At 51.3% G+C, this 276718-nt stretch overlaps 12 protein-coding genes, 2 long non-coding RNA genes and 1 other non-coding gene across 46 annotated transcripts; 3 read left to right on the top strand and 12 right to left on the bottom strand.

The window, feature by feature from the left end:
- Window positions 1-34047: 34047 nt before the first annotated feature.
- Window positions 34048-51388, bottom strand: LIF (LIF interleukin 6 family cytokine). Of its 3 annotated transcripts, none has more exons than XM_045457420.1 (4): window positions 50726-51388; window positions 40430-40549; window positions 38464-38642; window positions 34048-37729 (listed from the first exon to the last, which is right to left on the bottom strand). In XM_045457420.1, the coding sequence occupies exons 2-4, from the start codon at window positions 40446-40448 to the stop codon at window positions 37319-37321; spliced, it is 609 nt and encodes a 202-aa protein (XP_045313376.1). In that variant the 5' UTR covers window positions 40449-40549; window positions 50726-51388; the 3' UTR covers window positions 34048-37318. The 3 variants fall into 3 exon arrangements, with proteins under 3 accessions (XP_045313376.1, XP_045313377.1, XP_045313378.1); XM_045457421.1 differs by lacking the exon at window positions 50726-51388 and adding an exon at window positions 42792-44394; XM_045457422.1 differs by lacking the exon at window positions 50726-51388 and adding an exon at window positions 40881-41873.
- Window positions 51389-55939: 4551 nt separating this feature from the next.
- On the bottom strand, window positions 55940-61075 carry OSM (oncostatin M). The gene is made up of 3 exons (XM_045459262.1): window positions 58832-61075; window positions 57167-57300; window positions 55940-56518 (listed from the first exon to the last, which is right to left on the bottom strand). Exons 1-3 carry the CDS (start codon window positions 58863-58865, stop codon window positions 55940-55942), a joined length of 747 nt encoding a protein of 248 aa, XP_045315218.1. The 5' UTR covers window positions 58866-61075.
- A 2111-nt stretch (window positions 61076-63186) lies between these two features.
- On the bottom strand, window positions 63187-72108 carry LOC123588104. Its single transcript, XR_006707700.1, has 2 exons — window positions 69783-72108; window positions 63187-65478 (listed from the first exon to the last, which is right to left on the bottom strand). It is a non-coding gene; the product is annotated as an uncharacterized LOC123588104 (long non-coding RNA).
- Window positions 72109-72506: 398 nt separating this feature from the next.
- CASTOR1 (cytosolic arginine sensor for mTORC1 subunit 1) lies at window positions 72507-77200 on the bottom strand. 7 transcript variants are annotated; one of them, XM_045458361.1, is made up of 9 exons: window positions 76832-77200; window positions 76127-76197; window positions 74757-74944; window positions 74538-74670; window positions 74154-74280; window positions 73619-73732; window positions 73363-73445; window positions 73171-73265; window positions 72507-73040 (listed from the first exon to the last, which is right to left on the bottom strand). In XM_045458361.1, the coding sequence occupies exons 1-9, from the start codon at window positions 76942-76944 to the stop codon at window positions 72972-72974; spliced, it is 993 nt and encodes a 330-aa protein (XP_045314317.1). In that variant the 5' UTR covers window positions 76945-77200; the 3' UTR covers window positions 72507-72971. The 7 variants fall into 7 exon arrangements, with proteins under 7 accessions (XP_045314317.1, XP_045314318.1, XP_045314322.1 ...); XM_045458362.1 differs by having other exon boundaries at window positions 74154-74277; window positions 76832-77198; XM_045458366.1 differs by having other exon boundaries at window positions 76127-76225; window positions 76832-76944.
- Window positions 77201-79399: 2199 nt separating this feature from the next.
- On the bottom strand, window positions 79400-113841 carry TBC1D10A (TBC1 domain family member 10A). 2 transcript variants are annotated; one of them, XM_045458356.1, is made up of 9 exons: window positions 110894-113841; window positions 90980-91079; window positions 86583-86690; window positions 82986-83092; window positions 82193-82307; window positions 82048-82113; window positions 81168-81357; window positions 80907-81061; window positions 79400-80307 (listed from the first exon to the last, which is right to left on the bottom strand). In XM_045458356.1, the coding sequence occupies exons 1-9, from the start codon at window positions 111211-111213 to the stop codon at window positions 79801-79803; spliced, it is 1668 nt and encodes a 555-aa protein (XP_045314312.1). In that variant the 5' UTR covers window positions 111214-113841; the 3' UTR covers window positions 79400-79800. The 2 variants fall into 2 exon arrangements, with proteins under 2 accessions (XP_045314312.1, XP_045314313.1); XM_045458357.1 differs by lacking the exon at window positions 86583-86690 and having other exon boundaries at window positions 110894-111189.
- A 3940-nt stretch (window positions 113842-117781) lies between these two features.
- Window positions 117782-137504, bottom strand: SF3A1 (splicing factor 3a subunit 1). Its single transcript, XM_045458336.1, has 16 exons — window positions 137396-137504; window positions 134643-134764; window positions 130243-130450; window positions 128859-129116; window positions 126270-126344; window positions 125178-125328; window positions 124629-124822; window positions 123616-123733; window positions 123134-123319; window positions 122372-122493; window positions 122023-122268; window positions 121262-121469; window positions 120596-120750; window positions 119262-119363; window positions 119077-119148; window positions 117782-118267 (listed from the first exon to the last, which is right to left on the bottom strand). Exons 1-16 carry the CDS (start codon window positions 137456-137458, stop codon window positions 118166-118168), a joined length of 2382 nt encoding a protein of 793 aa, XP_045314292.1. The 5' UTR covers window positions 137459-137504; the 3' UTR covers window positions 117782-118165.
- An 87-nt stretch (window positions 137505-137591) lies between these two features.
- Window positions 137592-151723, top strand: CCDC157 (coiled-coil domain containing 157). 17 transcript variants are annotated; one of them, XM_045458340.1, is made up of 15 exons: window positions 137592-137875; window positions 138620-138722; window positions 139414-139482; window positions 140375-140488; window positions 140639-140791; window positions 142847-143105; window positions 144876-145047; window positions 145781-146426; window positions 147140-147217; window positions 147592-147782; window positions 149098-149274; window positions 149441-149609; window positions 150666-150860; window positions 151217-151305; window positions 151393-151723. In XM_045458340.1, exons 6-15 carry the CDS (start codon window positions 142858-142860, stop codon window positions 151693-151695), a joined length of 2268 nt encoding a protein of 755 aa, XP_045314296.1. In that variant the 5' UTR covers window positions 137592-137875; window positions 138620-138722; window positions 139414-139482; window positions 140375-140488; window positions 140639-140791; window positions 142847-142857; the 3' UTR covers window positions 151696-151723. The 17 variants fall into 17 exon arrangements, with proteins under 17 accessions (XP_045314296.1, XP_045314308.1, XP_045314301.1 ...); XM_045458352.1 differs by having other exon boundaries at window positions 138602-138722; window positions 142844-143105; window positions 150666-150805; XM_045458345.1 differs by lacking the exon at window positions 138620-138722.
- Window positions 148581-150672, bottom strand: LOC123588105. The gene is made up of 2 exons (XR_006707701.1): window positions 150558-150672; window positions 148581-148772 (listed from the first exon to the last, which is right to left on the bottom strand). It is a non-coding gene; the product is annotated as an uncharacterized LOC123588105 (long non-coding RNA).
- A 1893-nt stretch (window positions 151724-153616) lies between the features above and the next one.
- Window positions 153617-160727, bottom strand: RNF215 (ring finger protein 215). Its single transcript, XM_045458358.1, has 9 exons — window positions 160344-160727; window positions 159966-160109; window positions 159418-159489; window positions 159252-159337; window positions 158636-158792; window positions 155094-155213; window positions 154871-155014; window positions 154521-154623; window positions 153617-154432 (listed from the first exon to the last, which is right to left on the bottom strand). Exons 1-9 carry the CDS (start codon window positions 160626-160628, stop codon window positions 154410-154412), a joined length of 1134 nt encoding a protein of 377 aa, XP_045314314.1. The 5' UTR covers window positions 160629-160727; the 3' UTR covers window positions 153617-154409.
- A 16369-nt stretch (window positions 160728-177096) lies between these two features.
- On the top strand, window positions 177097-197785 carry SEC14L2 (SEC14 like lipid binding 2). Of its 4 annotated transcripts, none has more exons than XM_045457318.1 (12): window positions 177097-177255; window positions 179391-179466; window positions 183868-183911; window positions 184314-184373; window positions 184641-184829; window positions 185832-185927; window positions 186114-186174; window positions 186805-186888; window positions 191254-191360; window positions 191466-191605; window positions 191745-191914; window positions 197526-197785. In XM_045457318.1, exons 1-12 carry the CDS (start codon window positions 177202-177204, stop codon window positions 197654-197656), a joined length of 1212 nt encoding a protein of 403 aa, XP_045313274.1. In that variant the 5' UTR covers window positions 177097-177201; the 3' UTR covers window positions 197657-197785. The 4 variants fall into 4 exon arrangements, with proteins under 4 accessions (XP_045313274.1, XP_045313277.1, XP_045313276.1 ...); XM_045457320.1 differs by lacking the exon at window positions 177097-177255 and adding an exon at window positions 177461-177558; XM_045457321.1 differs by lacking the exon at window positions 179391-179466 and having other exon boundaries at window positions 177101-177255.
- Window positions 195637-195709, bottom strand: TRNAK-CUU. The gene has a single exon. It is a non-coding gene; the product is annotated as a tRNA-Lys (tRNA).
- Window positions 197786-201011: 3226 nt separating the features above from the next.
- Window positions 201012-204273, top strand: MTFP1 (mitochondrial fission process 1). Of its 2 annotated transcripts, none has more exons than XM_045457782.1 (4): window positions 201012-201277; window positions 202020-202147; window positions 202439-202671; window positions 203616-204273. In XM_045457782.1, exons 1-4 carry the CDS (start codon window positions 201211-201213, stop codon window positions 203728-203730), a joined length of 543 nt encoding a protein of 180 aa, XP_045313738.1. In that variant the 5' UTR covers window positions 201012-201210; the 3' UTR covers window positions 203731-204273. The 2 variants fall into 2 exon arrangements, with proteins under 2 accessions (XP_045313738.1, XP_045313739.1); XM_045457783.1 differs by having other exon boundaries at window positions 201033-201277; window positions 203658-204273.
- Window positions 204274-220143: 15870 nt separating this feature from the next.
- Window positions 220144-229515, bottom strand: LOC123587851 (SEC14-like protein 3). Its single transcript, XM_045457893.1, has 12 exons — window positions 229383-229515; window positions 228325-228400; window positions 228005-228048; window positions 227824-227883; window positions 226598-226786; window positions 225569-225664; window positions 224851-224911; window positions 223604-223687; window positions 222621-222727; window positions 222091-222230; window positions 221825-221994; window positions 220144-220988 (listed from the first exon to the last, which is right to left on the bottom strand). The coding sequence occupies exons 1-12, from the start codon at window positions 229434-229436 to the stop codon at window positions 220867-220869; spliced, it is 1203 nt and encodes a 400-aa protein (XP_045313849.1). The 5' UTR covers window positions 229437-229515; the 3' UTR covers window positions 220144-220866.
- Window positions 229516-239180: 9665 nt separating this feature from the next.
- LOC123587725 (SEC14-like protein 4) lies at window positions 239181-255172 on the bottom strand. Of its 3 annotated transcripts, XM_045457691.1 has the most exons (14): window positions 255063-255172; window positions 254838-254948; window positions 254582-254712; window positions 251841-251916; window positions 246504-246547; window positions 246132-246191; window positions 245816-246004; window positions 244281-244376; window positions 243916-243976; window positions 242864-242947; window positions 242424-242530; window positions 242208-242347; window positions 241947-242116; window positions 239181-240837 (listed from the first exon to the last, which is right to left on the bottom strand). In XM_045457691.1, exons 2-14 carry the CDS (start codon window positions 254926-254928, stop codon window positions 240698-240700), a joined length of 1389 nt encoding a protein of 462 aa, XP_045313647.1. In that variant the 5' UTR covers window positions 254929-254948; window positions 255063-255172; the 3' UTR covers window positions 239181-240697. The 3 variants fall into 3 exon arrangements, with proteins under 3 accessions (XP_045313647.1, XP_045313648.1, XP_045313649.1); XM_045457692.1 differs by lacking the exon at window positions 255063-255172 and having other exon boundaries at window positions 254833-254948; XM_045457693.1 differs by lacking the exons at window positions 254838-254948; window positions 255063-255172 and having other exon boundaries at window positions 246132-246246; window positions 254582-254695.
- A 12132-nt stretch (window positions 255173-267304) lies between these two features.
- LOC123588383 (putative SEC14-like protein 6) lies at window positions 267305-276359 on the bottom strand. Its single transcript, XM_045459261.1, has 6 exons — window positions 276316-276359; window positions 272807-272912; window positions 272591-272730; window positions 272279-272499; window positions 271977-272089; window positions 267305-267328 (listed from the first exon to the last, which is right to left on the bottom strand). Exons 1-6 carry the CDS (start codon window positions 276357-276359, stop codon window positions 267305-267307), a joined length of 648 nt encoding a protein of 215 aa, XP_045315217.1.
- Between the last annotated feature and the right edge of the window lie 359 nt (window positions 276360-276718).

The following is a 276718-nucleotide window of genomic DNA, read 5'->3' as shown; positions in this document are numbered from 1 at the left end:
TCTGCACCACCGCCCACCCCCCCCCCCCACCGCACCCCTGCCACTCACACTCTGTCTCTCTCTTTCTCAGAAATAAAGGTTAAAAAATTTGTAAAAAATAAAATAAAATTTCCCAGTACAATTGTGTAGTGTTCTTTATCAGGATCCCATGCGGGTTTATCAAGAAGTGGTTTATGGCTTCAGGTAATACTATGACTAGGGTTCTCGGTAGCTTACTGGCATATAAGAATGCCTTGACTGTGGCATGTTTATCTTGTGCCCAGTCATTTTTCTAAATATTTTTCTTATTAATTCCAGTAGTTCTTATCCGGTCCCTTAAATTTGTTAAGGGTGCAACCACAGGGTTACAAAGAATGATGTGTGGTATTTTTTTTTAAGTTTATTTATTTTTGAGAGTGAGAGAGACAGAGAGCAAGCAGGGGAGGGGCAGAGACAGAGGGAGATACAGAATCCCAAGCAGGCTCCAGGCTCTGAGCTGTCAGCACAGAGCCTGATGTGGGGCTTAAACACACGAACCATGAGTTCATGCCCTGAGCTGAAGTTGGACACCCACCTGACCGAGCCACCCAGGTGCCCCTGAGGTTTTGTACTGATACATGAGTCAGGGGGGTAGTAGTCTAGTGTATTAGTGTCCTGGGCTGCTGTAACAAATGGGATGGCTTCAAACAACAGAAACGTCTCACAGTTCTGATAGCCAGAAGACTGAAATCAAGGTGTCAGTAGGGTGGGCTTCTCCTGGAGGTTCTGGGGGGGAATCTGTTCCAGACCTCTCTCTTAGCTTTCCCTACTTGTCAGAGATCCCTGGAGATTCTTGTATCACTCCCTCTCTACTTCTATTTTCACATGGCCTGCTTCCTCATGAGTGTGTCTGTATATGTCCAAATGTCTTACTTTGTAAGGATATCACCCAATGGACTTAGGACCTGCTCTAATCCAATATGGCCTCATCTTAACAAATAGCAAAGACACTATTTCCAAATATTCATGGGTCCTAGGGATTAGGACTTCAATATATCTTTTTGTGGGGGACACTATCCTGCAGCATCTTGTGTGCTTGTCTCTGACCAGTTTGCTTCTAGAGCTTTGGGGCCAGTTCATGAACCATGTTTCAAGATGTCCACTGAAATATTGCTCACGTCTGTGTGAGGAATGGTCATGGTAACTATAGTCAGCTTGGATCTAGGGGGCCCCGAGACGAGCATAATTTCTGCCTTCACTTAGCTACAGGGCTTTCGTGGTACCAATAATCTGTGTTGTTCCGGGGGGGGTGACATTCTGAAGGAAGCAAATTCTGGCTTAATCTAATTTGACTCAAAGATCCAAGGGATCTTTGGATTAAGGCCATCTGCCAAGGGGCATCTCTCTGCAGCAGTAACAAGTTACATCATCCTTCACCCATCTGACAAATACGTATGGAGGCCTACTAGGCCTGGTACTTTGCGCCAGGCAGCAGGCCCTGGGCCAGGTGCTGGGGCAGTGACAGGTTCCAGAGACACACAGGTGTTGCCCTCAGGAGGCTCACAGTCTAGTGGCCCCAGAAGGGCCCAAGCAGCCTGGGTGTGCATAGTGCTCAAGATGTTAGGAATGAGATTCTCTTTGGAGAGAGTATGGCCAGATGACCACCGTGTTCCCTCAGAGCTAAGATACTGTGGCCTTTATGATCCCTGAGGCAAACTGTAGAGGAAGGCAGAGGTTTGGGCAGGAGCATGGGGTAAAGTGAATTTATAAACAAAAGAATAAAGTGTTGAGGCGCCTGGGTGGCTCAGTTGTTAAGCTTCCGACTTCAGCTCAGGTCATTATCTCATGGTTCATGAGTTCGAGCCCCGCTTCGGGCTCTGTGCTGACAGCTCAGAGCCTGGAGCCTACTTCGGATTATGCATCTCCCTCTCTCTCTGCCCCTCCCTCACTCACACTCTCTCTCTCAAAAAAATAAATAAACATTAAAAACAAAAAAATTTAAAAAGGACAAGAAAGAAAGAAAGAAAGAAAGAAAGAAAAGAAAGAAAGAAAAAGAAAAAAGGGTTTACATGAACCCAGAGGGGCCTTCCCGGGCAGGATGCACGCAGGAACGCAGGCCCCCTTGCACCATCACGAAGGTCCACCCACTCTCCCGCCTCCCATTACAGTGTCCTCAGCCTTACCCCGCCCACCCTCAGGAGCAGACGCTCAACAAACAAACAATCCAGACCCACCGTGGCTGCTCAGGCTGGGGCCACCTCAGTGGGGAAACCAAATCCCTTTCCCCAATCTCAGCAGACAAAACAGCCTGGGCCCTAGGTGTTTCCCCTTCTGCCTGGGACACCCAGCCAGGGAAAGCAAAGCAAGAAGCCCTAAATCAAGTGTTTTCAGCAGAACCAGGCCCCGGGGGTGGAAGGGAGAGGCCTCCACTCTCAGCGGCTGCTCCTCCTTAATGATCCAAAACAAAGCCGGTGCCAGGGAAGTTAATCTGCCCTGAGATAGGGGGAGCCACGCCTTGAGGTGGAGAGGGAGCCAGCCCAGGGCACTGCGGGCCCAGGAAGCTGGGCCTGTGCATCGGTACCCTGCCAAGGTAAACCTTGGTCTGTGATGCCCAGGAGGGGGCAAGTCCAGTCCTTCAAGAAAAGAAACCCCGTCTTTGCTTGATTGCTGCCCTTTGACCACGTGAGAAGATAAATACATTTTTTTAATAGATCTGTCATCAGTGCTGGGAAACGCCTGGTACTCTACCCCAGAGAGGTCTCACAAAACAAAGAATCCATCTGGTGGTGATCACAGCGTTCCCGCCCCACCATCCATCCTCTTCCTGCTTCCCCACGCATGCTCACATGTCTTCACGTGTGAATGCACACGCACATGTGTGCCTGGACCCTTACATGTATGCACACGGGGTCACATACATGCCCACATTCATACATTTGCCCTAAGCTTCACCCTTCCACACACGCATCCCCACACATAGCCTCACACAAGTGCACGTACGTGAGTGTGCCTGCATCTACCCTCACGGACAAGGATACATATATGCACCCTTATATACAAATACGCTCATGTACACACCTCCTCACGCAAAGCACACACGTCCTCACATGTATTCTCATGCATACGTGCACCTCACACAAACACCCTCACACACAAACACACAGCGTGCCTACACATCGGTACACAAACACACATCCTCAATCCCTTTTCATGTATGCACATATGCATGTACACACACCCCCTTACTCGTAAGTGCACCTCGTACATGAAACCACATGCAGGCACACATTTTCACATCACATGTCCTCCTCACACACATGCACCCATAGGTTCATCCTCACACACACTTCCCTTCACAAGCACATTCCCTCACACCCTCACACATGGATGAATAGCCTTACACACACACATACCCCTGTTTTGCTGATGCTTCTCCAGGAGTTGATTTAACTGTCCGGTCTGTGAAGAGGCAAAGCCAATGACTTCCTTATTGGGGCAGGTTTCAGTTTGAAACCCATGGCCTGGGACCCAGGTCACAGACAACCGGTCACAGAGCCTGGGCCATGGACAGGCCAGGTAGGCATGTTCCTGCCATCCGTCTGCCATGGAAAGAGCTAGGGCTTTGGAACTGGGGCATCATGGTTCTCTCAGTGACCTTGGACAAGTTACATAGCCTCTCTGAGTCTTAGAGTCTCATAAAAATAGGAAGCGAATAGCACCTACTTCATGGGATTGGAGAGATGGACATGATCTCAGTGCAGTGGTCATGCAGTGTAGGCGTTCAGGAGAAAGCTCCGTCCATTTTGCTGCCCTGGGTTGCGGCCACCCTTTCCCAGGTCTTTGGGCACGTGCAAGATGGGGACTAGTGAAGTCCAAGTGCAGAATATGAAAGGCAATTCACATCGTTGCTAGCAAAGGAACATTTTATAAGGTATCCAGCTGTCTGGCCAAAACATGTCCAGGGATCTCCTGGAAAGGGACTGTGGGCAGACAATTTTGAAGGCAGTGAGAAAGCTGTCGTCTTTTGTCTCTAAAGCTACAGTAGCCAGCTGGGGAAAAGCAGAGGAAAGAGAAGCCACAGGAAAGGAGATCCAAAGAAACAGAACCTGAAAGAACTCCACGAGCTGCTGCCCGAAACATCTGGAAACACGCTAACGGGCATAAAGGAAAACACGGCGCCAAGCCATCTCTTGGCACGAGCTCTGAGAGCCGCCTGAGGGAGCTGGAGCAGACACTGTGGGACTTTTCTCCTGAGTTGTTGCCGCTTCCTCCTCAAGCTGGCCTGGTGTGGCGGCTGAAACACGGAAACGTGGCCCGACTTCTCTTCCCACCAACCAACACCAGGCCTCAGGTTTTCACTCGGTAAGATACACAAATCAGTGAAGACGATGAGGCTCATGTTTTGGGGGGCGGTGGGGGCGGGGACTATAACGTTGTGAGTGTCAGACACCGTGCTGAGTTCTGGACATGCACATCATCTCAATCCTTGTGCTACGTCTGGAGGTGGCGATGGTATGAAAGTTATGTCCCTTTTACAAATAGGATAACCGCTCAGAGGAGGGTGTGAACCTTGCCCAAGGTCACAGAGCCGGCAAGGGGTCATGGCGACATTTGAACCCACGGCCCATTTGTCTGCTAACTGCTGTGCTCTCTTGCTGAAGAGGAGTAAGTGTTAATCTTCCCGGCTCTCCCCCGCACTCAGGGGCCAGAACCCCTGGGACCCAACTCCCGGAAACGGATGACCTCAGCCAGCCTCCTCAGCTCACAGACAGCGGGGGGGGGGGGAGGGGGGGGGGAGAAGCAGGGCTGGCCCAAGGTCGTGTCGCGTCCCGGGTCTCATCCTCATTCCCGGACTTCACTCTCCCCGACAGCCCCAGGACAGAGCTGGGGAAAAACCTTCAGAGACATCTCCCAGGAAGATAGCTGAAAGGCAGGGCCAAGCTGGAGGCTCTAGTGACGTGGTCATGAGGTGATGATGATGGCATTGTATTTCCCACTTTTGAGAAATGCTCTGGCATCAGACGACTCATGGGGGAAAGCAAGAGGAATTTGGCAGGGATCTGGTTCTAAGCCATCTGGAGGCTGGTGTGAGGACCAAAAGAGTGGCTGCCTGTTCAGTGTGGTGTCCTTGCCTGAGTGCAGTCACAGCTCTCTGTGCACAGGAGGTGTGGCCATGACCGGGGAGACTCAGAGAGGGTGTCTCTGCCCCGAATCCCAAAGCAGGGCAGGGACACTCCCGTCATGCCGTTTTGCAGCCTCTGTCCTGTGGGACTGAGCGAGGGCTCACTGCACACTCGGCTGCTCTCATGGAAGCGCCTCGCACGTCATTGTGTCAGAAGTGCCACATTCTAGCACGACACAATGGTGATTGTGAGGCAGCTCCTGTGTGCCAGGAACCGTGCTCAGTATCTTCCCCACATTCTCTTGCTTCATTCTCACCACTGTTGTGGAGTCAGAACAATTACCACCCCCATTTCTAGATTTCCACTCCAGGACACAGAGGCCGAGAGGTTTGATGAGGTTACAGAGGCGATAAGGATGGAGCCAGAACTCAAATCCAGGCAACCAAGGTCCCAGCCCAGGTTGCCACCCCTGTGACCCCGTGTCGCACCTGCATCACTTCCTGGCACCTCGGGTCACCCCTAAGTGTCGTTCAAGCGGAAACGGCCAGAATCCTGGCCATTGCTACCTCCACCCGCCACTTTCTCCTCTGAAATGGGGACATCGGCAGATATTCTTCCCGACTCCTCGTGCTGGCCTTGCTCACCCACGGATGAGTCAGCTGGAATTTCTAGACATCCCAGGCTCACAACCGTGGTACCAGGAGCTGTCAGGAGGCAGGAATGCTTGGAATGCAGCTCTGTGCGCTCCGCCTGCACCCCTCTCCACCCCTGCCCCCCAGGCCGAATCCACAGAGAGGTTTGGAAGGTGAATGACACAGTGTTTGTCAAGGGTTTGGGACGACAGGTGCATTCGAAGATGAAGACAAAGACTGATTCTTTTCTGGGGCTGCCGGCACAGTTTCCCATCCCTCCCACGCACGTCCGCGTTCCAGGCCCGGATGCTCTGTGCCTCAGGCTCCGGTGAAGGGCAAGCAACCACTGATTAGGAAGCAAGAAGGAAAAAAATGTCCTGGGCTCATAAAAAATGGAACGTTCAACTCCTTTGCCCAACTCTGACCAGGCCTTGCGACTCCACCATCCTGATCTGGTCGCCTGCCTGCTCAGATGCCTTTGTGAATGCCACAGGGACTTTTCCTGCACCTTCTTCGTGTGGGGCTCTGTCTGGGCACCCGTGGAATGGTGAAGAGGGCGGGGACCCTCCTTTCCTCTCAGAACGTGTGGATTCAGATAACAAGTGAAAGTGCAATTACCGAAGGCAGTCAAGGTATTGAAGGAAACTAATCAGGGCTAGGATAGAAACGGGGGGGGGGGGGGGGGGGGGGGAGGGTTACTTTAAAATGAAATCCAGGGCGCCTGGGTGGCTCAGTTGGTTAAGTGCCTGACTTCGGCTCAGGTCATGATCTCACAGTTCGCGGGTTTGAGCCCCGCATCAGGCTCTGTGCTGACAGCTCAGAGCCTGGAGCCTGCTTCAGATTCTGTGTCTGCCTTTCTCTCTGCCCCTCCCGGGCTCCTGCTCTGTCTCTCCCTCTCTCTCTTTCTCTCTCAATAAATTAACATTAAAAAAAATTTTTTTTAATAAAATGAAATCCAACCCTCAGAGCTGTGTACCACCAGATTTGTCACCTGCCCCACTGCCTCAGCTCATGTCATTTCCCCATCCTTTTCGGTCCCGCCTTTGCAGGGGGGGAGGGTGTGCTTCTCTGCCTCGCTGAGCCCTTCTCACCCACGTGCCACTCTGTCCTGTGGGCATTGAATTGCTTTATTTCTCAGGGGCAGGAAGCAGAGTTGTCTCACCCACCGGTGCCGTGTGCACATTCCCTCTGACAGACATGCCCCCAGAACCTTTCATTTTGGGGCCTGGCACTGGGGAGCCACATAATAAATACTTCTTTAGGGAAAGAGCCTCCCCAGACTCTGGCTGCCTGTGAAAGGTTGGGAGGATGTGGGGGTCTGAGCAAAGAAACTATTTCGGAAACGCTCGTTTGCATGAGAGCCAGCCTGGAGCCTCGTGGATTCAGAAAGTCACATCACCCGCATGCCGTTTAGGAAGGAGGAAGGGTTGAGGGTAAAAACTGTTTCATCAGCCCCTCTTCCACAAGTTCGGGCCCACAGATGTTGCCTTGATTACCTATCAAAATGAGCGAATGCCAAAACTCACCCAAGGCCTTGCTGACGCAGGGCACTGGAGAGAGAGAAACCGCTGGGCTGATTATCTTGGCTTTATCCACCACATCTGGTCTAGCTCAGCATCTCTGCTTTCCATCTTTAAAGAGATGGTTACAGAGTTCGAGAATCTCAGAGCTGCAGAGGCCTAAAAAGGACTCGCATCTGACCTCCTCCCTTCGCAGATAAGGGCCATGCCACTAGGAAAGGCTGTGACTCACCCACGGCCACACAGCTGGTGAGAGGCCCAGCTGGGACCATCCTGTGGCTCTCCCCTCCCAGGCCGGAGCCTTTCCCGGTTTTCCAAGCTGCCTGTCAGACCCCGCCAAATCATTTCCACATTCTCCTCCATTGGCCGTCAGTAAGAGAAGCTGGCCATGGCCCTTTCTCACTCCCTCCCCACCATCTCACCAAAAAGGAAAGAGATTCCAGAACCAAACAGGGATCTTTTTTTTCTTGTCCTCTGATGTATTGTACTATCCATTCCAGGCTCCCCGCTGGGGGTGCAGCTCTCTGCCCTCACATGATGCCATAAAAGAATGTCATCTAACCTCCCCCCCACCCCACCCCTGTCAGTCCTGAGAACAAGAGGCCATTTCTCAGCCAGGCAATCAAGCCACCATGAGCACCAAGATGAAGGAGGGATGTCTCATGCCCCTTAGCCGAAGCCTCCCTTTGGAGAGCAGGTGGTCCCAAGGCGGCACAACCCCCATTTCCCGAGAAATGGGAGTTGAGACTGTCTCCTCTCACCCAGGCTGGGTCAAGAATCTCTCTGGAAGGCCCTTCACATCCCTTCTGGAATGAAGGATTGCCCATACCCACTCCATTTTTTTTAAGCTGTTGTAGAAATTGAGACTCAGAGGGGTTAAGTGACCTGCCGATAGTCACCCAGCTAGTGAGTAGCAGGGTCAGAATATGAACTCAGGTCTGATTCCAAAACCCATCTCTTCCTCAGACACCTCTCCATGTGCCTCAAAGGAGCTGTAGACGTCCCAAGACATCCCTGCACACATGCTCAGAAATAGTGCCCCCGGCCTGAGTGTCTGAAGTCCCTCATCGGAGTCATCTCCCAGTGACTCCAGTCATGGGTGGCCAGGAAACGTCAGGGATAGGCAGAAGAAAGCTATAGAAGAAACCCCTCAGCAAAGGTTTGATTATGACAGGACAGACCTAAATGTGACAGCAAAGCCCAGGGGCTCAGGTGTAGGAGGAGGAAAGGGAAAACGGCCAGCAGGGCCCAGTGTTTGGTGGGACAGGACATGAGGGCAGCACCGGCAGGAGAGGGAGAGCTCCCCTCAAAACCCCACAGGGCCGCCCCCGGGGCAGGGATTGGTTTTGGGGTGGAAGGGGCCCAGCGTGACTGGGAGGCATTAGTCAGCAGCAGCGGTTTATGAAAGGAGGGATTGTCCAGAGCCGCCTTACTCACCGGGCCGATTGGGTCCTCCCCGGAGCCCGGGAGCAGGGCCGGTATCAGAGGGGACCGGGAACTCGGCGCCGAGCGCTGCCCAGGTTGAATGGCCAGGGCATCAGGGGCCGAGCGTGGGGGCCTGTGAGTCACAGCCCTGGGCTGGCAGGCTGAGTGTCTTCATTGTCCACTCGGCCGTGGGACAGAGGCCCAGAACCCTGATGGGAGGCCCGACTGCCTCCTCTTATGTTAGAGGAAATCAGGGCTGATTCACGGGGTGCCTGCCCCCGGTTCTCCCCCTGCTGACCTGCTGCCCCCCATCAGAAATTCAGAGAGTCGGAGTCACTCCCGGGTGGCCCCCTGCATTCACCCACCCATGTCTTCTTCAATCACTCACATGCTCTTTTTGGTGTTGGGGTGTTTTCCCCCAATTTTTATTGTTTCCAATTGTGAAAGTAACCTACTGAATATTATTCAGCCTTAAAAAGGAAGGAGATCCTGACCCATGATACAACACGGATGAACCTTGGTGACACTATGCCCAGTGAAATAAACCTATGTTGTATGAGCCCACTCCCACGAAGCACCTGGGATAGTCTAAATCATAGGGACAGAACGTCCTATGCCAGGGGCTGGGGGGATGGCAGACAGAGAGGAGGCAAGGGGAGCTAGAGATTAATGGTGCGGTTTCAACACGGGAAGGTGAAAAATTTCTGGAGATGGATGGAGGTGTGTTGATGGTTGCACAATAATGCGAGTGTATTTAACGCCACTGAACTGTACCCTTAAAAATGGCTACAATGGGGGAACCTGGGTGGCTCAGTCAGTGAGCATCCAACTTCGGCACAGGTCATGATCTCGCGGTTCGTGAGTTTGAGCCCCGCATCGGGCTGGCTGCTGTCAGCCTGTGAGCACAGAGCCTGCTTCAGATCCTCTGTCCTCCTCCCTTGCCCGTTCCCCACGTGTGCTCTCCCCAAAATAAATAAATATTTTTAAAAATGGCTAAAATGGGAAATTCTCTATTTATGTGTGTTTTATCATGATAAGCACAAACCAAAAAAGTAATCTGTTGTGCAAGCAGTACCTAAAAGTAAAAGATAACCGGTCCATGTTCTCATCCCATCCTCTGTTATTAACAGTTTGGAATATTTCAAACCTTTTTATATTCTTGTATGTGTGTGTGACAAAAGTTGGCCCCCTGAGGTGGCCAACTACCCCAGGTGCCAGCTGCAGATAGCTACCCAGCTGCGCTCCTAGTCTGTCTCTCTCTCTCTCTCTCTCTCTCTCTCTCTGTCTTTGAAGGACAATGTCACATCTGCATTTCACTCACAAACCCCAGGTGTCCCCTCAGGGCCAGACAACAAGGTCACAAGGTCACAGACAACAAGGCAAGATATCTCCGCATTAACCACAACACCATCCAGTAAGAGATTAGCCCCGTCTGGTTTGGTGCTAAGCGCTCGCACACATGAACACACTTCATACTTGTATCAGCACCATGAGGAAGGTCTGTTTAGGCCCACCCCAAAACCCATTTCATTAATGAAGATTCAGAGGCATTGAGAGTGAGGGAGGTACCAGATCCCATCACTAGAAGGAAGCAGCAAGGCGGGTTGTACGGCCGGATCCAGAAGTGCCCCAGCTGCCTCGAGTCCTCCTCCTTGAGCGGGCCGATCCTTTATAGGGCCCTTCCTCCCTTTGCAGTAATCCCTTAATTTCTGGCTTCCAGAGGGAAAGGACTCCTGTAGTTTGGTTCAGTATTTTGTCCTCCTGGAGCCCTGAAACACAGTAGGTGTTCAACAAATATTTGTGGAGAGAATAGTTCTCATTCATGTCTCTGTTTGATCTTCCCCCCACACCCTGTGAGGTAGCAAGTTAGGAAATATGATTGCTGCCAGTGTTAGTCATCTGGCTAGCGGGCGAGATGGAGTGACTTCCTTCTGGTCACACAGCCAGGTCCGGCTGCTGAGCTGTGGCCCCGGGCTTCTGGCACGCTTCCCAGGCCTTTCCAACTCTGTTGTCAAGACCTGGGCCCCTGCTGTTACGGGACAAAGATATTAATTGGCAGGAGGAATCCTTTGAGTCATTACCAGCAATAATAATAATAATTGCAGTCATAGTCACTGTAATCTTTAACTCATGTAAGCCTCTTATCAATGGCACCAGTGAGGCACAATTATATCAGTTCTACAGTTAGGCCCGGAAAGCTCGAGCAACTTCCTCAACATCACATGACTGAAAAGCGGCAGAGCTGGGATTCAGACCCCATCTGGCTCCATAGCCCACACGCCACAGGCCAGTAACACTTCAGGACAAGTTAGCATCCTCAGCTGGACCACACAAGGCTCACAGCACAGCCAGGCTGCGTTTTGGTGAGGAATGGTGTGGAATGAGATGTCCGCCTTTCCCTCCCTCATTCACTCTGCAAATTGTCCAGCCTTCACTGAGCCCCACTTGTGTGCTCCACTGAGTGGCCCTAGGACACAGCCTGAATAGGATGAGGGCTCTCCCTGTCCCGACTGAGCTTTGGCCTGGCAGGAGAGGTTAATGCCATAATTATGTGGTTAATTGTTTCCTTAGAGCCAAGACAGGTGCCACCGAGGAGGGTTAAGGCCCTGCCAGTCTCCGATGGGCACTACCAGGGCTGGGAGCTGGGGAGGGCAGCCCGTGGGGCCGACCTCAGGGCTGGAAGCTGAAGGGTGGATTGGGGTCACACAAGCAGAGTGGAAGAACATTCCAAGCAGAGAATACAGCCTGGGAAGCAGCTTGGCGCTGACTAGGATAGGAGACTGGTGTGGCTGGAGCTGGAGCAGAAGGAAGACAGGAGCTGGGGGGTGGGGTGGGGAGGGTGCCAGGGACGAGGGCTGTGCATCCTGCCCAGTGCCTGAGGCCTCCCATACTACAGAACTAGGGCTACTGTAATTTCTCTACTTTCACTATTATCCTTAGAGAGCACAGGGGAAAGGGGACTTTAGAAGTTCCCGTTCCCTGCAGCTCACTGGACTTGAATGGATTCTCCGCTAAGCACTTACTCCGACACACCATCAAGTTTGTGCAGCTGTTTGCACTTGACAATGAGCTTGCTGTCCTGTTTGACCCTCACAACCACCTGCAGGGAGGAAAGGAGAGCAGGTGTCAGGCCCCCGTGCAGCGGAGGAAACTGAGGCAGGAAGAGGCAGTGTGCCTTCCCAGTGCCCCACCTCCGGCATGCCTTCCTTTCGCGGTGGTCTTTCCTCCTCTATAAGATGCACTTAACATCTGAGTCTCTGGGTTGCCAGGGGGGTTACGTGACATAAGCCAGGTAAAGGGCTGAGCAGGTAAAGGCTCAAGGTCAGTGTTCCGGAAACGGTGGCTGCCATTATTATCATCGCAACTATAATCATTACTCTTATGGTTCCGGCACTCAGCTTCTCCCTGGGCACCTGCTCTGCTGTGTGCGAGGCGCTGTGCCAGGTGCGGGGAGGCGGAGAAGTGTAGGATGCATCCCCTGCTCCTGAGGAACTTACAGTCTAGTGAGGGAGGCAGTTAATTAGCAATCCAAGGCAGCTAGCAAAGCGCCCAGGAAGGAGCTGGGCACGGGGCAGGCATGGCAGGGGAAGCCCAAAGGAGATGAAATCTGAGATGCACTTTGATAGCAGCGTGGCTCTTGGAAATGGGAGAGTGGGCAAGGACTCCGGAGACACCTCAGGTTAATGGTGGGTGTCTCTGGAGCTAGAGCAGACAGAGCTGAGGCTGGCGAGTTAGCGCGGGCCACACCGAAGGGCCTTGAGTTGCAGTTCCACGTTTGTCCCACGGTGAGCAGCGTGCACCGGGGAGGGAGGGGGTCAAGTGTAAGACCCTCTGCCTGGAGGGTCACTGTCAACACAGCAATGACAAATGCAAGGCTGCATCATTCAATGAAGTATTCAACCAAGTAGAGCACAAGGTTGTTCGACAAACCATTTATTTATGATTCTGTCCTAATTATGTGGCTAATTTATGCACAATGCAGGAAAGAAAGGTTGCAAACACACACACACATGCACCAGGGGAAAATATCGAAATCATTTGTGCTTTACTATCCCAGAGAGCCCTGGTTAACCTGGTTAACCACAGCACATCCTTCCAGTCTTCTGTCAGGTTCTACGTGCCGTAGTGCAGAAGCACAGGAAGGTTATGGGGCCCAGGGAGGTCCAGGATGGTGTTGGGGGAATGTGAAGTTTCGACTTGGTCTTAAAGGAGAGGCAGGGTTTGGAAAGACCACAGAAAAGGAGAGAAATTCCAGGCAAGGGGACAGCGTGGCAAAGACACAGAGCCGGGGAAATGGATAAAAAACTTGGCTGTTTGGGCACCTAGTCACGTGTCAGCCTCAGTTCTCCTGTGTCTCTCGTGTTACCTCATTTGATCTTCCCCAAACCTCATGGTAGGGAGACAAGGGAACCCTCATGGTAGGGTAAGGAAGCGGAAACACCCATACTCATTGGCTGAGACATGGCCCTGGTCCAGACCCAGGGCCAGCTCAGTCCCAAGCCCAAGGAACCATCAAGAGGGGTAGCTGGGAGTGGGGACCAATTACTGGGACCTGGGCACATCTGGGCCCCTTGTGAGGAAGGGAGAGGCACCGAAGGAGCCTGGGCAGTAGGGAACAGTAGAGGACAGGGCATGAGGGGACGTTCCATGTGTCTGTTTCCGTACCGCAGTGGCTTTATCAGGGCCCCGCAGGTCTTGACAATCGCCACTGCCCATCTGAAACCCGGCTTCTCAGAGCACGGGTCTTCTGCCCTCCAGGAGATAAGGCGACTCGGTCATGTGGCTCTAACTGTCGGTGACCAAGCAGAAGCCACAGCAAGGCTGATTGCCAGCTCTGTGATCGTGGGCAGGTGGCATCACCTCTCTGAGCCTCATTTTCCTCATCTGTCCAGTGAAAGCAGCCACACTGTTTCTCCTTTTCCTGAGCTTGATGTCCAACCAGACTGTGGCCGCCTTCCTCCTGGCCCTGTTTCCTCTCCTGTGGCTTCCCCCTTTCCCCAGAGGGCACCACCTTTGAACCTCACCAGACACCAGGACTTTGCCAGGCTGGGAGTTGAGTCAGACCTTGGTCCACCAACATGCTGCTGGGGTGGACAGGCCCAGACAGCCAGAGGATTCTTGTCCCAACTCCCAGCTGGCAGCCAGCATTTGCCAGGCCCAGCTGAGGCTGGATGAGAGGGAGGGAGGGGAGGAGGGGAGCCCCGGATGGGGAGGCTCCGATTTTGCCAGCGAAGGCTTTTGTGCTCTGGAATGCCAGGCCACAGCAGTCAGCTCTGCCAGAGAGGAGACGGGCCTCCAACAATAATGTTTTTCCCTGGGTTTTCCAGAAGGCACCAGCTGCCTTCTAATTCAAACCATTAGGAGGAGGAGGAGGCTTACATGTGCTGAGTCTCAAAACGCCCATAGAAAGAAAACTCTTTCCCGTGCCAGACAAGAGCCAGCCTGGACAGGGGCTTTGGTCAAGGGGCTTCTGGACAAGAGGTGGTGAGGGTCTCCCTGAGCACACTCAAGTCCCACCCGGGCCCTCAGCTGGCACCCTCCCTGGGGCACGTTTGCCCCCAGGAGACCCTCTGCGACTCCAAGGCTTTTGGAGAGATCATCATAGTTGTTATCACAGTTGACATTGACTGACCTTGTATGCCAGCAACCTAAGTACTTTACATTCTCTATTTCTCCACCACCTACTATTTTTCCATTTCACAGAAGAGAATGATGAGGCTCAGCAAGGTGAAAAGACCCTGCCTAAGGTCTCCCAGCAGAAGCGAAGAGGTGGGTTTCCCACCCTGGGTCTGCCTCCAGGGCTTCACTGCTCCAGAGCCTTGATATCCAACAAATAAAAGATATGAGTTCCCCCCCCCCCGCCCACACACACACACACACACACACTCTGCTCATTATGAACCTTATCAACATCAAATGATGTTCCCCCCATTACATGTAGTTTTCTTGGGGGCACCTGGGTGGTGCAGTTGGTTGGGCATCCAACTTTAGCTCAGGTCATGATCTCACGGTTCGTGAGTTCGAGCCCCACGTCAGGCTCTGTGCTGACAGCTCAGAGCCTGGAGCCTGCTTCTGATTCTGTGTATGTCTCTCTCTCCGCCCCTACCCTGCTCACACTCTGTCTCTCTCTCCCAAAAATAAAGATTAAAGAAAATCGTTTTTAAAAATGTAGTTTCCTTGAATTCCTTCCTCCTTGCTAATTGTAATATCATCTTTCCTGTTTAAAATTTTATATTCATCCCCAGGGCACCTGGGTGGCTCAGTCTGTTAAGCATCCAACTCTTTGTTTCAGCTCAGGTTACCATCTCATGGTTTGTGGGTTTGAGCCCTGCATGGAGCTCTGCACCGACAGCGCACAGCCTGCTTGGGATTCTCTCTCTCTCCCACTCTCTCTGCCCCTCCTGTGCTCTCTCTCTCTCTCAAAATAAAGAAATAAACTTTAAAAATAAATAAATAAAATTTATATTTGTCCAATATATTGTTTACAAAAAGCACATCCTCTTGAGGTGTTTTTAAATAACTTCTGGGAAAAAAGAAAAAAAAACAAAAAACAAAAAAACCTCTAGGAAAAAAACATGTCACCTACCAGGATGGCTAGAATCAAAAAGTCAGGTAATAACAAGCGATGGCCAAGATGTGGAGAAATCGGAGCCTCGTACGCTGCCTGTGGGGATGTGAAATGGTGCACCTGTCTTGGAACGCGACCTGGCAGGTCCCCACACGATGAACCATAGAGTTACCGTATGACCCAGCAATTCCACTCCTCAGCATCTACCCAAGAGAAATGAAAACATAGGTCCACACAAAGACTTGTACAGCGATGTTCAGAGCAACACTGTTCCTGATGGCCAAAATGGGGAGACAATCCACGGGCTAAACAAAATGTGGCCATCCGTACCGCGGAATATTACCCAGCCATCCATGGGAAGGAGGTACTGATACGTGCCGCAACGTGGACAAACCCTGAAAACATTACACTGAGTGCAAGAAGCCAGTCACAAAAGTCATGTATGATTCCATTCATAGGAAATGTCTAGAATAGGGAAATCCATAGGGACAGAAAGGAGGTTAGTGTTTGCTCAGGGTGGGGACCAAGGGATGGGGTGGGGACATGGGGAGTGGTAATAGCCAAAGGGTACAGGCTGTCTTTTCGAGGTTATCAAAATGCTCTAGAAATGACTGTGGTGACAGTTGCGCATGTCTGTGAATACATTAAAAACCATTTAAATGGGTGAATTGTATGGTACGTGAATTTGATCTCAATAAAGGCATTTAAGAAGAAAAGATTGAAGGTGCAGGCTTTAAGGAGCTTACAAGTGAGGGAGGGCAGAGAAGCAAACCGTTTTATTCAAGACCCCAGGCCAGGGGGAGCAGGTCTGGCTGAGGACAGGCATTTGAGTCCTGCTGTGGAAGTAACAAATTTTCCCCATGAATAGAAATGAGTGGTAGGCATAGTACTATGGGAAGAGAGGGAACTTCTCTCAGCCTAGGGAGCTGGGGTGAAAGAAGAGGCAATCCAAGGAGGCTTCCTGGAGTAGGTGACATTGGGCTGCCTCTGAAAGAACAAGTCGGGCAAGAAAGTGAGGGGCAGAAAAAGATGTCACAGATGGAGGGGACAGAGGCACCCTCAGGGAATGTCCTGAGGGGCTGGGTGGGAGTGAAGGAGAGTCTGAGATAGGATTCCTGCCTGGCACAGTAGGAAGGGCAGGGAACTCCCATCTGCCCCTATCCAGCTGTATCCCCTCAGGCAAGCCCTTGCCCCTTTCTGGGCCTGGATTCCAACAACAAACGCTACCACCTCTGATGCTGTGAGTCTCTGAGGTTGAGATTGGAGAAAAGAGGGCAAACCAATGACACATGGGGGGCCGAAGGAGAAGGGGTTTTGGGGTGTCAGGGCCTGGAAACAGAGGGACCGGGGCCTCTCAGACACCAGCTTCCCAGCTTGTCGGAGCCGGATGATGGCCTGCTGCCTATGGGCCGCGTCCCCCACCTTGACCTCCCCAGGAAACACGGTGCCTGAGAAGAAATCGAAACAGAAACACAGGTGTCTCTCCCTGGGCAGATTCCAAGAAAGAAAAGAAAGTGGCTTCTAAAGGAGAGAACCCATGAGCTTTGAAGGGAGGAAGGAAACCCAAGCCGAGAGAGGAAGCGAGGGAGGGGAGGTGTGAGAGAGCAGCAGGTGCCCTGGGTGTGGGCACGCGGCCCATGGCCACCTCACAGGTTTTGCTGGGGGGAACCCAACCACGGGCAGCTCCAAAGGGGCAAAAGAATTGTGAGTGGAGGAGGCGCAGGCCCCGGAGACAGTGGGTGCTTCCCACTGATGGTGCCTGCCAGCCTCCCTCAGCCGCGGTGGCTCTGGCCTTTACGGTCCTGCATTTGGAGCCAGAGGATCTGGGTTCCACTTTGGGCCCTGTGGCATCTCAACTGCAGTCTCTGGCACCTCAGTTTGCTTATCTGTGAAATGGGATCGCCACTTCTACTGCACCTTGGCTACCAGTGAATAGGGAGGAAGACAGTCGTGTGAAAATAGCTGGCTGACAGTGCAGATCTAGGGGGAGGGCGAACTGTGGGCATGAGGATATTAGCCTCCTGAACTGTCCTGTGAAGGGCTTTTACCTTTCAAAGCATCTTCCCATGTGCTGCCTCCTCTAAATGTCGTGGCACTGAGCAAGGAAGACCAGAGTGTCCTTCTGTCCACTTGACAAGAGACAAAAGTGAGGCTCAGAGAAGCTGCATGACCCGGGGCACCGTGCAGCAGGCAGGAGAACGTGGGGATGTTGGGTTCCCGGGGCCTGGACCTCACCACCTGTAGGCCCTGCTCTCTCAAGTGGGGTCGGGGAGATCCTTGTACTTTTCATACAGGAGAGGGATCACCCTATGCCGCAGGTCAAACTTCCTTGGTCTTGTGGAGGATGTGTGGTCTGGAGCAGGAAAGACTCACAAACACGTCCTCAAATATTTAAAGGCCCGTTGGGGTGCCTGGGTGGCTCAGTAGGTTAAGCATCTGATTCTTGGTTTCTGCTCAGGTCGTGATCTCATGATTCGTGGGATTGAGCTCCGCGTCAGGCTCTGTGCTGACAGCGTGGAGCCTCCTTGGGATTCTCTCTCCCTCTCTCTCTGCCCCTCCCCTGCTTGTGCACACTCTCTCCCACTCTCCTTCTCGTTCAAAATAAATAAATAAATAATAAGCATTCAATGTTTATTAAAAAGAAAGTATTTAAAAGCTTCTCAGGGGCTCCTTGGTGGCTCAGTCGGTCAAGCGTCTGACTTCGGTTCAGGTCATGATCTCGTGGTTTGTGAGTTCGAGCCCCACCTTGGGTTCTCAGCTGTCAGCGTGAAGCCTGCTTCAGATCCTCTGTTCCTTCTCTTTCTGCCCCTCCCCGGCTTGTGTTCTGCCTCTTTCTCGCTCTCTCTCTAAAAAATAAATAAACATTAAAAAAATTTAAAACCTTCTCAAGCAGATGCTGAATGAGGCTAGTTCTGTGGCTAGAACTTGGGCAAACTTTGAGAGATTATGGGAACACAGAGAAAGAACGTTATGAATACACTGACCTTAGAGACGGAACAGGCTACCTGAGGGGTAGTGAGCTTCCCATCACTGGGGGTGGGGGGTGCTCAAGTGCAGGCCTGACATAACTCAGAGGGGAGTGAAGTCTGAAGGAGGTGAGCCTAGAAGCAGGCTTCTCAACCTTGGCACAATGGATACTCTTTGAAGTGGAGGCTGCCTATGCACCCATAGGATGTTCAGGAACATCTCTGGTCTTTACCTGCTAATACCAGTGGCACCAACCTCCCCACACTTTGTGACAATCAAAAATGTCCCCAGCCACGGGCAAGTGTCCCCTGGGGCAAAATCACGCCCCAGTTATGACAAACTGGTGTAGGTAAACTTTAAGATGCCCTGAGATCCCACGATTCCATAGTTCTAGACAAGGAGCCACAAGAATCACTGGCATTTTTGAGCCCCTTGTGGCCTGCATGATGCTGACAGTCTTCCATGCATCACTTCATTTAATATTGTCATCTGTCTCAGTTGGTCTGTCTTCTTACTCCATGCCTCCTCACTCCTCTGCCTGCCTTTACTCCAGTTCCTCAAAAGGTACTGTCCCAAATCAAGTGTCACTCCACCTGGAGCCCCTTCCTGCTCCCTGTCTCATCCATGCCCCTCTTTGTAATTCTATTCCAGCATCCCATTGCTCCCCTAAATCACACAGTGTCTGAGTGCCTCCATGTCTGTCTTCTCGTTAGACAGTGGGCACCTAGAGGCCACCTGGATCTTGCTCACCTCTGGGTCCCCACACAGCAGGGGAGGGGCTCCATGCACATGCACTGAGGGAGCCAGGGGAAAAGGTCAGCTCAGTGCATCACTAACCTATCCTGGTCCAGTGGCGGGGGCAAGGGCTGCCTGGGTCTGTAGCCAGACCTTCTCACTGCCCATGCTACCCCCTCGGGAAGCCACCCACTGCCTGACTGCTCCCCGGCTCCTCCGGAACACAGGTCTCTGACCCAGACACTGGCCGGTGTCCAGACAGACAGCTCCACAGGAAGGATGAGGGGCAGGCCATGTGAGCAGGATCCTCCCCTGCAGGAGGAAATGACCCGGATAGGGACAGTGACCACAGACTTGTTCAGTAAACCCCGGGTCCTTGAGCAGGTCCCTTTCTTTAAAGCTGGAGGGAGGTCACTCTGGAATAAATGACGGAAGCCTGGTCAAATCCTGGCCGGGAGATTGTCAGGGCAGAGGGCGTTCCCGTTAACTGGCTATTCTGATTGAGGGTCAGCTGTGGCCCAGGATGGCAGGAAGCTCGTTGCCTTTTGTGGGTTCGGGCTGGGGCTTGAAATCCAGCCTCCCCCACCGCCCCGTCCCCTGTGCCATCAGCCAGGTGAACTCTGCTGTCTCTCTGGCCCTTGGATCCACAGAGATTTCTTTTGTAAAGTGAAGAAGATTTGAACTACATTGGTGGTTTCTGAGTTCTGTGGGTGTTTTTATTTTGTTTTTAGTCTCCCTTCTTAAAGGAAAATCTCATGTGATATCCCAACATGTCATAAAACGCTGAGCTCTGTCTCTCGGTGTGCTCTATTCCCCCCACCACCACCCCACCCCAAAATAGTCCTGGGTTACCTCCCCTCCCCACAGGGCTCCCTCATGGCCCAGTTTGAAACCCACAGGGGTTTTTCTCTGAGGCACTTCTAGCTCCAATGCTCTGCAATTCTACAAATGACCCCTCCATATGGTGAAATGCAAAGGAACATAATGGGGGGCAGGGGTGTATATGGTGGCCCCTCAGGGTCTTACGAGGCCTGGGGGATGGCTATGACTTGGATTATCCTTGAACATGCTGAGATGGAAAATTCTGGTCATCCGAGTATTCTGTTTATTTCTGTGGGTCCCTGGATAAACAGGAATTCACAGTACCCAACAAAGATAAACTTATGGAACTCATTACCCCGAAAAGGGTTATAGGCCAAGGATGTGAGCACACCCCAGCAGGCCCCACTGTGTTTGGGTGATGGAGCCCAGAGAGGAGACACCAAGGTCTGGTGCCAGCCTGACAGCAGTGGTCACAGCCCCAAGACAGCAGCTGTCCTGAGACTGTAACTTGGAAATGTCCCACAAGCATTTTCTCATCCCTTCGCTTAAGAAACTGAGGCTCAGAGAGGTAGAATCACTTCCAAGTAGCAGAAGCCCAAGTCCTCAGCTCCATTGTCAGAGGCCTCCCACATCATCCACCAAGTAGCTATCGTCAACAGACCCAAGCTTGGGCTCTTAATATGGAAACTGGAGCTGTTTGACTGGAGCATGCCTTCTCATCAATACATATGTGCTCAGATGGCTCTGGGCAGAGTATTGAGTTAGATGCTGATAGCAGAGAAACGAATAAAGGCATGGCCTCTGCTATATTAGAGGAAGAAGAGGCCAGAGTTAACTCTGCCAGGTAGCTGGTGGGTGAGCATTTGAAGAGGGTTTCATCGAGAAGGGGATGCCTGAGTCCACTTGGAGGCTGAGTAGTCAAGTAGCAGATGGAGGCAGCAGGGAACAGCATTTCCCTCAGAGGGAAGAGGCTGTGCTAGTGTGCAGAGGCATGAGAGAGGATGTCGAAGGATTCCTCCAGCTCTGCCTCAGGTGTTGGTGGGTCATTAAGAGATGATGAGGGAGAAAAGGTATGTGTCCCAGGATCAATATCTCAGAGGAAGAATAAGGGTTCTCTTTCCAGAGTAAGATTCTCAGGCTTCAGGGTCCCAGGGGCTGCCCTTGGGAAACATGTCTGATAATTGTAAGAATCTCCTAACCAGTTCTTGCAGCCCTTTAGAGATTATATTAGTTTCCTGTGGCTGCCAGAACAAATGACCACAAACTGGGTGACTTAAAACAACAGAAATCTATTCTCTCACCATTCTGGAGGTCAGAAGTCTCTTTTTTGTTTTGTTTTGTTTTTTAATTTTTTTTTAACATTTATTTATTTTTGAGACAGGGAGAGACAGCATGAACGGGGGAGGGTCAGAGAGAGAGGGAGACACAGAATCTGAAACAGGCTCCAGGCTCTGAGCTGTCAGCACAGAGCCCGACGCGGGGCTCGAACTCACGGACCGTGAGATCACGACCTGAGCCGAAGCTGGATGCCTAACCGACTGAGCCACCCAGGCGCCCCGAGGCCAGAAGTCTTAAACCAAAGTGTTGGCAGAGGCATGCTTCCCCTGAAGGCTCTAGGGGAGAATCTTTCCTTGCCTCTTCCAGGTGGCTTCTAGAAGGTGGCTCCAGGCATTTCTTAGCTTGTGGCGAGGCTACATCACTCCAATCTGTGTCTCTGTCTTCACATGTTGTTCCGTGTCTGAAATCTCACTCTGCCTTTCTCTTATAAGGACATTTGTCATTGGGTTTAGGGCCCATTTGGATAATCCAGGATGATCTCATCTAGAGATGCTTCACTTTATTACATAAGACCTTTTTTTCCAGAAAAGGTCACAGTGACATGTTCTGGGACGTGGATGTATCTTTTGCAGGGGCTACCAGTCAACCCGCTACAGGGGTCAACCATCCCACAAGCCTTGTTTTGAGGACACTGAGGCTTAGCCAGGAAAGGCTTTTGCCTGTGGTTAGCCAGTCAGTGACAGAGCTGGCACAGGGACCCTGGAACTGATGCCACCATTGTAATCATAGCATGACACACATAATGCTTAGTGTAGGCCAGACATTGTTCTATGTTATACATTTATCCATTCAGAATGACTCCATTCTACAGAAGACAGAGGCACAGAGAGGTCTAGGAACTTGCCCAAGGCCACACAGCCAGTCTGTGAGTTCCATAAGTTTATCTTTGCTGGGTACTGTGAATTCCTGTTTATCCAGGGACTCACAGAGAGCCTGTACTCTCCCCTGAGGACCCCATGTGTCTCCTGATACGTAAGAGTCAGTACATGTTTGTGAGTACCAGCCATGGAATGGTCCTTTGTGCAGCTCTGGGAATTCAAGGGGCTAGAACAGGAGTCTGCAGTCTAGCTGGGGAGATAAACACATACAAGATCATTTCGTGGAATGTAGGGGAGATGCCAGCCTAGGGGTGTGGGGAGAAATCTCACAGGAGAAGAGGCTGACATTGGGAGGCCCTCAAAGGAAGAATGAAATCATACAGAAGAAAAAGAATGGGAAGGATGCCCTAGGCATGGAGGCCAGTGGCACAGAAGCAGGGAAGCAGGAATGAGCATGGCATGGCCTGGAATGAGAAGCGGTTTGGTTTTGCTGGAACATAAAATGATGGGGAACGAGGCCCAGGGGTAGACAGAGCACAGGCTGAGGTTTTGGACTCCATCCTGAGGGTACTGGGGAGCTACCAAAGGTTTTAAGCAGAAGCTACATTGGTTGATTGGTGTTTTAGAAAGATTACTCAGGCCCCATCCTTGACTCAGGCCCAAGCCAGGCCTACTCATTGCTAGGGTTAGATGGGGGGGCGGGGGGAGTCTCTTCAGGGACCCCTCCTGAGGGTGCCGTATGCTTTGCACCTGGAGTTCAGCTCTGGTCCCTGTCTTGGCAGGTGTGAGATGAATCTGAGATTTGGAGCAGGAGGATCTGTGCCTGGTTGATTCCCCTCTGTCTCCCCTTCTATTCTAGAAGCCCAGGTCATGCTGGAAGACTGAGTGCGTGGAAGAGAAAAGGTCTACAGACAGAATTTAGCCCAACATCTGCCTTCATGTGGGGTAGGCAAGTGGTGGCTTCTGGGAAAGATGCCTAACAAGGCATTAAAGGAAGTTGGCAGGTCAGCATTTCCCAGACCATGTCCATAGAAGGTAGTTCTGGAAGATCCATGAACACATTGTCTGCTCCATCCACATCTGACCATCTTAAAGGCTCTGAGAAGTCCTGCAATAAAGACATTTAAAAAAAATTTTTTTTTTTTAAGTAAGTTCTACTCCCAGTATGGGGCTTGAACTCATGACCCTGAGATCAAGAGTCTCTACCAACTGAGCCAACAAGCCATCTCTGAAGACATCTTTTTGATTTTGTTTAAGCCAGTATTCCCCAAACTTTTTTTCAAATTGAAGTAAGGTTGACACATAGTGTTACATTAGTAGATGCAGGGTCCTTGTATTCTCTGAATGCCAATGAATTTCCCCTAAGAATGGAGAGCAGTAGTACCCACTTTGGGCTGTGCTGGTGCAGAAGAAGGAGCACCGGGCCAGGAGTCAGAAGGCAGAAGTAGAGTTGGTCCTTGCAGAGACACCCCCAATTCTCCTCCCCACTGCCTCCTTTCGGGCAGTTGTGTTCTCTATTACAGTGACCTCATGGCCCCCCTGTAAAAGGGATCTTGTGTTTTCACTGTGGGGTTCTAGTGCCGGGCACAGAGCCAGGCACTGAATGAATATATGAATGAGAGTCTAAAATGAGACCTGCCTCTCCAATAGGATTATTAGGAAATTAAATAAATGAATGCCTGTGAGATGAGTTTTCCATTAGTAAATTTTACAGCCCTGGTCACCTGTAAGGGAGTATTTTTTAAATACCCTATAATCCAAGGGGGCCTTACCCCACACCAATTTGCCATGTGCCTAAAATTCCACCATTAGTCACTCATTTGCCTTAGGGTGCTGAGGATCCCAATTAAAATGTAAATATGTGACCTAGCGGTGTCTCTTTTGGGCCACCAGCACTCTGACGCGGCATCAGACCATCATCATTGGCAATTTGTCCACCAGATTAATCTAATCCAGATGAAACAACTCAAAAGTGGGAAGGTCCTATGTGGAAGAAGGGGGAATATGGGACATAAAATGATGTTGCTGGGGGCTCTGGGGGGCTTGGGAAGCAGGGGTGGGGCTATACACTAAGCTTGATGGCTGTCCCAAAGCCACCCTCTACCACTGCTCCCATCCAGACAGGGCTGGACCATGTTCCTTCCTCCCAGGACATCCGGGTCAGGCGGTTTGGAGGGGGACGGGCCAGGGCTGGGAGAAAGTCTGGCCCATTTTGCCCAGCGCTGCCGATCTGCCCCTGGGGGGTCTGAGCCGTGTCTGCAGGAAGCCCACGTGACGCAGCCCTCCTGGTTCTCCTCCTGGCCGCTGGGGTCAGGCCAGCTGTGGGCTCGGGACCAGACGCTCCCGGGACCGGGTGCAGGAAAACAGGAAGGGACGTAACTGCTGGTCATGGTCAGGATTAGGGCCTTCCTCCTTTCCCCCTTTCTACCCCTTACTCCCCGGACCCCCACCCTCAGCACCCACCCGGTGGCAGCCCCTGCTGGCTGGCAGCTCCTCCTTTCTGGGCCAGAGGAGCCTGTCTTAGTGGTCTTATGCAAGGGGGGTTTGGAAGAAGTATTGTCTCTTGGCCAGAACTGCTTCATTCTTGCCTTAAGCAGCCCAGGCAGCCCCAGCGAGGCAGCGGATGGCGAAACTGAGGCTCCTCCTCCATCGGGTCTCCACTCAAATGTTGCTTCCTCGGCCACGCGGCTCTGCCACAGCATTCCCATTATTTCCTCCAGGGCATTTCTCAACCTGCTGATAGCAGCCAGCATGTGGACGTGTTTATCCTCTCTTATCCCACCTTGAAATGAAGCTACATGAGAGCAGGAACTTGTATCCAGCAGCTTCTAGCACACAGTAGGTGTTTAATAAATACCTGTTGAACAAATGACGGAATTAAGAACTGGGCCCGGAGAAGAGGACCAGTCTTTGCCAAGGTCACCTGGAAGTCAGTGAGGGGCCAGGCCTCGAGCCCAGGCTCCCTGGACCCCCAGGCCGGGGCTCTTTCTATTTGCTTCCAGGCTGCATCCCCAGGGTGACAGTGCCCACTTTCTTCTGCAAATATCTCCTCCATCCACCCCAAGAAAGGAGTATTTTACTCTGTGGGCTCCAGCCACACACCCCACCACCCTACAGCAATCATGTCCTGACAGAAACCAGAGCTCAGCCAACTTTTTTTTGTAAAAGGTCTGATATGACTTTAGGCTTTGCACGTCATAAGGTCTCTTACAGATGCTCAACAATACTGTAGCATGAAAAGCAGCCAGAGACGATATGTACATGAATGAGTGTGACTGTGCTTCAAGAAAGCTTTATTTATAAAAGCAGGCAGTGGGCCAGACTTACCAGACCCAAATATAAGACATTAAGTTAAATTTGAATTTCAGTGTCCTGCATTGTTTTCTACAACTCTAAGCTCGTGGGCCAGTGTGCTGCCCGGGTAGAGATTCTGAATTGGCATGAACCTTGGAAGTGACAGAGAAGAGAATCATCATGAAATGTTTATCATGCTGGTGGCATTGAGCTGGGAGCCTTCCTTTCATCTTCCCAGCAGCCCTGCAAGGGTGGGATGTGGGACCCCCCCCCCCCACCACTGACACTGTACAAGAAAATGGGGACTTACGGAAACTGAGAAGCTCAGTTTTTCATAGCTAGTCAGGGACAGAGCCAGGATCCAAACCCAGGGCAATCTGGCCCCAAAGCCTGTGCTCTCTTAAGCCTATCTCATTATATTTTGTGGAAACCAATGTTCAGAGAGGTGAAGTGACATGTCCAGAGCACACAGCAATGGGGAGTCCTGCCTGGACTAGGATGAAGTCTTCCTGGCTTCTCATTCTCTGAGCTTCCGGGGACCACCCAACAATTCTGTGAATGAACTTGTGTTGTGTCCACCTTTTGGATTACTTCTGTGTGTGTGTGTGTGTGTGTGTGTATACGTGTGTGTACACATGCACGCGTGCATGAATGCATGTAACCAAGAGCAGAAGCCATGGGTCCAGTCAGTTTCTGGGGGGCTGGATCTTGTCTGGTTGTAGATTAGATGGTGCAAAATGATGTATTGATTGATGGACTCGTTTAACCAGGGCTTCTCAACCTTGGCACAGTCGGGCCGATGATTCTTCATGCAGGGGGCTGTCCTGTGCACTGTGGCACAATCAGCAGCACCCCTGGCCTCCACCCACTTACTAGATGCCAGTAAGTAGCACACCCAATCAGCTGTGTGTGACACCAAAAATGTCTCCAGACAATGCCACACATCTCAGTGTCAGGGGAGGGGACGGGAGCATTGGGAAGAAATAGTCCCAGGCTGAGAACTACTAATTTTGCCTGATTCAGAGATCTGAATCTCCACGAGGGTCTCCTGCAGAAGCCTGTATTCACCCACCCTCCAGAGGCCCACACATCTCCCTAGACCTTTGGCGGAAACATTCTGAGCATCGAGAACAGTACCACTGGGAAACCCTGAAAAAGCAGAAGAAAGGGTTTATGGTAGCCAAGCCGCGATAAAAGTCGCTGTGAACACAGAATAAACCCCAGTCCCTGTACCTGTGCTCTGTAGGCAGCAGGTGATGCCTGAAGCCAGAGGTTCCAGAAACTGTCTCTGCACCAGAGCACCCCGGAGCTTGTTCAAAGACCCACTCAGAGCCTGTCCTCAGGGACCCACATGGACTCTGGAGGATAGTCTAGGAAGCTGTCTGTCCTGTATTTCCTCTTGGACCAGCGAGCTCTGTTCCAATAGGTATTTGAGGCTGACTCCTGAAGGCCCCTCAGAGGGAATGAAATGGAGGAAATTGGGGGCCCAGGGTTGCTCTCAGGAAGAATCTTTGGACAGGAGACTTGGGGGTGCAAGAATCCTGCCACGTGGGTGGCTGACTTCTTTCCATCAGGCTGGTCTGGTGGAGAAAATGACCTCACCTGCTTGGAAGAACCCTTGGCAGTTACTGGGATCTGGGGTCGGGGAGGGGTCCCCAGGGCCAGACAGAGAGGAGCTTGGGGGCTGAGAACACCTCCCCCCAGCCTGGCTGCAGCCCAGCCTGGCTGCCTGTGGTCTGGCCCGGGAGCAGGGGACAGACCTCCCCCGTGGCTGGCACCCGCTCAGCGGCCTCTTCCCAGCCACGGCGGGGAAAGTGAGAGGGGCTGACGTGGGGCTGACCTCACAATCGGCTCCTCATCCTCCAGCACCTCCCTTGGGGGTTCATTGCTGCTGGGAAGCAGGACCTCCCTGGGGTCACTGGGCAGGAAGGGAAGCAATTAGAGGATGCCCCAGGTTGAAATGGGGGAGGAGGTGTTGGGTCTGGGTCCCTAGCAAGGGCCAGGGGTTGGGGGGGAGACAAAAGGCCCCCTTGCATCCCAATACCTCTTCTGTTGCCTACAGGAGATCTGAGGTTTCCCTTGGGAGATTCACCATGGTAGAGGGGTTTTCAAATTTCTAGAAAAAGAGGCTCCTGGGTGGCTCAGTCCGTTAAGCCACGGACTCTGACTCTTGGTTTTGGCTCAGGTCATGACCTCACGGTTCATGGGATGGAACCCCAAGTGGGGCTTGGTGCTGACAGCATGGAGCCTGCTTGAGATTCAATCTCTCTCTCTCTCTCTCTCCCCCTCCCCCACTCATGTTCTCTCTCTTTCTCTCAAAATAAATAAATGAGCATTTTTAAAAAAGTTCTAGAAATGGATCAAAAATGGACAGCTCTTGGGGCGCCTGGGTGGCGCAGTCGGTTAAGCGTCCGACTTCAGCCAGGTCACGATCTCGCGGTCCGTGAGTTCGAGCCCCGCGTCGGGCTCTGGGCTGATGGCTCAGAGCCTGGAACCTGTTTCCGATTCTGTGTCTCCCTCTCTCTCTGCCCCTTCCCCGTTCATGCTCTGTCTCTCTCTGTCCCAAAAATAAATAAACGTTGAAAAAAAAATTTTTTTTTTTAAAAAATGGACAGCTCTTGGGGACACCTGGGTGGCTCATTGGTTAAGCGTCCAACTCTTGATTTCAGCTCAGGGCTTGAACTCATGTTTGTGAGTTCAAGCCCTGAGTCAGGCTCTGCACTTACAAAGTGCAATGGGATTATCTCTCCCTCTCCCTCTCTCTCTGTCTCTCTCTCTCTCAAAATAAATAAACACACAAAAAATGGACGGCCCTCGCGGACACCATAGGAAGAGGCAGAGGGGACGTGAATATTCATATGATACCTGGTCACTTAGCCTACATGCCAGATGTTATGGCATCTACTCCTCTCAATGGCTGTAGAAGGGCCATGTGACAGACAAGGAAACCGAAGCGTGGAGAATTTAACAAGCTTGGCTGAGCTCCCACAGCTGGAAAGATGAGAGACCCAGCCCCCTGCTGGGTGCTTACTGTAGGTCAGCCCTTCTCAGACTCAAATGAACAGAATCCCCTAGGAACCACCCTGAAATGCAGATTTCAGTTTGACCTGTCTCAGGTAGGGCTGAGATTCTAATTTTCTCAGCTCCCGGGGATGTGGAAAAAGCTGATCTGTGCTCTGCTCATTTTACATAGACTAACACTGTTAAGTGCCTGGCACGGGCTTTCAATAAACGGAAGCTAATATTTCTATTACCTGTGTAAAGTACCTACAACATGCATAGTAGGTGCTCCATAAACAGCAGGTGTCATTGTCCTTGTGAAACAGGATCACATAAAGAAGAGCTAGGTGAATTCTAGAGCCCCATGCAAACATATAATTGGAGCTAAAATGGACTTAAGACAGTCAAACTGAAGGAGTCAAGGAAGACTTCATGGAAGAGGTCCATTTGAGCAGGCCCTTGAAGGACCAGAAAGAATTTTCTACTCAGAGAAGGAGGAGGGGCAAAGGTGTGTAGAAGTAAAAGGGTATGGAAATTTACCAGATCACCTCATGGCCAGAGGGAGGGGGGCGGGAGTGAGGTGAGCCCAGAAGGTTAAGTTGGGCAGGATGAGCCATGTGATTCCCAAAATGAAAATGCAGGGTCCCTTTAAGGAGGTTGGATGGGTATATTCGTGTGGTCCAGCTGCTGTAACACGTCACCACAAATTGGGCGGCTTAAAACAGCCATCTATTCTCTCACAGCTCTGGAGGCCAGAAATCTGAAATCCAGGGATTGGCAAAGCTAATCTCCTTCCCAAGGCTCTAGGGAAGGAAACTTCCTTGCCTCTTCCGGAGTCTGGTCGCCCCAGGCATTCTTTGGTTCCTGGCTGCATCCCTCCAGTCTCTGCCTCCGCCTTCACATGGCTTCCTCCTCTTCTTTCCTCTGTGTGTCTCTTATAAGGACACTTGTCCTTGGATTTAAGGTTCACTTGGATAATTTGGGATGATCTCACCTGGAGGTCCTTAACTTAATTACATCTCAAAGATTCTTTTTCCAAATAAGGACACATTCACAGGTTCCAGGGACTAGGACTTGGATGTATTTTTTCAGGGGCCACCGTTCAACCCACTGGAGTGGGCTATGTCCCTCTCCAAGATGGGACCAGAAAACCAGGCAGAGGAAGAAGCTAAGAATTCTCCCCGTAGGCTGCCCGCGTCTGGCCTTTGCCTGTGACACACTCTTCTTCCAAGAGCCAACCGTCCTTCTGGGGAACTGGGAGGGTTCCAGCTGGCCTGCCAGGGCGGAGGGGTGGTGCCTTGGTGAGCAGAGCCAGGAGAAAGCCTGCTGACAGGTAGAGCCATTCCTGGCTTTGATTCATTGACCGTCGGGGCAAAAGCTGGACTGAGCTTCTTGGAATTACAAAAATGCCTCACACATATTTTCCTCCCAGCCGGTGGTTTTGTTCTCAGCCAGCGGAGAAGGCCTGTCTGCTCCGTTAACCCCCGCTCAGCCTCCCATTCCCTCTCCCGTCTGAGTCTGCGGCTCCCTCATTCCCGCCCCGCACCTCTCCCCCTAGAGACACCCTCTCTTCACCACCAGTCATTGAGGCTGGAGTGGGCAGGGCTTGACCACGTCCTCATAATTGAAATATTTGGCTCTTCTAGTGAGGCCAAAGCGGGGCGGTGCTTCCCCCAAGTCAAAGGGACAGATTCAAGCTGGGCTCTGCTTCAGGCAGGAGGGGGCGTGGGAAGTGTACTGGACACTGTAGCCAGTGGCCAGCAAAAGACTTTCTTCTCAGCCCCAAAGGACCCAAGTGGCCTTGGAGCAAGGCAGGGGCAGAGACTCAAGGCCCAAGTCCCTGCCTTTGTCATGGTACCATCCTCCTCACCCCTCCCCTCATGGACCACCTGACATAACTCCAGGCTCACAGAATCCTCCAGGAGGGAGGAAGTCATCTGATGTCCGTTTTGTAGGTATATTGTACATCAGTAAAAAACGTTCTGCAAAATCCTAGGGACAGAGGGAGCTTCTGAGGCACAGTCAGCCCCTGCTGCACCCTCAGGACTCAGAAGCCCACTCTTGGGTTGGGCCAAAGCCCCAGTTTGCACCTGTGTCATCCTAGGCTCTTGTAGAATTCTCTTCTTTGGGCTGCATTGGATGCCGGGCATCAGGTTTTGCCAAGACCACTACAGAAACAACCCCTGGGAATCCACTCACTGCAAGACCCATCATACGACTATTACCACCCCCCATGGGTCTCAAGGGAGAAATCACCTTTAGAACCAGTCCCAGGATAGGCTCTGTTTTCCCTGAGCCTCAAGAAAGCCTCCTCCTTTCTGACTTAGAGAATTGCACAACAGACTACATTTCCCTTTTTCCTTTCGCTGCCAGGAATCTCAGAGCCAACTTTGAAGCTCAATCAGGGTAATTATGTGGCCCCTTGTGATCTGAAACACTTATTTTTCTTTCTGTGATCTTAGTTTTCTCACTCTGCTTTTATATTCTCTGATGCTGATTCTCTTGATCCATTTTATCAATGTTTTCATTAGGCACCTTATGTTGTAAGCTGCTTTGCATGCTGTTTAGGACAAAGAGGACTATAAATAAATAAATACATCGTGGTTCCATTTCAACATTAATTGTATTGCTAAAAATATGGTAGTTTAGCATGATAAGTGAATTCTACTGCATTGTCTAAATTTAGGGCAGAGGTGACCCAGAAATTATTTTTCTTCTATCACTAATTCTTGAGGTCCTTGGGTGTGAAGCCTGGCACATAAAGGCCCTTACTGGTCTTGACCAGGTGAGTGTACAGATGATGTAAATAAAGATGAGCAAACTCGTGGGGCGCCTGAGTGGCTCAGTAGGTTGAGCGTTCGACTTGCTCTGGTCATGATCTCGCGGTTTGGGAGTTGGAACCCTGCGTCAGGCTCTCTGCTGTCAGCGTGGAGCCTGCTTTGGATCTTCTATCTACCTCTCTCTGCCCCTCCTCCACCTCACACATGCTCTCTTTCTCTCTCAAAAATAAATAAATGTTTAAAAAATGTTAAAAAAAAAAAAAGACGAGCAAGCACGAAGAGCATCTCTCATAAGCTGAGTGATGTCAGGGTAGTCCTTTAGTGTTCTGGGGCTTCTGTTTCTTTATCTAGAAAATGGAAACAGTAATGTAGTCCCACCTTCAAAATGGTTGGGAAGATGTAGTGACGAGTAAGAAAACACTTTGTAAACTGTAAACTGTAGGACCATCGTGGAGCCTGTGAGCTGGTGTGTCCAGGGGAATAGCTGTTGGTGATCATCCTGTTGGGATGGGAGTTCCCCTGTTCTGTTGACCCCCTGAAAGCCAGGACGGAAGAAGGCTCAGCTGGGTATCTGGGCTGCCCCTGGCTCCAGTGCATCCCTGGGGTCAGAGGCCCCTCCGTGCCGGTCTCCTCCAAGCCTCGGGCTTAGGCCACCGTCAGAGGACCACCATCAGCTGGAAGGTTGTCCACTTGGCTTGCCTCCTTTCCCATCAGCCCGGCCTCTGGCCGCCTGGCCTCAGAGCTGTCAGATTCTGCCTTCTGCATTCATGGGGGAAAGGACCCCTTCCCCTTCAGAGAGAGCGCCTGTGCCTAATTCATTCTGCTTCCTCCAACTCCACCTAGCCTGTCCTGATTCCCACAGTGTTTCCATCTCCCTGCTCATGGGATCCCTTTGGCAGCCCTTCGAAGCAGACAGAACAGCATTCATCACCGATTCCTCTTGCAGTTTCACTGATAAGAGAGCTGAGCTCACCCGGGAGGGTCACAGGACTGCACGTGGCAGAGCCGCTGAGGACCCAGGCCTCAAGGGCAGGGCTTTCCAGGCCGAACAAAGGCCTCCCTTCCTCCCACCAACTGATTGTTTTCACCTCTTATTGGGACAGTAATCCAATAACCAATCAACAGTCCTTTGTTCTGTCTGGCCAGGGCAGGGCAAAGCACAGAACACCTGTCCTCTCCTCGGGGACCCAGAGCTCCGAACTCCCCTGCCTCAGACAGAGATGAGGGAAATACCTAGAGGCCCAGGCACCTGGCTGGCCCCACAGCACAGCAGACAGGATGTGACATCCCTGTACTTCCTCATTTCTGTGCCTTGGTGCTTGTTTTGTTTTCCTCTTGTTTCCTAGTAAAGATTTCTTTTGAAAAGCTACAACCTTGTCTCCCAGGAGAGAAGGGGAAGGAGGGCAGTGCTGGTGGGGAGTAGCCTGACCATGGGATCCAGCCCACTGGGAGGGGCCGTCACCAGCTGGACTTGGGGAGGAAGAGACCCAAATAGCTGTGGGTCAGGCCCCAGGGACCAGGCAGACTCCCCCTCCCAAGCCACTGCCTGTGCCGCCCTTGACGATTTACACTTGGCATCTTCATAGACTCAGGAGGAGTGAGAAAAGGAAGGACTGCAAGGTGGCCTTTCTCAGACTTGGATAGCCACACAAATCCCCTGGGATCTTGTTAAAAGGCAGATTTCTAGGGGCGCCTGGGTGGCGCAGTCGGTTAAGCGTCCGACTTCAGCCAGGTCACGATCTCGCGGTCCGGGAGTTCGAGCCCCGCGTCAGGCTCTGGGCTGATGGCTCAGAGCCTGGAGCCTGTTTCCGATTCTGTGTCTCCCTCTCTCTCTGCCCCTCCCCCGTTCATACTCTGTCTCTCTCTGTCCCAAAAATAAATAAACGTTGAAAAAAAAAAATTTAAAAAAAAAAAAAGGCAGATTTCTATTCAGCAGGTCTGGGGTGGGGGTGGAAGCAAGATTCTGCGTTCCTGATCAGCTCTCAGGTGAGGCCAACGTTGCCCAGTGTCGTGGGTCAAGGCCTTTCATTGCACAGACAGCAGGGAGGACCACCGACTGAGCCCCCTGCTGACACCCAGTGCAGTGAGTGCTCTCTCCACCTTGGCCTCTGGCACCTTCTATGTGCCTCTTTCATCATTCACATCCTCCGGGATGTGCTCAGTCATTGTCCCCACTGGCCCTTGAGCTTCCAGAAGTCCTGGACTGTATCCTATTCACCTTTGGAACCCAACACAGGACCTGACGCTTATAAACGCTCATGAAAGAGCAAGCAGGTGACTCTCAGAAAAACTGCCCAGATCCTCAAATGAATCTCAGCTGGGGGAGCCCCAAGACCCAAACCCCAGAGCCTCTATGTCTATGGCTATCTGGTCCCAACCTCCCTTATTCCCCAAGGAAGGAGTCCCAGGAGGCTAGGAAGAAGGTTGCAGTGGAAGGAGGTCCCCACATGTGAAACAGACAGAGGGACAGGACAGCAGCGTTCATTATGGGAGGGCTGCTTAGGCCTAGAAGAGCCGGACAGAAAACCCCCGTCCCGGCCCCAGCATCCTGCACAATTCTGGACAGGACCCTTACTTAGATTTCCTGCTCCAAAGTCATTCATGCCTATGCCCTTTAGCTCCCCTTGGACGGTCACTGGGCCATTCCTTGAGGACAGCAGCTGGAATTTTCTAGATCCCTGAAGTTCCATGTAGCAGAAAGAGCATGAGATTTGGAGCTCAGGGGTGGTGCTAAACACTCTGCCAATAGGACCCCTGGCAAGTGGCTTTATCTATCTGAGCCTCAGTTTCTCTCTCTGTTAAATGGCTCTTAGAGACTCATGGGGCTACAGTGAGAGGGCTGGGGCCTTTCTGGGCAACGCTTCAGGGTCTGGAACCCACCCACCTTGTTCCACCTGTGCCTGTTCTGCCCACCACCCCCATGCACCCATGCCAGCACCCTTGCCCGGTGGAAGTGCCCCCCTCTTCCCAACCGCCTGCCCTTTGTCGAGCAGAACTCCACTCAGTTGGGTGGAGAGACAGTCTCGGCCCCTCCAGCCCCATCTTCCCACATCAATACAGTCTGGAGAGCTTGCCAAGAGCAGATTCTTTATTAATTTCTCTTTTTTCTTAAAAAAAAAAAAGTATTCCTTCAGTATAAAAAATAAATATTTTAAATATGACATTGAATAAATAAAAATAATCTGTCAGTATGAAACATTCCCACAGGGTACATTCATCAAAGAGGAATTTGTCCCGCAAGGCCAAGTCCTGTCCAGTAGAAAGGAAGGAGGGAAACACGGAGGGACAAACGGAGCCAACAGTGCGAATGGGAGAGATGTCCAGGTACTGGAATCGAGGTGGGGGGGATGGGGTGATCTAAAAGGACCTCTGTACCATCTGAAGGGAAATTCTCACTTGATTCCAGCCTCCAACCCCACATGCTGTGTCTATTCTGGAGAGTCAGCAAGGTGGGGTGGGATTGCTTCAGGAGGAAGGAGTTGGGGGAGTCCCCAAAGAGGGGCAAGGAGAGGAAGAGGAGAGACAAATAAACCAGCGGTGCTCTTTTTGTTTAAAATGTTTTTAAATAAATAAAGTCCCCAATATTCCTTTGTCCATAAATTACAAAATGACTGTCCTACCCCCTCCTCTGCTGACAGCCTCTCCCTTCTCCTCTTGACCCAGGATGCAGGTGTGGGTCCACACCAGCAGATGAAAAACGAGGAAAAGGACAGCTTCCTGCCCTGCAAAGCTTTTTCCACACAGAAGCTCCATAATTCCAGGATGCTGTGCAAAGTGGTCTTCTGGATTGGTTCTAGAAAGAGAGCTGAGGATGGGGGCTGAGGGGCAGGGCAGGAAATAGGGGCAGGAAGGGCAGAGGCAGGAAGAGGGAGGCAGAGGGTCCGTGTTGGGCTCAGGGAAGGAGATCCCCTTGGTCCCTGGGCCTCAGAGGCTGCCCAGGTGGGCTCAGCACTGGGAGTCGGTGCACTCAAGGTGATGGGATGATTAAGGACCCAGCTGGCCCCAAGCCTTCTGAGCCGTGTTCACCAAAGCGCAGGGAGGGCAGCAGGCTCAGACACTGGATGAGGGTGAGTGTGACCCAGATGAAGACAGCCTCAGAAAGAGGTTCGTGGTCTCCTCTGCCACCCGCCACAAAATAGCCTTGCCAATGGGACGGACAACTCCCAACTCTGCACCCCCGCCTTGCCCCCTGCCCCAGGAGTCAGGACCCACCTGCTGCCTCACCACCTGCCACCTGGTGTGCATGGGTAAAGTGCTCAGAGAAGACAGAGAGGTGCAAAGTGAGTGCAAAGTACCGTAATCACATTGGCTGAACCACTAGGACCGCCACCCGCTTAGGGTTTGAGAAGAAGCCAGAATGCTGCTTTTAGCAGCTGCCCCAGCTCCGCACCCCCTCCCTTGCTCCCAGACTGGAGGGCGTTTCTCCACTAGCCTGGCCCCAGCACAAAGGAAAGGATCGGGTTCCCTGCCTGGGAGCCCAGACATGGGTGGGGGCGTGGGGGGAGGTGGGGCAGCAGGGACCACAGCTTCCTGGTCCTCGGCCCAGGGCCTCCCTGTTCTCCTCTCTGGAGCAGGGAGCTCCTCCCTGCACCGCCCCAGCTTCCCAAGGTCCAGCCAGGCCCTCTCGCCCTTTGTGGGTGTTTGGGCCACCCGAGAAGGAGCTTCCCCACTGTGTGCAAGCATGCTGGGTACTGCATGTGGATGTTCCAGAGCCCCTCAACTGCTGGCTTAGAGGCAGCCTGGGGACAAGGAAAGAGCAGCAGAGCAGGCCACCAGGAATGCCTTACCCAGTGCTCTAGGAGCACCATTTCAACCACGAATGTTGCCCCTGATCACAATTCCAGGAGGTGCCAGAAAACACAGAGTTGAACGAGCCCCCTGGAGCCAACCAACATGGCAGCCCTGTGGAAGGCCCCTGGCCACTCCACAAACTGGCCCGGCCTGCCTTGCAGCCAGGATCCTGATACCCCCAGAGCAAGTCACATTTGGGAGGGGGTATGGAGCCGGGTCCCCTGCTCCCCTCCCCCACCAAGGCTGACCAGTTTTCTCAGATCCTGACCCTCCTCTGAGCTTCACCCGTAAGGCTTATTCCACTTGTAACATCCTTGACTTCTGGACCAGTCCCTGCTAAGGCCTGGCCCTGGCTCCTATAGGAGCCATCATATTATTTCTGTTGGGTAGGAAGCAGGGAAAGGGGAATTAACTTTGCCATTTAAAGCACCAATAAGTTAATATAAATAGGACATCATAATAAATAGACAATCATGCTGGGTCAGACACACAGCACTCTTGGCTCTCAGGCTTCTCTGAGACCCTGACCTCAGGTTCTGCTGTTCCCTTGCCCTAGGAACAGAGATGACCTCTGGTCCCCCTCAAGTACCTTTGTGTGACGTCACAGGGCCTCCCTGGGTCCCAAATGTGAGCTGCCACTCTTAACTACCTAGTCCTTCCCATCCCTTATAGACCATTGCCCAGAAGGAAGAATCTGGGTCCCCTCAGAACCTCCTCAGCTGACTTTGCCACCTGCCCACCTCCACAAACCCTACCTCCAGGTCCACCCACCAGACCCTGGCCATCCCAGGCTTCAGGAAAGCCTGAGGGCAAGAAGGAGAGCTTGTCAAAGCTTTCCGGACCTCTCTTCCTTCCCAGGCCCGAAGGTGGCCTCTCTGCCTCCCTAGGAGCCTGAATGCCAGCAAGCTCATTCTGGAACTTTCTGCCTCATAGTCCAGTCCCTAGGCCTGAGCTCTCCAATCATGCTCAAGAGAAGGAGCATCTCAAACCAGAACTCCCTTCTCTAACTTCCACTCGCTATACTTGTAGGGGCCAAGGAGTCCTCAGGACCCCAGCTCCTCTGGCCTGCCCGAGCCCAGTCAAACCTTCCAAAACCTACATTAAGGGGCAGCAAAGGCACCAATGGCGGTCATTCTGCGGGGCTGGGAGAGTCCCCTGACCCCTGCTGTCTTGCCCCATGGTCAGGGTCACCATGGACAACTTGTACAGTTTTCTCACAAAGTCCCTGGCCAAGGGGACAAGTGGGGACAGAGGTCCAGCCCATAATCCCCTGACCAGCCCGACACCCTAGTGCCTGGCTGCAGTCTCCCAGAGGAAGGGGTGCCTTCTTCTAATTGGCGCTGTAGATAGGCCCTGCCTTTGGGTGTTTTGATTCTGCTCGGCTTCATCACAGCCCACCTAGAGGGGAATGGACTGGCCAGAAACCCCTCGGGGTCTGCCAGCAGTCCCCACTTGGGTCTGGCGATACTCTGGGCCCTGGCCACAGTTTGACAGCTGCCTGAGCCTAAGATCTCAGGTCACTCACTGCATGCTTCAAGACCTCCTGTCTAGAAGGCCTGGGCCACCACAGCAATGACCTGTTTATACTTCCCCAGGAGCTGACAGCCCAGCTTCTTCTTCTGAAAGACGTCCTTGCCTGAGGTGTCAGGGCCATAGGCCACGTCCACGTGGGCCACGTGATACTTGTTACACAGGCGGCAGAGCACGTTGCTGAGGAGGCCCCGCATGATGTCTGCAGTGGCGTTCAGCTTGCTGTGGAGGCTGAGGGCATTGGGATTGAGGACCTTCTGGTCCCGGGTGATGTTGCCCAGGGAGGCACCAAGGTAAGCGATGATGCGGTACAGCTCCACTAACCGGGTCTTCTCTGTGCCGTTGGCATGGAATGGCGGGAAGTCCGTCACGTTGGGGCCGCACAGTTTGTCCAGGTTGTTGGGGAACGGCTCCCCCTGGGCCGTGTACTGAGGAGCAGAGAGGGAGAGGGGAGGTGATGTGGGGGTCAGGGACGGGTATTTCAGCCCGGCCACCAAGCCTCTGGGTGAGCTCTTGGGTCTCAGTTTCCCACCTCTGGCACAGAGAGCTGACTACTTGCCCCGTAGGCATCTTGGGATTGTTATGAGAGCCCAGAATAATCGTGGTGTGAACACACTTGGTAAAGAATCAAGGGCCACACCAGGCAAGGGATCGTCATCACCACCAGCAAGAGCATCAGGGGACTGAAGGGAAACACCACGCCCCACTTCTTGCGGGCACACCACGCACACTTGCTCTTTCAACCCACCGTCCTCCTCTTCTTCCTCGGCGGCTTTGCACCTCCAGACACCCGCAGCCCACTTTCCCAAAAGCATCTCTCTGGCCCCCCTACTTCCTCTCTGTCTCTCATCGGCCTTCTGCTCCACGTGGGGGAGGAGTCCCTAGACCATCAGTGCCCGGCCTCTCCCTTCTCCCCCAGCTCTGCCCAGGATGAACTGGGCACCTTGGGAAAGTGGCTTCCAGTCTCAGAGCCTGGGTTGGGGGTGGGGGGGGGGGGCTCAGAAGCTGTGGGAGTCCGCGTGTGGTTGAACCAAGCCCTTTCCCCATTCTCTCCTTCCAGCTCCAAAAGCTCTCTTCCCTGACCAGCCCCGACAGCCCAGGTCAGTGCAGCGGCCCTCCCCCCTCCCTCCCTCCTCTCTCAGGACCTGGAAGGGGGACTTACATAGAGAATAAAGAGGGCATTGGCACTGCCATTGAGCTGCGCCAGTTGGTTCCTGATCTGGTTCATGAGGTTGCTGTGACATGGGTGGCGTGTGGCACAGGTGGCGTTGACAGGGGTGATAGGAAGGGGGCTCCCCGCCCCATGTTTCCAGTGCAGAACCAGCAGCAGGGGCACGACTCCTGGGAATAGGCAGGAAGGAGCCATGAGCAGGGGGTAGGGGGCGGGCAAGGGGGCTCATGGCAGAAGATGCGCCTCATCTCCCCAGGGACACCAGTGCCCTGGCTCCCCCTCCGGCTCTATCTTCCCCTAGTTGCTTCTGGTTTTCATGAGGTCACTGCATCTGTTTCTATGTCTCTCTCTCTCTAGCTCTGCTTCCCTCAACTTTCCCAGTTTTCCCTTCTCTTTCCTGAGAGGACACGAGCTGTTCCCACCAGCGGGGAGCTGGGTTCAGGGTGACACCAACCACCCAACCCTTTCCCCTGAGGCCTCTTGCCCCTCTGGGTGGAAGGGACCATGCCCCAGGCCCAACGAGTCTCAAGAAAAAGACAGGCCCCTATCTTCCCACCTCGAAGGATGGTCCAGATTCCTGCACATTGTTTCATGCTCACTGACCCACTGCGGGCCAGGTCTCCCAGATGGGGACCCCATGGGACCCTGGTGGGGGAGGGCGTAGATCTTCTGTTGACACTCTTCTATCTCTTTAAACCTGTCATTTGATTCTGACTCCCAGGGTCATTTGTCCCCTAATTTCGCCTGCCACCCTCCCCCATCTCTTCTATAGCTTTCCTTCTCCAAATGTGGCCACTCGCCTATCTAGGACCTTCAACCCCACCCCAATTCTGCAATTCTGCCCCTTCTCCAACCCCAAATCATCATTCAGAATTTCTTGTCCCCCCCCACCCCCCACCCCGCCACCTGCTCTGCACAGCTCCTGCCTCCATGCCATCCCCCTCTTGTCCCAGGCCCTGGGTTAGGACAAGGAGAATCCTGGGGTCCCACAGGCCCTCAGAGCCTTAGGGAGGCAAAGGAAATGGTGCAACCAGAAAAGAGAAAAGGGAAAAGGTCACAGGCAGCCAGGTTGGCGGGGGAGGAAGGAAAGTGAAAGGTGACAGGAGAGCTGGGAGCTGTCCGGGCCTGTCCTGGGTCGCCCCTCCCTCCCAAGGCGCCTGCTTCCCCTATTTACTCTCAGGTCCCTTCCAGGGGCTTCTCCTGGTGGCCCACCAGCAGGAGCTGGGGGTCTGCAGACCAGTGAGGCTGGAGAACCGGTGAGGCTGGGGTGAAGGGGGGGTGCTGGAGCGCCTCAGGGATCTCCCCTGCTGGGACAGTGGCAGCCTCAAGTTCACTTCTCCTGGGTCCCCTGTTCCTCCCAACATCCCCAGGCAGCTCTGAGGCCCCCGGGATGGTCAGGGGCCCCCCACACCCCCGGCTCACCTAGCAAAGACCACAGCTTTCCAGGCACTAGCAGATGGAGGCGGCACCTGCTTCCGTCCCCGCCGGAGTTTGCAAGCTGCTCGGCGGCCGGTGCCCCTCCCTGGGAGCAGCCCGGGACGCGGTTGGAAAAGAGAAAGCGGAAAGACAGAAAGAAAGAAAGAGGGAGGGTGAATCGGGAGAAAGCGGAGCGGGAAGAGCAGCAAGGGAGAGTGGCAGGAACAAGGAGGAGGAGGAGGAGGAGGAGGAGGAAGCGGAGGAGGTGGAGGAGGAGCAGGAGGAAGGCTTCGGCAGCCCCCTCCGTTGCCCGCCAACCTGCTGGCCCCCGGGCAGGCTGGGCGCGCGGTGCCGGGACCATGTGTCTGCCCTCGCTCCCGGCCGCCACCCAGCGCCTCCGGCAGCCCGGGCCGGTTGCACGGGTGCCCCGAGCCCGTGTGTCTGAGGCGGGTGGGTGTCCCGTTCGCGATCGCCAAGTGCCCCAAGCTGCCGCAGCACCGGCAGTGGGGCGCGGAAGCCGGTGCGGGGCGGGTGGATTTACCTGCCGCCAAGACCTTCATTATGGGCTGGACTCCAGAGGGCCTTGGAGGAGACCTTAGATGCCGGCAGTTTTCAGAGATTCATGCTCAACGGGGAATTTGCCTGATTTATATACTGGAGCCTGTGTTGTAAGACAGAGAGAGAAACAGCTATATTTAGCAGGGATCCCCGTCCAGGAAGTTGTTTGAGGTGCATCATAGGAAATTATGAATGGAAGAAAGTGAGAGTTGAGGGGGGGGGGAGTGAAGGGGGAGGGTGGAGAGAGCAGACTTTTTCCCTCTTCTAAGAATTTGATTGATAAAATTATAATGAACTCTTCTACAAAACAGCCTGTGGTTTTCCTGAATGGCTCGCCCTAGGAGTTGTTTGAAGTTGGAGAGGGCAAGGAGGGTCCCCAGGCCGAGTCATCGGGGTCCCCGTGGCTGTAGGTGCTCCAGACAGCCCTGACTCACCTGGGTTTGGGGAGGTGGCTTGACCATAGGCAAGCAGATGGACGCTGGCACCTGTGGCCCCCTGATCAAGGGATTTTGGGGGCAGTGGGGAGGAGGCAGGCTGGGGCTTGGCTGAGAAGGAGGCTCCAGGAAGAGGGGCTGGGGCCCTGCTTGGACTTTAGACAGTAATAAAGCAGAACTGAACGTGGGCACCTCAGAGGTAGCCTCCTCCAATCTGCCCATTGCCACTGGGCAAAATGGGGCTCCAAAGACAACAGGTTGCCCAGAGTTCCACAGGGTCAGACCTCCTGACCACCATCAGCAAGCCTGCATTGCTGACCCCAGGTACCTGTGAGGCTGGGCAAGGGGCTGGGAAGATGGGGAGGGGAGAGGTCGCTGTGACTTAGTAGTTCCTTGGGGACAGCCTGAGAAACTTCTGGGAAGGTGTTGTGTGTCTGGGGTTTACCTAAACTCTGCAACCCCAGCTTGCCCTTCAGGGGAAGGTGGTCCAGTGTTTCCATTCTGGAGGGACACCTGAAGCAGAGACCCAGGTTTCTTCCTCAGGATGCTGAGGGCTGGCCGGGGACGAGAGAAATAGCTTGCCCCTCAAAACCTGCCTGGGAAGCCCCTTGGGGCTCAGCCTCAGAGAATAATGGTGGCCCTCAAAAGGTGCCTCTAAGGTGTCTGTAAGGCAGGGTCACAAATTCTGGTGTCTATCGTGGCCAGTTAGATTTGTAAATGAGTGAGGAGAGGCAGAAAGGAATGGTGGGGACCAGGGCAAAATGAGCACAGGGACAGCTCCCCCCAAAAAGCATTTCCAAAAAATGATGTGAGTGAATGCTGGCCAGAGAACACATATCTGGCACCACACTGTCCCCCCGAGTGGTCAGGGGCACCCTTTGTCCCAGGAGATGTCTCATTCCCCTAGGGCCGGCCTGACCCCAACCAGAAAACAATGTGGGAGAGTTGGTTTTCCAAGACCAGGGAGACGCACAGCCTTTCCCTGACCCCTAGCACCCCGTACTCACCCCCTCACCCATCCTCCATGCATGCCCCCAGCTCCTGCCTCTTGCCACATCCCGGACCTGCCCAGCCACGCGTTCCTCCCTCATCATGCCAGGACGAGCCCTCGTGCCTGCTGCGGTCGGTCCCCCTGCCCCCACACACACCCTGCCCTCTCCAGGCTCACTTCCCTCATGCTCTCCCAGCAGGGCCTGGGATGTGGGGTGATAAAACTGCCCATCCCAGCTGGCACTTCCCAGCAGGAAGGAGGCTGGTAGAGTCCAGACTGGCTCTCCTTCCTCTTCCCTACCTTCCCCCTGGTCTCTTCCTTGGAGGGCCATAGAAGACCCCACCTGGCACTTGCTCCTCCCATGCACCTACTGTGGGGTGGGCATAGGCCCCCAGGAGGCCCACCTACCCCAGCCTAGCTCGGATGACCCCAACGGCACTCCTCTACTCTCCCGCATGAGGGCCTGACATGAACACAGAGCACATCAACATGAACGCTGCATCAGCCTCCAGTCCTAATGCCACATCTCCTGGACCCCTGTCACCTGACTCAGCCTGGTGCTTCTGATGTGGACCCCAAATCCATTTGACCAAGGCCCCACCGTGGCCCCATCTATGGATCCCCTTGTTCCCCTACCTGAGACTCTCACTAGGTGCCCTGATTTTCCTAGAGGCTGCGACCCTGTGCTGCCACTCTCCTGCCCCTGTCTCTTCCCTGCATCCTTCTGAGTGGACTTCCGGGTCCTCGTACTGTCTTCTGGCTCCCCAGGTCCCACGCCAGCCCGACAATCCACCCCCAGTCACCATGTAATCTCAGCCCCACCCCAAAGGAAACAGGAAGTGGGGGCAGAGTCTAGAAGATATTTAACTCCCTCCCCAACCGGCCCCCTTCCCATGCCTCAGTTTCCCCTCTCACGGTACCTGACTTGGTCCATGCTCCCCAAGAGCTGTGGGCCCCTTGGCACCCCAGGCCCAGCCTCCCTTTCCTGTCCATGTCCAGGCACCACCTGCACCGGCCTCTGGGGGGAAGCTTGGGCAGGGTCTTGGAACCGCCAGGCTGTGAGCTGCCTGCAACGTGGCCTCGGTCCCCAGGAATCGGCCGCCCAGACCGCGCTCCAGGCCAGCTTTGGTCTCCTGGAGTTTGTTTTCTTCCCTCCCTCTCTACGCTGTGTGTGTGTGTGTGTGTGTGTGTGTGTGTGTTTTCCCCTCGGCTTCCTCACGGAAGGCATCCTCCCTTCTTGGCTGCATGCTCCCAGGGTCGTGACCCCAGGCCCCACCCTGGAGTGGCAGCCCCAGCTCAGCCCCTTCCAGCTGTGACTTCATCCCCAGCCTGTCCTGTTCCTGCACCCTGGCCTGCTGGGGATTTGACCTGCCTCAGAGTGAGGGGGACAGGAAGGGTCCACATGGGACCCTTCTCTGCCTGGGCAGGGCATTGCCAGGTCAGGGCCCCAGGGTGCTGTCTCCAGGTGGCTGTGCCAGCCACTTGCTCATCTCCTCTCCAGGAAGTAAGCCCATGTGTCGACCTTCCCTGGGCCCCTCAGGTCTCTTTCTGTCCAACACAGTCTGCTGCATGTGGCCATCCAGGCCTCCTTTTCTGCTGATTCTTACCCTCCATCCATAAGCCTCTCCTAGAAAGTCACAAGTGTTTTATTTTTCAGATGGGGAAACTGAGGCTTGGAGAAGTCAAGGCACTTGCCCAGGGCCATGCAGAGACAATACAGCAGGGTCTGGAACCCAGGCCTCTGGCTTGCAGGCCACGGTGATACCAGAAGCACCTCCCACTCTGGGGAAAGCAAAGGTTGATGAGGAACACATAGGCCACTTCTTCCAGGATGTCTCCCCTGCACACGGCCCAGACCGGCTCGAGTCTGCCTCATCCTGCCTGCTCTCCTTTCAAGTGGAGACAAGTCTTATTCCTTGCTCTTCGAGGGCTTGGATGGGGTCTGGTACTCATTTGTACTCTTGACAGCATCTGGCTTAGGGTTACACCAGAATAGATGCTAAGTAGCTTTTAAATGCATTTCACAATTTCCAAAAGCTCTCTGTGCCAAATGTCTCGTGGAGAGACGTTGTGGAGCTTCGTGGTTTGAAGCGTGGACTTTGGCCTCAGTCAGAGCCAGGTTGGAGGTTTGGCTTTGCCAGTTATGAGCTGGGTGACTTTGGAGAAGTGAGCACCCTGGGGCCTCAGTTTCTCCATCAATAAAATGGGAATAATGGTACCTACTCTGTGGGTTCGCCGTGAGGTGTCAGGGCTCAGCATAGTTCTGGGCACCCAGCAAGCCCTCTATACGTCAGCATTGATTCCTACCAGGTGAGGATCCTTACCTCACCCGTAAGGTAGGGGGTTTTGTCCCCATTTTACAGATGAGGAAAGTGGGCACACTCCAGGGCTGAGAGAGAAAAGCTGAGAGGATAATGGAGGCAGGACACACTTACAGACCCTTGAGGGACACCACGGGGAGATCAGACAGCTTACATGGGGGGGGGGGGGATGGCATGGCAGTCCGCTCACTCCCCCCTTGTCCCCTCCTGTCCCCTGACCACCCCCACCCCAGGCCTGAGCTGAGGACAGCAGCTGACCCCGGGCTCACCGCCCCCAGGAACTGATTCACCCCCAGGCCCCATCTGAGAAGGAAGGAGACATAGCTCAGCTCAGAGGGGCTTGAATCACCAGCCGCCCCCTGCGGAGCCCCAGGGGGGGATGTGGGGGCGGGGGCCAGCCCCCTGCCTGTCTGTCTGTCTCTTTCCTGGGCCTCGGGGCACTCAGGGGAGAGGGCAGTGTGGCAGTGGCCATCGGCAGGGGGGTGGCTGGGAGGTACCCTCACAGTCAGGCATCCTGTGTGGGCAGCCAGTAGCGGTTACTCACCAGGTAAGCAGCTCTCTGGGCATCGGGGAATTCCCCAAGACCAGTGACCCAGAAACAGTGCTCCGGGCAACCCCCACTGCCCAGGCCAGCCCCCTCCTTCCTTCACCATCCCCTCCCCTGTGCCCAGCTAAGATCTCAGTTCTCTGAAAAACCAACCAGCAGCTGCTCTTAGCCACCAGCTTTGCCCAGCCCCGTGCCTTGATGTTCCCACTTGGGAAATGAGCTCAGGGGAGTCAGATGGGCCCCGGGGAGGAAGGTGGGGGTCAGAGGCTGTGGTCCAGGACTAGGGCAAGTGAGGGGCAGCCAGAGTAGACAGGAGCAGCTCAGGAATTCCTGGCACAGCGCTGGAAGTTGGGTGTCCTGTCCAAAAAGGGAAAAGCACCTCATTATTCAACACTTGAGAAGTGAAAGTGTAGCTACACCTGTGGCCCCAGCCGGCAGCCCGCAGTACCACGAAACCATCCACATGCCCTTGTGGACTTTCCTGTGGCCCAGGGCCCCGTCTTGCAAGTCAAGCTCGGGCCAGCCAGGACTACGCTGGTGGTGGTGCCCATGGGTAAAGGTGTGGCTTAGAGCCAGGCGAACCTGGGTTCAAATCCTGCCCACACCACCTACCAGCTGTGTGACCTGGGGCAACCAGCTTCCTTTCTCTGAGCCGTGATTTTCCCTCTGGAAGTAGGGAATCCTATAATGCTGTCATGAGGATGTTAAGTGGGAAACACAGATAAAGTGCCTAACACGTGACGGTCATTCTAACCAGAGATCTGAGTGGTCACAGGAGGGGCTCAAACCCCAGCTTGAGTCAGGGGTTTGGGTCAGAGAGGCCAGAGAGGGCCCCTGGGTCAGTACACAGAGCATGGCGTGGGTCCTGGGGGGACAGGCAGCTTTCCAGAACCTCAGCAGGGAATAAGTAATACTTCCCACCTCAGCATTCTAGAGAGCCCAGCTGTTGTTAGGACTCTTGAGGCCCAGGCTCTGGGCATATAGTCTGCTCTTTCTCACCCTCACCCCATCACATCTCTGGCAGGGACCAACTATACCCCTCAGGGCCAAGCACAGGCCCGAAGCCATCCTGGCCTGCTTCCAACTGCCCCCATCATCATCCGGACATTTCCCGACTGGTTCTGCGTCAGGAATCACCCCCCTGGAGGTGAATCAGAGTGACTGCATTTTTTCTTCAATTCTGATAAAAGTTGCAAGGGAAGCAGCAGCCCACAGAGCCCTGATCCCATCACCAGCAGGGTCAGGAGCCTGCCTCCAAGGCCCATGTTGTTGCAGGAAGTCTGGTTCCACTCCGGGGTCTGCCCTCAGCATCTCCATCTTTAGAATGGGTTGCTCACCTCTCTCTTCATTCATCAGCATACCCTCTGTAAACACTTTGCCCTCCTCCGGGCTCTCCCTGAGTCTGCAACTAGCTCGAGACTGTAGCAGGAACATGTCGAGAGCAATACTTTCTATCATGCTATAGGTTTCAGTGGCCTCTTAGCAGCCCATGGATTCAATTTGGAGGGCTTGCCGCAGCGCTTTCAAAACGGAAATGGAATGGCAAAATCATCGGGCATTGCCCGGAGCGAGGGCAAGCACCGTTCCACAAAACTTTTTTTCCCGTTGTCTGTATGTGTCAGCGTGCGCATCATCTTCTGGTTGCAAGGTGCAATGTGTTTCTAACTGTGGGTCGCGGTCAACAACGTTTGTAAGCCACTGGTATCGATGATGAAAGCCAGGCCCTGAGGGGCTGAGGAGTGACTTGCTCAAGGTCACTCAGTGGTTGGCAGCATGGGACTCATGACGTCTATGTCATCGGCCATCCCTTCCAGCTCAGGAATGGACGGGAAGCGTTGCAGGCGGGGCGGGGCGGGGCGGGTGCTCCTGGTGTGGGGTGGAGGCCTGTCATCACCTTGTGTGGGACAAAGGCCCTCCTGGGCCCCAACCTCCCACTGTCCACTCCCTTCCGTAGCCTCAGACCCCCAGCTCCCCACCCCAACCTGCCCCACCTGGGTGGGGTGAGGACAGTCATAGGCCTTTCCTCACTCATCCACAGGAGCCCTTCATCCTCACCAAAGGCGGTGGCTGGAGCAGGGTAGCCTACAACCCAGAGGCTAAATCCGTGTCTGGGAGTGCCTGCCGGGCATCCCATGGGTCTGTCTGTCTGGGTCTGAATGGGCACTCCAACGTGAGTGTAGCAAGGGCCTTTGTGTGTCTGCACATCTGTGTTCAGCCATGTCTGACCCTATAAATGTGCACGCGTGTGCCTGTGCTGGTCCGTTTGCTTGTGGGAGAGAGCTGAAGCATGCACATCTCCAGCTGACCTTGTGAATCCTCTGTGTAACTGTGTGGATGTGTAAGTGACTGTGTGTGTGAATCCTGTACACGTATGCATCTGACCTTGTGTCTGTGTGAGTCTGTGCGTGGCAGGGGGTCTCTGGTCACAAGCGAGGAGGCATGACCATGTGCGTGTGTGTGTGTGTGTGTGTGTGTCCTGAGTATGTCTCCAAAATCCCTACCCCTCACCCGCCAGCTCCCGCCCCTGGGAACCGTGTGGCAGCCTCACGTCACGGGGGCCACCAGCAGCTGGTTTCCTCCCCACCCCGCCCCAGGCCCCCCTGCCCTGGCCACCCTGACTCTTGGCACAGGGACAAAGCTGATGTCAGAGTTGAGCTGACAGCTTCTTTCTCCCACTGGATTTTCCAAAAGAGAGAGACCACAGCTCGGCTCCTATTAAATAATCATGGGGCCGGGGGTGGGGGGAGGAGGATGTTTCACTCAATGATTTCCTGAACTCAGAGGCAATAAACAGAACAGGAAGCAGCCCTGTGGACCCACTCAGCCTGAAACTGGCCAGCCAGAGGTGGGGCCCAGGCTCCCTCCCGAGTCAAGCTCACTGGAGCCACCCAACCCGACCCCAGAGATGATGTCAGGGAGGCAGTCAGGCCCTCTCTCCAAACTGTCCCTCAGTGCCTGCAGGGACTGAGGAAATGTTCTGAGGACGGTGGGTGGGAGGTGATAAGATGGAAAGAGCAGAGTGGCCCCCTCCCAGTGGGTGGGGATGATGGAGGGAACGAGGCCCAGTCAGGGTTGGACCATTCTCTTCCCTGGGAAGAGAAGAAAAGATGAGTTCCCTGAAGTCAGGGGAGGGACAGGACCAGGTAGGGGAGCAGCTCCTGGGAAGCAAGGAGAAGGCCAGGCCTCCCCCTGCCTCCCTCATGCAATCTGGATATGATGCCTGTCTCCCACAAACCCTGCACCTGTGGGCCACTCCAGCCCTGCTTCCCGCCCTTTCTGGGGCACATGGCTGGCACACTTCAAACCCCAAAGGCCACCATGGGCCTCTGTCCCAATTAACATGCCCCAAAGCAAGCATTACAAAGTGCTTCCTAAAGCCCCCTATTAACTTCAGTCCTAGTCGGCACCTCCAAAGGAGGCATTTTAATCCTGTTTCACAGACATGGAAACTGAGGCTCAGCGAGCTGAACGTTTGACCAAGGCCACACAGAGTGTGATGGAGCCGGTTCTCCCCCACACCCCCATAGCCTCCCCACAACAGGACCCAGGATGGCAGGTGTGGCCCGCAAGTCGGGCAGGGCCCACTGGCCACAGGGGCCATGGGGGTCCCTGGGATGTGTCGTCTCGGGGGAGCCCCTCCTTCTGCTTGGGCCGGTCACTCAGCTGCTTATCAGCCACAGGACTCCATGACACAATCCTGCTCTGATCTCCTGCCCAGCAGGGCCCCTTCCACCCCGGCCCCACCCCAGGACCCTGTTTCCGTTTCCTCCCTTTCTGGGTGGGACCAGGCCTGCCCCGGGATCAGAGTGGGCAGTTGGGAGAGCCAGTATCCCTGCCAGCCCCTCCACAGCCAGGAGCTTCCACGTGCACTCTGGCCGGCAGGTGGCCAGCAGGGGACCCTCACAGAAGGAGGATGGTGGCCTGTAGTTCCCCATCCTTAGACTCTCTTCTGAAAGCCCACTTCTCCCAAGAGGTCTGAGGAGGAGGAGGGAACTTAGAGACCATCATGGCCTCTCTTGGCCTCGGGGTCCCCACTTGTAAAGGGAAAAGTTTGGGAGGATGAGACTGAGGGGTGGGGGAGAACTAGGTGGGCTCAGCAACTGGCCAGACCTCAGGTCCAGTCATAGCTCTGACACTTAAGAGCTGTGGCCCTCAGACAGGGGCCGTCATCTCTCAGACCTCCAACATCTACAAAATGGGACGGAACATCGTCAACCCGTGAGGATAGCAACACCCTCTGGAAGGTGGGTCTAAGTTATAGATACTAACCTAGCTGTTAAAATTCCACAGGTGGGACCCAGAGAAGGGAAGTCACTCTTCCAAGGCCACAGGCCACATAGCAAATTAGTGGCACATCCCCCAACAGCATGTGTGTGGTTTGCCTCACTTGGACTCTCAGACAGAGTTGGGAACCCTGAGTTTTAGTCCCCTTCGGTTGTGAGAATTCCAGAAGGAAGCTTCTTGGAGTCTCAGCTTCCTCAGCTGTAAAACCGTTCTAGAGAAGGCCATCAGTCTCAAAGGATCCAGAAACGGCTTTTCAAGATGTGGACTTTGGGGTCTGGTGGTGGAGGACAGAGAAAGTCTTCCAGGTGCCCTGGAAAGCTGGGCCCGGCAAGGTTGCGAGCTAGGTCCCTAGCTCGGAGCCCTGCGTTCTTCTCCGCCCAGCCACTTAGGTCCGCTCCAAGCCGCGGGCTGCAGCGCCCCCCACTGCCCAGTCAGCAGCAGCCGCCTTGGCCACAGCACCACCAAGCCCCAGGATGGCGTTTCTCGCGCCGGTGCCTCCCCCAGGGCTGGGCAGGGCGGTAATTGGGAGGGGGGATTGAGGAAGTGGGCGGGGATGCCTGAGGCACCGAATGGAGGGTAAGCAGAGGCCCTTGGCCAAGACCGGGGAAGAGGACACACGCGTATGGGTCCTGGGCGAACCTTGGCCCGGCCCAGCACCTACGTGGGGAAGAGAAGGGGAGAGCCCCGAGCACCGGCCGCAAGGGGGCGCCAATGACCACACTCAGTAGGCTGGGGTGGGGCGGAGTGCCTGGATCCAGCTGGAGATCTGGAAGGAGGGAGTTGGGGACACCACCGCCCCTTCCCACCCACCTCGGGCCCCAGAACCACCTAGTTCACGTAGGACAGGCTCTGGGGACAATGTCCCCGCCATCCCGGAAGCTTCTCCACAGTCAGGAACTGCTGATGGCAAGATTGGGGTCCAGCCCCTTCTCAGGTTATTTGTGCCAAGCTGCCCTCTCCTCTGGTGCAAAGCTCTGCACAGACTTCAGTTGTGTTTTTCCTTTTTCCTCACCAAGCTGGTGCTTCCACAATTAGGCCCATCTTACAGAGTGAACAAAGCAGAGTGGTCGAGCCCTGTGCTTGACAAGGTCAAAAGTGTAGGAGCCGTGACCTTGACTGACCACACACCCCAGAGCCTCCAGTGAGGGACTTCGCTTTGCCCTTCTCCCCAACGCATAGGCAGGCAGGGTCCACCCCATGACCCACCACAGCCCCTTCTAAAGAGACAGGGACCCTCTGCCTGCCACATCTCCATCTGAGGAAAAACCAGGCTGCCATGGCCTCAGAACCCTCTACTTCTTTGGGGTAAAGGGAACTTGAGGGTCTCTTGGGAATCCAGGAATCAATACCCTGAAGAGAGGTGACCCTCTGGGATCACATAAAACCAGGATTCTGGCCTCCCCATCCAGTTCTCTCTCCTCCACTCTTCCGTGATCTTTAACCTTTAGTTAACACTTTCGAATCTAGCATCCGATCTATCCACTTTACCTCAACATCTTTGGTGAGATGGGCAGGAAATGTCTTCCCACGCCTGTTACACAGCTGGGAAGACTGAGGCTCGGAGAACTGTGCAGGCCATCAGGTACCCCCCCGCCCCAAACACTGGAGGATTTGCTGGTGCTGAGGATAGATTTGGGGGCTGGCATCTAACCACCCCCACCCCCCCCCTCCGCCCCAGCCCTGCCCTGTGAGGGAAGCCTACCGTGGTCTGTTCTTGCGCAGGACCCTCTGGAGTCTCACAGGTGTTTTCCAGGTCTTCAATGGGACACCATCGACTTCAGGGCCAGGCCTCCTCTGCTTCCCTCTCTTGCTGAATCTTCTCTGGAGACAGCTCCTCACACTGCCCCCCACTTGACTTCCCGTCAAGTGCCGCGTGGCCCTGAGGCTCCCCCCACTTCCACCCCACCCCCTGGCTGAAGGGCTGGGTGCAACAGGGGCAGAGAACCCCAGGCCCCTGGCCAGACTGTGCCTAACAGGGGCAGGATCTTCAGGGTGGCCAAGGGGGAAAAGTGGGGCTGCGGCTGGGGCTGGGGAGGGGGCTACCCTGTGCCCAATGCCCCTACCCAGTGCTGCGTGGCAAGGCCGCTGGGACCTGAGTCACAACTGACTGGGCCGCACCCAGCCTGCCTGGGTGACCCAGGCCAGCATAAGGCGATGACTGAGCAGCCCTCCGCATGACCGGCCGGGGTCGGCCTTAGGTGTTTTGACTCAGACCTGCCACAAGCCGTGTGCACCAGGGCCATGCCCCTTGTCCCTGTCCCCAGAAGAGTCACAGGGCCGCAGCTGTCCCCCTGGACACAGTGCCCCCCCCCCCAAGCCACCACACGCTTTCCGGACACCCACCTCAGAACCCCGGAGTCACCTGGCCCGTCTGGTTGGCCCTCCTCCACAGGCTCCAGGGCCCCACCTGCCCAACCCACCTCCCTGGGAGACCTTCGCCCCTCCCCGAGCCAGGGAGCAGAGCCCAGCCCTTGGGGCCGCCCCAGGAAGCAGGGAGTGGGGCTGGCCAAGTGGAAGGCCTCTCCAACGCTGACCATGGACTGTGAGCCCTGCCTCAGCATGGAAAAGGTGGTCTGTGTGCACTCTGGGTCCCAGGCCTGGTGTGGAGGGTAGGGGGTGCAGGGGGACAGGGGCACAGAGAGAAAAGCCGTGAAGAGAGCAATAAGGAAAAAGGGAAAATGAGAGAGAGAAAATACAGAGAACGTTGCTTGTACACCTGCTCAGTAACCGCTTACGATAATGCCCAAATAGTGCAGTATTTGTGTGGTCTCCTGGGAAATCTGTCACAGTCAGGGCAGTGGGCCAGTTCAGCCCATTGTACAAAGGGGAAAGCTGAGGCTCAACCCAGGAGGTCACACGGCTTTGAGGGCAGGGTGGCTGGGGTTTGAACTCATTTTGCTTAACTCTCAAGTATTTTCTCATCCTTCGAGAAAGAGGAGGAAAAAAATCGCATTAATAGTGGGGGACAGTGAAGGCCATGGAGGCGAAAACCCCGGCTCTGCCGTTTGCAAGCCGTGTTTGTTTTGTGGATAGGTAGTAAGTGCACCCCATCCCCACCTTTTTCCAGCAGTGTCCCTGCCCTCTGGGACCCCTGTCCTGGGGAACTTTCCATCCTATGTGTTACATGTAGTTGACTGAAGGTCTGTCACTTTGAAAAACTTGAAAAAGAAGAAGAAAATCTGGCTTCAAGCTGATGCCTGCAGCAAGGCCAGGACCCCTTTATCTTCCTGAGCCTTTGTCCCTTCACATAACCACTGGAGAGGAAGCATACACTGTGGGCCCACAGGGTATCGCCACTCCAGGAAAATGTGCCTTGTATAGGATCAGCTCCTTCTGTGGCACAAAAGCATTATTTGGGCCCCCGCCCCACTGCCTGTCACAGCAATGATTGTGGGAACCCCAGTCTCACCATCAGAGAAAGCTTATTCTGACTTGAGATGCAGATTCTAGAAATGTCACCCTGCAGGCTCTCTGTAGGCTACCTGTGGCCCCCAGGGAAGCCCCATAAACCCTTCTGGATGGGGGAATCAAGGAGGAGGGGGAATTTGAACTGGGGCTCAGGGCAGAAGGGTAGGAGGCTGAGGCTGGGAGTGGAGGGGGGAAGTCCAGGCTTCAGGGAGGTCAGGATGCTTATATGGGTTAGGGAGCCAGCAAAGCATGGCTCGAACACAGACATGAGCGGGCAAAGCTGGCCTGGCATGAGAGCAGGGGCCTGGCATGTTACGATGAGGGGTTTGGAATTGATACCACAGCAGTAGGACAGGAAGGAGTCTCTGAAGGTTTGGGAACAGAAGATATGGTGGCAGTGACATTTTTGACCGTGTCCAGGGAGCCAGGACCTGGCTGGCTGTTGGGAGAGCAGGAGGCATGTGCCAGAGATGGGATGTGGGAGAGATCGAGGGACCTTGTGATCAACAGACAGGGGAGAAGCTGAGAGAGGTGATGGTGAGGACTGGGGCTCTGGAACCTCTGAGGGGGCAAATAGGAAGAGAAATCAGGTGTGGGGTGGAGGTGACTTTGGCCCTGAGGCCTTTGGCACAGGGCTCCCGGCAGAGGTTCCTAGAAGTTGAATCTGTAGGCTTGGGAGAGCACCAGACTGGAGATGGCAGTTTGGGGGCACCTGCAGCTGTGGTCTCATCAGGGTATGACATAGAGGTGACAAGTCCTCAAAGGTGGGACCCCTGAAACTCCCTCCCCAGATTCTGGAGCTCCCTGATCTGCTTCCTACGGAGTGGGTGCTGTTCCAGCTCAAAGTCAGACACCTCCCCTTAGGCTTATCCACAGAGTAAGGGGTTGGCAAGGGGCCCAGGCAGGGGTAGGGGGCAGCTACCCTAGGCTTCCCAGCTCTTCCTCCACAGACCAACCTCTGCTCACTCCGTGGGCAACCGCACGCCTGCCGCAGCGCCAGCTCCCCTTCCGCTCCGAGAACCTGAGCGTGCCTGGCTTTCGGCGTCTGCCACCTCCCACCCACAGCTTCCCAGCAACTCAGCCTGAGGAAAGCCCCCCCTCCCCTATGCCGGGGCAGGGCAGAAAAGAGAGAGGCCGGGCCCCCTGCCGTTGGCGGCACCGGGATGGTACCACCCAAGCCAGCCTCTCTGGCATGCTGCTCGCTGAGCTCCTACTGAGTGCAGGCCCTGTGCCGGGTGCTGAGGCGGAGCAAAGGGAAGCAGCTGCTGTCTCCACATCCTTGGCAGCTCTAGGCTAGTGTGGGAGGCAGATGGTAAAGCACCACAGCAGGCAAGAGCCTCCCAAGAGGACAGTTTTATGAGGACAAATAACCAAGTTGCTGGACCCAGACCATGGGAGGTAGGGAAGAATAGCTGAAGATGCACTGAGAAAAATGACAGGGAACGGTGTTCCAGACAGAGGGAACAGCATAAGCAGAGGCCTCATGGTAGGACAGAGCCCTGGGCATATCGAGAGCCAAAAGGTGGCCTGTGTGGCAGATCCTCAAGTGCAAGGGAAAGCCCAGTGGGAGACGGTGGAAAGCTCTTACTGGGGACTTGGTAGGTCACCTGGAACACATTGGGCATTGCCGAGAAGACTATTGGTTGGGAGTCAGGGTCCGGAGTTCTGTGCTGGAGTTCCCTCTGTGATCTTGAGCAAGATGCTTCCCTTCTCCGGGCCTTTTTGATATAAATCAGTGACGCCCCTGGCTCACTATATGCTGATCCTGGAATGCTTGGAGCCTTTGCCCTAGCTGTTTCTGCCACCTGGGGTCCCCACCCCCTCTCCTGTGCCATTCAGATTTCAGAGTGGATGGAGAGGCTTCACCTCTCCCAGGGCCATGCCTGTTGCCTGAGGTTCTCACTCTATTACATCACCCGATTTCGTTTTGCAGAGCTCATACCCCAATATCCTGAGTTGGTTCTTCTGCATGTCTGTTGCCTGTCTGCCCCCTAGCCTGGGAGCTCTGTGCCCTTAGGGAAGAGGTTGAAGAGTAACAGAAGATGCTCTGGCATCTAACAGACCTGAATTCAGCATGTGTCCACCCTCCCAGAAAACGTGTTCTGAGGACATGGGCAGGTAACTCAGTCTCCCTGAGACTCAGTCTTCTAATCTGCAAAGTGGATCTTATCTATTGCAGAGAGTCCTGCCGGGAGCCCTTCAAGAAACAGGTTCGCACAGCAGGTCACAGGCCATGTCTGAGGCAGGGTCTGTTACTATCTTGTCTATTTCACGTAACACGCATAAGCACACGTACCCCCCAGTCACACACCTACAGGGGCCCACACATTCCAGCTTTCCTCCCTCCTCTCTTGCTCCCAAACCCTCTAGTCCCTAGCATCTCAAGGGAGTCACATTCAGACACAATAAATGCCCTCTTTGAGACACCCCCACGGTCAGGGCCCCCCTCCTTCCTCCAAGAGGCTAGATTCCCTCAAATTCTTTCCCACAAGGCAACAGAGAGACACAGGGACTTTAGAAACCAGGCAAGTTTTAAATATATGTTGGCACAATATTAACATTAAATACATATCATAAATAAGCCTTATAAATAGGAAACAGATAAAAACTGATAAAAATCGATAAATTAATCATATCCCTGCAAAGAATTGGCCCAGCAGCTTCTGGGACTTCCTCGCTTCAGCATGAGAAAATTTCATGATGCACCACCAGGGGGAGGAGCCAGCAGCCAGGACCCAAGACTGGGTACTTCCAGACACTAGGTCTTTACTCCATGTCCATTTGCACTGGATTTGATATCCACTGTATGTCATAGAATCCCAGCTACTGGCAAGAAGAGAGGGCTTTACACGGTCCCAACCCTCTTGAATCACAAAAAGAAAACTGAAGTCCAGAGAGGTAAGGTGGTCTTCCCGAGGCTACACAGTGAGAGGGGTTGAGCTGGCCCTTGAGCCCCACTTTTAGACACCCTACCCCAATCAGCACTCCTTCTAGGACACTCTGCCTGTGTCACAGCTGCCTAAAATGAGGTCACCCAGATGTCCAGGTGTCTGGCCTGAGACTGGCAATGAGGCATAAGAGGCCAGCTCAGGCCCTGACCTCCCCCTCAGAACCATGCCTCCATGGAAAGGAGGAAGTCTGGGGTCAACAGCCCTGCAAGTCATGAGAGGGAAGGGCCGACAGGCCTCTGGGGAGCAGAGCAGGGGGGGCAGTCAGTCTGGCCATGAGTCAGCCTGTGTCATCAGACCCCTGAATCAATGGAAAGTTAGCCCCGCGTGGCCTGACCTGGCCACCCCACTGAGACTGGGGAACTCAGGGCTGGGGGTTCAATGGCCTGACCCTACCCTCCCCGCCTGGAGGAGGTAGAGGGGCCTGCTTGGCTCCCACCCCTTAAAGTGCGCTTCTGAGGGGGGGGGGGAACAGAGGAGAGCAGGTTTGGAGGCCGGCGGGGATGGGCCATCCTACAGAATACCTGTGAGTCCTTTATCTGCCAGGGGTACCCCTAAGGCTACCGGGGCAGCCACCCTCTGGGCATGAGTCTTTTGTTCCTGCTGGAGAGATGCGTCCTGTGCGTCCCCTTCCGCAGGCCCCGGCGGGGGCTGGTCCCCTTCCGCAGGCCCCGGCGGGGGCTGTGTCTCCGGCTCCGACTCGGGCTCAGCCCCCACTCTCGGAATACCTGACCCACTGAGTGCATGAAGCGGTGGTAGCCATGCAGGAACCTGCAGCCCTCCAGCCTGCGCTGAAAGGCATCTGAGATGGGGGTGGGTGACGGAGAAGCCCCTGGGCCTGTCGGAGTGGGCTCAGTCTTCTCCAAAGAGCCTGGAAGCAGCTGGGCCATGCAGTGGATATTGTTCTTGAACCCGCGAATGTTTAACTTTGCTATATTTAGCTTCTCTAAGTCCTGGGCTTTGGGGATGTCCTTCTGTAAAGTTCTCAGTCTGTGCAGAACGTGGCCCAGTGTGGTGTTAAGGATCTGCAGAAATTCCTGCCTGCTGAGCCGCTGCAGGGCGTCTTTGCTGGGGAAGACCCCGGGGCGCTCCCGACAGTGCTCCTTCAGACCATCCTTGTCCAGGCCTTGGATGCTGATCTGGAGGGAAAGGAGAATCAGAGGGTGAGTGCTAGAGCCCCCACCACACACACACACACACACACACACACACACACAATTCTGCTCTGGTCAGCCTTGAAATGCGCAACCTCATGTATCCCATCTAATCCTCCCATCGTACAGATCAGAAACTGAGGCCAGGGAGGAGCAAGGACTCTCCCATCACTGCAGACAGGACAGAAGGATGTTGGGGGGCTGGCGGGGTGAGGTGACTGCACAGGCAGTGATTGTGGTGTGCAGAGTTTGAGTGGGGGTGGGTGGGTAACCTTGAGCTTTTTTAGGAGGACGGGACTCTGTTTTGTTCACTGTTACATCTCTGAGGCCTAGAGCAGGGCACATGGGTAGGTATACAATGGAGTTGAGGTTTTCACTCCGGCCCACTGAGCTGGGAAAGCTGTAACGTCTCCTTGGCATTTCAGAGGAGTGAAGTGCCAAGGAGTGGAACACTCCAAGGCCTGGAGTGTTCGATGTGGCCCCGGAATAACACAGGGACTTGGTTTCCCCACCTGCCCCATATCGAGTAGGGGTTGGGTGAATGGGAGTCGGGTCTCATCTTCTCTGGGCTCACTGCTGCCCTAGGCCTACTATTCTCTGAAACTCAGACGCCACCAGGGGCCAGGCGCTCACATAGGGGTCCAGGAGCATGCTGGTGTGCTGCATGAAGTCCGCTTGCTTCTGGAGCTGCCCAAGGAGCTCTTGGTAGTTGTCCAAACAGCTGCCCATGGCCGGCGTACTCAGGAACAGGAGTCCGAGGACCAGACCTGGGGCAGAGAAGGGGGGTGTCACCTGACTTGGGGAGGCGGGTGGCTTTCAGAGGGGAGGGAACCTAAGAGGGCCTTAGAGGGCACAGCCCATTGTCTCAGGCTTCGTGCTGTCACGGGCGGGGCTGGGCACCGTGTGTGCACAGGAGCACCTGCTGGGGCCACCACCACCTCCCCCGTGAGGCACTGCCCAGCATCCAAAACAGGGCTGCCCTTCACCATGCAGGCCTTTGAGAGGAGGTTTTGGGGCCCAGTTGGACCTCCTGCACTTGCCAATCTTCCCAACCCCAGGATCTGACACACAGCAGCCCAGGTGGGGCTGCTGCCTGCAAGACCTCCGGGTCCCCCCGTAACAGAGCCTGGCCCTCCTTGCAGGTGGGCTTAGCCTGGCAGCAGCCTGGTGCCCTGAGCTATGTCTGTACAAACAAGAGAGCCCCCATTTTACTGACAGGAAAATCAAGGCACTGAAGGAGAAGGGCTCACCCAGGTCACACAAGGCCAGCATTGTCCTCGACCTCTTGCACCTTCCTCTTCTCTCCCTTCATGTCCCACCTCTGTCAGGCCCACCAGATACGCCGTGAGCCAGAATGTTCGGGGTGGGAAGAGCATAGTTACTGCCGGCCAACCTCCCCACACCCACCCCCCAGGCACCGGCAGCCATGTGGTCGGAAGGGGCCTGTGGCGCAATGGCCCGGAAGGCAGTGACACCATGTTCCCTTCCTAAGAACCGTTCAGCTGCTGGGGAAGGATGAGGGGCTGGCCACCCAGGCACGGCGACCACAGGGCACTCCTCGCCACCTCCTCAGGTATCTGCTGCTGGGCTTGGGCGGGGGAGTCCGCGTGAGCACCACATGCACGTGGGACTAGGGTGTCTTCATGGGCGTGTGTCCAGGTCTGTGTGAGGTGAAAGGAAGGAGCTGGCCACAAACAAGCATTGTGCCCTGTCCACCGTGGGGGCCCAGGCTGCATGTGGGGGTTCCCAAGTTGGTGAGATTGAGGGCTCTGAATGACATCACACGGCTCTGGGTGCGCGTCATCCTGTGGGTGTGGCTATGTGTGCTGTGTGATTGTGTGGGTTCCAGGGTCCCTGGGCCTGGCTGGCTGTGTGTCTCCATTTCCAGACCCTGCAAATCAGGGCAAGAAGGAGGCCTCACCACCCCTCCAGACATCACACTGTTTTCCTCTTGGCTTCTGCAGCTTCCTACTCTATCCAGCACGTCTCTCACCTCCCTTCTGCTTCTCTGGCTTCTCCCCTCAATCTATCCCCTTCCCTCACTCTCTTGTTCCCAGAGCTGCCTCTACATCACCTCCCCTTTAGAAGCCTTCTGGGGATAGTCCTTCGCTACCTTGTAAAGATGCTGTGTTCTCAGTGGACCACTTGCTTTGCCTGACCTCCCAGCTCTCCCCCCTTCTCAGCATCCTTCTGGTGCCCAGCCTTTCCAGCTCCCAAAGGACAGAAGGTGCCTCTGCTCCCCGCTGGTGCCCAGGGGCACAGCAAGTGGGTACTGGTGGAGAGGAAGGAAGTACTTACTGAGCAGCGTCCTCGGCATAAGCTGTGCCCGCATGCTGGGTGCCCGAGCTCCGGCCGGCGCCTGCTGGGGGTGACACCTCCTGGCTGGGAGCCCTGCGGGCTAGCAGCCACTTTATGCCCGCCAGGGCGATTGGCCAACACCTCGTGAGGTGGGTGGGGAGCGGAGGGGGGGGGGAGGGGCAGGCCTTCTGGGAACATGACCCCAAAAACCAAAGTTTCCACGGGCGGCCAATGGGCGCTGGGTGCGGTGGCATGCCTGCTCCTCCTCCTGTTTTCTTCGAATTCGTTCTTCGAGGTCAGCCCCACGCCCAAGGATGATGCAAACCGCAGCCCCAGCCTTCCTGGGGCGAGTAGGGAACATGGGGGTCCGAGCCATGTGCAGGGAGCTGTGCCCAGGATAGAGGGGAGAGTGTGCCAACTGGGGCCTCAGAGGGCCCGCAGGCCAGGCTCGGCCCAGGAGCCATCAGCCTCACCAGCCACTGTGGTTTGGGACTGAGGGGAGCGAGACATCTTCCTTCTTGAGTGCCCTTCCCGCCCTCCTGCTGGGGCTGTTGGGACATCTGTGAGCGGAAACCACCGGGCTCTGGGCACAGAGCCAGACCCAGGCTGGCAGACCCGAGATTGTGGTTCTGGCCCCAGGACCTGCATCCCCCAGTGGGGCTCCCAGCCATCTCCTTTCTCCCATCATGCAAACCCCTTGCAACCAACCTTCTTTATCCCAGACCCATTGCCCACACGTAGGCCCTTTCTTTACAGACAGGGAATTCTGGGGGAAAACAGGTGCTTAAAGCAAGAGAAACAGGAGGTTAGGGCTCAAGCGGGCTGACATACTGTGTGACCAGAGGCAAGTCATTTAACCTCTCTGGGCCTCAGAGGCCCCACCTGTAAAAGGAGGGTTCAAACAGTATTTCCTGGCTCAGGCTCACAGAGCTGCTGCTGTCATGGACATAAAAGGCAAAAGTCCTTTGAAGGAAAAAAGAAAGCTGAAAGTCTAATTCCAAGTACTAGCTGTTGAGGGATGGTGTGGGGGGCGGAGGAGATGGGGAAGCTGTGAGCTCAGAGGGGAAGCCAGGGTGGGGGAGTCGCCGTGGTGACGGTTGGGGACCAGGTTTCACTTTCTCTGAAAGATAGTGATTGTGGGTTGGTCCTCAGCTTCTCACAGACCTCTGGACGTCAGAATGAAGGAACCCTGGAGACCACGCCTCTCTAGTCTACCTGTTACTTTGCCTAGGGTGAAGGAGGCCTGGGCTAGGGCAGACAAGGGGGCGGAAAGGCTGGCTCAGGCCTGCAGGTCATGCCTGGCACCCGCAGCATATCTACCAGGCCCGGAAGGGGGTCTGTGGCCTGCACCCTCAGGAGCCCGGTGGGGAGGGGGGCCTCGGAAGGCTGGGAACCAGGGTGGGGCCTCTGGAATCTGCCAAGGAGGCCTGGGCTGCTCCAGCTGGGGAGAGCATTGGGCCCGTGGAGCCTGAACAAGGAGAGCTGAGGTGGCCAGGAAGGAAGAGGGTCGGACACCCTCCTGTCCATCCATGTCCCCAGCACCCATCATGACCACCAAGACTATTCCTACCTGCTCTCTCCTCTGTATATAGACTTAATATCACTCGTTTATTCATTCAAAAAACTTTTATTTGGCCCTTCTCTGAGCCAGCCATTCCCAAGTGCTAAGGATCCAGTAGTGGGTAAAACCAGACACACCTCCACGCCCAGGAGGCTGTTCGTCACCCCCCACCCACTCCCTGGCACCCCAGCATGGTGCTTACCACACCCACCAGCGCCACCCCCAAAGGCCAGTTCTGGATTTGCCTCCTGAGAACGTCGCTTCTGCTAAATTCCTCATCTCTGTGCCCACCCCCGCAAGACTATTTCCTGGGGCCCAAGCCAAGCTGGGATCCTTCTTCATTTCACATCCCTGATCTCATCTTGCAACAGCCCTGAGAGGGAGAGCACCCAGGCAGGGATGCTTTGGCTCCTTTTAATGAGGAAACCGAGAAGCTCGGGGCCTGGCTCCAAGCAGGAGAGCCTCTTGCCCCTCTCAGCTACTGCGGACCAACCTCCACACTCGGGGGAGAGCTACATGCCTTTACTTTCCCGTCCCCGCGTCACCCTGTGTGGGAATAGTTAAAAGGAGGGGACATTCAGCGGCGCCTGGGTGGCTCAGTCAGTTAAGCGTCCAACCTCGGTTCGGTTCAGGTCATGATCCCGCAGTTTGTGGGCTCGAGCCCTGCCTCAGGCTCTCACTGACAGCTGAGTTGGCTTCGGATTCTCTCTCTCTCTCTCTGCCCCTCCTCAACTTGCTCACGTGTGCTCTCCCTCTCTCTCTCTAAAAAAATAAATAAACTTAAAAAAAAAAAGAAAGAAAAAAGAGGAGGGGGCATTCAAACCAGGGCTGTCAAGTCTAAAAGACGATGCTCTGAGCACGTAGCTAACCGAGGTTCAGTGTGCAGGCCCCAGGGACAAAGGCCACCAAAGGCAAAGAGGGCTTCTATATTAGTTTGCGCGGACTGCTGTAACAAAGGAGCACAGATGGCAGGACATAAACAATAGGCAGGCATGTTGGCGCCGTCCTAAGTCTTGAGACCCAGGTGTCAGCAGGGTGGATTTCATCTGGCAGCCTCTCTCCTTGACTTGTAGATGGCTGCCTTCTCATCTCCTCACATGGTTGGCCCTCTGTCTGTCTATCCTAATCTCCTCTTCTTGTACGGACACCGGTCATATTGTATTAGCCCCACCCTCCCACAATGACCTCATTATACCTTACCTCTTTGAAGGTCCTATCTCCAAATACAGCCACATTCTGAGGTACAGTGGGGTTAGGTCTTTAACATATAAACTTAAGGGATAAAACTCAGCCTATAACAGCTCGCAAGTGGAGGGCATGGCTGGAGGGCTGCAGGGAGTGGGGACGATGGGGGAGTGTCCAGAGCTCGGTGGGAGGGGACAGTGATGTGTAGGAGGACAGGGAGTGGCCCCAAGGTGAGGATACCCGGCTGGTCAACAGAGCAAAGCATGAGGGGAAGATGCGTCAGCGTTTCTGGTGAGGTCAGCACCCAGTGACGTCCCTCTCGCCAGCAGGAAAAGCTTGCAACATGGCCCAGCCAGTATAAATAGGCTCCCCGACCACAGGCCCGGGCTGTCCCCTCTTCCCGGGCCACGTCAGCTAGGTCCGCGTGATTTGGAGGGGGAAAGAGGACCAGCTTTGTTCCTTAGAACTGCTGTTTCCATGTCTTTCCGGCCCACCCTCCGGCTGTGGGGCTCTACTGCTTTAAATGCAAGAAAAAGACCTGGGGTGACCTTTGTGAGTGGGTCAAAATGGAAGGCAGGAGGCCATTCATCTGGGAAGAGAAACAGTGATCTCTGACCTGTTAGGGTGGGAGGTGGAGATCCATCCAGTTACCGGTCTCAATTTGCTTATGAGCTCAGTGTGCTTGGCCCAGTCACATCCCCTTTCTGAGCCTCGGTTTCCCCTGTGGACTGCAGTGCCACAATTTAACAATCAAGAGACGACCCAATTTTAAAATGGGCAAAGGAGAAATGAATAGGTATTTCTTCAAAACAGACAGACAAACGGCCAATAAATACATAAAAAGCTGCTCCTCATCGTTAGCCATCAGGAAAATGCAAAATCAAACCCGCAATGAGACACCTCTTCATACCCACTAGGTGGCTACAGTCAAAGACAGACAATAACAAGTACTGGAGAGGACACGGAGAAACCCAAAACCCTCACAGGCTGCTGGTGGGAATGCAAAATGGTGCAGCTGCTTCAGAAGGCTGTCTGGCAGAACTTCAAACCGTTAAACATTAAGAGGTGTCATACACCGAACTATTTCATGCCTACATACACACCCCAGAGACTTGAAAGCATACATTCACACAAGAACTTGCACACAAATATTTATAGCAGCATTTATTCACAATAGCCCCAAAGTGGAAGCAATCCAAATGTCCATCAGCAGAAAACAGATTTTTAAACTGTGGTATATCCATACAATGGAATATTATTCAGCCACAAAAGGGATGAAGTACAGACACATGCTACAATGTGGATGAGCCTCAAAAACCTTATACTAAGTAAAGGAAACCGGTCACAAAAGGTTGCTGGATGATTCCATTTATATGAAATGTCCAGAATAGGTTAATTCATAGAGACAGAAAGCACCTGAGTGCTCCCCAGTGCCTGGAGAGATCTAAGGATAAGGAGTGACAGCTAATGGGTATGGGGTTTCTTTTGGGGTGATGAAATGTTTTTGAATTAAATAGTGGCGATGGTTGTACAATCTTCTGAATATACTAAAACCCACCGAATTATATACTTTAAAATGGTAAAGTTGATAATATACATATCTTGTATCTCTATTTTTTAAAAAATGCAGTGGTAAGTGCTATCTCAAGAGGACAGTGAGGGTAATTTGGTGGATAATGCGTGCACATGCCTAGCTCATAGCAAGTGCTCGATAAATACCCGCCAGCCCCTGGGGCAGACAGAGGCGTACATTTGCTTATGTCATAGCATGGCTTTGAGGACGATTGGGAAAGACGACATTACATAAACCCTGGGGTGAGCAAGTATCTACCAGGGCCCTCCCCATGAGGCCAGCGAGGTCACCCTGGGCTGGAGGATCCTTTGGCTTGAGATGTGCCACAGAATTCTTCTGGGACCTGGCGTGTCCACAGTGTGGGAAGCCTCTGTGTGTCCAGTGGCTCCCCCAAATTGGGTAACTGAGTCCCCTTCCAGGGGCCTGAACCTTCAGAGAAATGCAGCATAGAGATAGGGATAGAAGGAACTCACTTCTGTTCAGATGGCTCGCTGTCTTCGGCAGTGGGGCGGGGGGCGGGGGACAAGCATCTACTCTGAGATGGGATGACCAGGAGATAAGAGCGCTGCCCTGCTATCTTCTCTCTGGCTGGCCTAGAACAACCACGCCCCTCACCATCCCCTCTGAGCCCAGGGTCCTCTCTGAGAGATGAGGGGATGGGCGAGATGAACACAGAGGGCCTAGAACCCTACAGGCTCTAAGCACTGAGATATCACTGTAAATAAAAATAACCTTAACCATCAAACAAGGATCACGAAGTCCAATGGAATCCTGACTTTTCTCATGCTGGCAACATACAACGCCTATTTTGAAACATCACATTCTTGCCAAAAATGTTTTGGTGCCCAGGCACGTGCCATTTGCCCACTGGTAATAATCAGACGTTTCTGGAGCTCTTCTGTGGGCTGCACCCAGTTCTGAGCACTTCCTCCTACAGGCTGGCTCTATGAATTCTCCCAACCATCCTCACAGAGATCATTGTGTCTATCCTGTAGATGGGGAAACTGAGGCCTGAGAGATGAGGTATTTGACGGGAGGTCACACAGGTGGGAGGGAGCAAAGGCAAGTTGGGCTCCAGGCAGCTGTCCTAGGTCCACACGATTGGCCAGCACACCATACGCGCAGTGGCTTGCCCAGAACTCATGCAGCCATATGGCTCAACAAACTTGAAAACAAATGGTTTTCACAGTGGGAAGATGGATATCCACTTGGTCAAGGACCAGCCAGGGAGTGATTGGGTGAGGAGGTCGGTATTTCTACAGGTCTGGGGTGGAGGAGGGGGGCGGGGAATGCCAGTTTAACTGGCAAAAATGCAGGAAAGAGATGCTACAAATTCCACATGGAGAGGACTGCATGAGGTGATATGCAAGCAAGCCTGCATAGGTCTGGTTTAGAGAAAAGCAGGTGTGGCTGGAAGTCTTAACAGAGAGAGAGGAAAGTCAGGAGGAAGGAAATGGATCCACCCACCAAATGGCTTTACTGCCATTGCAGTCCCTCCAGGGGACTTGTACAATACAGCCTGGTGCCACCCTCTTGTTTAAAACATTCCCCTGGATTCATGCGGACGTTTGGTGAGGCCAAAGTTATTACCACAGCCACCAGGCCCTGCCCACCCCCCAGCTTCACCCATACCTTTCTAGCCCACTGCCTTCTCTGACTTTCCTCAGTCCCTCAGGGGAGCAGAGCACTCACCTCATGGCCTTTGCATATGCTGTTCCCACTGCCTGAACCTCCTCCTACTGAATGAACTGTCATCCAGACATCAAGGTCCAGTCCAAGCTTCACCTCTTCAGGGAAGCCCCCCCTGAACTTCCTCCACACCAGGCTGGTCCCTGCCCACCCCTGACAAAATTCCAAGAGGGTGTGTGCTGTGGTTGTGGCTCCTCGTTGCCTTTCCAGAGCACAGCACAGTCCACGTCATATAGTAGGTGCTCAATAAATCTTTAGTGAATGGATGAATGCATGACCACAGATGTGGCCATCTGCAGAATCCCCAGGAAAGGTCACCTGTGGCTCCCAGGGTACAGGATCCAGATGTGTCCCTCCCATATCTAGTGCACCTGCAGCCAGGCCTCTGGAAGTTCAGGCCAACCTCACTGCTGGGCAGGAACAGGTTTTCTTGAAGCCTTTCTCATGCCTTCTCTTGGTCATCTTTCCCCAAGGAAATCAGAATTATATCACTCACAATACACCAAAGCACGTGATCCTTTTTTTTAGGAAGCCTGGATTTTAAAGACGCTGACTTTTTCCTTTATGATATTTTTTTAAGTGAATTCAAAATATATTCTTTCACCCACTGCAGATTTCAACACTTTCCTGGAAAACGAACTGAAAAAGAAAAAGACAAGGCATTTCTCCTACTTCCTTTAAAGAATTCACTTCAGAATGAATTCCACATAAGCAGCACCTGACAGCCTGATAGAAAGGGGCCAGTCTTCACTAGAGGGCACAATCCTACATTTTGCAAAAAGAGACAAATCATGGTGGCTTTTCAGTCCCTCACTCAACCTATATTTAAGTAATTCACTGTATGTATCAGGCACCAGGCTAGGTATGGGGTAGAGATCAGCAAGAAAGACTAGGCTTATAGGTAAGTGAATTTGTTGTGAATGTCTTTTTATGTCCAGGTTTTGAAGGGTGAATAAACATACAAGCCAACATCCAGCATGAGGAAGGATCTGGAAGACCCATCATCTGTCAGCCTGCTCATTTCTCACCCCAGGCCACAGGAGGGAGCACCCAACCCTGCCTGGCCCTTCGTGGTACCTTGGAATCCAGCACTACACCTATGTACTGAGCAGAACCAATCACAATCCTTTCCCAAGACTGATGTCAGACTCAGGGGACACGCCTCCCTTGCATGGCCAGGGTTTCTGAGCTGGGATGTCACTGGTCTGATGCCAAGAAAGGTCACTTTCCCAACTCCATGGGGTGGGGTTGGGTCCTGTCAAGTGGATGACAACATGGCTGGCACAGCCAGGGAGGCCAAGCGACTTCCTTGAGTCCCTGGTCTCTGCCTGAAGCCAGGACAAACCCCTTGGCTAGTTCCAGCTACACGGGACAATGATGTCAATCTATTTTCTGCTAGTTGAACTGGTTTCCTGGCACTTGCAGTGGGGAGTCCTTTGTCCTGCCCCAGTATGAGGATGGAGGCAGGAGGGGTGGAGGCTACAGAGGAAGTGGGGTGGGCTTGGAGCCTTCTCTTGGTGCCAGCTGCTGTGAAAGCTCAGAACCTCTGCTCAACAGAGAAAGCAACTGGAGAAAGATGGGTACAACCAGCCAGGGTCCCCATGGGAATGTCTATGATAGTCCTGGTGCCAAGGGGAAGTCCAGGACAGAGGTGGGACTCACTAGCTGGGATGCCTGGAGGAAATGACCTGGGAAAGGTGCTGTGGAAGACCTGCCTTCTTCTTCCTCTTGTTCTTGGGGAGATGCCAAGGAAACTCTGGGTGTTTATCTTTTTTTTTAATGTTTATTTTTGATAAAAAGAAAGTATGAGCAGGGGAGGGCAGAGGGGGGGCAGAGGATCTGAAGTGGGCTCTGCACTGACAGCAGTGAGCCCAATGTGGGGCTCAAACCCACAAACTGCAAGATCATGACTTGAGCCGAAGTCAAACATTCAACCAACTGAGCCCACCCAGGTGCCTCTGGGTGCTTATCTTGATAAGAAAAAAAAAAACAGATCCTGCAGCTCCAAGGGGAGAAAAGGCCATCAAAGCTTGCTCTGTCCAAAGGCCTACTGGTGGACAGTAGGGTGGGCACCCATTCCATGGGTGATGGGAGTGTGGCCAGCTGGGGCCAGGACACCTTGTCCACAGAACAAGCATGTGAGGAAGAGAAGCGGAACTGTATGGCAGTAAACACAAATGTTGGGCACCCTCCCCTAGTCAAGAAGGCAGAGCTTAACAGCCAAAAGGTGGGAACCCAAATGTCCGTCAGCAGATAACAAATTTTTAAAAAGTGGTGTGTCCATACAATAGAATGTCATTCCGCCACAAAATGGAATGAAGTACTAATACATGCCACCACCTGGATGTACCCTGAAAACATCAAGCTGAGTCAAACAAGCTAGAGGCCAAAAGTCACTTATTACAGAATTCTTTGTGATATGTCCAGAATAGGGAAATCCAGAGATAGAATGTAGATTGGCGGCTGCCAGTGGCTGGTAGGAAGAAGAATGACTATTGATGGGTATGGGTTTCCTTTTGGGGTGACGAAAATGTTCTAGAACTATACAGGTGGTGGTTGCACAACACTATGAATGTGCTAAACGCCACCGAGGTATTCACTCTAAAATGGTCTGTTGGGGCGCCTGGGTGGCGCAGTCGGTTAAGCATCCGACTTCAGCCAGGTCACGATCTCGCGGTCCGTGAGTTCAAGCCCCGCGTCAGGCTCTGGGCTGATGGCTCAGAGCCTGGAGCCTGTTTCTGATTCTGTGTCTTCTTCTCTCTCTGCCCCTCCCCCGTTCATGCTCTGTCTCTCTCTGTCCCAAAAATAAATAAACGTTGAAAAAATAAATAAATAAAAAATAAAATGGTCTGTTACGTACTATGTGACTTTCACCTCAATTAAAAAAATTTGGGGGGGGGGCACCTGGGTGGCTCAGTTAGTTAGGTGTCTGACTCTTGGTTTCGGCTCAGGTCATGATCTCATGGTCTTGAGATTGAGCCCTGAGTCAGGCTCTGCGCTGACAGTGGGGAGGTTGCTTGGGATTCTCTCTCTCCCTCTCTCTGCCCCTCCATTGCACGTGTGCGTGCACTCTCTCTCTCTCTCTCCCAAAATAAATAAACATTATTTTTTTTTTTTTTAAGGCAGAGCTTAAAAGTTCTGGCAACTCCAGAAAAACCAAGGGGCTGGAAAGCAGTGAGTCAGCGGCAAGGGAGCAGGAGAGAGTCAGAGGCCTCCCACGGCCCCTCCTGTTACAGCCTGGTTAGCGCTTGTCCCAGAGCTCTTGTTCGTTGACTTAGAGAAGGCTCACCTCAGCTTAAAAGGCCGGGGCATGCCTGCTCAGGACAGGGCCTGACAGCTGCCCCAGGGAGAGGATCCCAGTTTTGGGGAAGAACGAGTCTAGGGTGAGGCACTGGAGGTCAGAGCAAGCAGAAGAGCTGATACGGCCAGGAGGTCTCAAAGGCACACCTCCCGAGCAAGGGTCTACCCAAGGCTGGTGATCAGGGAGGGAGGAGACAACACTAAGATTTTGTTGGGGAAAATGTACTTGTGCAGCCAGATGACAGGGAGACCTGTAGGAAGTATGGGGAAGCGCAGGTGAGGACAACTGTGGGCTGAATCAGGGCCCTGGCAAGTGGGGAGGGCCAGGCTGTGGAGGACACTGGAGCTGGGAAGCCAGGGGTGGGGGGGGAAGGGGGTCGATTTCTCTGTGTCCTGGTGGAGGGCCCACGTTGAGGGGCAGAAAGGCAGGCCAAGCTTGACTTCAGGCTGCAGACAGAAGAGGAGGGACAGAGGAGGAATGGGCAGAGAGGTAAGAGGGAGACCAGGGAGGCTGAGGCAGCTGGGGCAGAGGGTAAAGATAGAAGGGTAGGATCGGGGGGCACCCAGCACAGCCCATCAGTCCCCTGGTGACTGCAGGAAGCTGGGCCTCTTGAGATTAGGGAGAGGCAGGGAGGCCTGAGAAGATATGGGTCCGGGGAAGGAAAGTGGACAGGAAGGCACACACGGACACACACCTGAACATGAAAACACAAGATGCAGATACGTGCACGGGCACACGCAGACATAAAAAGCGGCCATTCCACAGACGAAAGCAGACATATAGAAACCAGTACCACAAGTGCTCACACGTGCACATACAGTCACAGATGCACACTCCAGCCACGCCTACGTGGGGCACACGCAGCAGTGGAGCCAGGCACGCAGCTGATGTTCATATGTAATTGGATGTACGTTTGGCCATAGACAGAGGCACAGGTACACACTGGAATACACTGACATGGACACAAGTGTGGACAGACAGACACACTTTCTGGCAAAAACAGGCTTATCTGTAGAGACGCACACAGAGGTCTGCACTGACCGCAAGTACAGCCCTGTACATGCACACCCACACAGAAGACACCCATGCAGCACACACATCTACACGGCATCATGACCAACCGTTCTACACAAAAGAAGCTCTGTGCACCCCTATTCGAGGCACCGTGGCTCTAGAACCCCGGCACCAGGGCCCGCCTGGGAAAGTGAGACACAAACCGCGGCCATTGCGCAACACACCTACTGGGCCCAGCTCAAGGTCAGGGAGGAGCCAGGGCCAGTCCTCTCGTGCCTGCCCACGCACTCACTGCCATCGGCGGCAGACACCAGCCACCGACAACGGCCAGCCACCGACGTAGACAGCTGGGATTGCAAGGGATCTTGCAAAATCATCCCCATCCCTCAGGGTTCAGCTAAAGTGTCCCTTCCCCCACGGAACCTCTCCAGGCTGTGGCCACTGTTAGCCTTTTTGAATTCTGGTTTTTGCCGTGCCCAGCTCTGTGACCTTGGGCAAGTCAGTCCACCTCTCGGTGCTTTGCTTCCCCCTACGTAGAGCGGAAGGTAATGAGAACGTGTGTTGAGTACATGAGCACATCCCTTCCCACCTCTTGCACAGATGGGAGAAGCAGCTTCCCAGTACTCACAGTCAGCTGGCTGTAGAGGGGGCTGCCCTCCTGCCTCCTGCTTGGTTCCTTCCCACCAGATGGGATCTTGGGGCCAGGTGGAACATCGAGAGGGTGTGGGTGTATTCTCCTTTCTACACAAAACCAAGAAGCCAGCTTTGGAGCAACTTGGCAGTAAGCACAGGACCATACAGCCCTGCCTGGCAGGGGTAGGGACGACTTTAAACCCTGAGTTTCTGCTCAAATAACTTCAAAGAGGACTTACAAGATCATTTCCTCTGCATGGGCATGCAAAATCAGAAAGGGTGGAAATGAGCCACTGACTCTCCCCGCCTGAGGTTTCCTCATCTCCCGTCCCCACCCACCCAAGAGCCCCCCACCTAGGTTCACATCCTCCCAGCAGATGCCAGACACTGGGCTGGCAGTCAGAGGGCTAAGAGCACCTTCCTACTCCCCAGGGGACTGTGGGTACGGTTTTCCCCAGACACAGGCTACCATCTTTATGAGGATGAGCACTCAGGCTCCGCAGTCTGGGGCCTTGACCCTTGAACTCAGGAATGGCTGTGCTGATGTGGACAGGTGGACTGGGGCTCCCAGGGTTGGAAGGACAAGGATGTGGACTGTGTGCCAGTGAGCACACCCCAACCTCAGTTCTGAATGACCCAAGCTGAGCTCAACTCCAGGCCTGGGTTGACCATACTGACTTCCTTTGTTCTAGAACCCTTCAGGGGCCTGGGTGGGACCAAGAGGTGATTCTGGGAGCCCCCCACCTCAGCTTGGGACAGCTTAAGGCCTGTCTATCTAATGGTACCCAGAGCTTCAGCCACATGTGAGGTCCAGAGTCATGTTCCCTCTCAGCTGAGTGTGCCCCAGTCACCTCCCAAGCCCTGTGCCCTGACCCCAGGTGGGTCCTGGTCTTCCTGGCAATCTCAGAGCAGATCTCCCCATCTGTAACCTGCTGAAGGCCAAGCTGACTCAGTGAGCCCCAAGGACTCTAATGCCCTGGGAGCTAAGCCCCTCCACACAGACTCACACACATGTGGCAAAGAGACACACGTGAGCTCTAGGCCTGGGTCCGAGTCAGACTAGCCCACTGGGGCATGCCGGTGGCCCCCCTACCTGTGGGCAGCACGCCAAGAACTAACCAATGCCAGGTTAAGACCTGGTCTGAGGGACTGGGCAAACCCTGATGCCACCTGGAAAGCTGGGATGACAGAAACATCCAAATCAGTCCATGACTCACAGGGACTCATAAGCAGACAGATGGACAGAGTCCCCAGAGCTGAACATGGGGCCCAGGAGCTCTCTACCTGCAGGTCAGGAGCCCTAAGGATTCTGGTGTTAAAGTCCCCACTCAGCCCAAGACATCCCTTGAACCAGGGCCCAGGGTGGGCCCTCCAGAGAGAAGCCAGAACTCCCCAATTTCCCCCCAAGTCAAACTACAAAGCAATGCCACGTTCCCAGGGCCAAGAAGAATAGGGATCCTGAAGGAGCTGCCTCCTAGATCTTGATACACATGAGGAAACAGAGGCTGAGGGGAAGGAGATGGTCTAGGGTCCCCGACCGCTCACTCACCAGGTTGGGCTGTGCTCTCTTCTCCTTGATCTGTAGCCCCTGGGTCCCAGGGGTAGGGCGGGCACACTGCCAGAGGCCTGGCCCCCGTTCTGGCTTTTCTGGGGAGCCACTGCAACCTCTGAATACGCCGAAGTCACACCCTTCTTCCTTTCCTGAATGTGGGCGGGTCTGGGCTGAGGGTACCTGATAACCTCCCCAGCACATCTGTAGGGCCCCATCTGGCCACATTGGAATCCCAGTCTTGTGGAGCAGGGAGGCAGCCCCTCTGTGACAGGAAACCTGGGCCCACATGTGCTGAGCCTCTGGCCCAGGAAGGCAGCCTTTGAAGGCACATTGGGTTCCAGGTGGCCTCCAGGCCCCAGTCCTCTCCTTCTGGCCAGGGGAAGCCCAGTGTGTGGACTCCCAGGTCCCCACTCTGGCTGGCCCCTCTCCTACCACTACTCCAAGAGAGCCCTGGTGACAAGAACTAACTGATTTTTTGGTCAACAGGGACTCCTGTGTGGGACCTCCAGGACTCGGGCATGGTCTAAAAGCAAGCAGGCAGCAGTCTAGAAGAAAGGTGCTTTTGGGCCCACCTTGGGGTGGCAGGGAAGGCTGGAGGACTTCCAGGTGGGATGGTCTGGGAATCTCTAACCATGTTCAGAACCTTCTGGACTATTGCAAAACAGCAAGAAAGGAAGAAAGAGCGGGGCGCCTGGGTGGCTCAGTTAGTTGGTTAAGCGTCCGACTTCAGCTCAGGTCATGATCTCACACTCTGTGAGTTCGAGCCCCACGTCGGACTCTGTGCTGACAGCTCAGAGCCTGGAGCCTGCTTCAGACTCTGTGTCTCCCCCTCTCTCTGCCCCTCCCCTGCTCATGCTCTGTCTCTGTCTCAAAAATAAAAACATTAAGGAAGGAAGGAAGGAAGGAAGGAAGGAAGGAAGGAAGGAAGGAAGGAAGGGGCTGGGCTTCAGAGGCAGGTAGCCTTGGATGGGAATCAGGTGACCTTGGCTAAGTCACATCACCTCTCAAGGCTTCGGTTCTCCCCGAGGCGAGAACTGAGTCAGGTGAGCCCAGCCAGAGCCAGCTATACAGGACAGACCAGGACCTCAGGCAGAGGGGCTGGAAGGAGCAGCAGAGTAGCCATGGCTGAGCTCAAACAACCCCCATGGACCACAGCCCAACCCTTTAAACTATAAGCCTTTATTAATAAGTCAATAAAAAAGGGAGAAAGATGTAAAAATACTTTTCTTGGAGGCCCCAGGAGGGGCAGGCACTGTCAGAACTCACCTGGCCAGGGAAGGTGACCCAGCCAGAAGCAGAATGGAGACCAGGGCCCTGTCCAAGGGAGCAGCTGGCTCAGGGCACTGAGAGGGGGGATGTCTTGGGCCTCAGGCAGGGAATGTGCAAACACTGAGGCCGAGCAGGGAGTGAGGGGTGAGGGCTTTCTGGAGGAAGCCCAGAGCACCGTGTTCCCCTGCGTGGGCAGACACGCGTGTCCACGTGAGAGCCGGTGCCTGCACGCAGCTTACATACAGACAGCAGAAGGAGGGGTCCCCCAGCAGGAATGGGGGTGGGAAGGACTCATCCCAGAGCTTGAGGAAATAGCTTAGAGAAGTCTCTGGAAGCCTGGGGTGAGGGGACGGCATGGAGGCCTCAGGAGCCCTGGCCGTCCTGCCGTCGTTGGAGGACCTCAATGGCGCTGCCGATGCCATCCTCAGGCACCTGCGGGCAGGTGGACGGAGAGAGGGGTCAGGGCCATTCTGACTTCCTGGCCCAGATGGACTACATCCTGTACCCTCTCCACTCTCCTGGGCCTCAGTGTCTTTCCAGGAGCCCAACCCATGGTGCTTACCAGGGCATGGTCAAAGTTGAAGGTGCTGATGTAGTAGGCAGAGATGTCGGCCGCAGCCAGGGGGCCTGCGATCTGAGCCACGATTCCACACTCATCTGAGGGTTATGGTGGGGGGGGGGGTGCATGTGGATCATCCTGGTTGCCCCCCCCAGATTCCCCCCAAGTCCCCAGCCCACCAGGAGCAGCCCTTACCAAAGCCCAGGGGCTGTCCACCGATGCGCACCATCCTCCACAGCTCCCCTGAGGAGCTGGTCAGCAGGAGGTCACTGGGGAACCTGGAGAGGCAGGCAGGCAGTGGGCAGGGCACCCACCTGTCCCCTCCCTGCCCCAATGTGAGCCCCTGGGAGCAGGTTGACCTGGTGGCCTCAGAGTCTGATGCTCCACCTCCTCCTCCCTCCCTAGGACTGGCTTAGGATCTATGGTCCACTAGGGGTCAGGAGTCACATACTTTTTCTGCGTCTCAGCATCCATGACGATGGAGATGTAGCCCTCGATGAGGGAGAAGGCAAAGAATGTAATAGAGCTGGGTCCAGGACCACCAGAGGCTGCCTCCTTGGGGGCACTGGGAAGGGACAGAAGGCTCAAGTGCTCTTCAGGGCACCCGGCCCACTGCATCTCCTCCTATCTCTGGGCCACTCTCCTCCTCTGTCCAAGGGCCCTGATCTCCTGATGGTGTCAGGTGGAGGTGGGGGAGGACAATAAATCTCGCCTGTTCCAAAGACACTGGACCCCAGGGCTGGCAGAGGACCAGACCAAGGCATGGCCCGGGGTTGTCTGTTCACAATACAGGAAAGGGTTGCAGCTGTGGCATCGAGATCTTCCCTGAACATCAGTGAGGGGCACATGGGTATCACAGGCTGCCAGGAACCCAAGACATAGAACAGGGCACAGAGCTGCAGAACTGAGGGACAAGCGGAAGGTAGTGGAACACAGGATAGGGAACAATGGTGTGAAAAGAGAAACAAAGTGCAAACAAGGCCCACCTGTATGAGTAGAAGAGAACATCGATGAGGGTGGTAGCAATGGCTGGCAGTGTCTCAGGGTCCAGCGTAAGGACACAGAAGCGGTTCTGTGGACTCTGGATGGGATGCACAGTGGGGCTGGGTCCTGCTAGGAGGGACCAGGCAGCAGCCAGTGTTAAGGAGACTGTGGGTTGGGGTGCCCCCTGGTGGCCAGATAGGGCCATCTGGGTGGGGTGTAGGGTCATGCTCTACAGGAACCCACCTCTTTTCTCCACATTTCCCTGTCTTGTGAGGCAGTCAGTATCAGCTGGTATCCCCATGCCCGCAGACCAATCCTCACAAGGGAAGGGTCCCAGTGGGAAAAGGAGGCCCTGCCTAGGTCTGGGTGTCAGAGGGTAACCTCACCATGCTGAGAACGGGGAAAGCCATTGCTGGAATCATCCCTGGCAACAGGCACAGGCTCCCCGCCCACTTCTCGGTAAATGTTGAACTCCTGGGATAGCGTGTGGATCACCACAGACAGGTCCTGTTCCCGCACCTGGACCACAGGGAGATGATATATCACATGAGCCCCCAGGCACCCATACCCACCCTGCCCTGCACTGGAGCTTGCAGAAAACTCACCAGGATGAAGTCCGTCTGGTAAGTAGACAGCATCAGCACAGACACATGGTGCTCGGCCAGTGGTGCAATGACTGAGCGCGCGATTTTGGTGACCCCAGCAGCCTGCACTGCTGCACCACTGTGGGATGACACGTTCAGCACCAGCCATGTGGCCTCAGCCACTTGAAGGAACTCAGATGGGGGTAGTTCTGTGAGCAGGAAGTATACACCATGTCAGGACCTACTGGGCTGTCCCCTGCCGCTCAGTTTCCCTGTCTATGCCTTGGCAGGGGTGGAGAGGGGGGAGGTGGGGCGTGCTCTACCAAGGTAGGAGCAGGTCTGGAGACTGGGGCTGTCTCCCTCTCCTAAGTTCTGCTCCTGAGAATTGCATGTATGTAAGGCCTGAGAAGTTCTTCAGGTTCTGGCCTGCCAGGGACCCAAACTTTCCAGTTAAGACTGGAACTCCAGATTTAGACAGACCTGGGTTTAAATACCAGCTTCACCATTTACTTGCTGTTGACCTGGGGCAAATGATTTAACTTCTCTGAATCTCAGTTTCCTCATCTGTAAAATGGGATGACAGCATTATATCTCATGATGGCATTCTTTGGGTGAACAGAGGTTTTATACCACCTGGCACCACCAGGGGGCGCCAGCAGATCAGGTTGGCAGAGAGACGCCCTTATCCCTTAGCAGACCCAGACTTTCCCGCATTACAAACAGGGAAACTAAGGCCTGGAAGGGTCCAGCGGATGGGCCAAGCCACAGTTTCATGGCCTGAGACTCCAGACCTGTGAGGACGGGTCAGGCTGGCAGGAGTAGGAGCCAGATATCAGCTCCAGAGACCAGGGAGGGAGGAACCAGGCTGGCGTCCAGTCCGGAGCAGAAGCTGGGGCCAAGGTGTCTGCTAATCTCCCAGCTGCAGCCAGGAGGCCCCCCAGGACCCTGCCGTGGACTGGCTGCCTGCTCCTGCATTCCTTTCCCAGCCCTCAGACTCCTGGAGTTCCCAGACCAGTCAGGGAGGGGATGATCCGCACCAGGGAGATAAGTCTAGCGTGAAATAATGGCCAGGGGGATATAAATGCCTCAGGAACACCCCGATTCTTGCTCTGAACTGTAACTGAAGCCCTGCTACTGGCCTGAGGCTGCCAAGTGCCTTTCAAACCCCTGTCTATAAAGTTCTCATGGGATTCTATTAGGCAAGAACCATAACTATACCCATTTTACATAAGAGGAAACAAACAGCTCAGAGAGAGGAAGTGACTTGCTCAAGGGCACACAGCCAGTGAGTGGCGGAGTCAAATTCGCATCCAGATCTTGGGACTCTGGATTCCAGCATCTAGTGAGAATCCCACAAAAAGGGGAGCACAACATCCTTCCCCAGCCCCCACCTTTGAAGCCCTCCTCGTCCACCATGAGCGTGTAATCCTCGGGGGTCTCCGTCAGGCTGAAGAACTTGCACCTGGATGGGGGTGGGGGGCATCTTCAGCCTGGGTTGAGCGGAGGGGGCGAGCAGACTTCACTTCAAGCGCCTGGAAAGACCCCAGCTTGCCCCCTCAAGCCCCAATTTTCTTCCCGGGCCAGGGGAGTGTGGGCCTCATCACCGGAATCACAAACTGTTTTTCGCCTCCCGACCTCCGCAGAAGCTCCGGACCCTCCATTCCGGAAGGGGAGGCTCACCCGCGGCGACACCCCCGGGGGCGTCGGACTTTGGGCCCCCTAGATCGGTCCCTCTGACCCGATGGGAGGCATCTGGAAAAAGCTCCCCATAGTCGCCAGGAAGGAACTGCGTCCATTTGACACCACTCGGAGTTAAGCATTGCCCACCCCGGGTTGTTTGCTCCTTAACTAGCTCTGGGAGGGGGCCTCACGGGGCCGGATAGGCGGCGGTCCCAGGGAGGTAGGCCCAAGCCGGATGGAGGCCGGGACGGGGGGGGGGGGGGGGGGGAAGGGGTGCGGGGAGGGCCGGGGGTAGAGAGGAGAAGGGCCCTCCCCGCCCGCTCCCGCTTGCCCCGCGGCTATGTTAATCTCCCGACCCCGTCCCGGAACAACAGCGAAGCCCACCCCCATCTATGCCTCCGAACCCGGGCGCGCACCGGCTGCGGCGGGGTAGGAAGAGTAGCTTGATGAGCGGGTGGGTGTAGAGCCAGAGACCTGGGCGGGCGAGGCTCAGCACCCGCACCCGGTGCTCTAGGATGTGCAGCTCCATCACGGTCCGCGCGGACCCGACCGGGTCGCCAACCAGACCCAGACCGCCGCGGGGGGCGGGGCGGTGGGGGCGGTGCCGGGGGCTTAAAGGAGCCGCTCTGCAGCCGCTTCCACGCCGCCCGCTAAGCCGTGGATCTTCCTAGCCCCATGCCGTGTCCACCTCCCTGACGGCCACGCCCTCAGGAATGAGCGGCCTATCTGGAGTGGCCACGCCTCCTTTTTGAGGCCAGAGCCTCTTCCCTCGTGTTCCAGCCCGCCGAGCTCCGCCCCCGATGACTCCGCCCCTTTAGCATTAGCTGGAGATTTTAGGCTGATCCCGCCCCATTGAGTCCTCCAGGCCCCGCCTATGCCGCGCCCCCTCAGCCGGCTTTTCCGCAGGCCTCCTGCCTTGCTGGGGTCGGGAGCATGGGGGAGGTGTGGAGTAGGTTTTTGTCCTTCGGGTCCCCATATGGGTCTTACGATTGATATCCTTGAGGCTCCGAAGGGCCGTGAGGCGAACCAGGGCTCAGCTGGGACCAGAGTGTCGCCTCCAAAACTCTGGAGTATGGAGGGGTATGCTGTAAAGCCCTGGTGACCCTGTGATTCTCTCCCAACGAAGTGTCCTGCTGCCTTTCTCCCTCTTCCTCTTGCGGAGTAAGAATGCACTTACTCACGGGGGTCATAGAGATAGGGAGGGCCCCAGCCACTTATGTCTGAGCAACATACTGTAGGGTAGGGTAATGAAGGTGGCCAGGCTTATTTATGGCTTGAGACCCCTCAAGACTAAGCGCTTGGGCCAGGGATGCCCCAGGCTCAGACTTCAGTAGACACTCCCATGCATCTGGGGCTCATGGGTACTCAGATCTCAGACTTGAGACTTGAGCCCTGTTGAGACCTCCCAAAGAGTGAGCCATTAGCAGAACCCAGTTGGCCTGAGCACATGTAAACTTGCTTCATGCCCAGAGAGGCCCTCAGCACTGGCAGATGCCCCAGATCTGAGGCTTGTTAGGACCAACTTGGGCTCATTTCAACATTAGAATGTGTTCTGCTCAGGCTGCCTCAGGTCTAAGAAGACTTCAAAGTCTAAGCAGGCATCAGCATACCTAGGCTGGCTCTGTAGCAAGACAGACAGAGCATGCTCTGAGGGACCTTTGTCTGGCCCAAGCATCCTTAGGCCTCAGATCTGAAGCTTTGAACCAAACAGGTTAAAGCAGGCCTCAGGCCTGACTGGGACCCAGCAGGCCTACACAAGCCTCCTGCCTGCTCAGAAGCCTCTACTGTAGGTGGATGGAAGCTGGGCAACACCCTCCCTCCCTGGGCTCTCTGGCTCAGGGGGCTCCTGTGGAACACTGCAGCTGCCACATCCTGGCCTGTTCCCTGGAAAGCCAGGGGGAAGGGAGTCCTCAAAACCCCTCATGACAGGTACAGATGGGGTGGGAAACCACAGGGGTGAGGGGTGGGAGGCAGGAAGTGGTAGCCTGCCCTGATAGACTCAAAGGCGCTTGACCTCCCTAGGCCTCAGTATCCCCAGCTGTACCAGGACAAGATGTTCCAGGCCCAGGCCCTGTGATGCCTGAAAGCTCTTAGGGAGGCTCTATTCCTCCCTCTCCCACCCCCTCCCACAATGGCCCAGCCCAGCCCAGCCCAGCTTGATAGCCTGCCAGGAACAGACGCTATTGTTTGACTGGAAAAGCTGCTTCCTCAGCAGAAGGGAGGGCCTTTCCCAGGGACACCCTGTCCTTACCCTCACAGTCATCAGGTTGTGACCATAGTGCCTGCCTGGGCCCTCAATGGCATTGCCAGGTCACCAGGCACGCTGCTCAGGAGAGGTAACTGAGGGACTCTAGGCGCAAATCAATCAGCTTCATCTTTCCCACTCAGCTCCCCTGTTTGCTCATCTGTAAAATGGGGATAATAATAGAGCCTACCTGATCAGCAGGTGATATAACCAGCCCAGCCTGGCACATGCTGAGCACCAGGAAATGACAGGCAGCCTTTTATCAAAGACCCAAACTTCTCCCCTCACCCCTCTACCTAAAGTGGAGGTCTGGACTTAGCATGTAAGGGCATTCATGGTCCCCCACCCCTGGCTCCAGCACTCAACCTAAATGAACACTCAGACCCTTACTGGGATCTGAAGTGGTATCCAGGTCAGGCCTTGGTGGAGGAAGGCCCTGAAAAGACCTTCTTAAGGAGCCCCTCCCCCTCAGAGGTGAGTAGATATCAAGGCCTGGGAAGCAGGCCCCTGCTCTGCTCCAGCACTGGGCTCTAGCTCGTGACCCTCATCTATGGCAGCTGGTGGACATGGGGAAGAGTGGATAGGGTGAGAGAAAGTGGGGGCCAGCAACAGGACTGGCCCTGGACTTGGCATCCCCTATAGCAAAATCATTTCTAGAGAGGCCCTGGTGCTGGGCTGGGGCAAGGATCGGGGGCTCTATAGGGCACAGAGGAGATACTGAGCACAGAGGTAGCTCTCCTTCCCAGTCCCTAGTTGCACAGCAACTCTCTACACAAGCCTGTTTATTTCTGTACAAAATCATTTTTCTATTTTACACAAACAGCACCCCACCCTTTACCCCACCCTCTCTCCTCACAACAGCACCCTAGCCCTGGGGAGCATCCCCCCAGGAGGAGGGGGCTGAGTGAGGCACCACCCATGGGTCCTCACTTCTGCCTGTCCCAGCTGGGCTGGCCCAAGCTCCACTCTGGAGAAAATAAATAAGGAGGCTCAGGCAGAATCTGTGCTGGGCCAGCCAGACTCTCTGCCACCCAGTGGCCAGGCAGCTGGGCCCTCAATGCGTGGGCTGGCCCTCAAATGTCAGTTCATGAACCGTGTAGGTATGTGGAGACCCCACGCCACAGGCCTGAGCTGCCAGGGTTACAAGTAGGTGTCCTCACTCTCCTGGGACGTCAGGCTCTCCTGGGAATGGTGGTGGGCTGAATCCTGGGAGTGGTGGTGGGCTGAATCCTGGGGAGCTGAGTCCTGCGGGGCTGAGTCCTGGTGGGCTGGATCCTTTGGGGGTACATCCTGTGGGGGACATGCATCTCCTGCAGCAGCTGCCACCTTGGCTTGACTTGGGATTGGGGGCTTGTCCAGCTGCCCACTTGCCTTTGCCTGCTTCCACTGCTCCTTCTCCTTCTGGCTCTGTTTGGGTGGCTTGGGCTTGCCTTTGGAGCCAGGGAGGGGGGCATCCGGGGGCAGGCGGATGGATGGTGAGGGTTGCAGTGTGGGCCGGGGGCCTGGCTCCGCCTCCAGGATGGCCTTGGCACCATGCAGCCTGGGCGGGGAACAGCACTGCAGCTCACCCCGGGTCTCTTGCCAGCGCCGCAGCTGAATGAGGTGCTCACGTTCAATCTGGCGCTCTGTCACTGGCAACTCTACCACCTGTGTGGGTGGTGACAGGCAGATAAGACCAGGAAGAAACTTCCCCTCTGTCTCCCAGCCTGGTGTCTGTTCTCCCTCAGTGTCCTCCAGTCTCGGTCACTAATGGTTGACCTTAGAAATAATGGGGGTCTGGTTCCTGTGGTGATCACAAGTCCCAGAGCTGAGTGCCAGGTGAGCCAGGCACTTGAGGCCCACTGCCTCTATGGAGAAAGCTGCCCACAACTCATGAGTCCACTTGCCCAACTATACGTCACCAAAGTATAGCCCCTGAGAGACAAAATTGCACAAAAGAAAGAAAAAAGGGAAAATAAAGCCAAGGCCATGGATGTGGTACCAGGGAAAAAGAGAGGTGATGAGTTGCAGCTTCTCTCATTCCAAAGTGGTTCAGAACTTGGGAGGCCCTGCAAACCTAGGCCTCTCTGTGACCCTGTCTTCTCATTGAGACAGGAGGATAAGGTCTACGCATACTATCCTAAGCTGCTGAGCACCAGGCCTGACACCAGTGACTCACCTTCAAGGGCAGAGCTACAAGGCCCCTTCCAAAGGACCCCCATATCTCCTGCTCCCACCCAGGGGTAAGGGAAGGGTGTGGGTCATACCTCCTGGACCAGGAAGGCCTCCTGCATGATTTTGGGGCTAAGACTCCGCAGCTGCTCGATAGTCTCATACTGGCCCTGGCAGGCTTTGAGCTTTTCAGGGGAGCCCAGTGCATGTTTCAGCAGCACCAGTCCCACACGGAAGATGATCTTGACTCCTGCATGAGGGGGTGGTAAGGGGGCCTGTAAGGAATTTCTCTGGAAATAGAGGCCCCCTTGGGCTGGGTTAGAAGCAGGGGTGCTCCCCTGAGCCCAACCCAGTACCTTCGCAAAAGAACATATCCCAGACGCGCAACACAGAGCTCCAGGGCAGGGTGCGGGCAAAGGCACACATGAACCACTCTGTCATGTACAGCAGTGGGTCGATCTTCTGCCTGCTGAGGTGCTTGTGGGCCACGGGTGACACCTTCTGCAGCAGTGAGAAGAGGATCTCCCCATCCAGTTGGATCGCCTCCTGGGGACACAGCAAGGCCATGGGACCAGGAATGTAGGCTCACAGCAGGCAGGACAGAGACTACGCCCTGGCTCCCAGTACCAGGCAGGCATTCATTCATCTCTCAGGCAGCTACTGCCTGTAGGCAGCCAACCTTGTGTTGGGTGCTGGGATACAATGAAGAGCAAACAAGACATAGCTGGTCCCCCTCATGGAGCATGTAGTAAAAAGGGGCAGACAGATGAATTACAGGAGCAAAGAGACTAGGAGCAGGGCATAGGGGGTAGCTAAGTGCCCAGAATATGGCAGGACCAGGAATGCTGGATTAGCATGTGCCAGAGATCCCACCTGTCAGGGTCACAGAAAGCTCCCTAAGGGCTGAAAACTGAAGGAAAGCAGGGGTTATTAAAAGAAGGAAGGGGGTAGAGATTTAAGCCTATGCCAAGGCTGAGGCAGGGAAGAACTTGGTACACTGGTGGAACTGAGATCCTGACAACAGCCAGAAGGCTTGAAGCAGGGAGGGATGGCAGGGTGGAACCAATGAGTCTGGAGCCTAGAAGACCTGATCGTGTCAGGCCTTGGGTCTTCAGCCTGAAAGCAACAGAAGTCTGGGAAGGTTTTAAGCTGGGACAAGAGTGGCTGCGGAGAGAAAGGCCTGGAGAGGCTACAAACAGCAGGTCCCAGGCCAGGTCTCCAACCACAAACACTCACCAGTTTCTCACTGTAGTAGCCAGGCAGGTACTTCTCACAGATCTGCACCAGGCACCAGAAGGCTTGCTGGGGGCAAGAGAGACATGAGGTCTTGCTGCTGGGTATTCCCTGCCCACCTACTCACCCGCCCAGGGCCTGGTGGTACCTCAGCAGGCATGTGCATGAGCAGAACAGCAGCAATGGGCGCCTGGGCCTGGCAGTATCCCTCCTCAGGTCGGTATAGGGTGTAGGCCTTCAGCACACGGAATAGGTCCTGCTGGCTGTGGAAGGGCCAAGTGGGGCAGGGAAGATAGGTGTGACTCTGCCATCCGCTGTCCTTACCTATGCCCTACCAGACCAGACCTGTCTTAGAATTTGCTCTTCTCTGGTGACCTGACTGTGGTCAGCAAGGGGTCAGGCTCCCACTGTAGCACACAGACTCTCACAAGACCAGAGGAGGGAGGCAGGAGGGCACCCCCTCCCCCAGTTTGAAAGGTGAGGGCAGAGGCTCAAAGAGAAAGCAGAGGCAGAGCCAGGCAGGATACCAGATACAAGGTAAGGGTGTGTCAGGGCTGGAAGTCTGGGGCTCTTACTCAGCAGTTGTGTCCCCTTGGCCAAGTCAGCTTTGTCCTAGGTGTCTGTCTTGGTCCCTTGGCCTGGCCTGCCTATCCTTCCCTTCCTACATACCCTCTGTGCACCCAATTATCTCTAACACTCTTTCTTACCACCGAAACTTATTTCTAGAAGAGGACCAGGCAAGCTCTAGCACTCTGGGGAGTAAATGAAAGTTGCCCCAGAGGTAAGAGGAGAAGCTAAGGAGACCCATCAGATTCAAACCAAAGGGAAACTCTAACAGTGGAGTTTGGGGCTGCCAGCTTCTGGAACTCATTTTACCCCCTCTGCACTCTGAGGGACAGGGCTCAGAGCCACCTCCAGTGTGCAAGGCCCAGCCTACTCACCCATGGCCTCCCCGGGACACAAACATCTCATGGAAAGGGAACTGCCGGTGCAGGTCACGCTCAATCACATCTAGCCACTTGGGGTCCCCAGGGGACATGTCCAGCTCCTAGAAACAAGGTCAAGAGCATGTATTAGGAGTTAGGAATAGCTGCTGGAATATACAATTGTCCTGGGTACTGGAGGAGCCCCCTGCCAGGAGTAATGCCCACCCAATCCTATCATGAACTGGGCCCTCCTAAAGACAAGTCAGGAAGCTCAGGTAAGGAAGCCTGGGCAGAGGCAAAAAGGCAAGGAGGGAGGGCCCTAGAAACTCTGAGGGGTGATCCAGGAAGACCCATGTGGTCAAGTGTCTGTCATAGCTGTGGCTAGAAATAACCCCTAGACACTTTATTCAGGACTCACTCAAATACCTTATGTCACATCCTTAAGATGGAAGGCTACTATCAAAGCAATAGCTACCACCTGTTGCCACTGCTCTGAGCCACCCATGGGCGTCACTGACTCTTTTCCTTAATCCCAAAAGTCCTACCATTATACTGTTCACAAATAAGGAAACTGAAGGTCAAAGAAAAGTCACTTGCCCAAATCCTCATGGTTAGAAAAATGGTAGAGCTGGGCCTGGAAGCCAGGTTGACTCAGAGCCGTTGATCCCAACTCCTCTGCTCTCTGTCTCCCTGTGCAAGTGGTGTCACCTATTCGGGGAAGGGTGTTTGTGTGTGGGTGTGAGTGTGAGAAAGAGACAGTGAGAGAGGGAAAGAGAGGGAGAGATCTGCATAGAGTGTTATGTGGAAGGATATGACATTTGTCAAACCATTAAACTCAGCCATCTCTGGGTGCTGGGGTTTCAACTAAGTTTTACTGTTTTCTTTGAACTTCTGTGAACATTTTGTCATGAGTTTTAAAAAACAAAGTATTACACAAACAAAAATCATTTCCTCATCATTTGAAATGTCCTATATTGTGATTTGCTTGTTAGTTACAGGGATATGTATTATTTGTCAAAACTCACTGAACTGCACACTTAAGATCTGTGCATTTTACCCTCTGTAAATTCATGCCCCAACTTTAAAAAAAGAAAGAATATATCAATAAAAAGGAAACCCAGAGGGCTGAGCAGGGAAACAGATTAAGTACATGTTGCCTGCGGGGCTCGTGCAGCATTAGGGAAGGCCCCTGGGGTGAGGGCCAGGTTCTCAGCAAACACACCAGTGGGCACAGACCCAGGCCTTGGCCTTGACTGGCAGGTGTCTTCATACAAGCTCCTTTCTCTCTTGTGCCCTCTCAGTGGGGGTGTCCCAATATTAAGCTAAAAACCCTAGGGTGCCAGGTAACTTGACATGAGAGAGTGAATCTGAGAGAAAAAACTGATGGAATGTTCAAGGCTGGAAGGTGGAAGGAAGGGCGAGGTGCCTCCACAGAGGGCCCTTGAGCAGGCACAGAGTGAAGAAGTGGGTATACAACCTCTAGAGTCCCACATATTCTAAAGATGGGGGTCTGTGCATGTCCTATGAACTTCCCAAGTCAAGCCCAGGGCTGGATACTGTCTGAACACAATGCAGGATTGCTTTTGTCAGAAAGTGGAGGAGGATCCTACAAATTCTCCCGAGGGCTCTGGTAAGGTAGGGACCCGAGACTCCAAAAAGTCAGTTCCTAGGATGTACTTGCCTGACACCTCAGCAGCCCAAAGCACTTGACCACACATGGGTGGGTGAGAAAGAAAAAGGTATAGCTGAAGGACCTATGGGGAGAAAGGGCTCTGGGAATCAAAGGCAGGTGTGAGCCGCTGGCAACTCATGCCACTATTGCAGCCTCCAAGAGAGCCTGAAGGCACTGGCACCATCATGAGGTGAAGCCAGAGAAGAAAACCGGGTAAGGAAAGGACTTGCCTGCCCAATGAAGGAGGAAGAAAAGCAAGTGTGGGAGAAGACAGAACCACAAGAGGCTGCAGAACCTTCCCTGACAGCTGAGGTTGGGGTCAACTACCTGGATCTTCAGGGGAACACAGGAATAGGTGCTGTTATGTGCTGCCACCAATAGCCTGTCACTGTACCCTTGCCTTTGGCTGTCTTGTCCACAGCAGCCAGAGGGAGCTTCTCAACCTTGCTCACTTCCTCCATGTCATCCACAGGCAAAGTCCTTCTAGGTGTGCTCGAAAACTACTGTTCCAGCCCCCAGGACTGCTTTGGGGACCCACTACTCAGCTTCAGAGTATCTAGAAGGCCTTTCTGGGAAAAAATCTACCTTTTCCCACAAGCAACCCTCAAGACTCCACAGAGGTGGCTGATTCCTCTCCAGATACACTATTCCCCACACACAAAATGCACACACATCCTCCATACTCTGCTATTCACACAACACGTGCTCACATTTGCTAACTATGGAACCAGGAGTCTGGCCAGGCCAACTAAGCTCTTTGCTCCTATGCCTGTGCTCTGGCAGCCAGAGGTAACCTTGGGGTGAGGTTCCCACCACTGAGTTTTTCCCTCCATCCAGGATGCAGCCTCCTGAAATGTAAGGGATGGGAGGAAGACACTGGGAGGTAGGCTTTGGAGTCAAGAGGCTGCTCTAGTAGGACCTGGTATTGATGTTTGGTAGGACAGTCCAATCTGATTCAGAGCTGCCCTCAGCCAGACACTCCACCAAATCCCCCAGCCCCAGGGCCAAGTACTGTTAGTAAAAGGCTCTCACCCTCTTCAGGTCAACAGCAGAAACTCTAGGCTCCCCTGCCCCACCTACTCTTCTTAGGGAACAGGTTTGGCAAAACAGGAGTGTTTGCCGAAGCATGAAGTATGTCAACAAAAAGCTGGTAGCTGGCAGCTCTTTCTCACTGCCTGTCACCAGTCCCAAGAGGTTGGAAGAAACCCTGATGCCTACGGCCAGGTCTAGGAGGTAAGCAGGGGCAACCCAAGGGGTGCCAACTCCTGGAGAAGCTGCCCCGCCCAGGTGGGCCCTAAGAAGCCCATGAAAGAAGGGGTGTTCTTACTCTGGCAGTGATGGGGTAGGGAGCAGCAGGTGGGGAGGGGAAGGCATGCCTGCAGAGGACACCCTCTCTGGCCACTGACTGGTTTCTAACCCTTAAGGATACTGGTTTGGCTATGCCACCCCTAAGGCTGACAACTAGCAGCACAGGTGAACTGTGTCTGGCCAGCTTGGATGAGGCAGGAGAAAAGAGTTGAGGATGGGAGGCTAAGATTACTGAAGGTCCTGTGGTCCTGAGGGCAGGCCTCCAAAAGCCCAGAGCACGGAGCCCAAGGAAGTCAGGGAAGTGGTCTGAGTATCCCCTCCTGACAACCAAGAGCTGGGAGATGGCCTGCTAACCCCAAGAAAACAAAACTGGGTGGTTGACAAAATAAAGAGCTGGAATGGAGGATGCAAAATCTGTCCATCCCACTGAAGCCTGCACAGTTGGAGCTTCAGATGGACAGAGCCCCCAGGAGTCACAGGTTGAATAGGCCTGGCCAATGGGGCATTTTATGGGTGGTCCTATTGATCAGCTCATATTGCTGAGGTCCAAGTGAGTACATGGAGGACTGCTGCCATGGGTAGGGCATCAAGAGACATGGAAGGGAGGGTAGGGTGAAGGAAGGGCCACTCACGTCAAACTTTCCAGGGTTCTGCTGTAGCTTCACCTTGCCTCCTGACAAGTACTGCCAAGCACGGCCCCGCAGAGAAGGTGGGATGCCCTTCTGGCACCGCAGACGGATCTGAAAGTCAAAAGGACTGTGCTTATACATCCACCCAGGCAGCTCCTCCAGAGGCTGTGTGCCAGTCCAGCTCCTCTATTGGTGTTTGGCGGGCTTTTAGTTAGCACACTGGGCAAGCCGTAAAGTGGAGAAAATAGGACTCCCCTCCTGCTGCTACTGTTGCTACAATGCATAGCCTAGGATGCTGGTGGGGGCAGGGGGGGTGGTGACAAGTAATGACTGTAATTAGATATGCTGCCACCAGGTGATGGCAGTCTCCATGTCCCCTGGTCCAGTGATAAAACAGGTTATTTCTAAATTTTTTTTTTCAACGTTTATTTATTTTTGGGACAGAGAGAGACAGAACATGAACGGGGGAGGGGCAGAGAGAGAGGGAGACACAGAATCGGAAACAGGCTCCAGGCTCCGAGCCATCAGCCCAGAGCCCGACGCGGGGCTCAAACTCACGGACCGCGAGATCGTGACCTGGCTGAAGTCGGACGCTTAACCGACTGCGCCACCCAGGCGCCCCTAAAACAGGTTATTTCTTTTTTTTTTAATTTTTTTTTTTCATAAAACAGGTTATTTCTAAGATCTACCACATAATTCTGAATCCCCATGACCATTTTCTGGACCAAAAATGGAACCATTCAAGTTGGAGGAGCCCCATGGGATATCACTAGGGAGGAATCTGCATGGTGCGGGGCACAGCTGCAGCTCAGGAAATGGTAGCTTATGAGATGACCCAGTCTGTGCCCAGAGACATGGCCTGGGCACTCTCACAGGGGTGTTTGTTTAAGTAGCCGTGTGGCCACCTAGAGTGGAAAGTCAGCAGAACTCAAGGGAGATGGGAACTGAGCAGAATGGCTCCATACTTGTTTTAGTCATGAATCCTCTCTCTTCTGCGCTCCTTGACCCTGAGCTCCCACAATTACCAGCCCAGCCCAAGTCAGAGGCAGCTTTCCTGGCTGTGAATCCTGATTTCAACCCTTGCTACAATGGCATGGGTCTTTCCTACTCATAGGAAAAGTCCCATAGACTGGGAGAGGTGAGGGAGAAAGTATCTGGGATAACTCATGACCCAGAGCTATGCTCAATTCTTATGCTTGCTGTCTTTAAAAGAAAAAGACTTCTGTGTCAAAATCCAGTTTGAAAAATCATCTTTTACGAATGGGAAAACTGAAGACAGAGTGGGAAAATATCAAGGTCACACCATAAGGAACCCACTACTTCCTATACCACACAGGCTAGGGGGATCCAGCCCCATGAGCTTTCCACTTCACTGGCCTCACAGAACTAGTTGGGAGATGAGCTCCACCTGGACTTTGGGACAGAATGAGACTGAGGGCAGCTGCCCTGATCATCCTCTTTGACCTCAAGGCCAATGGTCAAGGATGATAAGACCAAAAGCAGAGGTACCAATCCTATAGAATGGAGGTAGGGGTACTGACCAATGACACTCCCCTCAACCCCTGCACTAAGCAGCCTGGCCTGGGACGGAGATGGGAGCTCAGGGCACTGGGAAGAGCAACTGGATATGAGTTTGAATCCAGCGCTGGATTCAACCAATCAAGTCTCATCAATAGTTAAAAACAGAATGGTAATACCCAGGATTCTATTAGAAGGTTGGAAAAATGCCTAGAATGGGGCTTGACACACAGTCTGTGTTTAATAAATGCGTTCCTTTCCACCCCTCCATCCCAGGAAGATGCCTGACACAGAAACCCCAGGGGCTCCTGCTCACACCTAACTTTCCCTTACCTGGAAACCCCCTCAAATAGTCCCGTTGGAATCTCTCAGAGGAGCACAGAAGGCCTAGCCTTCCTGATGATGAGCACAAACAAGAGAAAACTTTCCAAGGGTCAGAGAGTATCAAGAACCAGGAAGGAGACAGGCAGACAGGCAGGAGGCAATGGGGGAAGAGCAGAGTAGCTGGTCATGAGAGCTAAGCTGGAGCTTCTGGGACTGCTTGCAAAGGGGGGCAAGGAAGGGAGTGGAAGGGAACTGCCCCAGACCCTGGGAATAATAGTTTCCTGCTGTGTGGGACGAGAGTCTCCTTAAGGAGTCCACTTGGTCTGAGAAGGTTTTGGCAAAGGGATATAGTATGGCCTAGAGCCACAGGTCCTTTGGGCTCTCCCCAGGGCCAAGCTTAGCTGACCTAAGCCAGCCCCCATATCATCACAGCCCCCTGTCATAGTTGGCCTGCCACAGGGGATCCCAGGAATACCTTCAGTTCATTAAGGCTCTCAAAAAGGCCCTGCCCTCATTCAGGCCAGAGCTGGGGAGGTGGGGATGGAGAACCAGGAGTATAGCCATCTTTTCCCACTCTGGCCTCTGGAATCCTCCTCAGCACAGAGGTGTTAGAGATGGCAATTTCTACCTGCCAGCCTTAGAGAGGAGGCAATGGTGGGGATCAGAAAAGAAAAAGCGAGAGAAAATGCTCAGCAAACAGAAAGCACAAGGGTTATTATTCTCTGACAACAGCTGAGTGAGGCCACACCCTGCCTGCTGAACTCTGGGAGAGCTAGGCCACAGTTTGAGCAGAGCCCTACAGGGGAAGACAGCATTCCAGCCACAGCCTTGCCTCCCTACAGGGCCTGGACCCCCTCCTGGGGACTCAGATTCTAAGTCCAGGAGAGGTGTTGGGTCTGGACCCACTTCCTGAAGCAGGTATTATCCTTCCTGTGCCATGATTTCCTGACCAAGGGGAGAGCCCAAGCCTGTGCAGCCAGACAGGAAGAGATCCTAGGGCCAGTGTGACCACAGCTGAGGTGGCAGGAGCAGAGAGCAGTGGGCTAGGGCTTCTAGGTAGGATAGGGTATAGCCTCTTGTGGTGGCCCCTGCTGGACAAGGGGAGCTCTTGGCTTCCTAACCACAGTGCCAGGGAAGCAAAGGGGAAGAGGAAGTGGTACTGCCTGCTCTGCTGAAAGGATCTCCCCAAGGCTCCCTTCTGGAATCCCCCATTTGCAAGGGATACTGGGGCAAGAAGGATCCACCATCCCTGCTAGTCACTAATCACGAGATTGGAGAGGGATCTGAAACTCAGGGTAAAAGCCTGAGGGGTAAGGAGAGAGGAAAATAGACTCCAGAGTCATGCATGACACAGTTGAGAGAGCTGTCTTTAAAAAAAAATTTTTTTAAGAGAAATGTTAATAAGCAAAAAATGAATGCTCCAAAGCCTACATAGAACAGCAAGAAAGAGCCTGGGCTAGGTGTGCCTCTTCTCCATAGGCACAAGGCTTTGCAGTCACCAACTGATGGGAGCCTCCCAACATGACTGTCATTTCCATTCAACCAGGGAAACTGAGGGTGAAGTGGCTCACACAAAGTTGCACAGCTAGCCACAGGCATGAAGAGGGGAAGGTAGTGGGGCTGGGCCCAAGCCCATATATGACTTTCAGGCCTGAGATTTCTGCTTGACCCTGCAGCCAGCTATGCCAGCCTAGACCAGACCAGCATGTCAGGTGATAAGAGCAGGACAGCAGGTTCACTCTGTGCAGTGGGAACTTATGCAGAGACACCCTGGCTATGAAGTTCTGGACAGGTCTCCACTAGGCCAAGGAGTAACTAGATCCTGCCCAGGTATCCAAGGGCACCAACACACACATTGTGCTAGGCTATGATGTTCCTATGGGGCAATAGAGCTAGTGTCTAAAGAAAGACCAATTAGAAGAGGGCCAGAGGGTACTTTCATTTTAATAAGACCATTAAACTGCGAGGTTACTTTTCTTTGGCCAGGAGGCAAGAGGGAACTCATCAAATTCATCTAGAGGGTGGTGATGAAGAGTAAAGGTAATAAATGTAGATTGCCTGGGTGCAAATTTTGATTTTGTGTCATCCATAAAGTAGGGGTACTACTGCTACCAACCTCACTGAAGTGTTATAAGGACTACTCAAGTCAAGTGTCCAGAACACTGCAAATGTTCAACACATGTTAGCTATTATTAGTATTAAAAAGTCCTCCCTGATAGGTAGTAAACGGCAGTAAGAACTTCTCCCAAAAGAGGGCTGGAGGAAAGCTACCTATAAGGGCTTTTGGCTAAAAGCAGCTTTGAAGTTTGACTCCAGGACAAAGTTCTAGGTGAGTCTGAAGCCATCTTGGAAGATCAAGTAAAGACTGGTCCCTGCCCTCCAGTCAGCTTCTGTTTCCTTTTCAGAGCTGGCAGACAGAGACACTTAAGGCTACTGGCAGTTGGAGAAGGCTACTGGCAGTTGGCTACTGCTCCTCTAAGCTGAAACAGTTCCTCCTTCTTCCTTTTCTTCTCCAGGCTGCCAACTCCCAGCCTAAGGCCCAAGGCCAGGCCCCTCACCTTTTTGTGCTTCTTGGCCATCCATTTGTCCCAGTTGTTGAGCATGTCCAGCCACTTGGACTCCCTCTGCCTCAGCACCTCCAGGGGGACTTCCTCTAGCCTGTGGAGCAAAGGGTAGGACCTGTCAGAAGTGCCAAAGGAAGCAAAGGCCCTGGCTTAAGCCCCAGCCACCAGCCTTGTCAGGCCTTCATTCCTACCCATCTTCCATCCCTGCTGTTCCCTTCAGGGCTGCTAACTCTTGAACACGCTTACACAGACAAGAGGGAACACTGCCTCCTCCCTAGAAGGCACAGGCCAGAGAGACACCAGGTTAAGTGCCCACTCCCCCAATGTGTCAAGGGGCCAGGGGTCACTGTACCTCTCTGGGGACAGAGGTCTGAGTGCATGCATCTGTGCACCAAAGCAAAGCATTCCTGTCCTGGGTCTGTCTAGATAAATAAGCCTCTTAGGGGGCCTGCATGCAAGGTGTAGAGGTGGATCAAAACAAAACAAAACAAAACAGTCAAACAAGTACATAAATAACATGCTCACCTCTTCATTCTAGCAAAACTAGTTATTCATAGTTTCCACAATTATGCCCTGGCCCTTTCCCACCTCTCAACCTTGCTCATGCCAGTGCCTTTGCTGGAAGGGACTCCAAGTTGTCTCTACCTATCAAAATCCTACACATGCTTCAAATCCTCATCAATATCACTTGTATTTGTACATCTAACTGAGCAGCTATCACAGCTGTGCTAGCATTGTTCTAGGTCCAGGGCTTCTGGGCAGGCTGTGAGGAAACACTCCTTTGACTAGAACAAAGTCCTGGCCTTCATGGCATTGACATTCTACTGGACTCTGAATGCCCACTAGAGTCAGTGGCAGAAACACTGGGCATGGAGACCCACCCTAGGCAAGAAGATCAGCACCGGAGCAGCTGAGGCAGGTTGGGGCAGAATCCCTGGCTTAGCCAGAGGGTGCTTCAAGTGAGTAGGCTTCCTCTAAAAAGTGACATCCTGAGAATTCCTGAGTTCAAATAACTGAGGGGCAAAGAGGAGGAGACTAGCATTTACAGAGTGATTATTCTACATATGCTTTCTTATTTAGACTACAGAGCAATATTGATTAAAAAAAAATGAAAAAATGTATGTGTACACCTCTGTACACACACATACATGCTCTCTTCTTTTTTTATTTTATTTTTTAAGTTTACTTATTTTGAGAGAGAGGGAGCATGATGGGGGAGGGGCAGAGAGCAGGAGAGACAGAATCCCAAGCAGGCTCCCCACCATCAGTACAGAGCCTGATGCGGGGCTTGAACTCACAAACACGGACATCATGACCTGAGCCAGGATCAAGAGTTGGACGCTTGACTGACTATGCCACCCAGGTGCCCTACATACATGCTGTCTTCTTCTTCTTTTTTTTTTTTTTAAGTTTATTTATTTCTGACAGAGAGAGAGAGTGTGTGAGCGTGAGCGGGGCGGGGGGGGGGGGGCAGAGAGAGAGGGAGACACAGAATCTGAAGCAGACTCCAGGCTCTGAGCTGTTAGCACAGAGCCCGATGCGGGGCTCAAACTCATGAACCATGAGATCATGACCTGGGCCGAAGTCGGAGGCTTAACCGACTGAACCACTCAGGTGTCCCAAGCTCTCTTCTTAAAATCATTTTTAAAGTGGTAGATTTTGACTTTCTTATTTTTAACATTTTTTTTTTTCAATTAAAAAAAGTGCTTGATGTTATTTAGAGGTAAGATACCCAGGGAGGGTATCTTGCTCAGAGTCAAACAGCAAATCAGTGGAAAATCCCAGAATCCAAGTTAGATCCTAGCCAAGAGCCTGCACTCAGTCCTGCCTGACCTCCCAGAGAAGAGTGCAGGGTCAGAAGCACTCAGGCAGCTGGGAGGAGGCCCTTAGGAACAGGACATAATGGGGCTAGGGCTTGGCCCAGGCCTTGATTCTCTAACGGAAGGAAATGCGCTGCTGTGACTTTTACTGGTTGGAAGAGCAGAGGGAGGGGCCTTGGCAGAGCAGAGGCCTCCCAGACACAAAAGGGCAGGTCTTCTTTATGCACTTTATTCTGGGGAACTGCACAGGCCTGAGAGCAGCTTTGGAGCTGAAGAGCTGAGGAGGAACGGCAGTCTAGGGCAAACTTAGCCCCCTCAACACACTGACAAAAGTCATTCTCCTCTTGAACTGACTCTCTCCTCACCACCCAGGGGCAGAACCAGGGTGTGAGGACACTTCTTTCCTTTCCTTCCTCATGGGAGAAAACCAGAGACCACACCTTTAGATCAAATAAACTGACAGATGCATGTCTCCAGGCAACCCCTAAACACCCAGGAAACGGAAACCAAAGGCCCAGACACCACAGGGCATGCTGCCTCCCACCACCTACAAAGCACTAGCTTATATAAGTCAGGGGACGAGGCTTCTGGTTAGCTAAATGAAAGGGGATGCCCACACTGTGTTAACAGGAAGTTTTGGCAGTTGTGGATGTGGATAATATTTGATCCAACCCCTCCACTGAGCAGATGAGAAAACTGAGGCTCAAAGAGGGCAAGGCTTTTGCCTGAGAATATGTTTCCAGTGAATTCCCATGTGATTAAATACATGCCCATTTGATACCTCAACCCTCCAGGTCTTTGTTGATAAGATCTGATTGCAGGGCCTCAGAGATACCCATTCTCCCAATTGCAGATACACAGGGGAACACATTCAAGTTCAGTGTTCCTTTAAATGATGTCAGATAACAGCTTTGGCAGTTTCAAAGCCCCAACATCAAACCTCAAACCGGAATTTCAATTGGTTACAAAACAAACGACCATATTTCCTGGATTCTACGACGCTACTGACTTTAAGCTATACCATTGATTTGGCAAGATCTTCTCAGAAACAAAAAACCCACCACTACTTGAAATGTACATGTCAACTGAAAGATCTGCGTTGACTTTTAAAACCTTAAACTGGGAAAACTTTGAGGAAATAGGGTCATTTGAGTAGCTTCTCCTCCAATAGTAGAGGAGTTTAAGCCACCTGGAGATGGTGAAAAGGAAGACCACTAGAGGTCTGGTTGTACCCAGAACTCACCACACCACATGCTCTCTAACTGCAGGTAGATTTCTCTCTATGCACAGGATGTGCTCCTGAAAAGTTGCAGGCTATCCTTTTTTTAAAACCAGAAAGTTCACATATCCTTTGGTCTAGTCAGTCAGGATCTTAAAAGGCATCTGATCAGACTGCTGTCTGGTATAGGAATCCCTTCTACAACAGGTAAGCTGCTTGCCCTCTTCAGACCTCAATTTCCCTACATGATTAGAATGATCTGCATTGTGAATTGATCCTCAAAGGAAGCCCAGAAAAGAGCCATGAGATGAAGATAGAGTCAGGTGTGTCCCTGCAAACGGCATGATGGTGTAGAGGCTATCTGAGGTGGTTTCCTCCTGACAGTGGAGGGAGAGCATGAGCCAGTTTCTAGTGACAAGGAAGTTGACCAAATGGCCAGTTTAAGGGATCAAACGGCCCACTGGGGATGTTTCAGGTCTCAGAGCTTCACTCTCCCTTCAGAAAACCCCTCTTTCTTTCAGGTGGCTTGAGGGACTCTCTGCAATCAAAAGAGCCTAATGAGGAACAGTCTCTAGTGGCCCAATCTATGCTGGAATTCTGCCAGGCATGGGTCTCATTATCACCAGGTGAAGCCACCCTATTGTTGAAATTTCTAGTGCTAAAAATTTCCTCCCCCTGTAATGCCAAAACTTTCCTGGCACCATCTATCTATAACCTCAACACCCCTTTTAAGGCTACACACATCTCAGCCAGATCAGTCTCATACCAGGCACACACATACTTATCCCTTGTCACCGACCCATCCTTACCTAGAATGCCCCTTCTTCTCCCCTCTCCAAGTCACAGCAACCCTTTCAGGGCCCAATATAACAATACAAATCACAACTGCAACAATACCAGCAGCAATAGTTACCATTTATACATCATTTTCTACTTACCGATTTCTTCCTAAAAGTGTTATATACATTTTTATCATGTACCTTTCATAATAACCCTACCATAATATCATTCTTTTAATTTTCCAGAAGTAGAATCCAAGACTTAGTAAAGTTAAGTGACTTACTTAAGGCCAAACAGCTGGAAGAGACAAAGCTGGGACTGAAATCCAGGCCTGCCTGACTCCATAGTCCATGCTCTTGACCCTTGTACTATAGCCCTCTGGTCCTATAGGTCAAGCCCTCAGCCTCCATCCACATGGCCTCCACACTTGCTCAGATCTCATTAACTGTCCTCCAATCTGAAGACTTTTATCTTGACTTAGAATACCACTTCTCACAAGTTTTAAAACTGAGACCCACAATAAGAAATACATTATATATTGAGATTTTATACACACACACACACACACACACACACAGCTGAAATACATTTTATGAAATAATTTACTTTTTTTAAGTTTATTTTTTTTATTTTGAGAGAGTGTGCATGTGCACACACATGTGGGAGAGGTGCAGAGAGAGTGAAAAAGAGAATCAATCCTAAGCAGTCTCTTTGCTCCCTCATTGGGCTTGGCACTCAATCTCATGAACCGTGAGATCAAGACCTGAGCCAAAAACAAGAGTTGGATGCTTAACTGACCGAGCCATCCAGGCATCCCATAATAATTTATTCTTACATGCACTCCAAAATTTTCAGTTTAGTTTTATATTATTCTATTTCTTCCTTTTTTTTTTTTTTTCTTTTTTGAGAGAGAGAGAGGGCACAAGTGAGCAAGAGCAGAGTGAGAGAATCCCACAAGGGGCAGAGAGAGAGAGAAGTAGGGCTCACCTGAAGTGGGGCTTGTGTTCACCTGAAGTGGGGCTCTAGCTCACCCAATGTGGGGCTCAAGCTCCCGAACCGTGACGTGAGATCATGACTTGAGCCTAAGTCAGATGCTTAATGACTGAGCCACCCAGGCGATACTCCCCCTTTTTTTCTTTTAATGCTGTCCCAATCCCCTAAAATTAATTTCAGCAGTAATTCACTAATAAATCAAGACATGAAATTAACACTTCATTACACCTTGCTCATATTGCTTAGCACTGTCCCTCCCTAACTAGACTGGGTCTTGAACTTCTGTAACTCCCACCAAGCACCTCACAGGTATTCAACAGTGCCTGCCTGCTTTTCTCCATGACATCATTACTTTCATATGAATTGCCTTCAGGTCTACAAGCCACTGCTGCCTACAGCAATTTTATTTGTGCCCCTAATAGCTGAGTGAGGTGGAGCCCTCCTTAATTAATAGATGATTTACTATTTCCACTTGGTCCATGAGAGATTTGACCCAATCAGAGACGTTACATGACTTGGGCAACGTCACAAAGGTAATATGTTAAGTGGCAGAACTAGGGCTTCCCCTCTGCCACAGTGACTCGTGTGCTGTTTTGGACTCCCCTGGGAAGACTATGAGGAAATCAGGCTATTCTCCAGATGCCACTGTGGGGATCTATCTCTAGTCCCCAAGCCCCTGAAGCCAGTCTATCCCCATCGTCAGTGTTCTGACTGCCCCAGTGAGCATCCTGCCCACTCCTAGTAATGCTCAGGGAAGCCAATACGCTGGATGGGCACAGGTTCCAAGCACAACCTCAGTTGGAGATGGCAAGCCTGGGCAATGTACTGTTTGCCAGCCACCCCTCCTGAGGGAGAGAGGCACAGAGGAGACAAAAGTGGGCAGCCAGGGGGGTGACTGAGCCCAGATTCTGTTGGGCTCTCAGGCTGAGCTAGGCTTAGCGGTGTTATGCCAGGCGATGGCCCAAGGCAGTAGTAACACTCTGCTGACCCTGTGCTCTGAAGGCTCCCAGTTACCTACTCTTTTCTCCAAACTCAGAACTGGAAGTTTCCAAGAACTCAGAGGAACAAGACCAGTTCCCAAGGCTATCAAGACCAAAGACTGGGGCTCTCTCCACACTTGTCCTTCTAGCCGTCTGCCTTCTGCCCAAGCACACCTCAGCCCTTCTGGCTGGCAGTCAGCCCTGTATGGTGCCTATGCCCATGCCCCCTTTATCCGATGGTGGAAGATAAATCTTGGTCCCAAAGACCCAGTGCAACCTCCTCCTTCAAGCTTCACTCTTCAAAGAAGCCCAAATGAAGAGAAACACAGCCTAAGCAGAAAGCCCAAGGCCACAGATCACAGGATTGTTCCTCATCTTAAGCACTGGAAGCCAGCTAGGTTATGGAGCGAGTGAACAGAGTGGAGATCTTGAGGCCAATCAACTTCCAGCTCCTCCACCTGGGAAACCATGGACAAAATACTTGTCCTCCCTAAGTCTTGACTTCTTCATCTTTTTTTTTCTTTTTTTCAACGTTTTTTTTTTTTTTTTTTTTTTTTAATTTATTTTTGGGACAGAGAGAGACAGAGCATGAACGGGGGAGGGGCAGAGAGAGAGGGAGACACAGAATCGGAAACAGGCTCCAGGCTCTGAGCCATCAGCCCAGAGCCCGACGCGGGGCTCGAACTCACGGACCGCGAGATCGTGACCTGGCTGAAGTCGGACGCTTAACCGACTGCGCCACCCAGGCGCTAGACTTCTTCATCTTTAAGTGGGACTATAATACACACCTCAGATTTTACAGGGCTGAAACAAGCCTGATGAGTGGACAGAAAATGGTAGCTATTAGGTGACTGATATTTGCAGCTAACCTAGCACTTTCATATCCCGTTTGTCATCTGACTGGTCCACATATACAGCCACATACACATGCAGCAGGGCAGGATTATGCCCATTTAACTATGAAGCAATTAAGGTCCAGAGAGATTAAGTAATTTACTCAATGACACAAAGACTGTAACTCCTGGCTTCTGATCCCAGCTCTATCATTTTATAGCTGCCTGAAACAGGGCAGGCTGCTCCACTCCAAGCAGGTTCCCCACCTGTAATATGGGGGCACTGTCACCTCCTTAGAGGGCAGCGGTAAAGATCACACGAGGCAGTAAGAGCTGACACATTTCCAGCATTGGCCATGTAGTAGCTCTGCCAAGTACTACATATGCACACAATTCCCCAAGGAAGTAGCTTTTATTATCTCCATTTAATAGACAAGAAAACTAAAGCTCAGTATGGTTGAGTAATCTGCCCAAGGTTACACAGCTTGGAAGTGGAGGCTGCCACTTAAGCACTAAATTATCCAATAAATATAAAATGTCTCACCACCTGGCCTCAATACAATCTAAAGCCCTCAGTGCCTGTCACATTCTCTTTCCTCTTCTTTACTACCAATAGAGAACCACTACCCTCTGTGCTGAGAACGGCAGAAGTGAGCAACAAGGAAGTGTGGAAAATTGGGAAGTAGATGTCCAGAAAGAGCATAGCCAATGACAGATCCAGTGACGGGGGGGGGGGGGGGGGGGGGGGGGGGGTTCCTTCTCCCAGAGCTGGAAAAAGTGAGGATAAACAAAAGGCTGACCTACTTTGCACACTGGGTAACAACCTCTGGAGTTCATTAACCTAAGAGTTGGTAAGGACTGCAAGTATAAATAGCTTTTATGCCAGCTCCATAATAACTGATGATAAGAAACTGGAATGCAAGAGAGGGTGGGTTGGGAGGGTACAAATGGCTGAGAGTCCAGGCTGGAAGGCCTGTGAAATCACCCAGGGGGTCTACTCCTCCTCAGAGAGCCAGCAAGGCCTATAGCCCAAAGGGTAAGTGATTTGCCCAAGGCCATGCTGTGAGTCAGTGTGGAAAAGCAAGATGGTCTGCAGAAGCCTGGCACTCCCTCCTGCAGCCTGGCAGCCACTGGTTTAAGGGTAGGGCAATGTCCAGGCTCTATGTCTGGGTGAGAGTCTGGCTTGCTTCACTCTCCCCAATTCCCAGTGCAAGCTAGTTCTGCGTCTGCTTCCCTTTCCCATAAGGAATTCCCTGGCTTTGCTCCTTCTAGCCCTGGGTCAGTGCACAATGGTAAACAGGTTCTCTCCACCCTTCACTGGCCTTGGGCCTCTGCCCAGCTCTACACTCTGTTCAGCTCCACCCCTCTTGATGTCAGATGGAAGAAATGGTTCCTTTAGGCACCAACCTTGCTGGTTCCAAAAAGCAAGGAATCCCCACTCCCTCACCCAGCTAGGGAAAGGCACAGACCACAGCAGAAACCTCCAGGGCAGCTCTCCCTGACAACTGCAGAAAGGTATGGAGACTATTCTCAATAGACTTCCCTTCCCCAAGCCTTCACCCTTAGCAGGCTGAGTAGTGCTTGAAATTTCCCACTGGCAACTGGGTTTTCAGATCACAATCTCACTGTGGGCACCCAGGGGCCATCCTGACTCATGTATGGGCTCCTTAGCCATCCTTACCAAATTGCTAGATCTTACTGATAGATTTTACCAAATTAGTTTTGACTCACTGTTTATATAAGGCCTTTCCTCTGCTCACATTCCTTCAAGGCTCCCTACTGCCCTCCTTGTCCAACAGAAACCTCAGGTCCTCCTATTTCCTCTAAACATCCCTCTTCTTTCCCCAGCCCTATCTCTAGGTGGCCCTCTCTCTGAACTGGCCTCCCTCACCCCTACCCCCACTCTAGTTCAGTCCCACTCATCTTCCAAGGCCTCATTCAGAACTCCCTCTCATGTCTACAAAGCCTTTCCTAACTACTCCAGGGACAAAACACAATCAGCCCCTCATTATATTCCATACACATTTCTCTAGAGCTTGTGTTCCAGGCCCTGAATCTACAAAGATGAATAAAATGCAGTCCTTGCCCTTGAAGAGGTCAATCTGGCAGAGGAGACAGACGGGTGAGTAGAAAACTAGCACACATAGAAGTGCTATCACAGAAGCATGTAGAAGGTGCTGAGAAACTGCAAGAAGCCCCCAGGGTGGTGCTAGTGGTTGGTGGGGGGTGGGGGTGGTGTTCAGAAAAGCTTTTAAGAGGGGGCTGATTTTTGAGATGGTCTTTGAAGGGTGACAGGAAGTAGCCAGGGTGAGAAAGGGGAAAGGGCACACCAGCCAGAAGACCCAGTATGAGCAAGCACAAGTTAACAGAAAAGACCACGGCTTGTTTGGGGAATGTGAGCAGTCTAGTGGAGCAGGTACAGCTTCTCCACCCGAATATCCTATCTGCTCTGCTGAGGCAGCATTCCATGAGAAGGTACACTCCTGGAGGGCTCTGCCCGTCTCATTCTCCACAGTGTGTTCTGGGCCTAGAACAGAGCTTGGTTTTGTTGGTGCCCAATAAATGTGTGTTGACAGAATCATTAGCTTTGTGACCTCGGGAACTCTGTGTTTCAGTTTTCTCCACAGTGAGATGGGAATACTGTCCTCAACCTTGAGATCAGGTGGGTAAAACACAGAAAGTGCTTCATAAAGAACATTCCCTCTCTGGCCTGATACCAGCTCTGGATCTTCCTTGAAGCCCAGCACAGGGTTGAACAGATGTGCTTAATGACAGCCTTTTACAACATTATAATTCGAATATTCAATTAATGCAACTGAATGTCTGTTAGAGCACTTACCAGGCACTTGCTATGCAACAGACATGGTGCTCAGCACTTAACTTACATTATTTCATTTAATCCTGACAACAGGCCCATGAAATAGGTCCTCTAATTATCACTGCCTCCCCTTCCACAGATGAAGAAACAGGTTTTCAGTAAGCCAGTAACTATCTAAGGTCTAGGGTGAGCAGAAGACAGCCCTGGGAGATGAATCCAGACCCTATTCTTCTTCTGCTCTGTCACTCAACTCCAGCACAGAGTGCTAACCACTAGGCAGGGTTCATACCAGCCTTGATCCCAGGGAACTTGGAGCTTTGTGGACTCAGAGCCATAAACTGTGTGGTGTTTGGCAAGTCACTTTACCTCTCTGAAATTTGGTATCTGCTTCTGTGAAATGGAGATTATGATGAACTGTATCTCACAGAATTAAATAGGGGCAGTGTCAGTAAAAGCCTGGTCCACCATTCAGGCTCCTCTGTGAACCGGCATTACCATGTGACTATGCTGGGAGGGTGGAGGAGGTCACCCTGAAGCAGGACAGGAAGCTCAGGGTCAAAGTCTACAAGAAGCACAGAAGGAGGGTGGTAGTAATTATGAAGCAAATTCTGATTTCTTCCCCAAGTAACTGCCACTACCCAGGAAGGCTGAGGTCCCAGGCAGCACTATGGTTACATGCTTTGAGGTGAATCTTTCAGGAGACCCACCTTTATTCTCACTTCTGCTTGATCTTCACAGTCCAAAGAGAAGGAAGATCAGGCCCTCCGAGTCAGGGTCACCTGAGGACTCTGTTCCAAATGACTCAAAGAGGAACTGATGGGGGGATTCCCAGTCTGCCCTGGCATGCCAGAATGCTCCAGACCACAAGCTGAGTGGGACTGGCTCCTCTGCCCACCACTCCCAAGGGTGGTGGGCAGAGCACATAAAGAAATCTGGATCTTCACACCCATATTGCCTTGCTGTCTCACCATTATGCCAAAGGCTTGAAGTAAACTTCAGAGGATAATTCACACTCGAATTATAAGAGCCACCCTGTACCTTTATTTTGTGACAGACACTGTGCTGGGTGTTTTACCAACATTAGCTCTCTTAATCCTCATAACACCCCTCTCTCCCAGTGTCAACACGGCCTATTTACCTTAGAGAGGTCACATGACCAGAAAGTGACAAGAGCCAGGACTAGAAGTCAGGTCAGCCTGTGTCTTAAACCCAAGGGTCAAATTTAGGTTCTCCCTTTTTGTGAAACCAATATAGAGAGGTAAGGGAAAAGAAGCAGCATCCTCCAAAAGTGGACGGTTGGAAAGGATCGTTTCTGGACATACAGAGTCTAGGGCCCAGGGTGCACTCCGAAGGAACAAGAGCTCTCCACACTATGTTTCTGGACCCCCTCACTAGCCAGCTGTTCCTGCCTTGTCTTGGGGTACATATGAGGGGCTGTGTGTGGAGATCTGGGACAAGAAGTGCTCCATTCATCACAACAATTCAAACAACTTGAGAGGCCTACTAGGAGAAACACAAACACTTGGGGCTGAACTGAAGTTCTAAAGCTGAGACAGGGAGGGGCCAGAGAGGCCACACAGTGGCCACGAGCTTTGGTAAGATAGAAAACTGGAAAAAAGCAGTCCTGAGTCCCAGGCCCAATTCCATTACTTGCTCAGCTTTGGTTTCCTTGGCTGTAAACGGGAAAATAAAACTTAGCCTACCAATTTCCCATTGCTCCTATAAGGACTACTGTAAGGCAATGGGAATGAAAGCACTTTGCAGACTAAAGAGCTAAACAAATCAAAGCATCCTTTGATTTGATTATACTCCCTAAGACATGAGGGCCACTGGTCCTACACACAAAGAGAGGTCCTCCCACAAGAAGAACAGAGCATGCTGAAAGAACTGGCTTCTGTGGGCTGTGCCATAACGACCCCTTGCACTTGCGTGATACCTCATAAAAAACTTCTCAAAGCACTTTTCATATACTCCAAGGTCAGTCTCAGAATATTAGAAGTGAAGAGCTTTTCAACATCATCCCATTAAAACTGCCTTAGTTTAGGGGTACCTGGGGGGCTCAGCTAGTTAAACGTCTGACTTCAGCTCAGGCCACGGTCTCATGGTTTCGTGAGTTCAAGCCCAGCATCAGGCTCTCTGCTGTCATCCCAGAACCCACTTCAGATCCTCTGTCTCCTTCTCTTTCTGCCCCTCCCCAGCTAATGTGCGTGCATGCATGTGCTCTCTCTCAAAAATAAACATTAAAAAAAAAAAAAAAAAAAAAAAAAACTACCTTAGTTTATATGTGGGGAAAACTGAGGCTTAGAAAGATTAAGCAAATTTCTCAAGGTCGCACAGCTAGTTAGGGATCCACGAGGCCAGGACTCAGGTCTCCTGACCCCTGTTCAGTAGTCTTTGTTTATGCTATGCTCATAATCCACTTATCTCATTTGATCCTCACAGTCCTTTTGTACACAGGCCATGCCTTTAACTACCTACTGAACGTCTCACTTCCCTGCTAGGCTGTAAGCCCGGGAGGGCAGGACCAGATCTGCATCCCCTGAGCCTAGCACACAGCTGTACACATAGTAAGTGCTGGGTGAGAAACAGGGAGCATCAGTCCCATGATCAAGTGAGGGGATGTGCCTAAGTCATATACCATAACGGTCTGAGGTAGAGCCGGCATTAGTGCCTTGACTCCTGTGCCTCATTCAGAGCCTTTTCCGACTACTAGCCTAAACCTATATTTCCAGCCAGAATCTTTAATCTCTGAGAAATGGCTGGTAACGTCCCTAAGTGCTAAGGGGTTCATCTTCTCATAGGTACTGGACTTATTTCCACCTGTCCCATCTGAGGAACCACCTCCAGGAACAGAATAAAGACATGAGGTTGAGGTCAAGCCAGCCCTGGCTGCCATCTGCCTCCCCTTGATCAGTTTATCTATGCCCAAACCCCCAAACCCCAAACCTACCCTCTGAAGCTGCACACTACCCTAAGGCTGGTTTTCTATGCCCTTAGGCCTTACTCCTCTCTCCTTGGAGAGGAGTCTGGCTCTCCTTGCCATCCAGTATGTTTACTGGGCAGAGAACACAAAGCTCAGTACCACTCACCCCACCCCCTCCCAACCAGGCCAGCTAACCCGCTCTCCCACTGGAGAGAGACAAAGAACCCCTTGATGTGTCCTGGGCATGCCAGCCATGCCAGGCACCTTGGGGAGCCCAGGGCTGTGACAAAGCAGAGTTAGCAGCAGCCCACTGTCCACTTCACAGGAAGGCCACAGCTGGCCTTCCCTCCCTGTGGCCAGAAGGCCCCAGCATGGGTTCTGTGAGAGACTAGGGCCTCTTCAGCTTATCCTGAGACTTCCCAATTCCCCATCAGTCCACACAGCCTGCCAGGCACCAAGCCCTACTGATTTGCTGGCCTCTTCATCCTCACAGCTCCAGACATCTTCCAGGCCTCTCCATAGCCCTTTTGGGCTGTTCTGAGCTCTCTCAACTGGTCTTGCTGCCTGTGGTCCAGTTCTTCCCTATGCCATCTTCCACACCAGCACCAGGCTGACTTTGATGAAACACAGGAGGCCTCAGTCTGACATTCAAGGCTAGGCATGGTCTGCCCAACCTACTTTCCTAGCCTCCCCTTGCTTCACATCCACCTCCTGCCTTCTGCTCTTCTTGTCACCTCTCTTCTTGGCATACCATGTTTCTTAAACAGCTGGATTTTGGTGGGGGGGAGGGGGTCTTGTACATAGGTCCCCTCCCACCCAGTGAAATGCCCTTCCTTGCTACTTCTGAGGCCTGGATCAAATGTCACTTCTTCCTGGGCTCCTATAGATGGAGCTGGCTATTTCTTCCTATATATTCCAGAGCGACCACACACCTCAATTATGGCCTTTATTGCTCAACATTGTAATGATTTATTTGTGGTTCTATTTTCCAACAAGTCTATGAACCTCTTGAGGGCAATAAGACAAAGATGCCTTGTTCAATTCTGAATCCTTTGTTCCAATCACAGGGGCTAACAGAGTAGGTGCTCAATAAATGTTTGGTAAATAAGCTCACTACTAAGGTGGATAAGCTGGCAAAAGTAAGCCTTGGCTTTCTCTCCCAGACTCCTGAGTCTGCTGCTTACTTCCCTACCTGAGGAGCAGTAAAGAGCTAAGCTGTGACAGCCTCTTAGGAGCTATACACGGCATGAAACAGAGTAGGTGGGATGAAGAAGGGAAAAAGAAAAGTGAGATAAATAAAGCCAAAGTTGGCAGCTACCCTGAAATCCTGGATAGGAGGCTTCTAACCAGGTGAAGCATCAGGAGCTTTGGTTTGCCAGTGGGGAGGACAGGACAGCTTTCCCTCTGCCAGGGAGGTTCCTTGGGCCCTGGACAGCAGATTTGTCAGGGGCAGACAAAGCAGCTAAAGGAGGCCTCCTCCCCCCTCAGCTGTGCTGCCTGCAGGTTAAAGTGATCAACTAGGGCACTGACAATGAGTGGATGATGGCTGGGTTCTGCTCTGGTGGGCAATGTCTCCTGGCCTGGAGGCTCAATTGGCTTGGAGTCAGGAAGAGAATGGGCACTGACATATAGGGTAGCAGTGTGCTGAGTATCAGAAGATCTGGGATTCCTCCTTAATTTGGCTCCATTGTTAACTAACTGCAAGGCTGCTCCAAGCCTCAGATTCCTCACCTGTATGGGGAGCATAATCCCTGCCTAATCTACAAAGAAACAAAGGCACAGACTGGATATCAAAGTCAGATGACCAGTAAGCAGTATTTTGGGGTCAAGAGCAATGCAGTGTGGACTCTAGCCTATGGGAGGACTAGACCAGGCCAGTCTGGTCATGCTTTCAGGGCCTCCCCAAGGATCTTTCTCACTGGGTCTTTCTGTGATTTGGCTGGCTATGGACTTAAGCTGTACTGAGACTCACACTGCCCTCCACACCAGGTTGGAGAGGTAGCCAAGTTCCTGCTAACTCCTGCTCTGGGTGTGGGGGCCTCTGGGACTACTGAACACCTGTCATCTGCCTGCTGCCACATTAGCAAGGCTTAGTCACTGGATTTAGCATTGAGAAACAGGTTCTAGTCCTAGTTCTGCCATTTACCAGCTGGCAAACCTTGGGCACTTTCTTCTCAGATCTTTGATGTGTTCATCTATAGAATGGGGATAACTATCTCTCTCCGGGGAAAGTGAGGGTGCACCACTGGTTAGAGTTCACTCCTCCCCGCAGGAGAATGGACCTCACTGACACTCATCATCATATCTAGAGATACAAGTAGAAAATGAAAAGACAGGACCACTAGCCACTCCAGTCTTAAAAAGAAGCAAGAACAAGGGCACCTGGCTGGTTCAGTCACAAGAGCATGCAACTCTCTTGCATGACCACGAGGGCATGATCTCGGGGTCATGAGTTCAAGCCCCATGTTAGGTGTAGAGATTACTAAAAATAAATAAATAAATAAACATTTAATAAAAGGAGCAAGAACATTCATTGAGCACCTACTGTACTGTGTGCCAGGCTCTTTTCAAACATCAGCTCATTTAAACCTCACCAACATCCTGCAAAATCAGTATTATCACAACCATTTCACAGTGAGAAACTAAGACTTAGTAAAGTGCAGCAACATGTCCAAAGTCACACAGACAGCCAGACTCCAGAGTTTGTGTGAAGAGGGAACACAGAGCATCTTCTTTCCCCCACCTCAGTGTAAACAGATTGGGTGGCTGGACCAGAGCCAGGCCTCACTGGTCCTCTAGAGGTCCTGTTTCAAACCCAGATGCTAGGAGGACAAAACATCAAGCAGGTCCCACTGCTTTATCTCTTTCCCACAGCTTAGGATTTCCTAGCAGGCGGACATGCAGGCACCTTCCCAGGGCAGCAGCTGGTGCACTGGCCTTCCCCTTCACCAAGTCAAGTCTTGTCTGAGGCCCTAGAACACCCACAGGGCCACCAAACCGGATTTTCCTTTGAAGCTGGAAAGAGAAGGAGGAGAGAAAATGGAGGGCCTGTGGTCTAGTCCACATGTACAGCCGCCTCCTTTCAGATGGACCACCCAGGGACCACTCCATTGCCAGTTCCATGCTCTCCTGGGAACCATAATAGCTCAAGAAAAGAGGATGCTCTGAGCTTACAAGCTGGAGAAGGTGGTGGGAAGGCAGGGAGACAGGCTCTGGCCTGCCAGGAGGGCCCTGGCCCTACCCCAACAAAAACTGGCACAAACCAAACTATAGGGATGCCAATTAAGCCAGTTCTACGATTTCCAAAGCCACAGGGCTGCCATAGTTGGCTAGGAGTAGTGGAGAACCCCAGGGGACAGGAGAACTGAATCAGCCGAAGACAACACTACTGTTCCAGATGTTTCTCTCTGGACCCAGCTCAGATCTCTCTCTCCCCTAGCAGGAAGCCAACACCCACGGGATCCCAGAAAGCATAGCTCCTCACCTCATCTGGCCTGCAGCACTGAGCAGACTGAAGCTGGGTGGGAAGCTCCAGCCTAAGGAAGCCAGTCCTGGCAATTACATGGGAAAAGTAGCGGGAGGTTGGGAACCCATCTCTCTCAGGCCATCTCCCTTGGGCCAGGAGACCTAGTATCCAACTGGTATCCTTCTTTTCCTTCATGACCCCTCCCCTATGCTGCAGAAGGGACTTCCCCGTATAGATCTGCTCTTCCTACCCCAAGGTGATAGGAACGGTAACATCACTCTTCCTACCCCTCCCCTCTAAGGACACTTCTTTTTCCTCCTCTGGTCCTTCCTGGGCTTCAACAACCAGCTCAACTCCCAATCAAGCCAAAAGAACTAATGCTATCAGCTCCTCTGTCTGAGTCCATGCCTCCCACAGGGCTCTTTGCTGGTTTGGTTGCTTTCTTGTCTTTCCTCACTGGCTTCTGCTCACGTGCAGGCGAGGACTATCACAGGCTTACCAAAGGTGCCCCACAGAGTAGGCTCAAAAGACAGATGAGGTGAAGAAGTAGAAAAGGCTCAGGGCTGGGAATCAGGAGTTCTGGGTTCAATTTCTGGCTTTGATCTTAACAGACTGAAGAGGTGAGGCTAATCAGTTCTCTCAGATCTCAGTTTACCTATCTGTATGATGATTGCCATCTCTAAGGTCACTTTCAGCTCTCTGACTTGAAATGTCTGTCAGTTAATGTCATTCAGTAAGTAAATACTAGTTGAGCATTTACTTCTCTGCAGGCCTGAATAGAAAAAGGTGAATAAGCCTGGCCCCAGCCCTAAAGTTGATAGTCTAATGAACTGGTAATGACAACACACTCTTACCCTTGCTGGGCAGGACTTGTTAGCCTCCTACACTACTGAGCTAAGCCAGGGAAAGTGAGGGCAGGCAGGTTCCTGCTAAGAACCTTCTGTTCTACCTACCTGGCACCTGGTTTCCTGTTGGGACCACAGGCTGTATTAATGGATGGTGAAAGCAGTGGAAACTATCCTGACCTAGGAGTCAGAAACCCTGGGTTCAAGTCCTGGTTCTGCCAACTAATATGCTGTGTGTTCTTAAGTAAGTGATTCTCCTCTCTGGGCTTTGGTTTCCTTATCTGTAACAGCAAGGGCTAAGCTCAGTCAATCTCTTAAGATCCCTTCCAGTTCCAACAGTCTATGATTTTATGATCTACTCATGCCAAGCACCTAACAGTCACCTAAGCAGGGTAGCCTCTGATCTGCTTTCTTCCCTGCCCCCAAGCCCCTGGTAACTGCCAAAACTGACCATCTTGAGACAACCTTTGGTCCAGGGTGGCTGAAATGGACCTTTAATCTAGAGCCAGAGTTCCTGCCCTCTCCACTGCAGCCATCAGTGCTAATGTTTCACTCTCTGGGATAACACACGGACTCCTAGCCCTTAACCACGAGATTAGCTTTAGGGCAATCACCCTGATACTTTCCATAACTTCCCCTGTTATGGCTTTGGGCAGGGACTTACTTTTGGCTTCCTTGGAACCACATTATAAACTCAGCAGGGAACAGTCAAAACTTTCAGACACCAGAGATTTTAGGTTGACCAAGAGGGTCAAGAAAGTGAGGCAGGGAGAGAGAAAGGAGCCTGGGACCCCATCTCAGTCCCAGTTCTATAAACACCAGTGAGGTAGAGGGCATCTGCAAAATCTGGGTTTGTGGTTGGAGTGTGGGGAAGACAGATGTCTGGCTGTCTGGTGGGGGAATACAGCCAAAGGGAGGTGCTCCCACTGGGGCGTCTCTCTGTTAAAAAATACCAGAGGTACGCCCTCATTTTTCTCATCAGTTCTCAGACCCTTAGAAGGAAAAGAAAGGAAACTAACATATTCTGGGCCACTACTTGGGTCAGGCACAGTGCTAGGCACCTTCATATACCTGATTTCATTTAATCCCCATAGTAATCTTGGGAGTACATGTGACTGCTGCCCTTTATGGTGAGCAAACAGGCTCAGAGATTCAGGATCTTGCCCAAGGTCACACAGCTAGCAAGTGTGATTTTTTTCCTAAGTCTGGTCTTTTCCCACTATATCACTGTGTACCCCGATATCTGGTTAACTGTCTGGTAAGAATATAGCAGGAATTCTTATCTCTTAGAACTCACAGGCAAATTTGAGGTCCTCCTTCCAAGAACCCACAAATGCAACTGGGAACTCCTTTCCCACTTCTCAAGATCCCATCCCTCTCAGGGCCCTGATCCCTACTGATTCAAAAATTGATCCCTCAATTCAAAAAATATACTCTAGGGGCGCCTGGGTGGCTCAGTCGGTTAAGCAGCCGACTTCGGCTCAGGTCATGATCTCGCGGTCCGTGAGTTTGAGCCCCGCGTCGGGCTCTGTGCTGACAGCTCAGAGCCTGGAGCCTGTTTCGGATTCTGTGTCTCCCTCTCTCTGACCCTCCCCCGTTCATACTCTGTCTCTCTCTGTCTCAAAAATAAATAAACGTTAAAAATTAAAAAAAAATATATATATATATATACTCTAGGTCCCCTTTGGGTTCTCACAGGCTAATCCCTGGGGAGCTGTGACAAAGCATCATAGCAAGATGAAGCATCAGAATAAAGGGTGATCTCTGGGGTCCTGCACTGGACAAGGTTTAGCCTGCTGTGAGCAAGTGGGGAGAGGCTGGAGGACACAGTCCAGTGGGTAAGAGACAGCTCTCCTTAGAGGAGGGGGCTATATTTCTCCAAAGGAGAAGGAGGCCTGGTGAATTTGAAACTGGGAGAAATCCGGAAGTGACCTTTATGGGGCTGCTTGTATGGGGTGGGGTTCTTAACAGATGGTCAAGGCACTTTCATTAGTCATAAGAGAGGCTGGAAGAGGCTTGGACAGTCACAACTGGTCAGAGAAGGGGAGAAAGGACCATGTGGAGTAGGATCTTGGCTGAGTCTTGTGGGGCCTCCACAGGTAATTGTGTGAGGCCCTCTGTTGAAGGGGAGGCACACCAGGAGGAAGGCTTGTCAATTCTGTGCAGAACACTGGTCTCATGTGACAGGACAGCTGGAATGGGAGTGGGGTCTGGAGTCTGTCCTTCTCAGAGGGTTCTGTGGGGCAGTGGGGCTGCCCAGTTACCCAGCTTGGAGGGAAGGTGCTGCTTCACTGCCTTGCATATCTCTGCCTGCCAGCTGGGTCCTGGAGGCTCTGGGGGTGGGGGATCAGAGTGTGCTACCAGCACGGACCCTGCTGTCTCCATGACTGCCCCCTCAAGGGTCTGTGTTTGGGAGGAGGTGTGTGTTTCCACAGCATACACAAAGACAGCCAACAGTCTGTCCTGGAGGTGAGGCACTGTCACCCTGTGGGTACCAAGAAGGGGGAGTGTCTGCCCACCTGTTGCCAGTGAGGAGAAATCAGCCTCTGAAGGGCGGGGAGAGCACTCTCTGACCCTACCCTGAAGGGAAGGGACTATCTGCCCCAGGGTGGGACTGTCTGGGAGGGAGATGACCAATGTCAGTCCAGTCCACCCAGGAGCCTGTGTGTGTTGAGGTAAGGGGTCAGTCTGTCCTGGAGTGGAATGAGGGCAGGGCAGTCTGTCCCTTTGAAGTCCCTCTCCCTAAAGTATCCCCCTGGTGCGGGGTAGTAGGGTGGAGACAGGGCATCTGTGGGTCTTGGGGGATGGGAGTAGAGAAGGTATGTGTCGGGGGAGGGGTAGCCATCTGTGAGCCTGTCAGGGGTGGCACAATCAGGCCTAAGGCCGCGGTGGCAGCAGTGGGGTTGGGCCAGGTGTCTGTCGTTCTGTCCCGCAGTTGGGAGGAGGGCACTGTGGGCCCTTCTTGGGGGCGGGTCAATGTGTCTGGAGGGCGGGGGCTGGGTGGAGGGTTGTCTGTCCTTAGGTCGGAAGCAGGCTCGCGAATGAGGGGCGGGTCAGTCGGCCCTGGTTGAGGGAGTGGGGGGGGGGGGCAGGGAGAGAAGGGGTCAGTTGTCCCCGGTTGGGAGGGGAGCTTGTCGGTCTGTCCTGAGGGCAGCTCCGTCAGCGTCGAGGCCCCCCGCGAAGGTCCCGCGCCGGCCCCGGCCCCTGGCCCCGAGCCCCGGCGCTACTCACGCGCCCTCCGCGCCTTGCGAGCCCACGATGAAGCCGAACTTGTCGATGCGGCGTTCGGCGAAGCCGTTGGCCTCCGAGTCGGAGCCGAGAGAGCTGAGCTCGTCCGCGGCTGCGGCGTCGGGGCCCGGGGCCAGGCTCTCCCGGGTCCCGGACAGACTTCCTTCGGCCGCGGGCGCGCGCGGCCCGTTCTCTCCGCGGCTCTTCGCCATCCTGGCCGCGCCCGCCGCCTCAGCCCCAGCGGCCACCTCAGCCACCTCAGCCGCCTCAGTCTCAGGGCCGCCGCCGACGCCGCCGACGCCCCGCCCACGCGCCGCGTCCATTGGCCGCCGCAAGGCCAGGGGCGGGGCCCTAGGCCCTCCCGGGAGCTTCCCCCCACGCCCAATGGGCGCAGCGGACCCCAGGGCCCGCCCACCTGCCCTAGACTGGCGCCAACCGACCCGACGTGAGGGGGCGGGGCAGCCGTCACTGGGAGCCCTCCCCCCCGGGCTGTCAATCAAGAGAGCTTACCTGAAAAAGCTCCTCGGGCCTTTCTCGGTTGGCTCCCGCCCGCCCGTCACCTGCAAGCGCCGCTCAGTCACAGGCTGCGGGAGTGCGCTGGGGATTCCGCATTGCCTCCTGAGCCCCTGGCTCCTCGCGAGACCCCAGGGATGTAGGTAGGGATGGTTTCAACCGTTTATGAGGACCTCTGAGACCTAGGAAGGGTCCAGGGATTCGCCCAGGGACACTCAACTTCTTAAAGACACAGGCTGAGCTAGAAGTTCAGCAACCTCTGCTCACTGCCTCTAGGGCTTTAAATGAGCCCTTGGGAGACCCAGTTAATAAGAGTAATGACCAACGTTTATTGAGACACTCATTGCCCCAAGTTCTACCTTCCTCTTGTAATCTTTTTCCCAGCAGCTTTATTGAGACATAACTAACCTACCATAAAAATCACCAGTTTAAAGTGTATAGTTCAATCGTTTTAAGCATATTTGTGGAGTTGTGCAACTATCACCACAACCTAATTTTAGAACATTTTCATCACCCCCCAAATTCCTATCCATTAGCAGTCACTCACCATCCTTCCTCCCCTAGTCTCTGGCAACCACAAGTCTGCTTTCTGTTTCTAAAGATTTGCCCTTTCTGGACATTTCATAGAAATGGAATCATACAACGTGGCCTTTGTGTCTGGCTTCTTTCATTCAGCATGTTTTCAAGGTTCATCCATGTTGTAGCATGTTATCAGTACTTCACTCCTTTCTGTGCCTGAATAATATTGCACCAAATGCAATACTACATTTGTTTATCCATTTGCCAGTGATGGTCAGGTACAAGCTTTTGTATGGACATACATTTTTGTTTTTCTTGGGTAAATACCTAGGAGTGGGAATTTCTAGGTTATATGGTAACCTGTTAATCTTCTGAGGGAGGAACTGGCAAACTGTTTTCCAAATTGGTCACACCATCTCTTGGAACCTTCGTGCAATGAGGTAGATACAATTTTGTCCCATTTTTACAGTTAAAAAAAAAACCCTGAGGTTCAGGGAAGTTAAATCAGCTCCCTAAAGTCCCAGCAATAGCTGTGGCAGAGGCAGGATTTGAAAATAGCTCTTACCAACAGTTTATGGGGAGGCATGGACCAATTGTATCTATATAGACTTAGCTCCCAGAAGCCTACTTCTCACCCCAGGATTGTCAACACTTAGAGTCACTATAATAGCTCCTCAGTTAAGCCCAGTACTTTATAGTTTACAAGTCACAACCACGTTGTCATCTGATATTCCCCATAGATCTGTGAGGCAGACAGACCCAGAAAAAAGAAAGCACTGTGAGAGCCAGGCCTGAGCTGCGGAGCCTGGGGCAGGCTAAGGGGCCCATGGCATGGTCCCAAGAAGGGGGTCTTAAGACTTGAGTGATTTCACCGGGTGTTTCCTTGATGCCACATGGCCCAGACATTCTTGAAGACTTCACTGTGCAATCTTCACATTCCATAGGCTTCTGGTTTTCTATAAACAGGGCAACAGCAGACGTGGGACTGGGCGCAGGCTATTTTGGTCTTAAACTCTCAAGTCTAGGAGGACATTCCTCCTCTCCAATGGCTCTAGACAGTGGTGGGCTCTTACTCCTAGCTCCTAGGAGGGGCAGAGTGGGCCTTACATGGGGATGTGGGCCTATCCCAGGGAAGGGAGAGAGGAGCCAGACACACGGAGAGCATATGTGAGACCTGAAGTTGGGCAAAGTATTGACAACCCTTTGACTTCATAATTCTGGTCTTAGGATGATCATATTCCAAATATGTTCAGCTCTGTAAGGGCATAGGCGCAGTGATGTTTAGCTCAGAGGTATTTGCAGTGGGGGTGAGGGATATTAGAAGCACCTGGGTGTCCATCTTTGGAAGAGTAAATGTTTCTCAAGTTAAGGCCTTGAGGCCCCAGCTTTTAATTTTCTTACACAAGACCACCCAGAATTCAAATCTCAGCTGTCACTGTGTACCTTAGACAAACCACTTCTCTCTGAGCCCATTTCCTCATCTGCAAAGTGGAAATACTGGAAAATATACCTCCTTGGGGCAGTTGTTCTGAGACTTTGGTGTGATAATATGTGCTAAGCATCTGACACATGGAGGTACTCAGTAGATGGAAGCCAGGAGTGCTGATGTTTGTAGTTTGCAAAGCACTTTGCAAATCCATTATTGTCTTGAATATTTCCCACCACGGCCTGTGGCTGCAGCAGGGGTGTTTACCTAATCTAACCAATGGAACATGGCTTGGGAGACTTCATTTCATGGCTGTGCCCCTCAATAACTGGGCGTTTCTTATGCAAAATCACTTCACTTCTCAGAACCTCAGCTTCCTCTTCTGAAAAATGTCAATAATTACTTGGTGATGGGGCATCTGGCTGGCTCAGTCAGTAGAGCATGCAACTCTTCATCTCAGGGTCATGATTTCAAACTCCACATTGGATGTAGAGCTTACTTAAAAAAAAAAAAAAAAAAAAAAAAAAAAAAAAAGACATATGGTAAACTCCATGAACTGTTTCTGAAGCCTCCAGCACATAGTAGACACTCAATTGTTACATTTCTTTACTTCAAATTCCAGAACTCTTTATCTGATATTTAGTGAGCAAGAGAGATGAAGACCAGGACCAACAGTTTATATTGCAGTAGAGGAAGAACATGTGTGTGAAAAAGAAAATAAAACAGGGTAAGGTAGGAAGAATGTTAGGGGAAAGGGTGTTGGTGGGGGTGAGGAGTAGATGGAAATAAGGAAGCTTCTCTGTGGGGATCTAGGAAAAAGTGGGCAGGAAGCAGGGCAGCAAGTTGCAAAGCTCACAAAGAAGCAGGCTCAGAGATTGGGGTGATCAGACTGAAGTAACAAAGCAAGAGTGAATGAATGAATGATCCACAGGAATCCCCTGCAGAGTCATGTGGCTCCCTGAAATACTAAGAGGCCTTTGGCAATGGCGTGAGACATCCAGGTAGACTGGCAGCTGTAGGTGTTCTTTTGAGGATTAGATGCTTAGCCAGGGCTACAGGAATGTATGGATAACCTAGAGTCTCATTATCTACTGGGGTCATTCTGCAAGTTTTACTCTAGGAGCTTACACAGGCCCGGGGAAGTCCCCTCTCCTGGATCCTGGAATGAGAAACTTGCAAGAGCTTAGAAAATCTGGCAGCATTGGCCATGAGCCGATGTCCTGATGTCATAGCCTGGATTTGTAATGAGAATGGAGCTGAGGTTTAAAAGGTAGACAGTTTTAAGCACCCAGAAGCCAATGAAGAGTAGGCAAACTATAAAACTTCCTTATCCCTACACTGAGAATAACAGTTAAGATCCTTTTGGTCCAAGTGGCAGCGGTCCAAATGGGCTTACCCCCAAACTGCATTTAGTGGGTCCTATAACTTAAAAGAAATTCATAGGCAAATGAGCTTCAGGAGCAGTTTGATCCAGAAATTGACAAGGGAGAGCAGCCTCATTTTCCTCTTTTCCCTTTTCTTTTTGTCCTCCTTCCTGTGGTTATCTTCATCTGAAGCTAGAGCCCCTCATGGCAGCAGCTACAGGCTCACATCCTTCCTCCACACATCAATACAACAGAATCTTCTGGTAGCTTCTGCTCAATAGTGAGGTGGAGGCATTCCTTCATGTATCATGTTCACACTAGGATACGCGCCTAACCCTAATCTAATCACCATATCTCAGGGATAACACTGACTGGACTCAGTTAAAGGCAACAGTAGTACCTTCTCTGTAACGATACAAGGAATAGGAGTATCTCTTGTCTTGCTTCATGGATTATATGGCTCAGGAGTTATCTATAATTATTCACTTACTTTTTAACAAAATATAACAATATAGAATAGTTGAGAGCAAATTCCCAAACTAGAGTTAATGTTAATTTCAAGATGGTACATTTTAGGGGTGCCTGGATGGCTCAGTCAGTTGAATGTCCGACTTCAGCTCAGGTCATGATCTCATGGTTTGTGGGTTGAGCCCCACATCGGGCTCTGTGCTAACAGCTCGGAGCCTGGAGCCTGCTTCAGGTTCTGTGTTGCCCTCTCTGCCCCTCCCCTGCTTGCTGTCTTTCTCGCTCTCAAAAATAAACATTAAAAAAATTTTCTTTAAACGGTACATTTTACTTGTATTTAAAAAAATAAACTAAAAATCTTATATACTAGTATGTGTACCCTTAAACACGTTGCTTAAGCCGTATTGTATTTTGCCTTTAATTGTGAATTATTACATATGAGAACTGCTATCGAGTATGCCATATATTTCCATTTAAGTATATACCCTAATGTAACCTAACCTTTATATATATTCCCTAATACAATATTTAATTTAAAAAAAATGAAACGGGTATAATCATAGGTGGCTTCCTCTGGGCTACATGACAATTCAAGCAGCTGGTAGAGTTGAAAGTGAAATTCCTAATGTCTATAATTCCCAACGTCTTCTTTGCCTAAGTCTAAAATGACAACCACTCTGACAGAATTAAGTCCCGCCCATTTTCCCAGCAGTCCCACAACAGGAACAGCTCTCCCCTCCCCTGGTGAGGCAGTAGGACAGCGTGGTCTCCAGGAATTTAAGAGCTATTTTGGCCTTCCAGAGCCCTCACTGGCTACATGACCTTGGGTATCCACCTAATCTTAAAAATAGGGCAGATAATTCTCAGAGAATTGCAGCGAGATTCAGAAAAGCTGTGTGAGCAAGGCATTGCCTTCATGTTGCATACCCTAACCCAGAAGTACAGAGTGCTGTGCCCAAGGCCAATGATGGTCACAAGGCTACCCTGGTCAATGGCCCTTCAACAGGAGTAAGCCAGGACAGATGTCCACTCAGGAGCTCTGGGAAATTGGGTTTGGGCCCCAGAGGGTGGCTCAAAGGACCCATTCACTCACATTCTACCCAAATACATTCCTAGCCTCCAGTCACAGCCTCCGTGATCCAGAGCCCTTGGGATCTGCCATCTGTGGGGGACAGTGCCCAACACCACACCCTACTCCCCATCCCCAGAGCCAATCCGTGGAAGAAAGGAGAGCTTGGAGCACAGGACTCCCCCAGGTCTCCTGACCCCCTTCCCAGGTGGTGTTTAGTGTTTTTGGTGTTGACTACAGAGAAGCAACCAGCAGTGCCTTCATTTTAGGCACCCAAACCATGGAACCCACTCTGCCCCTGGGGGGGAACTTCCAGTAAATGTCAAACAAGGTTGAGGAAGAACATCCCTCTGACCAAGTTAAAAATGTGAGGGATCCAGCAGTGTGTAATGGAGCCACGCAAGTGGCACTGCAGAAGGGCCATCTGTGCCCCAGGTCTAGAGTAAGAAGCTTTAGCTTGCAAGTGTATATTAGGCACAAGGAATAGGAGTATCTCTTGTCTTGCTTCATGGATTATATGGCTCAGGAGTTATCTATAATTATTCACTTACTTTTTAAGAAAATATAACAATATAGAATAGTTAATTCTATACAGTGTGCAGAGTAGAGCAGGGTGGTGACTAGAATACTGGTTCTATGACCTTGGGAATGGCCTCACCCCCCGAGCCTTGGAAAGGACCTCATGGAGCAGCTAAGAAGATCGAATGGAGGGACTGCAAAGAAAAGGCATTACAAACTCTCAAAAGATAAACACACGTGAAACCTTCAGAATAAAATGGGATTTAGGTTTCAAACCAGGAAACCGTTTTCAACAGGCTCTCACCTTCCTTCCTCTAAACACCCACAGCGGCGCCTATGTCCCTGTGATAGCATAATTCCAAAAATAATAGCCGGCGTCTGGCTCTTACTAGGGAGCAAGGCCTGTGACAAGCATTTTGCACACATTCTTTTCATCTTCTTACTGTGTGGCTGTGGGCATATGATCCACCTTCTCTGTGCCTCAGTATAAAACAGGAATACTCAAGATTATGTAGGTTAAAACTGATGAAACACTTAAAACAATAAACCGTAAACTGGTTAAATTTTATAAAATCCTTGGAATGGTTTAAGGCTGTGGCACAATTTAGCATTTTGTAAATAAATAAGTTTAAAAAACGTCATGTCCCTGTGCTCACTCAGGGTAAGCCACCTGCCTAAGGTCATAGAGCCAATCAGGTGATGGGTGATTTCCAGGTCTGCAGGAAACTATACTGCCCCCCCCACCCCAAGTCTCATCTACATGTATCTCTCTGCTGCCCACTGGCCCAGGAAGTGCATCACACTTGTCCTTGTTCTTCTGTGGTCCTGGCATGTTAAAGGCATTTTGTAGCAATCTGTTAAATACGCAGGGTATGCCTTTGAAAGGTCCAAATGTTTTAAACGAGCCATAAAAAGAAATCTAAGACGGATTCATGAAAGACTTGGTGGCAACAAGAATTTAGTTAAAAGTCCAGCACTCCTCAGAGCAGAAGAGGAGCCAAGTCTCGGGGCACTGATTTCACAAGAAGGACACAAGAGGTTTATTAGACAACCCATGGCAAAATACAAAATGATTAATAATGAGAACAACCATATTCTATCAGCCAAGTGCCACTTGGCACTATGATACTATCCCACAGGACATCTCTGGGTTCATATCTCCTAATATGCTACCTAAAGAAATGAATCCCCTCAAATCAAGACTCAAACACAAAGGGATTCCAGAGACCACTGCGAAGGCGAGTGACTTAGAAAGCTCAGAACCATTTGAATTTCCAAACTTAGTAAGAAAGAAAGAAATGTGCAAGGCAGGGTCTCCTGGGTCTGGGGCAGAGGGTGGGGCAGTAGGGGATAGTAGAGGCAAAAACGGCAGTGGCTGAGATCTGACAGCAGGTTTCCCTCTACTTCTTCCTCCCGCCTCTCTCCTTGAGGGCCAGGTGGATGACAGCGCCATTGGCCATGTTGTAGTAAGCCAGTGAGTTGGAATCCTTGATGAAAATGCCCTGGAAAACAGATGGTGTGCTTTAGCACAGGGCAATCTGGCCTTTAACAGTATATAGCCTCACAACTCCCAACATCCATTCACTCTGAACTCAGAGAATACAGGGGCCTGAAAGAAGGTAGGACAATGGCGGTGGGGGGGGGGGGGGGGGGCGTGGGGGGGGGTGGGAGGGTGTAAGGGTGGGACTGAAGGTCTCTGGTTCCCTCCCAGAATGCTCTGCTTTTCCCTCCTTCCTAGTAAGGCACGCTCTTCCTCTTTGTCAACTCCCCAAGAAGTTGGCCCAGACCAACCCCCATGAAATTCTGACTCTCAAATCAGAAGATCTTTAGAGATCAACTAGTCCAAGTCTCATCTGACAGAGCAGGAAACTGAGGCTCAGAGTAGGGATTTGTCAAAGTACTGAGACAGAGAATAAAGCATGCCAGGTGGACACCAGGTTGAGGTGGACTATGACCTATGACCTCTGTGTCCCTGCACAAAGCCAGGCTACCCCAGACCACACTGGCTGGGATGGCTCTACCTCCCGTTCATACCTCTACCTCTGGGCCAGAAACCGACCAAATGTCCACCCTAGTCATTAAGGCAAAAAGTTTTCTGGGCCTCACACAAGACTATACTGTGACCCCAGCAGAGTTTCATTCTGTCAGGCTAACCTTCCCTGGCACTCCTAGCCAGCATCATCACTTCTAGGATAGCCTCACATGGCCACCCCACATGTCTCCCCACTCCTTTAGATTCCACAGGTCATTAAGCTTCTGCGATGGCAGAGGTGTTGAACCCAAGGGGCAGGAGCACTGATATGTGACCCACCTCATACTGTAGCTTCTGTTTCCCTGCGGGCATACCCGTGGCTTCGTGAATCTTCACCTTGATGACAGAGACCTGTGGGACAGAGAGAGGTCATTAACCTCTTTGCTAAGGTTAGCTAAAGAAAGCTGCCCCCTGAATCCTGGGATCCAGTGCACCTGATGCCAGTTAGCAACACCAACTCATACCTGATCTGTCAGCGGGAGGGTGAAGACCAGAACTTGTCCATTCAGTTTCCATTCAGTCTTATCCTGCATGTTGGGCACTTGGACTTTGATGGACACTGGACCCTGCAAAATAGGACATGGCCATTATGGCCAGGGAACCCTGAGCCCATCAGCAACTATGCTCTCCTATTCCTGGACCAGTCTGAACAATGTCTCCTGTCCATGTGAACTCCTGGACTCTGCTCCAATTCACTATTAAGGCCATTAGTATGATGTCACAACTCATCCCCCCCATTTTCAAGATTTGGGATTAAAGGTCTCTGGTTCCCCCCAGCATGCTCTGCTTTTCCTTCCTTCCTAGTAAGTCACATTCTTCCTCTTTGTCAACTCCCTAAGAAGTTGGCCCAGACCAACCCCATGAAATTCTGACTCTCAAATCATAAGATCTTTAGAGATCAACTAATCCAAGTCTCATTTTACAGAGCAGGAAATATCTTTCCTTACCTTACCTTTACAGAGCAAAGAAATCTTTAAAACGATCTCTACCCTGCCTTTTGGTGAGTCTGGAACTGAAAAAGTAGTAAGAAAATGCCCTGCAAACCCCAGAAGCACCACAGAGAGAATATAAACTGCAAGGTCAGAGACCTAGGCTCCCAACTCAGTTTCCCTGCTAACTAGGTCTCTCTGAGCCTCAACGCCAAGTTTATAAAACAAGTGATTACAACGACTGCATGGTACTGTTGTAAGCACTGAAGAAACAAGTGCCCATAAAACGTGTAGCTCTTGGCACTTCAGCTGGTACTCAGAAAATGGGAACTGCTATCAGAAAAAAAAAAAAAAATCTGGTCAAATGCACTGGGGGAGTGCGGCTAGGACTGTTTCTGCCTCCTCACTAGAGGCGGACAGCTTCCTTAGGCACTGGAAGTGTCAAAGTTCTCCTTATTTCTAGCACCCCAACAGGATCCCCACAACAGGGAGAACTTCAAAGGACTGGAGCCACAGAAGAAGGTCGCAAAGAAATTAAGAACTACACCCGGGATTTCTTCCAGTATTCAAGGTCCCTTCACACTCAAGTCCTGCTGCCTACGTTAGTCCTGCTGCCTACCAGCTAGTTTTCCTACTGGTCTCCATGATAGTTCACAACAGAGGGACTGCCTATTTGGTCCGGTCCTTCGACTGTTGATTATGCATCTACTGTGTACCCAGAAGCCCTTACAGGCTTCCAATAACTGACCCAGGCCCCAGAAGCCAAAACGGTGGGAGAAGAGGGTGCGCCAGGGAGTGTGTAACTGGGGCAAGACTGGGTCCCCCCACTAGTCACTCCAGGCCACAGGTGGCACTCTGGTATCACATACCTTATTTCTGCGTAGGAACTCCTCCTCAGGCACAAGGCTGTCCTCTGTCTTCAGTTTCTTGGAGGCAGGCTCATCCTCCATGGGAGGTGGGGGGTGGACAGGGGGCATGGGGGCTGGAGCTGGGACAGGTGCCACAGGAGGAGCAGGCACAAATGCTGCCAAGACAGGAATAAGCAGCCACATGAGTGGGAGGAAGGGCCCTGGGACTCAGGGATGGTGATAAATGAGGAAAGACTGCAAAGGTGTCCCACTTCTCACAGTCAGGGGTGTGAAGAGTCACTCCTGGCTCAGTCTGAGAGCCAGTAAGTTCCCTGGCAGGGAGACCTAAGAGACTGCCCACACTGGGCAACAGAAGCCTAGAAGAGGGGCAGGACTGATGGATGGAGTAGGTGCCAACTGACAGCAAGTCTCACTAGGCCTCTGGACCTGTCTGGGGCCTGACCACTATAGGTGCACAGACCCCAGCTCTGCCACATCAGCCTATCTCCCCTAGGACCACCAGTTCCCCAGCTCCTAGCTCAGGGATTGTTCACATGGGGAAACCAAGGTTCTTCTCTGAGCTGGACGCCCAACGGGAAAAGCTGGGCACTACCATCAGCCACTGCTGATGTGCCTGGTCCATAGTCCTGACCCAATGGCTTGGAAAGCGACATAAGAGACACTGACCTGTTGGCACAATCATGGGGGGTGGGCGGGGTGCCATGATAGGAGGGGCTGAGGGAGGCATGGGCACCACATTGATCCTGGGTGCATGGATGATTGGCGGCATGGGGGCAATCACTGAGCCTGGGGGTAGTCGGACCACTGATGCCATCGGGGGGCGGGGCATGACAGGTACTGCAGACACAACCGTGGTACGAACAGGAGGTGGCATCTGTGGGGAAGAAGGAACACACAGATCACAGAAAACCAAAGGCAGACCTCAATGGCACATATGGCTGGTGATTAGCCACCAGCAACCTTTGAGGATGGGGGCTGGAAAGCTCCGATTCAATCCCCTGGGACTGACAAACTGCAGCCCATGACTAAACTCTGACAGGAACTACGCCAAGAGAGGCCCAGGGTGACATTCTTTCCTCCTGAGACTCAACCAGCTGCTTGTGGCAGACACTGAAAAAGCCACTAAAGAGGCTGACCTCAACTTAGCTTCCTGGAGACAGGCCAACAGTCCTCGAAGACCTGTTAAGCCCTGCAGCCCTTCTCTGCCCCAAGCCTACTTCTCACTTTTGCCTCCTGCTTCCCTCCCTGTTCCAATCCTCCCACACAGACTAGAGGTTCCCACTTACTATTAAAGAGTTCTTTGTCTCTTAACTTAACCCAAGCAGCCCTTGGGCCCCACTGCAAGGAAGCTGTCCTTCTCAGCCAATAGTGTCCAACCCCAAAAAGCAAATGCTAAAAGATTAGTCCCAAAGTGGCTACTGGCTTACTGCGGGTGGCCGAGGCACAGAGGTAATGGGAGGGGCAGAGCTAGGAATGTTGGTGGCTGAAGATGGAGGTGGTGGCTGCTGAGGAAGTTCATTGGGTTTGCTGGGACCAATCTTCTCTTTGGTATCATCCTCTGGCACTAGACCCTTGGCCTTGTGGATGGCCTCAATCTGCTCCTGGAGGGTGATATTGGCTTGGGCAGCCTGCTGGGTCCGCGCCATGCTGCCTGAGTGACCGTCCCAGGTCACCTACAAAGGAAAGCAAAGCCGCAGCTTGTCAGGGCTTCTGAAACTGAGCCCAAGAATAGGAGTGTGAGGGTGGGGAAAGTACTAGGATCCATCAGAATGTCACCTTTTCCTCTGGCTTCTGGATCTCCTCCTCACCAATCTTCTTACCAATGGCTGTTTCCTCTACACCGAAGATGTCAGTACGCCGCTCAGCCAACTGTTTCAAGCTGCTTTCGATATCCAGACCTGGATAGTCACAAAATGGAGGCAGGGAGCAGAAAGGAAACTAAAACCAGGTGTCCTTCCAACATACCAGCAACTCTCATGGTGCAGGGTAGAGGCTGGTCCCATGGAGCAGGCCTGAATCTGGGTCCCAACATAGCATGCCTATCCTCTGAGCCTGGGGAAGGCTGCCCAACCAGCAAAAAGCCCGTACACTAGAGGCTATCCAATTGCTTAACTTACGAAAAGCAACTGGGAGGACAGGGTCACAAAAGCGACAAGTAGCAGTCAGGACTAAAAGCTTAGTCTCCTGCTTCCGGGACAGTTTTCTCCCTATCGTGTCTCATTTCAAATTGCTCAAGGTGCTCCAGCCACCAGAGCCCTCATTCTAAGACAACTCCAAGACGAGCACCCTTCCAACTCTGGGATGTCTGGGATGCCATCCATGTCAGGTGTCTGCCTCTGGAGGAGTCTTACGAAGAGTCCTTCTGGAAAACGGGCAGTTCTTTTGTAGCATCACAGACTATACCTATCCTCCAAAGTTTTTGTTGACCTCAATTCTTGCTTTTCATTTCTTTAAAGTCTAGACGTGCCCATGGGCCAAAGGGAGTCAGGGCTGAGTCAGAGAAGGGGTGTGGACTGGGTAGGAGAACCCCCACCTCACCTGGTGCATACACCTCATCATCGCTCTGCTTCTCACGGATGGAGCGGTCTCGCTGCTCCAGCCAGCGGGGATCGAGAAGCCCAATGCGCATGTGTTCCTGCATTTTGCTGGCAGGGATCTTCTCCCCCGTGATGGGAGACACGAGATATTCATCTGGTGCAGGGGCTGGAGGCAGGGGCTTAGAAGCTAAAAACAAAAAACAAAAAACAGAGATACTTGAATGAGAATACTGGGAAGCAACAGACGTTAAGAAATTATCGTTTTATTCATGTGTTACTCATCCAAGACCCATCCATTTAGTGCCATGCTGTACCTAGCACTGTGCAAGGCACCTGGGCACCAAAGAGGACTAAGCTCTGTTCCCTATCATCAGGCCTGCAAAGGAAAAGACTATCAATGCCTTTGCGACCAGCAACCTCGCGCCCTCTTAGAAACAGAAGGTCTGAGGAATACGTGAAGGCAGGAAAGCAGGCAGGCCCTACCTTTAGGGTCATAATCCTTCCGAACAATGACTTGGTCTGGAGTCGGGGGCAGAGGAGGAGGCATGGGTGTCTCTGGGGGTGGGGGCACTTTCTGCCCTTCTTCTTCATCATCTGAACCCTGAAAAGCAAAGCAATGGCAGGACTTAGAGAAGGGCTGACAGGCCATCCCCCTGCAGCTGAGCCCTGGTGGCTCTCAGAGTGGCAAGGAACCTAGGTCCCTGCCAGCCAGCGTCCATGTGCTAAGCCTCTGGGGGCAGCCGAGGCCAGCCGGCAGCCAGCCAAGCTGCTTCCTCACAACATGAATGAGAGTGCTGGGGGCTGTGGTGCTAACACTCCGCCCAGGCATTTCCAGCAGCTGGCACCAGGCAGTCCCAGGAGGCCAAGGGCACTTAAACATGCTGGGGAGGGGTGTGGGGGGCAAGCTGGCACTCAATGGTAGCTGCTCATGGAGCAATGCTGGGAGGGAGAGAAAAAGTCAATTCCCACAGACACAGGAGCCTTTCTTCTCACACACAAATTCTTTCCAAGGGGAGGAGGCAGCTTGGCTCTAGAGGCTCTATGCCTGCTCAGAGGGCCTGCCTCGGAGGGGGTGGAGGGGGTAGAGGCGGTCGAAGGGAAGCAACAGGCTACACTTAGAAAAGGTCTGGGAACTGCTGATCATTTGGGCCCAAGCTCAAATGTATCAAAGCATGTGGTGCAAAGCGTTCCTTAACTGAGAGCTGGCACAGGAGCAGTGGGGAGCAGGGCCTCTGGGCAAAGGGGGAAGGTCACAGAACAGAGCCAGCACAGCTTTCAGATCCTTGCCTGTGAATGAATCTTTGTTGCCTGAGCTGGAAAGAGGTTCTATGCTGCCTGAGTTTGGGCAGCTGCTCAACCAGGATGCCTTATTCAGGACCTGTGCCTCCTTCCAAGGTTCACAAGGGAGGTGGATCTCTGACTCTGGTGGAGAGCACCCCCATCTCCTTAAGCTCCAGAAGGAAAGGCCAGCCCCACAGGCCCTCCCAGAAGCACACCTCATCCATGTCTTGCACTTGGGTGTCCTGGTCCAACTGGGAAGGAGGCTCCTCCGTTTTTTCTTGTTTCTCATCCTCCTCATCAGACTCGACCTCCATCTCAACCTCTTCACTTTCCCCAAACTTCTCATAGCGCTCCTGAATAAGGATTCGGGCCCCCAGCTCCTCCGGGGTGGTAGGGGGAGGGAAGTTCCCTGGCAGAAAGCAATCCAGAGTCAAAGGGAGACCTCCACAGACGCTCTTTATCAAAGGCCCATCCGTCTGCCCTTCCCGCACTGTGAGCTCTCCAAGGGCCAAGGCTGTCTGACTTCTCTCCCAGCTCCAGACACCCACCCAAGGTCTGGCACTAAGTTTGCTCAATTGGGTTTAAGTGGAGACAATGTGGTAAATCTAAAGTCTGCTGAGAGCAGAGATGAAACATACTGATAAAACCCTCGGGGGCACTGTGCTGCTCCCTGGGAAGAGATGTGTATCTGAAATATCCCAGGATGGTTCTAAGCTCCTGGCTCCCCATCTGGAGTCACACACCTCCCTTCCTCACAGATCTACCTTGCTCATTGGGTTGGAAGTCTACTGTTTCTACCACAACAAAATCATGCCAGTCGATCTGTGCATAAGCCACCCGCTCCTTCTCCTTTTCCTCTTCTTCCTTCTTCCTCTCTCGCTCCTGGAACTTGGCCCACTCCACCCGGTAACACACCTGAAGAAACAGAAAACAGCATGATGCTATGTTGAATCAGGGTCAGCTCCTGATGGAGCAGCCACCTTCAATACCTTTACCAAAGCCAGCATCTCCCTTGGAAGAGGAGACTGTTCTGCCTACAAGAGGAAATTCCTGGTATGAGCATCTGGTCTCAGTCAGGCCCAAAGCTTGGACAGAATAAAAATTCTAAATGTCAGGGCACCTGGGTGGCTCAGTCGGTTAAGCATCCGACTTCGGCTCAGGTCATGATCTCACAGTTTGTGAGGTCAAGCCCCATGTCAGGCTCTGTACGGACAGCTCAGAGCCTGGAGACTGCTTCGGATTCTGTGTCTCCCTCTCTCTCTCTGCCTCTCCCCCACTTGTGCTCTGTCTCTCTCTCAAAAATAAATAAAATGTAAAAAAAAAAAAAAAAAAAATCTAAATGTCACAGAAACCTTGTATCTGGGCCCCAAGGGCAGCCATTTGTTATAACCTCAGAGTTTTCTGCTTGATTTGGCAAGAGGCTCTGTTCTCACAGAGCATCAAACTCCGTCCCAGGAAGTCTGTGTGACAACCAAGTACCCACAAAAGCAGCAGCAATCTGAGAGTCTGAGAACAAAACCTTCATGCAGCTACCCAAAACAGGCAGCACCAATATGCCTTTTCTCCTTGACTCTTGAGAACTTGGGGCCTCAAAAGGCATCTGTCACCAGAAAACCTGCTCAGGAGTTGGCTTCTAGTGAGGGCAAAAAAGAGGAAGATCCAGTAAAACTGAGAGAAAAACAGAAAGTTAGCGAGCAGACAATCTAGGTTTCTTCGGCTTTTTGTGGCCACAAGACCTTTCTTCTCACCACTCCTGTGCCTGGAACACAGCAAGGTACCACCTCAGAGACTATTTCCAAACATGAAACAACCCAAAGTAACTTGCACCATCAGTAACTGGTTATAATTCAGTTTACCTGGTCCAAAACTTCTCGGGGATTCTCAGCCTCTTTCTTGAGCTTTGTAAATAACCCTTTAGGTGGAATCAAGATCTGAAACACAAAAGAGTTAAAACAACTGTCAGTGCACAACACAGGACAAAGAGGTTGCCTTCTGGAGCCTGTGGAAAGGCATAAGAAAAGTGAGAGCATAGGGTTCCAGGTCCCAATCCCAGCTCCACTTGGCTATGCAACAACTTTGGGCAAGTTACTTAACCTCTGTAACTTGGCTTCCTTCTACAAATGGTGACACCACCACTTAAAGTCAGCATGGTCAACATTAAAAGGTTGCTGCAAGAATCAGCAGGAAAATACACAAATACACTGCCTGTATCACCCAGGGTACAGTCAGCATGTGCTGGCTGCTCTCAGGGCACAGAAATGTTCCTACCCTTTTGCACATGCTCCCCTGATGACCCTACCCAAGACTGCCACCCACAGGCCCTATCTCCTAGATCTCTGTCCCCTGCTTTCTATTTCTCCACAGGATTTATTACCAGCTAACATCCACTGACATTGCACTTGCCTGTTGCCCCCTCACTAGACCAGAAACTCCATAGACAGAAATTAATCTGTTTTCTGTTCACTATTGTTAATTCCAGAATTTGAAATGAATTCTGACAATGAACATACGTTTGACAACAAATGATGGCTTTGTTCAAAACAGACATTCTACCTGCCCCAATAGTTTTTTTTTTTTTTATTTTTTAAAAAATATTTATTTTTGAGAGGGAGACAGAGAATGTGAGCAGGGGAGGGGCAGAGAGAGAGGGAGAAACAGAATCTGAAGCAGGCTCCAAGTTGTCAGCAAGAAGCCCAATGCAGGGCTTGAATTCACAAACCGCAAGATCACGACCTGAGCCGAAGTCAGATGCTTAACCATCTGAGCCACCCGGGCACCCCTCTCCCCCCACAAATAGTATTTATTGTTACTGGTAAACTGGCTCAGCCCACCCCTCCCCCGCCCCCATCCTCTCTATACCTCTATCCCAGGAATAAATCTGCTCCTGGAATCTCCCATGGCTAAAGACAGACACCAGTGCCCTCAGGTTAGAGTACTAAATGTCTATACCCAAGTTCTGAGGGAGAAGAAACAGGAAAGTAACAGAGTAAAAAGGTATCTGGGGACCTTTAACCCTGGAAGTAGTCCACTAGGGAAAATTAACACAGGGCTCACTTAAAATTGATACTGTGTAATTACACTAACACTTTGGCCTTCAAATGATTGTTATTTTAGCTACTCTACCATTTTTGGATTTGATCATTTTCTAAACACATACATCTTTGTAATTCTTTCTACTTACATACTCAGATCAAAATTAGAGGAAATCTTTATGAGTCCTTTTAAGTCAGATCTTTAATGTACTGTTTCTAAATAACAAGAAAAGATGTACAAATCATGCCACTAATCAGGAAGACAACCTCCACTACATGTATTACAAGAAAAACAAGCCACTGGCAAATCTGTTATCAGTGTTCTTTGCAATAAATTAATGATCTAATTTTTTAAAATTTATTTTGAGAGAGAGAGAGAGAGAGAGAGAAAGAGAAAGAGAGACAGAGAGAAAATGGGGAAGGGAATCCCAAGCAGGCTCCACATAGTGTAGAGCCTGATGTGGGGCTCAAACTCACAACTCTTATGTGAGATCATAACCTGAGCTGAAGTCAGACATTTAACCGACTGAGCCACCCAGGGACACCAGATCCAATTATTTTTCAATACCAATATTGACTTGTCCAGATTCTTGATTACAACAATGTAGTATAATAATTAAGATATTTTTAACAGGATAATTAAGATCCAGGTCTTAGGGTCTGGAGTAAAAATGCCAGAGGTCATGTCCCAGCTCAGCAAGCCCTGGCTGTATAACTCTATCCAAATTAACTTTGCTGTGCCCATTTCCTCTTCTATAAAATAAGGAGACCAATGGCTACCTTAGAGTTTATTAGGAATTAAATGAAAACATGCTACATATACAAGTATTCAATCAATACTGGCTATGCTTATGTTGAATTGTTTCTCAATACCTACTTAAATTATATTCTAATTCAAGGTACTTTTAAGAGTGAAAAACAACATAGGTGTTAAGAGTCAGTGCAGCCACTTACTAGCTGAGACCATGAGTAAGTGACTTCAACTCTCTAAGCCTGTTTCTACTTCTGAAAAAGGGGAAAGGGGAACACATCCTAGGTTCTTGTGAAGATTAAACTGGGCAAAAAGGAGGCAATTATTAACGGCTTGCTTCTTCTCAGGTACTCTGCAAGGCAACTGAAAATTTAAATGTACTTAAGAGCAGCTAGTACCACTTGGCCTTGTCACATAGCAGGCACTAACCTAATGACAGTTATCAATCACACGTTTCACTTCTCTTTAAAACCAGCAATCTGTTACATTTAAAAAGAAAAACTCAATAGAAATCAAGACTTTACACTGAACTGGAATTTTTACATCTGCCCAGGGACCCACGGTGGAGTACTGTCCTTGTAGACATGAATAGATTTCAGTGCTTCCACAAGATGCCTTCCTTCCCTAGGACCAGCACCCCGGCCCCTGCCCTGCCCGGGTACCTTGGTGTACTGCTCCACCAGCTTCGTGAAGTAGTTGAAAAGGCTGTGCTGAGGGCGGAGGAAGTCAAACTGGTAGTTGCGCTGTTCTTTCTGCATCAGCTGGGTCAGAAACTGGCGGCCATTCCTGGCCACAAACTGAGCCGTCAGCTTCACCACATCCAGGTCGAAGGCTGAGATGGAGGGGGGGTCTGCGATGAACTCAAACTCAGGAGGGGGCTCTTTGGGCACGATGGTCTCTTGGATTACCTGGGCTTGGACCTACGATGCAGATAGAGGGAATGTGAGGCTCGAGGGGGGTGGGAAGACACCCCCAATAGGACAGCATGGACCTCTATGCTTCTGTTAACCATGTGCACATCACTGGCCCATGGTGTGAGAGAATACTAACTCACAAGAGCACCAATTAGTTGGCCAACTGTGGCCTCAACTCCCTACATGGCTTTGAGCAAGAACCGTGCCTCTCTGTATTTCTGCTGTTGCCCTGAAATTGAGGGCCAAAACTTGGTGGCAGAAGATTCTACAGGAACATGCCATATTAAATCCCATCCGAGGGATATGGAGGCCACAGTAAGCCCTACATGTGTGCAGAGGACCCACTGGAGAGGACTCCACGGTTGTTACCTCATCTGGCCTCCACACAAACCACGAGGTGGACAGAACAGGTACTGTGAATCCTTTTTACAGGTGAGGAAACTGAGGTAGCCTGAGGCCCTAGGAGTAGTAAATTGCAATGCAGGTAACAGAATCTACTTGAGCCTTTATTTCCCACTGTAAAACAAGAGGTAGCCTTTGCCACCATGGTTCAGGAAAACAGCAAAGAGAAAAGGACCAGTCCAGGTCTATACAGGAGGGAAATTGTGCCAGCCCTTCTTGTCCACACCGACAACCCTTAACTGTCCCTATTTGTGGACCTAGTGAGGATTAGGGTATTAGGGCAGGCCAGATGGAGGGGCCCTGGGAAGGTGAGATGGAAGGGAGGGATGCTCAAGAAGGGGATCACAAGCCACTGTCCTCACTCCACGGTCAAGGCAAAGAGCAGGGGCCAAGAGTTTGAACTCTGGACTCCTGACTGTGGCCTGGGTAAATTGTATTTCCACAAGCCTTAGGTTCCTCAGCTGTAAAATGGTCACTTTGCTGTCCTCCTTAAGCAGCTGCTGTGAGGTGACAAGAAGACTCCTAAAGCACTGAGCAAAGAGCTGGACAAGCAGTGCTCAGAAAATGCCAACTGTCAACAGTACTTTGCTATCTGAGCCTCAGTAGATAAAAACCTCGTGTCTCTCCCTGGCTGGTAGAGAGGTTTGGAGAGCAGAGTTCATTATCCTCCCCTCTCTGTCCAGGCTTCCCTCTTAGCCCTGGGGATGTGAAGGGAGGGGTGAGCTCCAACCTTCTGGGGCAGCTGCTGCTGGGTGGCCTGCTGCTGCTGCTGCATGACCTTGGGGATGGCAGCCGAGGGCTCCTGAGCCTTCCCCTCCTTGAACTCGCTGACCTTGTGACGGTAGTAGGCATGGTAAGGGTCATTGGGGTTCAAGAAGTTAAACTTGGGATTGTTGATCTCATTCTGTCGTATCCTAGCTTCAAATTCAGGTCCATTTCTACAAGGAAGGAAAGAGAATTAACACTACAACCCTTACAATTGCCTAGACTCAGAACATTACCCATTCAAGCCCCCTTCTTGTCACCACTCATCAAACTAGCCCATCCCTAAGCACTGTAGAGGTCCTCCTGAAACTCTTGGTGTCACCAGCCAGAGTTGTCTACCTCCTTCAAGCCTGGGCCAGAACACCTCTACCACAGGGTGTCCCAGACCTCTGTCATTCCTGCAGCCCTTCTGCTAGTCTTGCCATTCCCAAAATTATCTAAGCTACTGTGTTCTTTTAATGAAGTTTATTCATTTTAAGAATTACTCAAAAAGGAAAGCATATACTACTACTTCAAGTAAAAATCAGTATGGCTTTACTAACAAAAGGAAACATAAAATTAAACATAATGAAAACAAAGTAGTATCATTAAAGTCTAGTTCAAGGTTTCCTGAGACTGAGGCCAGATGTTAGTTAAAAAGAGAGAGGACAAAAAAAAAAAAAAAAAAGAAACAAAGAGGACAGAGGGCTGGAGTACTGTTAAAGATACACTAGCACCAAACTGACACTTAGTCCTTCGGGTAACCACAAAGATTGAGAAAAACATCAAAACATAGACCATTTGATGTAATGCTTTGTCCAAGTACTACCTTGTCCAAAGTAGTACTTTGTCCAAGTACTACCAAATCACCCCATTTACTACTAAGTGAGGCCCACACTGGAAAAACTGCTCCCCAAGGACATGATCTGTGCTGCTATGTAAGGCACATTCAGATAACAAGGGGAGCGGTAAGAATAGAAGGGAGGTCTCTACCTCTCTCAGTAGCTGAGACAGTTTTCCACATAAACCCCACGTCCCCAGTTTGCATTCCTTTAAAACTTCAGGATAAAAAAAAAAAAAAATCCCCTGTCGTGAAATTTAGGAAACCCTGATTTTTAGAGAGCCCAATGGCAATACTTCAAGGTGTCAGACATATACACCATCTGTGTCAGTCAGAAAGCACATTAACCCTAAAGACATAAGATATGGACAATATTCATATTTTGGGTTCACTAACGATTCTTCAAGTTATCAACCCTCCCCACTCTTTTTTTTTTTTAATTTCCTAGATTACCAGTTTATTAAAAAAAAAAAAAAAAGATATTTTAAAGGGTAAAAATGAACAGCCAGATGAAAAGACACACAGGGATAGGTCTGGTAGGGTCCTGAGCACAGGAGATTCTGTCCCTGTAGAGTGTGGGGTGCACCACCCTCCCAGCACCCCCTCAGATGTGTTCTTACTTACCAACCTGGAAGCTCTCTGAATCCCATCAGTTAGGGTTTTTTATGGAGACTTAGTTACATAGGCATGATTGATTAAATCACTGGCCACTGGCGAGTGAACTCAATCTCCAGCCCCTCTACCCTCCCCACCCCCAAAGTTGGGAACCCAACCTTCTCTTTGACTCAATTTCCCATGTGTAAGATGCAACTAATACTACCTTCTCTCTCTACCCTGGTGTACTGAGAAGATCAAATCAGCTAAGGAGATGCCAAAGTTTTTCTGAATCATAGGGTGGCCTGAAATCCAAGGGCTGTCACTCCTATGAAACTTAGAAAGGGCTGTTCCACAAACATTAGAGATGATCTGGGTATTAGATGTCTGTGGGGCTTCCCTCACTACTCCAGACAGAGCCCAACACTCAGAAGATGCTCCAAAATCATCAAGGGATGGTTCTAGGGGCTGCTGGTAGCAGGTTGCTCCCTTTCTTCAGACTTTCACACCCTGGCCCTATTAGTTGAAGAGAGGGCAGGAGACAGGGTACATAAAGGCAATGCTGTGCCCCAGATTAGCAACCATAACAAACTGCCATGGCGGTGGTAAACACCCAGGCTAGCTACTTTGCAAGCTCTGGCCACACCCTGTAGCATGAATAACACCATGAGGTCTCAATTTGACAGTGCATTAGTCCAACTGGAACCTCCTACTTGGGGAAGAAGCATCTTCCCCTCTCTTATAATGCAAACCATATACGAAGAGGAAGGTAAGTGCACACTTAGATATTGCTAAACTAGACAATCATACCCAGCAAACGCCCAGGGCAGACAAAGGGCTGCTAAGAAAAGGAGGCTCTGGTTGCTTCTTCTATCACTGCCTCCTAAGCCATAACCTTACCACATCTGGGAATAATCTGAAAGAAAAAAAGAAGGCAAGAATGTTTGTTCCAAGAGATTCTGTTCTTTTAAATTAACTTAATGTTAATTTTAGAATTATGTTCTCTAACACAAGGAATAGATTTCAGCAGAAAAAGACATGATTCTGAGTCAACCCAGCTGGTGGGACTTTTTAAGGGTAATTTCCACTTCAGTTTCTTGACAGGAAAATTCAGGAAAGACCAAACCAAGAGAGAAAAAACTTCTTTCGGAAAAACATACTCAGTGATTTTTACTGTATGCTCCATCAATCAATATATGTGACCCAACAGAAGTGAAGTAGAGGGTCCTGCATGCTTTCTTTATCCCCGAGTGGGATGGTGCTGGTCTGTTCCTTCATTGCAATGTATATGAAAGCAAGTCCAGATTTTAAAAATGCCTACAAAGCAATCACCTTAGCCAAAAATAAATCTAGAAATATGGAAGCATACATTTTTATTTTTAAGAAAACTTGGAAACTCTTATTTCTATGGCAGCAGAGGCTGGCACAAAATTATTGGAAAGCTACTTGGCAAAATGTTTAAGAAAATCTTTAAAAACCCTCTTTCAGCCAGTTATGTGCCACACAGAATTCTCTTCTAAGGAAACAATCTAGAAGGGAAAGAAAATGCTCAGATTTCCCCACAGCTTCATTTGCCAAATTGAAATGTTGGAAACAACCTTGAAGGAAAATATAGAGGAGACTGCCAAGTCCAGGAAGGAACATCACCTCAGCATGGTGTATCAAGGACGGCGCAGCATCAGGGGACCACGGAGCTACATGGGAAAAGGCTTATAACACAACACAAAAGGGAAAAGCAGGATGTGAAAGTATCTACTAGTATTAAAGGATCTAAAAAAGGATGCCAAGGCCCAGAAGAAAACCGGAAAGTGAAAACAGCTGGTAGAAACTATTCTGGTAGTGAGACTGTGGTGATTCTTCCTCTAACACCCTATTTATTCTGTTTTTAAATTATCAGGGGGAAGAGAGAAGTATGAGCGTTGCTATGAGATACTAAACATTTATCATAAACACAACACTTACTGCCCTAAATCTGACTGTTCAATCAAGCACAGAACAGATTTAACGCAATACCCAAGTTAATCAAAGCCTTTGAAATGTAATAATATGAATCTGCATGGAGCCTGATAAGTGAAAGCCATCAAGCAGAATAACTTCTACCTTTCATTATATTAGGGGGTTGGGAAAGGAAGGAGTCCTGTATTACATGATGTACTGTGATGGGGATGCTGCCTTGGGGTCAAGGAGTGGCCCTTTGGAGTATATGCCCTGACCGAAGGCAGGAGTCTATTCTAGGCCAGCTACTTCTTCCATGCAATGAGCTGTCTGGTTGCCCACAGAAGCCAGAAAATCTCCACATTTTTCAACAGTGGCAACTAATTCTAGTTTTAAAAAAATATACTGTGAAGAAAAACAAGAGCTCTGTAGGTTGTATGAGGCCTGCTGGCTGCCAAAGAATATTTTAAACTAGGGGATGTGTTGACCTTTGGAGTCAAGTGGCCATCAAGAAGATTCCATCTGAGGAAGTCGGAGCGTATATAAGATGCGGAAGAGTGAGAGGAACTCAGACTGACTTCCATGCCATCCACGAAGACTGCTGACACGTGCAGCTCAGTCCCACTCCTCCTCTCCTGCCTTACAACAACTCTGAGGTGGTATTTTATTCCATTTTACAGATGGGTCAGTTGAAGCTCTGAGCACAGTTCTTACATAATGAGAACAATCAACTCCTTTCTTCGTCTTCCTCAGGTCAGCAGCTCAGACTATCATACTATCATACAGTAGTACAGACACACATACTATCCATGACAAAGCAACTTTCCAGGCACTTCCTCAGGCCCATTTTGGAAGCACAGGTTCCTGGTGACTCTGGGACTGGGTGTGATTCACATTCTGCCCCTACCATGCTGTGCTGTAGACACCAATCTTGCCCACTGCCTACCTCACCGCCAGCTTGTGGTGTCAGATGAGCTAACAGGCCTAGGCTGACAACGCAGAAGCAGCTACGTTACCTGGCCACAAAGCTGGCAGTCTTGTCAACGATATTCCTGACCTCTGGAGGAGGATAAATAATTCCCACCACTGGCTTGGAGGGAGTAGAATCCTCCTTTGAAGAAGCTTCTTCTTCTGTGGGCTGTGAAAACAAGAAAAGGAAAATAATGTCTTAAAGTTCCTGATTTGGGACTGGATCCCCACTGTCAAACTCCTCTAAGATATTATTGAGAATGTAGACTCTCTTCCGTGGACATTCCTCTAGTTAGGACCCTCTGTTCCAGAAAAGTGGTTATCTTAACTGCACTATACTTGAGTGGGACTCTCCTGGGGAAACCAGTGAAAAAAGCAGCCTCCTTGGCTCCCTCACAGGCAAGTGGTCTCAGTGACACTGGGAATCTACATTTTTACCAAGTGCCCCGGTGATTAAGATGGGGGATGGGGGTGAGAATCTGACCACATTCTAAGAAACCATCTCCCAGAATTCAGAAGGCCATGTCTGCACCTAGGGATGTGCCTGGCATGGAATATTTAATGATTGTTTGCTGAATAAAGAAACAGGAAACTCTTTGCTGACAACTCCTTATGCCCCTTTCCTCTGCATCTATTCCAGTCTTAACCACCACTCAATGCACAAATGTTCTGTGAAACCCCACTGGAATACCCAACATCAACTGTCCCATAAACTCCAATACTCTTTCTTTACTAGCTTCTTCTCCTTAGTAAACAAAGGGTCCATCTCTTGTCTTAAAAAAAAATAGCAGCACCCCTGCGCTCACATTCTTTTCTGCTGTTGTCCTCTCCCCCTCTTCCTCTGGTAAATACCCTGAGTTCTCTGTCTTGCCATTCCTACCTCCTCACCTCCCATCCATTTCAAGTGCTCTTGCCAAAGTAAAAAATGCCAAATACAGCAGCCATCTGATCATGTGACCAGTGACCATGCCTTCACAAAACTCTCTACTCCTCAACTCCTAGGTCCCATTCTCACCTGTCTTTCCTTCTTGCTCACCATTCCATCCAAGTTTCCTTCCTAGCTCCTGTTTCATCTTCTGCCCTAGGGCTCCCCCAAATTCTATTCTCCAAGGTATTCACACTGTACTCAGGCACTCACAACCATGTCCTCTACTTCCCCTACCATCTCTAGGTTGAACAATCCAGCCCAAACTGATGTCCCAGATCACTCTTATGTGCCAGAGAACTCTAGATCCAGCTGACTTCCGGGCACTTTCTTCTCTAACCACTTTCCTTATGAATGGTCAACCATGCACTCAGTCATTCAGGCCAGAAACATGGGTCTCCTCTCCCTTCCTCAGCCTCCACATTCGATGATAACATTTACCAAGAACGTAGTGGGTTCCATATACTTTTCTAAAAACTTTAAATAGATTAACTCTTATAAGAGCCTTATGACGTGAATACTCCATTTACAGATGACAAAAATTGAGGAATGTAACGCTTAACCGGACCAAAGAGCAGAACCAGGATTCCAACACATCACTTTAGCTGCAGAGTCTGCACCACCAGCCATTTTGTGACTTGAGCTTGCCCATCCCGTCTGTCTCACTCCCCTGCCACAATCTAAGCTAGGCCCTCAGCATCTTTTGAATAACTGTGCTCCTAGCATTTCTCATCACAACCTGCCTACCTTAATTTCTGAAACACAAACATGTCATTATCCAGCTTAAAACTCTTCCCTTTCTCCCCACTGTGTACTAGAAAAAGTTCAAATCCCCCCAAATGCATCTTTTGCCACCCCTTTCCAACCCTACGCTTCAACCACACTTTTTAATTTACTCTTGATCTGAGACACCACCTGATGCCTACCCTGGTGTTTTTGCAATTATCTGGTATTACCTTGTTTACTTTTCCCCAAATCACTGGGAAAATACCAGGGATACTGACATACTTAAATATTTGTGCTAAGGGTATGGACCTCTTCTCTCACGTACTCTGCTGTATACTGAACCCAAAGCAGTAATCAGCACACCTGTATGTGCTCAATAAAAGTTTGCTGAATGAATAAAGGATGCTATTTCCCCTTTCCAATCACCTGACAAACCAATTCATCTTTCTAAAAACAATTTACTTAGCATTCATGTGGGCATCACCTACAGGGCATATCACACCACACTGCAATGATTTACACACCTCTTTCCCTCTCGGTTGATTTAAGAGCTGGCTGGTATCAATTATGGTGATTAAAGCAATAAACATTTGTTGAGAATTCACTTATATCTGTCTCCCCACTAGAACCGTGAACTTCATAAACTAGCTGTGCTCCATTCATTCTGGTTCAGTCGGAGCCTCACACGGTGGTTGGCTTAAGGGTACGCAAAGAGTAGATACTGAGAACTACCACAAATGTACCCTACAGGCTGGGAAATTAGGGATTACTGTGCAAAAGCCAGAGGGCAGGGTGAGGAGAGGCAGTACCACAGAAAACCTGCAAACGAGCTGGATCGGTGTTTCTCAACCTTTAACCAATCACCTTGAGATCTTGCTAAAATGCATTAGTATTTAGTTCTGGCATTTCTAATGAACTCCCAGGTGATGCTGATGCTGCTGGTCCGCGAACCACACTTTGAAAGACCGCTTGTTTCGCTACCCGAAGGCAGCGTAGGGCGGGAAGCGCGCTGCCTCCTGGGACTTGCAGTCCCTCCAAGCCCTCGTAAGCGGCCGCTTCTTCCTCCACACGAGTGAAGAGCGCCCGCGCCGGAGAGGAGGGCCCAGGCCGAGACTTAGGCTGCCAATTAAGGTGCGGGGGTCGCGGTACCTGTTTGGGCTCGGTGGCCGCCGGCGGCGGCGGGGGCACCGCCTGCACGGGTCCGGCCGGCATGACTGCGACGCTCAGGGCTGCCAGTCCGCCTTGTTGAAGGTGAGCGGTGCTGCGTCAAAGCAGCTCCCCGCACGGACGATACGACAAGCTCGCAAGATGGCGGCGGTCGAGAAAATCGTCGCCGGGGAGGAGAGGCTTACGCACTTCCGGGTCCGCCCCTTCTTCGTGATGCAACTTCCTGCCCCTTTCCTAGGGCTGCCGGTGCGAGACGCCGTTGCCATGGCAGCGGTCGGGGCACCAGGCTAGGATTTGTAGGCGATCACAGGAGCAGCAGGCGCGCAGGGTACAGTTCATGAGCCGACCAGGCACTGGGGCTGAGGCTGCAACGCAGGAGACTGGGGAGACGTCCTATATCACTCTCCGGACACTCTCCGCCCGCACCTCACGACCTTGGCCCCCCTCTCCTTTAGTCCTAAGGTGGGTTCCTCGCTCCCTCACATTGGCCTGTCCCTTTGGAGAGCCCCTTCCCCTCGAGGCTGCCTTCTGAAAACCCCGCCTTCCTTCTCCCTTAAACTCCTCTTTTGCTTCAGGTCCACCTCCTCTATACCCACTTCCCAAGTCCCAAGCCCTAATTCCCACTGGTCCCTTTTCCCGTGGGACTGCCTTTCTTAGGTTCTACCCTCTACCTCCCATAGTCCCGCCCTTAAGCCCCACAGACCATCTCAAATCAATACCTTTTCAGGTGCGTTCCTGCTGACCCTAGCTTCCCCGAGGCTCACCTCCAATCCCGCCCATTCCACTTCCTCTCCTGAGATATTGTCTTCTTTGTCCCGTCACCCCTCCCTCCCAGCTCCTGAATCCGGGCCGGCTTTTGCCCTGTCTGGATAGTTTAACAGTTTCTTCACCTGTGAAATGGAGCCCGGGTAGGAAGAGATGCCCTCCCAAGTGTCTTACCCCAGCCCTCTTTCTCACACGCACACACTCCATAGCTGGTTTATGTCATTGTTGTTATTATTAATGTAGAACGATGATAGCTAGGATTTATTGACCCTGTGCCAAACACTGCATGCTTTACATCACTTATTTCTTATAGCAACTTATTTACAGATGAGAACAGTGAAGTTTTGAGTTGGTGGAGTGGAAATCCAAACCCATTCTTGTTCCTTTACTAGTGCAGCTACTTATTCCTTTGTCTTCATTCAGGTCCTTTATTATCCCCAGGGATCCAGGCAATTAGCAATCCTGAGTCAGAGGCTGACAACTCGTTTTAGAATTTCCAAAGTGTTTGATGACCTTGAATCTCAGCAGGGGCACTGGCCAGGAGGTAGGCAAGATCTTTTTTTTTTTTTTTTAAACGTTTATTTTTGAGAGACAGAGACAGAATGCGAGCTGGGGAGGGGCAGAAAGATAGGGAGACTCAGAATCCTATGCAGGCTCTAGACTCTGAGCTGTTAGCACAGAGCCTGACGCAGGGCTCAAACCCAAGAACCTCGAGATGATGACCTGAAATGATGACCTGAGCCGAAGTCGGACGCTTAACAGACTGGGCCACCCAGGCACCCCAGAGGTGGGCATAATCTTTACCAGAGGGGTAGGGTCCTATGGCTCAGAGATGGAAAGAGCTTTCATGTTGAATGGGAGTGGAAGAAAGGCCCCTTCCCTTCTCTGCAAGTCAAAAGTCCACCTTAAGCATGAGGGAACTCAGAGGCAGGGTTAGCTGCTGCTCCTTCCTCAGGGCAATGTTAGCACAATTAGTGCCATCACCTATATGATCTCAGTCAGTACAGGGCTGGCAGCTTCAGGCTGAGGGTTCCACTCAAGACCCAGGAATTACAGAGAAAGCCCATGTCAAATGCTTCTTCACTTGACACAAAACTAAGTGGTTCTCAAAACACGTTTGTAACTGCAAATCTCTAGTGTTCAGAAGAAAACGACGGGTGGTAACCTTGGATATTTTTCAGTGTTGTTTTCCTTTCACATATTACTGATGCTTTGGCATTTGTTCTACTTAACAGAACCAGAGTTCAGGAGTTGGTATCTCAAATGGTCCCAGATGGCAGCTATAGTTATTTGAGGGTGAACAGGTCAGTGTTTCTTGATGTCTTCACAAGCAAGCTCCTGAGTTCCAGGTGCTTTGCCACCTGCATATGCCTCCTGCCAGGATGGGATTGCTTGCCTTATTTATTTCCTCCCTCCCATTCCAGGAAGGAAACCCAGAATCTTTCAGTCTGTTTTTTCTGTTTGTTTCTGCCTCATTCCTTGGGGATATAAATAAAATCTCACAGGTGGCAATATCCCACAAGAGGCGGTCACCGCGGCGACATGAGTTTGCAGGATGTGGGCCAGTGTGTGTTTATGAGTGTTGTAGGGTGGATACTCATTGCCCCGTGGGTGGAACTGACAGAACTGACACACCAGAGACCTGCCCCCCGTAGGGGTCCTCAGAGGTGGTCCCTGGGGACAGGGCTCTGTGTGTCCTTCTCTGTCTGTATTCTTGACACAGTGCCCAGCATTCATAGGTGCTCAGTCACCATTTGCTTCGTGAACACACAGGATGTGACCCTCTATACCTGCACTGTCCAGTACAGTAGCCACCAGTCCATGTGGTGGTGCATTTGAAGATGGTGGCTGGTCCAAATTGAAATGTGCTGTGTCACATAGACACTGGATTTTGAGACCGAATGTGGAAAAGACTGTAAAATAATCTCCTTAATAATGTTATTTTGATTTCATGTTGGAGTGAGAGTATTTGGGGTTTATTAGGTTAAATAAAATATATAGCTAAAATTAACTTACCTGTTTCTTTTTACTTTTTTATGGCTAGTAGAAAATTTAAAATCCCATATAAAGCTAGCATTATAATTCTTTTGGACAGTGCTGCTCTAGAAGCAGCATGGCCTGAAGACAGAGCAGAAATGTTGGACTCAAGAATCCTAGCTCCCTGAGTGACCTCGGGTTAATCCCCTAACTTTCCAGAGCCTCAGGTTCCTCACCTGTGTAAAGGAGGCAGATTCAGGAAGTAACACACACTAGGTCCTTGTGGTCAGGGCCTAACACCATTAAAGTACAACCTCTGTGCTCAGGCTCAAGGTAGGTGACCCCACATGTGCTTTCTCTCACTCCATTCCTCTAGCCTGGGACACCCTCTTCTTCTGGGACAGGCTCCTCCCTGCCCCCACCCCACCCCAGGAAGTCTCCCTGAGTGCCCACTCACTCACTCTTGCCTTCATCCATTCCCAGACACTGAAGAGCTACTTGGGGCCAGCCCTGCACTGGATATAGGAAGCCAGGGACCTGGATGAGCCTCTGACCCTGAACCCCAGAGCCCACAGGCTAGTCTGGCAGCCAAACATACTCAGGCATTCAGCTTCACCGGCAGGCACCTGTGCAGAGGTGAGGACAGGGCCCAAGTCCTCTGGGAAGCCAGAGAGGCCAGCTCAGCCCTCAGGAATCACCTCTGGGTGCCTTTGAGCATCCCAGGAGCTGTGGGCACAAGCAGTCCCTCAGGTCTCTCAGCCCAGGTGGCCAGGTCATACCACAGTGAACTTAAAAGACAGTCCATGCACTTGTAGAGAAACAGACTGCTAACTACAAATAATTATTCAAATAATAATTCAGTGCCAGTGTGGCGTATGCTGGGAGGGAAAAGAACAGAGTGCTCTGAGAATGTGTAACAGGTGAACTCACCTGGCCTCGGGACCTGAAGGAAGGTGTCTTATCTAGAGAAAGTGTGGGAAGGTGAGGGCACATTCTGGATGGTAAAATGCTGAAGTGGGAACAGACCACACAGGGGCAGAGCCCAAGGAAGTGTTCCAGTGTTTATGCTGTAGAAAGCCATTCAAGAGTTCTAGGCTGGGGGGTGAGTTGCCTTTTAAATGATCACTCTGGCCATATACAGAATGAATGGACGAGGTGGTGCTGGGCAGAGGGACGAGGGTGACTCCTAAGGGAGGCGGTGGCGGTGGTCTAGGGAGAAGATGGGGTGTGGAGCAGCACTAACGAACACGGTGGTGGGTTCTCAGTGTGGTCTGGACACAGGATTGGCAGCACTAGGCGCTTGGATGTGAGGGTAAAGGAAGGGAGTACAAGGAAGTGTCCAGTTGCACATAGTGGGGGTGCCATTTTCTGAGATGAGTGAGGTTGGGGTAGAAATAGGTTGGAGGAAGAGAAACTTCTGTACCAGGCCTGGACTTGCTGGGAATCAGGGAAACCAACCATGACCTAAATACTGCCCAAGCAGCCCATGCAGGGAAGGGAAGAGCTATGGTACAAGGAAGTGCTTTCTGCTGCTAAGAAACCCACAAAGGACAGGAGACCCTGCTGCAGGGTGGGGAAGAACCAGGGCTGCCCAGCTCTGAACAGAGGGAAGAGGGTGAAACTGGCAGGGCATGCGATGAGCCACTGGAGGGACAGGACAGTGTCATGCTTCTCCACCTTCTGAGTCAAGGACCAGGGACCATTTGTCACTTTCTTCAGATGTCCACAGATTCCAGAGATGGACAAGAAGCATTCTGTATGGGCTGCAGGGGGAAAGGGGACATATAGAAGGCAGGCAGTGGCTCCAGACAAGGATGGTCTTTGTTGTTGCTACTGCTAATAATAGTAATCACAAGAATAATGTTTATTATTGCTTGAGCACTTTTACTGGTGTCTTGCCCTAGAGGGTGGTCAGGGAAGGCTTCCTGAAGGAGGTGATATCCAGGAAGCCCAAAGGATGAGAGGAATTAGCGGGGTGATGGGAATTGAATGGGGAAAGCATGATATAGACAGAGAGACAGATCGGGCCCAGGTTTAGAAATGAGTGCTGGCACTTGAACTGCTGTTTGGAGCTGATGGTGGTTGGGACGCAGAGTATGGCGGTGGGGGAGATGTGACCAGAGGTGGCCTTTCTCCCAAGGGAGTCCTGAGGGGTGTTGGCCGGTGTGACATGCTCGGGTCGGGTTTGGCCCAGATGTCTAGAGCTGAAGTGCGTCACTTGGAGGGATCAGACCTGCAGCTCTGCTGGAAGATGCTGCAACTGTCCAGGCAGGAGCTGACAATGGCCCAGCATGATCCAGCCCTTCCTGTCACCCTGTAACTACCACTCTCTTTTAGGTGTCAGTTGCCTGTTCAGTGGTTTGCTCGGGGAGAGAAGGACTATAGGTACTTGTTCATAGCTGTATCTGCCCAGCCTTTAGCAGGGGTCTGGCACACCGGGGCCCTTGGAGGGACTCCTGGAGCTATGGAATTGGCAGTGTGGGCATCACGTTGGGGGGGATGAGAGGGACTTTGGTAAAGTCTACCCACCAGCAGGTACCAAAGGGCCCATGACCCAGGCCTGGGAAAGACTTTTCCCCAGGGTCTAGGTTGGACTTTCAGCCTAAGAACGGGGCAGATCGGGGTTTTAGGAAGTCTCCTCCAGCAGCAGCCACATGGCTCTGGCTAACGGGGATCCTCTCTGCTCAGCAGGAGCCACGAGGATGGCGCACTTGCTGGGCAGCCAGTCCTGCATGGACAGCCTGCGCAAGGACCTCACCGACTTACAGGGCACCATTGTGGATGTGTTCTCTCGTGCTGGGCCTGTGCGCTTCCCCTCCTGGAAGTTCCCTGACCGTGTGGCTTGCGACCTGGACATGGTGGCTCTGCTAGAGCACTATGACCATGTGCCAGGTGACCCCGAGTTCACGCAGCTGTCCCATGCTGTTCTGCTGGAGCTGGTCATCGACAGGTGAGGGCCTCCACCAAACCTGGTGATCTCAGGATGCTGGCATCTGCCCCTTAAACCAGTAGACCAGCCTTGGGATCCCCCTCAGCAGGGATAATGTTGGTGACAATAATCACCTTCAACTGAGTACCTGTCAGGAGGCTGGTCAGTTCAAGGCCCTCATAGTGATCTCTTCTGTCACGTGCTGTACTTTCCTATTGTGCCTGCCCTCAGGGGGTTGCCAGCAACCACACACCGCCCCCCCCTCCCCGCCCCGACCCCACCACAACAGCTGCCTCTCCAGCTGCCGTCGCTGCCTCCTCAGGGTTTCTGTGCCTTGGGGACACCACGGCTGCTGCTCAGAGTTTCCATCCCAGGCTCTTTTTCCTGGTGTCTTGTGGGCTATGCTATTCTCTGTGTCACAAGGTCAGACATGGGATATGTTTTTCCAGATTCTGGCCCTGCTGGGAAGAGGCCAGCAGATTGCCCTGAAGCCCCTCCACTTCCACACTATCATTAAACGTAACATGGTCATCAGGCTTCCACTTCCTGGGGCCCGAAACCCAGGCTCCCTGTGCTCCAAATCCATACATGTACCGAAGTCATGGGGGCCTGACAGGCAAGGACACCAGCGGTCTGGGGATGACCTGCCTGGGGACAGAGAAGCCAGGGTAACCACTTAGAAGAACCCCCAGTATGAAAGCATTATTTGGAGCCTGTGAAAGGCTAAACACGGATAAGCACAGAACACACCTTCCTTCCTCTGTGCCTTTACATACACTGTGCCCTCTGCTCGGGCACCCCTGCCCAGCCCTTCCTGGTCCGGCCAAGCCCCACTCATCCATCAAGGCCCAGTCTACCTACGCCCCTGGGGAAGCTGTTGCTGACATGTCTCCTCCACTCCCTCTGTCAAGGCCATGCTCTGTCTTCTTTCCAGGCTCTTCCCCCTGCCCCCCCCCCACCCCGCCAGTGCTGCCCAGCACTGCAGCAGACACAGCTGTCCCCATTCACAGAGGAAGACACCTTGGCCCAGAAAGGGGTGGGCCCTGGAGGCATTTGGTGCATCCTCCCCAGGCCTTCTCTGCCCAAGGCCCCAATGGGTTTAGGATGACCCTTCTGCACTCAGAACAAGACAAGGTGGCTTACCTGCCCAGTATGCTCTGTAAACATAATTCCTCTTCCTTTAAAATAGCTTGGTTCCCATGCAGATCCAAGCTCATCCTTCTAATGCCTCTCTTCCTTAAAAGTAGCCTGACTCTAATTTTGAACACTGAGGTTAACATAGACACCCAGCTGTCTTCATGTGTCCCATGTCACAGGAGCAGCTTGCCCTGCAGGAGACCCTGACTAGAGGCAGGAAACTCCAGGGCACGCCTGCCCTGCATGCTCGCCCTGAAGCTGTGAGCAGGCCCTTTCCCCTCTCAGAGTCTCCGCTCTGTCCTCTGTAAGGTGAAGGTTCTGAGCCATGTGATGTAATGCAGCCACCCACCCAGCACCTTCCGAGCACTCACAGCACAACTGAAGCAAGACCCTGTCTCCCAGAGCATCCCAGTGTAGTGGGGAACAGCCAGGTAGCAGTGCTGTTACCCAGGAAGCCTGGAAGAGGCCCCCAAGCGCAGCCCTCAGGGAGGGCTTCCTAGAGGAAGTGGCTCTTGGATTGGGTTTGAAGCTGGTCCAGTAGAGCACATTTTAAGGCCCTCTAAGTCCTCAGAGCCAGAGGCTGCTAGTTGCATGGTGTGTAGGCATGCCTGCACCAGGCTCTACCCTAGCTGACCCTCCCGTCTCTGCCCACAGGCTCCTGCTGCTGCTTCAGAGCTGTGCCAGCTACTTGGAGAACCTTGGTTCAGAGCAAACGGTGCCCTCTGCCCAGGCCGTGGGGCGCTGCATGTCTGTGGGGCTCACAGCGCGGTGCTTTTGGAACAGCCTACTGAGGCTGGGCATGCTCTACAAGCAGGCAGCCCCACAGGTGGGTTGGCTCCCCCCCACTCCCCAACCATGGCCACCCTCATACCTGCCGCAGTCCCAGCTTCCTTGCACACCATGTGTGTACCACATCCTTTGCTGGCCCCGTGCTTCCTGAAGGAGATAGTATCAACTCTGGAGCCTTCCTATCAATGCCAAATACAGTACGCAGTTAGCAATGCAGGCCTCAGGGGTCATGTCTGGGCTACCTGGCTCTGCTCTTTATGCATGGGACTTTGGGGAAAATCCCTACCTACTCTGAACCTCAGTTTGTTCATCTGTACAGTGGGAATAATAGCAATTCCTACCTCTCAGGGCATTGTTGGGTAATAATGTTAGCCCCATTTGTTATGGCTTATCTCGTAATCTTCACAAATCCCCAGTGAAGGGGAGGAAAGGAAACAGGGAGGAAAGGAAAACTGCGAGCAGCTATGGTGACCTGACAGCAAGCAAGTCCACTAGGCAAGACCCCAGTAACTGGCAGCTGCAGCTTCACTGTTAGACACCTAATGCCATGCATGTAACTACACGGAGCCTAGGGCAGGGGGCAGCAGAGAAGGGGCCTTGGTTTGGTAAATTGAGGCAGTAGAAAGGAGAAGTTTCTCTCTCTCATTCACATTGGTGTCAGATAATGAGGGTCTGAATATCAGGAGAGGCTGTCACAATATCCCCAGGAAACTGGTCACCTTCCAGGCCTGTCTCCCTCATCTGCTTTCCCTTTCTTTTCCTGACCACAGAAAAAGGTAAACCAAGGGGAGACCCTCACCTCCAAGCCCACAGCCAAGGGTGAGCCAGCCAGGAGCCCTGAATTTGTGACTGCCAAGTTCATCAAGCCCCCCTCCCCAATGCCGGGCTCACCCCAGACCTGCCAGGAGCCAGACAGCCTCCCTGCCAGAGTATCCCTGCAATGTCCAGCCAGGACCGTCAAGAACAGTAGGAGCGTCCACTCCCAGACTGTGGAGACGGCCCTGGTGCCCTGTGATGCATGCATCAGTGTCCAGGGAAGCCTGCGGGAGGTGGGCAACATGGTCATCAGCCTATGTCAGAGCCAGAACTTGCCCTCGTCCTTAGGCCAGTTCCAGCAGCTGGTGCAGGACAACATGGGGCTCAGGCCGCTGCCGGCCACCACCATGGGCCACTGGGCGGCAGAGCAGAGCAAAGACCTGACACGCCTCAGTAAGCATGTGGGGGCCCTCACTCAGCTTGTTGGGCCCCTTAGGGCCCAGCTGGAGGAGGCTGAGGGCCAGAAGGATGGACTGAGGAAGCAGGTGGGCGAGCTGGAGCAGGCACTGCAGCAGGAGCAGGGGGAACGGCGGCGACAGGCAGATGAAGCCACGCAGCACCTGGTGGAGTGGGAGTGCAGCAAGCAGCAACTGCTCACAGGTCTGTGCCCCAGACCCCGGACCCTTAGTGCCCAAGGCTCTGCTATGGCCTTAGCGCGGGCTCTCCCAGAAGCGGCCCCCACAACAGGGCTGCAGGTATCAGTAGTCGGTGTAAAGAAACCCAGGCTAAGGAGTGGGCAAGAGACACAGAGGGAAGGCAACTCATCAAGCTGGTGACACTGCAGGCAACTGGAGCTTGATCCCGATGGGGAACACTGGAGCTGGTGGTATTGAACACGCACCTCAGAGCTGCCCCATAGGAGGGTGAGGGAGCCAGGGAATTAATCCACTCACTCCGGTGTCGCTGAAGTAGCTCCTGGCAGAGCTACTCCCCTGGCACCTCCAGCCAGCAGAGCAGCCTCTCTGGCTTCAGTGGAAGCCGTCAGGCAAAGGTACAGCTATGGCACCAGAAATGGGCCAGCACCCACTGATGCGGTGTGGCCTGACGGATTTGGGCAAGCCACTGCCTTTTCTCAGCCTGTTGCCTCTGTGGAGGACACTAAGGCCCAGAGAGGTATAGAGGCATGGCAGTCAGCCAGTAGATAGGGTAAATGGGGGCCCAGGCCTCCTGGCATCTCCCTAGAGCTTCTACAAGCCCAGGGAGCCCCTCTGCACGGCAACAGCTGCCACTGCTTTGCAGGGTACACCGGGTGTGAAGGCACTGGCCGGGGCCAAGGGAGCCTCTGAAAGACCCCTCTCTCTTGGCTGCCATAGAAACAAGTGACCTCAGGATGAAGGTGGCCACCCTGGAGAGGGAGCTGAAGCAGCAACAGGAGTCCATGCAGGCTGTGGGTGAGGAGTCCCATCGTGTGGCCCTGAACCCCGTGCCATGTGCTCGGTGGTGCAGCAGGATGAGCACCCTCCATCTCTGTCCCCTGGGCTTCTGGGGCAGAGAAAGGGAACCACAAGGAGAGTGGGCCTGACTGGCCACGCTGTTGGGTGATGGCCAGAGTTGGGGTGCCACCTCCCGCCCAAAGAGCACCTTCTATTTTCACAACCCACTTCAGGCAGTGTTCAGGGCCCCATTTTGTGGCTGAGGACACTGAGACCCAGAGATGAGACCCCTCCGCACCACACCTCAGGTCCCATCCGGGTCAGAGGCGGCACAGGGACTTGCACCCAGGCTTCCCTGTACTACTCTTTCCCATGCCCACCCAATCCTGCAGAGACCAAGGCCCGGCAGCTTCAAGAGGAGGCCGAGCGCAGGGCAGAGGCCGAGAGGCAGGTGCACCGGCTAGAGGAGCAGGTGCAGGTGCTGGCAGGGCGGCTGGATGGGGCCAGCCAGCAGATCCGCTGGGCCAGCACAGAGCTGGACAAGGAGAAAGCCCGAGTTGACAGCATGGTCCGCCACCAGGAGGTGAGGCCCCCAGCACCTGAGGGTATCTGCAACATGGGCTGCAGGAAGGGAGAGCTCCATTGGTGGGGTGTGGGGGGTTATCCGTGTAGGGTACCTACTCCCCAGCATGCACCCAGATTGTTTGATTTTTACTAAGAGTCTGAGCCTTTCCCTGAGCCCTGGGCCCTGGGGAAACAGTGATCCAGGAACAGATATAGCCAAAGGAGGCCTTGTTCTGGAGGAGCTCCCCACCCAGTGAGGACAAGCAGTTGGGCCACCGTAGTTCTGCTGCCAGATGGCTAACAGGGGCAGGAAAAGTACTGCAGGAGTCTACAGAGGGACAGGCACATCTGCCTGTGGGAGTCCAGGATGGCTTCTGGGAGGAAGTGGCCTTTAAACTGGATGCCAAGGGCTGGTGGTTAGTCCACCAGTCAGAGGAAGGATAGGGAGGGCAAGGGTGAGCCGAAGCCCAGAATACAGCTGTACCCTCGGCATTGGGGCCTTGCAGGAACCCTCAAGAGTATGGCTGAGGGAGCAAGTAACCTGCCACCTAGAGAAGGGGATAGGTCTGGGGACTGTCCTGACTGTTCTTAGTCTCAGAGGCTCATTTGGGAAGCCAAGACCCCAGGTGGAAGTCCCCAGCATCAGGCATGGCCCAGTATGGGAAAGCCTGTCAACTGCAAGCAGGTGCTTTTCTCAGTGCCCTGCAAACAGTCATGGTCACCGTGCATCAGGTGTGTGTAGTGATCCAGATGGTAGGCTTCAGCCTCTGGAGCCCTCTTGTTCTTATTCCTCATCACAACAGAAGGAGGCAGATACTCTTGTCATATCCCTATTTTATGGATAAGGAAACAGGCTCAGTGAGATTAAGGAAATTGCCAAAGCTGCACAGCTAGCCAGAGGTAGAGCCAGGACTCAGAACGGACCAGCTTTGGTCCTTCCGGCTTTGCACTCAGTGGGTGTCAGGAAATGTGGGTCCCAAGGGACATGGGCTGATGGGACACTGAAGACCTAAGGAGAAGAAGAAAAGCATATTGCCCAGAATGCCTCTCCGAGTGGAGATTGTGACTGTAAAGAAGGGGGAGAGACTGATAATTGGCCAACTGCTCTACAAAGGGGCAGCGGTCTGCAGGTTGGGGGGCTTGGCCCTGACTGGCCTGGGGGTATACATTAGGGTATACAGCTGTGTTCCCTGTGCCCCTTCTTCTGCATGCTTGTGCACAGCCTCCCCTCTACACAGGCAGGGCACAAGGGAGAGGGCTTGGAGGGTCAAAGATACCATAGCCTTCTTTGTACCAGCCGGCTGGGCCTCACCCGCCTGCCCACCCCGGCTCAGTCCCTGCAGTCCAAACAGCGAGCCCTGCTGCAGCAGCTGGACAGCCTGGACCAGGAACGTGAGGAGTTGCGGGGCAGCCTGGACGAGGCCGAGGCCCAGCGGGCCCACGTGGAGGAGCAGCTGCAGAATGTACGGAGCGAGAGGGAGCAGGGGCAGAGCCAGCTCCTGGCCCAGCAGGTGGGAGCGGGCAAGGCAAGGGTGTGGGATGGCTCTTCCCTTTCACCAGAGGGGTATCCAGCCAGCTGAGTGCCTGTGGGCCAGTCCCCTGTCTGGAAGGGAAGGGGGTGTCCCCAGGGGAGTCAGGAGCCATTCCTTGGACAAGACGAGGCTCTCCCTGCCCCAGGAGCTACTGCAGAGCCTGCAGCGGGAGAAGCAAAGCCTGGAGCAGACCACGACAGATCTGCAGTTGACCATATCGGGGATGGAACAGGAGCTCGTGGAGCTGAGGGAGCGGGAGCGACTGCTGGTGGCCTTCCCAGACCTGCATAGACCCATCGAGGCCCAGATCCCAAGTAGGGACCCAGAGGTGGTGGAAAGGGCATATCAGGGCCCGGATGGGCAGCTGAGGGTTCACCTGGGCAAGACACTGGGTCTGCAACTCCCCAGCCTGCAGCGTGGCCCCTACCGAGCTCCCAGGACACACAGTGCATCATCCACTCTGTGTAGATGGGGACACAGAAGCCCAGAGGTGAGGTGACCGCCCACTGTCACACAGCTGAGTCCAATGTACAGTTGTAACACCGCAGCCTGTGTTCTTTACCATGTCACATGCCAGTCCTTGCTCAACTTCCTGGTGTCTCCCCAAACCACACCACGGAGCCAGCTCCAGGGGTACAGCCCCAGTTGTCCAGTGTCATGCAGCCCATGGCACAGGAGTGCTAGTTACCCATCTTAGCAGAGGACTGGATGCCAGGCAACCTGGGTTCTCATTCCAGCCCCTCCAGCCCTCACCCAAATGGATGGGGGTGAATCCATTTGCAAGGCTGCCAGGAAGATGCACCACAATTTAGTGGTCCTGAGCACTGTGTTCCACGCCCTTCCACTGTCCCTTCATCTGCCCCACAAGGCGGGCAAGAGCCCTTTTACAAACCGTGAAAACTGAGAACCACAGCAAGCAACAACTTGCTCAGGTTCATAGAGTCAGAGAAGAAACCTCCATCCCCCAAGTGGTGAGAAAGAATGTCTTTGCTGAATTCCTGTGACTCATACCCAAGAAGAGCTGGCTGTGTGACTTTGGACAACTCACTGTCTCTCTGGCCCTCTGAAAACAGGCGGCTTTGGCAGAGATTCACTCTCTTGCCTAGTTACAAAGTCTTCAGTGAGCTGGAGGTCCCACCCAGCTGTCAGATTCTACAATGCTGCAGTCACCTCCCAGCAAGTAGGGGTGGGAAGCAGAGACAAGGCCTCAGGAGAAGGAAGATGAGGTGGAAGGCTCAGTGCACTGACTGTGCTCAGCTCACCTGTGCTTGCCAGGCCACCAACCCAAGCCATACCTCAGCTGGCATGTGTGCCCTCTGAGGTCCTGTTCCACGGGTTGGGGTGAGGTACCAGAGAGCTTACCTCCATAGGCTCCGGCAATGTTACAGACGACATGGAAAGGCAGGTGCAGGCCAACGACATCCGCATCCGGGTCCTGCAGGAGGAGAATGGGCGGCTCCGGTCTATGCTGTCCAAAATCCGGGAAGTAGCCCAGCAGGGCGGCCTTAAGGTGGGCATCCTGGCTCCCCAACCTGAGAGGGACGACCCTTGGAGACTTGGAGGAGGTACCTAACTGGCAGGTCTTCAGACCCCACCCTGGGAACCTGTTGAAAGCCTGCCTCATTACGTGGCTCACACAGGTTTCAAGCAGGCATGAGAGTGTTACAGTGCCTGCCAGCTCCGAATTTCCCCCTCCAGTCCTTGGTACCTTTATTTCAAGTGCAACCTGGAGCTTGTCAGAAAGCAAAACGTCCCACATTTACTGCAGCTGGGGTAGCCCTGGAAGGCTTCCCAAACCCTGCCCCTCAGAGGAAGGGTGTGGGTACAGGTTTGGGCCCTCCCTCTCCTCCGTGGTGATGATACCCTCTCTGAACAGTACAGAGAATTTCCTGAGCCTTTCTGATATTGGCTTTTTTTGCAGCTGATTCCACAGGACCAGCTCTGGGCCCCTCACAACAAGGGCATCCACGGAGCAGCGCCCCTGGCCCAGGCCCAGAACGCATCCCCAGGGTGAGTAAGGCTTTGCCAGAGGTGGGGCAGATAGGTGGGCTGGTCCGCCTCACTCACAGGGGATCTTGCCATCTGGTCCTCCCTCAGGCCCCCGGACAGGCAGCACCTGCCCAGCAGCAGGACAGCCAGTGCGGGCAGGACCCTACCGTGCCAGCTCCGGGCATCCCCACCTCAGCAGCCCTGCAGCTGGCCCAGCAAGCCCTCCTTGGAGGACATGACCCACTCGACCAACTGTGCTCAGAACCCCATCCGGGCCTTGGCCAGGCTGAGGAGGAGACTGTCACCAGGCCAACGCCAGGCCAGCCCTGCACATCAGCCCCAGGAGCGGCCCACATAGCCTGCTGTGGGGTGGGGCTAGAGGGCAGGTGTCTGGCAACCCACTCAATGTAATAAAGCCCTGGCCATCTGCCCACAGCAACTTTGATCTCAAAGCCCTGGCTGAGCCAGGGGAAGAGTCCTTCCTTCCCCTTTCTGGGCAGGGACCACCTAGTCCCCAGTCACGCAGGTCACCTGCCAGGAGAGGCCTGGCACACTGTGGGCCCTCAGTAAATGGGTGCTACCTGCCTCTGTCCTGACAGGGCAATGGGAGAAGAGGGCACACCAAGGACAGAAAGAAGCTCCAGTACCTGGGCCAGGTGAAAGGCCCACAGCAAGGGCAAAAGGGTGATGTGGAGTCGGTGATTCCTACCAATGAAGAGCAAGGTCAGGGTAGGGGGTATGTCAGGGAAGGAGAGCAGCTGCCAAGGTAGGCCCAGTGAGGATGTATGAGGCAGAAGGGTGTCAGAGAACAGGGTCCTGGCTCTGGGCTCAAAGAAGCAGGCAGAGGGCAGGGAAGCCTTCCCCAGCCCCAGACTGGGCCTGGGACCTCCTGCCCCAGCTCTGAATCTGGGATGAGGACATTAAGGACCCAAGAAAGGCAGCCCTCCTTTTACTGAGGATCTGTTCACCTTCAAGAAATGTAGGCGTTTTCTAAATCCAGGAGGTTGGATTCCTAGAAGGCAGGGCAAGGCCTCATCTAATCAGACACCCAGCAAGCCCTGGCTTCCCAGGCCTGTCTCCTAAGACCTGGGCATAGATGCTACCAGCCACACCAGGCCCATGGTCCAGTTTTCCTCACGAAGCCTCCAGCCTGCCCTAAGTTACCTCATCAGTGAAGGATAAGGTCTAAGGCCTTACTGAGGACTTCTCAGGGTAGGCACTCTCAGCTTCCTGTGACATTTTACCCTGGTGAGGAGGCCAGCACGTAGTGTGCCTCAATTTACAGAGAAGGGTTGAGAGGGGCCGTGTGTGTAGCTCAACTGGCATGGCCACTGTCTGCCCGACTCTCGCTTCTGTGGAGCCCGGCGGTCCTGGGATGCCCTGGCCCTGTCCCTTATAGGTGAGAGCCAGCCCTTGGGGTGGGATCCCTGAGGTAGGAGGCATGGGCCCCAGGGGGAGGACCTGTCACAGCTCAGCTCCCCTCTGCTCACAGTTCTGTAGGTCAGAAGTCCAGGCCCTGTGGCTGGGTTCTCCATTCAGGATCTTAGAAGACTCACATCAAAATATCTGCCAGGTTACATTCCTTTCTGACAGCTCTGGGAAAGAACCCATTCCTAGGCTCATTCTGATTGTTGGAGGAATTCCGATTCTTGCAGCTATAGGACTGAGGTCCACTTCTTTGCTGGCCACTGGCAGCAGGGGCCACTCTTAGCTCTTAGAGGCTGTCTTCCTTGCCAAGTGGCCCCCTCTGTCTTTAAGTCAGCAACAGAGAATTTCTCATGCATTGAATGCCCTTCCTGCTTCAACTTTTGACTTCTTCTTCCATCAACTAGAAAAAACTCTCTGCTTCTAATGGGCTCTCGTGTTAGGTTAGGCCCTCTTGGATACTTTCTCTACCTTAAAGTCAACTGTGCCATATAACATAACCTAATCACGGGAATTAAATCCATTAGACTCATAGTTGCAGGTTTATAACAGGGGATGTTCAGGAGGGCTGGGAGATCTTGGGGCCCATTTTAGAATCCACCTCCCACACAGTAGAGCCCAAAGTGACTCTTCTGTCTTAAAATATCCACACAGGGGCACCTGGGTGGCGCAGTCGGTTAAGCCTCCGACTTCAGCCAGGTCACGATCTCGCACTCTGTGAGTTCGAGCCCCGCGTCGGGCTCTGGGCTGATGGCTCAGAGCCTGGAGCCTGTTTCCGATTCTGTGTCTCCCTCTCTCTCTGCCCCTCCCCCGTTCATGCTGTGTCTCTCTCTGTCCCAAAAATAAATAAACGTTGAAAAAAAAAAAAAAAAAAACAAAAAAAAAACATCCACACAAATCTGATAGCTTATGTTAAAATATATCCATGTTTACTTCAATATTAAACCTCCCCCCTACCCCAAATCTAAAAAAACCGGCTGCCCCTAAAAGATGCACCACATTTATCCTGCAGCTTCAAGTATCCTGGGCGGCAACCTATAGCCCAGCCAAGAAGCACAGGACTTGATGGCTCTTGAGGCCTCTGATCCCAGCCAGGCCTGGGAAGGGAACCCCGCTGGACAGGCAGTAGCACTCATAGCTCCCAGTGTCCAAGGGCTGAGGGCAGTATCAGTGGAGGGGCCTCTCTGGGTTGACCATCACAGCCTTGACCAAGAGGTGTCCCCAAGGCTGGACAGCTCCTCCCACAACCCAAACCCCAATAAATAAGCATAAAGCCTGGCCAGCCACTGCAGCCTCAGCCCCCAGGGATACCTGGACAGGCAGGTCAGAGAGCTGCCAGAGCCCTGGGAACAGCTGCGCTGCCCCACACCCTCTTTCCAGGGTTCCCACCCAGGGTCATGGGATCTGTCTGTGGGGAGGGCAGACACAGACACGCCAGGATGGCAGAGAAGGGCCCCAAAGTGGCTTCTCCCTCTTGACTGGCAGGTCCAGACCCTGCATCCTTAACTGGGGGCTGTGGTCCCTCCTTCCCAGTACAAATATGATGGGGTGCCTTGCCCCCCAGGAGGGGAGGCCCCTATCCTTCCTCCCACCGGCAGAGCTTCCCGTCCATCTGCTGTTGTGTTCCACGAGCCCAGGCCTAGGGCCAGGGTGCAGGCGGGAGGGTCCCTTGCCCACATGCAGAGACCCAGCTGCGGCAGCTAATCATCTGAGTAGCGGTTCCCTGCAGGAGAGGAGGAAAAAACAGGAGGGAAGGGTCAGGTGGGAAGCAGGTATATAGCCAGCCAAGGGTCCCCACCCTTGGTGCTTACCCAGCACATTGAATTTGCACAGAGGGCAGGTCTGCTGGAGCATCAGCCAGGGGTCCACGCAGTCACGGTGAAACTCATGCTTACAGGGCAGCACCCGGAGCCACTGCAGGGGGTGAGGCAAGAGTTCAGGCCCCAGAGTCAAGCCTCCAAGTGGGGATGCCTGGCCCCCACCTGAGCTGGGGAAATGATGAAAATCCTGTGGCCTATCCCCCGCCCACCATTCTGCTTTCCTAATTATAGCGGGGGCTGGGAGCATAAGGGCCCGGTCGGAATGGTTCTGGGGTCTCTCAGGAGTGGAGTGAGAGACATCATGGGTCAGCTGATGGCTGGCCTCTGCCCAGGGCACTAACCTGCTTGTTGCAGAAGTAGTCCAAACACACGGCGCAAGTCTCAGCACCAGGCTCTGGGGGCCCCTGTGCTGCCCTACCCAGACGGCAGCGCCGGGTCTTGAGGGATGCCAGTCTCCGCACCACGCGGCGCTTGAACAGATCTACCTGTTGGGGGAGGGCAGACACAGTTAAAGGGTAGGTTGGAGGTCTGGGGGCACCGGGGCTCCCAGGAGCTGGCTCTCACCTGGCCTCCGGGCTCCCGCTGGCTCTGCCTTGACGCCTGCCGCTGGGCCTGGACCACAAGGCCTGTGCACAGGAGCATGGCCACCAGCAGGATGGCGTTCCACAGCTGCTGCAGGGGCTTCTGGAGAGGGGAGTAGAGTGTCAGGGGTCCTGGGGCCACTCCACACTCTTCCCACAGTAAATCCACTCAAAGGACCAGGCAGGTAAGGTCCGTTGGCACTGTGTCCCTGCAGGCTCCTGGCTTCCTCTTCTGAAGCCTCTGTTCCTCCCATCTGTGTGCTCCCAGGGTCTGCCCCTGGCTGTCTACACAACTCCTCGTCCAGCAGCTGAGGGGACCCACATGTGTCCCCAGCCCAGGCCTCTCTTGGGCAACAAACTCAGTATGTTTTGCATACTTGGAAGCTTCTCTCTGGCAGCCTTACAGACTCCCCAGCCCCTCCCCAGCTCACCTTCCCATCCCAATCCCTAACCCACACTTCTCCTGGTCTACTTTCTTGAGCGCCATCACTTACCCACTTCCGTGTGGGCAGAACATTCACATGGTCCCCTGTGGCTTCACGCTTAGGAGTCTCATGCATCCCTTCCCTCCGTCCCACCCCTCCACTCCTTGGGTGACCTGCTCAAGCCTCATTAGCCCATTTCCTACAGCCACAAGGATCTCACCTGCAAACTGATCATGGAGGACCCCTGCTGGACACTCTTCCCTGCAATGCCCCCACCCCCTGCCCCCCACCCTCAGGAGAAAACCCAAACTCCTCTAGCAGCCCTCTGACAAGGCCCTAGATCTTCCACCCACTCTGTTCCTTGCTTCTTCTCATGTTCCCTGTTCTTCCTTACCCCTTCCCTTGGCTAATGCCTTTGGAAGTCCCTTGCTCCCGAGCTCTCCCTGACCACCAGGGCTAAGCAAATGCTCCCACTTGCCTCCCCCTGCCCAGCCAAGCCCTCCTCACACTCTTTAGTGTGTACTTCCTTGCCGCCGCCCTTGGTGGTCCCGCTGGTGGGAGGGAACCACATCTGACCTGCCTCAGCCTTTGAGAGTCCCCTGAGGGCCTCAGAGTTCTGGGGCACACAGTGACTTTGACTGAACTCCCCCCACAGCAATGTGGCAGCTGGACTTTGACTACAAAACAGCTGGCTCAGGAAATGATGCAGCAGAGTAAGCAAACTCCAGCCAGCTCACCCACACAGGCTCACCTTTTCACAGGGTCTTTGGATATGTTAGGAGGAATGAAAGCATTCATTTAAAAGCTTTCTGCATTCCTAGTAGCTTTCTGCCATCATGTTCTTCCTCAGCCAACAATGAAGTTCAACTATCATCATGTTGGGGGAGAGAGGCCGAGAAATGATTTGCTACCAAAAGAGAACACCACTCTGGATAAGGCTCGGTGTCACTAGTGTCACAAGATGTTAATCTTGCTCAGTGGTGGCACCCAAGAGACCATTATCAAGAGATGTCAGTGAGCCCCAGCTTCCCACTCCTCACCCTCTCCCCTGTGGTCTTTGTGTCCCTGTCTCCCTTGTGCACCTGCTCCAGGAAGCTTTCCCCAGCGCCTTAGGCTGAGCTCAGATGCATGTGCTGTGTCCCAAGGGCCGATGCCCACCATCAGCTCGGTGCTCAACCCAGCAGAGGGACAGCCATGGCCTATCTCCTCCCCGGATGGGGCCCAGGGCTGGAGCCCAGGGCTGGAGCTACCCTGCTGAGCCAGACTGACACGTGGCAGGACTCCATGGCCATTGCAATGTAAGCTCTCCAGGGTGGAACCTGGACTTCCAGGCTTTGGAGCAGCCTGTGAGCACTGGGTGGGTGGAGGGCATGGCCGCCTTGGAGCTCTGCTGCAGGCTGGAGACCAGCCTCCCCAGGCTCAGCCCATCTTAGGGACGCCCAGGTGAGGAGGGAGGGCAGGGTCTGTCCATCCGAGCAGTAAGGGAGTGGTTCATCTGACCTTTCTGATACACGGGTGCTGTAGCTCTGGATTTTGAAGCTGGAAGGATGGTGACTAGGCCCTGGGGTTGGGGCTGAGAGCTGGCTTCAGCCACCCTGAAGATTCCTCAGCTATCATGGCTAGCCCACAATTGTATGGGTCCACCGTGGCCAGCAGCATGGCTGTTCAGCTTTGCCCTCTGTACCAGCCAGACTGACCTGAAGACTGCGTACATTCCCAGCTCCAGGCCCCTTGCCCAGCCTGCCCCTTCCCTATCTCCAGTCTTTCTATAGGCACTTCCTCTCATCTGACAGCCCTTCACCAAATGTCTGCCCCACCCACAGGTCTGAGTGGGCTGCCCTCCAGGGGGAAATACGGTGGGGCTCCCTTTTCTTCCAGAAAGCCCTTCCATTCTACCAGTCCCAGTGGCTGCTCCTTCCCTTCACAGAACTGTGGTTCAGTTCCTGCTGCTCAAACAGTAAATACCACAAGCTGGGCTGAACTGCAGAGGCCTTTTTGTGTGAGAGAGCCCTGCTCATCTTTGAGCCCTTCAGGTCAGAGCCCAGGTGTCTCAGGTCTTTTGGACCCTCCACAGCCCTTCTCATGGAGCCCTAAGTGTCCTAAGATCTCAAAAGTTATCTGATGACTGCTAACTCATTCAGGAACTTCTAACAGTGAAGATATTCAGGGTAGCAGCACCTGCCCATCTGCTCCATGCCCACTGCGAGCTTTATGTACACGACTCCCTGACAACCCTGTGGCTGTGTGCTGGCCTTGGTTCACAAGCGAGGGATATGAGACCAGAGAAGTTAAACACACAGCCTGAGATCACTCAGCTAAAATTGCAAGTCTGCCTGACTTGAAGTTGCCCCGCATGGTCCACATCCACCAACATCTACCGGAGGCTGCCCACCAGGAGACCAGGACACGCCTGCCCTGCAAAGAGTAGGGACTCGAGAAATGCTTATGGATGGAATACCTTTGAACCCTCTTGATGCCCAGCATTGAGAAATCCAGAGATAAGTAAGACATAGCCCCAGGCTTCAGAAGACACCCATTCCCCAACACATATACAGGATGGCCTGTCCTAAGAACCCTGTGAAGGGCTTGACAAGGCACTGCTGTGATTTGGAAGAAGGAGAGAGGAACAGTGAGCGGAGGTTGTGAGGGAAACTTTCCAAAGAAAGCAGGCAGACAGAGACATATGGAGACGGAGAAAAAGAGCAGGCATGGGCAAGGCCTAGCGGCAGGAAACCAGGGTATGTGTGAAGGCCAGTAAATGGCACAGGATGCAGAATATAAGGAGAAAGCTAGAAAATAAAGGATAGGTGAGTAATTAGGAGCGCTGTGAAAGCCAGACTAAGGAGTCTGAGCTTTATTCTGTAGGCAATCGGCAGCCAAAGAGGGCTTCTGAGCGGGAGAATAACATGACAATAGTAGTTGACACTGTGCATGACCCTGGTCAGGCACTGCACGGAGCACCCACCATATCAATGAACACTCATTTCAGCCCTGGGAGGTGGAAGAAGTGCTCCTGGTCACCAAGGCGAGGAGAGGCCACAGGATCTGAGACAAGGCATGTGTGCGGCCCCACCTGAGTCTCCTCCCCCCAGGCACCCACCTGCTCCTGGGCCCGACTGCCTCCCAGGCACACCAAGTCCTGCCATCCTCCGTAGCCATCCTTGGAGAGGCCACAGGTGGTCCACAGGGTCAGCTTCCACTCGATATTGGCTGACAGGGACTCTCCGCTGGTGATCTCAGCTGTGGCCTGGGTCCTCCTGGAAGGGAAAGCCACAGAGGGGCCAGACGGAAGGACTCTTGGGAGGAGAGGCCCAGACCCATCCACCCCAGCCTTGTAGAAAAAAAAAGGATACCCCCAAGTATCCTCCCACAGCCCTTCTGCTTTGGCTTCTAGGTCCTTCCTGGCTATTGGTTTTTCCAGTTCTTGTATCAGCCAGGCCAGGGAGGCCTGCAAGTCCCAGAAAGAACCCGTCAATCAGGAATCCAGCTTCCTCCTTGCTAGAGCCAATTCCCCTCTGTCCCTAGAGCTGTCTCTTTGTTCCAGGCCTTGGTATCTTCTTTTAGTCCCCTCACCCATTTTTCAGACTAAGAGACTATAGCTTTAAGGTCAACAAGAAAATCCCTGGTCCTGAGACCTCTGAACCATGGCAGATTCAGGGACCCCTCAGTACCCAGGCTCCCAGGCCCAGTCCTTTGGAACCCAAACCCCAACTCACTGCAGCAGTGCCTCCAGTAGCTTGGTGACATTGGAGGAATAATGGAGGACAATCACTGGTCTGAGCAGAAGCTGCGATATGTCTAGCTGTTAATGGACAAGAAGGTCAGCTGGCCTTGGTCCCCTCTTCCCTGGCCTGCACACCCCCACTGCCTGAACACGTTTACCTCTCGGACCACGTTGTGGTTCAAGATGAGGAGGAGCAGGGCAGAGGCTCCCAGGAAGAGCGCCCTCTGCATCTGCAAGGGGACAAAGGCAGAAGCTAGCAGGCACCCTGCCCACACACCTGCCTCACCACCCACGACAGGGTTCTTAGTTGCTGGCTCTGCACCAGGTGTTTCCTCTGAACAGACTGGCTGTACACTCTTTGAGGTCAAGGGCAGAAACTCTTATTCCTCCTGCCATTCCCCCAGATGCTCTGTGGGACTCCAATGATTCTGTGCCTTCCCTGGTCCTAGCAGGAAGGGCCTGCCCCCAGACCCTGGGCAGGAACTCCCCATCTGATACTCTCAGAGCCTGATGAAGTTTCCTGACTCTCTGGCCTCCTCCCACCTCCCTGCTTCCACTGACTCAATTCTACAAACTGGGGGCCTTTGCCTCACCCAGGCCCAGGGTTTCTCTGGAAGCTCCTTAGGGGCCCACATGGTAGTCTGGCTCTAGCAGATGCCTTGAAACCCCTTCCTCCAGCCCCCTTTGCCACCTACACCCTCTGCACCTGCTGAACCAGGGCCTTAGGATAGGCCTGCGGGCCGCTGCCCTGACTCTCCTGGTGGAACTGGGCCGCCTGCTCCTTGCCCACGTATGCCACTGCAATCCAGCCTTCTACCGGCACCTCCTGCTCAGCATCCACGATGTCCATCTGTGGGGCAAAGGACCATGGGCAGAGGGAGGAGGGGGAAGAAGAGGGGACACACGGAGGATTCAAGGCCAGGGTTTGGAAGCGAGTTTGAAGGGGAGAGCATCTGGATCTCGGGGTTTGGAAGCCGGAATCTGGGGCCTGGGCAGCCTGGGGAGGGGGCGCTGCACTGCTAGGGCTTGGTCCAGGATGAAGGCCAGATCTGGGTGCGGAGCCAGATGGCTCGGCTGCGCTCACCAGCAGCAGGCGACCGCCCAGCGTGGGTGCTGGGTCGGCTTCGGGGCCAATCCTGACGCCCTCCAGGATCAGAGCGTCCTGCCGCGGCAGCCTCACGTCCACCCTCACGGCGCGGGCCCCGCCCCGCCCCGCCCTGGCCGCAGGCTCGCTGCCGTCCGCCGCGGCGCCGGGTCCCGCCAGGCCCAGCCAGAGCGGCAGCAGGGGCAGCAGCAGTAGCAGTGGCGACGGCGGCGGCGGAGGAGGCGGCGGGGGCGACCTCAGAACGGGGCGAGCGGCGGGGCCCATGGCCGGACCCTGCGAGCAGACGAGACGGGAGCCGGGGGTCCGGGGCGCTGGGGGGCGAGGGGGTGGGGAACGTAAGGAACGAGGCCGCGGCCGGACGGGGCGGGGCGCCGGGGGGGCGGGGGCGGGGCCGGACGGGGCGGGGCGGGGCGCCAGGATGGGGGGTGGTTCTTTGCGACGCCAGCGCTCAGACTGGGCCGCGCGCACCCCCTGGTGGCGGCGGAGAATTCAGGCGCCGGCGGCCGCGGAGGCAGGAATGGGGCGGAGCCCGGGTAGAGGTCTGTGCAGAGGTGGGAAGTAAGAGAGTTAGCGGTCACCGCCTGTGGCCGTTGTCAGACCTCCCGAGACCAGAGCAGGGGAGACCGAGGGAAAAAGTTGGTCGCAAGGGGAGGCGGAGGCACGATGAGGGCTCCAGAAGGGCAAGAACAAGGGACAGCCCTTGCTGTGCGCCAGCCTTAACGGTTACACGGTCATACGGTGTGGCCTTGGTCAAGTCACAACCCCCTCCTTCCTGGGTTTCTATCTCTCCTCCAGACCAAGCTCCAGGAGACAGAGAACCAGACATTGGCGTGGGAAGAAGATGGGGGAAGGGTCCTGAAAGGGCTGAGAAAGGGGCTCGGGGTGCTTGCCTAGACAAAGCAGGGCAGACACAGCTCCTCAGTGGTTCCCACAGGCTGGGTCTTCAGGCAGGTCACTTTCCTGGGTAGTAAAATGAGCGCGATATTAGAGCGGCACTGCCTCGTCTCTAACAATTTCTGATGCCTAAAGGAATGTGAGAGGTCCACACGTCCTAAAACTCATCCTTTTCTCCCAAAGGTTGTGGCTGCTGGAAACTACCTCGTCTGAAATCTGAACCTTTTAAAAATTGTATCCTGGAGCGCCTGGGTGGCTCAGTCTGTTGAGCTTCCTACTCTTGATTTTGGCTGAGTGTGATCTCATGGTTTGTGAGTTCCAACCCCATGTCTGGCTCTGCGCTGGCAGCACAGAGCCTGCTTGGCATTCTCTGTCTCCTCCCTCTCTCTCTCTCAAATATAAATAATTTTTTAAAAATAAAAACTGTATCTTGATAAAAGGGCAAAGGCCAGATAAGCCACAACACTCTTTCCCCAGTATTTTATTTTGAACATTTTCAAATATACAGAAAATTTGAAAGAATTTTATAGTGAACACCCATAAAACCACCGATGATGAACTGTCAAGATGCCCCTGAAGAATAAGATGGAGAGAATAAGACAGTCCGATGTAAGTCCAAAGACAGACAAGCAGGCATCCAACAGAGAAGCCAGAAACTGGCCTCCATACCTAAAATGTGGCTATGTCAGAGGAAGTGCTGCAGTTGGGGGGAGTGGGGAGGGCCAGTATGATCACTGTTTGGCAAATCGTGCTAAGAAAATGAGTTTACCATAAGGAAAAGAAATGAAATTGGACCTCTTCTGCGCATCATACACAAAAAAATCAATTCAGTATGAATTAAAGATCTAAATATGAAAAGTAATACTTCAAACATTTTAGGAAAGAAATATAAAAGGCTATCGTATTTCCTTCAAGGTCAGGAGAGATTTTTTTTTTTTTAATTTTTTTTTTTCAACGTTTATTTTTGGGACAGAGAGAGACAGAGCATGAACGGGGGAGGGGCAGAGAGAGAGGGAGACACAGAATCGGAAACAGGCTCCAGGCTCTGAGCCATCAGCCCAGAGCCCAATGCGGGGCTCGAACTCCCGGACCGCGAGATCGTGACCTGGCTGAAGTCGGACGCTTAACCGACTGCGCCACCCAGGCGCCCCAGGAGAGATTTTTTACAATGTAAAAACAGATTATAAAGGAAAAGATTGAAAAAGTGCATCTACAATAAAATGACAAACTTCTAAATTTTATTTTAATGTTTGTTTATTTATTTATTTATTTATTTATTTATTTTTAAACATTTATTTATTATTGAGAGACAGAGAGACACAGAGTGTGAGCAGGGGAGGGGGCAGAGAGAGGGGGAGACACAGAATCCGAAGCAGTCTCCAGGCTCTGAGCTGTCAGCACAGAGCCCGACCCAAGGCTCGGACTCACAAACCGTGAGATCATGGCCTGAGCCAAAGTTTGACGCTTAACCAACTGAGCCACCCAGGCACCCCTAAAATGACAAACTTCTGTTAATCAGAACCTTGTAATAAAATGGCAGGAGAAAACACAAACTGGGAGAAGGTGTTTGCAACCAAAGGATTCCTCTGCAGAATGTACAAATGGATAGATGGTTAAGGGCCTGAGGTACGCATAGGCAATTGACAAAAGAGCAACAAGAATGGTCAATAGATATAACAAGGTGCTCAACGTCATCAGTAATCAGGAAAATACAAGTCAAGATCACACGAGAGATCAACTGGCAAAAATTTTAAATCTGACATGTCATGGGTTGGTAGGGATGTGGAATAATGGAATCTGTACTATTGAGGGTGGTATGGCTCGGTTGTACTGAAAGGGCGGGCCGACTCCATCTTGTTCTGTGACCTTCACCTTGACCACACCTCCTCCCCTTGAGCAACCCCCTCCCCCACCTGCCTAACAGGACTCAGACCCTTCCCCAGCCAATCGGCTGAGGCCATAGCCATTACCTCACCAACTGCCCCTAGGCCCCAATAAAACCTTTGTGCTTTTGGAACTCGCTCTCTCTCCCTGGTGTCTCACCACTGCGTCGGTGCAGGTAGGGGATTGAGCTTGAGCTAGCTCGAATAAAGGCTCTTTTGCTTTTACATCGGACTCGGCTCCCTGGCAGTATTTGGGGATCACGAATTCTGGGCGTAACAGTACCATACAGTTGGCAACGATTTTACATCAAATCAAACTGAAAATGTACACTCCCAGGAATCCCACTCCTAGGTATACACTCTAGAGTAGTGGTTCCCAACACAGACTGAACATTAGAATCATCTAAGGATCTTCTTAAAAATGCTGCCCAAACCCTACTCCAAATCAACAGAATCTTGGGAGGTAGGGCCTTGTTGCTGGTAATGACAAAAGACTTGTACTCCAGATGACTCTAATGTACAGTCCCAGGTGAGAACCATTCCCTGGGTATATGCAGAGCAGCCCCGCTTGAATAGTAAAAGACTAAAATAGCCTGACTCGTCATCACTAGGAGAAGAGATAAACTGTAGTATCTTCTTATGTAAAATACCACGCAACAGAGAAAAACAAGTGTATTAGTTGTGTGTATCATCATGGACAATTCTAATAGAATGCTTGGCACAAAAAGCAAGTCTTCAAATAATATCATTTAAGCCCCAAAACATCAGGATTTAAGGGCGCCTGGGTGGCTCAGTGGGTTAAGCACCCGACTCTTGATTTCGGCTCAGGTCGTGATCTCCTGATTTGTGAGATGGAGCCCCTCACTGGACTCCAGGCTGACAGCATGGAGCCTGCTTGGGATTCTCCCTCTCCCTCTCTCTCTCTCTGCCCCTCCCCTGCTTGCACATGCTCTCTCTCTCAAAATAAACTTTTAAGAAAAGTCAGAATGTGGGGCCCCTGGGTGGCGCAGTCGGTTAAGCGTCCGACTTCAGCCAGGTCACGATCTCACGGTCCGGGAGTTCGAGCCCCGCGTCAGGCTCTGGGCTGATGGCTCAGATCCTGGAGCCTGTTTCCGATTCTGTGTCTCCCTCTCTCTCTGCCCCTCCCCCGTTCATGCTCTGTCTCTCTCTGTCCCAAAAATAAATAAACGTTGAAAAAAAAAATTAAAAAAAAAAAAAAGAAAAGTCAGAATGTATAAGATCAACACACAAAAATCAGTTGTGTATTTCCACACCAGCAATGAAAGATTTTAAAAGAACATTAAGGTAACGATTCTATTTGTGATAGTTTCCATAAAAAATTAAATTACCTGGGAATAAGCTTAGGCAAGGAGCTGAAAAACGTGCATTGAAAACTACAAAACATTCCTGAAATAAATTAAAGAAGACCTAAATAAATGGAGAGACATCCATGTTAATGGGTTGGCAGACTTAATATTGTTAAGATGGCCCAACTACCCAAATTAATGTGCAGATTCAATGCAATCCCTATTGAAATCCTAATGACCTTTTTTTGAAGACATGGAAAACTCATCCTAAAATTCATATGGAATTGCAAGGAGCCCTGAATACCCCATATTGAAAAAAAGGAACAGGGATGCCTGGATGGCTTGGTGGTTGGGCATCTGACTCTTTTTTTTTTTTTTTTTTTTAATATATGAAATTTATTGTCAAATTGGTTTCCATACAACACCCAGTGCTCATCCCAAAAGGTGCCCTCCTCAATACCCATCACCCACCCTCTCCTCCCACCCACCCCCCATCAACTCTCAGTTTGTTCTCAGTTGTTAACAGTCTCTTATGCTTTGGCTCTCTCCCACTCTAACCTCTTTTTTTTTTTTTCCTTCCCCTCCCCCATGGGTTTCTGTTAAGTTTCTCAGGATCCACATAAGAGTGAAACCATATGGTATCTGTCTTTCTCTGTATGGCTTATTTCACTTAGCATCACACTCTCCAGTTCCATCCACGTTGCTACAAAAGGCCATATTTCATTTTTTCTCATTGCCACGTAGTATTCCATTGTGTATATAAACCACAATTTCTTTATCCATTCATCAGTTGATGGACATTTAGGCTCTTTCCATAATTTGGCTATTGTTGAAAGTGCTGCTATAAACATTGGGGTACAAGTGCCCCTATGCATCAGTACTCCTGTATCCCTTGGGTAAATTCCTAGCAGTGCTATTGCTGGGTCATAGGGTAGGTCTATTTTTAATTTTCTGAGGAACCTCCACACTGCTTTCCAGAGCGGCTGCACCAATTTGCATTCCCACCAACAGTGCAAGAGGGTTCCCGTTTCTCCACATCCTCTCCAGCATCTAGAGTCTCCTGATTTGTTCATTTTGGCCACTCTGACTGGCGTGAGGTGATACCTGAGTGTGGTTTTGATTTGTATTTCCCTGATGAGGAGTGACGTTGAACATCTTTTCATGTGCCTGTTGGCCATCCAGATGTCTTCTTTAGAGAAGTGTCTATTCATGTTTTCTGCCCATTTCTTCACTGGGTTATTTGTTTTTCGGGTGTGGAGTTTGGTGAGCTCTTTACAGATTTTGAATACTAGCCCTTTGTCCGATATGTCATTTGCAAATATCTTTTCCCATTCCGTTGGTTGCCTTTTAGTTTTGTTGGTTGTTTCCTTTGCTGTGCGGAAGCTTTTTATCTTCATAAGGTCCCAGTAATTCACTTTTGCTTTTAATTCCCTTGCGTTTGGGGATGTGTCGAGTAAGAGATTGCTACGGCTGAGGTCAGAGAGGTCTTTTCCTGCTTTCTCCTCTAGGGTTTTGATGGTTTCCTGTCTCACATTCAGGTCCTTTATCCATTTTGAGTTTATTTTTGTGAATGGTGTGAGAACGTGGTCTAGTTTCAACCTTCTGCATGTTGCTGTCCAGTTCTCCCAGCACCATTTGTTAAAGAGACTGTCTTTTTTCCATTGGATGTTCTTTCCTGCTTTGTCAAAGATGAGTTGGCCATATGTTTGTGGGTCTAGTTCTGGGGTTTCTATTCTATTCCATTGGTCTATGTGTCTGTTTTTGTGCCAGGGCATCTGACTCTTGATTTGGGCTTAGGTCATGATCTCACGGTTTGTGAGTTTAAGCCCCATGACAGACTGCATTGACAGCGTGGAGCCTGCTTGGAGTATTCATTCTCTCTCTCTCTCTCTCTCTCTCTCACTCTCTCTCTCTCTCTCCCCACCTCCCAAATAAGTAAATAAACATTAAAAAGAAAAAGAAGAGAACAAATTTAGAGGACACACACTTCCCAATTTAAAAATATACTACAAAGCACAGTAATCAAAACAGTGTGGTACTGGCATAAAGCGATCCATAGATCAATGGAATACAATTGCCAGTCCAGAAATATACCCAGACATCTCTGGCCAACTGATTTGCAATAAGGGTGCCAAGACTATTCAATAAGGGAAAGAATAGTCTCTTTAACAAATGGTGCTGGGACAACTGGACAGCTACATGCAAAAGAATGAAATTGGACTCCCGCCTCACGCTATATACAAAAATTAACTCAAAATGGATCAACAATGGGAATGTAAAATGGTACAGCTGCTATGGAAAATAATATGATGGTTCCTTAAAAAATTAAACGTAAAATTACTATATTATCCAGCAATTCTACTTGTGGGTATATATCCCAAATAAATGAAGGCAAGGACTCGAACAGAGATTTGTACACCAATGTTCATAGCAGCGTTATTCACAGTGATTGAAAGGTGGAAACAACTGAAATGTCCATTGATTGATGGATAAATTTTGATATGTCCATATAATAGAATATTATTTAGCCATAAATAGGAATGAAGTATTGACCCATGCTACCATATGGTTGAAGCTTGAAAACGTTATGCTAAGTGAAATAACCCCCACACAAAAGGCCTAGATATTGTATGATATATCCAGAATAGATAAATTTGTAGAGACAGAAAGCTGATTGGTGACTGGGTCAGGGGGCAGGTAGAGGAAATGGTAAGTAACTGCTTAACGGGTATAAGGTTTCTTTCCGGGGTGATGAAAATGTTTTGGAACTAGATAGAGGTGCTGGCTGCACCACATTGTGAATGTACGAAGTACCACTAGACTTTTTCTTAACTCTAAAATTGTTAATTTTATGTTATGTGAATTTCACTTCAATTAAAGAAGAAACACGCAAGACTGACTATATTTTTAAGAGATAAATTCATCTGTAACATAACTATAGAGAAAATCAAGGGAATGAGAAACACAAACTTCAGTTCACCTGTGGGATATAATTGGGGAAGGGCACCCAGGAGTATTCCGCTTTTTAAATCACATCAGTGTTCATTATATCATTCTTTATTTCTTTGCGTAGGTTACTAACATTCTTTCATACGTCCAAGAAATCATTCTTGGGGGGCCTGGGTGGCTCAGTCGGTTGAGTGCCCAACTCTTAATTTCAACTCTGGTCATGATCTCACAGTGTGTGAGTTCGAGCCCCACATGGGGCTCTGTGCTGACAGTGCAGAGCCTCCTTGGGATTCTCTCTCTCTGCCCCTCTCCCACTTGTGTGCATGCTCTCTCTATCGCTCTCTCTCTCAAAAGTAAATAAATATTTTTTTTAAAAAAGCATTCTCCATAATTTGCAAAATGCACTGTGCAGTCTCCTTGGTGTCCACTGACAGTCTTGTTTCTCCAGTTCTGTGGATGTCCCAGCCCATCTGTCAGCCCCAATGACAGGGTTGCAAGGACACACCCTGTAATCAGCCAGGCTGCTGGCTCCACTGTCTGCCTATCCCCATTCCCACTACTTGCTCCCTAACCCCCATCCTGCCCACCCGGGCAAGGGGTCCTCACTGCCCCCTTAATGCACATACACAAACCAGGCACAGAACCTTGCCTGTATCTGTCACCAGCCTGGAACAAGTTTCTGCTTCCCCACGAATATACATATCCTGGCTTTCCCTCAGTGGGAGCCTGAGCACCCTTGGAAACTTGGTGAGTAATCAGAGTTCCTCTGTGGTCTGTCCTCCCACTGGTAACCTTTAGTTACCCTCGAAGAGACAAGTGCTTGTAAACGTGGCAGGGTATAGCCCAGCCCAACTAGGGCCCCTCTGCTGTTGTGTGTGGTGGGTTGGGGTGGGGGGCAGGTAGAGGGGCAGTGAAGATGGGAGCTACTGCTGGAGGGAGTATCAGCCCAGGGACAAGGCAGCAAAGGTCAGGAGACTGACTGCAGGGAATGAATGCCAGGAGAGGTCCTGCTTGGGATCACAGCATCTGAAGAGGAGGAGACTAGAGGACCCAACAGGGAAGGAAGGGATCCCAGCTGGGAGAAGAGGCAGGCAGCTAGACCTGGTGCCGTACCTCGGGCTTCCCTGCTCTCAGGGAGGGACAAACAGGATGCTCAGCCCTGTGGGCCACTCCAGAGGAGCCAAGTTCCTCAGATCCTAGCTTGCTTCACTTCTGGGGCTGGGTGGGGAGCTGGCAGGGACAGGGCTGTCACTCTTTCTGCCATGTTCTTCTGAGCAAGCCACTTCCCTTTTCTTGGCTCGTGTCTCCAACTGTAAAGTAAAATACAGTTGGACCAAACACTTTGGAGCTGGGGGAGGCTTTCACCAGAACATGCTGTCATTCCAAATGGCTTGTGTCTTGGGTTACAAGGTTTCCTAGCCCTGGGCTGGGCTGTGAACTGTGTGGAGGAGGCCCCAATGCACCCTATCTCCTTCACCCCCTTAAGTTGCAGGGACCTAGGAAGAAATGAAGCTGTTAACAGAAGTGTGAGGCATGGCATGTGTTCCCCCAAGTGGGACAGGGTTGGGCCAGTGAAATGTTTTAGAACCAACACCAGTAATAGAATATGTGGTAAGGCCGGCCGGTGAATTCCACGGGCACAAGCCCATGGCTGCTCTTCCTTTGCTGTGAAATGAATTCTTCAATGTGATGCCAGGCTGTGCATAAAAATGGACAAAGCATTCCGTGAGCGATGCTGGAAGTAGGATGAAGGGCAGGGAAGGCAAGTCCATATCCAGAATGTGTGTCTGCCACCCAGGAGTACCCTCCCGGGATGGAAGAGGGCCAATGTAATCAAGCTGCCACCAGGAGGCAGGCTAGTCCCCGGGGACCACGCTGGGGCCCTGTGCTGCACTCTGCTGTTTTCAAAAAGGGCCTTCAGGAAGGCAATGCCTAGCTGAGGGGAGTGCGCCCCGCCCCCACCCCCATGGGAGCTTTCAGGACCAGTGGCAACAAGAGAGGGCTAGGCTGGGGGCTGCATCTTCAGACCTCAGAGATCCTTGAGGTCCTTTTACTTAATAGGCATGAGCTCCGGGACAAGTAACAAATTTTCTTAGAAAATTCTTAGACTGTCGGGGCATCTGGGCGGCTCAGTAGGTTCAACATCCAACTTCGGCTCAGGTCATGATCTCACGGGTCATGGGTTCAAGCCCTGCGTCGGTCTGTCAGCACAGAGCCCACTTCAGATCCTCTGGTGCCTTCTCTCTCTGCCTCTCCCCCACTCGTGCTCGCTCTCTCTCTCTCTCTCTCTCTCAAAAATAAATTAACATTAAAAAAAAAGCAGATTTTAAAAAATTTGTCTAGTTACATTGCCCTCTCCCTCCCCTCCCCTGGATGCCCAGAAAGGAGTGGTGACTTTCCAAAGATCACACAGGGCAGGGTCAGAGGTACAGAGTAGCAGCATCTTAACTGTGGTGTCAGGGGGAGGAAGGGCTACCAAAGGAGGGGTGGCCAGGGGTCTGCTCCTTCCCTGGGCCCAGCCCTTGGGGGACAGAGTGAGTGCTGGGTCCTGCCCACAAATGGATATGGAGCGCCTGCTGGGTTCTAGGCACTGGACATGGAACAGTGACCAGGACCAGCAATGGCTCCTGCCCTTCCGAATAGATAGGAAACCATCACCACATATACAAGCAGGGTAATTTCAGGCCACGGTTAGTGCCATATGAAGGAGATAAAATAGCATGGGGGGTGGGTTGCTGGGGACTACTTCAGTTTCAGTACCAAGGGAGGAAAGGCCTCTCTGAGAGGTGGTGTGTGTGTTAAGATCTGAATGGCAAGAGGGGCGCCTGGGTGGCGCAGTCGGTTGAGCGTCCGACTTCAGCCAGGTCACAATCTCGCTGTCTGTGAGTTCGAGCCCTGCGTCGGGCTCTGGGCTGATGGCTCAGAGCCTGGAGCCTGTTTCCGATTCTGTGTCTCCCTCTCTCTCTGCCCCTCCCCCGTTCATGCTCTGTCTCTCTCTGTCCCAAAAATAAATAAACGTTGAAAAAAAAAAAGTAAAAAAAAAAAAAAAAAAAGATCTGAATGGCAAGAATATCATGGGGGGAAGAAATAAGAAGTACAAATAAAAACAGCCAGTACATTTAATATGTTCCAGGCACTGTTCAAGGTCCCTTTGCATGAATTAGCTCATTTAATCTCACCAAAGGCATATGAGGTAGTAGATTATCATTGCCGTCTAATGGAAGGGAAATTGAGGCATGGAGGTCAAGTAACCTTGGTAGGTGATGGAACCAGGACCTGAACCCAGGTAGTCTGACTCCAGAGTCAGGGGGGGCTTATCCCATGCCATTCTGTTTCTCAAAGGCACTGACCTGCCCTGAGCAAGTCTGACTGTAGAATCTGGATTCTATCTCGGATGCAGGGTACAGGTGTAGAAATGAAAACCCACTCTGCCCAAGGGAAGTCTCCAGGCTCATGCCAGCTAGTCCAGAGCCAGGGCAGGGTCTCCAGTACCCTTCCTACCCTCCTCCACTGTCCCCTCCACTCGGGGGGAGTCCTGAAGTCCCTGCTCCCTGCCCCCAGCTTCTGGGTTCACAGCTAACTGGGCCACCTCATTCTAAAGGGATTTGAATCCCTGGGACAACTGGAGACGGGTGAGAAAAGGCTTAGGGATTAGATAATGATAGCTGGGAAGGTAAGGGACTTAATTAGGGGGGTTCGGTTGTGGGAAGTGGGGCGGGGAGGGGATTTGCGTCTTCACAAAGCCAGGATGGACTGCGGAAGTGAAGAGGAAGTGGGATCCTTGGGAGGAGCTGGGCAGGCTCAGTTTCTGCAGTCTGTTGTGCCTTCAGAATTAACACATAATAGTACTAATAATCCCCCACATTTGTGCACCCATCACTTTTTCAGCCATTATTTCACTTGGAATTCTCACAGCAGCCCTGGGAAAGAGGCAAGGATTATTTTTCTCCCCAGGAAACAGGCACCTGGAGAAGGCAGGTGACTCTGCCCTCTGAAAAGGTGGGATTTGGCTCCAGGCTTCCTTGCTCTCACTGCATTACTTCAGGGGGAGAGGCAACAGCAGGGGCCAAGGAGCTGCCTCAGGGGAGGAACCCCGGCTGCCACCTCCTATCCTGAAGTCCTTGAAGACTCCTGCCCTCCTCACTGGGAGTTGGGGAGGAGAGGAAAGAGTAAGGGAATAGAGAGGTTGCCAATCTGTATTGTGGGCAGTTGGGCAGGGCTGGGCTGGGACCTGAGGGGTCTGGCAAGGGGGCTCTTTACCCCACCCCTTCTCCTACACATACACTGCCCTCCCCAAGGGAGATCCATTTGTGGCCCTTCAGTCTTCAAAGGTACTTTCTGCCTGCAGTCTGAATTTACCCTAGCAGACGTCCCAGTGTTATTCAACACCAAGGATATTGAGGCCCCAAAAGGGAGAAGACCTCCCCACCCCCGCCATCCACACAGAGTATCCCCAGCTCAAGGGTCTTAGAATAACCCCTCACCACCGCTCAAAGGTCCTTCCTGACCCCTGCCTCTCCTACATGCATGTACCCCCAAGCCCTGATTCTTTATCTGAGCCCCTACTAGCCCCTCTCACTTCTCCACAGCCCAAGCTCAGTCTGGGCATGGCCCCAACCCCAAGTTCCATGAGGGCAGTTTTTTTACTCCAGGATTACCACAGTGCTCAGTGAAATATGGGAAGGAAGGAAGGAAGGAAGGAAGGAAGGAAGGAAGGAAGGAGGAAGGAAGGAGGAAGGAAGGAGGGAAGGAGGGAGGAAGGAAGGAAGGAAGGAAGGAAGGAAGGGAGGAAGGGAGGGAGGAAAGAAGGAAAGGGGGAGTGAATGGTTTCCAGGACTCCTGCCTCCTCCAATATGGCAGACTCCTGCTCAGTCATTAGGTCTCTTGACTGGGTGTAGAACTTCCTGACTGCACCAATGTGGTGGTGCTGGCTGCACTATACTGGAATGACCTGTTGCCTTAGCCATTCTCCCTGTGGACCAGGAACTCCTTGAGGGCAAGACCTGGTTGGCCTCATTCCCTGAGGTGTCTCCATGCCTGGTGACATGCCTGTTGCCTAAATACTCATGGAGCCAAGGCACGAAAGGTGCTCTGGCTCCCAGCTCCAGTTAGGAGCTGAAGCCTTGACCACCTGGAGGACAGTGCAGACAGGAACAGGAGTCAGTCTATCACTGTTGCCTCCTCATTCTGCTGCCACCTCCACTGTCAGGACCGTGTCATCTCAGGTAGGGTAGATTTCTTCATTCCTTCCCCCACTTTGTTGGAAAAAAAACTTAAGGCAGCGAAAACTCTGCATGGCAGGCTTGGGATAAGGACAGGAAGCATGGAGGCTGGAGTCAGGGCCCTTCTGCGTGGTCACAAGGGCTTTCTAGAAAGTTCTGTCTGGCCCTGTGGAAGTAGAGTTTTCCACAAATATTTATTGAAGGGCTTAAGAGACTGTTCAGGTCTCAGACCACTGTGCCAATCTCAGCACCACCCCTTTCCCGCTGGCACCAGAGAATCAGAGGACAACGCACCTAGGGGCCTCTGATCTGGAGGTCAGTGCCCTTGTTTTAGAGAAGAGTCAACCAAGGCCCAGAGGTCAAGGCAGATAGCCCCGAGGTGCACACCCCCCTCCCCAGTATTCATTGCTAAATAGTCACTGTAGCACATTCACTCAAGAACACAGTCAAAAGCCCTAGCTCTGGGGAGTCTGGGTGGCTCAGTCAGTTAAGCATCCAACTCTTGATTTCGGCTCAGGTCATGATCTCACAGTTCGTGAGATCGAGCCCTGCATGGGGCTCTGCACTGACAGCATGGAGACTGCTTGGGATTCTCTCTCTCTCCCTCTCTCTGCCCTCTTCCGCTCACTCTTTCTCTAGAAAATAAATAAATAAACTTAAAAAAAAAGAGAGAGAGAGAGACCCCAGTCCAGTGCCCCTCTTCTGCTCACTCTTTCTCTAGAAAATAAATAAATAAACTTAAAAAAAAAAAGAGAGAGAGAGAGACCCCAGTCCAGTGCTCCTGCCCACGTCTGTAGCCATGTCACAGAGGAATCTTAGCCCCAGGGCACTAACTCCCAAGACTAGAACCATCAGTGACCCCACATTCCTTCTAGACCTCCTAGGCCCAGCAGCCTTCTTTCAGCTGTTAACATCACCTTGCCTGGCAAGGTATACTCAGCACAGCACCCTCGTCACACAGCTGGCAAGCAGTGGGGCCTGGATCTCACCTGGGACCTGCCTGACTAAGGATGCTGGGCTCTTCCTATTGGGCCAGGCCATTGCCTGATCGTCACCACTGCAATACAGAGTAGTCAGTGTCAAGTTCAAGAGAGAGGGGCTACTGTTTGGCAGGGCTCATGTTGGATTGGTTAAATCAGGGAGAGGTTCCTGGAAACAGCAGGAACAGGGTTCTGATGGCCTGGGAGGATCTGGCAGGAGGATCTGGCAGGAAGAAACAGGAGAGAGAAGCTATTTTGATAGAGGCAGGAGGGCCAAGGTATGTCTGAGGAACAGCACAGAGCTTCTTTGACTAAAATGAAAGTGTGTGGAGGGGAGGAGCGGCAGTGAAGGCCCCAAAGGATGCTGGAACGAGATAGGCCTTGGCCTTGAATGCAAGTCAGTGAGATTGAGCTGATGCCTGAAGGAACTAGGGAGCCACTGCAGATTCTTGAACAGGGGAACAACATACCTAGCAGGGAAAGAGAATTGCTGGACAGGGGTAGGGGAATAGAGAAAAGGTAGGGATGTGGAGGAGGGGTTCTCTGTTAATAACCAGCTCAGAGGAATTTACCAGATTATTATTCTAGGATTTATATTATCAGATTAACTAGCCCTTCCATAGTGGGCCAGAGATAGGTAAGTTTCAGTGGAGGAAGGAGAAGCAGGTAGCCACAGGACTTGGAAAAAGCAGACTGGAAGAAGGGTACTTCACTTAGGCCTTTATCGTGGGTAACTCCAGATTCCTGGGGGGTTGTTGGGGGCTGAGGGTGATTTCCTGCTGTGTAAACATTTTCCTGGGTAGCCTATGTAGGTAACTCCAAGGCTAGTCCACACCCCAGCCTATGGGTGCCTGGAAGCATAGGGCCCAGAAGCCAGAGACTTGGGTGCAAGTCCTAAATTTGCACATATTCTTACAGGATCACTTCTCTCCCTAGGTTCCTCAAAAAATCACCTGACTCAGAGGGTCACCATAGGCTTAAACGAAAAGCTAGATCTGAAAGTGCCTTCTAAACTGTAAAGTGCTGTAAAGGGGCTATTCTACCATTTTCCTTTGAATGGGCCCTACATCTTGTCCCTGGGAGGGTCTTATATAAGGATTTGAGCCACATGTCCAGCAAGGAAGGCAGCCTTGTCCTGCCCTAAGCCAGAAGGCGATGGTTCTTTCTTTAACTAGGGCAGAACAGCTGGGACAACCTGAAAACTCCTCCCAGAGGTAGGAGTTGGGGGCTTCTCAGTCACAGAGCTGAATCTGAGACCCTCAGCTCTGCACCCTGTAGCAGACCCTCATGGTAGGGGGCCTTGTCAGGTGCAGAGCAGAGTCCTCCCAGGTGTCTTTAACAGGCCTGCTGCAGCCGGCCTCTGCCTTCTAACTGGGATCCTCCTGCTTTCTACTCTCCTGGAGACCGGAGCGTAGAGTTGGCGGGAACCAACTCTGAGACGTGGGATGCCCACAAGCTCCTGGGCCTAGCTCTGCAGGCACTAAGTGGTGGTTTTCCATGTGCCAGGCACCAGGCAGAGTTCTCCACATCTGTCACGCCACTAACGATTTGGGGTCGTGCTCTCTCTGGGCTTCAGTTTCCACAGCTGTCAAGTGAGGTGAGCTGCCTGATCCCTGAATGATCTGTGCTTAGGTCTTCTTCCCTGGGCTCCCTCAGCACCGGGCCCATGCTTATTGGAGCATTTCTCACATTCATTCATTCAGCATACATTTATTGAACAGCCCTTGTGTATAGGATGCTCTGCTGAGGGTAGGGGGCTTGTGGGGGTTCAGAGATGAGTAAGCCAGGACGGTGTGCCCAAGGACCTCACAGTGTAGCAGGGCCGATGCTACTAAGCAGGGCCACACTGTGGTGCTGCCGGTCCCTCCTGCCTATTCTTCCTCTCCCCTCCTCTCTGGCAGGAGCCACGCTTCCCATCAACCACCCGAACTTTGCTTACGCCATTGTGCCAGCATGGAATGAATGGATTTCCTTTCCATCTCCTCCCTACCCCATATTTTAGGGTGCAGCTCCAATGTCTCTCCCTCCACAAAGCCTTCTAGGATTCTTACAACCCAAAGCAAATTCTCCTCCTTAACCTCCCAGGCACTTGTTCTGTTTGGAACATTTATCTCGCTCCTATATTCTAGGTGATGGTGCCTATATCTTATCTTTGGGAGGCAAGATGGTGTCTGATTCATTTCAGAATAGTGCCTAGGGCCTGGCACACAGTAGGAGGAAAGAATGGTCCAGGGTATGTGAGCAGCTGCTACCACAGAGGTAGGAAGAGAGTATATAGTGTGTGTGTTATGGGGGGGTGGGGAGGCAGGAGGGGGCAGACAGAGGGAGGAGGCTGTTAAGCACAGAAAGGAGGAAAGGGCTTCACTGTATGAGGAAGGGGCTGTCAGACATGGCAAGACAGTCAGATGGCACTGAAGCATCCATCACACAAGTCAGACTCGCAATTATAGGAACCCAGAGCTCTGGCCCTTGGGCAGAAGCAGGGGAAGCAGATAAGCTGATAGCAGGCCTGCTTTCATTGAGCGGTGGCTTTACTGTGGCTTCCTCCATGTCCACCCTACATCCCCACCCAGAGGCCAAAGCCTGGCCAGGCAGGCGGCAAAGGGAGGTGTGCAGGGCAGACTAGGGAGTGGTCACAGAGGCAACCCCTTTGTTAGGCACTTGAGTGCATAAGGCACAGAGTGACTTATATACGTTAGCTCCCTTGATGCTCTCAAGCTGACTTGAAATCCAGATTATCACCCCCATGTCATGAATGAAGAAGCTTGGGTGCACAGAGGTGAAGTCGCTTGCTTAAGTCTGACAGACAGAAGTGGAGGATTTAGGATTCAAACCCAGGACTTCTGATTCCCAGAGAGGAAGCACTCCTCTCTGCCTGCTGAGGAACAGCTCTTGGAGAGCTGGGAAGGTCAGAAACAGAGGTCAGGGCCCTGGGTTGGGAGACCTGGTCTGTGGTTCCTTGTTCCCTAGGCCTGCCTGCCTCACAGGTGGAGGGAAAAGTCTGTCAACACTGAGAGGCCCCAAGCTGGTTGGCAGCAGTGGTCCAAAACCAATGGCAAAGGGAAAGAGGGCAGGGGCTCCAAAGAGAAATGGCCAATACCATGGTTCATCACAGGGCCATGTCTAGGTTTCAGGACTTGGCCCTCCACAGCGGCACCAGGCAAGCTCTCCACCATCTGGGGCAGTGAGGTTCTGCCCTATGGGGTCTGATTGCAGGAGAGGTCATTAGATAGCACCTAGATGGGGAAACTGAGGCCCAGAGAGTCAGGTGTCTCGTCCAAGGTCACAGGGGAGCTAAGGATAAATTTGAGATCAGGACCCAGATTTCCTGACCCTCTAATGTCCACTGACCTCGGCCCGGGTGGGGCACTCCTGGTCGCCTCCTGCCAGGGTCTCCGACTTCAGGAGGATAGAGGGCAACGCGCCAGAGGCTCCCGCGCCCAGCGCATCCCTCCCTACTCCACCCCTCGGGATCCTTTAAGAGGCGGGGCTTGGCGGCCAGCCCCGAGGCCCGGGCAAAAGGCTGGGACTTTACTCCGGCGGCAGAGAGCGACCCGTGCTCCATCAGCTGCCGCAACCGCCGCGCCCGCGCCCGAGCCACGATGAGCGGCAGAGTCGGAGATCTGAGCCCCAAGCAGAAGGAGGCGCTGGCCAAGGTGAGTCCTCATCCTGGCCCGGCCCCCCCCCCGCCCCCCCCCGGCCCGGGGCCTCACCTTCCGGCAGCTGAGAGCTGGGAAGGAACTGGGCGGGGGGCGAGCGACGGTGCGGGACCGGCGGGAGGCTGGCGGAGCTGCGGCCGGCAGCACCTGGTGCCTCGCGCCCCTCTCCCCGAGGCCTGCCCCTCCCTCCCCACGCCCGCCGAGGAGGCCCCGGGGAAGTTTGGCCACCCCATCCTCAGCCCCGAGCGAGACCTTGGCGGTGCCACCTGGGAAGAAGTGGTTGCTTGGAAGCCCTCGGAGGTAGCTAAGGGCACAAAGGCAATATTCATTCACAAGACTGGCAGCCGGGCCCTGGGGGCTGGGGCAGGGCCCCAGGTTTCCTTCCATTTCCAGGAGGTTTTCCTCTTACGGGGCAGTGGCACCCTGAACAGGGCCCTGACAGCTCTTGAGGATACTTGGAGAGCCCTTTCTGGGGCACCAAGTCTCTCTGCCGACCTTGGGCAAAACCCGTCCTTCTCTGTGTGCTCCTTGATGAAACGAAGTGAGGGGTTGGACCCGATGATGTTGAAGGGAGCACCCTCATGTGAAGGCTGGAATCCTATCAGCGACTCACTGGGTTGAGGTTAGTTTGAGCTCAGACCAGCCCTCCCTTGTCCTGCAATCCAGGCCCCTCCCTGGGACTGGGGCAGATGCTCTTCAGAAGGCTAGAAGGTAAGCCTGGCTTTGCCTTGGCGCCTGGGCAGAGGAGGGGGCAGCAGTTTGAAAGCTGGACCCCCTCTCCACCAACTGAATCTACTTTTTGTTGCCCTTGAGGAGAGGGGAGGTTGGCTGTTCTGGGAGCCAGAACCCATTGGGTCCCGTCTGAAGGTTTGGAATCTTCACAGCTGAGCAGTTTTCCATCGCTGGACAGGGGGTGGGGGACCAGATGTCTCCTGCCATGGCAGTGGGCTGAGGCACCAACCCCATGAAGGCTCTGCCCCAGGCTGGGCCTCCTCCATCCCAGGGAGGCTGGATAGGGAGGTTTCAGGTTTTACTGCTGACCTGCAGGGGAAGTCAGGCAGAGGAGGGATTAGGTGGTGATTAAACTGGAAACCAGGGGCTGGGTAGGGTCCTTGGTGAGGGGTGGCTTCATGCCTGGGCCCTGGATGAGCAGTTCCCCTGGGAGTCTGGGAGTCTGGGGGATGGGATGGGATGGTTCAAGTCCCTGGCTGACCTAGGCAAGGGGTGGAGGTGGCAGGTCCTCATTGGTCCCCTCTGGGCTGTCCTGTAAGGTCAGTGAGTAGGGAAAGGTGAGTGGCCAGGAGCAGGAGGCGTGGGGAGAGCACGTGGGGGTGTGCTCACCTACTTGGAGGTGGATGTCCACATCCCTTGTTTGGCACTCCCTGCACTTTCCCCCTTCATGGCTTCCTGTTGGAACTGTTCCCTCCACCTGGATTGCCCTCCTCCCTCCTCCTGCTGCCTTTGAAGTCCTTCTAGCCCAATGCAAATGCCATTTTTTTGAAGTCATATGAGACCACTGTCTTCCTGGGCCGGTCATAATCAAACTTTTCTCTTCCTCTGCTCCCCCAGCACATTGCTCACCAGTCCATTACTAAAGGGCAGAAGACTACAGTGGCAAGAGTGTGCTGTCTGGCCTCGGACAGACCTGGGTTTGCGTCCCAGCCCTGCTGATTACTAGCTGTTCAGCCTTGGGAATGTTACTTAGCCTCTCTGAGCTCTAATTTCTTCATCTGTAAAATAGGGACAGTGAAACCTCCAGGGACTCTGAGTGAGGCATGAATAAGATAAATGCCAAGTTCAGTGCTGGGCACACAGGGAACGCTTGGCAAACTGATAGCTTTTACTGTGGCATGTGCCAGAGTGTCTATTATCACAGCTGGGAACACATACGCCCACCTGCCACACTGGAGTGGAAGTGCACACAGCCAGGCAGAGGTAGTGTCTTACTTCCTTCCTGCCTCCTCCTTGCTATCCACTGAGGCAGCAGAGTGTACTATGCAGCCCATGTGCTCAGCCAGTGTCTACAAGTTGACCCGTATTGAAGAGAGGTCTAGCAAAGTCCCTGCGGAGAGCCCCCGGCAGAGGGTGGTTGGGGTGGGACCTGCCGCTCACCCTACTGCCTCTCCCTACAGTTTCGGGAGAATGTCCAGGATGTGCTGCCCATTCTGCCAAATCCAGATGACTATTTTCTCCTGCGCTGGCTCCGAGGTGAGGGAATCGGGGCTGCGGGAGGCTGGGGCAGGGGCTTGTCCTGGGTAACAGAATGGTGAACTCTGGAAACCCTGCCCCTGGCAATCTGAGAATCCGGAGAATTCAACCTTTAGAACCCAAAGGGCTCTTGGCAATTGTATAACCTTGATCCTCCTATTGGGTAGATAACAACCCTGAGGCTCAGAGAGGTGAAGTAACTTGCTCCAAGTCACACAGTGCTTGAATTACAGGCAGAGAGAAGACTAGAACTGGCAGGCTGACTCCCAGCCCAGTGCCCTTTCCATCCGTTTGATAAATGCACTCTCCCGATGGACTTGGGGAAATGGGTTGAAGAAAAGCCTAGGAAGACCAAGCCACGTGAGTAGTCACAGGCAGAGCCAAGTTTAGAACCAGAGTGCAGGCCCCTGGGAGAGGCCGGCCCCCTCTGTGACCTCTTGGGATGGCAAGCCACCTGCTGCCAGCAGTTTAGTCAGCTTGAAGGAGGGGCAGAGTGCACGGGGAACGTGGGAGCACTCAGCCAAACCTAGGTTGGTAAGACTGCCCTCAGGCCACTACCAGGCTCCAGAGTCTCAAGTTCTAGCTCTAACTCTGCCCTGGTCTGGCTGTGGCGTGTGGGCCAGGGGCACACATCTGCTTTAGGCTCCTCTCTGCTAGAACAGGACCAGACAGGGTGCCTTGCCTATTACAGGATGTAACATGACAGAACTCTGTGTGTGGTGATGAAATGTACATGTTTCTACTAGCTTCAGAGTCCAATTCAGCTCCATGCCCCAACTCCTGAAATCTCTCCTTTCTTTTTTCCCTTTTTTTCCTCCTGTGGTTCAAGGCATGTGCTACCCTCTCTGGTTCCTGTGACACACTTTTTTTTTCTTTATAGAAATTCTCTTAGCAGACACTGAAATAATAGAGAAAATTCCACTGTGTTAGATTGGCAGAGATTCAATTATGATGTAGAATCATAGCCCCAAATATTAAAGTACAAATCTTGCCTGATTATTTATTTATAGACACAGACACACATGTACATACCTTAGGGGTCTTGGGACAGGTGAAAAGATGTATTTTCCTTTTCTGTCCATAAAAGGTACTAGTATGTATCCCATGGCAGGTGCAGCCAGGGAAGCCACACGGGGCCCTGTGTGCCTCTGGAAGTGCCACTTGCCCTTTCCCCCAAAAAGAGCTGTGACCACCCCACCAGCACCACCATCAGCCCACTTGGATTGGGTGAAGGGGCGGCACGGGGGCTCAATGGCCTCAGTCCAGGGGTGGAGGATGTTTTCCTGAAGGGGCTTAGCTAGAAGTGGGCGGGTAGGCAGCGTGGGAAGAATGTGCTGCCTTAAAGAGCCAGCTGTAAGATGATCAAACACCCCACTGAGCTGCTGTTAGGTAGAGACGTGTGGTTTCAGAGAGATGAACAAAATAACACAGCTCTTTTATCTAAGAGAAGGCCACCTGGGCTCCTGGCACTTGGTTTCCCAGGCATTCCCAACTCCCCAGTCCTTGGATAACCCCTCTCTTTGCAGGCATACGGAAGAGTATAGTCATCCTCATTTGCCAGTTACGACAACTGAGGCTCAGAGCGGGGAAGGCACTTACCTGAAGGCACACAGCTAATGAGAAGCAGAATCAGGGCAGAAACCTAGGGCCCCAGACTCCCAGGCCAGCAGTCTCTCTAGGAAGCCACAGCTGCCCTCTGAAGACAGGCTCTGCCTCTTCAGACAGAGGAAGTGTCTCCTCTGCCCTTTGTGCCTCACATTTCCTGGGCAGGAGCTCAGGCTGGGTCAGACTCTGCTATGAATTTCAATTACGGTTTTTGTTGCCTTTTTTTTTTTTTTTAAGGAAACATTTTCCCTCTTACCTTTGATTCTAAAGGAAACATTTTCAAGGCGCATGCCAGCAGAATGTCTTTCTCTAACCTAGGTGTGAATCCGGGCTTCTACTCTTGGCCCCTTCCCCTCACATGGGTTGAGTTTTCTGCTGGCCCCAAACCCTGAGAGCAGGCACACGAATCTGTACTGCTTCAGTACAGGGTCAGGTGGCCAGATGAAAATGAGGAGGTGGTAGAAATATTGTGTGTGTGTGTGTGTGTGTGTGTGTGTGTGTGTGTGCATGCGCGCGCGTGCGGGGTGGGGGCAAAGGATGTCTGAGTCTTCTTCACTAGGACTAGGAAGTGATCAGATAAGAACCCAGGACAGCTGCTCCTGGACCAGCTTCTTTGGCAGTGCCCTAAGCCATGCTTTGAGCTTCCCCTGACTAGGACAGCAGGAGCTCTGGAGAGGCCCGACTCAGCAGGCATGGGGAGGCAGTCAGGGCCAAGTGGCAACTTGGGAAGGGCCCTCAAAGAAGACGCTGGATGTTGGACTCTGGCAGATATTAGGGAGCGCCCTCAAAGAAGACACTAGATGTTGGACTCTTGCAGATACCGGTTAACTGGAGAGCCACCTGGAGATAAGGGGGCTCACAGTTCACTACCACTCCTTCACAGACCAGCTGGGTTCCCCCATCATGATAGCATGTTGCTTTGCATCTTTCATGTGTTTCCAGATCATTAGATGATTCAGTCAGAGATGTGCAGTATCTTGTGCAAGGTCAAACTGCGAGAAAGTGGAGGGGCAGAGAGGCAAACCCAGATTATATTCCTCTAAAAGCCGCCCCTTGCTGCCATGATGGCACGTAAAGGGTGGCCATCAGAAGAAACTTCCTAAGAGCAAAGGCTGTTCACCAGTGTGTGTCCAGCACCAACGAGAGGGGTGGCATTTGTCAAATCTCTTGATATACCCTTTGGGTGCAGGAGCGTGGACTGGATTTCATGATAGCAGAGTCAGGGAATGTGCTCGGCCACTCCCAGAGATCAGTGATTAAGGTGACAGTCCAGAGGGCAGCCTGTCTGGCCCAGCTTCCAGGGCTGTCAGCAGTTCTAGATACCAATCAGATCCACAGAGGACATGCAGCTGGGAGGCAGAGTTCATAGGTCAGTTGGCAAAATTGGTAAGAGTCTGGATCTCAAAAACTCTTTAAAGGATCAAGTGAAGCTGATTGTAACAAGAGAAAATCTGATAGGGATGGGTCCAGAAAACCACCTCACAACATATGGGATGGAGGCTTCCCAACAGCACAGCTGAAAAGGATTTGGGGGTTTCTGTTGACTGTAAGCTCCATCTGAGTTAAGGGTGGGACTGTTGCCAAGAAATTTCTTAGGCTTTGTTGGAGAAGGGTAGACAACACCTGGTGCTGTGCTCAGTTATGGACAGCACACTTTATTTTATCATTAAAAAAAATTTTTTTTAATGTTTATTTATCTTTGAGAGGCAGAGACAGAGACAGAGACAGAGCATGAGCGGAGGAGGGGCAGAAAGAGAGGGAGACACAGACTCCAGGCTCTGAGCTGTCAGCACAGAGCCTGACGCAGGACTCGAACCCACAAACCACTAGATCATGACCTGAGCCGAAGTTAGATGCTCAACCAACTTAGCCACCCAGGTGTCCCTGGACATCACACTTTAAGAAGGGCACTGGCAAACTGGGAAACATCTAAAGGGAAGTACTGTAGATGGACTTGAAACTGGGCTGTGAGAAATGGTTAGAGAAAGGATCCATGGATGGGCAACATGATAGCCAAGAGGACTCAGGTGGCAGCACAGAGTTCACTAGCATTGAAGAGGCTGTCACATGACTGAGGAAGCGACCCTATTTTCTGAGTGTCCCGGCGGCAGATCTCAGTGTAACAATGAGGACTGAGTGCAAATAGCAGTGCAGATTACCTGGAAGGAGGTGGCATTTGGGGTAGTGAGGTCTTTTTGTTCAAGTTTGAGCAGAATGACTTGGGGTTGGAACATAAAATGAAGACTTGGCCCAGGTGAACTTGAATTCTGAAGCTTTCCACGAACCGTGGGAGGAGGGCCCTCTGTGTCTCATTAGGGTATGCATGGATCCTTTGAAGATAGGGCAAGGTTGACTCGAGGCTCATCAACTCTATCCTACTGGGATGTTCTGCCAGATCCACTCCAGACTGTGGGGCAACTATGCTCATCTTTGAACTGTGGATCAAGTTCTCAGAACTGGATGTTAGACCGTGAAGATTAACTTTGTGTAACTGGAGAGGCAGAATGATAAAGGGGTCCAGGGTTTACTTTCCGTGAGAGAAGATAAGATCTTTCACCTATTGCATCCACTAGGGTAAAATTCTTTTAATCCTGAAGTTGCAAGGCTCTAGCCACCTGCCCTGATCCTTGACCTTCAGGGACTGTGGTGTTCCAGAAGCATCCAGTGAAGGTCTTCATGTTACCTTCTGCTTGTGGGGTGATCTGGGAGTCAGCCCCTGCGTGGGAATAGGGAAATCTCCCTGTCCTTGGATGCCCAGCCTGCTGGTCTAACCCTAACCACGTTTCCCTGTTACAGCTAGAAACTTTGACCTGCAGAAGTCCGAAGCCATGCTCCGGAAGGTGAGATCCATGTGGCTTCATATCCCGCTGTTGCCTCCATTCCTGCCTGTCAGAATCACACTATGCTTCCTTTGCCCACCCTGCCCATCCAATCACAGCTTTTGGTTTGTGTGACATATCTGAGTATTAGCTGACCATTGTTACCTTATTCCTCTGTGACAAAGTGCATTCCCTTCCTTGGAAACACAGAACTTTAATAGTTCTGGGCCAGCCAAGAATTATAATCCCTTCTTCCCAGACCTCTAAACCATGCAGTGCCTTCTTTTCCATTCCTGCCAGTTGCCTTCTCATGACGTACCTGAGATGTGACGGTGGCCTCTTCATACTGTCATCTATTGCTAGATACCCCTTAAGAGTTCCCCCCACTCCTGCTCTTTTAAAGCCCTGACTGTGTGTTTGCAGCACGTGGAGTTCCGAAAGCAAAAGGACATTGACAACATCATGAGCTGGCAGCCTCCAGAGGTGAGGACAAATGATCTTGCCCCATCCCTACGTTGGGTCTGTTAGACCCGCAATCTGTGCCCGAATCTGGTGGACTGGGACCTTCAGAGGAAAGGTCTGACAATTCTAAGTGAGCCCCAGTGGTTCCCAGGGTGGGTTATCTATTGGCACCCAGGAGAAGGCTGTGGAGGGAGAGCTTGATGAACCCCTGGGAAGGCCCTGGGATACAGGGAAGGCACGACTGCCCTGGGCCTGCTGACCAGGTGCCTCCTCTATGTTTTTGCCCAGGTGGTCCAACAGTATCTGTCAGGGGGCATGTGTGGCTATGACCTGGATGGCTGCCCCGTCTGGTACGATGTCATTGGACCTCTGGATACCAAGGGTCTGCTCCTCTCAGCCACCAAACAGGACTTGCTCAAGACGAAGATGCGGGACTGTGAGCGGCTTCTTCAGGAGTGTGTCCGCCAGACCGAAAAGGCAAGTGGGCTTAGCACGGTTGAAAATGAGTTCATCACAGTAGAGGTGTTCAAGCAGAAACAGGCATATCACACAGGGATTTAAGCACAGCTTCAGGACTGGGGCCCAGACGTTTGGATTTCACACACGAGTGAAATTACAAAGTTTTGGGGACTGACATACATTGCCAAATTTTTATTTTTCCAAGTAAGGACTTAAAAAGAAAATGTACCAGCTACTATTGCCATAATCAGCCGCCAAAACTATAGGAATGGCATAATCTCAGAATAAAGAGCAGTCCTTTAAATTGAAGAAATTTATTACATTATCATTGTTTTTCTCATTCATCTGGGCACCAGTAAAATCTTTGTCACGGACCAGCCTGTCCTCGGACAAGTGTTTGGGTACCGCTGGTGAGATGAGCTCAGAGTCTGTATTCAAAACAAAAAGGTGAGGACAGGTGATTCCCTCTCTAAGAAAAAGACTGAAGGGAGAGCTGGAGCCACACTGACCATCTCTTCTGCCTTCCTCTTCAGCTATCATAAGGATCCAGTGAAATAATGTGATAAATTTGGGAACACTCCAACACCGTCATTCACAAACATGCACTGAGAGCCCAGTGTGTGCAGAGATCCTGCAGGCTGGGGACACAGAGAATCATTAGGTGGGCATGTACCCTTAAGGGCTTAGGTTGGATGGAGAGTCTCTGTGCCTGCTCACCAGAAAAGTTGCCCGACGAGGCCCCACGGACTGAACACTACCAGGTGCTGCACACAGAGGAAGGGGGGGCGGGCCACCAGGTCAAACTGCAGAACAGAAGGGACCTCAGAGAGAATCTAGATCCACCCAGTTGTTTACTGGACAAGAACAGGGACACCGAGGCAGGAAGAGTGACTAGCCTAGGCCACAATTCTGGCCTGGGGGTGATTATTTCAACATGGAAGGCCCTTGGTATGGCCCTGTCCAGATCTGGGCCCATGACCAAATCAGCAAGATGTGACTCTGCTCCTCTGTCCTCTGCAGATGGGGAAAAAGGTGGAGACAGTCACCCTGATTTATGACTGCGAGGGTCTTGGCCTCAAGCATCTCTGGAAGCCTGCGGTGGAGGCCTATGGAGAGGTGAGGAGCAGGGCTGGGAGGGGGCTGTGAGGAGGAGAAAAAGTAGGAGTGAGCCCCTCTGCTAGGATGCTCTGTGGGTGAGGTGATGGGGGCGGAGTTTAGCCTGAAGGAGGCGGGGCCTGCCTCCCTCCTGCCTCCCTGGTACAGAGGTCTGGGCCCTCTGGACTCCGTGATTTGTTTCCACAGTTTCTCTGCATGTTTGAGGAAAACTATCCTGAGACACTGAAGCGTCTTTTTGTTGTTAAAGGTAAGTTGAGGGGCGCCCGGGTGGCTCAGTCAGTTAAGTGCCTGACTTCAGCCCGGGTCATGATCTCATGGTTTGTGGGTTCAAGCCCTGTGTCAGTCTCTGTGCTGACAGCTCAGAGCCTGGAGCCTGCTTCAGATTCTGAGTCTCCCTGTCTCTCTGCCCCTCCCCTCCTCATGCTTTGTCTTTCTCTGTCTCTCAAAAATAAATAAATGTTGAAAAAACAATTAAAAAAAAAATAAAGGTAAGTTGGGAACTATCTGTGATGAAGTCAAATGGGAAAGAGGGGCCCAAAATGTTACTGGGACAGGTCCAGGGGAGTAGAATGGGGTGAGCCAGAGGATGGGATCTGGGGACCCCTGACATATGCAGACTGGGTTACAATTCACAAAGCTTTTAGGATTTATTACCTCCTTGGAGCCAGCCAGACAGGTGAGATAGGAAGGCAATACCCACTTTCTAGACAGGGAAGCTGGATGTCAAAGAGGTGCCTGTGCCAAGCCTCACACCCTGGGCTGTGTGGGCTCCATAGCACTGGGGAGCCTGTGGCCTGACACAAGGGACTGTGGAGGACACTGTTAGGGACAAAGTGAGCCTTGCTCCCGGTCTCACATTGCCTGGTCTCTGTTCCAGCCCCCAAGCTGTTTCCTGTGGCCTATAACCTCATCAAGCCCTTCCTGAGTGAGGACACTCGCAAGAAGATCATGGTCCTGGGAGGTGAGTAGCCCAGACTCTTCTCAATGCCACTGGATGCTCTGTGGGCCAAATTGGGGACAGCTTTAGATGTATCTAAGGTGAAGGCTTCCTCTGCTGGTTTGGTAGCAGTGAGACCCAGGAGCAAGTAGGGGCCGGGCTAGGGTCTGCCTTTCTGTTTTAATAAGAACTCTTTCACTCAGACGCTGTAGAAGAAAGTACTGAGCTCAGCACTGTAGATGCAAAGATGAACAAAATACCAGTCTTGCCCTTAAGGAGCTTACAGCGTAATAGGAGAGAGAAGACCTTTAGAGAGAAAGCAATGACACAAGCTAGAAAAGGTACTAGAAACAGCAGAGAGAAGGTGCATGGAAGAAACAGGAGCAGAGGTTGCTTTCAGTTAGAGGCAACTAGGAGTTGCTTCCTTTGATGAGCACCTACTGTGTGCCAGGCCCCCTGGATTAGGTGACAAAGATGAGTAAGATAGAATCCCTTGAAGAGCTCCAGGCCCTTTTGGGGAAGGGAGATGCAGACAACACATTACATGTAAAAGAGAGAAAGCAAGTGGGTGGGGACACTGAGCAGGGACACTCACCTTCTCCTGACCCAGGGAGGAGCAGATGCGTACCTCACCTGAGTGCTACAGAATGAGGTAAGAGGCAGCAAGATGATGCCAGGCAGGAACCTGGTGGGCAGAAAGAACAGCCCTGAGGAAAGACCTTACACACCATGGTTTAGGCAATTGTAGAGAGCACGGCAGGGTGTGACAAGAGAGGGGCCACACTGGAGAGGGGCTGAGAGCCAGGGCACAGAGAATCCAGGGCACCATGCCGAGAAGCCTGGACATGACTCTACAGGCCACTGGGAACCACGGAAGATTCTGAGCAGGGAAGGTACTGGCATCAGATTCTTAAATTAATTAATTAATTAATTAACTTTCTAGCCATTTTATTATTATTTTTAATGTTTATTTATTTTTGAGAGACACATCGACAGAGTGCAAGCAGGGAAGGGACAGAGAGAGAGGGAGATACAGAATCTGAAGCAGGCTCCAGGCTTACAGAGCCCGACGCAGGGCTCAAACCCACAAACCGTGAGATCATGACCTGAGCTGAAGTCGGATGCTTAACCGACTGAGCCACCCAGGCGCCCCTATTTTATTATTAAAAAAATGTTTTTAATGTTTTTATTTATTTTTGAGAGAGACACAGAGTGAGTGGGGGAGGGGCAGAGAGAGAGAGATGGAGACACAGAATCTGAGGCAGGCTCCAGGCTCTGAGCTGTCAGCACAGAGCCCGATGTGGGGCCCAAATTCATGAGCCGTGAGATCGTGACCTGGGCTGAAGTTGGACGCCTAACCGACTGAGCCACCCAGGTGCCGCCCCTTATTATTTTTTAAAATTTATGCTCAAGTTAGTTAACATACAGTGGTCTTGGCTTCAGGAGTAGATTCCAGTGATTCATCACTTACACATAACACCCAGTGCTCATCCCAACAAGTGCCCTCCTTAATGCCCCTCACCCATTTTCCCCCATCCCTCCACCCCCATCAACCCTTAGTTTGTTCTCTGTATTTAAGAGTCTCTTATGGTTTGCCTCCCTCTCTGTTTTTATCTTATTTTTCATACCCTTCCCCTATGATCATCTGTTAAGTTTCTCAAATTCCACATATGAGTCAAATAATATATTTCTTTCTCTGACTTATTTCGCTTAGCATAATACCCTCCAGTTCCATCCACGTTGTTGCAAATGGCAAGATTTCATTCTTTTTCATCATTGAGTAGTATTCAATGTAGTAGTATTCAAAGTAGAATTGTATATGTGTACCTCATCTTCTTAACCAGGATCAGATTTTTACTTTATTTTTTAATTTTTTAAGTTTATTTATTTTGATAGAGAGTGAGAGAGAGCACAAGCTGGGGAGGGGCAGAGGGAAGGAGAGACAGAATCCCAAGCAGGTTCCATGCTATCAGCGCAGAGCCCGACGTAGGGCTCAAACTCACATAATGTGAAATCGTGACCGGAGCTGAGATCAAGAGTCAGATGCTTAACCGACTGCACCACCAGGCACCCCAACCAGGATCAGATTTCAAATGGAGACACATTTTACTGGCAAGCTTGCAAAGCACAGGTACCAATTTGCAGTGTGGCCACAGTCCATGCAAGAGGTGTTGCAAACCTGAGCTGGGGAGGTGGCAGTAGGGATGCAGAGAAGAGGATGGACTAGAGACTTACTTAGGAAGTGAAACAGCAGAACTCAGTCGACTGGATAGAGGAAGGAAGAGAAATCTAGAAATGACTTTCTGGTGTCTGGCATGAATGACTGAATATCACAATCATTCTGGTACAATTCGTTCAGCTAGAGAACACAACTGGAAGAATAAGCTTGGCGTTGAGTTTGGGGAATCTCTGAGATACACAGATGTTGGGGTTACTTGAGCCTGAAGCTGAGGAGAGAACTCCAGTTTGGAAAGTCGGGAGTTATCGAATACAGGCAGCAACTAAAACCTTGTGAGTAGATAAAGGATGCCCACAGAAGAGTGGAGGCTCAGCCCTGGGGACTGTCCAAGCTCAAGGGCAGGCAGAGCCAGAGGAGCCCACCAGGGAGAATGAAGAGTGATTGATGAGGTTGGCAGGACCACACCAGGCAGGGATTGGATGTGCTGAGGAGCTGGGAGAACATCAGGGCACAAGAGGGAAGCTGGAGCAAGAGACGCATAGGAATCAAGCCAGCCACGGACAGAGAGGAGCTGAGTTTTACCAGAACATTAGGTGAAGTTGGTGGGAAGAAAAGACCACAGAGGTAGATTGGGACTGGCTCCTGGCAGACTCGATGCCACCCGTGGAGTTGAACTTAGGGGTAGGGAATACATATTCTGAACGTTTCTGAATGTTCACCATTAGGCAACACATTGAAAGTGGAAATCTTCCCAATGCGTATTAATGGGCCCCGGGAGCGGCGTGGAGCATTCTAGAAAGTACAGGACTTCTGGGATTTGGTCCTGACTCTGACAGCAACAAGTTCTGCTTCTTGTTGCCTCAGTTACTCTCTCTGTAAGATGGGAAGTTCTTTTTGGCCTTATTCCAACTCTCCAGCTGAGCTGGGGGAAGACATACAAAATCTGAGCAAAAGGCTCTGATGATTCTTGGCTTTTCTGCTGCTACCACCCACCATGAGCATGCGGTGGTTGGGTTTCCTGGCAGCAGAGCTGTAGAGAAGGTGCCGTCTGTTCTCCCACCCACACCTGAAACCCTTTCAACCAAACCCATCTCAGTCTCGGAAGATACAGGATCTTCAGCAGAGGAGGGAAGGCATTCATTTTGGGTTGGTCAGTGAGGCTTAGAAGCACAGATTAAATCACTCCCCAAACCACAGATGCTGTGTCGCAGGAGTTGCATGGTCCCGGGACCCTAGAAATCAGAGGGTTGGGAGACTCTGGACAGTCTCTGTGGGCTTCCAGCCAGTACCAACAACAGAGGATACTGGGTTGTACCCCATGACTTGGAGCTGCTGCCTATTTATGGTCTATATAGTCAGCATGGAAAGGTTTCCAGCATCAAAATATTGTACTTGGCTGAAAATAGGTTAGGAATTTGGTTCTCAGCATTGGTTGCACTAGAATCAAACTCTTCAAGTCAGGAAAGGGCTTGGTTATTTACAAAAAAAAAAGGGGGGGGGGCGAGTCACTGGCAGCTTAGACAGCCTGAAAAACAGCAGAAGTAAAGTCGTGGCTGGGGTAAAGCCAAGGGAACCCGTTTCAAGGGCCACTCTACAGTGGTGCATTCAGTAACTCACGACTGAGCACGATTCGTATAGATGAAAGTAGGGGATGAGACACAGGGTTGTGCCCTCCTGGAATTCAGTCTACCCAGGACAGATCATGTTGATTCAGGCCCTCCTGCTTGATGCACATGCTGTTCCCTCTACCTGGGATGCCCTTCCCTTCTTTGTTCCCTCTGCCTGCACTGCAGGTATTTGTATCATCTTTCAAGGAGTGATAATATATTCTGATGTGCGTAGGGCACTTAACAGTTTATGGCATCTTCTCAAGTACTTAGTTCACTTCACCCCCCACTGAAGCCTTGCAAGGTGGGAGGAATCAGGCTCAGAGTGAAGCAATGCCCAAGGTTGTTCAACTGGCCAGAGGCAGGGGAGACACGACTCTAAATGTTCTGATTCTTAGTTCAGGGCAGGGCAATCCTCTGGGTGATGGTTCCTCCTGAATCCCCTGCAGATCTGTGTGTATACTGTGTACTCCTAATGCCTGTGTTTTGCATCCTGGGGCAGACAGGGTTTTTCCTGCCTCTTTTGTGTTGACCACCAGGACCGTGAGGAAATCTTGCCTAGTGGTGACCCTTTTTTTCTCCTTCCTTCCCTCTACTGCCCAGCAAACTGGAAGGAGGTTTTACTGAAATATATCAGCCCTGACCAGCTGCCTATGGAGTATGGGGGTACCATGACTGATTCTGATGGAGACCCCAAGTGCAAATCCAAGGTAGGGGACTGCATGCCCCCCGCTGCGTAGCCCATAGGGCTAGGGGATCGCCCGGGAAGCCTGGCTCAAATGCCCATTCCAGTTCATTCTGTGTTCTGCTTCTAGATCAACTATGGGGGTGACATTCCGAAGAAGTATTATGTGCGAGATCAAGTGAAACAGCAGTATGAGCACAGTGTGCAGATTTCTCGTGGCTCCTCCCACCAAGTGGAGTATGAGATCCTCTTCCCCGGCTGTGTCCTCAGGTAGTGCTCTGGACCCTAGGAGGCAGCCTGTGCCTTTGAGCCAGTGGGTGGGCTGGGCTGGGAGAAGCCCTGGGGGCAGGACCCCAGAGAGTGCACACATGGACGGAATCACGTCTCAATGGGTGGATGTCTCCTGCAGGTGGCAGTTCATGTCAGATGGTTCAGACATCGGTTTTGGGATTTTCCTGAAGACCAAAATGGGGGAGCGGCAGCGGGCAGGGGAGATGACGGAGGTGCTTTCCAACCAGAGGTACAATGCCCACCTGGTCCCTGAGGATGGGACCCTCACCTGCAGCAATCCTGGCATCTGTAAGTCTTGGCTTAGCTGTCTGTAAGCCCTGCCCTAGCTGTCTGCCTGTGAGGTCCCTCTTTCTCCATGGGTTTATGCTCTCAGACTGTTAGAACTAGACATAGGGCTCCATCAGATCAACCCTCTCCTGATATAGATAAGGAAACCTAGGCTTGGACAGGTACAATGACCAGGTGACCCTCCTGGTTAGCAGCAGGGTGGGACTCTGGCCAAATACTCCCAGGTAGAGATGAGTCATGGTGCTAGGTGATCACAAGGTTCAGAACACTTGCTATCTGGTTCAAGACTAACTGGATCTATGACTGTCATCAGACATTTCTTGGGGATGTTCCTCTCCCCAGACATCAGAGAGGCAGAACTTGCCTGGGTGAGTGCAGGGATCCCCGGGTGAGCAATGCTGAAAAGCCCAGTCTTTTTTTTTTTTTTTTTTTTTAATTTTTTTTTTTTCAACGTTTATTTATTTTTGGGACAGAGAGAGACAGAGCATGAACGGGGGAGGGGCAGAGAGAGAGGGAGACACAGAATCGGAAACAGGCTCCAGGCTCTGAGCCATCAGCCCAGAGCCCGACGCGGGGCTCGAACTCACGGACCGCGAGATCGTGACCTGGCTGAAGTCGGACGCTTAACCGACTGCGCCACCCAGGCGCCCCTGAAAAGCCCAGTCTTGATCCCTCTGAGCTTCATTTATCTCCACCCTGATCAAAAAAAAGGGCACAGACCATGAATAGGAAGTTTGGGCAAGAGGAGTAAGAATGGCAAACAGGCATTTGAAAAAGTGTTTGACCTCAACTTTGTAGTATCTATTAAAATTCCCTTTTAGCAATTCTAATTCTGGAAATTTAGTCTACAGGAATGTTTATACAAAGACACAAGGATATAGGTACAGGGATGTTCCTAGCAGTCTGGGAAACTGGCAATAAACTAAATGGCCTTAATAAGATCTCGTTAAATGAATTATGGTCCATGCATACATGTATATGGAACACAATATACACATTAGAGGGAATAAATTGACACATAAGATGTCTGGTACATGTTTTAAAAAAAAAAAGAGTGAAGCATAGCATATGGTATACACTCTGCTTTTTTTTTAAACATGTATATTAAAAATAATTCTGAGGAATAGTGGTTATCTCTGAGATGGTAAGAAGCTTATAGAGGGCTTTAATTTTTTTACATGAGTTCTGCAAATAGTTATTTTACAATGACCATGTACTACATTTATAAGTAGAAAAACTACACACACAGACACACACACACTTCCCTTCCAGTCTCCAGTTGGGCCAGGCATGGAAAGTCAATGAGAGCAAGGGCTTTATCATTAAGCCACTTGGATTTGACTCTAGACTAGTCCTTAGGCAAGTGACAGCCTCCCTGGGCTTCGGTTTCCTGATTGCTAACTGGGGATCAAACTCTCTACCTCATGGGGATAGGTCTGTGCAGCACTTAGCATAAGTCCTGGCGTACAGCAAGCACTTAACACACTGTAGTCACCATTATTGTTATTAGGGCAAGACCTGGCAGGGAGAAGGGCCATCCTGGAGATGGTGTTGGAGACGGGAGAAGCCCTGTGCCCCATTTCTAGGGCAGCATTACCAGGAGATCTGAGCTAGCCCCCAGATGCCTCACAACATCATCCCGATCTCAGATTCCGTGTACTTCCCCACATGCCAGGCAATGTTCAGTCTCTACAGCCGCTTCCTCAGATGCTCTGTGGTATGGCTCCCCAGGGAGGAGGAGTATTCTTGTTAGTGAGCAAGCAGCCAGGTCCTTGGAGGAGAAGGCATATTACTACATGCTTCAGTAAGAACAAGTCCTAGCACACCAGCCCAGATACTATTATCCACAGAGCATATTTTGTATATAAGCTTCAATTTTTAAAAAAAGTTTTTAAAAATGTTTTATTTATTTTTGAGAGAGAGAGAGATAGAGAGAGAGAGAGAGAGAGAGAGAACGAGTGGGGGAGGGGCAGAGAAAGAGGGAGACACAGAATACAAAGCAGGCTCCAGGCTCTGAGCTGTCAGTACAGAGCCCGATGTGGGGCTCAAACTCAGGAACCATGAGATCATGACCTGAGCCGAAGTCAGCTGCTTAACCGACTGAGCCACCCAGGCGCCCCAAGCTTGAATTTTTTAAAATATTTTTTTAACTTTATTTATTTTGAGAGACAGAAAGAAAGAGCGAGCAAGCCAGGGAGGGGCAGAGAGAGAGAGAGAAAGAGAGAGAGGAGAATCCTAAGTAGACTCCATGCTGTCAGTGCAGAGCCTGATGCAGAGCTCGATCTTACAAACCATGAGATCATGCCCTGAGCCAAAACCAAGAGTTGGACGCTTAACCAACTAAGCCACCCTGGTGCCCCAACTTGAATTTTTTTTAATGGACGGGGAAGCTGAGGTATAGAGAAGGGATGTCACCTCTCCCACAAAGTAGCTTATATGAACACCAAAAGACAGAGGACATGAGGCAATCCTAGAGTCCTGGTCCAGATCTCTAGGCCATAGCTATCTTAGAGATGATCAGGTCTGCCCTGATGTTACAGAACAGAGAGTGGAGTCCCAGACCAGGGAAGTAATTTACCCAAATTCATGCAGCCAACAGCAGTGCCCCACCCATTTTCCAGCAGTGCTCACTACCAATTATACTACCGGAAGGACACAGCCTGAGAGAGGACCAGGAACCTTATAACATAACCAGGCTTAGGTTTGCAAATCCCAAATATATTTTAGCTCTTCTTGGATACATTCCCAGATGGAACGTTTATCGGCCTGTGGGGCCTTGACTGCCGCTTCTTGTCCATTCCAAGGAGGATTAGAGGCAGGTCACAGCATCCACCTCCCAGGTGTAAAGACAATGAGGTGGGATCAGCTGTTGTCTGGAGCCATGGCTCAGGTTAGACCTGAGCCCAGAGAGAATGCAGTATTAGGTTACAAACTTACCTGTGGGAGGGCAGTGCCCTTGGAGAGCCAGGTGACCCCCTGCAAAGTGGAACATAATCGCTCGGTGGAGAAATTAAAACTCCGTGCCAGCCTCCAGTGGTAAGAACACATTAATCCTCCCCAGGCCACACGGGTCCTTGCCCAAGTGTACTTAATGGCTGAGAAGGAGAAACAAAGTCTGAATTGATTTCACTTATTTTTTTTCTCAACTAAAATTTCCTGAGGGCCTGAGTTTAGAATACTTGGAAAGAAGATTCAGAAGAAAAGATACAGACTTTGTCTGCCAGGAGTACTTAACATGGTCTAGAAGACCTAAAAGACTAGATGAAGGTTCAACAGTACTTCCAGGCAGTGTTGGGGAGAAGAGAGTCTTGGGGAGAAGAGAGTCTAGCCAGGCTCCAGGAGGCTTGGTTTCTGAGTCCCCCTGTGCCACCAACTCTCCAAGTGTTTTGGGCAGGTGTCTCTAAGTAGTTTTTGCTTTCCTCCTCTTCCCCCTCCCCCTCCTCCTCCTTCTAAGTTTATTTGTTTATTTTGAGAGGATGAGCAGGGGTGGAGCAGAGAGAGGGCGAGAGAGAATCCCAAGCAGGCTCTGCAGTGTCAGCACAGAACCCCATGTGGGGCTCGATCCATGAACTGTGAGATCATGACCTGTGCCAAAGTCAAGAGTTGGCTGCTTAACTAAGCCACCCAGGCGCCCCAGCTTTTGCTTTCCTTCTTAAAATGAGGGGAGTGGGCTAGAGCAGGAGGTCTTTTTTTTTTTTATTTAATTTTTTAAGTAGGTTCCATGCCCAACGTGGGGCTTGAACTCACATCCCTGAGATTAAGAGTCACATGCTCTACCAACTGAGCCAGCCAGGCTCCCCTAGAGCAGGAGGTCTTAATCTGGGGTTTGTGGACTCCCCATAGATGTGACTGTGAATCTTAAAAGACCAAACCACCTCCCTTTTATAACATAGAGGGTCTAACATCCCCTTTTCTATTCTCAAATGAAATTCATGGATAATATAACCCATCTAAACACATGATTTAAAAAGCAATATAATCTCCCAGTGGGAAAAATAAAAGGAAGTTAATTTAGAATATATATTTGTTTCCATACATAAACGAGAGGGCATGATTACACCCATGTGCTGAGACTCTTCAGAATGGTGCCTTTCCCATTGGGACCCCCTGCCCCCAAGGGTCCATGATGGGGTCCAGGGGATCTGAAGTTGTATGATTTCATCAGATTCTCAAGGGGCCAGTTCCCCAACAAAGGTTGAGGAGCCTTAGCCTGGAAGGATCTCTGAGGGCCCTACAGGCCTGTGAGTACATGATTAGTGTCAAAATGAACCATGTAGTTCATGAACTCCACTTCCCTTGGGCCTGGGCCTTAGAACAGCCTCTTCCTTGTTTCTGAGAGCAAAATATCATACAAGGCAGAGCCATCTTGATCCTGGTGCTTGGTCCAAGGAGCTCAGACCTTTCCTCTAGCATGGCTGATTCTAGTTGCTAGGGCTCTGTTGTCCAGGACAGTGAGGCAGTGTCTCTCTTTCTGGAGGGACTACTGGTTCTGAAAAACCTCTGGTGCAGAGAGAAAATCAATGAGTAATACTTCCTTCATACCGTGAAAAAAGTGTGGGTGGAGTGTCTACTCAAGGTCTAAACTATGTATTTTATTTAGGGGCAGGAAAGAGGAGAGGTTAATTCTCAGGATTAAATATACTTTTTTTTTTGGGGGGGGGGGCTTGTTCTAAGTTTTTATTTTTGCTGGGAAAAGCGAGAGAAGTCCTGGATAGGGAAAGGGCAGAGTGAGTGTTTTTGTTCTCACACTCTGTTCTCTTGAAGGGGTACTTGACTGAAATGGAACAACTTCTCAACAAAAAAAAAAAAAAAAAAAAAAAAAGGGTTAGATTAAAAGCAGTCTGTTCCTCGGCCAAGGCTTCAAAGCCTTCTCTGCCAACTGCATGCCCACTTTGAGTTTTCCTAATCATTTATGATTACAAACAGGGGCGAAATGAGCATCTTTGTCCATTTATTTGGGACAAATTCATTGGGATGAATTCCTGGTTCAAAAATTCTGTGTATTTTTTACCTTGGCCAGAAACTGAACAGGGCTCGTCTTTTTCCAGGGCCCAAGGCAGGCAACAATGCAGACCAGAGGGAAATTGCAGCTCTATCACCTCACCATGTGACACAGTGACCTCCTTTTTATACCCTATAAAGCAGGATTAATACTGAATTCATAGTTACTTGCAGCAATAGTCTAGTAGTATATATAGATTACCAAGCCAGGGCTGAGACACATAAGTAGGCATTTTCCCATAACTATTATTATTTTGACAACTACTGCTGCTACTAATTCTGCTATGCCATTTCAAGGCCCAGTTCAAGTTCTAACACCTCTGAAAAGCCTTTTTACATGATTTCAGTCAATAGGGCCCTCTCCTTCCAAGCTGTTAACAGATATGGTTGTCTCTCTCACTCATCTGGCGCTCGGCATGTTCCGTCTCATATATTTTTTTCTCTCTGTGAATATCTTGTCGACCCAGCTTGATTTAAGTTTCAGAAGGTGAAGGACCATTGCTTATGCCACCTTCATCCTCATTATGGACCACACTGCCTTGTTCAGTCAACAAAACTCGCTGCCCTTTGTTAGAATTGCCTGAATGTCTGGTTTTCTGCCTCCCCTCAGATGTCCTGCGGTTTGACAATACCTACAGCTTCATTCATGCCAAGAAGGTCAGTTTCACTGTGGAGGTCCTGCTTCCAGACAAAGCCTCAGAAGAGAAGATGAAACAGCTGGGGGCAGTCACCCCAAAGTAATGCCTCCTCCCACAGAAGGCCTGGCTCCCTCAGTGTCTCCCTGTCAGTTTCTGTCCCTTGTAGCAGTCATTTGCCCAGTATCCAGATGCCTCCCAAAAAACTGGGCTACAAGAAAGACCTTGGGCTGGATTTGGGAAACTTTCATTTCAGAATTAGGAAGAGGGAGAGTAGCAGGAGAGGGTCCCCTTGCCTCTCAAATTGCTAAGAAGTCCCAGGGGCTGGGCACCATGATAGGATCTACCATCCTATAAGCTGTGCCAACTTTACCTGTCCAGTGACAGCTGAGACAGGAAGTGAAGGGGAGGGGGGGGGGGAGACGGGGGTGGCAGCAGGGAAGAAATTAGAAAAGGGGGGAGAGATTGAGACCTAACACTTCAGGGAAGCCAGCTGTAGGGGAGGAACTTGTTCCCAAATGAAAATGTTAAGTCTAGATCATAATGAGGAGTATAGCAAGGTAGCAGGTTGCTAGAGTTATGGTGGGGGTCAAAAACTTTTCTAAACTTTCTATCACCAAGGCTGGGATCTTTTGGCTTTGCCTACCAGGTCTCAGAAGATGGTCTGAGTCAGTGTAGATCTTCCCACTCAGGGGTAGACAGGAAGGCCACCTTGAGATTTTTGCAATTCTTGGGACCCACTGGCTGTCTCTTTAATTACTGATTGTCAGTGACTCAGCTTCTCAGGACAGTGAGATTTGGTGCCCAGCCACTGTCCTCCAACGTAAACAAAGCACAGGGAAATTACCTCCAGGGATCCCAGCTCCATGATGGGCCAGGGAGGTTAGGGGTGGGGGTGAGTCCTGAGGCTTCCACCCCCCCCTTTTCTGTGCTGCCGGCCTCTCTTCAAGTTAACTCTCCATTTGAGCACCCCACACAAAAATGACAAGTGGGCTCAAAACAGTAGATCTCAGTGAGTGCATTTCCCAGTCTGAGTCTCCCACGGTGCCGGCCAGGCCGCTTCCTGACTGACCTCAGCAATGCTTTGGCAGTCCCATCTCTGTGGGAGGCATTCGGCTGGTGCATTGGGTTCCTGGTGTCTGGCGGGGAGGCTGCCCGGGCAGGGGGCCAAAGCCCGGGCCAGCATCTGGGGGCAGCCACAAACGGCCTCACAGGTCCCCAGCCCCTCCATCCACAGTGATGAACAGGGGGCGCTTGGCGACCAGGGACTGGAGGGCACGGACCCTGGGGGCAACCACAGCACTTAACACCACGCCCTGCAAACGAACACTGGAAAACGAACCCGCCTGGGCTCTCGCAGGGACTGCTTTCCCTCCGAGACCCAGGCCCCGGCCCAGCGTGGGGAGATGGTCTGGTGAAACTGAGTAGGGGCTGGGCTGCGTGGACAGCAGCCAGACCGCTTGGCAGGGGTCACCCCGACCTTGGTTTACAACGCTCTGTTAGGAAAATTAACCAATGAATAAAGCAACATTCAGTGCACAGGAAGTGGAAATCAATGCCCGCCGCCTCGCTCCTCTCTGCCCCTCCCTCAGAACGGCAAATTTACGCCTCGGCAGCACCTAGCCGGCAATAGGTTGGGGCGCATGCGCAGAAGTCACCCGTTACTTCCCTCTGGCGCGCGCTTTCCCTCGGGGCCCAACAGCCAGCTTGCCTCCAGGCTGGCCCAGCCCGTTGCTGTCTTCCGCCATCTTTGTTAAGGGCACCAGGGCGCGCTACTGGCCGCCTTCAAGGTCAGGGCGGAGGCCCCGCCCCACTAGGTCCCTCGTTACGCGCCGGAAGGTTCTTGCGCGCTGTTAAGTGCGGGTCTGGGGAGTACGTGCAGCGCCTGCGGTGGGCCCGAGGGGGGGGGGGGAGGGGGGGGAAGCGGACGAACGACGCTCACGTGGTGCTAGGGACCGTCTCCTAATTCCGCGTCAGCATTACCGATGTTTCCGGGGCTGGAGATCCCATTGGGCCCAAGCCCAGCTTCCTGCGAGGTCACCGCCAACCGGCTGACCTACATGACCGAACGATGACAGAGACGGCCAGGGCTGAAAATGGGGCCCTTAATATTGAATCAGTGGTCTTTATTTTCTCTGTCTTTATTTGATGACAATAAAAGCTAATTCTTTAATGAGCGCATACTAAGTACCATGCAACAACCCTGTGCTTCGTTAGGGCCCTGGGTTGTTGCAGAAATTCAAGGAAATTACGTGCAAAGCGCTTAGAAGAGAGCCTTAACAAGTGAGTGCTCAGTAAATACTGACTACTCATAAATTTTACTGACGTGGCTAATAGGTGGCACAACTGGGATTGAACCCAGGACTACTTGCCTTTAATGGCTGCATCTTCGCTGGCAAAATCCAAAGGATTCAGAGCTTTAGTGAAGTGCACTCATTGCCCACATGAGTAAACCGAGGTCCAGCTGGGGAAGAGTTTCTTAGTAACCACTACCCCCCCAAGACCACACATTCTGTTCTGCTCATTTCCCTGAAGTCTTGTTTCCCTTGACTCATTCATTCCTTCGTTCATTCATTCATTCATTCATTCATTCAAGGTCCTGCCCCCAGGAAGCTTGGTCTGAGGGTTATATGGATCCAGTTAGAACCCAGAGCTTGATAAATGAACATGGCACCTGCCAGGAAGGCACTCGAGTCCAAATACCCACCTCTCCAGGGCGCTCACCATTCACTCCCCAGACTCATTAACTCAACTCCCCTTAAGAGCGTGGAATCTGGAGCCACACGGCCTGGATTCAAAGGCCAGCTTCACCACTTAGCTGTATGACCTGGAAAGTGACCCATCTTTTTTGTGCCTCTATTTCCTCATCTGTAAAATGGGGGTCCCAGGTTGGTGGGAGGCTTTAAGAAAGTAATCTGTTGGGGCGCCTGGGTGGCGTAGTCGGTTAGGCGTCCGACTTCAGCCAGGTCACGATCTCGCGGTCCGTGAGTTCGAGCCCCGCGTCAGGCTCTGGGCTGATGGCTCAGAGCCTGGAGCCTGTTTCCGATTCTGTGTCTCCCTCTCTCTCTGCCCCTCCCCCGTTCATGCTCTGTCTCTCTCTGTCCCAAAAATGAATAAACGTTGAAAAAAAAAAAAAAAAAAAAAAGAAAGTAATCTGTCTAGAGTCTTTAGTCAATGGTCTGATCAGTAAACTTAACAAATGGTTACCTAAAAATAATCCTTGCAACTGTCCGAGGAGTGAACATTGTGTTCCGCATTTAATACATTAATACATTAATAAAATGAGGCTTAGCGAAGTACAACCTATTGCCTGAGGTTACACAGCTATGAAGTGTAATTAGGAAGTGTAGCTTCCCTCATTTGAACCCCCTTCTCTTAGGCTCCAAAACTACAGTCAGTCAGTCGTGGGAAAGGACTGCGCCAACCGCTCAAACCCAGAAAAAACGTGAAGAAAATTAATCTGTAAAGCCCAAGCCTGGGAGAGGGGCTTCAGTGCGCGGGGTAATTTGCAGACGCTCCCTGCTGGCGGGGACAGCGCGACCTGTCCTTCAGTCCCGGACCTTCAGCCGGTCCTGCCGCGGCAGATTGGAGCGGTAGTGGAAGCTGAAGTGGTATCGGCGCAGGACCGGCTGCAGTGGCTGGTGCGGAGGTGGAAGCGCCATGTCCGAGCCGCCCCCGCGGGGTGCTGAGCGCGACATTTTCCGAGACACGTGGGTGCGGTACCTAGGTGAGAGGGGGCCGGGGGTGCGCGAGGGGCTCGGCGACCCCTCACCATGTGGCTGGAGAGGTAGGGGTCGCCAGACGCTGGTCAGGAGCCTGGAGAAGGTGGAAGGATCTTAGTTCTCATTCTGCCCGGGCCAGAGACTGGGCTCAGAGAGGGCTAGGGACTTGCCCAGAGTCACACAGCTCAGGTCGGCCCACCCCTACCCTCGGGGTTTGTCTGTACAGATCAGTCTCCCAGGTGTAAGCTCCAAACGGGCTAGGAGGAACGGGGGGGGGGGGGGGGTTACTGGCTGTAGAGTCAGATTATGGGGCCTCATACCGATTCAGTTTGACTCTCGGTTTTCTCAGCATAAAGGAATGAACGCAGTGTCTCTCTCATGGGGTGGTAGTTGTAAGGGTAGAAAGAGATAAGGCACAGGAAAGGCCTGGCACATGGTGAGTACCTCATCAGGGAACTTGCTCTTAGTCTCTCCATTAGTGCTCATGCTTCTAGAACCCAGACTGGGAAGGCAAGTGAGTGATGACAATGGTGACTGTACTCAGCGCTCCCACAATGGCCCTAGAATGGAGGTGGGTTTCATGGATGCCTCTTTATAGGCTGGGAATCCAAAGCTCGGAGAAGTAAAATCACTTACCTAAGGTCACCCAGCTCCTCCTTAGCAGGCTGGGAATTAGGACTAGTGCCCCCTTGTGGAGCAAACCATACCCACTCCTACCCCTGGAATTAAATGTCTCCTCTCCAACAGGCTATGCCAATGAGGTGGGAGAGGCATTCCGCTCCCTGGTGCCAGCGGCTGTGGTGTGGTTGAGTTATGGTGTATCCAGCTCCTATGTGCTGGCGGATGCCATTGACAAGGGCAAGAAGGCAGGAGATGTGAGTGTTAGCCCCCCGACCCTAGTCCACTCCCTTGTGATTTAGTCCCCAGCCTTGCATGTGGTAAAATCCCTTGTGGGACAGTCCAACCCCTACAGCCTTGCCTGGTGCAGTCCATACCCCCATCCTGTTTGTAGGGTGCTACATCCTGCCCCCAGCCCTGAATTGGTACAGTCCAGAACCCGACACCCCCAACCGGCCACTTCCCTCCCCTGGTCCAACCTCATGCCCCTTGTCCACAGCGTTTCCCACCTCTGCCCTGCTGGATGAAGTATCTCTTGTCCCTACCAGGTACGAAGCCCTGAAGCAGGGCGCAGCACCAGGGTGACTGTGGCTGTGGTGGACACTTTCGTGTGGCAGGCTCTGGCTTCTGTGGCCATCCCAGGCTTCACTATCAACCGTGTGTGTGCTGCCTCTCTCTACATCCTGGGCACTGCCACCCGCTGGCCTCTGTCCATCCGCAAGTGGACTACCACTGCACTGGGGCTTCTGGTCATCCCTGTCATCATCCACCCCATTGACAGGTGAGTGCCCCTTCCAGCCTCAGGGATCATCCACTCTACAGGTGGAGATAAGCTCTGAGAGACATGGTGTCCCCACTTTGCACACAACAGTAGCAGCAGAGGCAGGGCTGGCACTCAGGACTCCTCAGGTAGAAAGGACAGTCTGTGTCCTCGTCATATGATCCTGGCAGGTACTTTGGCAGTAAACATAAGGAGGATGCCTTGAGGGTATGAGACACAGGACCAGTAAGTTCTAGAAAGAAAACCTAGTGTTACAAAACAACCGGAGGCAGGCAGAAACAGGTGCGCATTGGAGGGGATGGGTTTGGGGAGATTTTGGTGACAGGAGCCCACCTGAAACTGGGCTAAGTAAAATAAGAATTAATTGCTTCATGAAACTGAAAAGTCCAGAGTTATGCTGCTTTCAGGCATGGCTGGATCTAGGCACCCAAATGATGTCATTAGGGGTCTTGGTCTCCCCATCCTGCTGTCCGTCTTCTGACACCACCCCCTATTGGCTTCACTCATATTCTCCAGAGGGGAGCAGAGATGGCTTCCACCAGTTCCCAGCTTCCATCCTACCAGCTTAGCAAGACCCATAGGAAGCTTCTTATAGTTGACAATAAATAAATAAATAAATAAATAAATAAATAAAATCCCAAGGAAGGCTGTCATTGGTCTATTGTGGACTGAGTGCCTAGTCCTGAGCCAGTTTCCCTTTTCTGACTGGCCAGGCGTGGGTCATGTGCCTGCTCATAGAACCAAAGATGGGCCAACCTAGATCAACATAGAGTGGGAGGAGCAGTCTTTTTCCGAAGGAACATAGCTGACCCAAAGGCCCAAGGGTGAGCCTTTTAACCTCTCTGTGCCTCAGTTTCCCCAACTGAATAGAGAAATGGCACTGTGTCCTGCATCTAGGAATCCCTTCGCTGGCCCTGACCTCCTGCCTTCCATTCCCCCACTAGCACCCATTGGTCACCTGCTCATCACTGTCCACTGTCCCACAGATCAGTGGACTTCCTCCTGGACTCCAGCCTGCGCAAGCTCTACCCTTCAGTGGAGAAGCCCAGCTCCTCCTGATCCCGCCCTGGTACCTGGTCTGTGAGTTGGCCTACTCCCTGCTCTGGTCCAACTTCCTCCTCTTGCCAGGGGATGTGGATGCCTGGCTTTCTGGGGTCTGAGGCCCTGGCGTCTGAGTATATTTGAGCCCAACGGAAAGTGAGAGACAAAGGCCTCAAGGAGCAGCAGCTGCAGTAACTCACAGAAAGGGGACACCTGAACCCTATTTGCTTCCATGGAATCCGTGATACTGAGTGGGAGTGGACCTGTCTTTTGACAAGGAAGTAACATCCTCCCATGGAGGATAAGCAGACTGAGGCCCAGATAGGGCCAGGAATACAGCCAAGATCACTTGGCAAGCTGGGGACCCAGGAGTCCCAGTGGCTTGGCCCCATGGCAGTATGGCTGGACGGAGGAGCAGCAGACACTCGGAGAAATGTAGCAGTGCAGTGGCGGGTACCCTCAGGACTGATTCTCCGGCCAGCCCATCCCTGGTGCAGGAGCTGCTTGGGCCTGCCTGGAAGGCAGGACAGCCCCCGGCCCAATAAATCCTCAAAAAGTTGAGTTCTCTTCTCCTTTCCTCTTGGGGATGAGCAGGGGTGTGGTGGTGGGGAGCAAGCCTGGGGGCCCTCAGAGGTGGAGGCCAACTTTGGCTATGCATTGCTTGCAATAGCCAGCACTGGGCCTGTCTGTACCTCCCCACCCACCAGTGCTTCCCTGCAGATGCCTGGGATCCCACCCTTGGTGCTGTCAGCCTCCTTTGGGCATTGACCTCTTTGCAAGCCTAAAGCACCAATACTTCTGGAAGGGGAGCCTGTTGGGCAGGAACCACCTGAACCTGAAGGTGCCTGAGGTGAAGACAGCCCCCATATGAGTATCACAGAAGACTCAGGAGTCTTGGAGAAAAAAGAGTGACCCGGTAGTAGGGGGCAGGGGCTGTCCCTGGGAGCACTGTAGGAAGGGAGACATTCCTCCTTGATTCTGGGTCAGCCCCTTTTTTGGCTGTTAACAACTTGGAGGGGTAGAGAGGTGGGGAATGGGGTTTTGGATGTGGAGCAGAAACAGGCCTAGGTCTCTGTCACTCAGCACTGCTCCAAGCCACAAATCGGTTCCAGCCGAGACCCTGGCCATGCCCCTTGCAGCCCAGGTACAGACTGGGGGTGCTAACCCCACCCCAGAGAGACCCCCTGCACCTGGATGGGGACTTATAGGAGCCAAGGGACTGGGCAGGACGGCTAGTGAGACAAGATGGGGGCTCCAGTTGTGGCTCATGCTCTGGGGTGTCTGCAGCTGCAGGGTGAGTCTGATGTCTGGGGGTCTCTGACGGTGAGCCTTTCTCTGCTGCCCTTCTCATCCCACAGCAGCTGGGTTCCTTTCTCAGGCCCTCCCTGACCTCTGCTCAGTCTCCTGCTGCTCCCTCCGGCTCCCTTAAATGCTCTGAGCCCCCGCAATTCTCCAGCCCTTTCTCTGCCCCCTTCTATGCCCCTCTCCAGTCCTGCATCCCCCTGTACCCCCCACCAGGTTCACACCTGCATCCCTATGACATCTGGGTTCTACCACCAGTTCCCTGCTCAGTTAGTCTCTAACCTTCCACCCTCTGAGTTCCCCCTAAAACTGGGAGCTGCTGGCCAGAGTCTGACCTCTGTGTTTTGGGGCACAGCTCTTGGACCTACCCCAGCCTTGTGTTCTTCCCTATCACCTGCCTCCTAGCCTCTCTTATCCCACCCCACACTCTTCCTCAGCTGGAAATACTTTTCCTCTTAGTCAACCTTGAACATTCTTCATAACCAGCCCCGATGCCCCTTCTGTATTGCCCCTCAGCTCTTTCTGAGAGTGTGCACCTGTTGTGTGGTTACCTGCCCCTGGTCACCCCATCAAAGAGCCTTGGCAGGTTGGAGTCTCTTGGTTTTGTAGGTAGGGGTTAGGGGTAGGCTCTGAGGCACTCATAGCAGTGGGGGGATGGGCCTATGGAAGGTACCGTCGTGCTTCTGAAGACCTTTGAGGAAGCTGACCCTGGCCCTTCCAAACTATGAGACCCACTCAAGTTATCTGTTGATCAGGAGAATCAAAGAGGGATCTGGCCTCTGGAGAGCCCCCTGAGCCCCCTTCTATGTGTGATCTTGGGCAAATCCCTTCCCTCTCTGAGCCTCAATTTCCCCAAGTATAAAATGAGGGCATTAAGCTTGGTCTGCCACTTGTGAGCTTCTGGTCTCATCTTTATTAAACAGATGCCTAGAGACTCATTCAACTCCATTCATACAATCTTGGTAAGTGCCTTACTGAGAGAAGGCTCTCAGTCACTGACATCATGGTGTAAACATGTTCTGTTCTTGCTTTGAGATAAATAGCTTCATTTTCTCTCAACTTTCAGCACCAGTGGGCAGATACTAGGTCAGAAGGTTAGAGGTGTGTAGAGGTTGGGTGGGTGGATGGCTTAAAGCCTTCTGGTGGGATATCTTTATCTTCCAGCCTCTGGCAAGGCCACTGAGGAGGCTTCCCACCAGATGACATGGTCCTTTTAGTTGAGTTAGGCTTCTGACTCCAGGGAGCCCAGAGGTGAGCGAGGGAGTCCCTTTCCAGAGTTTGGGCCCTTTTCAGGGTCCCCTTCACAGTGGAAGACACTGGGTCCCCAGGTTTGGGGACCCTTGGCAATCCCAGTAGAACCTGGTTTTGGCTTCTTCCTTCCCCCTTCCCCCACTTGGCCCTCATTCATGGCCTGCCAGAGTGAAGCCCAAAATCTCAGACAAGTTAGCTTTAAGCTCGCTCACCCCATCACTGTGGAAGCCACTCACCCCTCTGAGCCTCCTCACCCTGAAGAAGGGTAACTGCCACCCACTATATATTAATAAATGCTACCCTTTGTTGCCTGGCAGCTTCCATTTTTCTGTGATGACCTCATTTGATTCTCCTAAGAATCCTATGCAGTAGACGTGGTAAATGACCAGCCCCATTTTAGAGATGAAGAAACTGAGGCTTGAGGTCACATAGGCACCACTTAGCCCAGTACACCCGTTCTCTCCAAGTCAACAACACGGTCTGGGGGGTGGAAGCTGTTGCCCAGCCCCTTTCCAGCCCTTGCTGGTGTACTTACTGCCTCTCCAGGCCCTGATCAACCTCTGCCTCTTACACCAGGGAGTCTCCCCAGCTTGCTGATGCTGTTGCTGATGCAGATGTCAGGGACTCTGCTCATGGTGGTGTTGATGTCTATCCTAGGCATGGGCTTCTGCATCTTCACCCACTGCCGCTGGCTCAGGGCACAGAGCCTTGCAGACACGTCCAGCTGCAGGCCTAAGCAGCGGGGTCTAAGGAGCCCCCAACCCCTACCGAAGTTTTCCAATAAAGAGATGTTCACCAATGACTCTACCACTTATGATTTTCCTGAGGCAGTTTGGGGAAATAAGGCCCCCCAAAGCAGGAGCTAGTGTTGGGTCTTCTATGAGGCGATGCCCCTGGGAATAAGCAGGTCTTGTGCCTGCCAAATGTGAACCTGGGCAGGAGTGGTGGGGTGGTGGGCAAACCTGTGGCTTACCTGGGGACACTGAGACTAGGGTGCTTCTCCTTGTCTCCTCTAATATTTGCCCACAGCCCCCTAGGCAGAGGTTGGGTCTCTCCTGGATGCCTGAGACCCAGGCCCATCTGGAGGCTTACTTTGCACATCCTCTTGCTGTGGGCCAATGAGTGGTGTGCTAGTGCTGTTCATAGGGGCCAGAGCTGATATTGTTACCTTTTTAGGAATCATTTTAAACAGAGCCATTATTAAAAATTAAATGAGGGGGAGAGGCTGGTGCAAGATGCCTGCAGTGTGTCAGAGCGTCAAGGGCCTGGTTGCTGTAATAACCGGAAGAGTCTCTGGCCCGGGTCTGGCCACGGCAGAGTGGCAAGGGGCCACTGCTGTGCTTCTGGACCCGCCCAGTTCCAATGGGGAGGCCCAAGCCAAGAAATTAGGGAAGAGCTGGAAAAAAAAATTAAATAAGGTGAAAAAAAGAAGGATATAAACTTAGATTTAAATGCATTATATTGGGGCACGTGGGTGGCTCAGCTGGTTAAGCATCTGACTTTGGCTCAGGTCAGGATCGCATGGTTCATGAGTTCGAGCCCTGCTTCGGGTGAGCACAAACCCCTCATCGGGTGAGCTTGAACCCTGCTCAGATGAACATGAGCCCCGCTTCTCTCTCTCTCTCTCTCTCTCTCTCTCTCTCTCTCTGCCCTTGATTACTTGTTCCCTTGATTTTCTCCCCCCAAATAAATAAATAAATAAATGTGATGTATTGGGGCACCTGGTTGGCTCAGTGCAGCTCTTGATCTTGCGGTCATGGATTCACGCCCCATGTAGGGTGTAGAGATTACTTAAATAAGTAAAACTTTACAAAAATGTGTTACATTAAAAACAAAGGTACTGAAAAGTTATCACGAAGAAAAATTTGTAGCTATGTGTGGTAATGGATGTTCACTAGACGATTGTAATCATTTTGCAATATATCCAAATTGCAAATCATCTACACCCAAAACTAATATAATGTCAATTATATCTCAAAAAACCACACACACACACACACACACACACACACTCAACCAAAAAAGAACAGGTAGTAACACTCAAAACATGTTGCTTCTTGGTGATTTTACTAGACTTTATTATTATCTACGCTCTTGAGGTTATTTATATTTCTTGTTATCTGTTTGGTGGCTATACTCTATTAGAGTATTAGCATGTTGCTTCTACAACTCTGTGTCAGTAGCTTCTCTTGGGTAGCTTGAAATAGGTCACAATGGGACTATTAAATTTTTTTTTTAATGTTTATTTATTTTTGAGAGAGAGCACGAACAGGGGAGGAGACAGAATCTGAAGCCGTCTTCAGGCTCTGGACTATCAGCACAGAGCTTGATGCAGGGCTCAAACTCACAAACCATGAGATCATGACCTGAGCTGAAGTTGGACGCTTAACTGACTGAGCCACCCAGGTGCTCCTTGATGGCACTGTTTATACCACGAAGATCAACAAATCAGGGTCCTCTTGCCTGGGGAGCCAGTAAATTAAACATTTACCAGCACACTACTGCTCTGGCCCTCCTGCCAACCCAGGAGGTGGGTCATAGCACCATCATCCCCCTGTATAGACCCACATCTAGGATCAGAGAGGGCAAGTGACCTGGCAGAGGCCTCACAGCCTGTAAGGTCATAGGTAAGACTCATCCCTGGTCTGCTCCTTCTCCCAAAAAAGCCAGGTGGGGAGAAGGGAAGGTGGCCTCGGCTGCAACCCTTGCTCCTCTGGAGCCTTCATTCCAGCTTTCCTCCGGCTGCTACCCCAGCACCTGATGCTCTGGCTCAGGCCCTTCTCGCTCTTCCCTGGGTGTTCCCATTCACTTATATAGTTTCTGCCCCAATCCTCTGTCACCACGTGTCCTATCTGTCCCCTCCAGGCTTGGATGAGGGCAGCAGCCTCTGGCTTATCTCCCCACCACCCCCCCCCCCCCCCGCCCCTGGCTTTTCTATCTAGCCAACATTCTTAAAATGTTCAGAACAGAGTCCAGACTCCTTGTGGGGACTCTTACTTAGATCCCTACATAGTATGATGACCCCACCCTTGCCCCTTCCCCTAAATCTTCATTTCAGCCATTCTGTCCTTTTTGGTTTCTTAGATCTGACATTTGTCTTGACTGGGCTTTCTCATACAGTGTTCCCTCCTACTGGACACTCCCTTCCAACCTTTACCCCACCTCACACTGTAGGCCCACCCTCCCTCCACTGACTACAGCCTACTCAATTCCTTCCCCCTCAAAGTACCCTCTGACCCCCTAGTGCTGGCTTGGTAGCTTCCTCTGGGCTCCCTCCAGCCTGATACTTCCTCCATTGCCTGAAAGGAGGGGCAGGCCCCTTTTGGGATTCACGGGCAGGGAGGCTTGTCTTTTCCCAATGCCCCCCAGGCCTTTGTCCGAGAGCATTCTGGGAGGTGGGTCTCCCCGGTGGCCACTTCATGCAATGCTCAGCATCACCACAAAGAGGCAGCACCACCAAACATGCTTTGTTGGCTGTTTCAAACTGCCTCCAGGGTTTTTGAGAACAGCATGTTAGTGAACCCCTGGGGGCCTGCACCAAGTCCTGTGCTAAGCACTTCCTGCCATGTGGCTCATTTACTCTTTACAACCACATCATAGTTAGGTCTGTGTTTCTTGGAGTTGGAGTCACTAGCCTAAGATCACACAGTCTGTCCCCCACCCCTACCTGCCCTCCCACGTAACTCAACATTCCCTCCAGCTCTTCCAACTTCCCTCTCTCCCTCCTCCCCTAACCTCTCTCCCCCCAGCCCAATTCTGATTCTGTTCTTATTGTCTTCCAACTATGGTTCTCTACACAGCAAGGGCAGAGCTGATTCACAGGCTGTGTGACCATGGGCAAGTTACCTAACCTCTCTGAGCCTCGGTTTCCTCACCATACAATCTTCTATAATGAGCTCCTGAAACTGCTGCCAGGATTACAGGAGAAATGGCTCACAAAGCATTCAGCCAGAGCAGGGCTCACAGAGAGAGCTCCACAAACACTGGCCATTATTAGTGTGTCAAGAGACCTCTACTTCAAGGTCAATTGATTGAATCATTCCATCTGATGACTAATCCAGATATAAATTATGCCAGTTATATGCTTCAAGGATTCCACTCCCTAAGAATTTATTCAGAGGAAATAATTGCATGATTGTCCAAAGATGTGCAGCTGAAGGTGATCGTCGTGGTCTTATTTGTACGAACTAAGATCTTGGGAACTCCTTAAATGCCCAATGCATAAAGGAACATTCTTCTGAGCTGATCATGCTGGTGGCTGAATCTCCCCAAAGGCCTTCTGTTCTGATACCTTGAATGACTCCAGGCAGCCTCCACGATCCAGTCCGAACACCTCAGCGTGGCATTCAGAGCCTTGAGGCCTTGACAGCCTCATCTCTCATCACGACTCACCCCTGCACCTGCATTCCTGCCTCTGCTGACTCCTTACCGTTCCGTGGATGTGCCCTGTGCGTTAGCCTCTGTGCCTTCACCCAGGCTGTGCCCTCTCCACTTCCATGTTCTTCTGTTGCCAGCCCCAGCTCTGATGGTACCTGCCCCATGAACGCTTCTCGACTTTTTCTCCAGACAGCATCATCTTGCTGTGCAGCACCCTCCATCATCATGCCCCTCCCTCCACTTGGACAAGAGTTATGAAAGACTGAGAGCAAACATGGATGGAGCACTTACTGTGTGCCAGGCACTGTACTAAGCACTGTGTTATACAACCTCCACCAGAGCCAGTGCAGTAGCTTCTCATCCTACAGATGAGAACATGAAGCCCACTGTGCGGTAAGCCTTCCATCAGCGTTAACTCTTACAGACCTCACTAAATCCTCATGAGTAAGGAGGACGTTGGTAACTTTTCTAAAATCAGGAGGCACTGCAGGCCGATGGGGGAGTGTGGAAGTATTTGGCCTGTGCCCAGCTCAGCCATGCCCTAGGCTCACCTGTGGGCTCCAGAGGAGGCTTGTTCCCTCCGCGGCCTCCTCTGGACCATTTTAAGGGGGCTTGTGGAGAGGGGGCAGCAGTGTTTCTTTTCATTATCGCCGCCCCCAGGGGCCTTCTGCAGGTTGCTCTGGTCTTGCTGCAGCTGGGTAAGTTCTGGGCAATGGGGATCCCTTGGGACCTGGAGTGCTGGGTGGGGGTCCTTCCCCCCCCACCTGGTGAGCCCCTTTGAGGATAACTTGAGGAGCAGCAGGAGCAGACTTGGCATCCTGGGGATACCTGGAGGAGGGGACTTCTTTCCTGATGGCCTATGAGTGGCTCTGCTGGTTGCCTTTCAACACTTGGCCTCACCTCCTAACGCCTCCAGCCCCTGGAGTTCCTTGCTGCTTCCCCCACTGAGAGCTAATGACACTAGAACCCTGGGTCACCCATTCCTCTTCCCTGACCTTCACCCTGCTTCTTGGGAGTCTTTCAGCCCTGTCCTAGGCTGAGCAGGATCCTCCTGGAGTCCAGGCAGTCCTGCTTCTTGAGGCTTGGGGTCCCCAGCCAGGCAAACTTGGGGGGCAGAGGCCCCCCCCAGTTATGCACCCCTGGCTTCTAAGGCAGAGCTTGTCATGCAGTAAACACCTAGCAAACGCTAAACAGATGCCTTACATTCGTATCTTAAAAAAAACAAATGAACACCCAAAAAGCCTAAAACTCCTTTCTGGTCTTTGGTCTGCCATTGCCCTCTGGGATGAGATAATCCTTCTTCAGACAGGGTGGCAAGGTGGTCAGGAGCCCAAATGGTAAAAAGAATTATTGGGGCTATGCAGGGGTGAGTGTGCTTTTACACCACTGCTCACACAGACGAGAAGAAATAGGGAAAGGTAAACTCAGGTTTCATTTTTTTTTTAATTTTTGAAAAAAAAATTTTTATTTTTGAAAGAGAGAGAGAGAGAGCACAAGTGGGGGAGGGGTAGAGAGAAGGAGACACAGAATCTGAAGCAGGCTCCAGGCTCTAGGCTCCAAGCTGTCAGCACAGAGCCCGGACGCAGGGCTCAAATCCACAAACCAAGAGATCATGACCTGAGCTGAAGTCGGACGCTTAACCAACTGAGCCACCCAGGCACCCCAAACTCAGGTTTTATTTTAATGCTGTTTGGTATCCTTGGAGTCTTGCCACGTGAGAACTCCAACCTTTAAATATTTCTGGAAGAGGGGCACCTGGGTGGCTCAGATGGTTAAGTGTCTGACTCTTGATTTTGGACCAGGTCATGATCTCACAGTTTAAGAGTTTGAGCCCTACATTGGGCTCTGTGCTGACAGCTAGGAGCCTGCTTGGAATTCTCTCTCTCTCTCTCTCTCTCTCTCTCTCTCTCCCTCTCTCTCTCTGCCCCTTTCCTGATCATACATTCTCTCTCTCTCTCACTCAAAGTAAATAAACATTTAAAAAAATATTTCTGGGGCACCTGGATGGCTCAGTCAGTTGAACACCCAACTTCAGCTCAGGTCATGATTTCACAATTCATGAGTTCGAGCCCCACATTGGGCTCTGTGCTGACAGCTCAGAGCCTGAAGCCTGCTTTGGATTCTGTGTCTCCCTCTCTCTCTGCCCCTCCCCTGCTCTCTCTCTCTGTTTCTCCCTCTATCAAAAGCAAATAAACTATAAGAAAATAAAAAAAATTTTGAATTAAATATATTTCTGGGAGAGACCTTGCTTGGGAGTTTGAATCTGAGTTCTGCAGCTGAGAAGCTGCATGTAACACCCATGGGCAGATGGCAGCAGGACTTCCTGCCTCAGTGTCCACATCTGAAAAATAGAAGTGGTTGTGCAGTTCACAAAGTATGTGTGAAATTGCCCCAAATGGCAGCTATGATGATACTCAGTGCTGGTCAAGCTCATTTGAGCAGCTTCTCTTTGGCCTTCCCACCCCCATTACCTTCCCTGGGGTAACTTGCCCAGGGCTTGCCCTTTTGTCTGGCTGTGGGGACCCACCGAACCCCCTTGACCTGTGGTGCCTCTTTCTCTGCAACCACTCAGCCTAGGCCACTCCTTGGGCAGGAGGTGAACAGTTCTGTTGCAGGTGGCCTGTCATTGACCCGGCATGGCCCTCTGAAGAACCCCTTCCAGGAGCCTTCACCCTGTATCTCAAAGCCCCAGCAGGTGACTCTCCAGGTACTGAATGGTGAGTCTTGGGCTGTTGTGTATATGCGTGTGTGGGGGGGGATGGAGTGTGGACCCCCGAGGATTGCCTAAGGGGGAGGTCAGAGTGTGGTCTACCTATACCATCTTGTGTCTGGCCTCAGTCTTCTGCCCTTGGTGGAACAGGTGCGCACCCATTTGGTAGATGAGACTGGGGTAGAGAACTGGGAGTCTCTCTGAGCCTCCATCATCCTACCTGTAAAATGGGTCTAGCAAACACTTCTAGGACCATTCAGGAATAAATGGAATTATGGTTGTGACCTAACAGGCATGCAGTATATACTTGTTAGGAGGTGGCCATGACTACTTACCAGGAATAACCCTCTTCCCTCTCTTCCCCCAGATGCCTTGCCACCTCCCCATGTAGAAGGCTCATGGCTGACTCTTGAAGCCTACATCCAGCTTGTGTCAAACTAGGCCATGAAATTCTACGTGGATGAGTGTGTGGGCTCTCAGAGCCATTACCTGAACCACTCCCAGAGAATATACACCCTTGTCTTCAACTGAGGGTCTAAGAGGCTACAGAGGGAGTAAGAGGGAGGGCAGGGGCTTATCCCTACCCTGATGTCTTGCTGAGCTGGGCCATTGGTGTGATAATGTAGAGGGGTCTATCTTGTTGTACTTGGTCATTGGTGACCAGCCTTTTTTTGTGTCTGATCCGAACTTGTCTGGGTCTGAACCTGCCACCTGGGCTGTGAGTTTGGCAAAGGGTGGGCTGTCCTTGCCAGCCAGGATGCAAGCTGTTGAGTGACTATAGAGGCCTTAGGGTCTTGTCACTTGTGGCTGATTTTGTAACATCTGCCGTTTGCTCAGGCTAAACACAACTGTCCTTGAACTCTGGTAATGGGGTGGACATTCTTTAATGAGGCTTTAAGGAGCAAGAAAGTCCCATAGTATGAGCTCTGTGGATTCACAGGAAACTTGTTCCAGCCAGTCTCTGAGTTGAAGATCCCTGTGGTCCCCTTGGCTGTCCCCCAGGTGCCTCTCAATAGGCCCCAGATCTGGCCCTTGGTCCAGGCAGGATAATGAGACACTACAGTTCAGTGTGGAGGCCTTCATGCTCAACAATGATGTGGAAGAGAATGAGGTGAGGACCATGCCTCAGGCCCAGCTGGAGGTGTTGGGGACTCTCTTCTTGTTACTTTACTTCCTTTCCCAGAGCTATTTTGGGCAGAGCTGGAGGTCAGCCCAGAAAGGGAGTGCTGGATGCCCTGATAGGGTCTACAAATAAAAATATAGGATATCCAGTTAAGCTTGAATTTCAAATAAATAATGAATTTTTTAGTATAAATATGTCCCAAATATTGCATGAGACTGATTTATACTAAATTTTGAAAGATTTAACTGGGTGCTCTGAATTTTATCTGGCAACCCTAACCCCTGAGAATGGCAGTGGGATAGGGATCCAGAGTTGGGATAACACCCACAGCACTGGCTTTGGCTGCAGCTCTGACCATAAGGTGAGTCCCTCAGGGTCTCACATTTCCATGTGTGGGATCAAGTTTGGGATCAGGCCTGGCTCAAGGATTGCATGTTGGGGGCGGGTGTTGGGAATTACCACTCACCCCAGAGAGATCTTGATAAATGTGATTATGAGTGAGGGAACCTAGGTAACCATGGCTTCTGTCCCTCTGGATGCTGAAAGCCTGGGGCTACTTGGAGCTTCCTTCCTTTGTATCTTCCTAAGATACTGTCATCATGGGAAGTACAGATGTGCAACAGACAACTGTCATTGCTTGATGGTTGTCCCAAGATGGCACTGGAATTTCCTAAGTGTATGTCTATTTATAAAGAGCTATACTTGACACTTGACTCTTCGCTTTCTTTCTTTTGTCGATATTACTTGTTAACTCATGCATAGAACAGGAAATGAAAATCCTGAAATCCTGAGAATCACTAATATTTGTATATATGCTAAATTAGTGTTTTGTAAAATAGGATTCTTTTTTTAATGTTTATTTATTTTGAGAGAGCATGCGAGAGTGCATGTGAATGGGGGGTGTACAGAGAGAGAGAGAGAGAGAGAGAGAGAGAGAATCCCAAGCAGGCTCCGCAATGTCTACACTGAGCCTGACAGGGCTCAAACTCACGAACTGTGAGATCATGACCTGAGCCGAAACCAAGAGTCGGACACTTAACCAACTGAGCCATCCAAGAGCCCCTATAAAATAGAATTCTATGTGCCATTACAGAATTTGTGTCTGGCCCCCACTCTCAACATTAAGCACATTTCTCTGCATAGGAGAACATTTTTGTATTCTCTTATGAAAGTTAACAGCTACATAGAACCCAGTGTCTGACCAGGTTGTAGCTTAACCAGGGCCCTGTTCGAAACCAGGACTGCAGTGAGAAAATACTCATAGATAAGGGAAAATAAGAATTTTCTTTCCCTCTAAGGACCTGTAATAGACTGGGGCTGTTCCTTCCACAGACTGGCCTGACTTCCTCCCTGCAGTGCCCAGCTCAGGGAGATAAATAAGATATAACATGGTTCTACACGTGGGTGGCTGTCAGGGGCCATGGGTGCCCAGGAGGAACCTCTAAGTGGGTGTTGGGGTCCCAGATTCTTCCTTAATCCATCCTTCCAGGTGTATATCACTTGCTGACTGAGCACCTGGAGTTGGACAAGACCCTTTGAGTCTGGTCGGAAATCCTGTTTTTATAACACTTCCTCATAGAGGTGAGTGTTCTCTGTTTCAAGCTGTGGGACGCTGGACAAGCCCTTTCCCTATTTTGGGTCTCCAGGACCCCCATTTCTAAAATGAGCATGTTTGCTGCCATGATATGTGGGCCTTAAGTCCTGAAAGCTGGCCAATGGAGAGAGGTTGAAAGGCCTCACCTGGCCCTGTACTGGGATGCTTCATCTGGACCAGTGGAAATCCTTACCCTGGAAATATAGGTGGCCTCTCCCTGGTATAGGCAAACCAGGGAGAGGAAGGTCCAGGGAGGCCAAGTGATGGCCTGCTGTCACCCAGCTAATACTGCCATGCTGGAATCGGACATGGGGTAGACTGTCCCCCTCCTACCTTCCTGACTGAGCGTGTCTTTCTGTCTGGACCACTGGCAGCTGACAACTGACAGATAAGTGGGAGAGCTCTGTGTGTGACTGCTGTGACTTTGGCTGTTCCCACCCAAAAAGAGGCCGGTGTCGTGGTAAGGCAGAGCGGGGCCAGGTTAGAGGGGCTACTGGGGGCCTTCGGCTTGTGTGGGCAGATGAATGTTACTGAATCTGCCATGGGCACAGCCCCTGGGCTGGGAAGGTAGCAAGGTGGTGAGTCAGGGGGCAGGGGCCAGGAAGAAATTGTAGCTTGGGTGGGATGGGCTGTGGGCTGTTGGGTAACCCATGTGGGTGCCTTGAGGAGGAAGCTTGCTCTGGTGAGGGCAACCCTGCTTGGTGCCAGGACCTCATGATATGTATACTAATAACATTCCCCTGCCCTCCTTTGCCAAACAAGTATAATAAGTATGTAACCATCCAAGACAATTTAGAGACTTCAAAAAGATCTAAACCTACAACTGAGACCATTGTTAACTAGCATCTTAGTGTAACCATATCCAGACAGCTTTTGTTGTATATACACATTAATATAATGGTCCACTTTTTATTCTGTATTCCAGTATTCTATAATACTCTGCAGACAGCTCTGTAGGTCAGATATCTCTTTTACATTTATGACCGTATGAACCGTGGAATGGAGGTATTAGAATTTACTCGGTCCCTTGTGGATGGATATTTGTGCTCTTTAGGTATTTTCTCTTAAACCCTGTTAAGTGACAGCTCACTGTCCTTTGCCCCCTGCCCCCATTTAGTAGTTGAACACACACCTCCTTAGGAGTTACCTGGCTCCGAGTCTCTGCCAAGGACTGGGAGGGGAGGAAGATGCCAGGGCTAACAGCTTCCCCTCCACAGAGTTCCAGGCGAAGGGAACACCCATATGGTAGTCGTGGGACCACTGACAATCAAAAAGCTGCTGATGTCATGGTTTAAAAGTAGGTGCAGGGCTGGGAGGCAGCCTAGGCCCCAAAAGGTCTGGTTCCACCATTCAGGTTCGTGGACACTTGCTCTTGGTTCTGATCTCCCTGCCCTATCTTATCCCAAGCCACATCCTGTTTTCCCCCACATGTTCCTGGTTTTTCTTTTTCTCCTTTGAATAACTCTGGGCTCAAGGTCTGCCCCAGCCGTCTTGTGTGGCCTGCCCTAACCTCCAGGCAGTCCTGAGCCACTCCCTGGCCCCATCCTTCCCAGCCTCTTGAAAGACACTGAAGCACTTGGTGGCAGTGGTGCTGGCCTTCAGCCGTGTCACTCTGCTACTGATCCTGTTCCTACTGGCCCTGAAGAAGTTAGTCCAGGCCTTTGTGCTGCACTCTCCCCTTGGCTGCCTAGGGAGCATGCTGGCCGACCCAAGATGCCCAGGAGTTGGAACCAGTGGCTGAAGCAATGGAGAGACCCTCTTCTGAGGAGGAGATTGATATGGTGTACCAGTCTGCCATCAAGGAAAGCTTGGAGGCAGCAGGCCCTTCAGAAGACAACTAAACCACTCTTTCACACACAATAAAATTTTCTATTTCTCTAGTGCTCTGGTCTTGGGTTAACTCTCTCTGGCTGGCACTTGTGTATGTTAGCACCGTGTGTTGGGGGACGAATCGGACCTCTTAACTGCATGATGTGAAAGTGGGCTCTCTGGAGAGGCCACTGCAGTGGTGGCTTCCTGAGGAAGGTGCCTGTTTGGTACCATTTGGCTTGTTCTCTGCCTGTGGGTTGCCCTGGCCTGGGGCCTGCATGGTAAGTGTCCCAGACTGCCAAATTTGATCCCTCTTATGGGAAACAGCCCATAGCTACCAAGGGAAGCTGAGGCCTTTCCTTCCCAGTCAGTTCTGGGCCATTGGAACTGAAAGGTAATTCACCCTTACACACTGTAGGGAGCATGCAGACCTCAGTCTTTCTGCAGTGAGCCAGGTAACGAAGTAGGGCCTTTTCCCCTCCCCCTACACCACCTCCTGGACATTCAGAACTGGAGCTAAGTGGCCCCTGAGTGAGGCTGGGAGCTGGGGAGGGCTATTTCTCCACTGGTGGTGGAAATGAGGTGGGAGCTGATTTGCCATGGCTGGGTGTCAGCAGATGCTGAGGGACACTTTTTGGTTCTCAGCTCCAGCCCTGGCCTGGGCTCCCTGTGCTGCCCTGTCTTTTGGTAGCAAGTACCCTTCTGCTCAAAGTGATATCCCTGAGCAGCAGTAGAGGAGGTGGGGCAAATGAGGGCATCCAGTGGTGCTTATGGCTGCCTCAGCTTCGAGGGTGCAAAGGTCCACCCCCTCATCCTCTTTCTGACTCCTCTGCAATGTGGGATCCTTTCCCTCGGGGGCAAGGGTGAGAGCACCATGTCCATCTACCATGCACCACTGATGCCTGAGCCAACCTCTCCCAAGGACCCCTTGGCCCACATTGCTGATGCTACTACAGTCTTCCAAGACAGTGAGCCCATCCTCCTCTTCCCTTTCTCCCTTGCTTCACCCTCCCTTCTCCCTCATTTGTAGGGTGGCCAGATAAAATACAGGATGTTCCATTAAGTTTTAATTTCAGATAAACAATAAATTCTAAGCATGTCCCAAATATTGCATTTCCCCCCATAAATGTGACAACCCTCTCCTCCTTTTCCTCTCTTTCTCCCTCCCTCACCCTCCCCACCTCTGAGAGTTGGCAGTCTTATTCTGGCATGTTGCTGTAGTAACATGAATTTGGTGGGAGTGAGCAGGTGGGGAGGGTAGCCTTAACTTCAGTGCTATTTCTGCCATGCATGGGCCAAAGGAAACAAGGCCAGTGCCTTTTGGGAGCTCAGTTTCCCATCTATAAAGTGGAGATAAAATCCTGTACCTGTAAGCGCAGATGGAAAGTGCTAGCTGCTGCTGAACGTTTGCTTGATTGGTTTCAGAGTCAGGCCTCCCACTCTGGCTCACTCCAGCAGCCTTGGTCCTGGGCAACCCATTCCCAAGGACCAGTTAGCCCTTTGGTTCCCACCCACCCATGTTCTCTGTGTAATTTGTTTCCTCCTGGCAAGAGTTGTGTCAGGATGTAGGGCTCAAGCCAGTGAGGGACTCCAAGTCCCTGACTTGGAGTAGGAACATCGGGGAGACCCTACTTCTCCCTCAGTCACCCAGGGCCATAGTGGGTGTCAGAGGGTCATGCTTCTCAGAGGCCATGTGAACAGTGGACAGCATGCTAGATTCAGAAGCATAAGGTTTAGAAGCATAAAGTTTAGAAGCTGGCCCATTTTCCCATGAGTTTCCTTGAACAAACATTATGCAGTTGAGTACTGGTGGGTCTCTATTGCCTCAGCTTCCCAATGAGCATGACACATATTTTGTCCTGGGTGTCAACTAAGGACACATCTACTGGAAACTCTAGGACAAACAAATCATTCCTTCTCTCCTTCTTTGTGTAAGTAGGCTCTTAGGAAGTGGTACTAAGGGACAATTAAGAGCAATGTCTTCGGAATAAAGAAACAACAACAACAGCAACAAAAACCCTGGATCTTGAATCTGCCACTTAAGAGTTGTATGACGTTGGGAGTGACTTCACCTCTCTAAGCCTTAGTTTTCTATCCATAAGATGGCCATGATAAGTGGTCCCAGGGAACATTTGAGTGTGAAATGGGCTAAATTCATTAAGCACTTGGCACCATGTGTGATATGCAAGACATCACTTACCAGATGATAGCTGCGATTTTTAAATTTTTACTGCCAGGCAGCAGCTAGAACCAGATAGGACTTCCTTTGCTTCCAGTAAAATTTCTTTAATTGTTTAAAATATAAGCTGTGAATTCCAAGGGAAAAGGGTAAGGGTCAGAGTGATGGGTTGGGAAAGCTGTGTGCTGAGTCAGACAAAGCCTTATGCAGGCATCTCCTACCTACCTGAGGGGGCAGCCACTCCCAGAAACCTGGGGGCTAGATCACCTGGGTCCTGCAGGAGAGTCCCCTGCTGCCACAGCCCTGTCTCTGTCCGAGGTGCTGAAACCTGCTCCGGGTAAGGTTCCTTCTTGTCAGGCATACCCGTGAATTACTTGCTCATTACCTTAATTCAACTTCACAAGTATACACTGAGCATCTACTGTATATGGAGTAGAAGTAAAAAGAATTTAGATATACCTGTAACCCACGTGGCTCATAGATGATAGGGAAGAAATTCAAACACACACACAAATGCCTTAGAAGAAGTGAGGACAAAAGCTAAGGATTCATTTCCTATTTCTTGGGTTCCAGTGACATTCACCTCTTGCTTTTGCCTTGCTTCTTCCCCTATGCAATCTTGGCATCCTCCAAAACTGTGCCTCTCACACCTTTCCTGATCTAACCACAGCATATAAGTCTTCCCCAAGGCAGCTTTTTCTCTACTCACTAGTCTCAGTGTCAAGAGGAGTAATGATTAATTTCTGAGGGGATAGTATATAGATAGACAAAGGAGAGGGTCAGGGGTCTCTGAGAAGTGAGGGGGCTGCCTAGACAGGGGTGAGCTCCTTGTCATACTTCTGCATGCCCTCGTCTGGGAGCAGCACCTCCACTGTGAAGCTGACCTTCTTGGCGTGGACAAAGCTATAAGTGTTGTCAAAGCGCAGGACATCTGGGGGAACAAATGGACAGATGGGTAGTTAGATCTGGCTTCATACTCCCCATGTCTCTGCCCTGGCCACCGGAGGGATGACAGGCTCTATTCCTAATTGCTGTGTTTGCTAAGCTGGGGCAAGTTCTCACTACTCCTGTCCCTTTCCCATGGGAGCTGTCACCCTTGAGCCATGTCTGTAAACAGACACTGACCTCCTCTTGGCATGTGCCCAGGCTGGCTTTAGTTGCTCCAACTGACAATGAGAACAATGGCCATTGCATCCTATTGTCTCTACACCTGGACATCGCATGATAGAGGTGTGGGGTGGGCAGTTGAGAATGTCAAAGGCCTCTCAGCCTCCTTGGATAAAGTGAGATGCTGGATAAGGCCTGTGCACACCTTCTACTTCTTCACAACCACCCCAAAAGGCAGGGTTTGTAACCTCTGCTTCACAGATGAGCAAGCTAAAGGTCTGGATTGGTAAGATTTTGCCCAGTGTAATGCAGCTACCATGAAGCTGAGGTGGGACCCTGGCATCACACTCAGCTCTGTGGCTCTGGACAAGTTGATTTACTTCTCAGAGCCCCAGTTTCCTCCTGAAAAATGTTGCATCTGCCCTATTCTCTGCCTGTGTCCTGAGTGCTCTCACTCCCTGCAAGGCCTATGTGTCTCTGGCTCTTGGTGTGTAGCAAATGCTTGAGAGTGGGGCCTGAATGAACAACTGTGTGAATGAATAGCACTAACCTAGGCTGTATGTTCCTGGGGAAGGGGGTGGTCACTGACCCTCTTTTTCTCCCTCTAAACTGTGAGACAGGTGGCCTTCCAGAGCTGGGGCCCAGCCAGTGTAGACTTACATACACCAGCTTCTGAGCAGGTGAGGCTCCCGTCTTCAGGCACCATGTGGGCATTGTAGCGCTGGCTGGGCAGCACTTCTGTCATCTCTCCAGCCCTCTGTCGCTCCCCCATCTTGGTCTTCAGGAAAACACCAAAACCAATGTCTGCACCATCAGATGAGAACTGCCACCTGGATGAGGGGGAGGAGGACAAGTTCCTGCTCAGTCTGATGGGAACTTGAGGGTCTAAGACACAGCCAGGGATGGGTTGGTGGCCTGGCGCTTACCTGAGGACACAGCCTGGGAACAGAATCTCATATTCCACCTGGTGTGAGGAGCCACGGTTGATCTGTACTGAGTGCTCATACTGAGTCTTCACTTGGTCCCGCACATACATGGACTTGGGGATCTCCCCACCGTAGTTAATCTGCAGACACAGGACAAAATGGGCTTGCTTCTCTCTTTTGGCCATTGCATTGTTTGTGCTGTTTCATCTGCTTGAGATGCTTTCAACATCTTCTGGAAGTATCCTGCTCACCCCGTCTTCTCCCACCCCCTGGGGAACCTTCCCTGACCCTACAGGGTCAAGGCCTCTTCTGGAAACTTCCCCTTCCAGTTCATCCCTCTGAGTCAAATTTTCCTCATTTCTTGTTTGCCTATACAGCTTCTGAGAGCTCGGTGATGGTAGGGCTGGGACTGTCTAGCTCAATACCTGGCTCACAGGGGTTTCTCCATAGACATTTGTGGAATGAATGAATGGGTGAGAAAGGAACTCAGCTCTATTCCTTTCCCCTCCCCTGTCTGGGGCTCTTCATACCTTAGTTAAACATTTGGGGTTCCCATCTGGGTCAGTCAGAGTCCCCCCAAACTGAACAGGCAGTTCCTCGGGACTGATTAGTTTCAGCAAACCATCCTTCCAGTTGCCTGTGGGCAGAGGGGTTGAAGAGTTGTTACCAGGCATGGAGGGGACTTGTCAGCCCCTCATTCCCACCAGGGGGACCTGAGCTTGGGGAGAAACCCTACAAGGATTAGGCTTCCAGGGCCAATTCCTCAGCTTCCCAGGCCTCAGACTGCAGGAAGTGTCTTCCAACATTATGTTGCTATGGAAACATGTTTCCTCCTAGGTGATGGGTTGGCACATTTTTGAGGGTCTTCCAGTCATGAGTAAAGAAGATAAGAATTATCTAATTGTCTCAAGAAAACTTTATTTTTTAAAAATGTTTATTTTTGAGAGAGACAGAGCGTGAGTGGGGGAGGGGTAGAGAGGGAGGGAGACAGAATCCAAAGCAGGCTCCAGACTCTGAGCTGTCAGCACAGAGCCTGACGTGGGGCTCAAACCCATGAATCATGAAATCATGACCTGAGCCAAAGCTGGATGCTTAACCTACTGAGTCACCCAGGTTCCTCTCTCAAGGAGACTTTAAAGCCTTATGAGGTCAAGGACCTTGTGGGGGACCATACAGCACATAAGTGGCATTTATTGACCTTTCCTTCTCTGAATCACATCTTCTCTTCTACTGTTCTTCCTCATCCTCCCCAGCCCAAATTGGCTTTAGAAGCACTGAGGTGTTGAGTGTTGAAAGGAAAATGAGGCTCATAGGCTCATTGGTTGATTGACTATCAACCAAACTGAAACTGATAAGGAAGAAGGTGTGAAGGCCTTAGTCACCAAAGACAGGGAATGAAGCAGAGGTAACTGGAAAGACTTTGTCATGTAAAATACACTTTGCTTCACTTTTGGGGACACATTTCTGAGTCTAAGTGGCACAGAGCTCAGGGGATAGAACTGGAATTACTTACTTCCCAATACTATAATTTTTCTGCGAGTGTCTTCACTCAGGAAGGGCTTCATGAGGTTGTAGCCCACAGGGAACAGTTTGGTGGCTGGAGAGATATAAGCAGAGATAATGGAGGAGGAAATAATTCCATTGGGCCATTCTCTCCATAACATTCATAGCCAATCATATGGAGGAGTCATGAATTGGAAAATGCCCTGCACCTGACAAACCATTCAACAACTGGTCAACCAGCCAACAAGCAAGCAACCAACTAACCACCCAATCATTCATCCAATCTATCAACAAATCAACAAAATGGCCAATCAACTTATCTTCTATTCAGCCCACCAGTCGACCACCAACCAGTCAGCCAACCTACCAAATAGTCAAACAACCAATTATCAAAGCAGCCAACCAGAAAACCCATCAGCCTGTTAAGCAACCAGCTAACCACCCAGCCAATAACCTTCTGCAGCCAGCAGAAGATCTAGCCAAACAACAAACCAGTCAGCCAACCAACCAATCTGCCAACTAGCTACTCACTTACCTACTCAACCAAAAATGCCAGCTGATCACTCAGTCAACCAAACTAACAACTATACAACAAACCAACCAGTCACCCAATCAACCAACCAACCAACCAACTATCCAACCAAACACCAGTCATTCAACTAGACAGCCAACCAACTTGCCAGTAAACTAGACAATCAACTAAGCAGCTAATCAACAAATCAACCAATTAACCAGCCAACCATCAAATATCCACACACCCTTCCATCTACCAATCCACTCAAACAACAACACAAATACCTATTGAACATCCATATGGTCCCAGGCCTACAAAAGATACATCAGAAGTGGAAAATCAGAGGCCCTGCCTTCAAGGAGCAGACAACTCAGGAAAAAAACCAGGATGAACACACATAAGACAACTAGAGGCCTCCAGAAGACAGCAGACAGGAGAGGCCAGACTTGAATGTTCCAGATGCCAGTACCACAAGCAGTTTGGGAATGGAGAGATCAATGTGGGTGGGAGAAAAGAGGGAGGATTCCTAGAAGAGCTAGTGTTGGAACTGCCTCTTCTTGCAGTAAGGCCAACCATAGAAATCGCTATTTATGGAGCACTTACTTTGTTCCAAGCACTCTAAGTGATTTTTATGAAGCCAAGCAACCAACCTGCCTCACTACCCAGGAAAGAAGGCACTTTTGTTGTCCCCAGGGCTCAAATGAGGAAACAGAGGTACAAAAAAGTGAAGTCACTTGCCATACCTTTCACAATGAGCATGAACTTCAGGGTCTCTGGGTAATTCTCTTCAAGGAGGCCAAAGAACTGTGGAACCAAGAAAGACCCCATCAGAGCCTACATCTCATCTTCTCCTATCACCATCACCTTTGCAATCTCCCATCTGGAGTGTTCAAAGAGAGATAGAGGGTTTCCCTTCGTTTCATCACCTCCACTGGCCTCTGGAGGACAGCTTCGCACCTCAGACTATAACAACCACATTTTAATAATAATAATTTTTAGAGTAAATATTATAGTAATTATAGTATAGCAATATTAATGACTATTGTATATTAAATGTTCATTATTTGCCAAGCACTGTGTACACATTTTATATATCAACTCACTGGAATATCCCCACATCCCTTTGAAATGCAGAATATCAGTGTCCCCATTTTGTAGGTGAGGAAACTGAAACATGGAGGGGTGAAGTGACTTGCTGGAGTCACAGAGCTAGGGATGACAGAGCTGGGAAGGGTTGGCAGAAGGTGGTCCTGGTGGTGTCAGTAGACACCACAAATCAGGCCTGATTTGTGGGCTCTTTCAGGAAACACATTAAAGCCATTTAAGTCCTGAGTCACAGTGCTGGGGCCCAGAAAGTCCACTGTCTTTTACCAAATCCTGGCTCTGAGTGACCAAGAAGGTCACTGCAGACCGAACTCATCATTAAAGTAGGCAGGGGTCACCCAGGGGCTTTCTCCTCACCTCTTGGTACACTTCCACCAGAGGTTTCCAGAAGTGCTTCAGTCCCAGGCCCTCGCAGTCAAATATCATCACAATGGTCTCAATCTTCTTTCCCAGCTGCAAGGATGAAAACAAAGACCAGTACCCAGGTTTAGGGTGCAGGCTCAAAACTTGGGAAATGGTGACCCTAGCACATGACCCCTCAGAGATTCTTCCTGTCCCCTACTCTGAACAAGTGAACAAAACAGTGAATGCATTTACCCACACATCCACCCATCCATCCATCCATTCATTCATCCATTATCCATTTATAATCCATCCATCCATCCATTTGTCCATTCATCCATTAATTGGCCCACCCATCCATCAATTCACCCATCCATCCTTTCTTACTGCCATTCAATCAACCATTCATCCCTCCATTTGTCCAACTGATATTTATGAAGCACCTATTTTGTGCCAGACACTGAGAGTATAACATATAATACTCAATAATCCACAGTTCTGGTCCTCAAAGGGTTCACAGCCTGCTTAGAGAGACCGACAAGCAACTAGATCACTATAAGTTCTGAGATAGATGCTGCAAATAAACAGCACAGGAACTGTGAGAATATATGTTAACCCATATATGACGGGGACATCAGAGAAGGTGACATCTAAGTTAGAGACATGAAAGATAGAAGGGAAAGAGCCAAGGGGAGTGTGGGAGGTAGGGGTGTGCTGGAAGTAGAGTTATCCAGACAGAAGGAACAGAAGGGGCAGCCTCAGAGGGAATACCAGTAACTAGGGTTGAGAAATATGCATGAGGCTCTGTGTGCTGGGCCATGCATTTGCATTATCTCATTTAATCTTTGCAACCATTATTTATTATTTATAGGTGAGGAACAGGCTCAGAGAGGGAAGACCACTCTCCAAGACCACACAGCTAGGAAGCAGCAGAGCTGAAATTTAACTCCAGAGTCCTTTGATGGTGATAGTAGAGAGCACAGGTGTATTCCTGGGACCATGTTCCCTGGCAGCCTCACCTCCCCACACAGGAGCTGGCCTTACCCTCTCTGTCTGCAGGTCACACTCATGCAAGATGCGCTCGCAGTCCCTCATCTTGGTCTTAAGCAAGTCCTGCTTGGTGACTGAGAAGAGCAGGCCCTTTGGGTCAAGCGGTCCAATGATGTCATACCACACAGGACAGCCATCCCGGTCATAGCCACACAGGCCTCCAGGCATGTACTTCTGGATCACCTGGGCATGGAAAAGATACACAGAACTTGGCATTATTCACCTCCTGGAGACCCCCAGACTAGGTTAACTTGGGTGGCCCAAGCCTACACACAACATGATTCAATCACTGTCATTCCCTGAAGGTGGCACTATTGTCCAGGTGAGAAAACTAAGGGACCTTCAGGGGAGGGCCTTACAATGAGTACATGGCAGAGCCAGGCCTTACCTGGGCCTGGCTGAAGGCTTCTGGAGTCTTTAATGTTCTGGAGTCCCCTCCCCCCCAACATCTCCCACGTTCTTTTCCGTTGAGAGAAGTTAGGTTTAGTGATGGAAAACATGGATTCTGAAGGTCAACATATCTGGTTCAAATACAGACACTACTGCTTCCTTGTTGTGCATTCTTGAACGAGTGACACTATCTCTCTGAGTCCCATTCCATTCCCTCTTCTGTAAAATGGTTTAGATACTTCTTCCCTTAGGGGACTGTTGGGGAAACTCCCCAGTATCAGTGACTGGCCCACAGTTCACGCTCTACAAATGCAACCATGTCCATTGTTTTACTAAGGTGCCAGCGGGTGGGACTGTTCTCTCCAACTCCTTAGTGGGTTAAGTTTCTTTCCCACCAGACAGGATGTTCTGAGCAAGACCCTAGAGGTGAGGGCTCAGAGGCACAAGCTGACTGTGGTGGTGAAGAACCCAGCTTCATGAATTCAAATCCCAGCTCCACATTGGGGCTGTGGGACTTTGGGTAGGCTGCTTAACCTTTGCTGGACCTCAGTGTCTGCATCTGTAAAATGGGGACACTTGCACCCACCTCATTGAGCTGTGAGGACTAAATAAGTTCATGAGGCCAAAGTTTTAACTCAGGTCAGAATCTCATAAACACCCAGGAAATATTCATAATTTTCATAGGAGAGGTGCCTGTAGGCCTGTGGGCAGTTCCACAAGCTTCCCAGGCTTTCTGGCCTTCACTCATGCTTTCCAGTGAGCCAGAGGCTGTTTGAATGCTGTGTCTGTAAAAACTTGGGATGTGTGGGGTGGGGGGGCGGTTGGCTCACTTCTGGGGGCTGCCAATCAAGGATGTGATCAATGTCCATGGACTTCCGGAACTCCATGTACTGAAAGAGAGAGGAGAGGTAAGGTCTCACAAGCTCCCAGCACCTCTGAGATGGGGGCTTAAGACATGGATTGCCCCCCACAAAGCCTTTCCCCAAATCTCCGGGGGTGGATGCGTCTCACCTTGCGGAGCATGGCCTCTGATTTCTGCAGGTCAAAATTTCGAGCTGTGTGAAGATGGAAGGAAGGTGTGAGGCAACAGAGAGGCTACCTTGTGGTTACCTCGTCCTGGTTCTGGGCTGTGAGGAGCTAGGCATGGCACTGGGGGCCTGGGGAAGGACCTTCATTCTCTGCACCCTCCCTTCTCCTGGACCTGAACATATGAAGTGAGATGGCATGGCTGGATTCTGAGAGCCATGAGTTGTTGTGGAACAGTTGGGACAAGGCCCCTCTTGCTGCCCCTCAACCTGATCCGCCCCCCACCCCCCAACCTCTGCCCTCACCTCGGAGCCAGCGCAGAAGGAAATAGTCATCGGGATTGGGCAGGGCAGGCAACACATCCTGCACATTTTCTCGGAACTGGGAAGGGAGATGTTGGTTAAAGTGGCTTCTGCACTTAGCTTTTGCCTCCAGACCCAATAATTATTTTCATCATCCCTTCTCTTACACATGCAGTCTGGTGCATAATGGTGGAAGGATGGGTGGGCAGATGGGTAGAAGGAGAGACGGATCATTGGATGGATATATGGATAGATGGGTAGGTGAATGCAAGTAAGGATAGATGCTAAGTAAATGAATAGAAAGAAGAATGAATAGAGGAGTGGGTGGGTGGATGGAAAAAGAAGGAAGGAGAAATCAATGGATGGAAGGAGAGAGAGATAGTTGAGTAGAGAAAGGAGAGATTGGTGGGTGAATAGAGAGCAGGGAGGATGGATAGATGGGTGGGTGGGGTGCAGGGTTGGATGAAAGAAAGGATAAATGAGTGGGTGGGATGTGGGCAAGTGGATTGGAGTATGGAGGTATCCATAGTTCTTTCCATGTGCTGACTCACCAAGGCTTCTGCCTTTTTTCATTCCATTTTCTACAAAAGCATGGTTAGTGATTACGTGTCCCCTTCCCCATTGACCATGGGGATGACAACACACCCTGCCCTATCTCGCTCTTCCAGACAGGTTGTCTTTCAGGGTCCTGGGGAATGAGGGGGAACAGACTCAGAGGTGCAGACCATGAGCATTCTTAGTCTCCCACCTAAGGGGCCTGGGAGGGATAGGAAGGGGGCAGCTGCTTGGTAGAGCTCTCTAGTTCTGGTTCCTACATGAGAAGTCAAGTTTGATCTGGCACACACACTATTATTGCTTGGATGCGGTACTGTTCCATCAACTCCTGCCCTGGACAGAGCTGATGTCACTGGCCGCTTTGGAGCATGGCCCTGGGTAAGGTGACAGTAAAGGGAAAATATCAAAGACACTCTAAGCCAACAGAGTGGGCCAGGGCTCTGGCCACCTCCTCCCTTTGCCCCTCAACCCTTTTCTTCTGGCGGTCCAGGGAAAGGGTCTCTCACCTTGGCCAGGGTCTCTGCCTGCTTGGGGCTCAAGTCTCCGACTCGGCCACTCATGGTGTCTGGATGCGGCTGGAGGAGTGGGGGGTGCTTCAGGCAGAAGCCAACCTTGATCTGTGGCTCTGACCCAGCTAGAGCCTTTTGCCCCACTCCTGGGTGTGGCTCCAGGCCCCTCCTCCTTAGCCAACTGTTGGATTGCACGTTACATAATTGGGATTAAGTGAGGTCCCGTGCTTGGCTCTGAGACAGGTCTGGGGGGCAGGCGGGCACAGGATAGCATGCCAGAGGGCATGGTTGTTCAGGCTGGGTGCCTGTAAAACCTCCATCCATGCTCCCAGACCTCTAGAGAAGGGGGCAATGTCAGGAGGAGTGAGGACTTCTCCCTGCAGGCACTCTTTCTCTCCCATCCTCAGTCTCCCCATCTCCCTAATGAAGGGACCCCACACCTGGAGTTATGCAAAGGTCACCCCCTACACCCAGCTCTGACTGGTAAGGGTCAGGGACTTGGCCAGTCCAGTAAATAATTCATTCAGTTTGTTGGGGGTGGGAAACTCACATCCTTTTTCACCAAGCATCCATATTTAAGAAGAGACAGGCTAGTGCAGAAAAATGGAACTCAAATGTGTCCTTGCTGAAGGTTTGTTTTTTTCCACAGGATCATAGGATTTCTATGATGCAATGCTGACCCTGAACCTTCAGCATGAGGAAGGGCTGAGCACCCCCACCCTGTTGCCTGCTTTCCCATCACTGCGATCCCTCATGCCCTGGGCCCTAAGGGAGAGGTGGTGCATATTGATAGTCTTGGGGGACAGTGAGGGTGTTTTTTGAGATTTTTTAAATGTTTATTTATTTAACAGAGAGTGTGCACAAGCTGGGTAGGGGCAGAGAGGGAGAGGGAGAGAGAGAGGATCCCAAGCAGGTTCCATACTGTCAGCACAGAGCTCAACACAGGGCTCAGACTCACAAACTGTGAGATCATGACCTGAGCCAAAATCTGTCACCTGATCTAAGGAGACAGAGTCAAGTCGGATGCTTAACCTACTGAGCCACCCAGGCCTTTGGATTTCAAACGCCTGATCAGTGAGGGGTGTCCACCAAGTATGCGAGGTGATGAAGGAAGCCCAGAGGATTTCCCTGCCTTTTGATTACCGTCATGCTGCTTGATGTTCCACCATTAGAAATGCCTGCGAGGCCCGGCCCTCCTCCCCATTCCTCTATGAGACATCCCTTTCAGGATAACATCTCTGAGTGTCGCTTGTCTCATTTATGGAATGGGGCTATCAGTGCTTGCCCTGTCCTTATGCAGTCAGAGGGAAGATCTAAGGAGACATATAGACTGTCAAGGGTCATAACATCTAAGGGATTATTCTTGTCCAGCTGCCAGAAACTCCAAGAGAGCAGAGGCCACATTGTCAATGGCTATCTATAAAGAAACCAGAAGTGCATCTGCTTGAGATCACAGCATATCCATGTGGTCACCTCTTCCAGGACTTGAGGTGGTCCAGGTGGGCTGAAATGGCCCCTGGGCTAGCCCAGGGATCTCCCAGTTTCCCTGTCTGTAAGCATCCTGTGTTCCCATCCCTGGACTATCTTGGGACTTCTTTAGGCCAGCTGACATCAGTTAGTGCTGCACACCTTCTTTGCTCTGGGCCCTGATAGAGTCTGGCCCAGGAGAAGGGGGGACATCTTTGGCCTTCTCCTTCCATCTGAGGCACCTGGCCAGGCGTACTCAGGAGCAGTTAGGTAACTCCACACCTCAGCCCCACCCCACTTCACATTCCAGCGTCTTTCTGCAAAGCCCCCGGCTGTTGGCCACACCCACTTCCTGCCAGGCTGGTGGCAGATGGAGATTGGGTTTCTCCACTGCTCTCTCATTAGCCCCTAATCCTGCCTATTTCCCACCAGTCTCCTTTCTCTCCCTCATCCTGCTAATGTGAGGTGCCCCAGTTATTTCTAGGGACATCAGAGGCAGGGCAGGGAGAGTCAGGAGGAGTGCCTATTGCGCCCACAGCATCATCATTCATAGCAGCATCCAATAGAACTTTCCATAATGATGGAAATGTTCTGTATTTGGGCTGTCCTATTGGACATATTTGGTAGCTTCTAGTTACATAGGAAAATGGTTAGTGAGGCTGGGAAATATAAGTGTGAATTGAATTAAATTCAATTTTGATTAATTTTAATGAATTTTACTTTAAATCACCCCATGTGGTTTGTGGCTACCATATTGAACAGTGCAGGTTCACTACACTTATTGAAGGCTTATCCCATGCCAAGCTCCATCCTAAATGCGTTACCTCGTTGAAGCCTCAGAACACCCCTAGGGTAGGTACCATTATTAAGCCCGTTTTACAGACAAGCAAACTGAGGTATAGAGAAGTTAAGTAACTTAGCCAGAGTTAAGCCCAGGCAATTAAGTGCTCTGTTGTTGCACAGTCTCAGCTCCAGGAGTTTCCATCCTAATCAGGGAGAGGACCCAGACACAGAAGTCACCCCAATGGGATGCAAGTGGTATTTGAGCGAAAGGAAGGATGTGAGTTAGTGGATTGGAGTAGAGGAAAGGGCATTCCAGGTGGAGGGACCAGCATGGGCAAAGTCATGGGGTGGGAAAGTGAGGAGTGTGTGCAATGCTGGAGATATTGCAGTAAACAAGATGGATTAGGTCTCTGCCTGCATGGAGCTCACAGTCTCCCATTTGTGGAGCATTTCCTCTGAGTATTATTACATCATTATGGGACCATTTGGAAATAGATAAGGGTATCCCCATTCTACAAACAAATGGAAGATCAGAGAGATTAAGAAAATTTTCTGAGGTCACTCAGCCAGGAAAAGGGGAGCCAAGATATGAACCCAAGCCTGTTTGATTGTGGAACCTGCAGCAGAACCACAGCCCAACCTCGCCTTCCCTTGGAAGGCACATTTGTTCCAGGCACATTGTGTCTGGAACATTGTAAGTGCTCAATAAATGGTCTAAATCATCATCGTGTGCTAGGCAGCCTGCGTCCACACCCCTCGGGCTACAGAGAGTTTTGAGGCCAGCAGAATTAATTTTCCTCCTCTGAAACAAAGACCCTGGCAAAGGAGAACCTCCAACCCCCAAACCCAGTACATGTCTTCTCCAAGTAAATCCCCAGATTGTGTTTAGCTACTAGCTTGCCAAACTCTCAGGGGAACATGACAACAGCCACAGAAGCAAACAGTGGCAGGGGGGCAGATGGGGCCACCCACACCACACCCTGGAATCCCTCCTTCTAGGCGGTTACTAGGAAATGTGAAAAGGCTGCCCCTCAGGCCCCTTGGGCCCCAGCATGGTCATATTTCTGCCCACCTTCCCCTAGATAAGTCATACCAGAACCAGTTGGGTGAGTACAGAGGGGGCCCAGGAGAAGCATCACCATGGGGTGACTGTTGCTGGGGAGAAGCAAGTAGGAAGGGTTCAGATGGCTGCAAGGTGAGATGGGGATGGCCTGAAAAGGGGAGATGGAGGGGAACTGGGGGTGCCTCACTAGAGTTCTGATGACACTCTGGGTAGCAATCTGAGACAGTATACTTCCCATCTATACTTTTGGGCAGTTTTGTCTCCTTCTTAAATTAAAAAACTTTAGGAGTGCCTGGGTGGCTCAGTCAGTTAAACATCCAACTTTGGCTCAGGTCATGATCTCATGGTTCATGGGTTCAAGCCCTGTGTTGGGCTCTCTGCTTTCAGCGTGTAGCCTGCTTCAGATCCTCTCTCTCCCTGTCTCTCGGCCCCTCTTCCTCTTGCATGCTCTCTCTCTCTCAAAAATAAATAATTTTTTAAAAATTTAAAAACTTGTGGTGTTATAATTCACATACCATAAATTCACTATCCTTGAAGTGTAAATTCAGTGATTTTTAGTATATTCACAAGGTTGTGCAACTATCACCACTATCTAGTTACAGAACATTTTCATCACCCCCCCCCCAAAAAACAACCCCTGTACCCGTTAGCAGTCATTTCTCATTCCCTGCTCCCCTACTCCAGCCTTTGGCAACTACAAATCTACTTTCTATCTCTATAGATTTCCCTGTTCCGGATGTTTCATATGAAGAGAATCATAGAGTCTTTTGAGACTGGCTTCTTTCACTTGGCATAATGTTTTTAAGGTTCATCCATGTTGTAGTACACTTGTCCCAGCACTATTTGTTGAAGAGATTATTCTTTTCCCATTGAATGGTCTTTGTACACTTGTTGAAAATCACTTGACCATAGTTGAGTGGATTTTTGGACTCTCAATTCTATTCCATTGGTCTGTATGTCTATCGTTATGCCAGTACCACATTGTTTTTGACTACAGCAGCTTAGTATTAAATTTGAAATCAGGAAGTGTGAGTCCTCCCTAACTTCATTTTACTTTTCCAAGATTGTTTGGGCTATTCTGAGTCCCTTGTGTTTCCACATGAACTTTGGGATCAGCTTCTCCACTTCTGCAAAAAAAAGCAGTTGGGATTTTCGTAGAGATTGCATTGAAATTGTGGATCACTTTAGGGAATATTGCCACCTTCACAGTATTAAGCCTTCTGAAACATAAACATAGGTGTCTTTTCACTTATGAAGTCTTTAATTTCCTTCAACAATATTTTGTGGTTTTCAGTGTACAAATCGTGCACTACTTTAGTTAAGGTTATTCTTGAGTATTTTACTTTTTGATGCTGATGTAAATGAAATTGTTTTCTTAATTTCATTTTTTGAATGTTCCTTGTCAATGTGTAGAAATACAACTGATTTTTGCATACTACGCTTGTATTCTGCAACCTGGCTGAAATTGGCAGCTCTAATTTTTTTTCTGGTACATATTCCTCATTGTTTAATTTTCTTTCTTGATCAAAGAATAAAATTAAGTATAACAGTGGTGACGATGATGTTGGTGGTACAGTTGCTTCTGATGTCTGCACCATGGAGTGCCAAGAGCCACGGAGAATCAAAACTCTTGCTGGAGGAGATCTCAAAGAACTCTCTGAGTTGGTGACAAAACTGGACTGGTCAAGTTCATAAGCTCTTTCCTTCCTTCTCTCATATGCTGCTTATCATAGGAATGGGTTGCTATGGTGATAGGAACATGGGGGCGGATAGTGAAGGAGACTGCAAAGTAGGGTAGCTTATACACTTTCCAGAGCAGGAGCTGGCATATCCCTTCTCACAATACCTGGGGGCACCATAAGAGTATTGAGTATTCTGAGTTCTTCATGCCAAACTGCTCTCTGCTTTTATTATCACCCTTGGGAAACCTGGAGTGCCCAAGAGTACTGTGGGGGAGGCTGAGTCTGGGGGTGACCACAAAAAAAACCACCCAAGCAGCTTAATTCCTCTCCCAACACTGAGCAAATAATCCCCAAGTAGTTCAGAAATGGATGGTACTGAAACATAGGCCTGGGTGCCTGGGTTTGAATCCTGGCTTCACCTTTAATGTACTGTATGATTTTGAGTCTCAGTCTTCTCACCTGTAAACTGGGGCAAATAACATCCCCCTCTTATAGGGTTACTGAAATGGTTAGAAGCCAGTACCACCCACTGCCTGGCTCACAGTAAGTGACCAATAGTGCTGGCTTTTATTTTATTTTTTTAAAGTTTATTTACTTTTTAAAGTAATCTCTACACCCCAAGATCAAGAGTTTTATGATCTTCCAGCTGAGCCAGCCAGGTGCCCCAATAATGTTGGCTTTTATGGTTATTGTCAGGCTGGTCACCCAGCCTACCATCCACTCCAGGACGAGGGCACAGCTAGCCGAGCCACTCCTTTCTGGTTCCTACTCCTCTGTTCTGTGGCTGTCCAACCCTCTCGTTGGGTCTCTTGCTGGTGCTGAGTCATGCTGTTATGCTCCGCTTTTTGGCAATGCTCCTGGTATGACCCAACTTCTGGGAGTGGATGGGTAAGGGAGACACCTTGCTCTGGAGTCAAACATCCTAGATTCCAGTCTTTTTTTTTTTTTTTTAATTTTTTTTAAATGTTTATTTATTTTTGAGACAGAGTGCACACTGGGGAGGGGTGGAGAGAGAGGTAGAATCTGAAGCAGGCTCCAGGCTCTGAGCTGTCAGCACAGAGCCCAACGCGAGACTCAAACCCACAAACTGTGAGATCATGACCTGAGCTGAAGTCGATGCTTAACCGACTGAGCCACCCAGGCACCCCCTGAATTCCAGTCCTGATGCCATCACTGAGCAAATAACTGTCTCTGAGACTTACCTTCCTCCCCTATATAACCAAGATGACTATATTTATTTGACAAGGCTGCCATGAAGATTAAACAAGATAGCATAAGGGCAGCAGGCCTACATAGGTGCTCAGTAAATGGTTATCTATTGTTTTTGCAAGGCTTTATTGAGCATCTGGGGAGTGTAGCCTGGACTGGTGGCTGGTGGGGAATAGGAGACAGACACAAGGCAGATAATGACTCTACTGCATGATAAACACTGGCCCTGTTGCTCCAAGAGCATGCAGAAGAGACTCTAACTCTGCTAGAGACCAGGGGGGTTGGATAGGCAAAGAAAGCCCTAAGGACCTTGAGGGTGAACAGAACAAGACTGGGAAGGGGTCCTAGACTGAGGGAACAGCATGAGCAAAAGCAGGGATACAGAAACCAGTCTGATAGATTGAATTCAAGTCGTTGATAAAATTCAAGTCGTTGGGTGAAACTACAATGAGGGTGTCATAGCCAGGTCACAGAGAGCCTTATAAGCCACCAATGAAACTGAACTTTCCCTGGGGGAGAAATGAGGAGCCAGTGAAGGGCCTATACAGGAAGTGATGATCAGATTTTCATTTCAGAAAGATTTTGTCTGGCTGTCCTGTGGACTCTCATGGGAGGCGGTAGGAATGGGCACAGGGAGACTCATGGACTCCTTTCTAATAATCCAAGCAAGAGATGATGGAGGCCCTGACTAGGGTGGCAGGCACGGGATAGAAGATGGAGCCCGCAGGGGTTTAGAAAGAAAGCCAGGCAAGTGGCAGAACCAGGATCTGAACCAAGATGGGACCACCTCTTTCTGCTGCTCCAGATGGGCCCACAAATAGCTCAGGCCCAGTGAATTTTGCCTCACCCCGCCTGTAAAACCAGCCTTCATGCGGGGCGCCTGGGTGGCTCAGTCGGTTAAGCGGCCGACTTCGGCTCAGGTCACGATCTTGCGGTCCGTGAGTTCAAGCCCCGCGTCAGGCTCTGTGCTGACAGCTTAGAGCCTGGAGCCTGTTTCAGATTCTGTGTCTCCCTCTCTCTGACCCTCCCCCGTTCATGCTCTGTCTCTCCCTGTCTCAAAAATAAATAAAAACGTTAAAAAAAATTTAAAAACAAAAAACAAACAAACAAAAAAACAGCCTTCGTGAGCAGGATGCTGAAGGGCCTGGTTCCTGCTTCTGTCACAGGGAAAGAGGCACAGTTGGCTCAACACTACCCCCCAGTGGCTGAGAGCAGAGATCGCCAATGTTAGCTGAATGCCCTCGGCTCAAGCCTGCTTTCTGAGGTCACCAAGTGTGAAGCCTGCTCACCCAGTGTGCTCAGTTAGCACCTGGCCTATCTGGATGGGTGAACCCCATTTCACGTCTTTTTTTCTTCGAGTTTATTTATTTTGAGAGAGGTAGTGTGAGTGAGGGAGGCACAGAGAGAAAGAATCCCAAGCAGGCTCCACACTGCCAGTGCAGAGCCCAATGCAGGGCTTGAACTCATGAACTGTGAAGTCATGACCTGAGCTGAAACCAAGAATCAGATGCTTAACCAACTGAGCCAGCCAGGTGCCCCTGAACCCCACTTCACGTCTTACCTTCCCCTCTTTATGTTGTGAGACATGACAAGTCACTTCCTGCCCTAGGCCTCCCCCTCCTCATTAGTAAACAGGGGATGATGCTTCCTGCATCAGCTTGGGCCTGGCACACGGTAGGCATGGAGCGGAGCTGGCACTGTCCCAACCGACAGAGAGGCAGCTTCCTCAGGCTCTGGTCAGTGCCACTGTGCCCCACTGTGTGCCCTCTGGCCCAGGCTGGACCTCCCTGGCAGGAGCACACCTGCCCGCATTGACCCTCTCCTCCCTTGCAACACAGGGCCGGGTCACCCCTGGCAGCTAACCCGGGTGCTGGCTCTGTGCCACAGGACACCCAGCCTTTGGCCAAGGCACTCCCCCTCACTGAGCCTTGGTTTCCTGACTATAATCTCTGCTTCAGGGATGCATGTAAAGGAGCTGTACAAACTGTGGAGGACCATGGCCCGGAGCCCTGCTGAAGACTTGTTCTGGGCTGCTGTGATTGTCCCACACTGGTGTCCCTTCTGGCCTGGGGACTTGGAACGTGAGCTGAACTGAGGTAGAGTTTTGGGGGCAAGGGAGCCTTTCCAACTGCCCTCAAAAAACCCTAGCGGTACCCCGCTGCTTATCCGCCTGCCTGCCCTGGAAGACTGTGGGGCTCTCCAGTTAGGAGATACGCCCTGGGGAAGGACAGGCCCCGCCCCCATTCCTCTGGACAGGCAAGGCCTATTTCCAACCACCTCATTTTGAGCAAGAGTTTTGATCCATGGCTTCCTGCCAAGATTTTGTCATTCTTTCCTGACGAACAATAAGTCTCTGTTTTGTAACCTCCATTATGAAATGGTTTTATTAACGACTACCTAATGTGTACTCAGTTGTTCACAAAGAAATAGCAAACATCAGTGACCTATTACCGGCGTCAGCCAAGGGCCCTCCTGGCTTTCCTCTGGCTTCAAACACCCCACGGTTGCCCTCACCCCATTCCTCAGTCTGGAAGGCTCGCCCACACCCTCAGCTCTCCCTTCAGGGGTTCCTGCCTCGGGCAAAGCGTGTCTGATCCCCCATCAGGCTTTTTTTGCTGGATGCTCCCCCAGAATTTGGCTCCTGCCCCACCAAGCTGCCCCCCTGAGAATGCCCATCAGAGTCATTTTGGCCTCCCTCAATACAGGCAAGCTTCCTGCTCACAAAGTCGGGTAAGCCCGGCACCCCCGGTGTCCCCAGGGCCTGCAGTGCCTGGGCACTGGGGACAGACTCAGTAAACATTGACGAATGAATGGAAGGAAGAAGCAAACTTTAGGTGAGCCAGCCCCTCTCTGGGCTACTTCTTTTTTTTTTTTTTTTTTTTTTTTTTTTTTTTTTCTGTAAAGAAGTGATGGTATTGAGTAAGGGATGGAGTTGTGGAGGACATGCCCCCTGTCCACCTTGCCAGATAGGAGGTCCTGTCCTCACTTCCGAAGGTGACCACTGTACTCACTGCTTAACATGAGGTGCACTCTGCCAGCTCCGAGATTCATCACTGGTTCCCTGCACCCGACCCCTCTGTGACTTGCTACTCCCCAGGCAGTCCCGTGCAAATTAAACCCTTGGGCATGGTGTGAGCCAATCTGCTACCTACAAGGAAACCAGAGGCTGTGCTGGTGGTGGAAAATGAGCGCGGGTGGTTGGAAAAGCAAGGATCAGGGTTCAAATCCATGAACACCTTGTTTTTAGGCTGGGGTTGTGAGGTTGAAGGGAGGCATTGTGAGCCCCCAGTCAGGACAACAGGTGGGCCCAGGGAAACCTGTCAGGGGAAACCTTACAACCCCCACCGGCCCAGTGGGAAGATGGCTCTGGAACACCCAAGTGTCTCTGCATCTGGGGAGGCTGCACAGAGGGTGGCCACACAGTGCAGTGGGGGCGCTGGGAAAGCTTCTTGCATCGGGGATGCAGGAGCGGCGCTTGGACACAAGGATGTCTTGTGATTTTCACCTGACAGCCCCAGGCTATCTCCTTGGAGCTGGCACAAAGGTTTTTTTCTTGCCAAACTCCTCAAACACCATTGGGCCAGGAATGCCTCAGTGCACCAGCTTTTCGTATTTTATTTCCTTTAGTTAGTTTGCTTTTCACAGCAGCAGAGCCCCTGTTCAGACTATGTGCTGAACCATGGGTGATGCGGCTGCCACAGAGGGCGGGCCTGGGGCCCCGAGGACCTCACAGAGCTCACCTGAAGACCCACCTTCACAAGCCTCATCATTTTCTTACCTGGGAAGAACAGGCCCTGGGAAATCAGGAAATCTATTAAATAGTGAAAATGAAATCACAGAATCTGAGAGCAAGAAGGGGGCTAGAACCAGCTTCTTACTCACAAAGCACCTGGATGTTGCTGTTTGCTGAGGCTTCCGGTCTCTGGCAAGGGTCTCGATGGCCAGGATGTTAATCCTTTGCAGCAAGGATCCCCTTTGACAGGGACATCTGACCACTCAGCAGCTTCACTGGCTCATTCCGGGCAAGGTCTGCTCTGCTGGGTGCGGTTTGTCCAGGAGAGCGGACTGCGGTCCTGACTGTGGGCGTGGGGCACCAGGAGAGCCAGCCTTTGGGAAATGGAAGCCATCACTGGCCAGCTACGGAGTCGCATTTGGGGTGGGTTGGTGGGGAGCTGGCAGACATTAGCTGTCCCTCTAGTGACACACAAAGACAGAGGAAAAGCTTGATGTTTCTCCAAGAAGTAAATCAGAGTCTGGGATGAGTGCCTTGGGATGGCAGCCCCACCCAAGTGCGTTCTACCTTATTCCAGCATGTTCCACCTCACTCCAGCTCTGCTACGATCCTGGTCCTTACTCAGAGCCAGAAAGAACCCAAGCTGAATGTCAGCTGGATCACAGCAGGTGAGGAGGAGGCAGGGGTCACTGAGAATTCCGAGAGACTCAGTCTTCACCCATTTAGCTCTGTGTGGCTGAGCGTGGCTTTTCCTGATGGTTATCCCCGCTGGGCCTCATGCTCCATTTCTGATCTTCCCTCCAAAGGCAGTAAGGCAACTCTGAAGGGGCTTTGGTGCCCTGCCAGAACCAAGACCCTCAGCTCCACCACCCGGCTGGCCCCATCCCTCCACCCAGCTGCCTCCAGCTGGCCTTGTCTATCCGTGTCGAGCCCCCACATGCAGAGATGGGGGCTTCCCTGCTCTTCAGACTTGACGCTGTGCTCCCTGCCCAGCCTGGGACTCATGCACACGCCCCCAAGCCGGGTCACTAGGTGTGGGTGAGTCCTGAGACTGGTAGACCTCATCAGGAGTGACATAAGGGCAGCTTCTGTGGGCAGGACCCTCCCTCAGTGGCTCCTGGTTCATCCTCAGCGTCCCCATTCTCAGTCTCTGCAAACAGGAGATCAGGTGCCTGTCTGAATCCTCAAGGTGGCCTACGAGCTGGATGTCCCCTTCCTGCTCTGCCACCGTGCCAGGTGAGCCCACGAAGAGCTGAGATGGTGATGCGGGGAGGGGGGTGGCTCCTCCAAACACCACGCTGCTCAGGAGGGAAAGGGACAGGGAGGGGGTACTAAGGGGTTGAAGAGCACAGGGACTGAGAGGTATCAGGGGTCTTCATTGCGCTGGGGACGGTCTCCTCGCCTCAAGACCCTGAATCTTCTCTTCAGAGGCCTTGTCTGGGAGCAGCACCTCCACAGTGTAGCTGACCTTCTTGGTGTGTATCAGGCTGTAGGTGTTGTCGAAGCGCAGTACGTCTGCAAGGACGGAGAAGTCGTCAGGCGAAGTAAACCCAACTCATCTGCACGCCTGGTGCCCTTGAGAATGGGCCCAGGGCTGTGGGTGGTGGAGGGTCAGCCACGACCCAGCCCCCAGCCCCCAGCCCACTGCTCAGGACCATCTCCTTGTGCTAACTAAAGGAATAATAATAACCAGCCGGCACGCACCAACCCCTTCTATGCACCAGGCATCACATCTGCGCTCACAGCTGTCTGAATCCTCAAAGCAGCCCCACAGAAGGTACTATCACCCCCATTTTAAGGATGGGGAAGCTGAGGCCTACAGAGGTTGATGGAACTATCTAATGAGTGCCGAGCTAGGGAAGGGAGGGACTAGGATTCCCTTATCCTGATGCTCCAACCCAGATAGGAGCCCTGCTCTCGCCAGAGGAGGGGGCTGAGCTCCATAAGCCACTTTTCCGTCTCGCCTTTCAAAGAAGGCATTCCCTTCAACATCAAGATGCAAAGTGAACTCTGGGAGGTGGTAAGTCATCCAGATTTCTTGGGCTCCACCCTTCTAATTCTCCCTTTCCACACTAGGTATGTATTAAACCAAAGCATTAGTAAAACCTGTGCTCCTCAACCTTGGGTTCCCCTTCTCCTAGCTCTGTTGCTGATTGAGGCGGGAGGTCAGCACGGTTCCTGGGGAATGTTCACTTGGCCTGGGTGGCCTGAGAATGAAGGATAAGCACATGGAAGAGTCATCTCTTTGGGACTCCCACAGTGGGTCTGCTTATGCTCCTGGGCAGGCTGGGACCCCGGAAGCTAAGCCCACGGCTGTTTACTTATCTGTCTCTTAGCCTGTTGAGTGCTGTGTAAGGGCTTCCCGGGAGTTGAGTTTATGGCTCTGAGCTGTGCATCCCACTTTCCAAAATGCATCTCTGCCTTTGTACCCACACCCAGGGGCCACTCACCAGATCCAACACCCTGAAGCCAATTCCCCTGGTAACCATGGGATCTAGGAGCTCACACATACCCTCCCTGAGAGCCAGAAATAGAGGGCGAACAGGACAGCCTGGCAAGAGATATCAGCTCATTTCTCTGCCAGAAGGAGGAAAACAGACTCCAATGAATCCTACAGCTCTTACAGACGCCGGGCTTGAGGCAGGTGAGGCTCCCGTCCTCAGGTACCAGGTGGGCTTTGTAGCGCCGGATGGGGAGCACCTCCACCATCTCCCCCGCCCGCTTCCGCTCACACGTCTTGGTCTTCAGGAAAACCCCGAAGCCGATGTCTGCCCCATGTGATGCGAACTGCCACCTGCAGGGGACAGGGCCCTACTAATGACCACCTGCTGGGGCTCCGGGCCGCTCCCAGCTGGGCCCAGGTGTGGAGTGGCCGCCATCCCTACCTGAGCACACAGCCCGGGAACAGGATTTCGTTCTCCACCTGCACGAAGGAGCCTCGGGCCACCGTCATCTTGTGCTCATACTGCATCCTCACCTGGTTGCGCAGGTAGTAGCTCTTGGGCACCTCACTCCCATAGTTGATCTGTGGGTGAGGGCTGCTGAGTGAGCACTGACCCCAGCCATCAGCCCTCCCTTCTCACCCTCTGGGCACCTGGTACCTTGGTCAGGCACTTGGGGTTGCCATCAGGATCAGTCATGGTCCCCCCAAACTCCATGGGCAGCTGCTCAGGGCTGATGAACTTTGGCAGCTCCTGCTTCCAGTTGCCTGTGGGAGTAAGGTCGGTGGGGGGGAGCTGTGGGGAAATCAGGGATGCTTGACAGAAGAGAGAGGAGCCAAGTCCAGGGAGGAAACCTGATGTGACCTTGGCTTGCTCCCCTGTGCACCTACTGCAGAGAACACCCAAATGCTTTATATGGCCACTCAGGCTGGGGTCTCGGGCTGAAATATCATCTGAGTGTGCAAAGGCCAGCAGGGGTCAGGCCAAAGTCAGTACCTGAGTAAAGAGGATGAGCCAGGGAGAAATGGGGCCTTTCACATTGACCTCTGCTTCTCTGGTAGATGCGGAGACAGGTACAGCCAGGACACCAGGTCACTCACCTCCCAGAATCACTATCTTCCTTTGTGTTTCCTCACTCATGAACATCTTGACCAAGTTGAAGGCCACGGGGAAGAGCTTGGGGGCTGAAACACATGAAGCTCCTTTGGGAAGCTGGGCTAGAGGACTTGGAGGTATAGTCATGGCCAAGGGCATAAGCTGGACAGGGGTTGGATAGATCTAGATTCTGCTATTTCCTGCTGTGTGACCTTCAGCTAGTTACTCACCCTCTCTGAGTGTTAGTGCTATTAACTAGAAAATGGAGAAATGTAACCAATGTATGCATAACACTTGGCGTAGTGTCTGGCTTTCAATAAATGGGTGCCTCCCCTACCCAGTTGGAGGGTGTCAGTAATGTGGATTTCCCAATGGTGATTCTTTTTTTTTTCCACACTCACAGTTTTCCCGAGTTGTCTTGGAATTCTCTGGGGTGCAAGTTGATGTGGCATCTGCGTTAGACCTCACGTCCCACTTCAATTACTTATACTTACTGGGTGCTTCCTATGGGCCAGACTCTGTGTGACTCCTCCATAAAGTGTCTCATTTAAACTCACAGCTGCCCTACAGGGAGGTGCCACTGTACCCCTATTTTACGGGTTGGGAAAACTGAGGCTCAGTAAGGTTAAGTAGACTTGATCAAAATCACAGAGCTAGCTAGACTGGAAAGCAGATCATCTGACCCCAGGACACACATGGTGGCCCCCTCACTCTACAACCATCACAGACAGGGAACATGCCCAGTCAGAGCACGTCTATCAACCAGTGTGATCCACGAACTGTCTGTTGCCACCAATCCACACCCAGAGAGGTAAAGAAAATAAGGGTGTACGTTTAGAAACAGAACTTATTTGATATTTGCTGCCACGCACCAGAGCATGAGTTTGTATACTCCAAAAGTATCGGTCTGTGAAAGGCTGACTGAAAAAACAAAAAACAAAAAAACCTGACCTTCTCAAAGGATGGCTTGAGAAGCCCTGTACTGGGTGACTTGTCCACTGTTCCCCCCTATTCCCCTTCCCCCTTCCCCAAAGAGTCATTCCCATTATGGGCTCACCTCGAATGACAATTAAATTCTTCAGCGTCTCAGGATAATTTGCTTCCAGAATGGCAAAAAACTGTGGCAAGAAAAGTCTCGTCAAGGTCACACTCCAACACACTCTATGCCTGGACTTGGTGGCTTCTAATCCTGCTGAGACCAGAGCCCATGCCAACCCCCACGCCCCCGGCCATCCACTTCCCCCATGAGATGTACTTCATTCTCTGTGATGTTCGTGCTCCTCTTTCTCCTTGGAGGGGGAAACCCCAGGCCAGCTTCTCTGGCTGCTCTGGGGGCCTCTGGGGGGCCAATTCCTCCTCCATGGATGGGAAGCTGGTGTGGAGAGTGGCTCCCTATTAGCCTCGAGCCAGCTGCCTACCTACCTGCTGGTAGATCTCTACAGCTGGCTTCCACAGGTGTTTCAGGCCGAACCCCTCCAAGTCAAACACCATCAGTACCATCTCGATCTTCCTGCCCAGCTACATGGGACAGCACAGATACATAGGTCAGACAATAACTCCAGCCAGGAGGTCCTGGTCAGGGAGACCTGGAACTCACTGCTCCCACCCTCCAGCTACCCTCAACCCCAATTGCCCACAGAGTTTTCTAAACAGAGCCCACCCAGGATCTAAGAAGATACTGCATCTGAGCACTGGCACAGTCTCCTTTATCCCACTGTTTGCTCCACACGATTGCCTGGAATTAGTTAACTGTAGAATTAAAGATATCACTCATCGCTCATTGGGCATCTTCATGTACAATAGCACAGTGTCTGCAGTCCCATGGTGTGTGAAACCAGAGCTACACTGCTGGCAGGCTGTGTGGCCTTGGGTGGGTTTTTAAGCGCTCTGAGCCTTATTTTTTTCCTCTGTGAAGGGGGGATAGTTCCAGGTTCTGACGGAATTTCTGTGAAGATTCAGTGAGATAACTCACAAAGAGCCCTGTGCCTGACACACGCTGGTCCCTGGTAAATATCAGCAGATGTTATTACTAGTATCATCATCACCACAATTATCAGCTCCAACTGGAAACGTCCATGAAGTAGAAGATACTGTTGTGACCCCATAAAGTCAGCCACGTTGTTCGAAAGACACACATCTGTTCAAACTAGGCACTGAATAGGGTGCTTTGCAATTTTCTTAGGCTTGCCACACATCTTTGTGCAGAGGGCCTACTTTGTGTCTGACACCATGACAGACACTGGGGATGCACGCCCGGTCCTCGTCATTAGGCAACTCATCCCACAGTGACATGAGAGCTCCCTGCCAGTGTTCTTCTTAGGCTCTGTAGACACTTAGACTCAAGGCCAACAAATCATGCTTGGCATTGGATTCATTCTGAAGGGTATGAACCGGGAAACACAGAGCCAGGGCAAAGAGAAGATCTGCACAGGTGGGTGTGGGCCCTTCTTGGCTTGGAGTCCCAATGCCCCACAGAACTCAGTATTTCTTTCTGTAGTACTTCCATATTAGCTTCTAGGGATCCACAAAGGATGCACCAAGTTTCAAGGGTCACTGTTCTTGGGGATACCCAAAGCAATAGCTCCCCCGTCAGGTGTTATAGTTAAGCAGTTTACAACTGGGAACATCTTTTCCATAGGCAAAGCTGACCATCCACTGTTCCTAGAGCTCCCAGGGAACAGAACTAGAGCATTCACTGCACCCAAGGTCAACCTCTCACCCAAGGTCAGAGGGGAAAGGGCTTTGGTGTTCCTTGGCACCTGCCAGCAGAGAGTGCCACGCACATGTTAGATGCTCATGGATGGGTAACTTCGGGAGAAGCCACGTTCCACCAAGGCCCAGAGTGCTGAGGCCTGGGGAAAAGAAGAGGCAGGGTGTCCTTCCTACCTGGTCCTGGTGCCACCCTTTGGACAGATCGGGTCCACCATGTGCTGCCCAACCTAGACCCAGTCACTTACCTTTTGACTCTGCAGTTCACACTCCCGCAAAAGCAGCTCACAGATCTTGATGCGCTTCCGGATCAGCTCTTCCTTGGAGGCTGACAGGAGAAGACCCTTGGGGTCAAGGGTCCCAATGAGGTCGAACCACACGGGGCAGCCTTCAGGGTCATAGCCGCTCAGACCACCAGAGTCGTACAGCTGGATCACCTGGGCACGGGGGTGAGATCTTAACTCAAACCAGTCTACCAGGCCATGTCCCTGCTCCATCAGATGGCTGGATGTGAGGAGGTCTGAGGGACATCTGCCTGCCTTGGGGGTGCTGCATGGGGCTCACCTCTGGGGGCTGCCACGTGAGGATGTTGTCCAGGTCCTGTTGCTTCCGGAATTCTATGTGCTGCAGAGAAATTGCAGGACCTGAGGACTGCCTGCTACAAAGGTCTTGAGGGCACCTGAGGGCATCAGGCCAAGTCCCTCTGCCTACAGCCCCAAGACCCTGCAAGAGCATCCCCAGGCTCTACTCACAGAACCGGGAATGGCAATGCCAGGAGGAGGGCTGTGGGAGACCCAGGTCTGATGCATAAAGGGATCCAAGGAGGAAGGGAGGAAACGCATGAGAACAGGACAGGACAAGAGTCCCCACCCTTTGTCGATGATCCCTGGGGTACAGTGTGTGGGAGGCAGGACACTCATGAGTATGGGGCCTCACCTTCCGGAGCATGTCCTCAGATTTCTGCAGGTCAAAGTTCCGAGCTACAAGAAGAGCCAAGGTAAGAGGAGGCTTGAGGCCGGACTAGAACTCACAGTTTCCTGAAAACTCATGAGGAAATAGCGGGGGTGCCTGAGCCTTTCATGACATCCCGAGAATACACTGGGGGTCTACACATTATTTTTAATTTTTTTTTAATATTTATTTATTTTTGAGAGAGATAGAAACAGGATGCGAATGGGTTAGGGGCAGAGAGAGAGGGAGACACAGAATCCGAAGCAGGCTCCAGGCTCCGAGCTGTCAGCACAGAGCCCGACGCGGGGCTTGAATTCATAAGCTGTGAGATCATGACTTAAGCCAAAGTTGGACGCTCAACTGACTGAGCCACCCAGGAGCCCCCTAGACATTATTTTTAAAAGCAAGGATCTTTGGGGCGCCTGGGTGGCTCAGTCGATTGAGTGTCCGACTTCAGCTCAGGTCATGATCTCACAGCTCGTGAGTTTGAGCCCCACGTCGGGCTCTGTGCTGACAGCTCGGAGCCTGGAGCCTGCTTCTGCTTCTGTGTCTCCCTCTCTCTCTGCCCATAACCCATTCACATTCTGTCTCTGTCTCTCTCAAAAATAAATAAAACATTAAATAAATAAACAAAAGCAAGGATCTTTAATCCTGTAGAAGATGTTGGAGGCCCTTGATTTCAGTATCCCGGACTTTTTAAACTGTTCATTCCAGAGGCTGATCTAACCTGTAATATTTGACGTCCCCATGGGAGCACAGACCTCCTCAGTGTTAAGGCTAGTGAAAAGCATGGACTTTGGAGTCAGACAGACTTGGGTCTGAATTCTAGTTTTGTCCTTTTATTTGCTGTGCAACATTGAGCAACTCACTTACCTTCTCTGACTCTTAGTTTTTTAATCTGCTAAATAGGAATAGTATCTTTTTTAGGTATTCAAAGGATGACATGAAATAAAACATGTAAAGTGCTTGGCACATTACCTGGCTCCCAGTAACTTCTTAGTAAATAGAAACTATTGTTGTGACTACTTCTTTTGAAGAAATAAATTCATTTTAATTGAAAATGTGATGCTTTATTTTAAAAACAAAATTTCTAAATTTAGAAAAGAAATTTAACTCCTCCCTTCTAGTCAACACCACTGATTACTTTTTTTCTTTCCTTATAACATTGGCAAGGGTCTAGTTCTATTTAAACTGTAATGTTGTTTGACATCCTTTCCTTGTTCCTGATTTTATTTACCTATCTATCTATTTTTAAATGTTTTATTTATTTTTGAGAGAGAGAGCACGAGAATGGGAGGGGCAAAGAGAGAATGGACAGAGGATCCGAAGTGGACTTGTGCTGATAGTAGTGAACCCAATGTGAGGCTTAAACCCACAAACCATGAGATCATGACCTGAGCTGAAGCTGGATGCCAAACCGACTGAGCCACCCAGGTGTGCCTCCTTGTTCCTGATTTTAAAGAAAACGAATCTAAACCTTCTACTTAAGCATAACATGTATTGTAAGATTTTTGCTACATAAGCATTACCAAGCCAAGCCAAGGAAATTCCCTTCTACTTCTAGTTTGGTAAGACTTTTATTTTGTTTTTATATTATAAATAGGATTTGAACCTTTTCAAATGTTTTTCCTGCATTAAGATAGCCACATCATTCTCATTTTTAATTCTATTAATGTGTGCAATGACACTGATAGATTTCCTAAAGTTGAATTCTTCCTGCATACCTAAGATAAACTCCCCTTCACCATGCTGTGTAATTTTAATACTCTATTGGATTCTATTATGTAATGTTTTACTTAGATTTCCTTACATCTACATTAATAAGTGAAACAAGCCTAGAATTGTCTTTTATTGTCCTGATCTCATTTTGGAATCAAACTTACTCAAGCCTCATAAAGTAACTTTCACTTTTTTTTTTTTTTTTTTTTTTTTTTTTTGAGAGAGAGAGATAGTGCATGCGAGCAGGGGAGGAACAGAAGGAGAGAGAGAGAGAGAGAGAGAGAGAGAGAGAGAGAGAAAGGAGAGAATCTTAAGCAGACTCCACCACCCAGCATAGAGCCCCATGCAGGGCTTGATCTCACAACTGTGAGATCATGACCTGAGCCAAAATTAAGAGTTGGAGGCTTAACTGACTGAGCCACCCATATGTCCCAACTTTCAATTTTTTATATATTTTAGAGCAACTCAAACAATTTATAAAAGTAGGTATTAGCTAGTCTTAAAACTTTGGAAAAATTCACCTGTAAAGCCATTGGGGTCTGAGTTTTGGAAGGAGGGAAGCTTTTTAGTACCACTTACGTGTCTTTAATATTTATTGGCTTTTTACTTTTTTATTTTTAAACTTTTTTTAACGTTTATTTATTTTTCAGAGAGAGAGAGAGAGAGAGCGAGCATGAGTGGGGGAGGGGCAGAGAGAGAGGGAGACGCAGAATCCGAAGCAGGCTCCAGGCTCTGAGTTGTCAGCACAGAGTCCAATGCAGGGCTCGAACTCACGAACTGCGAGATCATGACCTGAGCCGAAGTCGGACATTTAACCAACTGAGCCACCCAGGTGCCCCTTTAATATTTATTAGCTTTTTAAAAAATCTCTGTGGTGTCTATAGATTTTTTTACTGAGAACCAGGGTGTTTTCTTGTTCTGTAGAAAGTGGTTTGGGTGCTGTTGATGGACCCTCACAACTTTTTTAGTAGCACCTACTATGTGTCAGGCTGGAGGTATGTGGCAGGCACAGTCCCTGCCCTCATGGGGCTGGCATCTGAGTGGGAGAGATGGACATAGTCACGGAATGGAGATAAAGAAAACAAAGGGAAGCGACTTCAGAGAGAGGGTTCTCTGTGTCTGGACTGAGGGGGAAGGTTCCAAGTTCAGCCCCAGTGATCACTCTCCCTGTTGCCTGGGTCTTGAGCTAGTGAGGCAGGAAGTGGCTACAGAGGTGAAGTTGAAGGGGACAGGGCCACATCAGCAGGTCTGCCACAACAGACAATGGGAGGCATCAGGACACCTGGTGTCCTTAGGTGTGCTTTTCCTTAGGTCGTTTTCCTTTCCCGTGACCCAGCAGCCTACAGGGTCTATGACTTCACTCCTTTCTCAAGGACACACCAGCTACCTGAAAAGTTGGTTTTTAACCCCAGAAAGACTCCAAAGGAGGAGAGAGGTCTGATGCTGTATCAAGGGGCTTCAAGAAATCTACTGTCTGGGGGCCAAGGTGGGACTAGGCACGAGCCATCTGAGCACCACTTGGCTCTGACAGCCCAGAGAAGGGCTAGAGGAGTAAGGATGGGGTCAGGCATTGAGACCGGGCCTTGTGTGAACCCTTAACCCCACCCTGCTCACCTTGGAGAAGCCCTGAGCAAGAACCCTGCTATATCAAACTTCACAAGATCCAGGCAGCCCAGAACATCTCCAAGACGATTGCCACATCACAGAACCATAATCTATCTCACTGCTGACAACCTTGTCTTGAACCTACAGAATGAAAGTTTTCCCTGGGGCAGCGACAGCCTCATCAAGGGTAAGAAACTCCCTTGGTGACCAGGAACTCCACCCCCAGAGAAGAAGTGGATCTATTTCTCCCCTGGTTTTTGAGAAGCTAGCTTGGGGTCCAACATACCCTCATCTCACCCCCAGTATCATGTGATGGTCCCTTTTGCATCTGTCCTCCCAACCCTTCTTGGATGAACAAAGCCTGACCAAATTTCAGAGAAATGATCTTGCTCCTTTCTGTGTTAGCCAGAGATGTTGGGATTGTGTGACTTCTGAGCGATTTCCTACAATGTTGGTTCCTCCCTGTAGGTCGGGAGGCGATAGCTACCATCCCAGAGATTCTCAATGAGTTTTTTGTTTTTTTTTTTTTTTACTTAAAAAAAAGGAATCTACTGTCCTCACTCCTTCTTTAGCCCAAGAGAATGACATGGACATAACTTGTCAAAAACAGAATAGAAATTGCCACAGCCGAGAGCGCCTAACAAGTTTAATGTGGCATCCTAGATGGGATCCTGGAACAGAAAAACTCAGGAAATCTAAATAAAGTAGAGATTTTAGTCAATAGTCACATATCAATATTGGTTCATTAAGGGGCACCTGGGTGGCTCAGTCAGTTAAGTGTCCGATGTCAGCTCAGGTCACGATCTCACAGCCCATGGGTTCAAGCCCCACGTCAGGCTCTGGGCTGACAGCTCAGAGCCTGGAGCCTGCTTCAGATTCTGTGTCTCCCTCTCTCTCTGCCCCTCCCCTGCTCACACTCTGTTTCTTTCTCAAAAATAAAATAAAAACATTAAAAAAAATATTGGCTCATTAATTGTAACAAATGAACCATAGGAATGAAAAATGTTGATGGGGAAACTGGGTGCAGCGTATATGGGGGCTTCCTGTACTATCTTCGCAACACTTCTGTAAATCCAAACCAACCTAAAAAATAAAGTTTGTAGAAAATGGTAATTTTGAAAAGTAACCAAACAGAACAGAGCAGGAGGGAGGGAGGGTTTCCTCTGTGCAGGCGCTGTGCACGCCCCTGACCTCATATCTGACTCACGGCGTCTTGATGGTGGGAAGCAGTTTTACACCCATTACCCAGAAGACAAAAGTAAGGCTGAGACACAGTGGGTAATTGCCATAGGCACACTGCTAGCAAGGGGCAGAGCTGGGATTCAATAGCATGTGTGCCTGAGTCCAAGGCTGGTTATTATCACCACACTGTGTGTGCACTTTCCAGCCCGGCTTCTGAATTCTCTCCCATTTCAAGTTCAAAATCCATCCCATGGGGTGTGTTGAGTTGAAACGAATTTTTCCCTAAGGTTTCTGTTATTCTAATTTTACACCACCATGGCAATTCCTAGAAGAAACTGCTTCTCTACCTTTAACTGCATCGACTTCCTGAAGTGTTTGCCGGGCACCTGCTCAGTTTCCAGGTTCCCCAGGGGGATGACACAGCCCTGTCTTCAAGGAACTGGAGACAGACCCAAAGGCAAGTCGTGCAGAGTACATTCAGGGTTATCAGACTCAAAGGCCTGGCCAGGCCAGTCATCCTGAGAACTTCCCAGGTGTGAACTCTAACCTCACCTGGACCATATGCCCACCCAGTGCCTGGCATTTGACACTGACAACAACCCTCGGGGAGGTAGCCCCATCCCCACTTTACAGATGAAGAAACTGAGGCTCAATGGGTTTTTTATGCCATGCTGATTTGGAGGGGAGCTCAGACTCCAGTCCAAAGCAGGCTGATTCCAGGGCCTACGTTCTCCACTGTCTCCCAAAGCCCCACCCACTTTCCTGAAACCCTTCTGCCCTCTCTCCCTCTCTGCCCCCTGATGCTGCCAGCCTCACCTCGGAGCCAGCGCAGGAGGAAGTATTCGTCAGCATTGGGCAGGGTGGGCAGCAGGTCCTGGAGGTTGTCCTGGAACTGAGGGGGAGATACAATGGTCAAAGGGGCTCCCAGGACCCCTGTGCTCCCCACCCCATCCCTGACCCTTCCCAAACTCAGTCTGCCAGTCAGTCCTGTCCAGGGACCCTGCAGGGTGGGGGACCCTGCACAACTAGCAGCAGCTGCCTGGACCTTTTTGCCACCTGAGAATGGGGCACCCCTCAGCCCACCATGGCAGGAAGAGTTGGGTCCTTCTCAAACTTTGAAGGTTCTACACCTCCCCAAGATCCTCATTCTAGAGGTCTGAGGTAGAGCCCTGCCATCCCTGTTTTCAGAAAGATCTCTGGAGAAGCTGATGTGAGCAAACCAGAACATCGTAGGAACCTTGCCCTCGATATACCGTATCTCGAGGGTCTAAATTTGGAAGCAAGTTACTTAACCACTCCGAGCCTCAATTTCCTCATCTGTGAAGTGGAGATAAAGATAAACTTGTGCTAATCAAAGGAGTGTGCACAGGTAAAGCACTTAGTGTCAGTCCTGGCTTGCAACAGGTGCCAAAAAAATGTGGGCACTCAGCAAACTTGGGCTGCCCGGAGCTCTGGACAGTGGAGTCTTTGTGGAAACAACCCCAGACAAAGGTCAGCAGGGAGGAACTGAAATAGAAGCCAGGGATGCCTCATCAGGCGCCATGGAGGCTGGAGAAAGAGGGGGGCTGACCTGCTGCCAGAGCTTCTTCCTACCGACAGAGTTTGGGGAAGCCACTGAAAGTTTGGGCACGGGACTGAGGCTCAGGTCTGGGATGGAGAAGAGACCTCACTTCCATGGGGACTAAGGGAGCTGAAGGCAAGTCCTGGAGGAGCGGGTTTGCAGGGGGACCCGTGCATGGGAATTTGGGATTAGAAGCCAATGTTAGCAACGCCACAGGAAGCTAGCTGGACAGCCATCCACCAAACCTCCTTTAGCTTCATGGATGATGTTTCAAATAAGAATGTATTCATGTATTGCTCACATAATTAAAAGCAAATAATAGGATTAAACATCTCCAGTGTTAACAAGTCACATGAATGACAGCACGTGCTATCATCACCCCCAGTCCACCCCCAGGCTCCTGGATTGGAGGTTCTTGCACATTGATCAACTGCAACCTCTGGGCTTCGAGGAGGTTTTTTAGTGGGAGCGAAGGCAGTAACAATACCGGAGAAACAGTAACTCTGCACCCCTCCGCCCTTCCAGATTACCAGAGTCTCCCCTTTGAACCTCAGGATGTGCCCTAGGTCAGGAGGAGCAAAAGTCACATCCCTGCTTTGTGGATGAGGACACTGAGGCTGGCGGTGGAGGGTCTTCCCCAGGGACAAAGTGGGGGAGCTATAAGGCTAGGAGGACTCCACAGTTTCCAATCCCAACGCCACTCCATCTTTGGAAAGCACATCAAGTAAGAGAGAAAGCCACTAAGCAGGTGCCGGAGAGGGTCTCGAGTAACATTGAAGAAAACACTATCTTAACAAAGATGCCATAGGGAGAAAGTAGCCTCTGGCAGTGCGACCAAAGGTGGTAAAAACCAGGCTTCAGAAAAAGCTGGAAGGAAACGCTTCTAGGCATGGTTGTCTAGACCTCTGGGACCATGGGTGACTTCTTCTTTATCCTACTTTTCCCTTTTCCCTAAATTGTACAACAACTACCATTCATTTTTTTTTAAGTAATGGAAAAAATAAGAATAAACTCGTTTTACATTACTTGAAGCTCTTTGACCCACAAGCATCACCATCATAATTCACCCCCAAGTCCAGGTGTCCAGCCCTTCCCATGAGCTTAGTGGCTGGGGCTTCCTTGAGGTCATTGCCAGTGGGGAGGGAGAGGGCTAACCAGGGGACTCCCCCTCCTCCTTCACCTGGGGACACCTCCTTCAGCTAAGGACCCTCAGCTCCTGGCACCTCCTCCTTGACCTGGCAATTCCCTCAGGGACCCCACTCTTCACCTGGGACCTTTCTTTACTTTGCTAGGAATTCACTCAGGATTCCCCTCCTTCATCAGGGATCTTCATTCTTCCCTGGAGGACCCTTCCCGGGGTGGGAGTCACAAAAGAAACTATTCTCCACAAGTCTGAAGCTGTCCAAAGTGTGAGCCAGGCCTGTAACCCTCACTCCCCTAACCTGAAGTCACAGTTTCCAGGCCTTGCCATCTGCAAACCAAATTAATGCTGTGGCACCTAAGACCTGAATATGCTCCTCTTTCCCCGTGGGGTGACACTCTCAGAGGCAGCCTGTAGGACTGTCACCAAAGCTGGCCCATTCCTGTTTAATGAAAACATTGACAATAGGAAGAAGGCTTGGACCCCCGGGGAGCCAGAAAGGCACAAAAAGAAACCAAACAAATGTTGCAATTCCGGCAGGAGATCTGCTAGTCTGTCTGCCCGAGACTGCCCAGAGGAATGGCAGCACCACCCTACCCCCACAACCAGGGGACAAGGGCCAAAGCCCGGGGGTCCGGAGAGGGCAGGAGTGCAAAGCCGGATACCCCCGCGCGGGTAGCCCAGGGAAGGGCTCAAGTGTGCTGCCCCGCATAAGGCCGCCTCAGCAACTGCGTCCCGAAGGGGGCGGGCGCTCTCTTGGGTCCCTTTTCTGGAACAATGGGGGTTCCAGACCTGGTGGGCAGCGTCAGGCAGCTCGCCTCCTCCCGAAGCCTTCCCGCCCGCGAAGCCCCTCACCCTGGCCAGCGCCTCCTGCTGCTGGGGGCTCAGGTCCCCGACTCGGCCGCTCATGGTGCCCGTGGGTGCAGGGGTTAGCGGGGCGCTGGTGTGTCTGGAGTCTTCGTCCCGCAGCCTGGCCTCGCCGCCGCCTGGTTTTGCCCCGCCGATCAGATGTTAGTCCCGCCCCGACGGGAGAGGACCAGCCCTGCCCCGCCCCGCCCAGTTCTCCCCTCCCCTCGGGTTGTTTGGCGGCGGTGGCCAGGACTCACCCTACCTGGGGCTGGGAGGTGACCGGCTCTAGAGGGTTCCCGGAGCGCAGACTCCAGGGGAGGGCTGTAGGTGTCACCACCTCCAGGTGTCCTCATCCCAAGGCTTCCACAGGTTCCTGCGTGGTAGGGGAAGAGGGGCGGGCATAAAGGACATGTGGGCAAGTTCTGGGGAACACACCTAGATCCTCCCCCCCCCCCCCCCCCGCAATATGGAGGGACCTTCTATAAACCTGGCTCAACGCTCTAGGTGATCCCCAGGACCTTCTGCCCTGAGGGACGCCATCCTCCCTCCCCTGGCCTTGAACACAGGCTGGGCCCTGTCTGTGTTCACTGGCTGATAGAAGCCTTGATGTGCCAAATGGTTCCAGCCTTCAAGATGGTCAGGAGGATTAGATAAGATGATCCACCAGGGGTTAGCCTGGCATTGCACCACCAGTCAGTGTGCAATGTTAGGAATATTGTATCATCATTATTATTATTGATGCATTCACCAGAGCAGGGAGCTGCAGAGGTGGAAATTCTGGGACGGCCGCACGCTGGTGAGCTCCTGGGTAAGATCTACAGCCTGAAGGCTGGGGAATGGGAGGTGGCAGTGGATGGCTGGAAGCCCCGGGTGGGGTGATGGAGGAGTCAGGAGGCCAAGGGTGGGAGGCGGCTGACACAGGTGGCCAGGATGGCATCCAGGAACCAGGCAAAGGTCATGGAAAAGGTGAGAAAACAGCTTGGCTGGGCAGGAATTTTCAAGAGAGGAGCAGGTGGAAACTGAAGGAGGAGGTAAATCAAGCCACCAGAACCTTTCTCCCTCTGCCCTCTCTCGAGGCTGAACCAAGTTCTAGACCTGTACTGACCAATCTGGTTGCCATGAGCCACATGGGGCTGTTAAGTATTGGGACCGTGGCTCGTCACTCTCGCGGAATAGAGATGTGCCGTAAGTGTAAAATACACGTTAAATTTTGAAGACTTAACACCCCCAGAATGAAAGATTTCATTAATTAATTTCTTACATTGATTATAATATTGGAATAATTTTTTGAAATATTGGGATAAATAAGATATATTATTAAAATTGATTTCATCTGTTTCTTTAAAATATTTTTTATAATTTAGAATTTTTTTAAATGAATAAGTTTTATTTTTTAGGGCAGTTTTAGATTTACAGCAAAATTGAGTGGAAAGTATAGAGACGTCTCATATATTCTGTTCTCCCCACCACACGCACAGCCTCTGCCACTATGGACAGTCTCTACCAGGGTGGGACATTTGTTACAACTGATAAGCCTATACTGACACATCATTATCACCCAAAGTCTACAGTTTACATTAGGGCTTACTTCTGGTGCTGTACATTCTGTGGGTTTGGACAAATATGTAGTGACATATATTTACCATTGTGGTACCATACAGAATACTTTTACTATTTTCACTAAAAATCCTCTGTGCTCTTTTCTTTTTACTTTTAAAAAAAATGTGGCTACCAGAAAAATTTCAATTGCATGTGTGGCTCACATTTGTGACTTGCATTCTATTTCATTTGGACAGCACTGTCCTAGAGGGATTTAAAATCTTAATTAAAAAAAAAAATTGTAGCCTGGGTGGCTTAATCAGTTGAGCGTCTGACTCATGATTTTGGCTCAAGTCATGATCTCAGGGTGGTGGGATTGAGCCCCATTGTGGGCTCTGTGCTGAGCATGGAGCCTGCTTGGGATTCTCTCTCTCTCTCTCTCTCTCTCTCTCTCTCTCTCTCCCTCTGCCCTTCCCTCTCCGCTCAAATAGAAAAAAAACAAAATTGTAAAAAGCTAAAAGAAAGTGAAACTGACAGCCCATCTCTGGAAGGGCATGGTCTTTGTTTAAAAGCAATGACAGGGGCGCCTGGGTGGCTCAGTCAGTTAAGCGTCCGACTTCAGCTCAGGTCACGATCTCGTGGTCCGTGAGTTCGAGCCCCGCGTCGGGCTCTAGGCTGATGGCTCAGAGCCTGGAGCCTGCTTCCGATTCTGTGTCTCCCTCTCTCTCTGACCCTCCCCCGTTCATGCTCTGTCTCTCTCTGTCTCAAAAATAAATAAACTTAAGAAAAAAGAATTAAAAAAAAAATAAAAGCAATGACAGGGGTGCCAGGGTGGCTCAGTTGGTTAAGTGGTCGGCTTTGGCTCAGGTCATGATCTCACAGTTTGTGGGTTTGAGCCCTGCTTCAGCTTCTGTGCTGACAGCCCAGAGCCTGGAGCCTGCTTTGGATTATGTGTGTGTGTCTCTCTCTCTGCCCCTCCCCTGCTCATGCTGTCTTTCTCTCTCTCTCAAAGTAATAAATAAACATTATTTTTTTTAAATTTAAAAGCAATGACAGAAATCACAAAGGGGACAGTCGATTTGACTATATAAAAATGCAAAAATCTGTTAAACAAGACACACAACTAGGTCAGCATTTGCTAATGTGAATTTGTAAAAATAATATACAAAAGTTGATATTTTTGTAAAGAATCCATGTAAATTAATAAGAAAAATAGTAAGGCACTAAGAAATGGACAAAGGACTCAACACACTGTCAGAAGAGGAAATGCACAGGGGAAATAATCAAATGGATAAATGCTCAAATTCCAGGTCATCAAAGAAATGGGTATACGAGCAATGAGATACTTTTTTTCCCCTGGCTAAATCAGCCGCAGAACAAACCAAACCATACACACATACACACACACACACACACCCATCTTTTTCTTAAATAATCTGATAATAAAGGAAGAAGCTGGGGGCACGTGGGTGGCTCAGTCGGTTAAGTTCTGGACTTCAGCTCAGGTCATGATCTCACGGTTCGTGGGTTCAAGCCCTGGCCAGGTTCTGTGCTGACAACTTGGAGCCTGGAGCCTGCTTCGGATTCTGTGTCTCCTTCTCTCTCTGCCCATTCCCCGCTCACACACTCTCAATCTCTCTCTAAAAAATAAATAAACATTAAATTAAAAAAATAAATAAAGGAAGAAGCTGGTGAAATGGAGATATGTATACATTGCTGGCAGGACTGGTAATTAATTCAGCTTTTCTAGAAAACGACCTGACAATATGCATTGGATCCTTCAATAGTTTACCACTTTGTCCAATAACAATCCTAACTAACAGAAAGGATTTTCTTTTTTTTTTTTTTTAAGTTTTTTTAATGTTTGTTTATTTTTGAGAGACAAAGAGGAAGAGAGTGGGGGAGGGGCAGAGAGAGAGGGAGACAGAATCTGAAGCAGGCTCCAGGCTCTGGGCTGTCTGCCCAGAGCCCGACATGGGGCTCGAACCCACAAACTGTGAGATCATGACCTGAGCTGAAGTCAGACGCTTAAATGACTGAGCCACCCAGGTGCCCAACAGAAAGGATTTTCTTTTTTTTTTTTTCAACGTTTATTTATTTTTGGGACAGAGAGAGACAGAGCATGAACGGGGGAGGGGAAGAGAGAGAGGGAGACACAGAATCGGAAACAGGCTCCAGGCTCTGAGCCATCAGCCCAGAGCCCGACGCGGGGCTCGAACTCACGGACCGCGAAATCGTGACCTGGCTGAAGTCGGACGCTCAACCGACTGCGCCACCCAGGCGCCCCATGGATTTTCAACTTAAAGTTATGTGTGCATTGTTAATAGGAAAATTGGAAACAATTTTTCCAGAAACCACAGTGCTTAATGTGGTTGATGAAGAGTTTATAATGACACAGAAAAAAAAATACCATGGAACAATTTGGCAAAGATGAGACCACGTTATATATGCCATATGCTTCCAGAATAGACAACAAAATCCATTCAATGAAAGGAAGTCCAGGCAAGGAATATGTTCCCAACTTTTCCCAGTCTCCGAGAAGTGGGGAAAGTCGTATTTTTAAAATGCCACAAGTAACAAGTCATCTTCAAAGAGAAGCCTTTACTTAACAGCACTTATAGGCATTTCCCTTGGGCCGGGCCTGTTCCAAGGGCTTTGTAAATATTAGTTCAGTACTGTCCAGTAGATAAATAATGAAAGCCACATGGGTAACTTTAATTTTTTTTTTTTTAATTTATTTGAGGGAGAGAAGGGTGGGGAGAGAGACAGAGAGAGTGAGAAAATCTTAAGCAGTGTCCACACCCAGTGCAGAGTCCTTCTCGGGGCTCAATCTCACAATCATGAGATGGTGACCTGAGCCAAAATCAAGAGTGGGACGCTTAACCGACTGAGCCACCCAGACACCCTCACAAAGGTAACTTCAAATTCTCTAGCAGCCATGTTAAAAAAAAATCTCATTTTAATAATGCTTTATTTAACACAGGGTAGCCAAAATATTATCATTTTGTCACCTGTAAACACGATCCATAAAGAAGATAATTATCTCATTAAAAAATTAATAGTGAGATATCTTGCATTTTTTTTGTACAAAGCCTCTGAAATACAGTGTGTATTTAGTATTTCAGCTTAGTATGTAGTATTTCATTTCAACTCTGACCAGCCACATTTCAAACGCTCAATGAGCCACATGTGGTGTTTTAGATTGAATTGTGTCCCCTCCCAAATTCATATGCCGAGGCCCTAATCCTCAGTATCTCAGAATGTGGCCTTACCTGGAAACAGGGTCATTGCAATGTAATTAGTTTAGATGAGGTCATACTGGAGAAGGATGGGCCCCTATTTCACTGTGACTGGTGTCCTTCACAAGAGGGGAAATTTGGATACTGACATGCCCACGGGGAGAATAACATGTGAGGGTGAAGACAGAGATTGGGGTGATGCTTCTCCAAGCCAAGAAATGCCAAAGATTGTGGGGAAACCATCAGAAGCCAGGGGAGATGCAGGGAACAGATTCTCCCTCAGCCCTCAGAAGGAATGAAGCCTGCTGACGTTTTAATCTTGGACTTGCAGCCTCCAGAACTGTGAGAGAATAAATTTTGTTGCATAAGCCACTCAGTTTGGGGTGCTTTATTAGGGCGATCCTAGCAAACTACCACAGGTGGTTAGTGGCTGCCTTCTTGAACAGTGTGGGGTTGGTTCATGTAGTCCTCCTGGCACATTCTGAGATTGGCACTGTGATCACCCCCTTTAGGGACCAGGAAACTGAAGCTCAAGGAGCCTCTGAGGTCTCAGAGCCAGCAAGCAGCAAAGCCAGGCAGGCTGGTGCCGGTCCAGGCACTCATCGCCCGTGTCGTGTCCTTCTGCCTGCCGAGCTCCATGCTTCCAGGTTACCCTCAAGTCCTGTCATGTTAACAGGGGCAGATGTCCTCCCCCTGACCCTGTAGCACTATGCCACCTCCTCAAACATCATCTACTGGCTGGTTGTGGAGCACTTTCATTCTTTTTTTTTTTTTTAAAGAATTTTCATATTCTTTATTCATATATAATATATTTAAGTTTATTTACTTAGAGAGAGAGAGCAGGGGAGGGGCAGAGAGAGAATCCCAAGCAGGCTTCTCACTGACAGTGCCGAGCCGGACTTGGGGCTGGAACCCCCAAACCGTGAGATCGTGACCCGAAATCAAGAGTCAGATGCTGAACCTGCTTAGCCACCCAGACGCCCTGGAGGACTTTCATTCTAACCATCTGGGTTCCAGTGCTTTGAGGGACAGATAATTCCCCTCTTCCATGGTGTGCCTGTCTCCCCCTGCCTTCTCAAGCTCATTCCCTTGGTCCCCCCTGACCCATGGGCTGAGAAGCTAAACCACAATGATGGTATCATCATGGTATGTAACCTGAATCCCACACCTCCTGACCACTCACTGCACTTCCTCTCCCGCCCACCTTCTGGGTGCTCTGGAAACTCCTGGCCTCTCTCAGGGGCCATAAGTGCTCTGCTTGCAGTCCTAATTCAAGCCTAAAACCTACCAACTGAAGGAAGTTCTGTGGGAGTGAATGGCATCTCTGTTGTTGGAGTAGGATCATTCTTTGCAGGAGCCCCTGCCTGCTCTGTCCCTCCACATCATGGCTAAATCAGTCCTACCCTTCAGACCTGTTGGCTGGACAGATGCCACTGAATGTCTCTCCAAATATGTAGGATGTGGCTTGGGTTACCCTAGGTGCAGAGTTTGGAAAGGAGTATCTACCTGACACAGATGCCCAGGGCAGGTGTGGCCTCATGCCTGAGCCTGCTTGGGAAGTGGAGATTAGGCTTTACGGCAGCTGGGGGAAAGTTCTGTTGGCTCCCACCACCAACTCAGGATGGCCCCAGGAAAAGGTGGGGTCTGATGTGACCACATATCCTCTACGCTCTAACTCTAAGAAGGGAGGTAGTCACAAGGGTCTGGGAGAGGGAGGGGTGGGCAGTGGGAGCCTGACCAACAACCCTAAAGACCTGGGACCAGGGAGGAAAAACATGGCTTAGGGGTCTGGGACCACAACTGCATTTCTATCTTTCTTCCCTCACAAAAGCCAGGAGGTCTCTGGCCCTTCCCAAGCCACAGAACATCAGGTAGGGAGTGTATAGAGCTATCTCTCTCCCCTTGCTGCTCTCTCCTGCCATAGGGCCTTTGCACACGCCATTCTCTCAACTTGAATACTCTGTCCTTGCCTCCTTTTCCTGCACTGCCTCATTAGTGCTGCCTCAACTTCTCTGATCCCCAGTTAAATGCTCAGACAGAACCGTGCTCCTCTATTCCAGAATATTGTTCTCATTAGACATTGCTTGATTCAACTATTTGACTTACCCCCTTAACTGTCAGCCCCATGAAGGCACAGGCCATATTTGTTGTGCTCACCATTGGACCCATGTGCTCATTTACATGGGCAGAAACTGAGAGGCTAGTAAGACCCAGAGCTAGGATTTGAACCCTTATTTGTCTATACCCAAGACCTGGATCTTTAACCACTACCTGTCTTGGATCCCTGAAGATAGAGTGTTTTAGTAAAGACATAAGCAAGAACTCTGCACTAGGGGGGTCCTGAAATGTCCCCCAGAGGAGATGGTCTTTGGGCTGGGCCTCTAAGGTGGGAACGGGAAGAAGACATTCTGGGTAGAGACGAAGAAACTCATAGAGGTAAGAGAGGGGAGAGGGGCCATGAGGGCAGGGACTTCAAAAAGATCGAGGTCAGGTCATGAAAGAACTTCAGGCCATGTTGGGGACTTTGGGCCATGTCTTGTCGTTGGTGGGGAGACTTTGAAAGTTTAGAGGGGTCCCTGGGTGGCTCTTGATTTTGGCTCAGGTTATGATCTCATGGTTATGAAATCAAGTCCTACATCAGGCTCTGTGCTGGGCAAGGAGCCCAAGATTCTCTCTCTCCCAGGGCACCTGGGTGGCTCTGTTGAGCATCCAACTTTGGTTCAGGCATGATCTCGCAATTCATGAGTTTGAGCCCCACATCAGGCTCACTGCTATCAGTGTGTCAGCACAGAGCCCACTTTGGATCATCTCTCCTCCTCTTTCTGCCCCTCCCCTGCTTGCACTCTCCCCAAAATAAATAAATATTAAAAGGAAAAGATTGTCTCTCTCCCTCTCCCTCTGCCCCACTCTCAAGAAAGAAAGAAAGAAAGAAAGAAAGAAAGGAAGGAAGGAAGGAAGGAAGGAAAAAAGAAAGTGATAGCTTTAGAGGCAGAAACTGATGATTCTCCCTGTGCCAGGAAGATAACCCTGGGCCCAAGTGAAGAATGACAGAGCAGATGTTCAGAGCAGGAAACTGGTCAGGAGGCTATTGCATAAATTCATGGTGGAGGTGGGAGAGGAAACAGAGAGCAAACAGTGATCAGGGACAGGTCAGAGTCTCACCTCTATCCCAAACCGGCACCCTGTTGGCAAACTTGCTTGGGGAATATGAAGGCTGAAAGTTGCTCAGTGCCTGACTGGTCTGTGGGAGTTATACTCTACCTGTAAATTACCAATTCATTACAAGTGGTAATTTTGAGCACTTCAAATACTTTGAACAGCAAAGGCAGAAATCCAATGATTCTCAAAATTGCTACAATAATACTTAATCTTGTTCCTAAATATTCCACTTGAACTTCATTTGTTTATTGGTTATTTCTATACTTCTTTCATACCTTCCTATAACATAACCACAAGGTTACAGCTCTATAATTTTACATCTCTGCTGAATTTCAATGTTACACTTTAATTATTTTGTTGGAGTTGTAATTTGAATAGGCCCAGGTGAAAATGTAAATACTTCTTGGTGTCACAGTTCTGAGTTACAGGCCAATTAACTGGACTAGGGGAGCACGGAATCTGGGGTTTTCTTCCAAGGGGCTTAAAGCCAGACTGAATTGACTGTCTATAAACTTTACTTGTTACCTCAGTCAGACTTAAAGTTCACACCTTTTACACACGGTTCACTTGTTTGTTTACAATTTAAAGTGCCCTTCCTTTCTCCAAAATGGCTTTTTATGCTTTTCTGTTATTATGAATCATTGGTCTGATTTGCTTTTTAAATATTCTGCTTCATTGGTTGAGCTATTTGGAGGTGTCCTCTCCAAGGAGATAAAGGATCATTTTGGCTCAGGGCCCCCCCCCCCCCTTGGGAAGATTTCGTGATGTCATCATGTTATATAGCACTGCCCAATAGAATTTTCCCCAATGATGGACATGTCCTATGTCCACACTGTCTAACTTGGTAATGCCAAGGAGCAACAAAGCCAGACACTAACTAGTTAAGGCAAACAAAATTCTTGTATTTTTAGGGAGGTAGTGGTGCTAGTTGGAGTAAGCATCCTCCCTCCCATTCACTCCCAGCCCCCAACTTAGGCTTTTACCTCCCACAGGAACTGGGAGCAGGACCAAAAGTCATCTTGAATGTTTGACTTTGAAAGAGATGGCTTTCAGGTCCTTGATGCAATAGTTTTGGGTGGTAGATGATTTACCTCTCAAAGGGGTAGAGAAAGGATTTATAATTGCAAGCTTTGTCAGTGGGCATTTTAAGGGAATTGGGGCAATCCTAGGGACACGGGCACAAGCAGCTAGAAGCCATGCTGAATATGGTCAAGGAGAAAGTCTTTGCAGCAGCCACTAACCACATGTGGCTACTGAGTCCTTGAAATATGGCTAATGAACTGAAGAACTGAATTTTTTGTTTTAGTTGTTTAAATTTAAATCGTGGCTGATTACCACTGTATTGGACTGCACAGTCTTGGAACATACTATTGACACATCCTTCTTCTTGGTTATTGTGTGTGGCCCCTTCTTTGACCCCCTTCTCACCTATTATAAAGTCTGACTTTATAAAGTTGGTCAGCCCTTCTGTTCTTTATGTAGTTCTTTATTTTTCCATGACTGTGTGGCCAACTCGTATCTCCCCATGGATTTTATTTCTTTGCATGTGTATTGCTTATATATTTGAGATGAAGGAATCCACAAGTGTTATTTTATTTTTATTTACTTATTATTTTTTGAGTAAACTCTCTCCCAATGTGGGGCTCAAACTCACAACCCTGAGATCAAGAGTCACATGCTCTACCCACTGAGCCAACCAGGTGCCCCCACAAATGTTATTTTTAAAAAATTTCTTATTGGAGTAAAATTTGCATAACATAAAATTAACTAATTTAAAGTGTGCCATTCAGTGGCATTATTTGTCAAAATGTTGTCCAACCACTACCTCTACCTAGTTCCAAAACATTTCATCAACCCAAAAGGAGAAACTCTATTAAATTTTTTTAATGTTTATTTATTTTTGAGAGAGAGAGAGAGAGAGAGAGAGAGCACAACTGGGGAGGGGCAGAGAGAGAGGGAGACAGAATCCTAAACAGGCTCTAGGCTCTGAGCTGTCAGTACAGAACCTGACACGGGGCTTGAACCCACAAACCGTGAGATCATGACCTGAGCCGAAGTCGAATGTTTAACTGACTGAGCCATCCAGGTGTGGAGAACCCCATTAAACAATCACTGCCCATTTCCCACCTTTCCCCAGCTTCTGGCAACCACCAATATGCTTTCTGTCTCTGGATTTACCTATTCTGGATAATTCACATTCAATGCATCATACAATATGTGATCTTTTGTGTGTGGCTTTGTTCACTTAGCACAATGTTTTCAGGGGTCATCCATATTATAATGTGCATCAGTACTTCATTCCTTTTTATGAATGAATACTATTCTATTGTGTAGATATACCCATTATATTTATCCATTCATCTATTGATGGACTCTTGGTTGTTTTTACCTTTTAGCTATTGTGAATAGTGCTGCTGTGAACCTGGGTGTACAAGTCTTTGTTTGAACCCCTGTTTTTCTAAAACAATTTTTTAAATGTTTATCTATTTTTGAGAGAGTGAGAGAGACAGAGCAGTAGCAAGGAAGGGGCAGAGAGAGAGAGACACAGAATCCAAAGCAGGCTCCAGGCTCTGAGCTGTCAGCAGAACCCAATGCAGGGCTCAAACTCACGAACCATGAGATCGTGACCTGAACTGAAGTCGGATGCTTAACCGACTGAGCTACCCAGGCGCCCCTGAACCCTTGTTTTTCAAGTCTTGTGGGTATCTACCTAGGAGTAGAATTGCTAGGTCATATGACAATTCTATGTTTAAATTTTGAGGAACACAGGGGCACCTGGGTGGCTCAGTCGGTTAAGCAGCCAACTTTGGCTCAGGTCATGATCTCACAGTCTATGGGTTTGAGCCCTGCATCAGGCTCTGTGCTGACAGCTCAGAGCCTGGTGCTCACTTTGGATTTTGTGTCTCCTTCTTTCTCTGTCCCTCCTCCACTCACTCTCTGTCTCTCTGTCTCTCGGTCTCTCTCAAAAATAAACAAACATGGGGCGCCTGGGTGGCGCAGTCGGTTGAGCGTCCGACTTCAGCCAGGTCACGATCTCGCGGTCCGTGAGTTCGAGCCCCGCGTCGGGCTCTGGGTTGATGGCTCAGAGCCTGGAGCCTGTTTCCGATTCTGCGTCTCCCTCTCTCTCTGACCCTCCCCTGTTCATGCTCTGTCTCTCTCTGTCCCAAAAATAAATAAACATTGAAAAAAAAATTAAAAAAAAAAAATAAAATAAACAAACATTAAAAAAATTTTTTTTTAATTTTGAGAAACACGATTTTTTTTTTTCTTAAAGGCAGAAGCACAGACAAAGAGCCCAGGACTCTGGAGTCCCTGCTCTCCCCAACCCCAGGTGTCCCATCTGGGAAGTGTCAGCACATAGGCCCCGTGGGGCCTGGCCATCTCCTCTGGACAGGACATGCTCAGTGGGAAGGCATAGAGAGACAGGAAGAGAGGGTCTTTGGAATAGAAAGTTAAGCCCAAGTGTAGGGCAGGATTGAGGAGACAGAAAGAGAGACAAAAGGATGAGTAGGGACCCTTTAGAAGAGGCAGGAGCTGTAGAATGAGCATCAAGGACGTGGAAGAGCCTTGTGAGTGGAGCCACACCAAAGCCTCCCCAGTCCTTGGCAGGGGGACTAGTTTTCTGAAGCCTGAACTCGGGAAGGCTCAGCCCCTAGGCCTGTTCTGGTGGTGAGGCTGGTCGGACACCCATTGCTTGTTGAGTTCAGGCTGCAGAACATGGGGGGCTTCTGCTCACAGAGGCTGCCTTTGACTGAGAGCCTGAAGCCTGGGCCCAGGAGACCATGGATGTGACAGGAGCCCCTGGGGTTATGGTGCAGAGGACGAGCCTCTTAGCAGAGCATCCCAGAAATTCATCAGAGCCTTACACACAGCAGAGGAGGAGGAACTTGGCATCGTTTATTCATTCAATATCCAACAGCTCCATGCCCTGCACTGGCCCAGTGCTGGAGACGGTCAGTGGAAACTGTGGATGGGAAACATCAGGAGCTCCTGCATGTACTGCCAACCCTCAGCTGCCTACAATAGGTCCTTCAGGCCAGGAGCCCACCCAGGTCTTGGCCAAGGGCCATGTGTGCTCCCAGAAGAGGACCTCTAGGCTTTCTTTCCTCTCTGCCCCTAAGGTATACTAGCAGCCTCTTATATGGCTGCAGGGTGGTGGTATCCTGGAGTGGACAGGGTGAGTGGACAATCCCAGGCCTGGCCAAGGCAGCAGGGGTGGGGGGGGGGACATGCACTGCACAAGGGGGCTTCTTACCCTGCTGCCAGAGTCATTGCCTCATGGCCAAGATTGCACTGACCCCAGAATGGGGGATATTTTGAGAGCCGGATAGTTCGCAGACCTAATGCCCAGCATCCAGAGCCCAAGTGGGTGGCTGCAGTCTGCGTTACCACTCCATGAAATTTGTTGAGTTGGAATAGATGCAAGATCATTTACTAAGGATGATTCTCCCAGGTCTGGAGGGGCACTCACCATCCAGAGCAAAGAGTCTATGGAAAGATGTGTAAGTTCACAAGCTAATGGCAGTGGAAGCAAATGGGCACTGAGTCAGCACAGGCTGGACGGGGCCACAGAGAACGTAAGACACGTGCCCCGGATCTGGCCAAGCAGTCCCTGCAGGGGGGAATGGGGGACGGCTCTCTAATGGCCTGAGGAGAGCAGGTGTTTTGAGCTATTGGCTGAATTAAGAGAAGAAAGTCCAGGAACAGGGTAAGTGAGAAGGTAAAATTCAGGGGCAGATATAAGGGGGGGGGTCATTGAGTCCTATGTGCAAGAGATCAGGGTCAGGGTTGGCTACACTAGGACGCCAGCAGCCAGCTGTGGGGGGAGATGGTGGAGGGCACCGGAGTGCACTGGGAGATCAGAGCCGGGGTAAATAACAGAGGGACTTTTGGGCTAGCCAGGGGGAGAACAGCAGGGGAGATGAAGCTGTCTGGGCAAGGCTTGTGGGACAGGGGCAGGTAGGTCTCTAACACTTGTTATCAGCACCCATTAGTAGCTGCTGTTCCCCACCCACTTGCTCTGTGCCTGTGGCTCTCATTTCTCCTCATAGCAGCCACTCTAAGTACTGTTGGCTTCCCCACTTTCCAGTGAGGAAACAGCCTCAGAGAGATCTGGTTAAGGTCAGACAAGTGCCAGAAAAAGGACTTGAACTTGGGTCTGCCTTATCTCACAGACTGTGCCCTATTTTCGAAAAGATGCTCAACATCACTAGTCATTAGCAATGTAAATTAAAACCACAGAAACATAACCACGTACCTTCTAGAGTAGCTACACCAGAATAACTAGTAATACCAAGGCCCTGGATGTGGAGCAAACGGAGCACTCAAACACTCTGGTGGGAATGCAAAGTGATGCAAAACAGTTGGCCAGTTTCCTACAACATTAAACATACCCCAACCAGCAGCTCAGCGGTGATCCCACCCCTGGGCATTTACCCTGGATCGATGAAGACAGGATCACACAAAAACCTGACGCAAATGCACCTAGCAGTTTCATTAGTCATTGCTCCAAACTGGAAGCGCAGCTAGTCTTCAACTGGGAAACGGATAAACACTCTGTGGTGCATCGGCACAACAGAATATTACTCAGCCACAAAAAGGAACCAACCACATGCAACAACACAGATGAATCTCTGGGCAGTATGCCGAGTGAAGAAAGCCAGCTCCAAAAGGCCACATACTGTATGATGCCATCCGCATGGCATTTCGGAAAAGTCAACTGCAGCGTTACAGAACAGATCAGCAGTTGTCAGGGCTGGGCTGGGGGAGGGGATCAGCAGTTGTCAGGGCTGGGCTGGGGGAGGGGTTGGCCACAAAGGTGATGAGGGAACATAAGGCAAGCTGAGGACAAAGCACAAGCTAGCGAACACCACCCCCTTCTCCCCCACCCCATGAGATATGTGTGATGTTCCTCAGGCGCTCCTGGCTGCCCTAAAGCTACGAGGTGAAAACAAATGGTTAACTGATCGAGATCACAGTCACATAGGACCTGAGTCTCCGTCAGTTTACAAATGTCTTAGTAAATTACAAGAAAAAGGCTATCTTATCAATAGCCTCATCTCCAGAAACCTATAGACTCAGTTTCCTGGAGCCCCAACATCACCCCCCCCCCTCCATAGTGTTGTGGGGAACAAAGACAAGAAGGAAATGGTAGGTAAAATTAAATTTCTTTATAACCTGTTGCTCATTGACTTAAGGCATATACAGAGTATAACATTTCTCCAGCAATTCCCTACTGTCTTTCTCTTTTTTAAGTTTATTTATTTATTTTGAGAGACAGAGAGAGACAGAGGAAGAGAACAAGTCGGGGAGGGGCAGAGAGAGAGGGAGAGAATCCCAAGCAGGCACTGTCAGCATGCAGAGCCCTGTGGGGGGCAGAGAGCCTGATATGAGGCTGGAACTCTAGCCGGAGCCCAAGGCAGGACTCCAACTCACAAACCATGAGATCATGACCTCAACTGAAGTCAGCCGCTTGCTTAACTGACTGAGCCACCCAGGTGCCCCAACTGCCCACTGTCTTAATGTTAATGTCTTACTAGAGGGAAAACAACCTTACCGGGACAATAACAAAGCCTCCATTATCTTAGAAGCATATGAAAGTCCTTTTACAGGCCTCCCTTTTGCCTTTACCTCCCCCAACTCCATAGTATGTGATCAGTCACTCCTCACAACCCCAGTGAAGCCCTTTCTGCCCAGGGGTCCTGTCCCTGTGCTTCAATAAAAATCACCTTTTTGCACCAAAGATGTCTCAAGAATTCTTTCTTGGCCATCAGCTCCAGACCCCCACCACTCCAAAACCTCATCAAAGGGATAGCAGGAGGGAATTTGGGGGTGATGGAGCTGCTATGTGTCCTGATTGTGGCAGTGGTTATGGGACTGTATGCGTTTGTCAAAGCTCCCGGGATTGTATGATAAAAAGAAAGAGTCTCACAGGTATAAGTTACTAAGTACATGCCCTCACTCTGACTCAGCACTGCCTGCGGGAGAGAAAATTTGTACAGGGGGAGAAAGGCAGGCCTTCTAGGTGAGGAGACAGCTTGAACAAAGACAGAGATTTGGGGCAGGGGAGGGTGAGCCTGGAGTGGAGGCTTTGGGTGGGGGGACAGTGGGAGAGAAGGCAGGTGGGGACAGCTGTGGACACGTCCATTATCTGGCCAATGGCTCTGGCCTTCGGCCCACGTTTCAAGAAGACTGTAGCAAGGGCAGATGCTAGAAGCAGATGGGGTGATAGGTGGGATATGGCAGATCATGGGAAACCCCTCGACCCTTGCCTTGGCTCCCCAGTGCCCTCCCCTCCCCCACTAAGCTGCAGCCCACATGGCACCTCCAGCTAACCTCCCTCAACCACCTCCCCTCCCTGCCAACCCCAGTTCCTTGGTGCCGTCTGTGCGAGATAACATGGTAGAATCATGGAGGATGGTAGGAACCAGCCAATCAGGAATCAGTTGAGTAAACTTGCTACCAAAATTCTAGGACAGATTGTTGAGTAGGGGTGGATTATGGTGAGCCCTTAAAAATGAAGGCAATGACCCCTAGGAGCCTATGTGGGGTCACTAAGAAACACCTGTTGAATGCCCACATTTCCATATTTGCACAGGTGGCCATATTTGGCCATGTTTGCCAAGTGGCCAATGAAAGAAGTAGTTTGGCTGGCAACCATACTGACAGCAAGCGGGGACAATGTGTGTGAGTAGTGGAATGCTTAGGCCAGAATCTCTGTTGAGATCTAACCTAATGCGCCTGTGGGACCTGACATCAGCTCAGTCCGAGACTGAGTCTAAAATCTTAATGAAGGGGTGCCTGGGTGGCTCAGTCAGTTAAGCCTCCAACTTCAGCTTGGGTCACAATCTCACAGTTGGTGAGTCTGAGCCCTGTGTCGGGCTGTGCGCTGACAGTGCAGAGCCTGCTTGGGATTCTCTCTCTCTCCCACTCTTTCTCTCTGCCCCTCCCCTATTTGTGCACTTGTGCTCTCTCACAATAAATACATAAACTGAAAATAAAATAAAATAAAATCTTAATGGAGAGTTTAGATGGAGAACCAGACAATGAAGACATTCTCAGATGCCCTAACACTGGAATGGAAAGTTTATGAGTCAAAATTTCTTTCTAGATGGGGAAAGCTCTAAGGTTGAATTCCTTTTTTAAAAATATTTATTTATTTTGGGCAAAATGCCAGTGGGGGAGGGGCAGAAAGAGGGGGACAGAGGATCTGAAGCGGGCTCTAACGTTGACAGGTTGACAGCAGTCAGCCCTATGTGGGGCCCGAACTCAGGAACCATGAGATCATGACCTGAGCCAAAGTTGGAAGCTCAGCCCACTGAGCCACCCAGGTGCCCCTGAAGCTGAATTTCAATTCAGAGTGGTGATTGCTGTATTGCCTTGTCTTCTGTATTAACTATATCAACCTTGTCTTCTATTTTCTTTTTTCTTTTTTTTTTTTCAACGTTTATTTATTTTTGGGACAGAGAGAGACAGAGCATGAACGGGGGAGGGGCAGAGAGAGAGGGAGACACAGAATCGGAAACAGGCTCCAGGCTCTGAGCCATCAGCCCAGAGCCTGACGCGGGGCTCGAACTCACGGACCACGAGATCGTGACCTGGCTGAAGTCGGACGCTTAACCGACTGCGCCACCCAGGCGCCCCTCTTCTATTTTCTATATTCTGATGCTCTGACATCTGGGGCCTTGCTGACCCCGGGAGGAACTGTGTCTCCCAGGGATAGCTAGTTCCTACAGATAGCAAACAACTCACCCAGGATTGTGCTTTTCAAATGCAAGCCAACTAATACAGAGCCTACACTCCAACCACCTCCAGTGCTGGCTCTAGCACTTAGGGCCACACTATTTCCTTGCCCTGATCACCCTATTACCTGGGGCAGTCCCTATGCCCCAGAGCCTGCTGACATTATGCAAACTAGCTAATCCTAATGATTTCCCCGCCGCACCCATTCCTTCCAGGGAAAACCATAACCAAAACTCCCACCCAGTTCCTCTCCCCCTCTACCTCACGAGGAACCCTGACGTTTCTTCCATTTGTCGATTTCTCCATGTGGCTCTCTGTGGCTTGGCATCTCCATCTCCTCCTCTTGGGAACTGTGAGTAATAAATTATCTTTTCAACAGCAATTGTTTCCAGATCTGTTGGTCTTACTATACCTCAAGTGTTAGAACAGTAACTCATCACTTGGTATTGGCTCATAGAAAAGAGCCTAGAGTTTTCACTGAGCCTGAGGTCCCAGGAGGATAGAGTGTTTTGGTTGCTTCGCTGTGGCTGTCTGGCCACCGGGACACGGTCCCAGCAGTGACACGGTCCTAAGACGCAGACCCACTGTGACAGATGGGCTGGGAGCAGCTGTTGTAGGTTTCCTATCCCTAAGGAGGTTGGAGGGGGTCTGGCCAGGGAAGGCTGTGAATTCACTGTGGACCCAGAGATCAAAGGGGAGGCTGTGGGAGCCACAAGGTTTGCCCTGGATCTCTCCGTCTTCTCCACAAAGGTGTGGTCAGTGAGCAGCACCTCCACAGTGGAGTTGATGTGTTTGGAATCAACTAGGCTATAAGTGTTATCAAACCTCAAGACATCTGCGTTGAGGGACAGACATTCAGACAGGGTGACCCACCCAGGACCTCATCCTCCATGGTGTAAATCCTTGTACCAGGACCCAGACCAGGGAGCCATTGTCATGCCTGAGAGCCTGAAGCCGGCTATACATTGTGTCTACCGGAGCCAGGGGCCCCCACGTGGCAAAGCCTGGATGCACCTTGAGGCACCTGCCTCCAGCCCCCCAGCTCCTAGTGGAGCTGTTCGCTGCCAATACTGACAGATGCCAGCCTTGGGGCAGGCGAGGCTCCTGTCCTCAGGTACCAGGTGGGCTTTGTAGCGCCGGATGGGGAGCACCTCCACCATCTCCCCCGCCCGCTTCCGCTCACACGTCTTGGTCTTCAGGAAAACCCCGAAGCCGATGTCTGCCCCATGTGATGCGAACTGCCACCTGCAGGGGACAGGGCCCTACTAATGACCACCCGCCGGGGCTCCAGGCTGCTCCCAGCTGGGCCCAGGTGTGGAGTGGCTGCCATCCCTACCTGAGCACACAGCCCGGGAACAGGATTTCGTTCTCCACCTGCACGAAGGAGCCTCGGGCCACCGTCATCTTGTGCTTATACTGCATTCTCACCTGGTTGCGCAGGTAGTAGCTCTTGGGCACCTCACTCCCATAGTTGATCTGTGGGTGAGGGCTGCTGAGTGAGCACTGAGCCCAGCCATCAGCCCTCCCTTCTCACCCTCTGGGCACCCGGTACCTTGGTCAGGCACTTGGGGTTGCCATCAGGATCAGTCATGGTCCCCCCAAACTCCACGGGCAGCTGCTCAGGGCTGATGAACTTTGGCACCTCCTGCTTCCATTGCCTGTGGGAGGAGGAGAGGGGACCTGTGGGGTCTCAGGAAGGCTTGAAAGAGGCAAGAGACGCCAAGCCCAGTGCTTTCCTGTGGCATACTGCTTCCTATCCCTGGCATGCTTCTGGTGCCCCTAGGAGAAGAAGCTAAGAGACTGTAGATCTAGGCTGCGGGTTTACTATATGCACCTGTGTTGACCAGTTCCTGCCCCCAGGCCTGCCCCTCTAGACCCAGCACCCTGCTCTCATCTGTCCAGGTGTTGGCCCCTTGGCCATCTTAGTAGGGACTCAGACTAGCGCCTCGTGGAACCCAAAGCCGAGGAGGGGCTATCTCTGACCTGGGCTTCCTTTCCCTTAGAGACTGAACTTCCAATCAGCCTCTCCCCTCAGCATCTACAGCTCCACCACCCCCAGAACTGGGGGCAAGCTTGTGTCAGTTTTCCCACAAGCTGCTCTGAGATAGCCAATGGTGGTGCATAGACAAAGGAATGTTATTGTAGGAACAAAGTAGAAGAAAGCAGAGGTAGGGTCACCTGGGTGGCAGTCAGTTAAGCATCTGACTCTTGATTTCAGCTCAGGTCATCATCTCATGGTTCATGAGTTCAAGTCTCACACTGGGCACCTTGCTGACAGTTCAGAGCCTGCTTGGGATTCTCTCTCTCTCCCTCCCTTTCTGCCCCTCCCTCATGCTCATGTGGTCTCTCTCTCTCTCAAAACAAACAAACTTAAAAAAAAAAAGCAGAGGAAAATATCTAACGTATCCTACAATAGGTATGAACTACTGAAACATAAAAGCAATGGAGAAACCAAAGGAAAAGCCCCATGAATGTAACATAACACAAAGTCAAAAGCCAAAGATAGCAGGAAAACTACAAACTGGGGAACATGCCACAAATATGACAGAAAAGGTCAATGCACTTAATATGTAAAGAGCACTTATAAATCAATAGCAAAAATACTTTTCTAGAAAATGGGCAAGAGATACCAGGAGGCAATAAATAAACAAAAAATTAAAACATCAATTAGCATAAAGAAAAATTCTTACCACACCAGTGATAAAAGAAACCCAATGCAGTCCCTTAGATTCAGAGCAAGAATGTCATCACACATCATGTAGCCTCTGGGAAACTCTGGTGTATATACTGAGAGGATGAGAGTGAAAAAGGCAAATAACATCTAGATATTATTATGAAAATAGTTTAGACCTTGAGGGCCCCCTGAAAGGGTCTTGGGAGCCCTCAGGGTTCCAGGACCACACTTTGAGAACTACTGGTTCAGACTGTGAATGACTTAAAATACATAAGGAGGAGGGACACCTGGGTAGTTCAGTTGGTTAAGGGTCTGACTCTTGATTTTGGCTCAGGTCATGATCTCATGGTTCATGGGATCGAGCCCCGCATTGAACTCTGCGTTGACAGCAACACAGATCTTGCTTGGGATTCTCTCTCTCCCTCTTTCTCTGCCCCTCCCCTACTTGTGCATGCACACACACTCTCTCTCTAAAATTAATAAATAAACTTAAAAAACCATAAGGTGGATAACCCAAAAGGTCACATCTCCACACTGTCACCAACCTGTGACTTTGAGCCATTCCCTTCTCTGTTAGAGTTCAGTTTTCTTGCCTCTCAGTTAAGGCAGCCCATGACCCAGTGGCCCCACCTCTTGAGATCCACCTGAGAAAAACACTCACACATTTGTGTAAGGAAAGTGTGTAGGTTTTCCACATTGAAGAGTTTGTAATAATGAAACATTGGAAACAACCTGAATGTCCACCCCTAGTGGGCTGGTTATGTAAATGCTGACCCCTCTACCCTGTGAAATACTATACAATCATTAAAAAGGACGAGGTGTATTAAAACATTCTCAGATGGACAAATCTGCAAGCCATATGTATTATCTAATAAAAAGAGCAAGTTGCAGAATAATTCTTATAATATATTAAATCATGTGTTCTTGGTATTTCTATTTTATTATATTGTTTATATTCTATCTATACTCTTAAAAATTTTTTTAATGTTTATTTTTTTTTTGAAAGAGAGATAGAGTGCGAGTGGGGGAGGGGCAGAGAGAGAGGGAGACACAGATTAGAGGCAGGCTCCAGGCTCCGAGCTGTCAGCACAGAGCCTGACACGGGACTCAAACTCACGAACCACGAGATCATGACCTGAGCTGAAATCAGACGCTTAACCAACTGAACCACCCAGGTGCTCCTATTCTATATTATATTTTGTATATTTATATGCATATTTCTGTGTGTATGCATGGAAATATATTGAAAGAGTCTGCAAGATACACAGAAACTGGTGACAATGGTTATTTTGGGGGGCTCAGGAGGCTTCAATGTTATCAGAAAGGTTTGGATTTTTTATAATGAGAATATTTTCAGATATCCCCTGTATAATTAAACTTTATTTTTTTAAAAATGGTTTTTTTAAATGTTTATTTATTTTTGACAGAGAGACAGAGCATGAGCGGGGGAGGGGCAGAGAGAGAGGGAGACACAGAATCTGAAGCAGGCTCCAGGCTCTGAGCTGGCAGCACGGAGCCCGACGTAGGGCTCGAACTCACAGACTGCGAGATCATGACCTGAGCCGAAGTCAGACGCTCAACCGAGCCACCCAGGTGCCCCATAAACTTAAAAAAAATAATAATAACGTGACAATAGAGCACTTCACCATTGCCAGCCACTCTTCAGTCCTCAAATTTATAATTCAAGAGGTTCATGGAGCAGATGGAACCAGTTCTGTCCAACTGAAAGTCGGGCTTCCAGGAAGGGAGTATTTTTTTTTTTAATTTTTTTTTCAACGTTTATTTATTTTTTGGGACAGAGAGAGACAGAGCATGAACGGGGGAGGGGCAGAGAGAGAGGGAGACACAGAATCGGAAACAGGCTCCAGGCTCTGAGCCATCAGCCCAGAGCCCGACGCGGGGCTCGAACTCACGGACCGCGAGATCGTGACCTGGCTGAAGTCGGACGCTTAACCGACTGCACCACCCAGGTGCCCCAGGAAGGGAGTATTTAAATCAATCACATAGAGTCACCCACTGGAACATTCTGCAGCCTTACAACTATACTAGAGAAGAAATCTTTTTTAAGATCAAAACAAGGTTTTTTTTTAAGAGAGAGAGAGAGAGAGAGAAAGAGGGAGGGAGGGGAGGAGAGAGAGGGAGAATCCCAAGCAGGCTCCACGCTGGCAGGCGCAGAGCCCAATGCAGGGCTTGATCTCACAAACCTTGAGATCATGACCTGAGCCGAAATCAAGAGTCAGACTCTCAACAGACTGAGCCACCCAGGCGCCCTGGAAAGAAGAAATTTTTTAATGACTTGGAGAGAGGTTCCTGAAATTAGCAGTGAGCAAAACAGTATATAATGTAGGAGCTCAATTGTGTGAAAAAATAATTATATGTAAAGTTACCTCGTGGTGATGGTGGGATTACAGGTTATTTCTATAACCCTCATGGTGCCTCTCTTTAACTACACTTTCCAGATTTTCCATGATAGAAGTGTGCCCTGATATCATAATCAGAAAAACATGGATGTTAGAAACAAATGCAAATCAGGTCTTACTTAGCAGTCCCTATAGGCTGGCAATCCAGGCCTTTGCTCCAGGGCCAACCCCAGCTGCTGCAGTGATCCCCTGGCTCTCTTGGAGCCAGAATTGTTCCTCTGGGCTCACACTCCTGCTTCTGCAGCACTTCTGCTAAGTGGCCCTGGCTGATGAGAACTGAGTGGTTTCACTTGGTCTGCAGAGCCCCAGCATTGATCACTGCATTGACTTCACATGGACCTGGTGGGCAGACAAGAGAGTCTAGTTTCTC

Source organism: Leopardus geoffroyi, chromosome D3, assembly GCF_018350155.1.
Source record: "Leopardus geoffroyi isolate Oge1 chromosome D3, O.geoffroyi_Oge1_pat1.0, whole genome shotgun sequence".
Classification (NCBI taxonomy): Eukaryota; Metazoa; Chordata; class Mammalia; order Carnivora; family Felidae; genus Leopardus; species Leopardus geoffroyi.
The sequence above is the reverse complement of the archived record's forward strand: the minus strand, read 5'-3'. Positions and strand labels throughout refer to the sequence as shown.

What these genes read in the sequence shown, in the direction of transcription:
- LIF (XM_045457420.1), bottom strand. An exon ending in ATGCCCTCTTTATTCTCTAT is followed by an intron (nt 37,730 to 38,463) that starts GTAAGTCCCCCT and finishes TCTGCTCCTCAG; the next exon opens with TACACGGCCCAGGGGGAGCC.
- OSM (XM_045459262.1), bottom strand. Translation starts at nt 58,865, where the DNA reads ATGCGGGCACAGCTTATGCCGAGGACGCTGCTCA. An exon ending in TATGCCGAGGACGCTGCTCA is followed by an intron (nt 57,301 to 58,831) that starts GTAAGTACTTCC and finishes TCTCTGCCCCAG; the next exon opens with GTCTGGTCCTCGGACTCCTG. An exon ending in GCATGCTCCTGGACCCCTAT is followed by an intron (nt 56,519 to 57,166) that starts GTGAGCGCCTGG and finishes CTTTCCCTCCAG; the next exon opens with ATCAGCATCCAAGGCCTGGA.
- CASTOR1 (XM_045458359.1), bottom strand. Translation starts at nt 76,555, where the DNA reads ATGCTTAACTCCGAGTGGTGTCAAATGGACGCAGTTCCTTCCTGGCGA. An exon ending in CTTTCCCCGTTCTCAGCATG is followed by an intron (nt 74,281 to 74,537) that starts GTGAGGTTACCC and finishes GGTCCCTCCTAG; the next exon opens with CAGGACCCAGCCCCACTGTG. An exon ending in GATGCTGAGACGCAGAAAAA is followed by an intron (nt 73,446 to 73,618) that starts GTATGTGACTCC and finishes CTGCCTCTCCAG; the next exon opens with GTTCCCCAGTGACCTCCTGC.
- TBC1D10A (XM_045458356.1), bottom strand. Translation starts at nt 111,213, where the DNA reads ATGGACGCGGCGCGTGGGCGGGGCGTCGGCGGCGTCGGCGGCGGCCCT. An exon ending in TCGCAAGGCGCGGAGGGCGC is followed by an intron (nt 91,080 to 110,893) that starts GTGAGTAGCGCC and finishes TTTGCTCCACAG; the next exon opens with GCTAGAGGAAGTCCCCCTGG. An exon ending in TCATGCACATGCCTGCTGAG is followed by an intron (nt 82,114 to 82,192) that starts GTACCACCAGGC and finishes TCTTGCCCCCAG; the next exon opens with CAAGCCTTCTGGTGCCTGGT.
- SF3A1 (XM_045458336.1), bottom strand. Translation starts at nt 137,458, where the DNA reads ATGCCGGCCGGACCCGTGCAGGCGGTGCCCCCGCCGCCGCCGGCGGCC. An exon ending in AGCAGCAGCTGCCCCAGAAG is followed by an intron (nt 129,117 to 130,242) that starts GTTGGAGCTCAC and finishes TCTGCATCGTAG; the next exon opens with GTCCAAGCCCAGGTAATCCA. An exon ending in TGATGAGGTGTATGCACCAG is followed by an intron (nt 122,494 to 123,133) that starts GTGAGGTGGGGG and finishes GTGACTATCCAG; the next exon opens with GTCTGGATATCGAAAGCAGC.
- CCDC157 (XM_045458349.1), top strand. Translation starts at nt 142,858, where the DNA reads ATGGCGCACTTGCTGGGCAGCCAGTCCTGCATGGACAGCCTGCGCAAG. An exon ending in GCCAGCTCCTGGCCCAGCAG is followed by an intron (nt 149,275 to 149,440) that starts GTGGGAGCGGGC and finishes TCCCTGCCCCAG; the next exon opens with GAGCTACTGCAGAGCCTGCA. An exon ending in CATCGAGGCCCAGATCCCAA is followed by an intron (nt 149,610 to 150,665) that starts GTAGGGACCCAG and finishes TTACCTCCATAG; the next exon opens with GCTCCGGCAATGTTACAGAC.
- RNF215 (XM_045458358.1), bottom strand. Translation starts at nt 160,628, where the DNA reads ATGGGCCCCGCCGCTCGCCCCGTTCTGAGGTCGCCCCCGCCGCCTCCT. An exon ending in CTAAGGCCCTGGTTCAGCAG is followed by an intron (nt 159,490 to 159,965) that starts GTGCAGAGGGTG and finishes GTCCCCTTGCAG; the next exon opens with ATGCAGAGGGCGCTCTTCCT. An exon ending in AGCGGGAGCCCGGAGGCCAG is followed by an intron (nt 155,015 to 155,093) that starts GTGAGAGCCAGC and finishes CTCCCCCAACAG; the next exon opens with GTAGATCTGTTCAAGCGCCG.
- SEC14L2 (XM_045457318.1), top strand. Translation starts at nt 177,202, where the DNA reads ATGAGCGGCAGAGTCGGAGATCTGAGCCCCAAGCAGAAGGAGGCGCTG. An exon ending in TCTCCTGCGCTGGCTCCGAG is followed by an intron (nt 179,467 to 183,867) that starts GTGAGGGAATCG and finishes TCCCTGTTACAG; the next exon opens with CTAGAAACTTTGACCTGCAG. An exon ending in GCGTCTTTTTGTTGTTAAAG is followed by an intron (nt 186,175 to 186,804) that starts GTAAGTTGAGGG and finishes TCTCTGTTCCAG; the next exon opens with CCCCCAAGCTGTTTCCTGTG.
- MTFP1 (XM_045457782.1), top strand. Translation starts at nt 201,211, where the DNA reads ATGTCCGAGCCGCCCCCGCGGGGTGCTGAGCGCGACATTTTCCGAGAC. An exon ending in CACGTGGGTGCGGTACCTAG is followed by an intron (nt 201,278 to 202,019) that starts GTGAGAGGGGGC and finishes CCTCTCCAACAG; the next exon opens with GCTATGCCAATGAGGTGGGA. An exon ending in ATCATCCACCCCATTGACAG is followed by an intron (nt 202,672 to 203,615) that starts GTGAGTGCCCCT and finishes TTCCCCCACTAG; the next exon opens with CACCCATTGGTCACCTGCTC.
- LOC123587851 (XM_045457893.1), bottom strand. Translation starts at nt 229,436, where the DNA reads ATGAGTGGCCGAGTCGGAGACTTGAGCCCCAAGCAGGCAGAGACCCTG. An exon ending in AGGCAGAGACCCTGGCCAAG is followed by an intron (nt 228,401 to 229,382) that starts GTGAGAGACCCT and finishes CTCCCTTCCCAG; the next exon opens with TTCCGAGAAAATGTGCAGGA. An exon ending in CTGCTCAGAAGCTGGTGTAT is followed by an intron (nt 220,989 to 221,824) that starts GTAAGTCTACAC and finishes TTGTTCCCCCAG; the next exon opens with ATGTCCTGCGCTTTGACAAC.
- LOC123587725 (XM_045457691.1), bottom strand. Translation starts at nt 254,928, where the DNA reads ATGAGGACACCTGGAGGTGGTGACACCTACAGCCCTCCCCTGGAGTCT. An exon ending in CTGAGGACATGCTCCGGAAG is followed by an intron (nt 246,192 to 246,503) that starts GTGAGGCCCCAT and finishes ATTTCTCTGCAG; the next exon opens with CACATAGAATTCCGGAAGCA. An exon ending in GAATTTAATTGTCATTCGAG is followed by an intron (nt 242,948 to 243,915) that starts GTGAGCCCATAA and finishes CATGTGTTTCAG; the next exon opens with CCCCCAAGCTCTTCCCCGTG.
- LOC123588383 (XM_045459261.1), bottom strand. Translation starts at nt 276,359, where the DNA reads ATGAGGGTTATAGAAATAACCTGTAATCCCACCATCACCACGAG. An exon ending in AATCCCACCATCACCACGAG is followed by an intron (nt 272,913 to 276,315) that starts GTAACTTTACAT and finishes CTCCTCCCACAG; the next exon opens with GCAATGGAAGCAGGAGGTGC. An exon ending in ACCCCAAGTGCCTGACCAAG is followed by an intron (nt 272,731 to 272,806) that starts GTACCGGGTGCC and finishes CCTCACCCACAG; the next exon opens with ATCAACTATGGGAGTGAGGT.